The sequence below is a fragment of the Cataglyphis hispanica genome, chromosome 14, assembly GCF_021464435.1.
Source record: "Cataglyphis hispanica isolate Lineage 1 chromosome 14, ULB_Chis1_1.0, whole genome shotgun sequence".
Classification (NCBI taxonomy): Eukaryota; Metazoa; Arthropoda; class Insecta; order Hymenoptera; family Formicidae; genus Cataglyphis; species Cataglyphis hispanica.
In genome coordinates, this window is record NC_065967.1 from 722,032 (window position 1) to 965,824 (window position 243,793).

The 243,793-nt window shown below is 34.0% G+C and overlaps 39 protein-coding genes, 1 long non-coding RNA gene and 3 other non-coding genes across 73 annotated transcripts in view; 18 read left to right on the forward strand and 25 right to left on the reverse strand.

The window, feature by feature from the left end:
- The window catches only part of LOC126854453 (lipase maturation factor 2-like), a 4,445-nt gene extending 2,724 nt beyond the window's left edge, over positions 1-1,721 (forward strand). The window contains exons 8-10 of the mRNA XM_050601222.1: positions 74-326; positions 444-660; positions 787-1,721. Coding sequence (XP_050457179.1) covers positions 74-326; positions 444-660; positions 787-1,066 — 750 coding nt within the window. The 3' untranslated portion in view covers positions 1,067-1,721. The remainder of the gene's footprint in view (positions 1-73; positions 327-443; positions 661-786) is intronic.
- Positions 1,722-2,096: 375 nt separating this feature from the next.
- On the reverse strand, positions 2,097-6,421 carry LOC126854447 (uncharacterized). 3 transcript variants are annotated; one of them, XM_050601210.1, is made up of 3 exons: positions 6,392-6,421; positions 5,427-5,677; positions 2,097-5,039 (listed from the first exon to the last, which is right to left on the reverse strand). In XM_050601210.1, exon 3 carries the CDS (start codon positions 4,983-4,985, stop codon positions 2,262-2,264), a length of 2,724 nt encoding a protein of 907 aa, XP_050457167.1. In that variant the 5' UTR covers positions 4,986-5,039; positions 5,427-5,677; positions 6,392-6,421; the 3' UTR covers positions 2,097-2,261. The 3 variants fall into 3 exon arrangements, with proteins under 3 accessions (XP_050457167.1, XP_050457165.1, XP_050457166.1); XM_050601208.1 differs by having other exon boundaries at positions 5,193-5,677; XM_050601209.1 differs by lacking the exon at positions 6,392-6,421 and adding an exon at positions 5,971-6,031 and having other exon boundaries at positions 5,193-5,677.
- Positions 6,422-6,474: 53 nt separating this feature from the next.
- On the forward strand, positions 6,475-15,953 carry LOC126854444 (transcription factor SPT20 homolog). 5 transcript variants are annotated; one of them, XM_050601199.1, is made up of 22 exons: positions 6,799-7,262; positions 7,377-7,447; positions 8,624-8,734; positions 8,843-9,037; positions 9,178-9,296; positions 9,728-9,977; positions 10,045-10,257; positions 10,507-10,688; positions 10,809-11,009; positions 11,110-11,266; positions 11,351-11,416; positions 11,568-11,921; positions 12,111-12,270; positions 12,382-12,587; positions 12,883-13,030; positions 13,265-13,458; positions 13,543-13,677; positions 13,936-14,035; positions 14,401-14,474; positions 14,682-14,859; positions 14,977-15,143; positions 15,427-15,953. In XM_050601199.1, exons 3-22 carry the CDS (start codon positions 8,687-8,689, stop codon positions 15,553-15,555), a joined length of 3,276 nt encoding a protein of 1,091 aa, XP_050457156.1. In that variant the 5' UTR covers positions 6,799-7,262; positions 7,377-7,447; positions 8,624-8,686; the 3' UTR covers positions 15,556-15,953. The 5 variants fall into 5 exon arrangements, with proteins under 5 accessions (XP_050457154.1, XP_050457158.1, XP_050457155.1 ...); XM_050601197.1 differs by lacking the exons at positions 6,799-7,262; positions 7,377-7,447 and adding an exon at positions 6,475-6,776; XM_050601201.1 differs by lacking the exons at positions 6,799-7,262; positions 7,377-7,447 and adding an exon at positions 6,475-6,776 and having other exon boundaries at positions 11,589-11,921.
- A 129-nt stretch (positions 15,954-16,082) lies between these two features.
- Positions 16,083-18,992, reverse strand: LOC126854462 (patatin-like phospholipase domain-containing protein 2). 2 transcript variants are annotated; one of them, XM_050601235.1, is made up of 6 exons: positions 18,571-18,992; positions 17,822-17,934; positions 17,255-17,374; positions 16,837-16,962; positions 16,509-16,592; positions 16,083-16,401 (listed from the first exon to the last, which is right to left on the reverse strand). In XM_050601235.1, the coding sequence occupies exons 1-6, from the start codon at positions 18,728-18,730 to the stop codon at positions 16,327-16,329; spliced, it is 678 nt and encodes a 225-aa protein (XP_050457192.1). In that variant the 5' UTR covers positions 18,731-18,992; the 3' UTR covers positions 16,083-16,326. The 2 variants fall into 2 exon arrangements, with proteins under 2 accessions (XP_050457192.1, XP_050457191.1); XM_050601234.1 differs by having other exon boundaries at positions 16,774-16,962.
- Positions 18,993-20,296: 1,304 nt separating this feature from the next.
- On the reverse strand, positions 20,297-32,857 carry LOC126854456 (1-acylglycerol-3-phosphate O-acyltransferase Pnpla3). Its single transcript, XM_050601226.1, has 12 exons — positions 32,100-32,857; positions 25,767-25,879; positions 25,572-25,691; positions 25,257-25,445; positions 25,041-25,124; positions 24,769-24,945; positions 24,411-24,586; positions 23,322-23,479; positions 23,045-23,132; positions 22,870-22,966; positions 22,555-22,753; positions 20,297-22,354 (listed from the first exon to the last, which is right to left on the reverse strand). Exons 1-12 carry the CDS (start codon positions 32,257-32,259, stop codon positions 22,149-22,151), a joined length of 1,767 nt encoding a protein of 588 aa, XP_050457183.1. The 5' UTR covers positions 32,260-32,857; the 3' UTR covers positions 20,297-22,148.
- A 495-nt stretch (positions 32,858-33,352) lies between these two features.
- Positions 33,353-39,074, forward strand: LOC126854455 (palmitoyltransferase Hip14). 2 transcript variants are annotated; one of them, XM_050601224.1, is made up of 10 exons: positions 33,353-33,882; positions 35,539-35,677; positions 35,904-36,103; positions 36,263-36,472; positions 36,550-36,844; positions 37,020-37,220; positions 37,710-37,871; positions 37,943-38,099; positions 38,314-38,558; positions 38,675-39,074. In XM_050601224.1, exons 2-10 carry the CDS (start codon positions 35,540-35,542, stop codon positions 38,909-38,911), a joined length of 1,845 nt encoding a protein of 614 aa, XP_050457181.1. In that variant the 5' UTR covers positions 33,353-33,882; position 35,539; the 3' UTR covers positions 38,912-39,074. The 2 variants fall into 2 exon arrangements, with proteins under 2 accessions (XP_050457181.1, XP_050457182.1); XM_050601225.1 differs by having other exon boundaries at positions 33,355-33,882; positions 36,565-36,844.
- A 4,002-nt stretch (positions 39,075-43,076) lies between these two features.
- Positions 43,077-45,431, forward strand: LOC126854470 (uncharacterized). The gene is made up of 5 exons (XM_050601242.1): positions 43,077-43,616; positions 43,768-43,945; positions 44,014-44,048; positions 44,345-44,693; positions 44,911-45,431. Exons 1-5 carry the CDS (start codon positions 43,445-43,447, stop codon positions 45,338-45,340), a joined length of 1,164 nt encoding a protein of 387 aa, XP_050457199.1. The 5' UTR covers positions 43,077-43,444; the 3' UTR covers positions 45,341-45,431.
- A 113-nt stretch (positions 45,432-45,544) lies between these two features.
- Positions 45,545-72,242, reverse strand: LOC126854461 (MOB kinase activator-like 2). 2 transcript variants are annotated; one of them, XM_050601231.1, is made up of 6 exons: positions 71,643-72,242; positions 50,045-51,167; positions 47,944-48,198; positions 47,301-47,425; positions 46,803-47,030; positions 45,545-46,261 (listed from the first exon to the last, which is right to left on the reverse strand). In XM_050601231.1, exons 2-6 carry the CDS (start codon positions 50,287-50,289, stop codon positions 46,182-46,184), a joined length of 933 nt encoding a protein of 310 aa, XP_050457188.1. In that variant the 5' UTR covers positions 50,290-51,167; positions 71,643-72,242; the 3' UTR covers positions 45,545-46,181. The 2 variants fall into 2 exon arrangements, with proteins under 2 accessions (XP_050457188.1, XP_050457190.1); XM_050601233.1 differs by lacking the exons at positions 50,045-51,167; positions 71,643-72,242 and adding an exon at positions 61,827-62,150.
- An 895-nt stretch (positions 72,243-73,137) lies between these two features.
- Positions 73,138-75,522, forward strand: LOC126854463 (60S ribosomal protein L10a). Its single transcript, XM_050601236.1, has 5 exons — positions 73,138-73,249; positions 73,628-73,783; positions 74,459-74,607; positions 75,038-75,210; positions 75,286-75,522. The coding sequence occupies exons 1-5, from the start codon at positions 73,245-73,247 to the stop codon at positions 75,454-75,456; spliced, it is 654 nt and encodes a 217-aa protein (XP_050457193.1). The 5' UTR covers positions 73,138-73,244; the 3' UTR covers positions 75,457-75,522.
- A 717-nt stretch (positions 75,523-76,239) lies between these two features.
- On the forward strand, positions 76,240-89,087 carry LOC126854441 (receptor-type tyrosine-protein phosphatase beta). Of its 5 annotated transcripts, none has more exons than XM_050601186.1 (23): positions 76,240-76,512; positions 77,553-77,661; positions 79,590-80,008; positions 80,289-80,579; positions 80,692-80,967; positions 81,243-81,506; positions 81,704-82,045; positions 82,162-82,482; positions 82,831-83,178; positions 83,369-83,659; positions 83,764-83,967; positions 84,094-84,199; positions 85,330-85,556; positions 85,648-85,724; positions 85,937-86,071; positions 86,143-86,265; positions 86,360-86,508; positions 86,867-87,002; positions 87,237-87,303; positions 87,391-87,486; positions 88,117-88,215; positions 88,376-88,435; positions 88,508-89,087. In XM_050601186.1, the coding sequence occupies exons 3-23, from the start codon at positions 79,603-79,605 to the stop codon at positions 88,705-88,707; spliced, it is 4,218 nt and encodes a 1,405-aa protein (XP_050457143.1). In that variant the 5' UTR covers positions 76,240-76,512; positions 77,553-77,661; positions 79,590-79,602; the 3' UTR covers positions 88,708-89,087. The 5 variants fall into 5 exon arrangements, with proteins under 5 accessions (XP_050457143.1, XP_050457142.1, XP_050457145.1 ...); XM_050601188.1 differs by lacking the exons at positions 76,240-76,512; positions 77,553-77,661 and adding an exon at positions 78,235-78,702 and having other exon boundaries at positions 88,508-88,666; positions 88,765-89,087; XM_050601185.1 differs by lacking the exon at positions 77,553-77,661 and having other exon boundaries at positions 76,240-76,520.
- Positions 86,449-90,492, reverse strand: LOC126854466 (thioredoxin-like protein 4A). 2 transcript variants are annotated; one of them, XR_007688108.1, is made up of 6 exons: positions 90,060-90,492; positions 89,821-89,957; positions 89,430-89,590; positions 87,371-87,429; positions 86,860-86,921; positions 86,449-86,502 (listed from the first exon to the last, which is right to left on the reverse strand). XR_007688108.1 is itself a non-coding variant. In XM_050601239.1 (3 exons), the coding sequence occupies exons 1-3, from the start codon at positions 90,135-90,137 to the stop codon at positions 89,377-89,379; spliced, it is 429 nt and encodes a 142-aa protein (XP_050457196.1). In that variant the 5' UTR covers positions 90,138-90,492; the 3' UTR covers positions 89,094-89,376. The 2 variants fall into 2 exon arrangements, 1 of the variants encoding a protein (XP_050457196.1); XM_050601239.1 differs by lacking the exons at positions 86,449-86,502; positions 86,860-86,921; positions 87,371-87,429 and having other exon boundaries at positions 89,094-89,590.
- A 107-nt stretch (positions 90,493-90,599) lies between these two features.
- LOC126854464 (uncharacterized) lies at positions 90,600-91,860 on the reverse strand. The gene is made up of 4 exons (XM_050601237.1): positions 91,723-91,860; positions 91,358-91,547; positions 90,896-91,129; positions 90,600-90,821 (listed from the first exon to the last, which is right to left on the reverse strand). Exons 2-4 carry the CDS (start codon positions 91,508-91,510, stop codon positions 90,675-90,677), a joined length of 534 nt encoding a protein of 177 aa, XP_050457194.1. The 5' UTR covers positions 91,511-91,547; positions 91,723-91,860; the 3' UTR covers positions 90,600-90,674.
- Positions 91,861-92,059: 199 nt separating this feature from the next.
- On the forward strand, positions 92,060-96,851 carry LOC126854446 (nonsense-mediated mRNA decay factor SMG5). The gene is made up of 8 exons (XM_050601207.1): positions 92,060-92,308; positions 92,754-92,976; positions 93,143-93,307; positions 93,415-93,683; positions 93,765-93,945; positions 94,043-95,798; positions 95,920-96,255; positions 96,506-96,851. The coding sequence occupies exons 1-8, from the start codon at positions 92,235-92,237 to the stop codon at positions 96,571-96,573; spliced, it is 3,072 nt and encodes a 1,023-aa protein (XP_050457164.1). The 5' UTR covers positions 92,060-92,234; the 3' UTR covers positions 96,574-96,851.
- A 617-nt stretch (positions 96,852-97,468) lies between these two features.
- LOC126854457 (ubiquilin-1) lies at positions 97,469-102,654 on the forward strand. Its single transcript, XM_050601227.1, has 7 exons — positions 97,469-98,108; positions 98,272-98,470; positions 98,615-98,903; positions 99,294-99,950; positions 100,046-100,172; positions 100,484-100,616; positions 100,958-102,654. The coding sequence occupies exons 1-7, from the start codon at positions 98,001-98,003 to the stop codon at positions 101,032-101,034; spliced, it is 1,590 nt and encodes a 529-aa protein (XP_050457184.1). The 5' UTR covers positions 97,469-98,000; the 3' UTR covers positions 101,035-102,654.
- A 144-nt stretch (positions 102,655-102,798) lies between these two features.
- On the forward strand, positions 102,799-131,327 carry LOC126854454 (uncharacterized). The gene is made up of 5 exons (XM_050601223.1): positions 102,799-103,500; positions 112,984-114,846; positions 126,272-126,357; positions 126,562-126,686; positions 128,317-131,327. The coding sequence occupies exons 2-5, from the start codon at positions 113,819-113,821 to the stop codon at positions 128,935-128,937; spliced, it is 1,860 nt and encodes a 619-aa protein (XP_050457180.1). The 5' UTR covers positions 102,799-103,500; positions 112,984-113,818; the 3' UTR covers positions 128,938-131,327.
- Positions 126,733-127,996, reverse strand: LOC126854471 (uncharacterized). Its single transcript, XR_007688109.1, has 2 exons — positions 127,657-127,996; positions 126,733-127,147 (listed from the first exon to the last, which is right to left on the reverse strand). It is a non-coding gene; the product is annotated as an uncharacterized LOC126854471 (long non-coding RNA).
- On the reverse strand, positions 130,731-135,566 carry LOC126854465 (adrenodoxin-like protein 2, mitochondrial). Its single transcript, XM_050601238.1, has 4 exons — positions 134,747-135,566; positions 134,184-134,296; positions 133,950-134,082; positions 130,731-133,546 (listed from the first exon to the last, which is right to left on the reverse strand). The coding sequence occupies exons 1-4, from the start codon at positions 134,881-134,883 to the stop codon at positions 133,453-133,455; spliced, it is 477 nt and encodes a 158-aa protein (XP_050457195.1). The 5' UTR covers positions 134,884-135,566; the 3' UTR covers positions 130,731-133,452.
- Positions 135,567-135,712: 146 nt separating this feature from the next.
- LOC126854448 (DBIRD complex subunit ZNF326) lies at positions 135,713-143,666 on the reverse strand. 6 transcript variants are annotated; one of them, XM_050601215.1, is made up of 13 exons: positions 143,375-143,665; positions 142,777-142,869; positions 142,262-142,461; positions 142,037-142,104; positions 141,887-141,964; positions 139,805-140,271; positions 138,864-139,023; positions 138,170-138,334; positions 137,536-138,039; positions 137,312-137,450; positions 136,950-137,172; positions 136,572-136,873; positions 135,713-135,833 (listed from the first exon to the last, which is right to left on the reverse strand). In XM_050601215.1, the coding sequence occupies exons 2-13, from the start codon at positions 142,800-142,802 to the stop codon at positions 135,802-135,804; spliced, it is 2,364 nt and encodes a 787-aa protein (XP_050457172.1). In that variant the 5' UTR covers positions 142,803-142,869; positions 143,375-143,665; the 3' UTR covers positions 135,713-135,801. The 6 variants fall into 6 exon arrangements, with proteins under 6 accessions (XP_050457172.1, XP_050457169.1, XP_050457170.1 ...); XM_050601212.1 differs by having other exon boundaries at positions 135,713-136,873; positions 142,777-142,827; positions 143,375-143,666; XM_050601213.1 differs by having other exon boundaries at positions 135,713-136,873; positions 138,864-139,020; positions 143,375-143,666.
- Positions 143,667-146,239: 2,573 nt separating this feature from the next.
- LOC126854451 (protein zer-1 homolog) lies at positions 146,240-150,448 on the reverse strand. Its single transcript, XM_050601217.1, has 9 exons — positions 149,435-150,448; positions 149,063-149,345; positions 148,676-148,973; positions 148,382-148,587; positions 148,075-148,246; positions 147,661-147,984; positions 147,410-147,559; positions 147,041-147,293; positions 146,240-146,935 (listed from the first exon to the last, which is right to left on the reverse strand). Exons 1-9 carry the CDS (start codon positions 149,895-149,897, stop codon positions 146,736-146,738), a joined length of 2,349 nt encoding a protein of 782 aa, XP_050457174.1. The 5' UTR covers positions 149,898-150,448; the 3' UTR covers positions 146,240-146,735.
- LOC126854442 (centromere protein J) lies at positions 150,382-156,291 on the reverse strand. 3 transcript variants are annotated; one of them, XM_050601192.1, is made up of 7 exons: positions 156,116-156,291; positions 155,888-156,032; positions 152,868-155,657; positions 152,131-152,786; positions 151,776-151,971; positions 151,544-151,643; positions 150,382-150,511 (listed from the first exon to the last, which is right to left on the reverse strand). In XM_050601192.1, the coding sequence occupies exons 3-7, from the start codon at positions 155,643-155,645 to the stop codon at positions 150,474-150,476; spliced, it is 3,768 nt and encodes a 1,255-aa protein (XP_050457149.1). In that variant the 5' UTR covers positions 155,646-155,657; positions 155,888-156,032; positions 156,116-156,291; the 3' UTR covers positions 150,382-150,473. The 3 variants fall into 3 exon arrangements, with proteins under 3 accessions (XP_050457149.1, XP_050457147.1, XP_050457148.1); XM_050601190.1 differs by having other exon boundaries at positions 152,131-155,657; XM_050601191.1 differs by lacking the exon at positions 150,382-150,511 and having other exon boundaries at positions 150,924-151,643; positions 152,131-155,657.
- A 489-nt stretch (positions 156,292-156,780) lies between these two features.
- On the reverse strand, positions 156,781-161,872 carry LOC126854445 (E3 ubiquitin-protein ligase TRIM33). Of its 4 annotated transcripts, none has more exons than XM_050601205.1 (11): positions 161,406-161,872; positions 160,985-161,214; positions 160,567-160,850; positions 160,380-160,490; positions 160,102-160,296; positions 159,916-160,028; positions 158,541-159,797; positions 158,286-158,448; positions 158,020-158,206; positions 157,797-157,949; positions 156,781-157,708 (listed from the first exon to the last, which is right to left on the reverse strand). In XM_050601205.1, exons 1-11 carry the CDS (start codon positions 161,755-161,757, stop codon positions 157,535-157,537), a joined length of 3,219 nt encoding a protein of 1,072 aa, XP_050457162.1. In that variant the 5' UTR covers positions 161,758-161,872; the 3' UTR covers positions 156,781-157,534. The 4 variants fall into 4 exon arrangements, with proteins under 4 accessions (XP_050457162.1, XP_050457161.1, XP_050457160.1 ...); XM_050601204.1 differs by having other exon boundaries at positions 158,286-158,451; XM_050601203.1 differs by having other exon boundaries at positions 161,397-161,872.
- A 301-nt stretch (positions 161,873-162,173) lies between these two features.
- Positions 162,174-164,259, forward strand: LOC126854751 (WD repeat-containing protein 55 homolog). Its single transcript, XM_050601764.1, has 8 exons — positions 162,174-162,365; positions 162,460-162,627; positions 162,753-162,945; positions 163,014-163,196; positions 163,280-163,353; positions 163,429-163,595; positions 163,663-163,877; positions 163,964-164,259. The coding sequence occupies exons 1-8, from the start codon at positions 162,350-162,352 to the stop codon at positions 164,220-164,222; spliced, it is 1,275 nt and encodes a 424-aa protein (XP_050457721.1). The 5' UTR covers positions 162,174-162,349; the 3' UTR covers positions 164,223-164,259.
- A 128-nt stretch (positions 164,260-164,387) lies between these two features.
- LOC126854749 (cytoplasmic FMR1-interacting protein) lies at positions 164,388-171,011 on the reverse strand. Its single transcript, XM_050601760.1, has 18 exons — positions 170,453-171,011; positions 170,184-170,363; positions 169,906-170,087; positions 169,303-169,827; positions 169,013-169,217; positions 168,715-168,929; positions 168,436-168,566; positions 168,160-168,330; positions 167,996-168,078; positions 167,663-167,731; positions 167,424-167,497; positions 166,906-167,311; positions 166,628-166,827; positions 166,020-166,549; positions 165,830-165,924; positions 165,508-165,746; positions 165,266-165,413; positions 164,388-165,155 (listed from the first exon to the last, which is right to left on the reverse strand). Exons 1-18 carry the CDS (start codon positions 170,660-170,662, stop codon positions 164,943-164,945), a joined length of 3,876 nt encoding a protein of 1,291 aa, XP_050457717.1. The 5' UTR covers positions 170,663-171,011; the 3' UTR covers positions 164,388-164,942.
- A 93-nt stretch (positions 171,012-171,104) lies between these two features.
- Positions 171,105-174,348, forward strand: LOC126854752 (putative neutral sphingomyelinase). Of its 2 annotated transcripts, none has more exons than XM_050601766.1 (7): positions 171,105-171,186; positions 171,809-171,889; positions 171,980-172,153; positions 172,241-172,424; positions 172,581-172,907; positions 172,981-173,086; positions 173,202-174,348. In XM_050601766.1, the coding sequence occupies exons 2-7, from the start codon at positions 171,846-171,848 to the stop codon at positions 173,537-173,539; spliced, it is 1,173 nt and encodes a 390-aa protein (XP_050457723.1). In that variant the 5' UTR covers positions 171,105-171,186; positions 171,809-171,845; the 3' UTR covers positions 173,540-174,348. The 2 variants fall into 2 exon arrangements, with proteins under 2 accessions (XP_050457723.1, XP_050457722.1); XM_050601765.1 differs by lacking the exon at positions 171,105-171,186 and adding an exon at positions 171,600-171,686.
- LOC126854750 (rho GTPase-activating protein Graf) lies at positions 173,864-181,219 on the reverse strand. 3 transcript variants are annotated; one of them, XM_050601762.1, is made up of 20 exons: positions 180,853-181,219; positions 180,383-180,540; positions 180,201-180,272; positions 179,351-179,452; positions 179,162-179,272; positions 178,938-179,042; positions 178,139-178,210; positions 177,843-177,909; positions 177,523-177,620; positions 177,335-177,429; positions 177,137-177,218; positions 176,918-177,020; positions 176,622-176,843; positions 176,302-176,407; positions 175,763-176,102; positions 175,481-175,673; positions 175,239-175,395; positions 175,080-175,136; positions 174,930-175,009; positions 173,864-174,854 (listed from the first exon to the last, which is right to left on the reverse strand). In XM_050601762.1, exons 1-20 carry the CDS (start codon positions 181,010-181,012, stop codon positions 174,763-174,765), a joined length of 2,472 nt encoding a protein of 823 aa, XP_050457719.1. In that variant the 5' UTR covers positions 181,013-181,219; the 3' UTR covers positions 173,864-174,762. The 3 variants fall into 3 exon arrangements, with proteins under 3 accessions (XP_050457719.1, XP_050457718.1, XP_050457720.1); XM_050601761.1 differs by having other exon boundaries at positions 177,517-177,620; XM_050601763.1 differs by lacking the exon at positions 178,139-178,210 and having other exon boundaries at positions 177,517-177,620.
- Positions 181,220-181,704: 485 nt separating this feature from the next.
- LOC126854648 (F-actin-capping protein subunit beta) lies at positions 181,705-186,106 on the forward strand. Its single transcript, XM_050601582.1, has 4 exons — positions 181,705-182,011; positions 182,252-182,463; positions 182,554-182,926; positions 183,055-186,106. Exons 1-4 carry the CDS (start codon positions 182,009-182,011, stop codon positions 183,286-183,288), a joined length of 822 nt encoding a protein of 273 aa, XP_050457539.1. The 5' UTR covers positions 181,705-182,008; the 3' UTR covers positions 183,289-186,106.
- A 1,782-nt stretch (positions 186,107-187,888) lies between these two features.
- Positions 187,889-190,623, reverse strand: LOC126854649 (eukaryotic translation initiation factor 5A). Of its 2 annotated transcripts, none has more exons than XM_050601583.1 (4): positions 190,469-190,623; positions 189,305-189,597; positions 188,860-188,994; positions 187,889-188,179 (listed from the first exon to the last, which is right to left on the reverse strand). In XM_050601583.1, the coding sequence occupies exons 1-4, from the start codon at positions 190,614-190,616 to the stop codon at positions 188,108-188,110; spliced, it is 648 nt and encodes a 215-aa protein (XP_050457540.1). In that variant the 5' UTR covers positions 190,617-190,623; the 3' UTR covers positions 187,889-188,107. The 2 variants fall into 2 exon arrangements, with proteins under 2 accessions (XP_050457540.1, XP_050457541.1); XM_050601584.1 differs by having other exon boundaries at positions 190,368-190,502.
- Positions 190,624-191,438: 815 nt separating this feature from the next.
- LOC126854650 (nuclear nucleic acid-binding protein C1D-like) lies at positions 191,439-192,313 on the reverse strand. The gene is made up of 3 exons (XM_050601585.1): positions 192,125-192,313; positions 191,794-192,017; positions 191,439-191,719 (listed from the first exon to the last, which is right to left on the reverse strand). Exons 2-3 carry the CDS (start codon positions 192,008-192,010, stop codon positions 191,517-191,519), a joined length of 420 nt encoding a protein of 139 aa, XP_050457542.1. The 5' UTR covers positions 192,011-192,017; positions 192,125-192,313; the 3' UTR covers positions 191,439-191,516.
- A 390-nt stretch (positions 192,314-192,703) lies between these two features.
- Positions 192,704-203,974, reverse strand: LOC126854647 (frizzled-4). The gene is made up of 7 exons (XM_050601581.1): positions 203,834-203,974; positions 202,489-202,812; positions 202,058-202,301; positions 201,679-201,925; positions 201,211-201,448; positions 196,179-196,366; positions 192,704-194,412 (listed from the first exon to the last, which is right to left on the reverse strand). Exons 2-7 carry the CDS (start codon positions 202,683-202,685, stop codon positions 193,607-193,609), a joined length of 1,920 nt encoding a protein of 639 aa, XP_050457538.1. The 5' UTR covers positions 202,686-202,812; positions 203,834-203,974; the 3' UTR covers positions 192,704-193,606.
- A 185-nt stretch (positions 203,975-204,159) lies between these two features.
- On the reverse strand, positions 204,160-205,486 carry LOC126854622 (V-type proton ATPase subunit D-like; the record flags this gene model as incomplete). The annotated part of the gene is given in 2 exon segments (XM_050601553.1): positions 204,160-204,971; positions 205,077-205,486. Coding segments are annotated over 2 exon segments (765 nt in total), but the record flags the coding sequence as incomplete, so codon positions are not given.
- Positions 205,487-205,679: 193 nt separating this feature from the next.
- Positions 205,680-205,750, forward strand: Trnag-gcc (transfer RNA glycine (anticodon GCC)). The gene has a single exon. It is a non-coding gene; the product is annotated as a tRNA-Gly (tRNA).
- Positions 205,751-205,851: 101 nt separating this feature from the next.
- Trnag-gcc (transfer RNA glycine (anticodon GCC)) lies at positions 205,852-205,922 on the forward strand. Its single transcript has one exon. It is a non-coding gene; the product is annotated as a tRNA-Gly (tRNA).
- Positions 205,923-206,038: 116 nt separating this feature from the next.
- Trnag-gcc (transfer RNA glycine (anticodon GCC)) lies at positions 206,039-206,109 on the reverse strand. Its single transcript has one exon. It is a non-coding gene; the product is annotated as a tRNA-Gly (tRNA).
- Positions 206,110-206,197: 88 nt separating this feature from the next.
- LOC126854870 (uncharacterized) lies at positions 206,198-207,251 on the reverse strand. The gene is made up of 4 exons (XM_050601988.1): positions 207,113-207,251; positions 206,956-207,028; positions 206,754-206,877; positions 206,198-206,468 (listed from the first exon to the last, which is right to left on the reverse strand). The coding sequence occupies exons 1-4, from the start codon at positions 207,225-207,227 to the stop codon at positions 206,409-206,411; spliced, it is 372 nt and encodes a 123-aa protein (XP_050457945.1). The 5' UTR covers positions 207,228-207,251; the 3' UTR covers positions 206,198-206,408.
- Positions 207,214-211,565, reverse strand: LOC126854869 (calcium uptake protein 1 homolog, mitochondrial-like). Of its 2 annotated transcripts, none has more exons than XM_050601987.1 (12): positions 211,398-211,565; positions 210,965-211,240; positions 210,651-210,795; positions 209,594-209,753; positions 209,289-209,326; positions 209,104-209,218; positions 208,762-208,922; positions 208,507-208,623; positions 208,307-208,431; positions 208,098-208,225; positions 207,912-208,001; positions 207,214-207,766 (listed from the first exon to the last, which is right to left on the reverse strand). In XM_050601987.1, the coding sequence occupies exons 2-12, from the start codon at positions 211,231-211,233 to the stop codon at positions 207,612-207,614; spliced, it is 1,503 nt and encodes a 500-aa protein (XP_050457944.1). In that variant the 5' UTR covers positions 211,234-211,240; positions 211,398-211,565; the 3' UTR covers positions 207,214-207,611. The 2 variants fall into 2 exon arrangements, with proteins under 2 accessions (XP_050457944.1, XP_050457943.1); XM_050601986.1 differs by lacking the exon at positions 209,594-209,753 and adding an exon at positions 210,098-210,257.
- Positions 211,566-211,753: 188 nt separating this feature from the next.
- LOC126854758 (uncharacterized) lies at positions 211,754-212,583 on the forward strand. The gene is made up of 3 exons (XM_050601771.1): positions 211,754-211,923; positions 212,028-212,270; positions 212,354-212,583. Exons 1-3 carry the CDS (start codon positions 211,866-211,868, stop codon positions 212,371-212,373), a joined length of 321 nt encoding a protein of 106 aa, XP_050457728.1. The 5' UTR covers positions 211,754-211,865; the 3' UTR covers positions 212,374-212,583.
- LOC126854757 (meteorin-like protein) lies at positions 212,415-215,579 on the forward strand. The gene is made up of 3 exons (XM_050601770.1): positions 212,415-213,582; positions 213,843-214,416; positions 214,514-215,579. Exons 1-3 carry the CDS (start codon positions 213,473-213,475, stop codon positions 214,724-214,726), a joined length of 897 nt encoding a protein of 298 aa, XP_050457727.1. The 5' UTR covers positions 212,415-213,472; the 3' UTR covers positions 214,727-215,579.
- Positions 215,580-215,795: 216 nt separating this feature from the next.
- LOC126854755 (testis-expressed protein 2) lies at positions 215,796-221,214 on the reverse strand. The gene is made up of 7 exons (XM_050601768.1): positions 220,861-221,214; positions 219,519-220,728; positions 219,061-219,435; positions 218,745-218,919; positions 218,199-218,677; positions 217,838-217,910; positions 215,796-217,717 (listed from the first exon to the last, which is right to left on the reverse strand). The coding sequence occupies exons 1-7, from the start codon at positions 220,907-220,909 to the stop codon at positions 217,388-217,390; spliced, it is 2,691 nt and encodes an 896-aa protein (XP_050457725.1). The 5' UTR covers positions 220,910-221,214; the 3' UTR covers positions 215,796-217,387.
- Positions 221,215-221,370: 156 nt separating this feature from the next.
- Positions 221,371-222,601, forward strand: LOC126854759 (TP53-regulated inhibitor of apoptosis 1-like). Of its 2 annotated transcripts, none has more exons than XM_050601772.1 (3): positions 221,371-221,533; positions 221,701-221,865; positions 222,237-222,600. In XM_050601772.1, exons 2-3 carry the CDS (start codon positions 221,719-221,721, stop codon positions 222,321-222,323), a joined length of 234 nt encoding a protein of 77 aa, XP_050457729.1. In that variant the 5' UTR covers positions 221,371-221,533; positions 221,701-221,718; the 3' UTR covers positions 222,324-222,600. The 2 variants fall into 2 exon arrangements, with proteins under 2 accessions (XP_050457729.1, XP_050457730.1); XM_050601773.1 differs by having other exon boundaries at positions 221,401-221,549; positions 222,237-222,601.
- A 126-nt stretch (positions 222,602-222,727) lies between these two features.
- Positions 222,728-226,026, reverse strand: LOC126854756 (FACT complex subunit Ssrp1). Its single transcript, XM_050601769.1, has 4 exons — positions 225,812-226,026; positions 224,998-225,495; positions 224,492-224,887; positions 222,728-224,407 (listed from the first exon to the last, which is right to left on the reverse strand). The coding sequence occupies exons 1-4, from the start codon at positions 225,860-225,862 to the stop codon at positions 223,139-223,141; spliced, it is 2,214 nt and encodes a 737-aa protein (XP_050457726.1). The 5' UTR covers positions 225,863-226,026; the 3' UTR covers positions 222,728-223,138.
- Positions 226,027-226,682: 656 nt separating this feature from the next.
- LOC126854380 (uncharacterized) lies at positions 226,683-228,279 on the reverse strand. Its single transcript, XM_050601022.1, has 3 exons — positions 228,032-228,279; positions 227,719-227,824; positions 226,683-227,649 (listed from the first exon to the last, which is right to left on the reverse strand). The coding sequence occupies exons 2-3, from the start codon at positions 227,821-227,823 to the stop codon at positions 226,795-226,797; spliced, it is 960 nt and encodes a 319-aa protein (XP_050456979.1). The 5' UTR covers position 227,824; positions 228,032-228,279; the 3' UTR covers positions 226,683-226,794.
- Positions 228,280-229,094: 815 nt separating this feature from the next.
- On the forward strand, positions 229,095-232,008 carry LOC126854365 (bifunctional 3'-phosphoadenosine 5'-phosphosulfate synthase-like). The gene is made up of 7 exons (XM_050600979.1): positions 229,095-229,250; positions 229,404-229,580; positions 229,782-230,417; positions 230,525-230,959; positions 231,067-231,273; positions 231,403-231,685; positions 231,826-232,008. The coding sequence occupies exons 1-7, from the start codon at positions 229,200-229,202 to the stop codon at positions 231,924-231,926; spliced, it is 1,890 nt and encodes a 629-aa protein (XP_050456936.1). The 5' UTR covers positions 229,095-229,199; the 3' UTR covers positions 231,927-232,008.
- A 134-nt stretch (positions 232,009-232,142) lies between these two features.
- On the reverse strand, positions 232,143-243,142 carry LOC126854360 (protein qui-1). Its single transcript, XM_050600972.1, is given in 17 exon segments — positions 232,143-232,270; positions 232,373-232,630; positions 232,748-233,460; positions 233,630-233,855; positions 233,946-234,252; positions 234,363-235,021; positions 235,182-235,422; positions 235,515-235,932; positions 235,934-236,049; positions 236,187-236,944; positions 237,061-237,465; positions 238,217-238,377; positions 238,450-238,592; positions 238,894-239,016; positions 239,079-239,158; positions 239,776-240,859; positions 242,982-243,142. Coding segments are annotated over 16 exon segments (4,731 nt in total). The 5' UTR covers positions 239,885-240,859; positions 242,982-243,142; the 3' UTR covers positions 232,143-232,256.
- Between the last annotated feature and the right edge of the window lie 651 nt (positions 243,143-243,793).

A 243,793-nucleotide genomic window follows, 5' to 3' on the forward strand; every position in this document is an offset into this window, starting at 1 on the left:
AATTACTAAGCCTTTAACAAACATATAATATGTCATGCATATATATAAAATGTAAGGCATAAAATGTTTACAGGTACCATATTCCACTTTGCATACTTCTACGATTTTATCGAAAAATTCGACGATATCAGTCCAATTGAAACAGATGCATGCAAAGGTGGATCATCTTCATTTAGTAAACAGCTATGGATTATTTCGTCGTATGACAGGAGTCGAAGGTAGACCAGAAGTTATAATAGAAGGGAGTGACAGTATTGATGGACCTTGGAAGGAATACGAATTTTTATATAAGCCAGGAAACGTTAACAATTCGTTGCCATTTGTTGGTAAGATGTATATGCATATACATTTATACATATTTCTATTCAACATGTTTATTTATTCAATTTTGATATAAAATACGTTATTTTGGAGTTATCAATAAGCTAACTTTTTTCGTGTAGCACCTCATCAACCTCGTCTCGATTGGCAAATGTGGTTTGCTGCATTAGGTACATATAAACAGAATCCATGGTTAATGTCACTAACTTATCGTTTATTGACTGGACAGCCTGAGGTACTGGCTCTAATAAATACCGTCGAAAGTCCATTCCGAGATAGACCGCCGAAATATATCAGAGCTAGTCTCTATTATTATCATTATACACCATGGAGCCAAACGTAAGTACATATTATATTTTGCATAATAAATATATATATATATATATATATATATATATATATATAGAATTTAACTTACACGAACCAGAGTAACATATATTTTATCGGTAATGTTCCCGCATATAGAACAAATACTAATGCTTGGTGGACCAGAGAGAAAGAGGGTGAATATTTTCCGATATTTAGCCGAGATCATCCACCATTTATCGATTATGTGAAAAAAATGAAGGTTATTCAAGACAAGCCTGATTTTAAAATCGCAAACGAACCACTTAAATTTATTCTGGACAACTTGAGATCTTTAGTCAGTAAGATAGAAGCGAGTTTATTTTTGTGGAGTGTCTTTACAGGTGGATGTACAGTTATTGTAACAAGTTACAGGAGTTCGGTGTCAAAAAAGAAATAATTATTGAAAGATAATCTTATAAAACTTACAGAGACATTACAAAAATTAAGAGATACCGATATTAAAACAGAGCATGCAAATTGTAAAATATATATATATATATGTACTAACTAAATGAGGATTATGTACTTGCATATAGCATAGTTTACACACACAGGTACTTTTTGCATGTAAAATATACATTTATATTTCTTCTTTTCGTATGCTAGATCTTTGTCAGACAATATTAACCATTATCGTGTATAATAATGTATCATGTATGATGACGCGTACAATGCGCGTATTCAATAAATCTTCGCCCGCTCTAAAATATCTTAATATATAAATATCTTAGAAGAGGAAAAAAAACGCATATTATTTCATATAAGTTAACATTTTTGACATTTAATGGACGATATATTCAAAGTGTATTTTATTGTACCTCTTGTTTATACTTGTCTAAAATAATCTATTTTATTATTTCGTGTGCTTAAGTTGATTATAAACAATATGTAATACTCGACTCTAAACTGTATAAGTGTTATTATATATAGCATCGCATATTATTATTAATTTTGCTAATTTTAAAAACGATAGAATAGCATTTATAATAAAATAAAGAAGGAATTGTTTATTATCATAAAAATAAAAAAAAACATACTATATGTAAATACAATATATTTTTTTACCTAGATTATTGCTAATGCATTTTTCTAATATTGTTTTACAAAGAAAAAAGTTGTATCTTTTCCTTCATATTAATTACACTGGTTGTAAATAAATTACATAAAACTAAATTTAACTAGTTGCCACTCTCTTATAGCCATTAAAATTTATATTTGTTATTTTCTTAAATTTTATAGTTTTAATTTTATATTCTATAGTCGTAGTAAAAGTGCATATATATATATATATATATATATATATATATATATATATATATATAAATGTAAACTTCCATTATCTCTAATCATCACAGTTATGTAATATAGTAAATAATTTTCGGAAGATTATTATATATATATATTGTAATAAATAAGTTTACCTTACATCAGTTTAATACAAAAACAATAAAGGAGAATGTAACATATTTGTGAGAAAATGTACTTTCTTTAACTTAGTTTACTTGCTTCTTTTTTCTTTAATTGATTTAATGATATCAAGAATCAAATATTATTTTGCGATAATTTTATAAATTTTATAAATTTTTTACAAATTACAAATTGCAATCACGTACTATGGAAAGATCTGTAGTTCCAACATTGGAGTCAAATTTAGAATTGCTATTGGCAAAAATATTAAAGTGGTCTGTTTCTTTGCTCAATTCTACAGAGATATCTTCAAATTTTCTCTTTTTCGAAACGGTTTTTTGATTCATTTCCTTTTTTGTCAAAAATATAGGTGCTGGTCCAGATAGTTCCAATATGGAGTTTGATAAACCTATGGGAAGTTTAAATAATTGCAGCAGGCGAATTTGCAGCAATTTATATTCGGTGCTTTCTGTTTGTATAGGACAATTTGTTGTTTGTTTGGTTTCTTGTTGCTCACTTTTGAACACTAATGCGCAATGTTCAGATTTATTTTGACATTCATACAATAACTTCCAAAGAAGCAAATTCTTGAGACCTAATAAAGTTGCTCGATTCGGTGTAATTATTTTCGGCGTAATGAATAGCTTTTCTTCATCTTCATCATTCATATATTCCATATTAATAAGTGTTTGCAATTTATTCGAGCATTTTCTTTGCTTGTAGTTTGTCAACTTCGAATCCACATCTGTACTATTATGGTATTCTGGTAAAATGCTCGTTTTATCAAAAGAGAGATTACATTCTAATAATTTGTATAAATTTATATGTCGTTCAGCACATTTATAACAATCGTTTAATAACAATTGACTAAATTTGTAAAATTGAATTTCTTCCTCATGATTAATAAAATCTATATAGAAAGTTATAGAGAATTCTGTAGGCACATCGATAAGAAATTTTTCATTGATATCTAGCTCACAATCTATAGACTGATCTTTTCTTTTTACCTTCTTTGTTCTTATGTATCCATCAAACGGTAGTGGTGGTATAAAAGAATTTTCGCTAACTTTTTCGACAGGACCAAACATTTGCATTCTGAACTTTTCTATTCGCTCATGATTTTGTATTCCATTATTTCTTATATTTACATATTCTTTTAGAGAAGCCAAAAGTTGTTTCTCCCTTTTATTTAGATGCATAAAATTTATAAAATTACTTGACAAATCAAGATTGACGTTCAATAGGTTCAATGTATCATACAATCTTCTAGTATCATACACGAGCTGTTCTGAATCGTAAGCTTGTTGAGAATTGATAGTTTCTAAAGGAGGTAAACTAAGAATTTCATACAATCTTAGCTGAATATCATCAATGTTTACAATATGTTTTTCAATCGATGCGATTTTATTACATTGTTCTAATATATGATTAGATAATTCTTTATATGTTGAAATCTGTTTATCGTTTTTAGGTCTAGGTATATCTTGAAGAGAAATATCTTTCTTTATGTATTTTTGTAGCGCGTTGAATCGTTGTCTCACTTGTGTTCTTGATTTGTTGGAAAAAAACATGGCTATCTTGGACCAATCATTATTATAATTTTTGTGTAATTGAAGCAATCTTTCGTCATCATCGATTGTCCATATTTTATCGTTGTTTACGTTTTCCATTATTGTACGATAGCGTTCGTTGAGTTGTATAGAAGTTCGATATGGCATCACGACGTTTGAGATCTTACAAAAGTCCATGCCATATTTTTCTACTGCTTCCATGAGAGTTTTTGTTTCCGCATAAGTAAACCTGCCTTTCTTTAAGTGCGGCGCTTTCCTATACATCCACCGTGTGTAAATCTGCTGTTTGGTTCTATGCCGCATATGATTAGCAACTTCAGACCAAGGAATATAATCTCCAATTTTGAGTTCGCTTATGATATTCTCAAGACATTTATCTTCCTCCTTAGTCCAAGCATGTCCCAAGGATGGCATCTTCTTAATAGTATTATATCTAATGAAACATTGATAAGCACTACGACTTGTTCCTAATAACTGTGTAATTGTGTCCCAATCCTGATATTTACATTCTTTGGCATACTGCAACAGTTTCTTATCCTCTGCATTTGTCCACTCGCTCTTGTTGAAGTCGGGATGCAAATAGACATTCCACATGGCTTGACATTCACTCGGTGAATGCTTATCTTCGAAATCTGTTCTAGAAATTTTGTGCCAATCAAACCCTCTCTCGTCAATCGCCCCTACCATTTCCTTAAAATTTCTAGGCAGTGGTAATGCAATCTTTTTAGTTTGATTGTTCAATGTCTCCTCATCAGATTGTTTATCATCAATTTCATCAGTAAATCCTTTAGACAGTATCGATTCAATAGCCTCGTTTTCTATGGCCTTTAAAAGTATTTCTCGGTCCCTTCCGGTCCAACGACTCGGCTTTTTAAGAGAGGGCAGAAATAACTCACCACGTTGTTCTTTTAATATCATGTCGCTGTTCTTAGGTGCTCTAAAATGATTTTTATCCTTAAAATATGGCATGCCAGCGTTGGTAACTGCAATTCTATTAGGAGTACGTAAACTTGTCTTTTCACTGGAACTCATTTTTTCTTCCACTTCCTTTATCTTCCCTTCACACTCTTGTAGCAAAACGATCAATTTTTTCTTAGCCATCATCAGGCCTGTGATCAATTTTTCATTCATCTCGTAAGCGTTCAGAGACTCATTGTCCTGATTTGCATAGATATAGTTAAAACATTCATCGTCGCTGCCATCAAAATTTATCGAAAGAGTGCTACTAGGTCGAGAATTACTAGAAACAAACTGTTGTTGTGAATCGCTGTTTGTAGGCAAGGCCAAAGCTTCAGTCAGAGCTTGAATATCAGCTTCAATGTCAGAATCGTCGCTCATAATGAACAGAGATTTCTTCGCACGTTCTTTTCAATATGTTTGGTATCTCTGCATCTGACAAAATAGAACAAAATACAATAAAGCGTTTAATCCATAGACACACACACATATATATATATATATATATATATATATATATATATATATAGTATATTATATAATCTATAGTTTAATTGCATTCAATAAACAAAAGGTAAACTTATGTACCGATATCAATTGGATGTACGTACGAATCGAACGTACGCGCGATTTATTGAGTCAAGACAACATTGGAATCCAAAGAAAGTTCTCTCGTACAAATACTCGTATACAATGTCACTTAATTAAAATCACGCAATATCGGACAATGTATCGTTGTCAAATTGCACGATCTATTTGTTCATTTCATTCACGCGTTTAACGTATATACAATCAAAAATAGCGTGAAATCAGGAGTCATACATATCTTCTTCTTCTTCTGATTATTTAAATCGTTATCCATCCTTTTGTGTAACATTCATCTGTTTTGCCTTTTTTCAAGTTTTGACATGTAAAGAATAAAAACACGTGTCGTTGGAACTGTCGGAACGGACGGAAAAACAAATCGAAAACATAGATCAAAAGATATATCCCGCGCATATGCAGTAGTTTTGTTATATAGCAGACGCCGTTATTTCTCAGTGGCGTACATATTTTATCGCAATGATGGGTATCTTTAAACGAGAAAGGAACAGATAATATTAATACATATGATATATAGTTATTATTAATTTCTGTAGTGTCTCTACAGCTAAATCATTATAGCAATACCAATAATACTTGTCATAAATTTATTTGTTCCAGTCTTTTCATAAAGTTAAATTTGTTTCCTATATGTTTAATATTAGTTATAACTATATATGTATGATTCTCTTAATATACAGTGTTTAATATATTATATATTATTAGCGCAAGTTTTATAATAAAAAAAAAAATAGAAAATTTATATGAGAGCTTTCAGAAATACCTTGCAACTGTCAAAAACAATCACATGTCATAGAAATTGACTATCGAATAAAAAATGTCTGAAATTCCGAAAATTTTCCTCTATCCTACAGGACGTGAATAAGATAATAAAAAAATATTATCTTTATATTTTTCAATTAATTATTACACACGATACATGAGTATTTAGAATGATATCGCAAATCCTAAAGATGGATTGACTCGTTCGTAATTCCAAACACATGGACTGCAGTAGATACCGACCATACCGACATCGATGCGATAGTTGCAAACACGAATCAACTGGGATGCGTTCAAAAATTCTGTTCGTGACATCAAGCAGTATCAAATTGACCAATGGGAACAAAAAATTCTTTGTTCCTTTTGTCCTGATTGGTGAATTCGATACTACTTCAGCCCACACGTAAGATTTCTTAACGCACCTCTACGTCGTCTAGACTATAGTAATCAAGTAGCACGGAGAGGTTGGGTTCTCCCAGTCTGCGATCGTGTGCGGTGTTTGTATAATAGGTTACGCTGCGCGAGATGACGTTTGTCGCTTGTAAATATCGCTCATGCCGGAATGTACAGTGAACGGTTGAGCCGCCCGCTGTCGTAGCCGTCTCCCATCGCGTCGAGACCAGGAGACGAGCGAACTCTACGACGTCTCCGTCGAGGCTAGTCGACGCGCCGACCGCCAACCCCGTGAGCGAGTGCGACGGTGAGGTTATGACGTGCGAATTGAGCTGAGGTCGATCGTGCGTGTTGTGCCCGTACGTGCGCATCCGATGTTTATTGTCGCACCCTCTCCTCCTCGGCACAGCAAAGGTAAAGCGCGCGGGGCCCGCGGCTCCGGTCGCGGTGACGGCGCCGCGTGCGTTCTCGACGCACCGCATCGCGCCGCGATGCCGTCGCCGCCACCGCCACCACCACCGCACGCTCCCGCGAACTGACAAGACCCTAACCTCCTTTAACCCCGTTCGATCTCGCGCTCGATTGCGCTCTCGCAGTTTGTTTTCGTCTGTCACGGCACGCTACCGGGAAATTCCACCTTTCCCCCGTTAGTTTCCTCTCCGTCGTCTTCCCTTATCCTCCGCGATAGAGAGTTCTCCGATCGGTCTTGTCTGTTTATCACTTCTCTTCCAATGTTATGCATATCCCCCCCTCCCCCCGCGTCAGTCGTGGAGATGACATAGGGTATCATTAGTCTCATCGAACGCGGCGGGATTTCTCGAGTTTTGCGAAAAATCGCATGAAAATGGATTCTATGACTGTCACAATGGCATTTTAAATGTGTGTTGATGGTAGAATTGTGTGAGTTGCCTATCGGTAGTTGTTATTAATTGCCTTGTCTCTTGGAGATGTAATAAATCAGTTTCAAATTTTTCTCTCTCCTATAGTTTCTTGATGTTTTTATGATGTTTGTAGAAAAATTTGTTGATGAAACATCCAGCATGTGTATGTTGTTTAAGAGCCATTACGTAGAATGCACTGTGATGGTAAGTTGATTTAACTTGTAAAAACATGTGGACTTCTTTTGTGATTCTCTGATGGTAGAGAGATCTACATTCAGTTTTTTTTGCTTTTTTTTCAGTTTTTGCCATCAGTTTTTATTATTTATTATTTTTATTATTTTTTATTTTTATTTTATTATTTTTTATTATTTTTGCCATCAGTTTTTTATTATTTATATTTTAAGCTGCAATATATGAAGAGTTTGTTAATTTAATTTGGTTTAGTAATATTGCAAGAAAAATGTTCATTATATGGCATGCTATGTTGTGCACATATCAAAAATTTGAAATACATACATGTGCAAATAGTCTAATATATATTTTATAAATTTGTAGTAGCTCCAAAATGTTATTTATAAATGAAAGATATTAAATAGATAATTATTATTAGATGGATAAATATATCCAAGATATATTTAAAAATACAAAACAGATTTGCAAATTGCAATTTAAAAAATTTGTTTAACATAAGTGATTAAGAAGAAACATGCAAATTTTATATATTTAAAGCTATACATCTATTATATAATTTTATATGCTAGATTTTATTTTTTTCTTTTCTTTCTTCAAAAATCTATATTGTTTATTTTTAATATAAAAAAGTAGAAAAAGAAAAAGAGAGAAAAAGGAGATATACATACACAACAGAACTGATTTTATGTTACTTGAAACATTTATGTATCAAAGTTATATAAATACCCTTTTAATTTGTATTACTTAATAATATAATTATATTTACAGGTTATATCTGATATAATAAATTTCAGTTAAAATACAATTGTACAATTTTATTTTTTTCTAAAGATTAACATTAGACTAATCAAGTAGTTAATAGTTTATTATTTGAAAATTAGAAATTAGAAATTTTTGAAGAAAAATTTGTCTTTGTTACTAAGTAATATTATTTGTAATCAATTTTTAGTCTCAAAACTGATTATTGACAAATTAAAAAAAGTTTCCTTTATTATTAATATATTTAATATATATAAGTGTGTTTATATGTATATGTATATGTAAGCTATTGGTCAAATAGCAATTGTTTTTCCCATATCTTTAGGATACAAATAATTTAATGCTATCCATAGTTTATCTTCAACACTAATTACAGTTTATGTAAGCAAATAGTGCATCTAGTAATACATTTAGTGGGATATATTTCAGAATATGAACGATTATTACCGCCTCAGATATGACATTAAGTGGCACCAGTAATCAAAAATTACAATGATTGGTGCAGCCTGTAGTTTGGAAGATGCGTGTCAGCAGGCTCAGGTGTGTGAGAAAGTTTTTGAATTTCAATCCATTAATATATAACAATGAAATTATTATTCTATATTGTTTAAATTTACTAAATGATTATTCATCACATCATTTATGCAGGATATGATTAATCAAGTATCCAGATGTTGGAAGAATGCACTAGGTCCGGATTCTTTGGCCTTAATATCGAATAAATCGTTGCCCTCTCAAAAAAAAGAACAGAGTCACTCCAGGCATAGTATCCAATCCAAACTCACCAGACTCTATTTTGAAGAACTCTCCAAAGTTCCTCATGCAACCCCAGATTCAGTTTTGGTATGTCCACTTTTTACATATACATCTTTTTTATTAAATTTTCAATTTTTATAAAAAACTAAACGCAATATTATGCTTATATTTTTGTACACAAATACAATAAAATACATAAAATGCGTTGTATTTTAAATGTTATATAGAACAATCTAGAGAATGAGTGTGATCTTTTGGGACGGTTAGTGCAACGAGAAGGTTTACATACATTAATTGTTAATCTCTATGCTGGTAATAAAGGATACTCATTAGCTGTAAGAAATAGGTGAGCATACATTCTCTAATGTTAATTATCTTTCTAAAACATCTAAAATGTCGAATAATTATGATATAGTTCGACGTTTTTTTCTTAGTGGTGATAATGTTACTACAATTTGTAAATTATGAAAAGAAGCTTTACAATTTTTTTTATGATCAACTACATTATAAACTATAAATATATTAAGTTTTTTGCTTTCTGACTGCTTTTTTTAATGTTGCTGTATGATTGCTATTTCTGTGCCATAAAATTATTTTAATGTATTGTTAGTGCCAATCCTAATATGTTAAGAATTTTAATTTGATCAAGTTTAAGACATTTAATATTTATATCAGAGAAATACATTTAACATATAACTACTTTATTAAAATATAAATTAATTCCTTAGACTTTTAGAATTGATGACCATTAATGTAGAGGTTTTTTTTTCAATACAGTGATAAGGGGAATCAGTATGATAAAAATTCATTATTAGCTGAGACTCAACTGATGGGTTACGAACAGGGTGAACTACTTTCGTGCATAGATAATGGCCAACTACCGGCTATGTTAGCCGAACAATTAGAATCCAATTATTCACATTTATTTTACGATGGCTGCATAATTGCTGAAGTTCGAGATTATCGAAAGTCATATTCTCACAACAGAGCCGAAGTTCATCATGTACTTCTTAAACCTACGACACAGGTAAAATTTGGTCATTGAATGTATGATTTAAATTAAATTTCGATAATTCCTATTTATATATATTCAGAGTGTACTTTCGGATGTGTCGACGCTTACAAATGACGGAGATTGGAGCCATGAGGAACGATTAATGTTGGAATCACATCTAGTGGCAGCTACTCAAGGACCTTTATGCTTAGATCCAAATCCTATTCCCACTTTAGCTAGTACAAGAATTAAACAGTCTAAATCATTGCTTACCGATCATCAACTTATGCGACAAGCCAAAAAGTTTTCTCAGGTAATAATTTAGAGTTTGAAACTTGTAGTTTAATATAAATTAATATTTTTAAGAAATTTATTAGTAATTAATTTATTAGTAATTAAAAAATCTAGAAATATGTTAAAAAAAAAATTATTGGATATTAAATAATATGGAATAATATTTAAATAATGAGCAAACAATATGAAGAAATTGTTGTATATTTTTGCTATGCGCTACATCTAATTTGCATGAAGCAGCAGTAAACATTATATTGCTTGATATTAGGTCACAGTTAATCGAAAAAGAAAATTGGAACAGTTGGCCCAGCCAGAAGGACAAACAATACAGGACTTAATGCAAAAATTCCGTGCAAAAAGAAGAGGATTAGCGACAAACACTGCCTGCCCACCGCCTTTTCTCACAAGCCCCCCTCTGCTTCCACCATCTTCAGCAATTGAAGTTTTAAGGTTCTTATGATAAATCATGTTTTTTCTTTTTGTATTATTTATTGTAGCTTATACTTTTTCTGTCTTTATATTTTTACTGTAAAATATCTGCAAAATTAATTAGTAATAAAATTTGATTAGATATGCAAAAGCATATGAACGGCCACAAGAAACGATAGACTGTACGCCACAAGTTATAGAAGAGTATATATTAGAGCCTGCCGAAAGTAAAGATTATATAAAGCTCTCGATCCTTCAAAGACCCGCTACTTCCGAGTACCTTGGAGAACTTTATATGGATAAAAATCATTGTGATGGAAAGAAGAATGGTTCTTCTTGCCGGTATGTGCATTTTATATTAATGTGTATAAATTTTTATTTATAAGTACTTTTTAAATACAAGTATTTGTATAAATATTGCGACACTGAATTTATTTTCTAGGTTTACATTAGGTACCAGAGCCGTGGCTAATCATTATTATCAGCAGTTTAAAGAAATATTTACGGAAGAGGGTAGGAAGAATGTGAGAATAAAACATATTATATCAGGACAGACTCGTATTGCATGTACACCTGGCATGCAGCGAGCACATCAACAGGTATATGTCATATTCTTTTCCATGTAATATTTTCTAATTAATTATCTTATTTTAAATATTCCTTTTTTTAAATTTTTTTTTCAGGCACAACAAGCGAAATTAACGGCTCGACAATTGCAACAAATTCAATCACAACAGATAGCACAGCAGGTTTGTAATTATAAGTTTAAAAGATGAAAATAAAATTTACTTAAATATTTCTATTGATGATATAAAATAAGAAAAATATATAAACATATATAAAAATCTCTTGTCAATAATCGAGTACTGCCTTGTCTCACAATTGTGTAAAAATTTCCAGCAAATACGCATGCCATTTCAGATTCTGTCACGGGCTCAAGGGCAATTAAATACTTTGACTGGTCAAGTAGCCTCGATGAAGGCTATGACGGAAGCCACTACCTCCGTACAAAATAGTCTATCATGCGTGGACTCGGCGAATATGCCACAAGTTATTCCACAGAACGATGCTACTATATTGAGCTCAGGACAGTCTTTGGCTAATGGTGGTCCCAATGCGTCGACTTCCATACAAGTTGATAATCCCGCGATGGCAGTAGCAGACAATACTTGTAATGGGTCTGGTATTCTGGTCTTTCAACAAAAGTCGAATAGTACTATTAATAACGCGACGTCCACTAATGTTCCAGTCTTGGTAAGTTTATTCGCTTTTCTATATTTTATGACACAGACTTATACATTGAATTTGAATCCATGTAATAATAGAAAAATGCAAATACGCGATATTGCACAATGTTACATAAAATTAAAATTAATGAGAATTTTTTAATTTACGTTTGTAAAAATTTTTTATCTTTTTAAACTTTTTATTTAAAATTTACAGCAAGCGCAATTACAAGCAGGAACGCAGAACTGTATAGGTGAAACTGCCAATCAGAATCAAAATGAGCCGCCGTTCAAGAAGCATTCGACAAATCCGGCAATAAGTGCTCTTGTCACTTCCCTCATGAATTCCGCACATCAGTTCCAGCAACAAGCCGCAGGTTTGCTATTGCATTACAATCAGAAATTACTTTCACGTTTTTTCTTCATATAATTTATCCACAATGCTTGTGCTTTTCATAATTTGACATTGCATTTTATGTATCTTGCAGCCAATGCTGCAGCCGCAGCTATGAACAACAATGCGCAAGCTTCAAGCAAGTCGAGCAACGCCGCGATTCTTAGTTTATTAAATAGCACTCCTGCGAATTTGACTCAACAGAAAGTTCAACCCCGAAAGATTTCTCTCAATGCTTCCATCCCATCTAGAGTTTTTAGTCATGGCAACGTGATCAATGTACCTAGCACTACGGGTCAAGTATGTTTAGTAATTTATTAATAACTTATCATTTTGTTATATATGTTTTATTTATGTTTTGTATCCACACACACACACACCCACACACATGCACACACACACACAGAATTCAAATGGATGTTTATATTGTAATATTAATCAAGCATATATAATTAATAATTATTTTATATATTTAATTCTTTTTTTATATTGATTGATGTATGCGCGTGTGTATGTATGTGTGGGATTAATTATTTATTAGTTTGATATAAAATATCTACTTAAATGTCGCTAATATTTCCGACCAAAATTTCAGGTACGCGTGAGTTTGAATTCTGCTTTGACTGGACAGCTAGGATGCAAACAACAACCACTGAAAACGACCACTGTGAGACTCGCGCGAGTACAGGATCCCACGTCTACCCTTGGCTTGTCAATGCCGGGACTTTCGGCTATGCTTGCTGGTACAGTACAATATTTACAGATTTTTAACAATTCTATAACAATAAGTACAATATAAGAAACTTGTATGCATTAATCATATTGATTATATACAATGCTAAAAATTGAATTGACAATATTTCGAATATTTATTAAAAATGTAAATTTTGAGTATTAAATATAAATTAGATAGTACTTTATTATAAATCAATATTTTTTTAGTCTCGTTAATAATGTAATATACGCGATTCAAATAGGCACGCCGTCGGCGGACAATCCTATACCCGGGATGAATTCGGCTTCGTCACTACTCGAACGGCTCACTGCTTCTTCCAGTCAGAGCAGTCAACCAGCGAGTCCAATGACCAGTCCGTCACCGACTAATGTGAATCTACAAGGCGTGAACCTCACTAGTCTGCCAAATCCTATCAACGGCCTGCAAAACGTACAGGTTGTTTGGGACGATTGTTCAATTATTTTATACAAGCTGATGTATAGTGGAAATATACTACGTGTACTATCGGTTTTTCGATAGGTATCGTTTTCGGGTTTGCCGCAACCCATCACGATGTCATTTACGATGTCTCCAAGCTCTGCAGGCACTGTCACACCAGTCATCGTCTCCCTGCCTATATCGTCCGCCACAAATACCTGCACGACGGTCTCGAGCGTTAGTATCGACTTACTTATACAGATAATTGCAAAACAGTTTTGCGGACTAATGATAATGAGCGGAATATTTTTTTTATACATATACATGTAAGTTCTCATCCTACATAAAATATTTTAGCATATGCTAATTAGCTATCTATTGGGTGCATGTGTATTGTACCAAAAGGATTATTATTACGATGTACAAAATATAGATGAAAGATATATAATAATATATAATCTGTAAATATTATTGGAACGTTATATGCTATTTTAGATGGTGGCTGCTACTGTCGTTACGACAGCTATCGCTGGGAGTACGCCAACAGTAGTGATCGCCAATCCTGCCAATCCTGCTCATTTGTCTTTACCAATTGGTAATATATATTTTATACATATCGTTGTTTAAACTTGTTCCATATTAGTATTTTTTTTTTTATACATTTTTGTTCTAAATATCTATATTTTAGAAAAATATAAATTGTTTTACAAAACTTTTTATAATTTTATAGTTACAGAAAATTTTTTATAAAAACAATTTCCTTATTTTTTAATACAATATAGAAAAATTTTATGTTTATAAGAAAACTTAACCTGTCTTAACAATTTAAGATAACTTTATGTTTCTATATAAAATACATATATCCTGAAGATATAGATGTTTTCAAGATTTATATATTTATCTTTTTTTATATGCAATATCATTTGATATCTAATATTTCATTGGCCATATGCATTTCAGCCCAAATAATACCATCTGTAAAAGGATTATCACAACAAAATATAAGGAGTAATAATGCAGTAACTCTCGCACAGGTATTAATCTAACAGTTAAAACTGCAGATTTTTTACACAGAGTGTATCCACTATTGTAGGCTAATAAAATATAAAATTATAATTATAAAAAATAAAAAATCTCTACATATATTACATTTTGTAAATATATATCTAGTCTATTATATTGTACACAATTTTGCACAAATATATTCCGAAGATTTTATAATTAATATTATATATCATTAGGGAGGACAAGCAATCCAGCTCATTGGATCTCAAAGGCCGCGGTTTAATCATATGACTCGTCAAGTACAATCAAATCAAGTTAAATCGGCTGTTCTATCGAATCAGCTAGTGACAGTTGCCAAAACAGCGAATCAGTTGATATTGTCTGGTAACAAACAAGTATTAACTCCTATAATGAGTAAGTGTACAATCTCGAATTTTATGAAAACAGATAATGATCAATATTTTTTCATATAGCATTTTGCGCGTTTATTGATTATAATGATATTTATATATAAATTTTGTACATATACAGCCGCGACGAAACCTGTGCTTATGGCGTCACAGACCACGCCTTCTACCCAAGTAGTACCTGTTAATAAACAAACTCTATTGACAAAATCCTTGCACGCCAGGACTTCTACTGGTCAGTGCAGCCAACAAACGCAAAGTCTCGGGGTGACTACTCTATCACAACAACAAGTACGTACAAATTATATATTAAAAGATTTGTTCTGAATAGATCTTTTGAAGTGAAATAATAATTTTATTATTAAATTAGAGAAAAGAGGAAAAGAGAGACGAAAAATATTATTTATATTAATTTATAAAAATGTATAAATTATACAAATAGTCCATAAAAATTTATATAGAACAATATTTATAATTAATTTAAAAAACCCCCTCTAAGCACATTTATATTTATTTAAAGGATTCAGTTATATCATTACATGAAAGATAAGGAACATTTATTCTGATTTTATAGTTCCAACAATTACAACAATGTCTAGCTGCGCAGCATAAAGTTGCCGTCGCGGCGGGAAGTTCTCAAAGTAGAACCCAAATTGAAGCTCAGAGAAATTCCACGTCTGCCCCCGGGGAAGATCCCGCCTGAACATGTTCAAATAAATGATAATGTTATGATCATGTTACGTCGAAATAATTGGAGCCCGCCTAGAAGAAATGTAATTAGGCATTTATATATTACATTAAGATCGAATTTGAGATTATAAATATTCTCATGTGGAAATGTATGATGAATTGTGTCTCTCTTGAATTATGTCCACTTTTATTAGAAAGAGATTTTACTTGCGAACGATTTACGTTTGCCAACAGAGAGAATATATAAAATAATATTTTACCAGATCAATATCGTAATGCTATTACGCCAATGTGCAATAAAATTATTTCTGTCAATCCCGCCTTAAACGTTGCTTTAGGAAGGTTTCAATTATTGTACATATGACTTATACATACGATACGATTCGTTTTATATTAAAAATGTAATAAATATCCAAGTTTTTTATTGATCTTTATCCCTTTTCATACCACTTATTAAAATCTTTAAATTGATCATATCCTCAATTTATCTCACGAAAAAAGAAAGCGAATGATATCGTTTGATAAAAGTGACTTTGATATATCAACATTTTATTTGATTTAATAATATGCAACAAATTTCATTTAATGTATTAAAATTTATCTTATTTAAAAATTTTTTTCAAAACAAATATCAAAAATATTATTTTACGAATCTTACCTGGTTATATATTTCAAGTATTGTATCTTATAATTACTATTTTATGTCATAAATTTTACTATTGATCACAACGTGCTCGGATACTTTTTTTATCTAACAATAAGTTACATACGAGTGTATTCTGAGTTATTTTAATAAATTTCTATCATGCAAAAACTGTAGTGCATCGTCGCATCCTTGCCTACATATATTCGAGAGAATCTGCAATTCAAAAAGAAAAAAAATATATATAATATTATATTTGTTGCATATTTTACACATTTTTACATCGTATCAGTAGAGGATATAACTAAGATTTTTTATTTTACCTCTGTTTTAGGCGGAAAGAATACCTGTATGAACCTATATATATTTTGCTTAGAAAGTTCTATGCTCACATTAGAGACATTGAGCTGCAAAATAGAGACACATTAATAATATAGACGTGCGATAATTAAAATCATCGAGCTAATTATTAATAGACGCATGCTCGTTAATTTAATTGCATCTTTAAGATTATTATTTTTAATTGTATCTTTATTATTTTTTTTAACTTCTTTAGCAAAGAAGTACGCGCGAAAGACGAGCACGTACGTGAAAAAGCTGATGCGAGATATCTCTAGGGCAAATATCGCTCTTTCCGCAAAATGGACATACAGTAATAGTATCTTCATCGAACGTAGGAAGATTGTCGCTAAAACCACCGTCCATGTACCTGATGCCGTGAAATCTTGGTGGCAGCAAACCAGAATACAATGGCACAAACGAAGTGGCTAGTAGAGCCTGCATATAAAAAAGAAATACTAGTATATAAAACGTAAAATTTTTTTATATAAACAGCCTCCTTGGGAGGAAAGATTTTTACATTTTATATAAAAAAATCGATTTGCAACCTTAGTAAAATTTCTCCCAAATAATAAGAATTACTTTTTACTCAACTTGCTATTATAATAATATTTTGTTTTAATTTTAATATGATAAATTTATTACATCAATCTATATCAATTTTTATTTTTGATTACAGAGAGCAATGCAAATTATAATCTAAGTGATATAAAGCTACATATTTTTTTACTTGTAGTAAGTCTTCTTTTGAATTGAATTGTGAGACTATCACGTTCTTCCTATCATATACTCTAGTCAAAGAGATATGCAGTTTGCCATTTACACGGATGTGAGCATCGTCCGGTAGAATCTAGAATGACAACGAGAATCACATTCGTTTTGCATTATGGTAATAGAAGCTTTTAATCTGATTTAAATAGTATATATTATCGATATATAATACTCTGAGAATGACCTGAAAGTGTATACTATATATTCAGAGTTTCCCGATTTTAATTTTTATCTCTTATTCTGTTGGAAAATTTTCGCTTTTCTTTTTTGAATATTATTTTTTTTTTAATAACAAATAGTAAAATTATTAAAGTGCATGTATACTAATAATAGCTGATAAACAATTTATTTTAAATTTCAAAGCTCTAGCTGATTTGAAAATTTTGCTTCGTATAGTTATTGAACATAAAAATATGTTATTCAGGTTGAAATAAAAAAGCGGCATATATACCTATAGAGAAACAGTCGTGTTTGAAATTCAATTTTCAATATAATAATATTATTGTCATTTTTTTATTATACTAACCCTCTGTAGGTTCTCAAATAATATGTGTTGCATATTGAAATATGGACTGAATGGTCCAAGTGCGTGTTGTCGCGCTGTATGTGCCATGTATAAAATACCGTTTACAGTTTCTTCTAAAATGAAAAAGAAGAATGTGAAACAATCATATATATGTGTTTATTTAAAGTGAAATTAATTAATTGAGGTTGTTAGGATATTCATGTATTTATATGTTTAGTTATTAAAAAAATATGATGAATTCAAAAATTTAAATAATTTATTTTATATAGACGAAAATCTTGCATACTGATATTTTTATATATTTTTATACAATCACAATTTCTTTTTAAGATAGACATTTTCTATTAAAATAAAAGTAAAAGCGTGAATTAAAATGTAAATTCTTGCACAGTGTATCTAAAAAACTAACTATAAAATTAGTTTTCTTTTTTCTAAAGATAATAGTAAATAAAAATGATCATGTACTATATGTATGATGTTGTGACATATGAATGATATTATCGGTATGAGCAAAGTGTATCAATGGCTTAAAATTTTTTAAAACGATAATTTTACGATTGAAGATAAACTTCGATCAAAGACTTAATGTGAAAACTTCACTTGTGCCGTTAAAAATATGATATATAATAAAAAAAGAAGAGATATGATATCAAAGTAAAAATAATAATAGACATACATTCGATTTAATTAATTTTATCTCGGCAAATTGTCGCGCGACTCTTCAAAAATTGTCAAAATCAGGCACTCACCAAGAGATATATCACAAAGTAAGCAACACGCGGCCATAGCACCTGCGGACGCGCCGCTTAATTTATTCAGCGGTAAATGAGACGCGTACTTTTTCCAACCGATAGCAACGCCGATGTGATAGATGCCGAGGAAACCGCAACCAGCGAACGACAGATTCATGTCGTCCTTTGTCGTTTTGTCTTAATAATATAATAACGCGTGGCGATGCTATCCTTCGCGTCGTCTGTTCTTCCTTTCCTCTCGTATCTTTGCAACAAAACGCGGGAAAAATCACCGAGATCTGTCACTCCCGCGTGTCTGATTTTTAAATCGCGTACGAGAAGAGCGCGTTTTCGAAGAGTGCTCTTGATTTCTTCTTCGCCTTACCCGCCCGCTCAAAGTAATGCAAAATGCGAAGAAATACATGTGCTATGACGACTGATCATGTGCTGTCAACGTGCGAGAGCAACAGTCATTCGCAATAAAGGTCCGAGTGCTCTTTAAAGAACGGAGAGGGAACAGTATTGCGAAATGATTGAAAAAAAAAATATAAACGAATCTTCACACATCGATATCATAATATTACTTTCTCCTCACATATAGTGAGATTGTTTCTATAAATTAAATTTTCGCTTTAATATTATTTTTCAAAGAAAGATTTTTTTTAATATTCTGCATATAACATATACATATATATACGCAAACCAATTTGTTTTATGTAATGCATTTCATAATTGATCAATCCACTCTTAATTCACTTCATAAATAATGAAATGATTGACATCGATTTCTTATTTTGTTTAATTATATACAGCGTAAATACATACGCACGTTTCGTTCAATAAATTAAAATTTATTCTATTATTTTCATTTTTTCAAATTTTGTCAGAAGATTGTCTTATTATTTAGTTGTGCTTAACATTTACATGTATTTGTACATTTTAACTCACTCGCATGCATGTGTTATGCATAGATATTATAAATATAAAAATGTTCGCGTTAAATATATATTATATAAAATATAATTTTTTTACCATAGTAGATCATAAAAGACGCGCAAAAATTATAATGGCAAGACAATTATTTATAATTATAATTACATATTGTTTTAATATTAACTATTGTATAACAATTAATTATACATGTATAAATATCTCAACTTTTTTAAGTAAAAATCTAATTTCTAACATTTAAGAAATACTAAAAAAATAAATATTTTATTAATACTTATAAAATATCATCACAACTATTTCAATAAGTATTTCTTGTGTTTCCTTTACATCCTTCATAATAAATAACAAAGTATATCCTCTAAATCAACTATTTTTAGTCTTACTAATATTTTTATATTTTTATATTTACATTGGTTGCAAAATAGGAAAATTAATTTAATTATATTTGATTTATTCGTTAGTATTTATTTGGCTTATTCAATATATAGATACACGCGTAAAAATTCATAATAATCATCAATAATGATATAAGATTTTATATTAGTTTATAAAAAGATTTAAAAAAAAATCTATAATAAATCTAATCAAATTTCTAATATTTATAATATTTCTTCAATTAGATCTTTTGTAAATTAAAAAATAGAAAGACTATGATGATAGATAGAATTCATTTAAAAAATGAAAAATTATATTTTATATTATTTAAAGTAATAATGGGTAAAAAAAATATATATTTGCATATGGTTTAGGATTTTATGTTATAAAAAAAATATAAAGGTATTGCTACGCTAAATTTATTTGTCTAAAAATATTTTATTTAAAAAAATACTTTATTTGAATAAATACAATGTAATAAGGAATATTTTACAATGATTTTTTTTTCTTATATATTTTTCTATTCCAACGAAATTATTTGTAAAAGAAAGAGAGACAAGTTTTTTACCCATTATGCATTTCCCAATATTCTTATATAAAGCAAAACGTAAAATAATAAATCACATAACGTTTTTAATATTATTATTTAAACATGCATAATATTTAATATTTTTAGCATATCATTAAAGTATTATTGATACAAGATATCACAATTAAAAGCTAAACTGATTATGTATATAATCAATAGTTATTAAATTATACTCTATAACGAGAGTACATAATATAAAAAGTTTAATTCTTTAACATTCAGACTCAGTTGTACGCAATCACAAGATAGTTTTTTTTTCTATAATTGACTATAACTAATTTGTAATTTGGAATATATATTATTCTGAAGAATATAAAATTGCTTTATGATAGTTATTATGAATGCAATAGGCAAAATATAAAATAAAAAATTTGATAATAATTAGTGCTAATAAAAAAATCATGATGGAGTATGACAAAAATATAGAATATATTTATCTAAATGTATCCTAAAACGTTTTAAATCTTATATTCTGATAGCTTCACAACCCAGATGCAGCATATTTTAAAAGTTTTGTGAATAACTGCGAAATTATAGTAATAAAAAAACATGTGTCGCAGATTATAGGATATATAAAAAAAATTACTGCCAATTTTTATGTATGATAGTATTTATCAAAGTAAAAAAATCTTTAATAAACATATAAATTATGGCGTTTGAACATGTTCCTTAAAGAAACATGTTCGAACGAATATTGAAATTAATAACTGGTTGATAAATATTGAATACATATTGTAGATAAAACTAATATTTACTTAAAGCTAGTCTTATAGCTCAAAAACATGATTTCCAAGTTCAAGTTTTTGAGTTATTATATTTATTATTTCTTTAACAATCCAAAAATTTGGAAGTAATCTTTTTACGCACTATATAAAAGACTAATATCACAATGATAGCCTTTTAACTATGACTTGAAAAACCTGAAAAACGATTTTTCCTTAAAATCAATAATAACCAGTTATTACAAAAAAGGATCATCTCTCTCTCATTATAATCTTTAATGTTAAATATTAAAGATTATATGAGATAAATTATGTCTAAAATATAATTTTCTGTCATTTATTTTCTTTTCTGAATTTTAATTTTTCAAAAATCAACTATCTCTTTAATCATCTCTTTAATAGTTCTTCGAATACTCTACAGTTACCTCGATTTTTGTCGAAGAAAATCGATTCCGAACAAAATTTCTTCGAAAAATCAGTAGTCAAAAAATATGATGATTTCAGTACTATCTTAATCACCAATACATCAGTCTCTTTGTATAAACTCTATACACTTATACAATCTATTATTAACGCGAAATTTTTTAATTCAACTTCTAACTTGGATTATAATAGAATACTGTTGTACATCATACTAACATTTAAATGCAGTGACACATATTTACTGACATGTATATAATATTGTAATTATGAGTTTATATGCATAAACACTATATCTCAATTATATATCTTACAAGAATATAAATTTTATAAAACTCTTAAATTGAGCAACTTTCGTTATTTTTTTGTATGTTCGCGCATAATATTCGAATATACACCTTTTTAAATATCTCCTATTCTTGTTTACGGCTAAATAAATGGAGTACATATGTCCTCACAATATATCATTCAAAAAGCTACACTTGCAATTATTTCTTATTTCTGTATATGGTAACAATAAGGCTATTAGAGAATAATTTTTATAACAAACTCGTGGATGGTTGATCTACTTCCGGTCGACTGTCCGGAGATTTGGGCATTTCCTGTTGCTCCTTTTCCATTTCCCATTCACTTTCCGGATCGGAAAATATATTTGCACTATTTAGTATTTCATCTTCTAACGATGCATCCGATAAATTTTCCATATCTTGTTGATTTCCATCGGTATAAAGAGACTCAGTAACAACTGCAATAAACGTTTATACGTTATTTATACAATCTATTTAACCTAATATTCTTCATTCAAGGATTTTCTCGATAGTTTTTAAATCAATTATTTTTCTTTAAATTAAGCTTTTTCTCTTGTGCTCTTTGTCACTATTTACATTTTCTATGATATTCAATAATTTATGCCAAGGAAAAAATGGAAAAAACCAAATAATTTACCATCATTGAACGTATGTTGAGATAACCATGTAGGTTCATCCCAGTCATCAAATTGGAGTCTTCTATTGGTATCAACTTCGTCTACAGAAAGCATAGTATGCGATTCTGAATCAGTTACATCGAAGATCTCTGTCACTTGTACTTTGTTGTTATCGTCCATATAATAATACGCTAGTACAGTATCTTGATCTGTATTTGTCTATATAATGAAAATGAAATTTATGAAATTTTTATGAAATTTAATCTTAATTTATTTTTATCTTTTAAATCATATATTTTAAATATATTTTAATACTCTTATTATTTAATACATACTTGGAAAATATTTTCGATAGTGTCATCCACTGTTTGTGTGATATCACCCATATTTATTACACAACTCGATTTGTTCGAGTCTGTCCATGATGGTTGTCTAAAGCATAATTTGTGTTAATTGTGATGACATCATACAATCAAAATATAACTCTACGCAATTGTCTCTGTTACTTACCGTTCGTTGTATTGGACAGACAAATTCAGATTTGTTTGTTTTTTATACAAAATATCTGCTTCCTCTATATTCTGTACATTATAAATATCTGAAAAAATTTGAGAATTTTGATTGAGAATTACTGTCAATGTATAATAAATTAATTGACTTATGCTTTAAGCAATATCAACTTTTACATATTTCATGTTTCAGATATTATGCATGCCTAATATATTGTATCATTACAGTTTTAAAATGGTTTTTTTTTCAGATTATTAAAAATCCAAAATATACGAACTCGGATCATATTCCATAATGTTGAAATGACACTTGATAGTTTGAGGCAATGGCTGAATGTAGATGTTGATCTTTGGAAACATTATACTCAATTGTTCTAAGAAAAATTTAGTTAATTCCACTAGATTATTTCTCAAGTTCGGAACACTCATAATAAATCTGAAATAAAAAAGATACATTTTTCGTTAATTATACACACATACAAAAAAAAGTTGTTTTAAAATATTATAGCTAATTATTACAAAAACAAATCTCTCGTTTGCAATAATATTTTCATTTACTCTGTTCAATTTTTATCTACATATTTTAGAAATATTCTACAATTTTTCGTGCCTCTATTCACAAAGTAAAATCGCAAATCATTTAAAAATTCTTATTATAATACTTTTCACGAAAGGTAAACAAAAATTTATAAGTGGCAACGTGACAAAATATATCTATGATTAAAAATAAAATTTCAGGCAACGTATGCTTTTTGAAAAAAAAAAAAATTAAATATTTTGGTGCAGATAAAGAAAGCATTAAGCCTGAGATTTTGATGTGCTTACCGAGAGCGTGTTAAATGCTTAGGGTGAGTAAATGTTCGTTGTGGGATATGTAGAACATTTCCGACTACTTTGTATTCCAAAGTGCGAGTTTCTACCTTGTTACCAATCAGACTATCAACGACATGCATGATGTTAAATACACAATATCACAAGCAATAATTAGGTTTGTGAAAATGCACTTTGATTAATTGAATGTATGTGGTATGCAATATGTAACACACTCTGTAACTCATGCAGTGAAATAAAAGATAATAAAACTTAAAATTAATAAACTATTTTAAAGAATAGTAAACTGATATAAAATTTAAGTATTATATTTATTAATAAAAAATATTAATTCACTAAAACAAATTTTTGATGACAAGCGAGATGGCATGCAACATCTCTCTCTCTAAATAGAAATCAAAGATATTAGATTTAAAATTAATATAATATTAGATTACACATACGTGCGCCTTAAAAACTAAATTGTTTCGTGTATGTTTCGTTAAGCGGGTGCATTTATATATACATACATAATACATATCTAAATAGTTACTTACTTTGTGATGGTGGCGTACATTACATCTGCCGGTAGCGTGCAGGGCAAACTCAACAATGATAAAAGTTTCATACTACGATGTTTGAACAGCCAATTAACAAGCCCCTTATTGGCAGAGTCTATAGCATCTTGGAATATCGTCATAACGGTCTCAGGCAAATTAGCTACTAATGCTTCCTAAAAATAATATAGGCTCTCTTATGCGTATATTTACATAATAATATAAAATAAAATATATCAAAAAAATATGAAAATTTAAGGTTGATTAATATGGATAAAATTGAATTTGAATTTCGATACAAATTCGATGTATACAGCGAATAATGTTATTGAAAATATTATTACATCGTGAGCCTTACCTGTCTATGCATCTTACATTCTAGACATTCCGGGTCATATTCCATGCTATCATCGATTGTTTCCTGAACTATATACGTCGATTGTATCGCTAGACATCTCGTACAGTTTAGCATATTGTTACGATGTAAAAACCTCAATGCATCATCAAATCCTTGCTTGCACATATTCGAGAGAGTCTACAAAGTTAAAAAAACAAATGTGAAGTTATATCTGTTGAATTTAACATAATTGTATGAAATATCAAAGAATACAACTAAGATTTTGGTTTTACCTCTGTTTTAGGTGGAAAAAGTATTTTCGTGAACCTGTATATATTTTGTCTAGAGAGCTCTATGCTTGTATTGGCAAGATTGACCTACAAAACACGAGTAATAATTAAAATTATTGAGATAATCAACAGAGACACACTCATTAATTGTATAATTTATTATCAAATTTTTTTTCTTTTAAGCAAAGAATTAGTTTATTAACACGAGCGAGTACATACATGAAAAAGTTGAGATGAAATATCCCTGGGACAGATATCGCTTTCTCCGCAAAATGGACTAACAGTAATCGTATTTTCGTCAAGCGTAGGAAGATTATCGCTGAAACCACCGTCCATGTATCTGATGCCGTGAAATCGCGGTGGCAGCAAACCGGAAAAGAACGGTACAAACGAAGTAGCTAGTAGAGCCTGCAAAAAAAAAAGAAAATATTAAATATAAAATAGTGCAAATTTTTACACATCATCTATTTAGTTTAGATCTTTTGTTACAGCAGCATGAATTACTATAATACAAGTATTGCTGAATTGTCTTACTTGCAATAAGTCTTCCTTGGAATTAAATTGCGAGACAATCACGTTCTTTCCGTCATATACTCTCGTCATAGAGATATGCAATTTGCCATTTACACGAATATGAGCATCGTCCGGTAGAAACTAAAATAAAAACAACATTCATTTTACATTATATTACAACAAATAATGTAATTTTAATAATCTTTTTACTCTTACTTTCCGCAAGTTCTCCAGCAAAAAGTGTTGCACATCGAAGGATGGACTGAACGGTCCGAGCGTGTGTTGTCGCGCTTCGCCTGCCAGACGTAATACATTGCTAGTCATCTCTCCTGAAAAAAAAAAAGAAATAATAAAACGATCGTGTGAATGAATCGAATTTATTACAGTCTCGGACACAAATATTTAAAAATTTCACACGATAATAATCTACTTCATGTTATAAATGATTAATACTTATATGTATATAAAAAATGTTAATTAAATATATTAAATATATAAATGTTTACCCAAATTTAATTCAATGATCGAAATATACTTGTAATTTTTAATAAATATGAAAAAGGGAACACTCAATATAAGATTAAGATCGATAAGATATTTATAAGATAATGTTAGCAGTGCTTATCGATAAAGCGTCAAGTAAATAAATAGGATTTTGAAAAAATCATATTCAAAGTTTTAGAAATTATGTTCACACTATGTTCTTATATACAAATTTTTATAAGTATTTATGAAGAATCTTTTCCCAAGATTAATTAGTCTTTATTGTGTGCACATCATCCATCATCTGTTTATTAGATAAGCAGAAAAAATATATAAACATCAATGCAAATTTTATGATTCATTCTTTTGATTAATATCACTAAGAAAATATTTGCTATCTATTCCAACTCCATTTGTTAACCTTTCTGAATAACTTTTCAATGGGAGACTTCTTAATAGAATATCATTGATAGTATATGTTTTAAAAACATATCCAATCAATATAATAATTGAAGATTTATATTAAAGAATTAATTTATAAGAAAATAATGCCTCGATAAAATTGAAATAATCAAAAATATGCAAAATTACTAGAAGCAACGTCTTTGATTTTGGTGGAGAGATAATGTTGGGAAATATTCGAAGATATATGCAAAGAATGCTGTTTTTCGAGATACGCGTGCCAATGACGTTATTGTATATCGTGATATCCGTGATGAGTCGATAAATAAAGATAGATGCGTATGTCTATTAAATTTATGCAACATGTAACGATAAAGTGTTATCTTTCTTTCTATCTCTTTGACATTTGCTCCAAAATAAATTTAGAAACGAGTCTACGTCAGAAAAGTAAGAGCGATAGGAAAAGAGAAAAAAATATCGTTGTTGCTCTTCCGATCGACCACGCGGTAATTTTGTTGAAATAATGCTTCGTAATCTTTTTCTTTCATATAATTCTCTCAATGAAATTATCGCTAGTAAAGTCGCATCGAATATCCGCAATAATGTCCACAACAAAGAGATCTCGCAAAGCTATAATTTATGTCGAGAAATTAATTAGATACGATATGATGCAGAGTATACTTAGTAAAATTACAATATTTAAAATAGAATACACATATATCTTTGCTGCGCAGAAATACAGGAAAACGTGAAAACAACGATTGTTCCAATTTAAAAATAAAATGAGCGATTAGATACGATAACTTTTCTTCAAGATCAACTTTCATTATTTTGTTTTTCTCGTATTTGTTTTCATATGTTCACGCACAATGAAGGCGTTCAAACTTTCAAAAATGCTTTGTACTCGAGTGTTTTTTAGTTAAATAATTTGTGCATAAATTTCAATTCTTCATTTATGCACAGCTGTTGCGTATGACGTATCTTGCCGATAAGCACGCGCGTTTGCCTAAGATACGTTTAAAATGCGACTATTTTAATGAGCTTGATCTTGAGCCAAAAGAGAAGAGCAGCCTCTCGCTCCTAGAATGCGATTTTGAATTTCTCAATAACCGAAGAAACATAGGCTGAAACAAAGGAGCTGATTACGAACGAGGCAATAAATAAATAATCGCCCGAGGTTATCAGATGATGTGCAAACGTCATGTTAAGCGGTCGCTGAGAGAGCACGCGAACACGTCAGCATATATCGCCAGCTTAGAGAACCGATAGAAACAGCATCGCTTTGTTCGCCGTATCTCATGCTCGGCTATAGATACCCACACGAATGAGAAGATTCTCTCGCTGACGTCACACGCGGATGACAACTGGGACGAGATTTACGTTGACATTTTACGCCGTGCGATTAATAATTATGCAGCGTGAAGGAGAAGGGGCGAGACATGTTTCGACACACCAGGTAATTATATCTTCATTCAAGATGAAAACGGAAGTTTTTGCGACGTTTCGTAAATAATTAGATAATAATTGTTGACGTTAATTGAACGATAAGGATAATCGACAGCTGAGTAAACAGAATGATTTCCGCCAATATTCAACAAAGTGGAAGTAGATATTTATTTAGTTCCTGGAAATAATAAAATCTTGAAAGGCGCACGCATTGCAAATCGAGACATCTTTGTTTCATATTTTATATTTTTCGATTTTGAAGATAATGTGTATTTTTTTCATTTTTATTTTTAATGCTAGCTGATTGGATTACGGTTTATTCGCAAATATATTAACAATTATAAATTTTAGATACATAAAAATTAATAATTATGCGTTATGTTATATACGCAAGACATATCGAATTACAAGAAATATTATAAGTATCATAGATGTCACACGTGTGATATAGGAATAAATAAATAAGCGAATTGAATGATGAATGAAAATAGAGGAAGAGAGAATAAGAGGCAATTGAATTGTATATGCATGAAAGTCAATGCACTTATGGACTTATGGACACATTCACCGTTAATGGGGCCGTTATTTTACATTGCTATAAATGTAATATCTTCCTAGTCTCATTATATATCTTTTAAATCTGCCGTATATTGATAAAAATGATGCCCGGAATTCTGTCCCAAATTCTAAAGAAATTTTTCATCAGTAATTCAAATCCACTTAGATCTAGCTATCAAAAAAAAAAAAAATGTTCCAATGTTAAGAAATAATTTATTTTATGTAGACAAATCGTGATATATACATATGATTCATTTTTTATTAATATTTCGTAAGATATAAATTATTATTTTTTATCAAAAGAGATAAGTGTGCAAATTTAAATGCACGTCGGATCAAAGTGCATCGATAAATGTTGCGAATCTAATCTTTCTCTGATCAATGATATCAAAAAAAGAATCTTAAAGTTAATTTCACGGCGTTAATTCACGACAAAGGTTATTTGTCAATACATTCGCGAAGATATAGAAGATATGTCGAATGGATGCAAAGTTTGTTATCGCATGTGAACAATGGCACTTAGCAATCTGCCATTACGTATCAGGTCGATCAACCTGCGTGCAAAGATATTGATTTCTAGACTTTAGACGTTAATCCTTGAATAAACATCATTCGAATACACGTGTCGAATGCACGATGTCCTTGGCTCGCGCGACTGATGTATATTATCGATATCGGAAAAGAAAAGAAATCTATATCTCCGCGAAGGCATTAATTTCGCAATCACAGTCACATTATACCGATCGATCATATGTCAGTCTTTGAAATCTGTAATTATGAGGAAAAAAGAAACTAATCCGTCAACTCGAGCAAGAAAGCGTTACGATTTATTTGTTCCTAAATGGAAATATGAAGAATGACTGAAATGTCAAGCAGTTAAATTTTTCAGTTCTTTTTCGTAATTCCAGCTGACATTAAAACGTGCTCGCGAGGCACTTAGTTGTTTTCGCACTGTCGGCATTGACCGACTTTATTTTCGCGTCATTTTACAGTGCATTGAAAAGACACGTAAAACATCTCGTACATTGTTAACACGTGTAACGAGCATTCTTTCTATACGCGATAAAACCGATTAATTTCTATACGCGATAAAACCGATTAATATTCATGTTTCCTATATAGATTCACTAATTCATCTCGGGCAAGATTTTTTCTTTTCTTCATGGATCATACTCGATATAAATACCATAAAATAACAATCTAGTCTATCAAGTGGCAAATAGTCAGATAATCAACGCGGATCATTGATAATTACCCTTATCGCGATATACAAACAAATTTTGAAACTCTATAACGTTATGCTTGGAATTTCCGCGTATATCTTGCATATCTCAACGCGTCACAAATAACAAATGAAAGATCTCGCAATTCTCATTGATAACGAACGACATTCTTTTAACTCTTTAGTTTAGATTTAGATAACTAGAGTACATCGCTAAATCGATGAATTGCGTTACTTTCGATCAATATCATCGAATATCATCGGGATTGTGTAACGCGATGGAAAATCAAACGGCTATTATTTATATCGAGAATTATATTTTTCGCAATAAACGTGTACTTGTAACCTAGTTCCAGTGACACCGATGCGCATATCTAGGCGAGAGAGTCGACGAAGAGACAGCATCCAACCCTTTCACCAATGTTTATTCTCTGATTCGCGTCACTTGACCATGATTTTGATCTGCGCTTGAGAATTATGAAAACATATTTGTCGTAAGCTCATCGACTAGTTCGCTTTACATTATAACACATATTCGTAATGTTATATGGATAAACTGACCTTGTTTGTGCATCGCGATTTAAAATCTGATGAAAATAAAACGCAAAAAGGAGACGCAAAAAGGAGACGCAAACTAGAGATTTAATTATTTTCAGCATTTTAATATCTAAAAAGATCGCGGTTTAAAATTAATTTATCTTGTTTAAATTCCTAATTTCTATTTTATTTACAGACTTGCGACCAACTAAAATATCGCGAAGTCATTATCTTAAAAATTATTTCGATTTTTGCGAGGAAAATTAATTTCTTTTTACTTGTCACTTGTCTTTTTTCACATTAAATATCCATGTATGTGTATGTGAGTTTTAATCACATTCAAAAATACATCTCTCTTTCTACAGTTATGTATGTATCAAAAGTCGAGTGGAATCCGCGTGTGAAACAATAAATCAAAGCTATTATGAGCAAAGCAAATAGACAGCTGTGTTTTTACACGTGCTAAAGTCTACCGAGTTAATTCTCGAATGGGTCATCCCAGCATTGTCTTCCTCTCAATTGAATATATATTACGTCTCTAACAATGAGATAATACATATAACTGTAAATCATCTTGTTTTCGTAATTAGAACTTACGCAAGACGACAAATGCCACAATGCTTGGCCTCGCTATTATGATCACATCCGTCTAAAATGATTCATAAGCTCGCTACATTATTATATACGTATGCAATTATATAAGTAAAAAATACTTATGTAAATCTTCGCTTGCGGATCGCCTGAATAAAATATGATTGATTATGTTAATTTTTGCGACTATTCTATTTTTCAAATGTATAACAACGCTCTCATGATGCAAAATAATAAATCTATGAAATAAATAGAAACAAAACTTAAAAGTAAATGTAAATAAAAATCTAAAATAATATTAAAAACAACTACAAAAGAAAAGAACTCTTATTTTATTTTTGATTTATATAATTACATTATTTTAAATGTATCATGTTTATCATTATTATAAAAGAGAGGAGCAAAAGATTAGATTCAGATTTCTTAATTTAAATTTAAAAAAAAATCAAAAAACAATTGATTGATTTTGAAAATCAAAAACAATTGATTGATCCTTGGGGAATCTTTTTGGGAATTTGGATATCTCTTTGGTATTTCCTTTAGTCATTTTTTTTCTTTTACAAGAATGTCCAAGGATCTGTATTCATGTTTCCAAATTTTTTCTTTTTTCTTTTCTCGCTTATAACACGTAACTGTTTTTTTTCTCTCTCAAAAAACTCGAATATTATTTTCCATTTAAATATTGCATTTTCTACAGAAACTTTTAAAAATTATCGTAACTGCATTCTATTATTTCGCATCAAAAAATATTTTAAGAAGATTCAAATTTCTTTCCAATTTATTATTCGACGAGGTATTAAAAGGCATTTTCCTAATAATTTAATTTTCACATTTGAAAAATCAATAATACTTGTAAATATATTATACCATTGTAAGAAATTTACTGAAAAAGTGAAATATAAGATGCATTTAAAAAAAAGCGCAAAATTATTTAATAAGTCAATTATATGCAAATATTGATATCTCGAATAATTTCGTAATACATTTTCGTAGTACAATTTTATAAAACAGAAGAGATAAAATAGCGTAAGTCATTGGACGGTAAATTATAACAATGTCCAAAAATAGGGTATATAAAAAAATATAATTGAATTTATTTTTTGTAAAGAAGCTAATGGCGCAAGAAAAAATATATATATAATATATGAAATAAAAATAATATCGACGTAAGTGTTGAACTTGAAAAAAAAAAGAAAAAAGTAAGTCTTAAATTTTACCTGCTAATTCTACACGTGGTTTCTCTGTAAACTTATCGAAAAAAAAAATACTTTACGTGACCAAACAAGAGAGGAAGACAGGAATTCACTCACCGAGAGGCAGGTCGCAAAGCAAGGAGCACGCGGCGATAGCACCCGCGGACGCGCCGCTTATTTTATTCAGCAGCAAATGTGGCGCGTACTTTTTGAAGCAGACCGCCACACCGACATGGTAGATGCCGAGGAAACCGCAGCCAGCGAATGATAGATTCATGTCGCTCTCTTGGTCCTCGTTATTCCTCGTTATTTCCTAATAACGCGTCGCGCGATGACACTGTCCGTTGTCTCCGCGTCGTCGTTTATCCTTTCTGTCTTCTCGATCCTCTCGTCGCCAAGAATCGCTGTCCACGACGGTTACCACACGACGAGTCGCGTGGTGTAAACAAAACGGAATGCGAAAAGAAAAAAATCGAAGACACCGGAAATCTCGTCCGTCACTTCCGTTCGACGTGCGCGAAAAAGAACGTTTCTTTGATCTCCTTTAAATTCTGCGCGACGTGCATATATTTCGTATATCAGCGTGCTCGTTATATCGTCACTTGCGATACGCGAGAGCGATGCACGTGCTACGATGGTTGACCGTATTCTGTCGACGTACGGGCAACAGAACAGCTGTTCCTGATTAAAACCCCCGTGCGCGGAAAACGGAGAGAGAGAGAGGAAGAGACACCAATCACACGGACGACGTATATAGATGCGGGAACACATCGACGGCTGCAGCGATAGCGCTCTACGCGTGACGTAAGCATTCGCACGTGACGTTCGTCGCGCGACTGGTCAGCGTCGGTGGTGTGGTTCGTTGGTCACGCCCACAAACTTCTATTATATTATAATGTAATATAATAGATAATAAAAGTACAAAACAAAACTGTGGTCACACTTTTTGCATATTTGATGCTACGCGTTCATAAAATATATTACAAGTTAAAAACAAAGCACAGTCTCACGATATATATAAATAATATTACATAATATATACATATAAATATAAATATAAATATATATATATATATATATATATATATATATATATATATATATATATACATATATTTACATGTATATATTAAATATATTATATTATATATTATATTAATGTTATGTATAAATAGTCTGGCATAGCACTTTAAATCAACAAACATTGAATAAATACATGATATCTTTTTTTTTAATTATGACATATCGACCGAGGCATAAAATAAATGACATTTTCTAACACTTCGTGCACGCAAGATGACGTTATATCTCAGATGGTAAAAAAGACTTTTTTCATTTTCATACGTATTATAATCTGCTTACGCCAGGTGTCTCCGTGATGTTCCTGATCCGCCGAGTCTCACGTCAAACATTGCCGACGGGACGGCGTTGCGTTTGGTCGATATCGAAGTAATGGGATCCGTCGCGTAAAGTAAACGCGACAAACACCGACAAACACTGGATTGGAGCACGATGACAGGGCGGCTGTGCGTCGCGGTGAACCGAAGCTGAGACTGAGACAGACTCGAGACAGTGTTGCTCGCGACGCTAGTTGTCGATCGTCGAGAGAACGCGGGATCGAGACGCTCGCAGCGTCGCCGGATTACAAACTCACGATTGTCGCGAAAATTGACGAGAGAAACCTTACGACGGTGCCGTGCGTAAGGTCAACCCCGGCAGCTCCGTCATCGCGTATCATCGTACGTGTGTGCGCGCGTGTGTGATATGCCGGCGCCCCACTACCTGGTGGACGAAAACTGCTGGTCCTTGGAAACTAACCCTTCACAACCCGGACTAAGGGTCGTGCATGCCGTCATCCTTTACGTTATTATGTGTATTAGAAGAGGCGCATAAACGCAAGGTGAGCCTTTTCTATGAGGTTTAGCCTTTTTTCTACATTTATACGTATATATAAAGCGATTTATTTTTGTGCGCACTCCAAAGATCGATCAGCGTGGACGGCGAATGCTTTTCGATTTCTCTCTCTCTCTCTCTCTCTCTCTCTCTCTCTCTCTCTCTCTCTCTCTCTCTCTCTCTCTCTGTCTCGTCGATAGAAAGATACATCCCGAGGGTGAGTCGCGTTGCGTCAACCCTTTTAACGTCGAAATAGCGAAAAACGAAGGAACAGGAGTATCTTGTACCTGGCGGGCTCCTGAATTTTTTCAATGAAAATGCGTAGAAAGAGAATTAGTTAATAAATTTTTTGTTAATACCGTAGTATATGATATATAATTAATTAATATCTTGAATTAATTTAGTTTTAAATGGAATTTGTAATTGATGATTGTAATTAATGAGAAAAGACATGAATATAATTTCTTGTTATTGATCTTATTATTGAGATACAATATTAAAAGATAAAGTAAACAGATTGCATAAAATAAGTAAAACAAACAAACTTGCTAATCTTTTTTTCTTTAATAAAATGTTACCAGATTTTTATATAACATTACATTTATTAAATCAATTAACAGTTATTTCTTAGTGACTTGTGTTATATTTAGCAAAGAATTTATTAATTATGGTAAAGATCATTAGTTATTATTTATTTTTAAAAAATTCAATTTATTATTTTTGCAATATATGTATAATATATTGTAGATGGAGTAATATTTCTAAAAATTCACATCAAACATTGTAAAATTATATTAATGTTAATTAATTTTCTGTTTAGTTAAGAATCACTCAAATTTTAATTAATGTTAAAACATAGATATGAATTTTATATTTAAGTCAATCTAATGTATAATATATAAATAATGTGCTGGTACAAGTAATAAAAGTTTTCCTTTTTTTTCTCTCATATCTGAAGACATACTTACTTTTAATTTGAATAAAAAGTATCTTATTGTACGTTCACTGTTTCTTCTCTCTCTCTCTTTAAAATAAATGTATATATAAAAACAAAAAAATTTAACTGGAAAGCAACACGTATTGTATTCTGGACAACAACACATGATTTAGCACAATTTATACACATCACAACATACAAAGTTCTCTCTTATTACTGACTCGAATACGAAATCGCGTGTTGATATGCTGCTCGTCTCAAGGAAATTCAGAATTAAAATGAATAAACGAGAGGAGGAATGTTGATTTTTTAATTCAAGATAAATCTACTTAGGAGCTTTTAACTGAAGCAGATTCTCTTGCTTGTATAATTATGCAAAACAATTGCGAATAATAAAAGAACAGTTCTATTATTGTATTTAATAAAAGAAAAGAAAATATGTATATATCAATTAAAAATATAAAAAAAATAGATAAATAAAACAGGAGATTAGGAAAGAAGAAGAAAGACACCGGAACTGCATCAACTACGATAGATTAGTCCTTTTGCCTTACTAGTAATTGATATATTATTATTAGAATTATAATAATCTAGAGAAAATGATAATAAAATTTGATAAATATATATTAAATTAATGTCATTTTGTTATTACAATCTACTTTAAATAAAGCAAAAATTTTCAAATTGCTTAAGAAATATATCTTGATATTCTTTTGTTGACTGTAGGATGTACGCACTGCAGATGCAGACTGCCTGCCAGGGTGAGGGCACTGGTGAGCCCGATGATCCCAGCAGCCTTCATCAGGAACCAGCTCGACCTACTGCGCAAGATTGTAGTTCTTTTGATATTATTAGAGCCACACAGGTAATCTCAGCAATCAAATTAAACAGTTTATCTTTAAACTGTTCTAAATTCACTTTAAAATATAATTAAAATTGTGTTATACAAATATAGAAAGTTCATAAGCATGTAATATTTTTTTAACTGTGAGTTTAGAAATAAGCTCCACAATTTAAAACTAATCATATGCGCGATTAATGTGTATGATTAATTTTTTTATTTAAAACTAAGTAGGATAACGTGTTTGTAGTATGGAGCATTGGATCGAGTGACAGAATTGGTAGAAGCTGGTGCTGATGTGAATCAGCCAGATTCGGAAACCGTAACGCTGCTCCATTGGGCTGCCATAAATAATCGAAAAGATATAGTTAAGTATCTTATTGCAAAAGGGGCTGTAGTCGATGCAATTGGTGGCGAATTGGCTTCTACGCCATTGCATTGGGCTACAAGGTGAGTGTGTTTTAACAAAAATTTGTTGACATTATTTAATAAACTGACTTACTGATGAGAATATAGAAGATTTTGAAAATAAACCATCGTCTTTATCTTTTTCTAATATAAATTTATAAAAAATTTGAATAAAACAATCAGCTCAAATTGTGTTTCTAGACAGGGCCATCTCTCTACAGTCGTCATACTGATGAGAGCAGGTGCTGATCCAACCCTGAGGGATTCTGAAGGTTTCTCATGTATACATCTGGCAGCGCAATTTGGTCACACAGCTATTGTGGCTTATCTAGTAGCGAAAGGCGTGAATCCGAATATGCCGGATAGAAGCGCTATGACACCTCTTATGTGGAGTGCTTACAAAGTCAACAGGTATATAGAGTACTGTGTTATTACAATACAAACAATTGTTTCCTTAATAGAAAAACGCTATATTGGTTACTTTAAAGTCTTTCCTTTTATAGCTTAGATCCAACGCGATTGCTGTTGACTCTAGGTGCGTCGCACTCGCTCACCGACAACCTGCACGGTAACACAGCGCTGCATTGGGCCATTATAGCGAAAAATAACACAGCAATATCTACTCTAGTACAACATGGGGCCTCGTTAGATTTGCCCAATTTCCAAAACGAGACCCCGATGACACTGCTGGGCCCGCACATCGGCGCCGCATGGCTAGGTCACAAAATTAGTCAGGAGATTAAAGAGAAGCAAGGTCGTACGAGAACGTGGTGTAGAGATAAGGTAACAATAATGTACCATAAATATGTCACGATATATATTAGCTTGGAATAAAACGAAATCTCTAGTTGAAGATTTTTTCTTGCTGTTAACTGTAGAGTTAACTGCAGAATAAAATAGATTTACTTTTTAGTTTTTCTGTATATAAGTGCATTATCTCATTATTCATTTCTTGTAGAGAGTCCGTTGGTATTGCATGGTCAGTACGCCATTCATAGCGTTTTATGTGATCGGCATGATTCTACAGATCGGATGGGATTATTTACTAAAACTAGGTGCCTTTATCACCCTTTATGTAGCGGTGTATTTAATGAACCATTTCGTGTTCGACGAACGGCTGTTCCACATATTACCAATGTCGATTTATTTGGCAACTAAGGTGAGTTGATCATCCGATAAGTTCTAGATAAACCGAGGTCATTTATGTACGATTAGTTTCTGATAAGCTGTTAAGCATGATAAGTAACATACCGATAATGCGATAAGCTCAAAAGATAGTATGATATAATGTGCAAAACAATACTATATAAATTTAAAATAAAATTATATTAATAACGTAACGAGAAACTTTCATTAATATTTAAATATGTCATTATATTTAGGGATATTTATGCTCATGCAATATATAATTATTAATATTTGAACAAAATAACACATTCAGAAGCGCAATAATTGTTTACAAGTTGTAGTATTTTATCGTTTATAGATAGACTTGCACTGTATGTGTGATATATTTTTTTAGAACATATTTATGCTTGTTTTAGTACAAACATTTTTTGCAATTCATTATATGCCTATTTTAATTATGAATTATATACATTTATATGTATTATAATTATAAATTGTGTACATATATATATTTTTTTAGATGTGGATATATATTACATGGATATTTTGGCTTGGTGTCCATGCAGCATGGTATTTATGGTTATTATTGGTCGGCGGTTCTGTTCCTCTTTGGATATGCTTCCTACAGTCTTGGCGAGGTGATCCCGGAATCATTACGGCTACTCATGAAGATAAATTAAATGTACCTTCTGTTATTTCTATGCGCAAAATTATCCAATATGCATGAAAAATTAAATGTGTCTTCATCTGCAGACGATAATCGAATTGGCCGAATCCGGTGGTTTTGAGCCACAATGGTTCTGTAGTAGCTGTTTAGTCAGAAGACCCATGAGATCTAAACATTGTTCCACATGCGACCGTTGTGTAGCGCGATTCGATCATCATTGTCCATGGGTAAACAACTGCATCGGTAAATAAATACCAATATCATGATAATCTTTTCAGTTTTTTTTTTTATTTTTTTTTTTTTAGCAAGTTGTACATCTTTTTTCTCTTTTCTTTTTATCCATTTTATTCTGTCTGTTCTCTTCAATATATTATCGTGAAGATTAATAAGATATACACACATACACAAGAAAAAACAAAGTACATAATGTTAAACAATGGACTAATTGCATTTGCAGGTGCACATAATCATAAGTATTTCCTTGGATTTCTGGCATCTTTGCTTGGGTTGTGCATCGTTATTTTATCCGCTAGTGTACAGTATTGGCAATTTGAATGCTGGTCAAACTTGACGAACGGTCATAGCGCGGACAACTATTTGGTAGCCGCGGCTACCTGCGACGCTTGGGTAATGTGGATAGCAGCCAACACGTCTCTTCACTCTTTCTGGGTCGGAACACTGTTGGCGTGTCAATGTTATCAGGTAAAATGCGATTATAATTTTATAAAATGTACATCTTATAAATTAAGACCAATGAAGGAACCATTGTCCTGATAGTCAAAAGATGATTATTATAATTTTTTTACGTATTTTCGCAGATCATGGTCTTGGGAATGACAACGAATGAACGAATGAATGCTGGTCGTTACAAACATTTCAAACAAGGGAACCCGTTCCATCGCGGAGCTCTGCAGAACGCCGCAGATTTTTGCAATTTTAGTTTCTGCGGGGTAAAAGCGAAACCTAGCTCAGACTGGTTACACAGCTTCGATCTCAAGCAAAGCATTGAAAAGTTACCTTTGCTTGCGCAGAAAGATAATTTTCAGTACGTTTAGAGTCTCGTAAAAGAAGGTTGAAACGAGACTATTGCGCTATGGCAGCCGTGAGAAGCTAATTGTACACATACCCATATACACCATATCACTTATGCCTGACGTACTTCTCGGGCCACCAAAGAGTTGCCGCAAATACGTAAGTGACTTTCCAGTACGGCAGTAATTACGCATATGTTTATATATATATATATATATATATATATATATATATATATATATATATATATATATATATATGGATTTCGTTCTATAAGTAAGTCTACTGTATAATAGTCGTTGAAACAATTTCTCGACTTGTACATTGTGAAAGACTTACATTTTGGAAATATGCGTATCCCATCTGTGCTCTACTTAAAAATATCATTGAGTGATGAAACAATTTAATTGCACAAATGTTTCTTCAATTCCTTAATTAACCCTCTTTATTGCCCAAATTAAATGATAAGATGTATTTTTAAAAATATGAAAGAATGAATTTCCATATTATAATTTTAAAATTATAATAGCCAATAAATGAAGAAAAATACATAAAGAGGAATTTGGAAATTGAAAAATTAATATGCAGTTTGGACAATTTTGGCAATGGAGGGTTAGTATAATTATCTCAACTGTTTGTTTTGCAGATTGTATCATCTTTTTTATATTTCTAACATTCTTTATCTAATTATTAAAATAACAATTCTCTTTATAGTAGATGCATTGTAAATATTAATCATATTTCTTAAATTGCGTTTATTTACTAATATTCATTGACCATTCCATATTTGAATTCAATATCGCAATTCATGAATAACAATTGATGATTTAGATCAGATCATCTTTTTCAAGTAAACGCATTTAGAGCTTGAAAGTATGTAATATTCAATGAACAAATGTATAAAGCTCTGATGCTCCCTCTCCTTCTATACAAGAATATATAATTTAATTTGATGATTATTACACAGTTACGATTATCTCATCCTCATATTATTTCACATAGGAATAATTGAAAGTTTATGTGTTTTTTCTTTATATGAAATTTCAGGAACATATACATCTATGAATTTATATCCTCGATAAATTCAAATAATTTGTAATTAAAAAAATTAATGCACATAACATGTGTAAAACATTAATAAGAATTTTTTGACAAGAATTATATACAATTAAAAAAAAAAAATATATATATATATATACACAATATAATGCAAAGATTAAAAATCGTATAAGATGCAAAAAAAATGAATATTAAAAATGTGGCCTATATGATATCGTGCTATAAATGTGTATAAATTATAATGCAAATTAGAATGCATAAAAAAATCAAATGCTGTGCAGTAGATTTATAGCCAAAAGTAAAAACTGTATAACAGCTATTTACATTGTTTACTCTATTGTTCATATTTATAAGAGACTCTCTACCTGACTTAAGTGCCATGTTATGCTTCTTGAAATGCATTTATGTACTCGACATTACAAAACTTCTGTTGAGATCAACTACTATATCAGTTATTAAAATTACATTTTAATCATAATACATGATAATGCGATATGATCACAATACTTGCGATCATAAATTAATATTACAAAAATTATTTGTAATATTTATTTAAGGACTGTTGTAGCATATAAAATATATCAAGCATATCTTGTCAAAAAATTTAGGTCACAAAAATCGCTTTTTATATATTAAGCAAAGAGTGAGTTTAAAATATTGTTATGCAACAAAGAAATTATTTAAAACTATAATAAGGAGCGCTCTGTTTACGTGTGTGAATATTATATTTAATATTTACATTTCAAACTGATAATTCTTCCAAATTGAGTATACAGATTATTGCAAAAATAATGAAATTATAGTGCTTGTACATTCCAAAATCGATGGTAGCATTTTATAATGAAGATGACGATAGAGTGAACATACAATTTTTACAATTATATTATAAAATCTTTTGATTTTCCTTAAATAAGTCTTGAGTGGAATATTATTACTGCAAGTATTATTTCTTTAAATGCGCTCACGGAAATGGAAACCTTGTTGAAAGAATGATGTAAAATAGTTATTCAATTTAGTTTTAATTCCTTTTAATTGTAATGCAAAACAAATTTTTTTAGATATAGAAAAGTACATTAATTTTATTTTTTACTTGGCAAAGTATTTCAGAAATTTTTTTTTTTTTTAGAAAGTAACAACTATATAATGACTGTATATTGCTATCGGCAAGGCTTTTTATGACGCAAACATTGAAGTCATGCATCATATTATAAGACATGGAATAAATTATAAAGAGTTTTCAGAATCTAATCGATTAAAGAGAAAAAAAGATGTGATATTAATATATATAAAATGTAAATCTATATTCTTGCGTGAGTTTGAAAACTTTCTGGTATCATGATTCTGATTTCTGTGAGTGCGTATGAAAGCGAATCGATCAAAAATTGAGTATTTGCATAATATAACTTTGTGTGATTTTTTTAGTATAATACATATATTTAGTTTATTACATAATTTTTTTGTTCTAAGAATGCATCGTAACGATTAGATGATATGCTATGATGAGATCACCTATGCGTTTTAATATCAATTGTACAACAAAGTTTCTTCAAATTCATATTTTGATATAACTGCTCATTTGTATGTAAATATTATTATATATTTTATTTGACGCATCTGTAAATAATTATATAAGCTTTATTTCAATATGATTTAGAAGAATATGCGTCTTCAAAATCATTGTCATACACGTTCAACTCTAGATTCAAGATTTACCTATTATGTTATATTATAATTTTCACACCCAACGATTTCTTGTACAGAACGATAAGGAACACTTGTGTACAAAATGTTGAAACATACAGATAGTTTTAATATGCATACACCTGAAATAGCAATTACACACACAATTATTGCAAAACGAGTACTCCATGTCAATGTTATTAGCGAAGAGATACATGTATAATAAATATCATATAAAAAATATAACAGTATAAAAAGTATATAATATATTGATTGTACTATAATATCAATATATTATCAGATAATTATGTTCATCGACGGCATTATTACGCGTAGGACTGAATTCAATTTTTACATACTTTTTATTTTGCAATCTAGTCCAACTGAGATTTATAGAAAAATATTGTTAACTGCGTTGTGATTATTTCTTTCATTTGGAAGGTTTAATTGTCAGAGTAAGATGTATTATCCTAATTTCCTGTATGTACTATGTGATACTTGAAAATCGGGATCGATATAATTTTGCTGAATTCAAATGTTGGGTAGCGAGATGGGAACATAATAGTAATTTTGTTCGCGCATAAATGAAACGCCAGAATTGGCGTTTCGTTCAATTTTTCTCGTATAAATTATACCGATCTCTGTTTCTTCTGTCTCGCAAATCATAAGTATCGATATATATTGTTAAGCAAGCGAAACAGAACGACATAAAAATGATAATGTTTTTACAGCCAAAGGATATAGAGTCGTAACGAATGTTATTTAATACATGTACGCACGTTTCTATTGCTACGTCCTTTCTTTAAATTCTATTAGAATAATTCATAGTTTTTAAGAATCTAAGAGATATATCTTATACAAGAAAAAAAAAATTCCCAGGTATATAAAATTGTAATTCACAATACACCTTTCCCATCATTGTGATTTGCGAGATGATACGAAAGCAACGTGTATAACACACATACATTGAATGTTCGAATTGCTGTTAAATTTTTGACGAATTATAACAATGTATTCGCACATGATGATAAGTCATTTACTGTCTGTTTGATGATATAATTGTCCTATATATTCTACTTCCAAGCTTTATCCAATGTAAATAAGAGTCTAACGTGTATCTATTTCATTCGAGAGAAAAACTTAAAAAAAAAACTATATATACATATATTAAAAGATGTAATAATTTTTGGTATATCATTTGGAGAAAACTATGTCGTATAGCTGCAAGAGAGGAATAAAAACAGTATACAGCACGTAAACTATGTCTGTTTTTTGTTTTCTGAAAGAAAACATGACATAAGTAGATATATGTAGACATGAATTTTCAATAATATAGATCTTTCAATAATATAGAAAGAATTTTTTCACTTTTATTGATTATATAAGAGATTCTCGATAATTCTTCACAATTGATTTTTATATTCGTGATAATGAAATCGTTCGCTACAATTAACGCAATGCTTTATCTCTTCATATATTTTCTGTATAGAAAAACTAAACATCATCTATGAATTTTTTCAGTAATTTAAAGTAGATTTTTTACATAACAAAAAATTAGTTGGACACAATCTTTTTCTTAAATCTTAATTTTCAGCATAAAATATTACAGATTTTATTCTCGTGTGTCTAATGTGAATTGAAATTATAACTATATATATGGTAAATTAGAATTCGACTCGATACGACTTGAATATGCAAAGTATATATATCATATGTATAACTGCAAATCGCTTTTGTTATTGTTCTGACAGTTCTATTTGCGTTATTACATATTGATGTTACTTTATATAATTTTCCATGTGTTTTATTGTAAGTAAATGCTTGATAACATGGTTACTGGAGAGGATTGTTCTTGCACCGACACGACAGAACCGTCCAATCTAACGTCTTTGCACTCGGATGATGTTACCTCGGCTGTAAATTCTGACGTAAATGTGGTCTGCACCAAGACAATCGAGAAGGAAAACGATGCTGTTGAAGAACCTAAAGGCATTTTTCACGTTGTTCTATGAAAGCAAAATTCTATAAAAAAAGTCCCTCAAAATCGAATTAAACTGTCTGCCTTTTAGAACTCATTTCTACGTTTATAAACAATCATTTATATATTTATAAACATTCGATGCTTGTGTTTTGTATGCAGATACAGATTGTAAATGTTCGATCGATGCGTCGCCGGTTGCAACTTATTGCGTAGCCGCGGCTGCACAAGCTCCATCCGCGGTTCCAGCAAAACCGGATTGCAAGCGGGAGAACTCGAGAAGTCGACCTGTAACGACGCAATTGAGCTTTCCTCCGTGCTTATGCCATAGTCACAAAATGTAACGCCATCACACCTTCCATTATCCATTAGCCGATTTGTTTCTCAAAAGCAGATTTATCATTTCAGCAACGGTTACGTTCTACCTGTGAAACTTAGAGAAGGTATGTATTATAAAAACTTCGTCTCCGATCAGAATGAAGATGCATTTGATTTGCTTTATATATATACTCGTGCGGGATTGTATAAAACGTTCTTTATCATTAAATTTGAATTCTATCAATTTTACAGAAATTTAAAATACAAAAAAATTATAAAAATCTTTTGCATGCGATTTACAATATATTGATAGAAATACTGATAGAAATTATACGATATATAGTCCACATCTAAAGGAGCTAAAATACATCCTGCGTGAGTAAATACGTCGATAGAGATTTATAAATGTATGTTTGTTTAGATAAACCGCAATCGCGACAGTTCTGGAGCCGTTTCGGCTGGAAGCGGCCGAGAAATGGGTACTTGGGCAAGGAGAAAAAGATGTATGAGATAAAGTTGAAACAGGTTCAGTGTCCTCACTATGCCCAGGTGCCTCTCAAAGGTGTGCCTAAACCGCATCTGGATGCACCGCAGCTACCGTACGAATTTCCCCTCGCCGTTTACGAGACGTCGGACGGAATACCGAGTAAGAGCACCAAATACGATGTCGGAAAATCAAAGCCCCTCAAGTATCCAGCGAAGACGAAAATCAAGAGGGAGGAAGTGGCGGAGAAGATCGAGATTTACTACTTTGATCATGGAAGCTCCGCGTAGGTATCGCTTTCGCTAAGCGCGAAATATATGCACAATATTCCCGAGGATTTCTTTTATCGCAGTGACATTTCTCGATTAACGTAATAATTAAATTTAATTAAGAAAAAATTTTAATTAGTCTGATTGAATAATGTAACGCAGAGCAGAGAGGAACATTTGACATATGATACACTAATTAAACGAGACCGATCGGGACGGTGATATTTCTTGCAGATACTATCGAACAACCGATTGTCATCCTGTCCTGGCTACCGATAAATGCGCCGAAAAGACTGATCAAGCGGCAACACGCTTTTGGGCAGAGATCTTCGGCACGATTCATATCGGCATCGCTTTTGTCACGGCTTTTATTCTGCAGCTCCTCCGCTTCATTCTCTATAGCGTGATCCGACCGCTGACAGTGGGGATACTTCAATTGATAGCAGATTACTTTGTGAAACCGCTGCTGTCCATTCTGTTCAACGCTCTTATACAACCAGTACTGATCCTTCTCTATAATATCGCTACGTCGTTAAGGGATCTCTGCGAGCCAATAGCAGAGGCGATAGGCCTATTTTTAAGAGAAATCGCGAATCTTTGCGCCGCGATCAGACTCGTCGAAGTGAAGCACATCCACGCACCGACTACCACTGCTTGCACCTGAACTTGTAAGTGTAAATTAAATATCCTTAAAAAATTTCAAAGGAAGAAGAGGAACGATTTTGTGTAATTTAAGATAATTAAAGATTTTCGGAGGTTTTCTGGACTTGGTTAATAACTGAGACGATAGGTCCATTTCTAGAAGGGAGATGGATTCCTTCATACGTATACACATCACGCACTTTCAACTCGTCACCGATAAGACATGTGCCTTAACACCAGGTATATATTTGGTATTATTTTAACTTTACAATATTATTATTGTATCATTTTTACAGAACAAATCTCTTATAGCAACTAGCTTTGTCAATAATAATCAATACTCGTTTTTTTTTCTATCGCGCTCTCTCTCGCTCGCTTTCGTTCTTTCATTCTCACTCGTTATTTTTCTCGCTTTCGCTCTCTCTCTCGTATATATATATATATATATATATATATATATATATATATATATATATATGTATATGTATATATATATCTTACTATTTAATAAATTATGTACAATCTCACAAACAACAAACGGAGAAACCTAATTACATCATGTAGTTGTTCACACTTTGCTATGTACAGGTACTACTGGTATCTTTTTTTCTTTGTTTTTACAGAATCGCCGCATTCTCTCATTCTCTATCTTTCTTTCTTTCTCTCTCTCCCCCTCTCTCTCTCTTTTTCTCTTATCATCCACCATCCGATCGTATCGTAATAAATTCTATTTTTTCGCATGTGGTCTATAAAAAGAATAAAATGAAGGCAAATAGAAACCGAACGAACAAACGAATCACCTATCGTCACCTAATCTCAGGAACTGCAACCTCTGCTCGCATGCTATTACGCATCGCGGCGATCTAGGTGGTATTGGTAGTGGTTGTGGAGGTCGGAGTCTCCTGGATGGCTAAGGTCTGCGAAGGCGCGGATGTCGAGTCACCTGTAAGCAATAGTCGGGGAAGGGAATCGATAATATAAAATCAAACATGTATCTCTCCGATGAGGCGTATAATGTAGCTGGCTAAATATACACTTAATATACTGTAATTGGATTCGTCCCTTAATAATCATGCAAATTGATAACGGAGCCTTTTCGTTGCTCCGCAAAGCTTTACGAAGATGCGAGTAAATCCATATCTGTATCTATTCTCAACATTGCGTACCTCTCCGATAATCGGCGATAACGAATGCCGGGAGAATATCGGAAACTTCAATATACAGTCTTCATCTTTTTTTTTTTCAAGAAATTTTCAAGAAATTTTGTTTAGTTTTGAACTTCAATTTGACCAATCATCCGCGTCAAATAAAAAATTACGATAATGAGAAATGTATTTTTTAAAGACACACATACACGACCTTATCGATTGTCAAAGGAAATATTCTGTCGCGCAATTCAGTCTCGGATCTCTCCCCGGCATTGCGTAATCAGCATCGATCAATACCGCATCGGTGTGGCAGCGGCGGTAATATATAAAGCTTACCCAAGAGGGCGGCCTCTAGGTCCCCCAGGATCTCCGTTTCCTTGGGATCTATAAGGTTGAAGCGTTGATTAAGGAGCGTGAGGTGGGCGAACACACAATTGAGGTGAGCATGCAACCCCAAAAGCGCCACCTCCCTGAAGTGGCAGTGGTAGATGTGTGCCACCACGTGGTACAGTAGCCGCAGGATCTTACGCACTATCGACTCAAACGAACTCGGAAACTCGTTTGCTAAAAAAAAATAATTAATCGATAATAATTAACTGATTGGTGCTTCTCATCGTCTCTTAATTAATAATTTAAATATAAAATAAAATAAATATAATAAATATACATATCTCTCGATCGATTAATGATCGATATAAGTTTTTATGATAGTAGCAATATGTTATTAAAAATGAAACTATAATGTTTATTAATACGTAATTATATTAATTATATAATAATAGTTTGCCAAACTCTTAATAAATTAAATAATTATGTAAAGGTTAAATGACTCACCGTATTTTGTCGGGAATATAGTTTCATCGCTAACGGTGCGTTGCGTAAATGTCATAACATAATCTATATATTGCGGTGCTGCCACTCTCGTTTTTTTCCCTTTTTCGTCGAACCATAGATACGTTCTAGAATGATAAAGCAATTGTGTCAATCAATCGATCATTTTAAATGCAAAGCACACAAAGCAAATAATGAACAAGAGTGATTAATAAATAATTTGAATCAAACTTCAAAATGTCATCGATAAAAGCTATCAAATCTCTGTTAAAAATATGATGACAACATGATGGTGCATTTAGCAGAAATTACATTTGCACTGTGATGAAAACGCTTAGTTTTGATATATCGAAGAAATTAAAAAAATAAATGTTCAAGATTTTAGATTTTCCGTCACAAATTCTTTTTCGATTTTTCCTCCACCTTTAGCAATAAAACTTAAATTTATATTCAAAATTTAAATAAAAAAATGTGCAAGAAATATAATAACGCTCTTTATTTACTTTATATTATGTACGCAGTTCAGAGTATGTTTTTACATTCTAAGAAAATATAATTCTCTCAAATATGCTCGAAAAAATTGGAGATAGAATTTCTTCGAGATATGAATTTTTATTAAGCGAAAAAATCGGAGCTTACAACGTACCTTAACCCGGGACCGGTCATATCGGGACAACCCGTCATGGTGCAAAACTCGGATATCGTGCCGTAGACGAGATTAATATGATCGAATAGTGCGAGGGTATGCGACGCCAGCCACTCGTTGTAGTCCAGACCAGGAGGTAAATCCACGAGCATTCTCAGGTCCAACTCCGGCAACTGTCTCTCGAGAGCGGCCTCCTCCAGGTACAGTTTAGGATCCTCCGTGGCTCCCGCATCTTTCTCCTTTCGTCTGGCTTTTCTGTAAAACGAGAGAACAGCACGGTCAATCACAGCCTCTTCGCACATGGTGTTTTTTAAAACGTTCAAGCTAATCAAGCAAAATCGTAGATATTGCACAAATACATAGATGTAATATAGCACAGCCTCGCGTGTGTGAGATTAATGAGCACGCTGTCCGAAATCAATTTATTAAGAATAATTATCAATTATTATAATTGATATCAGAGGGAAAGAGAGAGAAAAATTGATTTCTCATAGAATTTTATTATTATAAGTCAAAGAATTCACAATTGAAAGGAGAAACATGTTTCGGAATAGCTTATACGTGACATTTAATAAGAGATTGGTATATGCCAAAGGAATGAGAAATGATCAGTTTCATTACAAAGAATATCAATAAATTACAGAGAAAATAATCTGATAATTTAATAAAGATTACAAAAGTGTGCCAATGATAAATATAAATAATAATTACAAAAATGATAGCTTATATAATTTTGACGTTATAGTTTCTCATCGTCAACAGCAAATCCCCGGAAAGTCGTCAATGAAAAAGCGTATGAAAAATCTTTTACAAAGTACTGTGGTTGTCGATTCACAATCGTTCGCTAATTTGCGGTCTTCAGATTGATCGGATTGGATTGGATGAGAGCGTTTCGTCTTTAACCGAGTAGCGCGAATTCATTAATCAGATTAGCGAATTATCGGATTTGTACAATTACCCTCGATACTTCCCGACTCTCTATTCAATTTGTCTTTAATCTATCAGCGAAGCCGTGGGCGTTGTATTTCTCACGTCACGAATTCGATGAAAAACAAACGAAATTATTTTTTTCGCGGAAACACAGAACGCCAGAGAAAACATTTTCAATATTGTTTAATTTTATAGAAATTCTTTAATAATAATACAAATTAATAATAATAATAATAATAATAATAATGTTGTGTTCGCTATATTACAGCGGAAAACCGGAAATTACAATGAAAATCGATTGTTGCAATGTATTATTATTGTAATATCAGTGATAATAATATAAAGCACATCTTATACATTTATAGAGGATGTCATCACTCTATTATATCGTACATAATTTTAATCATAAATCTTTTTGTGTAAATTAATAGATATATAAAACTTTACATTTAAAAACAGATTATAAAAAGAGATAATGAAAATGTTTTGTGCATCAACTTAATGATATTACAAAACATGAATAATCCCAATTAATGTGAATCGCGTGATAATACGTAATCAACATGGTATCTTTATTTATATAGGTGAAAACTAAATATAATATTGGTTCCGAGTATACTGTGTTTTCGAGCTTCGTTCAATTCGCAGCAGCCACGTCGCACATCCAGCTTCCTGTCAGTGAAAAATGCAATTACATGCAATATAACGATAGCAGCATCATGTTCAGCCACGTCTACACGGTCCAAAGCGCTTTAATCGCTCTCTAGAAAGCACATGCTCCTCGGAAAGAAGCTGCAGCTTCGCATAAGAAAAAAATTGGCATGAATCAGCCAGTGCGTATATTTCTTGTATATATATACAAGTCTAATTACATTTCCGTATAATAACATTGCTTATAACGCTTATAGTATACCGTGAATATAATTTTCATTATAGAGACTGGATTTTTTTTTCATTTTGACCGTAATTTGAATGTGACAAGATGTGAGATTTAATTACACCGATATCAATTTCATCCATCGTGGTACTCGCACACACACACACACACACACACACACACACACACACACACACACACACATACACATACATACATACATACATACATACATACATACATACATACATACATGTATATATCTACGCGATGGTTTGCGGGAGGGGAACTCACGCGACTAGCTCGCCGAAGAGCCTGATCTTCCTGTGGCAGGTGTCGAGCAGGGAGAGACGCGAGGAGGAGGCGCTGCTCGAGCTACCAGCACCGGTGCCGGCGCCGCCGTGGTGTACCGGCGTCGGCGGCGCCGAGACGGTAGTGGCGGAGGACGCCACCGCGGCCGCCGCGACCGCTACGGCGGCGGAGGCCGAGGAAGGCTCCCTCAGGACGGTGACGGCGCCGCGCGCCGGCGAACGCAGCATCGTCGTCGTCGTCGTCGTGATCGTCGTCGTCGAGAACGATCTCCTCGGCGCGCCGCCCTCGTGCCTGAGGATCCGCTCACGCACGCTGGGTAGGCACCAAATCTTGTTCAATTGTCATCGAACTCTGGCAAGCACGTGCCGGGACGCTTATCCCGGATCCTCTCGAGATCGCAGGAGGTTGCGGGGATCGCGAGAATCTATCTTCGAGCGTCTCTAAATAATTATTCCGGGTATCGAGGACGGAATGTTCCAACGATGTTCCGAGGTGGTAGGAGAGCGAAAAATCTCTTCTGATCTTTGATTCGATCGTGGATTTATGTATTCTTTTAATGATTTAGAAAAGAGAAAAGTCGCCGCTTGATACTTATTCACTTCAAGTGAATGATTTAAGATCTTTGGATGAATTTTTTATATTTTTAATAATACGATAATATTTCTTTATTTATTTTGCTCTCTTTTTCTTCCCTTTTGAAAAGACTCACTTGTCCTTAATATTCGTAAGTTTCAAACATGGATTCGCTCCGTATAGATCTTGATTTTCCTAGGAATAATATTATTTTTTCAGTCCTTTTTGAGATATCCTGACTTTTCTAATAATTTCAAGATTCTTCCGAATGTGCATGTGTGTGATTCCCAGGAATCCTCGAATGATTCTTTCGACTTAAAAACAGCTTAACTGAATTTATTTTCGATCTCACGTTTGCTGCTTTCATAGTCTCACCAAGTCTGAGAATTCACGTATAGCACAATGATGCTCGGCTTAATCGATTCGAGAAGAAATAGCTCGCGGGAAGACGACAGAAGGTGCGGAAGACACTCCTTGGAAGACAATCGATCTCGTTTACGAGAATGTGCGCGAAAAATCGGTCATCGTCGATCTGGAGCAAAATTTCCGTACGATCATGTTTTTATAAATCATTGTAACAATGCATCATTATAAAATATTTCAAGAGGCCACCAACTGTAGTTGTTACTGATAACTTTAAACTTTTATTTAGATACAGTAAATATTATATATCCGTATATATACAGAGTGTTCGATTTAATCTGTCCACGCCGATATCTCGAAAACCATCAAAACTAGATAAAAAATTCAAAAAGCCCCTTCAATGGGATTACTTTGAGATGATTTGTAGACGAATTTTCAAATGAAAAGTTCTTACAAGAATAGCATCGATAAGGCTCGAAAAGACGAACTCAATGATATAAAGAGTCTATCTATCTTTTCAATATTATGCCCGCAATGAATTTTTGAAAATCGTCTCGAGAGAGTCCCCTGGGTTTTTTGAAATTTTTCGTCTAGCTTTGATAGTTTCCGAGATGTCAATGGACAAATCGAACACCCTGTATATCAAATTACTATTCATCGCGTATACTCTCGGGGAATCTACATTTCGAAGCATTGATAAATTACATTTTCCCCGACCCTCTTTCTCACATTTTCTCTCTCTCTCTCTCTCTCTCTGTCTCCTTCGTTCTCGCACGCGATTCGCTAGAAAAATTTGAGCAACATGCATCGCTGGCACAATGCCAGGTTTCTCATTTCCTCAGTTAATGTCGCGAGTTTGTCGCTTCGCTGTCTTTCAGAAACTGGGTTATCGTGTACACGTGCATCCATGATGTCATAAAGAAAAATATATCAAAAAATTAGCGATCTTGGTCGAGTGAAATAAAATTTATGACCCTTTTTTGACAAATATATTGAGTTTGAAAAACAATTGCTTGATTCGACTTTTTGCATATGCGAGATTAAGATCGTATTCTGCAAAATTCGCGATTGTATCGTGCGATAAAAACGTACTTTATTGCGTTGCGTTGACAACTAATAAATATCGATTGTAAGAGAATTTATCGGCGAAATCTAGCTTAGAGTCTCACAGATATAACATGAAAAATAATTTATATGATATATTAAAAAATAATTTATTAAAGTGAAATATAATTTCGTATAAATTAAGTAACGTAGCATAAAATTAAAAATGCACGCTGGCACATTTAATAGACGTGTGATTATACCTTGACTTTTTCTCGAAAGCGCTCGTTTTATTGGCACAAAAATTCACAAGTTGTTTCCGCGAACGTAATTTCCTGGTACCGGTGCAAAGGTAAAACGCAAACTATGTCGCTGGACGAAACCTATGTAATACATACACGACAAAGAGTCGAGAGAAAAATTTACATGTTTCTTTGAAATTAAAACACGTGTCCGTCTTCTCTTCTCGATCTATTTCTTAAAAAAATAATTTTAAAAAAATATTAAAGAATATAATATAAAACTAATAAAAACTTCGATATCACTAAGCGAATTATAATAATTTATAGAAAATTAAATAATTTATAATTACGACGAAAAAAATATTGTATATATTTGAAGAATTGATATCAGCGAGAATTACGATGATAAGCGTGCGTTATGCGAGCTATCAACCTGGTTAGTCAGTCAAGCGTAAATTCGAATGTCGATGCATCAGGAAGTGAATGAAAAGTTCGAGCCAAGTAGCTCCGACGATTTCGACTAACTGCACGAAACCGTGACATATGCGTCCTTGATCGTGACCTGGATAAGGTCGCGTCCAAAATTCAAATCGCACTTAACGCATGCAATCCAATGTGACATTGGAGTCGCAAGGAAAAGTAATGTTTCAGTTCATCACGCAAACAGACTTCGATAAATCGCGATTTTTTTCTCCAGATTCAAAATTTACAGTTTCATCTCTAATTTTATATTCGGCAATATTTATATTTGCATATATATTATTTATACATAAATAACTGTGAACTCAATGAAATATACTGGCAAATTTGGCGATCTCAGAAACGACACTTCCTTTATTTGGTGGTCTTTAGAAGATCCCACAGTGCCTGCTGAGAACTAAATTTTGCTACTCCGTCCTTGATTCTGACAGATAGAACTCGTCACAAGCGGCCGCTCGGCGGGAATCTCCCGAGGAACCAGGCGAGTAAATAAGGGACTGCCCTCTTTTCTCATTCCCTAGACACGCAAACCCGTGCCCGAAATGTCTTGTTCAAAAATTCACGAGGGATTTCAGGCAAAAAATATGCGCATCAACCTATTCGACCTCCAGTTTGCATTACTTCAATAATTCTTGTCTTGTATTTCCTGCTCTCATTCATTTTCCTTTTATGTAATATTGATTTATTTAATTTCCAGCACTCAATACTTCAGTAAATTCTCGTCTTTTTCTTCGTACAATTTGTTCATCTCCGCGAGTGGTAATGACCTAATCGAGTTTTATTTCATCTCGATGAAAAGCATTCAGTCGGATAAATGAAATTATCTAAAAATAATAACTCTCATTTTTTTTTCCAAGAAGCTCGTTATGGAACATGCTGCGGAACTTTTCTGATATAATCAATAATTTTCTTCTAATTTTAATTAATAGACTTAAAAATATTACAAAATATTCAGTATATCTCATTTCTAAAAAATAAAAACATCACGTGTAGCTTTCCATAGCTTCGTAATATATAATCTTTTTTTTTAATTATTTAATTATTATTAATTATTATTATTCATTATTTTTTAAGTATGTTATAGATTTAAAACGGTTTTGAAACAATAAATTCGTCAATTTTAATCAACAAATCAAACGCTGAATTTTGATGAATTTTATCATCGGAAAACTCGTTGATATTTTCGTCATAAATAAAAACTAAAATAGTACTGTCTAAAAAAAGTACACGTTTCCTCGCGAGATCATTGCGCCCGTAGTATCCTCCACGAGGTCACACAAAGTAGTCCTCTTTATTTTGCTCTTTTCTTGCCGCATCACGTCGACGTTGCGGTATTTCTCCTAATCGAATTACGTCGCATCGTGCCCCGTCGTTATCACTGCCTATCACATTATCGTCTACGGCGAATAATGAGACGATAGAGCAGAGAGAAGGAGCGCTCGTTCTTTCGCGTTTAATGGGTTCGTCACTCACGAGCGCGGAAAAACGAGGGAAAACAGATGGAATGGGTGAGGATAAGATCATTTGAAGGGACTAGTCGTCGCGAACTTTCTAAACACTCTCGAATGTATCAAAGTGACCGATCGTGACAAGGTGTTGTCCGCGTTTCTCGCGCATCTCGCAACGTAAGTCCGTCCAAAGACTCCCTTTCTTCCTTCCATAGGAGACCGGATCTTCAGACACCCTCGTGCTACTCGACGCGCCGCCGTCGAGCGCACGAATGCGACTGCCGAGATCGCGGCCTGACGAATCACCGCATTCGTGACCGGGGATGAAACGCAATCATAATATAATGCGAATTAAAGGCGATGTTATACGAATACTACATACCGATATCACGCTAATTGGAAAATTGATCTTTTCCAGTATTTTCACTATTTCGAGAGGAAAAATGAATAATAGTAAAACATTATTTATTTATCTGAGAAAAATAGAGGAGCATATATATAATTTATATAATTGTGAGGAAAAAAGATTCTATAAATTAAAGAATAGAATTAATACAAAAAAACTTTAGAGTTCAAGTAAAATTTAAAAGAAATTACATATTTTAATATATTAATGATATATAATTACATATAAATATATTATATATAAAACTTATAAAAATTGGTTAAATAATTTAATTTAGATTGAATAATTAATTTAATTACTTTAAATTTAAGCATCTTTAGCAAACGTTATATCTATCTCAACGCTCTTTTGTTTCATTGTTAGTAAATTGGATTGAATATATGCCTCTCTTCCAGAACATCTCGTTTAATTATTCTATAAGCGCAAGACCGAAATGTGCATGCACGTTTTTATTCGAGAGGACATTTATTCGACGCTGTTTCGTGCGTGATGTTGTATAGTACAATAATTGCGACTATGAGGTATGGACGCATTGATTTCGCGTATTGAATTTAACCTTCCTGATATCGGACGTGGTAGAAATTAGCATGACCATAAAATTGGTCTGTCACGACATTAATTTCAATGGATTTTATGAGAAAGAGCTATAAATCATATTTCTATACGCGGTATGTTCAACACGAAGTGTAAAAATACAATAATGCCTTTGTCGAATTTAGAGCAGCTATATATTTAGAAATATCAATAATTTAAAACAGCGATATGTATTGCATTTAACACATTTAACACATTGCAATTGAGATGAAAAATGCTTATTGAGTCAAAACATGATATGTGTGTGTGAAAAAAAGACTTAATAATTACTAATATATTTTAAATATATAATCTAGAATTTATTTTAAACGCGCATATTTAAAGTAAATCATAGTTCCTGCAATTACAAGCCCTAGTGGAAGCTCATCTTCGTCAATGAACGAGTTATTTATAGTGAACAGTGATCAATAGATTATTGTGGAAACCAGAAATATCTAACCAACGTGTATATAAATGTCAAAAAGAAACTTTGTCGAATGCATACCAATTCCAATTCCAGAAACGAATTATTTTGGACACGCCTTGTTTCCGGAGTAACGATCGGAGTTCCACAAAGGCAACACTTTTGCTCTCCCCTCCCCATTTTTCCCTTCACTCTTTTCTCTTCAAAGAAAACGAAACATTCGAGGCGAAACATCAAACAGGATTGGTTTCTTTAATCCTGTCAATAGAAACATTCGAGATAGAATCACATCTGTCAATTTATCGAGAAAGAGATCAAATACTGATTCATTTCATTCGCATTTTTTACTGTACTTCGTATTTTTTCTCTTTCAAAGTCTCGCGGGTCTCTTCACGCATCTATTGCATTTTAGAACAATTAGATGTGTAAAAGAGACGGTGAGAGACGAAGAGAAGGTGAGTCGATCGCGAAGAATGGTGGAGAGAACGGAGGAAAGAGAAGAGGCGCGAGCACGGCAATGCGACGGCGGTTGCGCCACCACGGCGTGCGTCGGATCAGCTGTGAGCTGTGAGTCGGGTAACGAGTCAGCTGACTGCCGGACGGACGGCATCGCCGCGCGTGGAGGGGGGAGAGGCGACGCTCCGACTCTGCGACAATCAATATTCCGCTCCCGCGCGCGCGTCACGCGTTCTCTCTCTTTCTCTCTCTTTCCCTTTCTGTGCGATCTTCCCCCTTGGATCACTTTGTATATCTTCTATCCAAGCTTTGCCGCTCGATTTTTCTCGGATTATGATTTCCATATTATCCGTTAAATGTTCGCTTTTCTAGAAGCAATTAGAGACAGAATAGTCGTGTCTAAACTCTCTTTCTCATAAATTCGTAGCCAATATCGTGTAACTTATATATAGTATTTATAATGGAAACTATCATTCTATATAAGCCTTACACTTCAAAAATAATTTAATAACATTATATATTATGCATAAATCAAATCTGTCTAAAAGAATCTAGTATAATGAAAATGACCTTCGGTTTGTAGACATCTTGTATATAAATATTTGAACTATTTGATAAATTAATATTATAATATAATATTTAAAAAATAAAAGAAAATATTGAAATATTACAATAATCGTATACTTCAAATAATAATTTTTAGCTCCATGTTTATTTAAATAAGTTTGTTCAGAATAAAGAATCACGACATGTCTATTTCAGTTTTGGAGGATTATATATTTGCAGATTAATGGTCGATGATGTAGCGTGTCTCGAAATAGCAAAAAGAAATAATCCGTTCGTTATGTCATCGCCACGTGCAGTAAGAACGAAAATCACGATGCGATTCACGCCCGCTGTACTTCTCAAGATTGTCGTTTACGAAAACAATGAAATCCTTCAGCGGATGTACGATTGGAAGAGATTCCAATGGATGTCGATCAGAAAGTTTTGGAGACACATTCGATAGACTTTTAAGTATCGCAGTAATATTTCTCGACGATATGATAAAAAGAAAAGTGCTATCACAAATAGCTTATTCGGAATTTTATTCTGAATATACATTCGATATATTGAGAAACAACACAATGAAAGTTTTAACGGTACTTTTCGATTGCGATCATAAAACTAATCAATCCTGAGATCTAAAATCCAACACAATGAACAACGCAAATTATTTCAATTTCATCGAAACATTATTGTACTCGACAAAGGATGCTGTAACGATAATTACCGAGAGACAAAGATCCAACAATATTGTCTACGTCAGGTATTACAACGGAAAGCACGGCATAAGCCTTCGAAATTATATCCCGTGGTCTCAACGTTACATCCTTAATGACCAAAAGCCAGAGAAATAACAATTAAATCTAAGGACGGGGATCTTTGAAGTCTGATCCTGTACGGGCAGTTCAACTTAAACCGGGATAACGCGACGAGATCGCAATCCTAGCAAAATGATTATCGGAACGACGAGAAAGAGAGAGAGAGAGAGAAAGAGGAAGAGAGAAAAAGAGGAAGAGAGAGTTCGAGGGTCGCATTGAGAAGGGCAGGGGAGGAAGGTTGGCGCCAGGGTGCCAACGAAGCGGTTGATTTTCCCTTCGACGGGATTACATCCTTACAGGATGCGAATCGATGGACGGACCGAAAGACGGCGCCTCGAAGGCGCCTCCGCGTGACGTCGCGACGCTACCCCTGACAAACATTTCTTCCAACGTTTGTTTACTTCCCCATCATACGCCACTATCCCCGAGGGTGATTCGCCACGAGATATCCCTCTCCTTCTCTCTCGCGAATTACGCATTCCAATTTCTGCCTTTGTAAACATCGCGAATGGCAGCAAAGAGCAAAAATGATATTCAGTATAAAATTTGCAAGAATATATAACGTAAAAAAATATTATTTTACTTAATTAATATTTAATATATTCTAAATTAAAATGGAAGGAAGGGAGGAGGAGACCACAACCGGATAAGATTATTTTTATCGTGTCAGAAAGGGTAGATTCCGCACATCGCGCGTCACTTTCTATCCACACTTTGCGTGTAAATACTTCCGTTTAAAGGAAGGTTTTCCCGTTCGCGGTGTGTCCAAGCCGATTGTGGGCAGCGCGACAGTTTGCGGTTTCGTCTGTGCGGTTTCTGCAGCCCTCACGACGTGTCGCGCCTGACGTCACCTCTCGCCGGAAGTCCATTAATCGGCTCGCGTTTCATGTCCTTCACGGAACCGCCTTCCTTCTTCGTATTAAATATTCGTATCGCATACAGGATGAATCGAGAAAAGTTACCCTCTTCCGCGCGACGGCATGAATCTTTCAATGAAGGAGCGACGAAATTGACAACGCGCATCCGCGAATAGCGGTCGCCTTTAGCAAGTTATTGAATGGCGAACGCAATATCAAAATAAGTGTCAGACGAACGACATGACGCTGCGAAAAAGTAATGTAAAGGGAGGTCACAATAAGGCAAACAGCCGATGGATTTTTTTGTACGGTAACATTGTCGCAATGTCAATGTCACTGTGTTAATTAACCTAATGAAAACGTATGAACCAACTTGGTGTGTTTTCCACACGACAAATACCAACACGACATTAGCATGCGAAACTCTTTCATCAATCTGGAATGTCATTCACGTAGAATCAAATAAACTGTCAACTGCTTCGTGTTTCAAAAACACACGTTGCTCTATTATTTTAATATTATATTTTAATTACTATGCGCAGTGCCATACTTGAATCGTAATAAATTCCGCCGACTCTTCACATTTTCCTTGTCATATACATGTATATCATAGGATGGGCTCAAGCGTTTCAGCTGTGAGGAAACTTTTTGTTCAGAATTAAATTTTCTATAAAATCTCAAAATCCGGCCGGAATGTTTGGGCCCACCCTGTATAATATATATTAAAATAAAGCCATTAAAAATACGCGTCTAAACGTAGACGGAGTTTAATTGAATTTTTAATTGAAATTGCAGAAATTTGTGTTGGATTTTTCCTCAATTACGACGTATTTCTTTTCAAACTGCATTTTATTTTCTTTTCGCAACTCTTGTATTCGCAGCTTACAAACTGATGTTTGCGAGATAGCAAACGCTCGATTCGATATCTTCAATTGGACGGTCATTAAAAATCGAGGTCATATCATCATCATCTCAATTCCAGCTTCGATCTCTATAAGCGAGGAAGCATCGAGGTGTGAAGCTTGCCTATCCAATAGCACCTCGTCAAATGCAAATATTGACTTAACCTTAATCGTATGCTGCACCGAGTCGTCAAAGTTCAGGAGAATACGTAGATATATTATATATATATATATATATATATATATATATATATATATATAGATATATGTACTATATATATATATCTACGTCTATATATATAAGAGGGGCGAAAATGAGGTTCTATTTAGCTATTCATGCGCTTGAATCTTAATTCGCCGAAGCTTTTCAATTTTAAGCAACCTTGAAACTTAAATATACCCGCTAATTAAACCTTCGATAACTTCTATTGAGGAAATATCGAGTGAAAATTATTCGTAAAATAAACTCTATATGTATATACATAAGAACACGGCTAACATCAAATAACGTAAAAAATTAAACAGGAGTGTTCGTCGTTAATATAAAGTTAACGTTCGGTTAAATTTTGAAGTACAGTTTATGATTTCTTTCTTGTTTGAGACTAATAAATAATTATACAGGACGCTTCTTTCAAACTTAATTTTCGAATCCTATATTTTATGCACAGGAAGCAGTGTCGTTAGAGGAAAAAAAAAAAAGCGTTACGAATAAAAGTGAAGTATTTTAAAGGCATGTATCGTGTTTAGTGTAATAAAAAACCGTGTAATATACGAGCATCCTTGATGAGTTTCAAAAGCCACAGAGACGGCTGGCCTCTTAACCACGTCGAGCGCATGACAACCGTAGGCACGTGCTACACACGTCGCGCGTCACACATGTCCGCAACGTAATTACGTCACACGGATACGCAAGTGAAGCCGCGACACGGCAACTACGAGATCCTACTCTGGATGCACAAGTGAAATTCCCTCGATTCAGAAAGATACAAATATTTCATCTATTTTCGTAGTAATATTCTGTATTTTATTCTTTGCATGTTTTAAAATTTTGTCACATTTTAAGAACTTAGTTTCATATAAAATATAAATTTTTTTTTTAACGGAGATTATACAGGATGGGCTCAAATGGCTTCTGACCAGACTTTGAGATTTTATAAAAAACTTTTTCTTTGAAATTAAATTTCCTATAAAATGTCAAAGTCTAACCGGAACATTTGGGCCCACCCTGTATATAAAATTATTAATCTGTTTAAGTGATATCAAGACGATTGTCAACCAATTTCTTTTGATTGATTCGTGGTGTGATAACGTGTAGACAATTCCTAAAATCGCTATAAAGTCAAGATAACAATTGTTCGGAGAGATAATATTACGAATTAAATATTATATCTCTCTCGTTCTTTATTACAGCAAGCTGTGTAAATTGAGACTCTTGCGAAACAGTTGCCTGATAAGATAGTTTATTGTAACTGTATACTCTTTTGCAGCCTCGTATACATATATTTTCTCGCTAGATTTATTTCGTCAAATTGTGAGAATAACCATCGCGCACTTTGTTCGTGTCCTGGCGTATCTCCTCGTGGCGGATATCTTAGACCTTGTGATGTATGTATAAGTTACTTTAAGCTTTCGGAAAAACAACTTCGTCATCTGATAAAACAAATTTCTTCGTATTTTCAAGAAGGCAGCCTTCGAGTAGCTTTTTCGCGTATCCAATTTACATTTTGCTACATAATATCTTTTACGAACAGATGTTGCAAGAAAAAGATGGAGAAAAATGGAATTACATTTTATTCACTCTATTTTATCATGTCTTATGACAATAGTATGATCAGATCATGTTTCCAAAGACGTATAAATACCGCTTCTGATATCCTTCGTCGTAAACATGTTTCGTAATGATTAAAAAAAGAAAAAAAAACAATGGTATTACTGAGCAGTTGCTTGTGCTATTATTGTTCCGCGATGACGTAAGTCTAGACGAATTGCTTAAGGATGAATTGCAATTGTTCTCTATTTGTTTTGTTACATTCGACGTCATCTAATCATTAACAAAGTCAGATATCAGCGATATCTTTTCCCTGAAGACAAGATAACGATAACTTGTTTAAGATTCGCATTGAGAGACAATGACGTACAAAAAAAAAATCGTTATTATTCTGGATTTTACCGGCTGTAATTTATTTTTATTAAATTTCTTATGTCCGAAATAAAATCATAAAATTTTTTTATTTTGAAAACGTAAAAAATATTAAATTTTGTCGCTTCTTATTTCCTGTCTTTTAGAAATATTATTCAAAGATTGTTGATATAAAGCCGGCATTTTATACGCAATGACTGAGCCATTTAGATACATAAGGCAAAAGATGTAACAAAATTAATTTGCATTACCTATAGGAATCATAAATTTTGTCATCAAGCGGCCAATTTCTCTGTATGTAGCATTGACATGTGAGCACTTTTGGTGAGCGAAATTGTCCGTGTCATCTCTCGCTAAATCCACAAGAAAGAGAACGGAGCTATCGAACGTCACCAACCACCAGCATCACCGCAACGGACACAGCGTCGGTATGTATGCAAGGACGCCACGGGTGGCGTTTTCATATCAAAGCGAGACAAACCGGAAACTGACCTGCAGAAACACGTGACCGTATCCTCGACGTCGATGGAGAGTGATGTCTCGATGGCGGAGTATTTCAGAACCTTCCTGTTACCCAGGCCGAACATCGGGACGAGAGCGCGACGGTATCAGGGGAACGTGGGCAGGTGTGCCGGGGGCATAAAACAATGGGGAGAGCGGAGAGGAGACGTAGGAGGGCAGGAGATGAACAGAGAAAGAAAGAGAGAAAGAGGGAAAGATATATGTACTTTGCTCCGGTTGGTTGGAACCACTCGGCCGGTTGTTAGGCCAGTAACGGAGCACAGACTGACATTGCCGTTCTCCAGGCAGCGAGCAGGCAAGCCGCCGTTCGCCAGGTACCACCACCTCGCGATCGTCTACGTCGCGGTCGACCTCTCCACCGCCGCCGTAGCAGATAGAGAGAAAGCGGAAGAGAGAGGGGAAGATGCGGATATACTCTACAGAGGTAAGGGGGACCGAGAGAGTTCCACCATGTTCAAGAGGAAGCCGGTGATGCCGGAGATCGGCAAGAGAGAAAGAGAGGGAGGCGATGAAAAAGACGATCTGAGAAAAAGAGATGGAGAAAGAGAGAGAAAGTACCCAGGGGCTTCTTCAGAGTATACAGCGACGCCGCTATACTTCGCGTACTGTCATCCTCTTTCACTTCTCTTCCCTTCTTCTCGCTCGGGAGTTCTCCGTTTTCCTCGAGCGGACACGTTATAATGCAATTAACGATTGACCGAAGCGAAACCAAACAAGTTCTATGTCTATTAACATGTTGCAGCGCAACGTGAGATCGTTCGCTCAATGGCTATTCTCATCTGGACACTTTAGTACCTGTTTCGAGAGAATTCGAATGTGCGAGGAGCAATAGGATCGAAAGTACAATAAATTTAAATGATAGAGTAACTATTATCTTACGAATAAAAAATTCGTGTATAGAATACCCTAATTTTCTGCGGATGCAACTTTATCGTTTTCGCGGGGAATGTGACAAAAATAAATTTTGCATACAAACAATATTTATATATTTTTTTTTATCGGATATATATATTTATATTTTTCATATAAAAAAAATGTTTTCTAAAAAAATAGCATAAAAAGTTTATATATAAAAGTGTATATTGTTTCAAAAAATTAAATTTTTTTTTTACATGATTTAGAAAAATAAAACATATATTTAATTTTTTTTCGACCGATAAAAGCTTAGAAAAATCATTTCTTTAAAATTATATAATAAAAAATAATAAGAATTAAAAGAATAATAATTTTTCCTATAATATAAAAATGCAATTAAGAAGAGCTAAAATTCTATTTACATTATTATTTGCTTTAATATTCGAAGATTGCCGAAACACGGTCAGTGTCAAATAATATATGTATATACAAAAATTTTAACAACGTGTTGACCCAATTTCCGTTATCTCAAAGGATAATCAATAAACTACATAAAATTTTAATCATCGACGAGTCGCTACTGAAATGCTTCTTCGTTTATTGGCTTTATGTCAATATGTCTATTATATAGAAATAAATATTGAACAGATGAAAGAGGACATTTCGGAAAAATTATGATAACAGGCATAATCTCGTGTGCAGATTTTTGAGAGAAATTTTGGATAAATAACATTTCAAACTTTTTTTATTGTACGATGAAAAAGAGAGAAAGCAAGAATTATTCTGTAAATGGATTAACTAAAGGCATGTAACGTTTCTATTAATTGCGACATTGCAAATGCTAATTTTGACGATACATTCGGACGAACTTGGAACCGATGGACACACGTTTGAACGACAAGGGACTTAATATATTCCATCTGCGCGTATAAATACAAATTCACGGAATCCGCATCGCACATGTAGAAGGTTAAAGCCATTTCGTGCGTGCATTTTATTACATTTGAATCTTTTAAAATTGTCTTTAATAGCATCGATTTCTTACGCATGATGAACCGATTATAATTATCCAAATCTCATTTTTAATCATCACAATGGCAGAAACTTTAATAAATTTAGAGACAAAAAAATGAAAAAATAAAAAATTTAAAACAATATATTTATTTTCCTACTCACATATCCGTAATATTTTACAATTATTAATAAAAATTATTCGGGTTCGCGACAGTAAAAAAATAACGCACGATGTTACATGTATATATTTGATCGGATGTACGGGTTATCGATAAAAAATATTGTCGGACAAATTACAGAACGTCGACATGTGTGCTCGCGGTCTGAATGGCAGTTTGAAACGTCGGAAAAACGGCGATCGGCGCCAAGAATAAAGGCAGTTGTCAACGGTGTCCGCCAGCTGGGAGAGAAATATCGACGCTAATTACGTCGATAGCGAATAGATATCGAAGTATTACACGACCGACTCGAACTAGCCAATATATACCATCGCCATTTGCGAGCGAACGTGAACAAGAAGTCTATTATTAGAGTAAGTTGAATCGAAAAACTTCAGAATATGAATGACACTTAAATTCGACAAATTATCGATACTCGTATCGATTTACAATATCGGAAAATATTGTAAACGAAAAAAAAAATTATGTGATAGTTAAAACTTTAAAGTTACATGTCGAAAAAATTATATCAGGATTAAATAGATATATTTAGCATTTTTAATAATATTTTATCTTTTTTCGTCCTCTTATCTAAAGTCTATGTAAACACCAAACAGCTGTGTTTAATATGTAAATAAGAAACGAGTAACTTAATCGTGCCAAAAATTTCGTGCAAATGCTATGACATCCGATAGAATAGTATCGATCTTTGCTGCGTTTTGAAAACGGCCGATGGTATCGATTACTGATAATGAATAACCAGAATTGTTATCCAGCGGAGCGAGAGTATTCCGCCTAGGCCGATTATTTTTGCTCACTCGTCCGTGAATCATTCGCCATTTCTCCATTCACGAATATGCCATTGCCAACGGAAGACGTCGGGTGACATTATCGTGAAAAATGAGCACGGAGATAACGAAGGTGCGGATGAATGTCAAGTAAATGCGATGTCGACCTGAACGTTTACAGACCGCGACATATTCTTCGGAGATTTTTGGGAATAGTCAGAGCGTGAACGAGTCTCAAGAAAACCAACAATCTAACTTTTAATCGATAACGTATACACCTTCCATATGTATATCACGACATAATTATATCATAGAAACATAAAGAAAATTAAATTTTGACGTTATTATTCAATAACTTATCATTTTTGAGGGCAATAAATCAAAATCGCAAGTGCAAAAATGTTAATAGACGCAAACTAGGCTCTATTGAAAAAATATAAAAAACAAATTTTTGTTTAAAATTAAGCAATTTACATTTTTAATTTATCTTTAAATAATAAAACATCATACATTCTAATATTTCAATGATTTTAAAAATGACTCGTCAAACTTTACAGAGATGTTTTCTCTGACCAATTGAAAGTCAATTGGAAGTTTTTTCTTAGCAAAATTTTAATTAAATATCTTCTTCTTTGTAACTTCTTCCTAACTCTCATTCTGATTAAAATACATTTTAACGACTAGACTCGAATAAAAAAACATCTGTCAAGAAAAAGTTTCCTTAAAATTAGATGAATCTTGTTTTTGAAGAGAAATCGCCCTTCAGATATTGTAATGCTTATATTACGTCGCGTCGATCAACGATATAAATTGGCTCACGCCTAACTTTACCGTGATTTTCCCGCTTGCACAATAAAAGTCTCCACATCACGGCAACGGAGCGTTGCGATAATATCTTGTGATAAACGCGATAATTGTGTTTGCCCGGAAAAACTGGCAGGATACTCACAAGCACCGATTGGCAGAGCTCGTAAAAGCCGACGATAAAGTGACTGTTATCGTGAAATAAAGTGGTTGGATGTTTAAGTAAAAGGCACGTTGTTGTTCATTTATTAGCAATTTTAGTGATTTAAATAAGCGTTATTTTGAAATTCTTGTTAACAATAAATTCGATGACTTTTTGAGAAACAAAATACGAAAGTGTATTAAAATAAAAAACAAAATACAAAAATATATTAAAATTAGAATGCCTAAGTATATTTAAGGTAAAACTCTCCGAAAACATGTTCGCTTTTTCCAGAAGAGCTCTAAGACGTTCTCGTTGATTAAGTTGTCTTAGTTTCGTATACATAATATTTTGAGAGTGTCTCAGTTTTATCCCATTTTTAGAAATTAAATAAAAAGATATTCCTATTAATCTAATTATAATAATCTATTATTATAATAAAACATCTTTTTAGATTATTTTCTTTTATGAGAATAACATATTCAGTGTTCATATAAAATAAATATCATATAAAATAATTGCACAAATTGATAATTAATTTTTAAAAATACAGTTCAACTCTGCGATCAATTCTAAAGAAATAAACAGACAGTTATCTTGTTGACATCTATTCATGTTATATATGCAAAGACATATGACTTAGAAACTGTAAACATCAATGTTTTGCGATAACATATGCGACGACTATAATTAACAGAATGTAAATATTTGCATGATAAAACATATATTATTTTATTTTGATATATTTTTGCACGTGCGACATTATATGAAATATTATTAAAAAAATAATGTGTGTATATGTGTGTATGAAACTATTTTGAGAAACTCATTTTGAGAAAGCGCATAAATTATTAAAAATTCTAGTTTTAGTTTTTAATGAGTTAAAAAATACTGCTGCTCATTAAACCACAGAAATTCTTATCTGAAAACAAAATATAATGTCAAGCTTGTCGCAGAGAAACGTTGCAGTGTCCTCTGAGATTTTCCATATCATTTTTTGCTAGATTTTGAGATTTTTATAGTTCTAAATAAATTATAAGAAAATGCGATAGTTCAGAAAATTAATATTTACTTATTCATTAGGGAAGACAACCTGTAATTACGTTGTCACCATTTTCAGGTGATGATTACTTTGATTAATCTACGTGGGACGGAATGTCTTTATGACTCACGTCATACGTATAAGTAAGCAATCTTTCGTCAAACAGATTTAAATTTACCGAATCACACTGTTTGACGTGTACCGTGAATTACACAGAAGATCAATCTCACAGTACTAGAACGTCAAAATTGTAAGCGTCTTTTAATTTATTTTAAAAATTATGTGACCTCGAGTACAAAACCTTACAAAAAAAGATGCGAATCTTAAAAATCCTACAATCTATTCGTGACGATTTGAAAGCTTACTCTCGATTTCAAAAATTAGATATCTCCAGTGACAGAATGAAATTTATTTCGGTTCACTTTAAACCGTCTGTCTGTTGTCTAATTTCGAAACGATCAGCTGTAAGATCGAGCATTTGAACGACGATACTTATGTTCTATTCAGAGCTATCGAAAAGTACTCGCCATCGATTTACACCGTCTCGATTCTTTCCGCAAAGTCCTCCGAGATCGTGAAGAATCACGCGATACATCGCCCTGGAACGTCACGTCACAGGATTTTGGCGAACGCGTAACCGTGCGTGAATCACCGAGGAAGCCAATCGTACCGCGAGAGATCGAGGTGAGTCATCGCTCGGTTCGGTTTCGCGCCAGCGAGCAGACTTTGCTCGCTCGCTAGAGACACTCGAGTCGCCATTTTCAGCCAAGTACATTATTAATGCAAAACATTAACGCTATATATTGTAAGCAACAGAAAAAATTACCTACGTGACACTTTGCTGTGAAAAGATTTAATCTCGCAAAAAGCAGTATATCCACTATTGATCGACGCATATCAATCATGGAATACTCCGAACAAAAAAAAACATCATTTTACCTTGATAAAAAATTTTTTTATCGCCGATTAATTCGCTCGATTATCTACACGTCGATTAATCATTTCTCCAAAAGGATGTAATTTTACAAAATCAAAAAATTTTGCCATCTCAAAATTAATTTAATTGGCGAGCATGAATTTTGACTTTGAAAATATTTTGTGATTTTATCGAAAACAAAATTTTCATAATGTTTCGTATTCAGTGTACTTGTATTTTTTAATTCTCAGGAACTGGCGATACGATAATGATTTATACGACGCAACGACGTGTTTATAACATTAATAACATCCAATTAATGCCGATGGCAGATACCGCTAATTAAATCGCAAGCCTAAAAGAAAGCGTCCGGTCGGAGAGACCGACAATCTTTAAAGCGATATCATTGTTGAAAGAAATGCGCGTCAATTGTGAAGTTGTCATCGCTTTTCGAAAGCTAATTCCTCATTTATTTCCAATAATAATATAGCAGAGAAAAAAAGATAATTCTACGTGAAAAAAAATTAATCAAGATATAGAAAGAATTCTTTCATACTCGACAAAGCTCATTGTCAAACTGATAATCAGTAAGCCAAAGTTCGATATCTGCCATCTGGCACAAGTTATATAAAACGTTTAAATTGGAATATAATAATTGAAAGAATCAAAATCTATGAGAGCTAATCTCATTATAAGTGAGGATATATAAGAAAAGCTCCCTTTTTCAAGAGAATTAATTTTTACAATCAAGTTAATAATTTTTTTACTATTTTTAAATTTAGATTATTTTTAATTGTGAACCATCTAATGTCTCCGTAGCAATGATCAAAACATAAATAAAATAAATTCTATAATATATTACAAATATAATAGAAAATAATTAAAATTGACAAACTAGAGTTATTTACAAAAAAAAAAAAAAAAATCATTTATTTTCTTAAACAAGATATTACATTTTGTTTATGTTCCAAGCCACTGTTGAAACGAAATCTTCGATCTGAAAGTTATGTAATCTGATGCAAAATAGAGAGAGAGAGAGAGAGAGAGAGAGAGACAGAAAGAGAGAAAGAGAAACATATCTCAAAAATATATGTAATCCCAGTGATCCGAGTTGGTTGACAGATAGAGGATCTTGTATATTGATTTTTCAGAAGTCAACAGAAATGTCTTGTAGTTGAAGAAATTTGACCTTATACAAAGCCGATTTCACAATCCGGTGAAAGTAGAATAAAATTCATAATCATTCGTGTGGTGGTTGCATATAACTTGTCGCGGTGAATAGAAGAATTCAGCGTGCAAATTTTATGTATAAAATAGTGTGTCGCGGAGAAACTTTATGCATAAATCTCCCTCGTAAAGAGCCGGCTCTCGCGAAACTCGGGGAAAATAGCCTGCTGTATCCCGAATGGGATGGAAAACTGGGGGGATCATTGTCTCCATCGTCGATTCGATGGTAATTGTAACATCAATTCTTCTGTTATACGAGCGATTCGCGTGTCTCGCGAATTAAGACTGATAAATATGACTCCGTTGTATCGCCTTTGTTGCCATTGGGTATTATTGTACATTAATATCATACACATAGAAAAATGAAATTAAGAGACACGCATCGCGAAAGTAAAGATATTTGTATTAGTATAATTACATGTGTCCCGAATATATATAACAACTATCTTGCCGAGGTTTCAAAAAAGAGAGATATTTCTCTCTCTCGCAAAAATAATTAATAACAGTTTTTTTAAATTTAAATATTAAATTAATGTACTTCTCAGATACTTAATCAAAGGGATGTGTTAAGGCAGTAATAATGTCAATAATAAAAATAATAAATTAAAATAATAATAATTAGTTGTGTATAAATAAATAAATAATTGTAAATAAATAATAATTAATAAAAAATAATGTGATAAAATAATAATTAATAAAAAAAAAGTGATAATAACAACGTAAATATAATCGTAATAATATAATTATAAAATATAAAATATCCGAGATACCATTACATAATTTTCTTACTGTCACTATTAAATCATATATTTTTTATAATTATTTCTCACTTATAAAATTTTATTGTGTATACAATTAACCGTGACGCGCATCTCGAAAAATATTGACGAAGAATTGATACGTCCAATCTAATCATAATAATCAAGCAATAAATGTATACAGGCAGCATAAAAACATCGATATTTTGCAAATACGAATCTAAAATATTTTATACATATACATAACTTATACATTTAACTCTTTCTAGTTCAACGATGTTAATAAGTGTACGTATATTATGTCTTACGTAAGCAAATTTAATGCAGCTCGAAAACAACTAAAATAATTTCATCAATTTTCCTTTGATAGTTCCGATTCCCTTGCGACCATTAAAGGAAACTTTGTATTGCAGGTTTACGGGAATGCAGCAAAAGGGAAACCGCTAAGTAGTCTAAGTAAATCGAGGTTGTCCATGAGACTGACCCTAAAACCCACGCTAACCTCGATTAACGCTAAACGTGATTAAATACACTTTCTTTCTCTGTCTATCGTTATATCTGATTGTAAGTCTACGGAATGTCTCAACGCTACAAGCCGGAAAATTTCCTATCGATATGTCAATGTAGCGGAAAATTATTGACAATGAGCTCGTTTATTTTCATTTATGTTATTGCACTACCTGTGTCTCGCTAAGCATTGAAATTAATTAAATATAATTAAAATTCTCGCGAAAGAGATTGAGACTTTTCACTTTGTGAAATATAATAAAAAATAACGGCGTATTCAAAATAAATCGACTGCGATTTGTCGCGTTATCACCAAATCTAGATTGTTGATAAACATGAAGTCCCTCTCTTTCTCTTATTGAAAATTAAATCGAGTATTATCTTATCTGGTCTCTTTTTAATTTACATTAAATATATTCTCATATCAAATCTCGAATTAAATAAATAAAATAACATTTAAAATTAATATTTCATTATCTGTTTATAGTCCGATGAATTCATTGCTCAGCGAGATTAACCGTAATAAGTCCTCAAAACTTTCGCTAAAGAGAATCCGTCATTAAAATGGTTTCTCCGATGAAACAGTTAGTGTGACGGAGAAAAGACTGAATCGCTATAACCAAACTCTTATTTAACTAAACCTATTATCCATCCTCGACTGATTTTATAAGGTCACTCACTGGAACAGAGCGAGAGAAACGATCGATTAAACAAATAAAAAAGAAACAACATGCTATTATACAGAAGAGTAAAAACTTTGCGTGTGATCATTTAAGGATTTAAAAAGATTCTCGCAAATAGAGCTTAAAAGATCCTATCCAAAATAAACAAACTGTTTGGAAGCTTTACAACAAATAAATATCAAGTTTTTTATTTTTCGCTTAATTTTAAATGTGTTTGTACGGTTTTTATTTTATAATAAAATTTTTTTAAATTGTCAAATTTACAGTTGCAGAAAAATGCCGAAATTATTATTGCGGAGATTCGGAAAATTCGTTAATAACGTTTTTCTTAATCGACTAAATATTTAACGTCAAAACGTAAAGGTCGCGATGAGTTCGAAAATAAATTAAAAATCGGAAAGAGAGAGACAGAAATAATTTTCAGCCAAATTTCTTCGTTCGAAAAAGGTGGACTTCAGACTGACACAATGAGAGGGGAAAGTTCGAGACGTGCGGTTTTTCAGCGCCCTTGTAGGTGCACGCATCACTCGACCGACGATGACGAAGACGTTCCGAGGCGACGCTTCGAAAATCCAGCTGAGATGATCGCGCGCGCGACTCTCTCGCCGCGATGACTTTCTCCTCGCGAGGAAAAGGCGAGCCCGGCGCGCGGATAATCGCGCGAACGGGACGAGAACGCATGGCGTGACGGTGCGCTCTGTGACTCGCTCGTTCGCGGGCACAGGTTAACGCAGGTTGGAGGTTAACTTCTCACGCCGGAGCGGAACGGCGGACGATCGCGGACAGTTCGGACAGCGCGCGCGAAAACGTGAAGATAAAAAAAAGGAAAAAAAAGTAAAGACTTCTCTTCTCGACTGTGCGCGAGAAAGAGAGGGAGAGACAAGACACTTACCCCATAAACCAGTCCACGGTATCGCGGAGATACTCGGGTAACCTATCCAGCTTGGATGATTTTCGTGTGGATCACCGTCGCGAGGAAAACAGCGCGCGCGATAGCCGAGAAAACAAAGTGTAAATCTCCTCCTTCCCTTTCTCTCACTTTTTCCCCACGGTACTAACACGGGAGAGTAGTAGTCAACGGTAGTAGCAACTAGCGGCAGCGACAGCGGCAGCGGCGGCGGCGACAGCAGCAGCAGCAGCAGCAGCAGCAGCGGCGGCGGCCGCGGCGGCAGCAGCAGCAGCGGCGCGCGTTTCGCGATCTCGTAAAATCTAACATGGCGCGTGTCTATTGTCACCTGTTCCCGTCATGCCCCGCTGCCCGCCGAGACAATACATAGCTGCGGCGATTCGCTTGCCGCGACCGAGCGTCGTAAAACGGTCGCCGATACCCGAAACTCCCGATCGCTCCCCTCGAGTCGACTCGTATCGCGTGACACAAAGCACACAGAGGACGAATTTTCGTCACGACGCGATAACAATAGCGTACGGAGATAGAGACGTTCGCTGAGACGCGCGAGATTACCGAGATGCGCACAGCTGATTGCCTGACGTTACACGCGCGTGCGTACGACGTCCGCCGTCTAACCGCGCTTCGCCGATCGTTCGCAGATGGCGGCACCGACTCGCGCAGCGCTTTCGTTCGTCCATCGGAGAAATCTCCGATGAATATTAGCCGATGATTCGAAAAAATGATGATATTCGCTATCCAAATATCAGAAATAATCGATACAATTAATTGCAGGAGAGATAAAAAAATATACATACTTGGCGATAATAGATGAACGGCTCTTTCTCTGCTTGCGCGATGAAATAACTTGAAAAATGCGATTCGATCGATTTCGCGAGCACACAGTAATATCGCCGATGCTAAAATCGCTACATTATTCAGCATTTATAGCGATTATACAATATTTAATCCATTGCGACAAATATTCGAAGCTTCGAGATATTCGCGATAATTATTCATGTGGTGGATTTATTTTTATACTGTAATACTCACAAAGAACACGGAGCGACTTGAATACGATACTGCGATTTATCGCGGCGCGCCATGACTGACTTCAATTTGAAATCTATCGAAGAACGTCATTGCAATTCTCGAAATAATCGAGAGAATCGAAGAAGCAAATTAATCGCATAGATACCTTTAATATACTTAAAAAATCATGAAAATGAATTAATGACAATAATTTATTCAATTCATGAAAATTTGTTTAATATTGAAAATAATATTTTAAAAATGCGATATTTCTTCGTTGTTTTCCGTTAATCATGATTCGTGAATATCTAGATTCGATCCCAAAGTATGTTGAGTATAGTATTAAAATTCGCCGAATATTCTGATTGGCTGCGAAAATTACTAAACGTTCTCTCTCCAATCATCGAATCGAACTCAAATGTAATGTCATCCCACGTGACGTCTACAGAGCTGCCATCTAAAACACGTTGTGTGCGAGTCGAGTGACGTGAGGGGCATGTTTCATTCCTTTCCGGTATCGATCGCCGAGAGGACTAGTTGTACCTTCGCCATCCTGGTCATTTTCTATCCGGCAAGATGACGTGAGTATACGGAATCCTATCCGATCTTCGCAATCATTTATGCAAACTTTGCCATTTTGCGACAAATAAATGTGTCGAATTGCGATTATTGATAAGCGCATATTATTTTTCAGTTAATTAATTATTATTTAAGCCAAAATATATTTGTGAATACAATGTGACTATCGACACGTTGCAAAGTTCTGAAAACAAGGTGTTGGATTTGTTTCAATTTACGACATAAATTTAATGCGCTTATTAATTAATATCGTCGTGTTTTCGAGATTCTAAATTTACGATAAAATGTTGTCGAATTATCAAACGCATGTTATTTTTATAGAAAGATTTTTAGAGCCGCAAGGAAAACTGCACGTGCGTTGTATTTTGTTGTAATTGCAGATCCAAGGTTTCGCGTGATACTCTTTACGAGTGCGTAAACGGCGTGCTCCAACACTCGCAAGAAAAGAAGAGGAATTTTTTGGAAACCATAGAGCTTCAGATCGGTTTGAAGAACTATGATCCGCAAAAAGACAAACGTTTCTCGGGAACTGTCAAGTACGTTTTTACCTGACTTTGAGGCATTTTTTTCAGTTCTGTAATGATAATATTATATGCATTGTTTATTTAACTAAATACCTGTAAAGAATGCCTCATGTGATTCGTCAGGGAGCTAGGTTTTACCTAGCGGACCTGTACCCAGGGTCTTAAATAAATTGGGGAGGTAGTTATACCGTTATTTAAATTAGACAGGATCATGGCTCATGAGCAAGATCCTGCTGGTAAGTTATACTTTGACTAATGTCTTAGACAAAATTACATATGTGACCGTCACTAAATATTAAATGTGGAAATAAATTGATTGATAAAGAATTTTTTAGTTCTAAAAATTTTTAGGGAGTAATGTAAATTCTCTGATAGGCAACTAATAAGAATTAATACAATTCATATAATATCTTTATAGTTAGTCTATTGAATTATCAATGTTCTATGATGTTTTATCTTTATTGCATGTATTATCTGAATAATTTATGTGGCAAATCATTTAAATCTGAGAACATTGAGATTTTAGTTCTAATCAAATATTTCTTTCAGTTTTGTATCACAAAATAAATATTTGAATATTATTCTAACAGTTTAGCATTTTGCAGTAACATTAAGTATCGCACATTAAATTTGAGACTGAATTATGTTTATTTAAACTTTGATTGTTATTGACTTTTATTATATTAGGCTGAAGAATATTCCCAGACCAAAAATGCAAGTGTGTGTTCTTGGCGATCAACAGCATTGCGATGAGGCTAAAGCTAATAATATTCCATATATGGATGCGGAGGCATTGAAAAAACTTAACAAGAACAAGAAACTCGTTAAAAAACTCGGTACGTCAATGATTTTCATATATTTTTATCTTAAACTGGTTACCTTCCCAAAAGCACCATCATTGCTTATATACAAGAATGGTGGTCGTCAAGTGGAAGGAGATTAAAGATTCTTCACTTGGTGAGGGCAATATGAATCGTAATATTGCACCTCAATCCGTGTTGATACAAGTCTTATTTGAAAGAAACTCATTCCCTTGATTTCTTTTTTGTAAAAATGTTTTTTTTTACAAGTAGAAAACTGTTTTAAAGTTATTGCAATATATACAAGAAAACTAGAAAAGATTTAATCTTTAACAAATTCTATAACATTTTAGAAATTTTAATATTATAAAAATTGCTTGTAATTAATAAATTATTAATTCAAGATTGAATTAAGATAAAAACAATGAATAATATTTTACTTATGTATTTGCATTTCTTTTTGTAGCAAAGAAATACGATGCGTTTTTAGCGAGTGAGTCATTGATTAAACAAATTCCTCGTCTTCTCGGTCCTGGTTTAAATAAAGCCGGTAAATTTCCTGGACTTTTGTCTCACCAGGAATCGATGGTCGGCAAAATCGATGAAGTTAAAGCCACTATCAAATTTCAAATGAAAAAGGTACGTTTCTGTCTATGATTTTTTCTTAATTTACAGAACTTTGTAACGTTGTTAACTCTTAACACTGTTCTATAGGTGTTATGTCTATCAGTAGCCGTTGGACACGTTGATATGACTCCCGATGAATTGGTGCAAAATGTTCACCTCTCGATAAATTTCCTCGTTTCGTTGTTAAAGAAACATTGGCAGAATGTGCGTTCACTTCACATCAAATCTACTATGGGACCACCACAGAGATTGTACTAAGTACATATGCACTTAATACAAATATATGTCGAATATAAATTCGTTGGAATAAAAAAATAAAAATTTATTTTTATTTTACCCTTCTTTCTCTGTTGCGAATTTCCTTATGTTTAGAAAAATAAAATCCTTTCGGTGTTTGAAATGCTAATTTTGATAAGAGTTTTTAGAATTTTAATAAAGTGAACATTCGTACAATGAAATTATTGGTATAAGAAATTCGCGAAGGAGATAAAAATAATTGTATTTCCAAAAAGAACACGTATATGTATACATTTATGTCATGGTTGACAAAATAATGATTGGAAAACAATATTTCCCAATAAATATTTTTATATTTCATATAAAATTAAAGTATATATAATTTATATTATGTTGTATTGCATATACAGAGTAATATAATACTGATATTAAATATATGATCCCATAAAGTTCTTGGTTCTTCGCTGACATCATTTCGAATTATGACGTCGGAAGCGAGAAATCGTGTGAATTTTCTTGATATACTAAAGATACAAGAATTTTAATTATAACATATCTCACATTTATTTCAATATATTTTCAATGAATAATTTGAAATATTCTTGAATCTTTGATCTAGCAACTATTCACTGAATTTGCTAAATTTTTGAATAGTATGTTATAGGTAACGAATTATATACATGTTTCATGAGGGGCCTCTTAGAATAGGATCTTCGATCCGGATGCTTCTTTAGGGACCTATATTCTCGTGTAGATTGTATATAAATGTGTGCGTGGGTCCTACTGAGAAAGATCCCCGTAGGCACCATAGCCATGCTATTTCAAACGATCTTTGTGGGGGCAGTCCAGTGGCGGTCGCTGCGCTTTGAAGAAGCATATGGTTTCAAGTTCCGCTTCGTAAGCAGATGCCACCGGAGCCGTGGACCCGTATTTACCGGCTATATTCTTTTCGCACTTTATAATGGGCGATTCCTGTGAATTATTTTTTACCGCGATTAAGTGCGTTTATTAATTTATTTTTTGACTTCTGTCTGTGCGTCGTTCATCAATCTTGGAAATTTGAATACATGGAGAGAAGTATTCAGGTAAATTTGAGATGTGAATACATATATTTTCTTGAGAATAAAAGTAATAAGACGATCGCTCATAAAAACTTAATGTGAAATTCAAGCTCATATCTCTCACGTGAAAAGTTTTATAATATTGCATTTATATATGTTTGAATAAAATAAATTAATAGATAGATAAGATAATTGGCATATAATGGAATTTTAAGGATCTATTATTTACATTTAGAGATACTTACAAGACAAAAATTCTTAGATGACTTACATAGATGAAATATCGATTTAAATTAGAAATATTTGGAAATAAAAGATCATTTCTATTTTACCTTACTTGTAAAATAAAAACGATCTTTTATTTCCAAATATTTCTAATTTAAATCGATATTTCATCTATGTAAGTCATCTAAGAATTTTTGTCTTGTAAGTATCTCTAAATTTAAATAATAGATCCTTAAAATTCCATTATATGCCAATTATCTTATCTATCTATTAATTTATTTTATTCAAACATATATAAATGCAATATTATTTAAAACTTTCCACGTGAGAGATATGAGCTTGAATTTCACATTAAGTTTTTATGAGCGATCGTCTTTTATTAAAAGTATTTTTTTATCTAATTTAAATCGAATTTTATCTTAATTGAATTTTTATTCCAGACTTTGTTGCTGATATATTTAATATTTGTTATATGTATAGAATAAGTGACAATCTTCTTCAATGTTGCCGTTGCACGAGAATTTCCTACTCTTAAAATTTCATATGACAGTCGCTAAATTATTCTATAATTTAACAATTTATAATAATATAATATTTTAATATTATAATAATATTATAATTTAACAATTATTAATAAATAACATTTTGAAATGTAATTAATAATGATAACGAGGTAACAGTACAACGTAGCAGCGAAAGAAAACAAATTGAATTGATAAATATAAGCGATACGATATCATATGACACGATATACACACACACACACACACACATATATATATACACGCTTTCTTTCTTGTCAAAATGATTTACAGAGGCCTAGTTTTTCAGATAAAATTGTCATTTTTCCTATAATACGATAAGCACAAATAACTTCGAACTACTTGTGCTACTGTTATATTTTTAATGCAAATTGAAGCGAAAATAATCACCAATATATGTAAGTATTTACATTATCGAAATAAGACAATTTTTGATCAATAAGCGATATTTTCATCAATCATTTGGAATCGTTGAATCATTAAAATAGCGTACTGATTATTGTGTCAAATGAGAGAGTAAGTCGTTTTAATCATCAGATCGACCGTTTCAAATAATTGATTGGGATTCGTGAATTAAAATTATTCATAAAATATTCATGATTAAATAAATATTTTAAAAGTATTAATTGAAATTTATGCAAAAAAAATTTAAAATTTCTTGAACCACGAAATTATTATTGTAAAATAAAATGCAATCAATTTTCAACCAAAAAGATCGTGCATTTCTAAAAATTCAAGCTTTCTCAACCAAAAGAGATAATCAATAATCGATAATGCAAAAGATATTATCACTCTTCAAATCACTCTTCACTTTTCGAATAAAAAAATGTATGATTGCGAGACTAGCGCGGATATTAGTTCGCGGAATCAGATATTAATGTATCACAGAATTATCGATGAGAAATACAAAAATTGCGATTATGTTTGTTATCCTATCGTCCCGTTCTTCGCGCGGATGGTGGAAAATTAAAAAAAAAAAATAAATATATCGCGGGGGATGGATTGCCGGCGCTTGTATTTGATTAATAAAGTGGCCGCGAAAGAGTGCACTCTCGAACGAGAGTGGACTGTAGCCCTTTATCAGTGATATCAACTACCAGAGCGGAGACAAGCAACCAACCGAGCGGAAGGCTGTCAACGAGCGCAGTTGGGCAATGATTATCGAAAGCGTCAACAACGACAACGAAAGAGTGACTCTGACGTTTTACCGACAGTATTATCGAGAAAGATCCACAAACCGATGATATCGCGTGCGTAAATTATCTTTTCGCGATCGACAGTGTGCGAGTACTATTCCTCCTTAATCCAAGCTGTGAAGACGCCCATATTAATCGAACCCGGAAGAATTTAGTGTTTTACGGAGTTTCAGTGATAATTCTAGTGTCCGGATTAATGATATTAATAAAACATTAATGTCCTGATACATGATACATTAATATGTGAGACTATTTCTCATTGTATCAATATTCATTAGATATAAGATTTTTCAATATTCCATGTTCTCAAGAAGAAATTTCAATATAAATTTTATTGAAATAAAAATAATTTTCATTCACTCACTAGAGTATATATGTAACTAGACATATATGTAAAGAGAAAAAATTAAATTCTGAAGAGAAGAAACTCATCGCATCCTTGTATAATAATCACGCACATGCAATCTTTTCTCGACAAGCGCGAAAGGAAATAGATATGACCGCTGCGAATCATAACTTTCCAAATCATTTCCGCTCTGTGTTAATCGGAATGCGCTTCATTTTAATGGAAATCTTTAGCTCTTGCAGCGATGATACTCGCTTAAAATATTGCGTTGCAACCTTTATTAGAAAAAAAAAATTATATTTAGAATTATATAAAAATAAAATTGGAAAAAAATATGAATCTTTGTTATTTTAAAGATATCTTTGATCTAAAATAATTAATATAATATAAATTTTCAGAAAAAAAAGAGAAAGCATAAGTAAATAATAAAAATATAATAAAAAAAGGGCGAAGGCAAATTTTTTTTTTTTGATATTTTAAAAGAATGATTGATTCTCTTTATATATTTTGGTTTGATAATTGATAAAGACTAGTAATATAATATTTAATAAATTAATTTATAAAAGTTTTTAATTTTATTGAAATTATTTTACAAAAATATTTCAAAATAATTCAATACGTATGGCAGATTATATATAATTGTTGCAAAATATATTACATGTTTTAATAATATAAAAAAATTTTACATGCTTATAATATATATCGATTTATTTTTATCAATGATGAAATCAAGATAAGACAAATCAATAATTTTCCATTAGTAATCGATTTTTTCTACTTGCAGCATTTAATAGAATATGATCCTTGAAAACTTCTTGGTATTATTCATTGTCGTTTTCTGCGCTTTTTGCGACGATGGTGCATCGCAAGAGACAACGATATCGACTTTTGAATCGAATTATGATTCTGGATCGACGATAAATCTTATAAGTTACGATACTGAGTCAGCGAAAGATATTACAAATTTCTCGAGTAACGATTCTGAACCTACGGAGAATCTTACAATCGCGAATTATGAATCTAGCAGTGAATCCACTATCAAATTTATGACAACTAATTCCCAGCTAGACACCGATGATTTTTCATCGTCTTCGATTATCGATCAGACAACGCAATCAAAGTTTACTACTGTCGTATACGACAATGTGACTCTTATGGATAACAGTACGATTTGTGATCCGATGTGGCCAATAAACGCAAGCGGTAAAGCAATCTTCAGAAATTATTGACACTTATAAGAATTAAATATGTTTGTCGTGTCTCACGATAAAGTTTGCATAAAATCATTGATAAAAGTTTCAATAATGATAAAACATACAATACTCTTTTCTTCATAATTTTTTATTATTAAAATCTCTAATAATACAATATATAAAAAAATTTTCTTAATTGTTCAAAAAGATATTAGCAATTATTTTATGCAGAATATTTTATCGTGAAGCATCCTGCTTATTTGTATCTTATAATTTTTTTTTGTTTTTAGTGGATACAAGAGAGGTAATTGATTTGAAGATAAACAATAAAAGTACAGAATGGATCGCTCTGTCATGGGAATCTCCCTGCAATGATGCGACGGACTCGATGTCAAATGTCTCGATAATATATCGGATTGAGATATGCGTTGGAGAAAACTGCAACCAGACAAATGAAACTGATACATGGTACAACGCCACTGATCTCGATCCGTGTACATCGTATACATTTACCGTAAAAGTTCTTACAGATTGTTGGGAATCTGATGGAGTCACTCTATCGGAAACAACAGATTATAATAGTAAGTCTACAATTGTCTTATGTCTAATGTACATATTCTCATTCAAAATTAAAAATTACACTAAAAAACTCAATCGATATTCTCTTTATCAATAATCTCTTCTTCTTTTCAGTTTCCGAAATTGGAGATGTGCTTGATTTAAGTGTAAACGTCAGCGTTCACACTATTCGATTAACTTGGCAACCACCCGTAGTACACGAAAAATGCGTGTCCAATTATTTTATTATACAATGCGTCGCGAAACTTTGCAACAACAGCACGGTCCTCGCTACGAATTACATTGCCAGCAATCTTGAACCATGCACGCGATATTATTTTACTATCAAAACGATAACGCAAACTGTACAATCTGCCGGTGTAAACAAAACTGTGAGGACAGCTTCACCGAGTAAGTATAAACTGCTTCGGAAATTGAACAGAGAGTGATTGACAGTAGCATGTTATTCCTCTTGGAAAAAGTTTGCACAAATCAATATTTAGCAGTCAATACTTTCTTAGCAAAATTACTTACGAGAATATATACTTTTCAATATATCTTATTTAAATAAATTGAATTAAAACTATGTTAAAGTAGTACTCTCTTTTTCTCTCGTTATGCATTTAATTTCCGTTAATTCTAGGAGATTAGATTTTTGACAAATCTGATATTTTGTCAATTTGCAGAGTTGTTAGAGGTGCAAAATTTGACGATAACATCTGGAAATTTTTCGCTATTCGTCGAGTGGAATCCGCCACAATATGATACACTCTGCCTAAAGCATTATCACGTAACTATAAATAAATACTTTGACGAAAATACTACGGAAACGAGCATACAAATTCCGAAATTGCACGCTTGCGCGACATATCAAGTATATGTAAACGCTGTGAATAAAAACGACGTTGATGGAAACACAGCGACTAAAAGCGGTACCACACTTGAATCCAGTAAGGAATTTTTTTCATATCTGCTTATTTTGTGTGTGTGTGTGTGTGTGTGTGTGTGTGTGTGTGTGTGTGTGTGTATGTATATATGTATATATATTTTGCATATTTTATGCTAAATATTATCTAAATTCGAGCATTGTATTTTGTTCAAGTATAAAGATCCTATTTTTAATATCAAAATATTCTTAATATTTTAGGAACAAATCCACCAGAATCACATACTCCAAGCTTACCGATTAGACACGTTAATAACATAACGATAATCTGGATGATCAAGAAAGAAAACAATCAATGCATATTGGAAACTATAGTAACTATATGTAATGAAACAGGAAGCAATGGGAGTGGTTACGAACCTGAGGGTAATCATGCTATAACGCAAATTGATAAAGAGAAAGCTGCAGCTTCCATTGTTGTTGTAAATACGACGGTGGACAATCTGAGCCCTTTTACAAATTTCATTTGCTGGGCACATACTGTTAATGCAGCAGGATACAGCGAATTAAGCCACGGGATCAATGTTACGACACTGGAAAGTGGTGAGCGTACATTATTATTCTCATCACGTTAATAATATTTCAGTATAATTATAATTAGTTATAGTATGTGATTTTTTTAGCTAGCATGTTAATGTAACTCCAAATTATAATTTCAGTGCCATCTCCTCCGAAATTTATGTTCGACAACATTACGGACTCGCAATTCACTTTGAATTGGGATCCGCCAGAATATTTGCCTGGTAATTTAGAAGAATTTGAGATAATAATTAATTGGAAACCACTTTATCCGATTCCGAATTGGTGTCCTCGTGAAGAATCGAAGAATTCTATAAAACATAATGTAAGCGGAAGTACATTTGATTACAGTTATCTCGAGGCAAAAGCATATACAAACTATACTGTATGCATGAGAGCGAGAACAGGAGCAGGATGGAGCGATTGTAGCATTTCTCAAAATGTTGAAACCGATAGCATAGGTATATATTATTTTTATCATTGTATTTCATTATAACAAAATTATTATTATCTTTTAAAACACTAAGATATTTTTATATATATCTAATATTTTATGTCTGCCAAATATACGAAATAAAAGTATTTTTTTGTTATAAATAAAATTTCGTTATAAAAAAAAAACATAGAAATAATTTGAGATAAATAAATAGTTGTTGACAAACAACTAATTTTATTAGTAAAATATTGATGCAATTATATATAAAAAATTTAATGATTTTAAAAATATAAATACTTTTACTTCTCTCTGCTATTTTTTCTAAATGTTATTTAAATATATTACATTAAATATTACGTGTTATTGTATTCAGTTCCAGAGGCAATATCGAAATTCAATTCCTCGTCCATCATTATTAAAGAAAATTCGCGTAATAGTAACGTATTAGATACAATTGTAATGTGGGGCCTGCCGTGTTCTTTAAACGGTGAATTCGAATTCTTCAATGTATCGGTTTACGGTACTAGAGACAAATACCCACCTCATTCCCTTTACAAAATACACAAATGTATGGAGTACATCGACAACGATTATATGTGCTTGATAAATCTCAACGAACTGAAAGGAGAGTACAATTATACTTTTTCGATATCCACCAAAGTTATGAACGTCGATACTCTCAGTAAACCAATGAGTGAAAAAAAGCTGTATCCTGCCGGCAGTATGTATGAATATATTTAATTCAGAGCTAGTATATAATTCAAAACTTGAACCATTTTTTATTATATCAATTTATTTACTTTATTGTGCCGTTATTTATAAGATCTAACAAACATTCTGTATACGATGTAATCGTATCTTCTTTATTCATAATGAATGTTATAATTTAGAAGATCCTTTTTATGTTTTAGTACCACCACAGCCTGACGATGACTACATCAAATCGATTACCATAGATCCGTACAAGGCGCGCAGATCCACAACTACGGCTTCTATCTTACTACCCTTGTTCCCCGATACCAACGGCGATATCAAGTATTACGCCATCATGGTATCGAAAAAGGGATACAATAATGTTAAATCAAGCACGAGGTTTGATCTAAAGAATAAGATTTGGCCGAATGTGTCCTCCTGGGAGGAAGCGATGATAAAGAAATTCTCCATAACGTATCAAGCGACATGGCCGCAATGGGATTCTTATCGTAGGTGATACATTTAAATACACGGAGATATAGAACGACAAAGTAGTGAAAAAAAATCTGAACATGCGTATGCATTGTTAAATATCTGTAATTTTTCTATTTAGGGAACCACATTGCTGAGTACGGTAACATAAGAGCCATCAAGTATACAATCGGTGAGGACATCGACTGCAAGGAAATCTCGTCCAACACGGACGAGCAATTGTATTGCAACGGACCTCTTAAGCCGGACACGTGGTATCACGTTAGAATGAGAGCGTTTACTTATGGTGGTTACACCGACTCCGACGTATTTCTGATAAAAACGAGTGAGTACTACTTTGTGTCATTTTCACGTATAGTCTCGATGATCAATCTCGCTCGTATGAACATCTTACATAATAAAAAATACTCATTACTTCATTCGTTTTTTTTTTTACATTTTGCAATATTAGACGCGGAGCTGAATGTTGCTCTTGTGATTGGGACAGTCTTCGGAATTCTTGTCGTTGGAATACTGATAACGATGATGTTGCTTGTGCGAAAATGCTCGCCATACATGTAAGTTATTACTTTGATATACTAGAACAGACGTAATCGATAATGTGTATAATGATGAAGATAATTGACTTATTATTTCGATTAAACGCGACATTTTCAATTCATGCATCTCGAGCTGTATCATCATCGGAAAATCCTTTCTATAAAAGTAGTATTAAAATAAGAAAAGATATATAAAATTTCTGTAATCGCTGAAAATTCTAAACTACAACAATGAATTGATATGAGATTATTAATATTATTTTGAGACCAATCGAAATCCTATCGCGATGATGTGCCATATGATAAGCTTGAAACGGACAGGTACACGCGTTTATGAACAATGATCAATATTTATTCCATGACTCAGAGGAGAACTATATAGCTGTAAAGAGTGAGCAAGGTCGCTCGATGCACACACGTCTATCATAGCTAAGCACGCTAAGATATACAACGTATTGTGGACTCAGTGTACGACGAGGTGTCTGTCGCGAACTATCGCGAGTTCAAACTTCGAATCGAGTATTTTTATCATGGATATTTTTAAACGGGCGAGAGAGAAATGCAAGTGAATATAATAGAGATATAGAGTATCTTTGTAATAGAGCGCTATAAAATTCCTCGCCGTGAATTTGGCTATGACTCTTTCGACCTTCTGGAGAATCGAGTCAGTATATTCGTTACTAGCCAAGTGCGTATGCTTATTGCGTAAGTTTTTTATTGTTCCCCTACTATAATGAATGAATCGCTACCGGCGGTGTCTACCTACAGTAAGAAAAGATATGCATATATAAAACACGAATGCTATTGCGCATCTATTATGTTCTTCATTACTTCGATGACCTTCGTTGAAGCATTAACGAAGACGTTGATCCCATTCAGTGATTACTCTTGTAATCCCTATTATTTTATATACGTTCGCACGTGTGTGTGTGTATGTGTGTGTGTGTCTATATATATTATTTTATTATTTTATATTACGTATATATATATATATCTCATATTTGTATAAAATTATTTATATTTTATATATCTTATTTTGATTATTTTTTACACATTTATTGTTTAAATTTACAAGAAAATATATTCACGTAATATTTTATTAATTTATATGTCATATATAAAAATTCACAATTTCTATGTTATTTCAGAGTGTTGCGAAGATTTTTGCATTCTGACATGCCCGGTTCGCCTGTACCTGCCCCGTTCACTAGAAAAAAATTCATTAGCCATTGCCAACAATTGGTCGACAATCCTGGAAAATTGAGCAATGAATTTCGACTGCTTCAGACTCTCAGCGTCGATTTACAAATGCCCACAAACACCGCCTGCTTACAGGCTAATCGAAAAAAAAATCGCTACTCTGACATTTTACCCTGTAGGAATACTCTTATCTCTATTTTTCGTATACATGCGTACACACACATATATATACTTGCACGTGGATTAAACATGATTCATACTTTCAGATGATTTCTCAAGAGTAAAGCTGGAAGTGATAGATAACGATCCTAACACGGATTATATCAACGCATCATTCATCAGGGTAAGCACTTTATATGATGTATGTATATAATGCGTACGATCTTTCTTATCAAGAGAGAGAAAATTGAACAAATTTTTTAACAAAAATATAAAAATTTTATAAAAAAATTGTAACCGATTAAAAAAAAAAGAGACTTTTCTAATTTGATTTAAATCAAAATTGTATATTTAATGTAAATATTCATGCAAATAGTTTTATATTTTACATTTCAGGGATACACGGGAGAGGACGAATACATTGCTTGTCAAGGTCCAAAAGAGGAAACTACTTATGATTTTTGGAGGATGGTCGATCAATACAATATTAATATTATAGTTATGCTAACACAGTTGGTCGAGAAGGGCAAAGTAAATTCTTCGATTGCCGATATAATTCACACAATATTATTTTTATCGCACATTGATCCGCTTTTTTTCAGGAAAAATGCCATCAATACTATCCGACTATTAGGGAAACTTTCCGATACGAGAACATGACAATACGATGTACAAGCGAATTAGATTTTAGGACACATACCCAAAGAACACTTGTATTACAAAAGGTTCAGTTTTTACATGAATAACATATTTATAAAAAGCTATATAGAAAAAACTTTTATGCGCAAAAAGTATAATACGAATAATAAAATATTACAGGAGAATAAAAAAAGAAATATTACTCACTTGCACTTTAAAGATTGGCCTGATCACGATGTTCCGGAAGATTTTGACGCAATGATTAATTTCTGTCAAATTATACGTCGCAATATTAGTGCCAATAAAGGTTTCATTGTCGTTCACTGCAGGTATAAATAAATATAATTTAAACATCGTAAAACAGCATAAATATCCATTTGTCGACTATAAATTCTTATAAATTTTTGCTATCAATATGTTCATTGTAAAAATTTTTTTATACGCATATTATTATCTATATGTAAAAAAAAATTACATTATTTCTGCATGAAAAAGAATTGCTAATAAAATGTATATTAATAGAATCTGTATTAAATGTTTTAAAAAGTCACATTCACATAAATAAAAATATCGTTTCAAAATATTAATAAATGGATTAATGCTGTTTTGCATTTTAATTACAGTTGTTTTAAATAATTAGAATTGTTAACTTTTTAATAACAATAAAAATATTCTTATACCTTACAGCGCAGGCATCGGTAGAACAGGAACATTAATAGCGATAGATATTCTCCTGCAACATCTTAGAGATAATAGAAAGTTAGACGTCTTCGGTACTGTATATAGACTGCGACATCATAGAATAAATATGGTGCAAAGAGAAGTAAGTAAACTGCATTATTGTAAATGTTTGGTTTTTAAGCTAAAACGAATTGTAAAACTTACAAAATTATAAAATCGACATTTTTGCTAAGAAAACATTAAACTTTATACACATTTTATATAGATTAGATAGTCACATTATCTATTTTTCACCAATTCTCTAAAACACGTGCTGCATATTAATATTCTTATGAACATATTGTATAATACAAAAAGTTCATGTTCATATTTTCAGAGTCAATATGCTTATATATATAATTGTATAAAGCAAGTACTCAAGAATCCCTATTTTTTAAAAACTTGTAAGTATCTTTTATATGTTATCCTCATATAACACATATTTATCAATTAAATATAATAAAAACTCACATGATTCTATATTCTTGTAGATAAACCACCACCCGTTGATCCAATATACGAAAATATCTCTAAAATCAAAGATACAACGAATTCAGATACAAATCTAGTCAACAATCTTGAAACATGTACGTAATATATATATATATATAAATATATACACACACTTTGTATTCTCTACAGAATAGATTGGAGATTATTCTTTTTAGTATTATTAATAGTATCAAAAAAAGCACGGTAGTAATAATCTATCTATAATCTATCTAATAATTAATCTCTCTATTTTGTACTACAGAATGAGAGTCTCTTCTTCAACTATATCTAATACGTGATGAGGTAGGAACAAATGCTTGGATTGTGATCTTTTCCTGCTATGTTTTCACCTGGTTTCGCTTTATTTAATCATTATCTATTAGTTTTATCTCTTAGCAAATAATATTCTCTTAGATTAACACGCTTATATGCTCATTGCCTCACTGCATGTGATTTGAGAATAACTTTGTAACACATTATTCATTTTGGTCATTTAAATTGCACAGTGATGTGATATGGAACGAATGAACTGTATTATAATTCAGTAATATTTTTAGGAATATAATATTAAAGCAAAAATTTGTTTTCATAAAAAAATTTATTCTAATATAAAATAAATTTTTTTTTTAATCAAGGTTCTATATTGCAAAACTATTTATATTTTTCTATTCCATTATTATTTAATATAATGTGTAATTAAAATTGTGTACATTTATTTGTTCTAGTAAAAAAACATAACTCCATATCTATGGAATCTCTGGAATCAATCTACAATCTCTTTCCTTGGTCAACAAAATACCAAAGAAGAAACGTAATAGATAGTGGTAAGATTGGAATAAAATCTCACGAATCTAAACTGTTATATGTTATACTAAAAATTAAATGGCGGTAAAAAGGAACGCAACTCTGTTCAATACTACTCATATGTATACATGCGGTTTTATATCGTGTAAGAGATTTTAGTTTGTGTAATTTTGCTTTAAGGTTTGAGACAATACAAATCAATGGGTTCCATAAATATAAAGACTCGTCACATTTCTGTAGGTCAGTAGGACAGATTATATATCAAAATTAGTTTTCTTGTAAAAACATTGTGTTGACAAATGTTATCTTTAGGAAAATCCCGAACTTTGGATTGTGTCATTTATAAATCACTAAACAATTCATCGTATAGATTAAGTAAAGAAAATTTAAAACAGGAAAATTTTCCATTACTAACTTGTTCAAGATCAGCACAAGATATACTTGGCGATAACACGCAATATGCAATGAACAGTAAGCCTTATATGATTTTGTTGAAATCTTATGTTGCATGAATCATGCATTATATTTTTTTCACAACAGTGATTTATGAAATCTATATTTTTTTGCAGACATGTGAAAGAGATGATTGAGTTATATTGATGATTGTAATTTACATGTGTTAAATTATAATAATCAGAGCAGGTTATACTCGGCCAGAATATAAATCATAAATATATGTAAATAAACAATATGTTGACAAAAAATTTATAAGAATTCTTAGGATAGAATATAACTTTATACATTCTTTAAATACACACAAATCTGTGCGAACATTCCCATATGAATGTATATGACACTAAAATGTATTAAGTAATACTGTACCAGCATTATTATCAGATATTATTATCTTAAACAATCTCTAGTCCAGCTAGAATTGAAAAACATTAAATAATAGAAGCAAAGAAATTAGAACATGTAATATATCCATATGTCCATAAGAATTGTATATACATTTCTACAGCTTGTAGAATTGATATATTTTATACATGTGTTTATACTTATATTTATTTAAGATATATGCATACCACCATACAATTACAATAGAGAATGTAATACATTGTTTATTCAATCACACATAAATTTATTAGATTTTCGAAATTTGCAAGTCTTTTTATTTTTATGTACAATAAATAGAATATTAATCTTTATCAATAATAATATCAATGTATTTCCTAAATAAATTAATATCTATACTTAGTAGAATAATCTTTAGGTGAAACTACCAAACCTCTACCTTTTCTAGCACCTCGATACACAGTCTCGATGATATCAATCATTTCTTGTTTATCTTCTAATGTCCAATTTATTTTGTTATTGTTTCCAGTGCCCAAATCTATCATAATGTGTTTATTTCTGAAGAAAAACATCACTGTACAAGGATCGTACAATTCGTACCTATAAAAAATAATATTTTGTATTATTATATTATTATATTTTGTATTATCATATTATTAATCACGTCATGTTATGTATAATCGTTATTCTTACAATCCATTTTTATTAGCTCCAATTAGTTAACTCAATTTTATTTTAATTAGATTTATCTCTTTTAAATTTAAAAATTAATTAATATAACTTTAACTAGTTATGACTGTTGATGAATCATGCTATAAATTCATACATACATTTTATTAAAATCTGGTACTTTTGTAATATCCACCAAATAAATAACAGCAAAGTTCTTAACTTTTTCTGCAATATTATAGAGCACTTCATCCATTTTCATACACATTGGATCCCAATCATGTCCAAAGCGAATAACCTGTAAAAAATGTTATTTACAATTATGGAAATTCTAACTTGGAATAATAATTCTGTTGCAGTTAATTTGAATTTGAAGGAAATATCACACTGAAAAACTCACCACCACTCTATCTTCTTCTGATAAAATTGCTTGGTCAACTTGATAACCGTTTTCTAAATGCGATAACATGTACGACATTTTGAGATATGTGTAAAATTCAAATATGGATAGAAAAATTGAAATTCGCTATTGCAAGATTATTCAATTTTATTTTATATTCTACGCTCTTAAAAATCACAATATTACATATTATCGTATAAACAAAAACAAAAGGATTTCTCTTCTTAACCGTACTTTTCAAAACATGATATGTGTTCCGCGATTATAAAAAAACTATTCAATTCAATATGAGACATATTTATAGGCGATGTTCCATTGGTACAAATTTTCGTGGAACATATCGATTGGTTACCAAATAGAGAATTTCTAGGGTTCCAAAAATTTCTTACTACAGCAACCAATCAGTAGTTTAGTGTACGACAAATATTACCTATTAATATTATCGACAGTCAGTACACACTACCTTTATCTTTTTCTAGAAAAAATTAGGTTTTGTAAAAATTATTATTTATTAAAATTATATCTTATAAAGTAGAAAAATACATTTATGCTTTTTTATCTTTGATTCAATATAAATTAATCATTATTTTACATCTATACAGAAAATAAAATCCATTATGCACGATTGAGTAAATCTACATACGCTTCCGCGATTAAATCTTCTTCTTTTACTGATAGTGCTTTCATAAGATCAACAGCAATCTTCTCTGCGGTTTCCTCGTCGCAATCTGATAAATTCTTATCATCTGATCGCATCATTACCTATATTAACACATCATATCATTAAAATTATTTATTTTTAGTAACAAAGCTTTACAATAGAAAAATTCACAAACCTCTAATTCTATAAAATTGCCCAAATTATCAACATTATCAATGTGTATTCGTGTTTGCCCAACAATATATATATGTCTTGTCTTTTTAACAACCCCTGACACACCAATGGAACTCGACAAAATATGTTCCATTAAGTTTACAGTATCTGCATCGATGGATGCTTTGTCATAAAGAGATATTTTCGGTCCTGCTGTATTGGGTCGCATGTAGGAAATTAATTGTGCAGTACCATCCTATATATCACAGAAGAAAATAAAAATTAATATAAAAAAATAATATAGCAATGCAGTATAATTTTTAAATGATTTGAATTTTTAATCTTTAAAAAAAACCATTCTTGAACAATATATAATATTTATGCACAAGTATATTGTACAATTGTTTTGCGAAAAATATGTTCAATCATTTTTATATGCTGAATAGATGTATTGAATAAGTAATTAAATAATAATCACTCTTACCTCAAATTTTCGTAATTTTAATCTTGATTTTGTTGCATTAAAGAAAATATCATGCTGCGTTATTATTTGTCCATCACTATTACTCAATTCTTTGGCTTTTAAAATAGCAAGATCAATATCCTGAATTCTTGCTTTTATCTCAATATTTTTCATTTTTATAATTGTTGAAATTTGTAGAAATCAGCTTAAACTTGTAAATAAAATTTATAATAAATAAGAATTTTGCAATATGCTTATGTGCGATTTACTTATTGTTAGTGTGTTGTTTCCTTTTTTTATAATTTTCTCAAAAGATGAGCTTCACGTTATTATATTTATAAAATATTTTAAATCCTTTTTTTTTCATGTATCTATTGTTTGTTTACCTCTTATTATACTTTTCAAATATCCACAGTTCTCAAACGTAATTCTATGTCATGATGCACGAATATCTAGATGCGGCTCACCGATGTGTATTCTTTGTAGATGAATTCCTTTGATCCCAATATAGATATAGAAAGCACGAATTGCTTTTATCCAATCTGCAACGTAAACGAAAAATACATACTCTTATTTCTTCGCTCTGATTGGTCATTGAAACGCTTTGAAGTGTCAAAACGGAGCACGCTCAAGGAAGACGGCCGAGTGGTGGGAAAGATCACTTCAGACTCCGGACTCCGACATCTCTAGCATCACTGCACAGCGGAAAAAAGAAAGTGGGCATTTTACGGATAGCAAGGACACAGCTGGGGGCAGCCGCGCAGATAAGCCAGCGGCACCGACGACGGGCGAATGTCGAGCGAATTTCTCAGCGTGCGAAGGAGATGCGCGTGTCAGGAGACCGCGGGGAAATGAGTAAGGACGAGTCGGCCGATACGTGGGTCATGAGTCGCGCAAAATGAGGAAATTGTGTAACGCTACGGTGGAGGCCCGAACAACGGACTGCCTCGAAGTCACGAGACGTCTGCACAAGTAAGTGATAATCATGCGTGCCATTCCGTCCGTATCCACTATCGCGAAAGTAATATTCCTTTTTAAAAATAATTTCGTCGCTCTGTGAGTGTAAATATTTTCGCTAACACATCGTGAAAGAGCGACGAAGGTGACAAAGTCATTTTGGAGAGATGTAAACCTAACCCACTGTTCTATACGCGCCATGCTTGTTTCTTATCATTCGCACGTTTCTCGAACTTTATGAAAATTTTGCGCCCTCTACTAGATACGATTAATCTATTTTTAGTCGTTAAAATCTCTAATTGTACATTTATGTACCATCTCTCTTCCAGTATTATGTAATAATAGATAAATATATAAAAAAATCACAGCTAAGCATCTATTTTTGATAAAGATCTTGCATGATATTATGCAAACATATTAATTAATTCTTTAATAAAATAATATGCATTATATTTGCAAGGAGCGTGACAGAGATTGTCAAGAAATTGGATGAACAGAAAAATCGTGCTCTAACAGTAAGCGATATATTTGTCCCATCAGGAGAAGTGTTACGTGTGAAACTTAAAGATTACTGTGAGAGATTGATATTGAAAGATCCTGTTGGAAATGTGCATAAAATAGAGGAATTATTGTGGAGGAAAGCCTTTTATGATGTTGTTTATACAGCCAAAAAAATTAGAAAGGTAATATTAATAATCTAATATATTAAATAATAAAAATTAACAATAATGATACATGTGAAAGAATAATATCATGTTATGAAAGAATATATAAACATTGTACTCATTATATTTTATGCAGTATTACATTTTATATCAAAATTTTTTTCTAATTCACATTATGTTTCAGGGTAATATCTGGAATGATTCGGAAAAAGCATTATTGTCGGTTCATTTGGCAGTGGGTGTGGGATATTATCATCATTTGATACTCAGGCTACAAATAGAATATGATTTAGACCTTGTTGGTGTTGTTGATTTTGCATTCATTCAAAATGAAAGTGTTTCGTCATATGTAAGTAAACATATGGAAAGAGTAGATATCCGTAAATTTTTTTTTAATATGGCGATATAACGAGGATTATAAATTAAATGATATTAAAATAAAAATAAATTTAATAGGCAAGAACTAAGACTGGACAATTTAAAACTCATACCAAGGAAGTTAAACAATGTGTCATGCGTTTGATCCATCGAAGCTTGGTATGCCTTGGAGACCTGACCAGGTACAAATTAGAATTAGATTCAAATTGGGATCCAATGATAGCAAACAGATATTATAAAATGGCTATAGCCATTGATCCAAATATTGGTATGCCTTATAATCAGCTTGGTACTATAGCGGGCAGCAAAAATTATGGATTGGATGCAGTCTATCATTATATGAAAAGGTTGATATTAATAATAAATATTAATACAAATAATATATAAATTATTTTTATAAAAATTACAATCATATGATTATTTTGTAGTGTTTTATGTCCTGAATCATTTGAAGGAGCAGAAGGGAATTTAAAGAGAACCATAATAACTCAATCTCTCTGTACAGATGAAAACAATTCTGTCCATCACTGTGTGACGCGATTATTTTCTTTATTACGTTTATGGGATTATGAAAATCCAAATTCTGATAGAATAAATCAGGAATGCCAGGTTTGTAATATATACAAAGTGAGATATTATCTGCCGCTAATTTTGTATAAATATTTTTCGAAATTAGGTTATAATGGTGCTTAATTTTTTTCTATAGGATCTTTTAAATGACATAGAGAAATGTTTAACAATGGAACAAATTGAGCCAAATAACGCAAATTGCCTTGAAAATATGGATAGTATAGAGACATATCTTCAACATTGCAAAAACAGACCAACACTTTATTTAACAGATGACATGGTGTTTAAGATTGTGACAATATGCTTAATGTCAATTTCTAGATTAAAGAGCAAAGAATCTAGCGAAGTGCAGGGTGTTGTTGCTATAACTTTGGCAATACTATCACAATTACTGGAATTTATAATAACGAGACTGCAAAACATTGTCATAGACATGGCAGTGCCTGATACAGAAGCAATCGCAAAAGCAGATATGTATTCTACAAAATTGAAGAATGCACAAGGAAGTCAAGAATCATTCAAGCAAAAAAACAATAGAGATTATACAGAAGGAGAAGATTCTGCTCTGAGCAATGACAATAATGTACTCAACTTAGATGAAACTAACAAAGCAAAATTATCAGATAATAATGAAATCGCGAACAAAGGCCCCAAAAAGATTCGCGACAAATCGAAAAGTCTTCTCAGCAAATTGCGTAGACGAAAAAGGAGAACTAGCTCCGATTCGGACGCAAGCGATATAGAACAATCGACGTTGGCATCGTCCAGCGATGAGATCAATTCAGATGTGTCTGAGACAGAAGGGGATGATGCATTGAGCGAAGAAAATGCCATATTATCAGATGATAATACCGACGACGAAGAGCCATCACCAGCGAATAATATCCAGAATGCAGAAAACATGACGCAAAAAGAAATGAACGGTCACGTTAGCGATATCGCTAACAAAACGGATAATTGCGACGGAGGCGATCATTTAGTTAATGGCAAGCAGCACACGACTGATCAGCAAACAGATTCAAAAACGATAAGTGATAAAGATTCCGTAACGAATTCCAGCAGCGTTGTAACGATCACGACGAACGCGAGCTCAAGCAGTACTTTCGAGGACAACAATCGCTTATGCGGCGTGAACAATGTTGTCTGTTACACGGCACAATTGAAGAAGCGGAGCTTAAAACCGGACGATATTCTAAATATATTGATCGACAAGGAAATGCTTATGTCTATCAAAGTATGCTGTGATTGGCTGCGAAGTAATCCAGACATTGTAAGGATATGTGCCAAGAGAACATTGCTAAAACGTTTTACAATCTTATTGAATTTGATCAACATGGACACCGAGGCTCTCGTACGAAAAACCGATGATTTTACGATTCTGTCGAACATGGAGAAATTAAAAGAGTACGTGAAAACGGTACCTCTGCCAGAAGATATTGATCTCAGGGGATTGAATTTGCTGGAAGATGCTCATAAATCTCTCGATTGGCAGATACTGCGTAAATATAAAATGAATAAGCGGGAGGAGACGCTTCTGAGAGCATTGAAGCTAATCGAATTTGGACATCATCTTAGTTCTGTCGAGAATTCGGGTGTGCAATACGATCAGACGGAACGATTATTCGTGGCGACGGATCCATGTCCCTCGAACGCTTCAAAAGTTATCGGTCTAGACGAAAAGAACTTCGGGCCTGAACATTCGAAGGGGAAGCTTATGAGACATATGGGTAAATTATGGTTAAAGGCCGAGGTTCGAGCTCTAGAGAGTCAGTTACGATCTCGATTGATGTCGCCATATCTCGTACCCGATCATGAAGCGTTAGCCAAACATACACCGGCTCTTAAGCGCTTAGTATATGCCAAGAAGTTTATAGTGGTGATTCCCGCAGTTGGTGAGTAAATTTATTGAAAAAAACATAAAGGAAATGGAAAAAAAATATCTCATTAGTGAATTTAGTGATACATTATAAACATCATTATTGTTTGATGTACTGATGTTATTTCTATTTATAGTTGTCTCTGCTTTGGACGAAGTGAAACGCGTAAGCGCCCAAGCGAGAGAAGCGACGCGATGGTTGGAAACACAATTGAGACGTGGCTCAAGATTCTTGCGGGCGCAGAGACCTCACGAACGTTTGGCGCTTCCATTGATAAAAGGACCAAAACCGAAGGACAAGGAGGCATGGTTATTTTTCCAGATAATAGAATGTTGTCACTATCTTACTCAGCAAGCAAAAGTTGGTTTCACCAGTGACGGAGAGACACCAGTTGTAACCCTCTTGACTGGTTGTAATTTGGATGACAGAAAAGCTTTGACTTTTAGTCCCGATGGATTAGCGAAAAGTGCAGGTAGTTATTCTTTCCATTTCTTTTTTTTTCCTTATTTTTAGAATTAATTCATATTCATTAATTAATTTATATATAATATATATAATTAAATCGATTATCTATGAAAAGAAATTTTTATATGGTATTTTCAAAAAGTATATGTCCTGACTTCAATTATAATTGTCATTATACTATCATTTTAAATTAAGAGAAATTGAAATTTTTATGGCAAAATATGATATTTGGTTTGATCTACGTTTATTTTATATAGGCGTTAATCTGGAGCATATAGAATCGTTTCAAACAAAGTGGAAATCGTCGGTTAAAAGCCATGGTTGAGCAAAAAATCACATGTACGTGATCATCTGCTGTTATTCTCAGTCGATTCTCAGCCGATCGGAAGGCGAGCACGGCAAGAGGGTTGGAAACCCACGCATATAAAACGGAAAATTGACAGAGTTGTACCGCTATAAAATCGGTGTCAATAGAATGTCCTTTTCCATCACACGCAGCAAAACTCTAAGTAATAAAATGACAATTTTTCTCTTTCTAACCATTCATATCGTCATTTATGTTTAAAGGAATTGTATTTTTAAGTAAACGTTTTTAAATAATTAGACACCAATGTATTCTCATCAGCCCTATTATCTGTCCGGAGAATTGTAGCTGTTCATAGATGTGAATTAATATGCTATTGAAGAACAGGAAGCATGATTTAAGCAATATCCATTCATATCTATTGAAGCAAGCGAAAGGAACTATCTAAACGCTTTGGATAATATTAATTACTTGAAATGTATTAACCTTGTAGATATAAAAAAAGATAAGTAATAGTGTTGTACACAGATTTGATTAGTCGTCATTAATTATCAGCAGGTATTTTCGCATTCAATGCACTTTCATAGCTCATTTAATTGTAAAAAAGATAATGTGCAAGAAGGAAAATGTTTATACACGATATAGATATATATTTATACACCATTTTGAAATCGTTTTATAATGTTTTTATCTTAGATAATATCAAAAACAATCAGACAAATGTAAACTAAATATTTATCGTGACTTTTCGAAATACGTAGATATATTTGGAATGATATGAGTCACGTGCGTCGATTGTTGCGTACATGTATGACTAGTGAGAATACACCACGTATCCGGCACACGACGTCGCTTGAACGCGTATCATCTCGATGGCGTCGAGCGCGCAGGCGCGGTGCCAGTGCTTTCGCGTTGCGGTAGTGGCAGCGTGACATAACCTAGCGGTTCTTGCGTTATCCGTTGTCGGTTTACGTAGTTCCACGGAGGTGCGATTGTGCGATCGGAATTTGGTCTCGCACGAAGACGGAATCGCGGTGAACGCGGTTCTCTTGCGTGACTCACACCACCGTCAGCCGCATGTTTATCGTTATGGCCGAGCACGGAATGACGCGATACATATTGGTGCATGTCGATCCGGCCGCACAGTCTGTCTAGTTTCGCGGGCCCAGAGTCTCGCAGGTGAAAAAATTCAACGTAGTTCCTTATCGCTGCGTCGGGCGCACGGGACGTTCGGATCGCGAGCGCGAGGGAGTGTCATCGTCGTCGAGTCGCGGGTGTCCGTAGTCGAGATATATTTACACGGTGCGCAATTACGTGGTTGTGAGTCCGAGTGAGAGAGACTGAAAGAAGGATAGAAAGAGAGGAAGAGAGAGAGAGAGAGAGAGAACGAGCGTACGTACCGAGAATCGCGCGAGCGTCGAAAGTAACGAGTCATCTACCGATCCAAGATGGCAGAAGGCCAGCAGGAGGGTGGTCCAAAGAAGATCACCATTAATGTGAAAACGCCGAAGGAGAAGCAAAGTGTGGAGATCGAGGAGAATGCGACGATAAAGGATGTAAGTGCGTTGACGATAAACGTCGTTCTTCCCGATACCATTCGACGGCTATCGCTGCCCTCGTGGCGCATTGCTAAACATCATCAGCTGTCAAATGGATTGGGTTAGTTTGATACTTCATCTCTAATCTATTCGCTTTTTTTTCTTCGACACGCACCGGCAGTTTAAGGAGGCAGTCTCGAAGAAGTTTAACGCTCAGGCCGATCAGTTATGCCTAATCTTCGCCGGCAAAATCATGAAAGATCACGAGACACTCAGTACGCACAACATCAAGGATGGCCTGGCGGTACATTTGGTGATCAAGGCACCGCGTACCGCATCTACGCAGAATCAGGAGTCAAATTCGACTACGCGACCACAGGGTAATAATTTGGTGAAAGACTGCTCGTATTTATTGAGAATATTAATCATATTTAAATTTTAAATATGTAAATATGTACATATATAAATCGCACAAAGGAATGTTTATGATAATATTAGAGATATTTGTAAATTTTTTATTGTAGCTGATGTCAGCGCTAGTCCATTTGGTTTGGGAAGTTTAGGTGGACTAATGGGATTAGAGTCTCTTGGTATGGGATCAGCTAATTTCATAGACTTGCAGCAACGTATGCAACGGGAATTATTATCAAATCCGGAAACAATGCGTCAAGTGCTTGATAATCCCTTGGTCCAAAGTCTGATGAATGATCCAGAAAACATGCGCAACCTGGTTACTGCAAATCCTCAAATGCAAGAATTGATGCAACGTAATCCAGAAATCAGTCATATGCTAAACAATCCTGAACTTTTACGGTAAGCACAAAACGTGATTGCAAATAATTCAAATCCATATAATTAATTTGAATACAATAGCCAAGTTACATATATTTCTATTTTATCTTTTTGATCATTTGATTTACAAATGTGTACAGCACGCATGTATTAAAGTCTCTACTTTATATCAAATATCTATTTCAAATAAAAAATTTTTCAATGTCTATATTTTATTAAATTGTTCAAATTTTTCTTAGTTTTGCACATTATTCAATTTACAATTTTTTTCTTTTTTGTATCTTCTTTTTTGTATTTGTTAATTTGTTTAATTAAATTAAATTTATTTGTTGAATAAATATTTCAAAATTTGAATTTAGATTACGTGCTTTGCAATATTGCACAATATTGCACATGAAAATTGTTTATTAGGCAAACGATGGAATTGGCACGTAACCCATCGATGCTGCAGGAATTGATGCGCTCGCACGATCGAGCTCTATCTAATCTAGAAAGCATACCAGGTGGCTACAGCGCACTACGTCGCATGTACCGCGATATACAGGAACCGATGTTGGCGGCAGCGACGAATGGTCGTAATCCCTTCGCTGCTTTAGTGGAAAACAATTCCTCTAATCAGGATGCGCAGAATCCGCAACAAGGCCAAGAAAATCGGGACCCGCTACCGAATCCGTGGGGTCAGAGCCAGAATGACAGCAGTACAGGTCAACAGCAGGGTCAGAGCAGAGGTCTGCTAGATTCACCGGGAATGCAGAGCCTCACGGCGCAGATGATGGAGAATCCGCAGCTGATGCGAAACATGTTGAACGCTCCGTATACGAGATCTATGTTAGAGGCAATGGCGGCCGATCCGGCGATGGCTAGTCGGGTGATCGCGGCGAATCCTTTTCTCCGCGGCAATCCGCAGATGCAAGAACAGATGCGCGCCATGATGCCCACCTTCATACAACAAATGCAGAATCCGCAGATACAAAGCGTCGTAACCAATCCAGATGCCTTGGCCGCTATCATGCAGATTCAGCAGGGTATGGAGCAGCTGCGCACCGTCGCTCCCGAACTTGTGGAAAAGTAAATTTTTTCGTTCTCACTAATATCACTAATGTCATGAATCAATATGTTGTTGGCGCGTGATTATAAGTGCGCGTGTGTATGTGCATGTTTAGTATGGGCCTCACGGTTCCACCTGCGACTACAACACCGAACACAAGTGGCCCGAACCCCAGTGTACCGACCAGTCAACCATCGGACACCAATCAACAGGACGCGTTTTCTCAGTTTATGGCACGTATGGTAAGAGAAATATTATTAATATCATTTAAAATTTATTTAATCTAATATTATATTAATACATATTTAACTTCTAGGTTTATAATTTAATATATTTTTTTTAATATATAAGGAGCATCTTGAAATAAATAACTACTTTTTTAAAACAATTGATTTAATTAATAAATTTATAGATACATGTAATGTAATTTTTTTCAATGCAATCAATATTTTTAATAGCAAATGAATATAAAATGAAATATGCATATAATAAAAATATTTCTTATATAGCATTATACTTGTGTCTCAAATCATATTGTATCTATGTGTGCTAGGTTTCTGCAATGGCATTAAATCAAGGTGTAGAAGTTGACGGTCAACCTGTACCTCCACCAGAGGAACGTTACAGAGCACAGCTAGAGCAACTTACGGCTATGGGTTTCCTTAATAGAGATGCTAACTTACAAGGTTAGAGTTAACACAGTTCTCTTTCTTTTTAAATTTTTGTATATTTTATATATATAAATATTTATAATTGATATAAACAATTATATTAAAGTGCTTTTCGTTTTATTAATGCAAAGATCATGGAAAGATAAATAAATAATTTTTTTTTTTATCAATATGATATTTTATATTTAATATAGATAGATTTTTTATATCATGTTTCTATATATAAAATAGTTAACTTCACGTTTTTATTGTATAAATTAAATAATGTTTTAATATAACATTTTATAATTTAATATATAGCATATTATGCAATTCATATTTAATAATGCAAATATATCATACTTTTATTTTTTCAGCATTAATTGCCACATTTGGAGACATAAACGCAGCAGTTGAGAGACTACTCTCTAATGGACAATTATCCATGAGCTAACCACCAATCTGTAATACTGTTATTCCAATATTACCTTTAATTTTGTCCTTATTTACCTCTTACGATAAATGTGGGAGATATATAAGGTAACTGGCTGTCGAAAATTATAAACTTATATCCCTTCCTCTTCCTTCTCTCCCCTTTTCTTAATCCTGACGGAATACACGCTACTCACTCGTTCAATTTGCAGTTTTTCTTATTTAGATCCAGATTTGTCTGTGTTTTAGACGGATAGAAAAATGTCGATGGTACGGCCATTATTATCATCATTTCACACAATTAGTTGTTCACTTTTCTGAATCTTTGTTCTTGATCTATGTATCAACTTCGATGTGCTCTAGGTATAGTCGATTTCTTATATTCTAAGATTATTGAAAGAGATTCCCCTCTATTCTGGAATCAATACCTATTCTGGTTGTACGGATTTTAATATATTCAAAATAAAAGTATGCATATTGTTTTTCACTTTTTTTCACTATGGTCACATGGCTGGCAAATATTAGTAATAGGGTAGCAATGCAAAAAAAATTAGTTTAGACGCTAAAAAAGCTGATAAATAAAAATCTAGAATAGAGGATCTTAGAATAGAAAAAATTGGCTGCAGCTTTGTCAATGTCATTTTTTCCGTGTAAATTTCTTTACGAAAGTATCTACGAGCAGATTACGAGTAGAATTGTAATACGATCATGTTCACAACGGCATTCATTACTGCATATAACTTTATGACTATTTCTTAGAGACATGAACGGAATCCTTGCATGAAAAATATAGATTGCCGCTATTTAACGAATTCGCTTTCTCGACTTTATCAATCGATCGAGAGTGTATTCCTTTTGCTTTCAGATATCCTGATATACTTGTAATCATGTAGCGAAAATGTTATTTGTACGTTCCAAATAAAAAAAAGGAAAAAAAAAAAATATGAACGAATATTGGAGTCAACTGGAATGAACGTAATGCTTTTTGCACGGATTTCTTAATTATTTTATATATTGTACATATAAAAAAAACATACCTTGGAGTATTGACGAGATTTGCGCGTTATACTCGAAGAGCACGATTTGACGATTCGTTCTACAATACGTTTTCCAGTAAGTTTTATAGATATCGTGCATATATCAAGAAAGATAAAAACAATGGCTTTCTTTGACTCACGTACTGGTGTGCACTGTCTCTTTGTTTGGTTTAATCCGATCGTAGCATACAAACTAATATAATTAAGCGTTATATGTCTTGTAATACAAATTTAGAAATTTGTAGCGTGACAATGGAAAAACATACGGCATAGATTGTTTATAGAGGAATGCGCGCGGTAAAGATCGAGCATACAGGATTATATATGATGTGTGAGCTTGGGAGACACACTCTTAATCGTCGGTTAGACTTAAAATATAAGGATAAAGAGGAAAAAAAAGATGATATGTATGTTGTAAATTATCTTTATTGGAGGAGAGGAACAGTTATATAATTTTAATATTTTTGATTGTAGGATTACGATAAATATCCATTGCGCATTATATTATCTTTTATGTGTATTCATTAATAACTTCACTGAAAGACGAGACATTTCTGCTGTAAAAGCGATTATATATTACAAAATAAAGTTATGGTTGATTCTTATTCACTGATACACACAGCTATCGGACACTCCCATAGCGTAGTTTATTATCTTACAGCAAAATTTGATGTTTGACAAATGTCAATTTTGAATTATAAATATTTAATTCCATATACGCGGCTCCGATTTGACGTATGTGTGTGCGTATGCGTGCGAAAATATCAATTTTATGTGATATATCATTTTCTATATGATCAAAAAATATTTCTGCGCAATGGCTCGTGTTTCTTTTGGTACGCGGTTGATCAATTTTCCCTCCTCTCCTCACCAGCGTCGCGTCACGCAGTGCGACTGCGCGGGCCGAGCAGTCTGTCCGAAAAGATCCGAAGTTAGTCGTCGTTGGGCGCTTCGGCCGCTCGGTTCAGTCCGCGCGTAATCGTGTAGCGTGACGCGAACGCCGGCTCCGAGACAGCATCTGCCGCTCTCGCGAGCGAGTTTCGGTTGACATTTCGCCCCGTGAGAGACCCGTTGCCGAGTCTGCGCGTATATGCGGTCGGTATGTGGGCAGCCCTCGTTAACCTGGCCCTCGTTGGCGGTTGATTCGGGCATCCTCTCACGTGCGAATGTTTGCGCGCGCAACTTGGCGTGTGCCTGTGAATAGTTTCATGTGTGTGTGTGTGTTGGTTTGAAAATTTGAAAAGCGACATGCGCGAGTGCAGCGTATAAAACCGCACGGTGCAGGTGCCGCGGGAGGAAAAAGGAAGAGAGAAGTGCCATCCGCGTCAATCGGATTGGAAAAAAGATTCGCACGTGACGGAGAGACGTAATCTCCTAACCGATCATCGTACTACTAACTACTACTATTCGTCGTCGTCGGCGATATAACCCACAGCGGAATGTGGCACGAGGTGAGTTAGCTGCCCGCCCGGTTTCGCTTCGTCCCATCAGGGACGGAGAGTCCGAAGAGCGAGCTTCTCCTTTGCTATTTCTCTATCTCTATGCCTGTTTAAAGTTATTTTTTTCTCGAGAGAGCATATGTACTTTCAATTCCTTTCGCTCAAATGCCGCGGATAGACAAAACTTGGGGAGACGCGCGAAAACCTCTTTCTCTCTCTCTCTCTCTCTCTCTCTTTTTTTTCTCTTGTTTGCTAGCTCGCTCGTTCTCTCTTCGTTCCACGGCGAGCTTCACTCAACATACCAAACCGGTATATAATTTCGGTGAGGCCATATTTCTGTATTACAGATACACACGCGAAAATGAACTTTCTTTAAACTTGCTCTTTTTATTTAGTTGCGTTTAATTTACGTTTCTGTATTTATTACATTTTTTCAAAAATGTCACTTGTCCGTACGCGAGACATGATAAAAATGTTCCGTTAGTGCGAGTGCGTACTTTTATGTGGACAGTAAAGCCGGTTTCTCTCTCTCTCTCTCTCTCTCTCTGCGTCAATTGATTTTTAATAAATTTATTAACGGACAAATTCCTTTGACGAATTCGCTCAAGTGACATTGGTACAGCGATCTCATTCACGCGAAACATCTATTTGTCTAACTTTAAATTCGAGAAAAATGAATTAATTATCTCGAATAATATATATGTCTTGGCAAGCTTTGATTATTTATAAAATTATTGACAAATATATCGCAAGTAATTCATATTAATTTGCTTATAATTGGTTACACACACAATCACTTTAGAGCAGTACTAATGAATTAAAATTTTCTATTAACGAAATTATATTTTGTTATTTTTTTTTTTTTTTATATTAAGAAATTGCAAAAGGTGTCACGGAAAAAAATGCCATTTCCTTTTCCACTGAAACAATAGCTGCAGAGAGATGAGAGAAAGTTTCTCGTATTAAAAATTATAGTGAATGCTCTCTAGAATTAAATCTCTCCCTCACGCTATTTTTCAATCATATAGCATTACAATCCAAATTAAAAAAAATTGACTCGATTCTTAATTATATTTAATCGACTCTGTTCTCTCAATTTACGCCGCAGTATGTAAGTTGTGATACCGCGATCTATAAACTTTGAACAGTATCATCAGAGATAGCCGATCTTGGTAATTTGCAGAAAAACAATTGGGTCACGAACGAGATTAGTTCGTTACGTCATTGCCATACAAGTTCGCGCTGTTTCTGACGTTTCGTATCCATGCCAAACATTGCTTGCGCGACCTATTTCTCTCTCTTCATCGAGCAAACACGCATGTTTTGCTTCAGTCATGCGGTGTCCTTCCATTATTATCATCAGATAAACAAATGGATGCTTGTTTATTTTAAAAGAAGCTTCGTTCTAAGAATGCCACGTGCGTTATTACGAATGTGTGTATCGTAAAATTAATCTCGAGGCGAAAATTATTTTTTCGTATACACGCGGTACATTCGTACATTCCGCGGATTTTTAATTAATTACGTCGATCTTAAATCGTACTCAAATGAACGTCGAGCCTCTGATGACGAAGATTTAATGCGAAGGTTGTGGCAAAGGCATTCTCCTTAGTTCTGGCTCAAGGTCGGATTATTTAAGAATGCCCAAAGCACACGGACGGATTTCGTTACGGTTGTCGTTTATGGGGAATAGATAAAGTTGGAAAATAGCGAAAAGCGAGTCGTACGTGCCTTGAATTTTCTTAGGCTGTCGACATTCGTTCATTCACCGACGCTCGTTCATCGCGAGAAAAGATTCGCAAGCAGCAGGTGCATTGTACCAATGCGACAGGAATGCGTTCCCGAAGGCATTTCAGACTTCTTATTATTTCTTCTTTTTTAATAGATACATGTCCATTTTTCTTTGGGACATATATACATACATACCTCCTTCACGCTTTTCCCTATTTCTTTTGTTCTTGTATATTTTTTCGTTTTTTCGTTTTTTTACTACGTTAATTAATATGATAGTTTTATTAAAAAAAATATTTAATTAAATATTATCTTTGAAATATTTATTTTTTGGGATCGTTACAAGGACGATCTCTTTGAAAGCCTATAATATTTTTTTTTCGGAGCTTTAACGATACTTGGATAGTATTTGCAAATTGAGTTTCTCGCGAGCATCAAGATGATGATTCCCCTTGTTGCGCACTGCAACACGATATTTTATTCCCAGCTTGTGCCCATTCATGTCGCGACAGTATTGGAAGCGAGGAAGAGACGCACTCGTATCTTGTTCTCTATCGCGATCCGATTTGTGGGCACTCAGATTTTTCTTTTTCCTGTTCTTCGTTCTTGGAAATACGAGACGCGCGCGTTTCGGTTTTAATACCCGCGTCTCTCCCTCATCCCGCGAAACGTCAGAGACTCGGCAAAGTGGCAGCGTGTGGCATGCGTATTCATGCGTTAACCGCAACGACTCGTCTCTTTCTTGGCTGGCGGTAACAATGGCGTTGGCGGCGATAATTCTATCTTCTCGTGTAAATCATATATTAACACACTCGGCAAGCAAAATCGCGTGCAAACAAAAAAGGGACAGAAATTATAATGCCGACAATTACATGAATATTTGTAAACCGAAATTTTGTGCAATTCTGTCTAAAGAAGCATATGACTATAAAATAAAGAAATACAAATTTTCTAATGTAAACATAGTGTTAATGTCAATAATATCGGAAGAATACAGTAAAAAATCAAAAAAGTAATTATGATTCGTAGTAGTGCTTTATCTCTTGCTTTATATTGTCAACTTTAGATTGTCAGACTTTACCGCGTAAATTTCGTGTTCCCTGTTATTTTCTCTTTTTAACGACAGTGATATTTGTTCGTCGTAACATACTTTAAACGATGGCGTGAGGCCAAATTGCGCGCGGTTTTGAGCCGCACCGTGGAATTATCCTCTCGGCGTGTGCGGTCGCACGGTATGTCGTTTTGCAATTTTCTCTCCTTTCCCACAATTCTTCCTTGCATTCTCTCTTCTTACCTTTGCCCGATCCTGTCCGACGCGCTCTCCTCCCTACTTTCTCATCTCTCGAAGCAATCGTATTGTTCGAGAACAGATTCACGATCTTCTCGACGAGATATGGATATAGCCAATTCTAATAATATTAGATGATGCTAATGGCACGTAATTAAATTGTATTTGTCGATATTTATTTTATAATTAAAAATATGATTTAGAAAAAATCGATTAATTATGACAAAAAATTGTAGAGATCGGCTATAAGATAATCTCCTAAGCAGTATTATTTATATCTGTTTATAAATTATATTTTTTATATACAGAATGATTAGGGGAAGAAAGGTTCTCTTCTTATTTATTTTTTATATTAAAACATAATTCAATTTTGTTGAGAAAAAATTGATTCGATCTTATTATCTAAAATTAAATTAGCCAAAAATCGTTAATGATGATTAAAAAAATATTTGAAGATTTTTGAAACTCGTCTATATGATTTTCTCGATCTCTTCTGAGGTTGTCAATACCTGCCTGCCCTGTTTCTATCTTATATCCCCTAAAAATTCCTCGATTTGAAAGCTTTCCGTTTCGTGCTAGGGAATGACGTGCCATTCATTCGCCGCTCAGTCTATCAGTCCCTAACCTGTCTGTGTATCTTCCACCTGTTTTCTCGGGGAGCAGCGCGATCCGCCGGCAGGTAACAGCGATCTCGGGCCCGCTCTACGCGATTCCGCGAAACAACGGCGGCGAGTAGAGCAAAAGCGATCGGTGAGCGCGAAGAAGCGCAAAAAAAAAAACGAGGAAGAAAAACAGGAGGAGAAGAGTCGAGGATCTCGTCATCGCGGAGTGACTCTGTAAATGATTGAGAGAACGCCCGTCCAACGTTTTTTGTGTATGCCATAAAGCAAGCAAGAGCGATCGCGGCCATCATCGCGGGGCAGAGAGGCGAAAAAGGCCGAGAGAAGCCGGCCATAGATAGGGAAGACAGAGAAAGTCAAGCGGGCAGAGAGACGGCCCGGCATCGAGACGAAGCAGGAAGAGAGGGAAGGGGGATGGGGTCGATGGGGCCCTAGCTTGCGTCCATTCAGCAGGCACCTGCCACGTTAAATTCGGCGGGCCCGGACGCGTACGCGTAGGGGCCCCGTTCTCGTATCGGTCTGGAATGGGGTGAGGGGTAGGGGGGAGCGAGGAGCGAGATCGAATACGCAGGGCGAAAGGGTACACGGAGAATACGCGGTAGATAAAGAGACGAGGAAAGAGAAAGGGGGAGAAAAGGGCAATACGGTGAGAAGGAAGAGATCGAGCAAGTCGTGGCGAAGAAAGAAGAAGGAGGAGAGGAAGGGGGCTCCCTTGGTGTGCAGGTACATCTTTCTTACATCACTGCGCTCTCCTCGCAACGTTCTCCTAACCCGTAGCAGCGGTTCAACGGTAGAAAAAAGGAGAGATATCACGCCGATAGCATAATCCTCTCTCTCCTCCCTCCAGCTTCCCTTTCTCGCTCTCGTTGCCTTGCACCTTTGCAGAGGCCCGTCGCGCTTGTTACTCGAATACTCTCCTTCTCTCGTGGCAGTCGTGGAGCCTCTTCTCTCCCTTGCATTCTCCTGCCACCCGGCTCTTCCCTCTCTCTCTCTCTCTCTCTCTCTCTTTCTCTCTCTGCTCTGCTTGTCGCATTCTATACCGCCCTTTCTCTTCTATTCTCGCATCCCTATATCCTCGACTCTGTATCCCCCTCCTCTCTCGAGGTTGCAGGCATGCGAGTGAACTGTACCTTGCAACTGTTATCTAGGCAACGACCTTGCCTTCTCTATCTCTCTTTCGAACTCTCCTTTCCCTCCTTATTTCTCTCCCTCTGTCTCTTTCCTCGCTCTCTCTCTCTGTCTCTCTTCCTTGCCCTCTTACCGCCGTGTCGAGACCCGACTCCACGACCGGATCCTGGTATACGTGCGTACGTACACTAGCGCGAGGCGTAAGTTCATCGGTCCGCGGTCGGAAAATCATTGACCTTGCTGCAGATCTAGTCGCAATAGATGATCCCTCCAGTGCCCATATTTATTGCGACCGTTACGTGGAAACAGAAACAGCCGCGCGCGAGCCTTTGCTCGACGCCAGGGCATCGATTCGCCCCGTTAGCGCTTCACGATCCGCTATCGAATCGTGACCACGATGAAGCGGGTCAAAACGCGTTATCTTGGTGACACGCGATGTATAACAAAATCGTCGGATGTTAAAACTGATATTTGATGCGGATTACTTTCGCATTATAATAACGTTATAGCGACACATCTTCCGGGAATCACACTTATTATATAATCATTAGGAAACCATTAACGCGATTTCACGAGACTTGCATTCACGCGATAATATGAGAGAGGCGCTTGCAACAAGAAACGAAGCTTCTATAAATATATCATTTAAGGAAAAAATCATTAACCATAATAGAAAGTATAATGAAAATGAATTGAACATTTGCATATCATCAGATTATAATTCGAATCATAAACAATATAAAGAATTGATTTATCTTATAATTATCGACTTAATCGATGTTGACATTTTTTTAGAGGATAGTTTTGAATTGCGTCAACTAACCGATAATGGAAAATTTGGAAATACTTTTGCAGGTCGCCATGCGATATGTATTGTAAGACGATACGATAGTCGCTGAATAAATGGTGATGATAAGAATAGATGCGTTGTTCATCTTTGAGAGAGATCTATTTATCTCATAAATATCGATCGCGAGAGAGGAGTCGATCGTCCTCCGCGAATGTCGACGGGAAATAAAAGAAGGAAAACGATGCCGCGACCGCAACGGAAGATGACGAAGTTGTGAAATTGGATAAGAGCGGTGAGCAACATAGGACTTCGCTCGCGTACCCAGAGAAGCCTCACACATACACGTAATCCCATAATAATTTCTCTAACTGCGTTATAAGCGCTGAAATAACATCTCGCAAGAACCTGCAACTGGAAAAAGAGATATGGATAAAATAATTAATCTCTTATTTTAAATTAAAATGTTTATTTCATTTTTCTGCGCGACATGCGGTATCATAAAAGGATTTTTAATATTTTTCAATATGCAAAATTAATTGTTAATTCTTTGTTAAACAAAAATTATGATCCCGTCTCTTAAAAAAAAAAAAAAAAATGCTTTGTTAAAAAAAAAAATTACTTTCTCTTAAATGTTAATTTAAAATATGTAGAACTTAGTTAAATAAAAATTTAATATTAAAATCTAAAATTATCTATAATATCAATATCTGAAATTTTACTTTTAGATTGACTTATATAACGGTGTAAATTGAAAAGTATCAATACAGGATAATGAACCTGCAAGTAATCAATGCAAACGCGATACGTAAGCGAACGTCACTCATTCTGGTTAGAGATTCCCATCGCGATGGGAATGATGATAATGATGTCAATAGCACCGTGCCGATAATATCGCGGTTGTCGCTAATAAGCGACTTCCTCAAACTCCGCGCTTCTCTGTTTTCATGCAAATCACGCGGCCGTAAACGCGGCGATGGAGAATTTAAAGGTATTCCGTATAGACAGGCTAGTGATTCGCGTCATTGAAATCTACATGTCATTTTCACTTTATACAAGCACGTCTTTACCAATGTACCTGTCGATTACTACTTCAGCGAAGAACAAGTAATCAATTCGCTGGGCACACAGGCGTATTGATTAACATGACGTAAAGACAGCGTTTGGAGTTCTGGATGCGAGACTGATGACAGATGCAATTTTTATACTATTCTAAGCCCGCCACAAGAAAATATCGATAAAAAACAAAGTCGTATAATCCTGTCGTCCGTTTTGCAATCTTGCAAAATTTTATTTATCAAAGTTCGGTCATTTTACAAACGTCGTTATCCGATATGGAATTCTATCGGAGTTCTACTCGTCACGTGAGTTTACGCGCGCGCTGATATCGATGCGGAGATGCGCTTTCCGCCGTGAACGGCAGGCTGGACGTCCGGAATGCGAGCGGAACCCGTTTCTATGAGTCAAGCCCGACTATTGACAACGGAGAGAGAACGAGAGAGAGAGAGAGAGAGCTGCCCGCACGCAGCTCACGATAGCCAATCTTGCGGTTCTGGATCGTAGCACGCGATCCAATGTATCGCGCGGCAGCTCGAGAGAGAGAGAGAGAGAGAGAGAGGAGGAATTTGCGGGATCGAATCACGTTACGCCGCGAAGATCGCCGTCGATCGGGATGCAGGGTACCGTGACGACGAGATGCACGTAGAACCGCATTTAACGTGTAATTGGTTCACGGACGATGAATAACACGCGACTTTTATATACACGGTTCTTTTACAATTAAATAAAATTGCGCGCGCTCTTATGTTATTCTATATCTAACCAGCGGCATAATAAATTTCCGAACCCCTCCCTCGATCGGTTATCACATACTTATGATGCAGCTAGGACTACGAATTACAAAAAGAAATGAAATTTATCCAAGTTGTCAAAACGATTATTTATTATAGGAATAAAATGCAAAGCAATATACATATACATATTAAAAGTAATTTTATTAAAGTCAATTTTCTTTGTTTGTTTTGGAATGTGCGAAAAAAATACGAGGCAAGGAATATAGTCAACAAATATTTTTTATACGAAGAAAAATCATTCTGCGCGAGTGTACATTTTTTCACGCGGCGTCACAATCGAGTTTATCGATCCGGAATGACAGTCTTCATGGTTTGCAGTAACAACACACGGTATATTATCATCCATTTAATCGTTGCGTTGCGTGCCATAGATTGATACTACGACTCTTTTTTTTTTGCTTGTTTCGCGCTTTTATCTGTTGTACTTTTCTTAGCTTCGTTAATGTTTATTGATACATGATCGGAAGCTACCATTATTATTTTAACAAGATAGGATTGTGTGCGTATATAATATTATAATTACATCGTAAAACTATTTTTAATTTTATTTTTAACTATTTCTTAGACGCATTTACAATCGATTTCCTCTTTAAAATTAATTATTATTTCCGCATATCTTAATTTTTTAATAAATTAAATATTTCAATAATTAAATTTTAAATTGACATTCTAAAAATATAAAACTTGAATTGTGTTAAATTTAATTGATCTAATTTAGCAGATTATTTATTAAAAATTCTTCAAATTATATAATATATAAATATTATACAATTCAATAATTCAATAATTTTTTAATGTGATAACCTGATGAAACATATTTAATACCACATTTGATTTCATGGGTAGATTTCTAATCGCAATTTCAAAATACAGAGTAGATAACTTTATTATGCATAATCCATTAGATAAATAAAGAGAGGAGCTCGCGTGACCCGCTCGTGCCGAGTGAGAGGAAATGCATGAACAATATCTATGAACGAGCACCCGGGAGAGAGTCCTGTACGGTCGTTGAAAGTGATAATACACGGTAACGCAAAGTATGTATCGGCGCAATTGGGTCCCGATAGATCGCCCAGTTTTCCCCCGCGATTCGCTTATCTGCCTCGCAATGACCGGCAATTTGTCTTCGTATTCCTCGCGTCGCAATCAGATATATACACAACGAGCGCGCGGGCTTCTCGGCCGCACTTCGCTTCGCATCGCGGCCTTTCCGCAAGCGCGTGCACCGCTAAAGGTCATCGTCTAGTCTAAGTGTTACGCGCACCACCGTGAGATCTTTCTAATTACGCCGCTGGGATTCTCGAGATTTCTAATCTTGATAGGATCCGCTGTGCATTTAACACGCTTTCGGGTTTTATACGCGAAGAATAAAATATTTTTCGCCAGAAAAACTTTCAACAAATTTATTATATATTTGTTGCAAAAAAAAAAAAAAATGTCGCAGAAGTAATGAGATATGATTAGTTAGAGAATTGAAGAAGCAGATGTTGTGAAATTATAAAACAAGCACTAAAAAGTTGTTTACGTTCTGATTGAGATGTGTGCTGGAAAAAAAAATTGCGACAATAGCTTTGATCCCACAATTCTTTAGCGTTATAGTATGTGTTAGTCGTTAAGGATATAATCGCGTTTTAAAACCTTTCGTCATGATACGATCGCTTTACAGTCCATTAAAACGAAACGATTCTTTACTTGTCAGTACTTGAGAGGTACTCTCGCTTGCTCACTCTTGCGAAAAGATTCTCTTACAATTTCCGTTTAATCGATAGTTTTTAGCTGAATTCTCTAGCTAAATCTTTGTGATTTTTTTCTTCATACATTAAAGCCATATAAAATTTTTTAAATTCCGTTTGTTTGAAGCGAAAACCCTCGCGTGTGATTAATCGCGTTTCGTCTCGCGCAAAACTTGAGAAAAGCCGAATAAGAGAGAGAGAGAGAGAGAAGAATATTTTCCGTGCTTCGCCGCCACACTCCGGGTAGATTATACCCCGTATCTATCCTTCTTTTTACGGTCCGACTATTCCGACCGACAGTGCAGAGAGAGAGTGAACAGTCAGTCCATTAATTATTTCCTCCGACCTGTTTCAGAGGCACCGCCGGCACCATCTCGGGAGCCATGCCGGCTGACGAGCTCGCGCGTACCCGACGAGAAGACCGAGGTGGTAGAAAACCGAGCTTACAGCCGCCTTAACGCACGCACGCACGCACGACCGACCGCGTCGTTTTGCCTCGATAGAGAGAAGGAGTGCGAGAGTGTAAGAGAGAACTCCCTTCGCGGATCGACCCGCGGATCATGCCCTTAACGAAGCACGTTGTCGTCGCATAGTTCTGCGCTCCGATATGTGAGAGAACCGCCGTCTGGTGAATGTCGTCGCCATGGTGGAGCAACTGGTGTGCAGCAACTCGCTGAGCCCGGGAACGTAGCGTCCACATAAGCGCCTGTGGTTCGCACATATAAACGTACTTCTTCTAGCTGTAAAGAATTAATTACGACGAGAAGGTATTTCCGGCTCGAGAATCGTTCACGATAAATGACGTGCCTTTATGGCTTATATAACGAAGATTGAAATCGGACCTAAAGATTAAAATCAACGAATAGCGTGTTATGAAACGACGAACTTGGTGCGACTTGCAAGCTTAACGAGCAATATAATCCATTGTGGAACGTTTACAAAGCGTGATGAAGAGAGAAGTGATATTTCTGACGCATGAAGAATCTAGATTGAAAAGGATAAAGTATATAATGTATTAATGTGACTTGGAAACGATATGAAGAATCTAATCTGAGGAAGATCGAAGTTAATAATCAATGTGACTCGGTGTAATTCAGTAGTCTCTTCAGTCACGTAGCCGTCATGTGAGGATCTGCAGGGAAGAAAAGAGAAGAAGCCTCACCCTGTGTGACACCAGCGAGTGTCGAGTAATGCTGAAGCACATCTTGACGGGGCAGCCGTCGTCAACGGGCTCCAGGCATCATCATAATGATTATCAAACGAGCTCGGGCTCGTTGCACGGCGGGCACCATCATCACCATTTGCACAATAACTCGCTGCACCAGGAGCAGCAACCGCAACAGCAGCAGCCGCAATCGCAACAGCATCACCACCATCATCATTATACCGGAGGCGCCGGGACAACGCGCGGTGGACATCGCGGTAACAACGGCGGAATCGATGTGTACGACTCCATGGTGCAGAGATCGATGGCGCATCAATCGGCGACGACGCCCTCGTCGACACACCGGCATCCGTTAAATCACTCCCAGCTGAGCGTCAACAATCTGTCGCAACGCTTGAATCACTCGCACGCGCTCAATGTGTCGACGCTGTCGACCTCCAAGCACTCGGTCAACAGCGTCAGTCCGGTAGCCGGCGCTAATGGTAACAATAACGGCGCCAACAATAATAATAACAACCATAACAACATTTCGGTCGCGAGTCAGCTGGGCCATACCGTCATCTCGCAAACGAGCGCCTTGCATCAAGATCGTCCGAAAGCGAACGGTGGTCTCGACATCTCCAGGCTGTCGCGGTTGCCGAGCCAGAATACGCCGTCACCCGCACCTGCCGCACCTGCGCTTCCTGTCGTGGCCGGCCAGGTAGCTGGCGGGCCAACGGTAATACCCCTCAATACCTCCTGGTCCTCGTCCCTGTCTAGGAATCTTCATCGGAACGACGAAGCAGGCGTGAAAGAGATGCTGACGAGCCTTGGACTATTGTGCCTAGTGTCTCTACTTCTGGCACTGCTCTCAGTTATCTTTCTGTTGAAAATCTCACCGCTCACAGTCACGTCCAACAGTCTCATCAGTCCCGAGGAGTTTGTCATTGTTTATGAGGTCACCCTAGCGTTGTGTGCTCTCGCCCTGTCGCTCAACTTGTGTTGTCTGTTGGTCTGCGCCATACAGTTCCTTTTCGCGGTGAAACTCGTCAAGACTTCGTACCAGGGACACCGGTAAGTCGCTAAGACTCATAATTATCACATTTTCTTTTCTAATATTTGGAAAGATCACTAAAATCTATTATTAGTTCTATTATTATTATTATTACTATTATTATAATTAAGATTTGATATCTTGATGCTGCTCAATAAAAATACTTCGGATCTTGATAGGGCAAAAAGATTCCGAGGCCGCTCATGGACTTATTAATCGGCGAAATGGTCGATGACTAATGAACGAAATGAAAAGAACCGATACGGTGCGCCTGCGCGCCTTTGACACGCTGGAATCCAGTTCAATTATTTTTAAGCTCTAATGGGAGGGCCGGCCATCCCGTACGATTCGGTGCGGACAAACCGAAATTCGCAATTAATTAACGCGGTAAAAAAGCGATGTTCTTCCCGCGACCGACCGATTTGGAACGGCGCGCAGTAACATCCCCGTCGTTGTGTTGTGACCTCTGGACTCGATGTCTAAAGATCGATTCACACTCAACACCATACAGTTCGGATAACAAGATCAGGTTTTATTCTCTTATTGTAAGAATAATTTTGCTCGTTTTTTATGAATTTTAATCGTTAATTATTCATATACAGTAGTAATATAATAATAATAATATGCAAATTTTAATAATAAAATTTCTCATTTTATAATAAATCTTACAGACTTAAACAGGCCTTCAAAAAATTCGTTAAAAAATAATAAAAAAATATTTTTTTTAAGAAAAATTGAAATTAAAAAAGATGAAATTAATTCTGCCGTGATTTTTATTATAATAAATGATTATCATATTAACATCTGTATATATAAAATTGTATAAAAGAATTTACAGATTTTGTGATTGTTCAGTGTGTATTAGTCTTAACGTGCCGTGCTCTTTGAAGTTTTTATTACGAAACGTATCGCATCGCGGAAAATTGTGGTCGCGGATTCCTTTATACGTCCGATAAAAGAATGGACATCGGATCCCTCGTAATCCTCCTTAAGACGCGTAATAAATGGTTCGTAATCTTGATTCGACGCAATGCGCCGATATCTTAGCTAACATCTTAGCTAATAAGCAGTGCGCGAAAAAAGAAAAAATGACGAAGAAGCCGACAAGCATTATTGCTGTTGCCGCTATTGCTTCAACATTATTTTCGACATTCGAGCGAAATTATGCAAACCGGGAATTTTGTACGAATGGAAGAATGCGGCGCAATTGCATTTTTTTTTTTTAGCGACGACTGTATCGCGTCGGATTATGAAAAATTTTATTGATACTCTTGTTAACATTCTTAATATATAAACGATCACGAATATATTATATTTTCAAATTTTAATATCACTTCACTTAATGTAATGTTTTAAGCTTATAAAATCGTGTATTTGTAAGAATTCCAGATTATAAGAGATCCAATATTTTAAAGATATGAATATTTTCTTAATAATGGAAAAATATCATTAAAGATTTCAAGGTTCTATGTAAGTCGAAATAACATATTATACTAAGCAAAGAAATACATATTTAAGAATTTATAATGAAAGGAAATTTAGAAAAAAAATCTACAGATTCGAACATTTCACAATTTTAATAGTCAACGATTTAAAAATTCAACATAAGTTTAGAAAAAAAAAAATTTAATACATTCAAGTATATCTCTAAATAGCATTCGTCTCGAGTGCTAGTTAAACATTCCGGAAAAGAAACGATTAAGTATGCAAGAAATTCCGAACAGCCTGTGAACCTTGCACGATACACGTAAAGACGATCCGGTAATTGCACAGGAAGCGATGAGACTCGCGTAATAGGATGTAATATAGGGGACACCGAATCTGCCGTTTAGAAAGGAGGGATGGATTCTTCCCGTGGAATCGAAGGAAGCGATTTATACGCGGATATCGGGCCCGCATTCACGGGTGTTCTTCGTTTCTCCTCCCGCCTCGATCTCACGATCGCGTCGTCGTCGACATACGCGATCAAGATCGTCCGCATCGGAATGAAATGGGGTTCCCAGTCATCCATGCGTACACTCGCCGTATACTCGCGCGCGAATATATATGTACATATATATATATATATATATATATATATATATATATATATATACGGGTAGATTTCGTATCCAGTATGAGGGTATTCGTAGTGCTGCCCCTGCCCCTTTCCCTTCCCCCTGCCTTCCCCCTTTTCCGACACGATATATCAGCGTCTTACCGTGCGAGAGTTCCTTCTCACGGAGAGAGGCGCAAAAATTCGCATTACGCGCGTGTAAGCGTGCATGTACACGCACGGATCGAGAACACGAGTGGAAGAGAATCGGAGCGAGACGCAGATAGATCGCGATGTCGCGATTCTCCGAAATTACCCTCGTTAAAGAAACGCGTTGATGCGATCATTCTTGGGGATCTCTCCCGAAGCGTGACCTCTTTTTTCCAGAACACAATGTCGGGCCCGAGTAACTGTAGAGTGCTTAAGAACAGTGGATGACTTTTCGTAAAGGAGAGGAGTAAGAATATGACGTGGGGGACAAAAAATTTTCAGACGATGACAATTTGTTTTTTATGTGATTTAAAAAAAATAAATTTAAATATTGATGAATATTTTAATACGAATGTGCGACAATTATTAAAAAGTTATTATTAAAATATTACATCAAAAATATTATTTGGAATTTTTATAATAGATTATTTGTTTAATTTTTGTGATTTTCATGTCATTTTTGCATTATTAATATCTATATCTTTGTCATATCGCTGTGTCTAAAGAAAAAATATATTGGGGACCTTTCGATTTTACTATTTCGCTTATTTTCATTCGCGAAAACGTGATGTATAAACTCAGATGAATCGACGCGCGTATAATACGTAGAACTCATTTTGCCGCAGTGGAAAAGGACGAGAAAATTCCGAGTAGAGTCGTAGAACAGGTAGGAGCGGAGATGGCCATTAATGACCGCCTTGACATTAAATAAGAAAAACAAAAAGGGCTTAAGAATGTACGTAACGATAACTTCCTCTTGTTTCTCTCGCGTACATCCGCAGTATCGCATTTTTCTGCCGTTAGAAAATCTATAGGTCAATAAAACGCGATTAATGTCTCTTTCTTTTAACGCTGACAGATTTGTATTTTTGCGCGACTAGCGACTCAGACGTATTCTTATTTCGTATATCTTATCGAACAAAGATAATGGATGCCCTCTTTTTATCCGTCGTCGACGTTACTCGGCCCTTACCGTCTCCACTTTCGAGCTTCTCTTACAAGGTTTTCATTTCTGGATTATATCTAGAGAGATTCCATGTGCCATGAAGACGGCTGTAAAACCTAAAAGTTTGAAAAAAGAATTTTCTGAGATGAAAATTCTTCGGATAACTGACCGGACGATTGGTATCTTCCTCGAAAATATTTACGCATTAATAGAGATATATAAATAGTTTGTTCCGAAAAGACAGAACCTGTTTTAATTAAATCCTTTCGTAGACGGCAATTAATTTTCGTTAGTTTTCGTGATTATAAAATTTCTCTTTATCGGCATCACAATCTCAAAAAATGTTGTTGATCAATTTCTCATTCGACACATAATGGGAATATATATATATATATATATATATATATATATATATATATATATATATATATATATACCATGTGTTAATATTATAAATACGTGAAAGAGATAAAAGAAAAAATAAAAATAGAACATATACATACTTTCCTAAAAAATATTTTTAAATATTTTTAAATTAATCTTTTTCGTTATTTAATTATATCACAAGGTAATAAAAAAATTATTAATATTTTTTTTTATTATTAATGTTTAATATCCGATGTTGAAAGTCCTTGATGAAATCCTGGGCTTTTTCAGATAAGTTAAAAGCGACAGGCAGACAGATCGCAGACGCGCGAAAGACTGATAAAGTAACGATGCTTGCGCATATAACTTGAATGTAGGTGACGGGTTAACGGCTTCTTTCTAAACAATATTCTGTGCCAACTGATAAGTGCAACGATCGATCAGTGTGCATGCTATTTTTACGCTATCACGAAACGTTATAGCCCTACCTCTACGTTCATGAAAAAATAATGGACTGCAGTTCTCGCATATATAGGTGACTAGGAAATTCATAAACAATTGTTTAGGAAGAGCTCAAACACTTTTTTGCTAATATTTCGTCACAAGATCACAATCGCTAAGATTTAATTAATAATTTAATTAAAATTTAACGAAGCACTTTCGATTTTTTTTTATTAATGATAAATAATATCTTAAAAAATTGTCAAGTATTTTACTTGTATTTATATTTTGAATGCAATGCGTATATTTTTAATATAGATAAAGATTTAACGTATATGGCTTTGATCGAGTAAACGAAACTCTTGGCGTAACGTGATGGAATGAGCTCTGGTATTCAGGTTTGGTTTTCGTCATTCGCAGCGTAAATGTCTTAGTTACGAGACTCTACTAATAAATCTGCGCGCAGCTGCCGAATAAATACCAAACAGACGCGCCGACATGTTTCAGAGAGTTTTGAACCGTAGAATTATAACCGGGTCCGATATGCTAATTCGATCAAAGCGAGCGTTGGTAGCTTTGAGTTACGTTCGCGGTTATTAATAGAATTCAACGGAAATTCGTAAGGAAACAGATTCGTCGGTTTATCGTTAATTATTCTATTTTTGCGCAATTATTTCCAACGTTCTGATAATTTAGGTCACTTTTCAGACAACTCGAAACGTAAGCTCGCTAACTACACTTATAAAATATTACGTCGCGTGTCGAGAAAATTCTTCGCGTGCAGAACGATGACCTAGAGATAAAATGACGTAAGGCGGATCGCTATCTGTCCGAAATACAAGGTTCTTATCCGCTTGAGGCCGTCAACCGAAGACCAATAAAATTCGTTCGTCGTTGTTGAAGTTAGGATGTCGACTCCCCTCTCTCTGTCCTTCCTGGCGTGAGTACATCACGTACGAAAGAGAAGAATCCCAAAAATTTGCGTACAGATGACTCGAGTACGAATGATGGAATCATTCGGGGAATTTGTTTCTTTACGCAATCTCCGCAACGAGATATCGAATTGCGAGGACTCTCTCTCCCTTCTCCTCTCCTCTCCCCTCCCTCGTCATTCGAGGAAACCTTATCTGCGTCGGTAAAAACACCTCTTGTATACATATATCTTTGATATCGTACACGCGCGGCCCTCGCTCTGGTTCTCCTGGCGTCTGGCTTATGTCCCGTCAGCTTATGTCTCCGATATAAGCCGTCTCCGTCGGGGTATACGTTAACCAACAGCTCGCCAGAGCAGCGTTATTCGGCTCCTCTCGAGTACTACTTGACATTCCAGAGAGACCTCTGGATCCCGCGTCTTATCGTGTGTCCGCCCGCTCTCTTCCCCCTCCTTCCCTTTTCGGAGATATTTAGGAGGCACATAAGTGAAGAAAATAAATTTGGCGACGAAAAAGCGTATCTCTGTATCTCTGAGACGGTGGAGAGGGGAGAGCACGTCGATTGGTTTTGACATATTTATTAAGTCGTTGCATATGAAATGTCATTTTATATCGTCGCGACTCTCGGGTAATCTTTCCGAAGGATCAAAATATATTTGCGATGGAGAGAAGAAACTTCCGCTATGTTTTTGTGTAGGGAGACTATTTACATAATATCGTTTCGATCAAAAGTACAGAAAATTTAAGAAAAGCATTAAGAGTAAGAGATATGTGCTTACGGCTTTAATAATTTCTACACGTTAAACTTCGTGTACTGATATGTATTCTGGACGTCCCTGTAGACTTTCGACGAAAAAAGGATGAGTTTTTTGGGCTTGCATTCTTTTCTCAGGACTATCTTCTCCGAAATACCGGTAGACGCGTACATTTCAGGTTCTCTCGCGTTCAAACACTTGACGAGATATACCGTTTGTGTCCATAATACCTTGACAAAACACAGAACCTCGAGGAGCGATTATTCGCACCGTCAGCATCATCGAAGTAGCGTGTACCTTCGGTACACTCGAGTTAATTAATGCGGTCCGCTACAATCTCTCGGATGTGAAGGGAGTTCAATCGCGAGAGAAGAATTCGAGAGACTCTCGATCGTTTTACTTAACGAATCTGTTCATATATTTATACAAATATTTGTGACCATTCGTGAGATCCTTTCAACGTTTCTTACAAATCGATCCCATTTCATTTGCTTACACTCGCGTGATATCCGTAAAAGGGGAAACAATTGTCGCTACTTTGATGGTACTTTGTCAGAGCGTGACAGATATTTCTCGTTTAGGAGAACCGATCGATCAACCGTATGTCGTCAGCCGTACATATGTCGGCAATATTCTCGGTCGTGAACGGAACAAAATGATCTCTACGCGTATCGCGGTAAGTGACGAGAGCGATCGGTCACGCTGTCTCTCGAACGACGTGTCGTAAAACCGACAATGGCCGCGTGGACGAGACCGAGATGCGAGCGAACAGGTGCGACAGGAGGTGGGGATGGGAGGGGCGAGGACGGGAGGGAAGTCTTTCTCTCGGTAACGGTTGTCGCTCCGGTATAAAGTTGCGACGCGGCGAGGGCACCCTCAATTTTATTCGGGAAATGAGCCCCGGGCCCTTCGTCATTAAGTCCCTTCTTCCCGGTATCGGGCCGCCTGCGTGCTCGAGGAGAGACGGGAATTTTTCGCGGTGGACGCCTTCGGTGAATCTTTTATTTATTTTTTCTTTTTTTCTTTTTTTCTTTTTTTGTTTTCTTTTTATGCCGACCGCGACACGAATTATGTATACGAACACCTGTCGGCGCGAGAGGAGGGAAAAAGGATCGGGAAGGACTACGGGAGAGAGGAGGGGGGAGGGGGGGGGAATATCGCGGCTCCGTGGACCGCGTATGATCAGCGCGTGATCCATCATCCGACGTAACCGTTCTCGCAATCGCGGAGATGCCAATGCCGCGGAGCTATGCGGATGTAACCGGTCGACGATCCGCCATCATCGCCCGAGGTTCTCTTGAAAAATAGAAAAAAGAATAAAAATGTAAATCATTATTATCAAATTGCGCGCGGCTCCTCAAACTCGTAAAATTTCGAATAAAATCCGAAAAAAATATACCTGTGAAAAATTGATAAATATTTTTTTTTTTTTAAATATCTGTCTAGAACACTAAAAATACCGCAGATATAATTATATTTTCGTCTTCCGCAAATCCGTGCATGATATCGTTTACGGAAATTGGAGATTAGTAGTAGAGCCGATCATGCAACGCCGATTTCGCGCAAGGTCTTCCGGAAACCGGAAGGGGCACCGGAGAACGGTTTCGCTTCGCATCATCATCACTCGATCACGCGGTCCGCGACGGACCGTATAAAGGCAACGGCGAGGAAGGGCCCCGGCCTATCAGCGATACGCTCGCGTGCGTGCGTATATACAGATGTTGCGTCGTGTCATTCTCGCGCGAGCGCGCACCGGGATGTTACGCTCGTAGAATCGCTGCACGGATTTAACCGTTTCGCAACAGATTATATACGCGCCTCTTCCTGCAACGACGAGCCTCACGGGAAGACGCGATTATATATACACGCACGTGAAAGTATGTATGTGAACTCGTATGGTTCACTTGAGGAGATGATCGTCTTAAATCTCCAAAAAGTTCTAGAATGTATATATTTATTTTCCGATATTATATATTTATTTTCCGACCATCTCATTATGCATCTATCCATGTAAAGGCCTTCAGCCTTTATAAAACACAATGGTTTTGAAGTATTCTAAATAAAATTTGTCATTTATTATTATTAATTCTATTTATTAATGATATATCTCAATGGACCATCGAATTTATCAACACAAATGAAAATATCTCATAATACAAATAAACAATCATTAAAAATTTGATGGTACAGATTCTCTGCAATACAAAATATAATAAAAAATACAGTAAAAAGCAAATTTAGATTCGAAAACCGTATTACCGTTATCACCGTTATCAGAATACTAGAATACATCAAGCTTATCACAACCGGCTGTGATTCAAGAATCACTTTCCAGTAGCCAGATTCCCGTTCGAGAACAACGTTCTCTGAACTCGTTTCAGCACTGGTTAGTGAATGCATCGCGCGCGATTTTCCACGTGGTCATTAACAGCTGCGCCGGTCGCTGACATTCGCGCTTAATTAATAAGTCTTACCGCGCTTATAAATATCAACCGCTCCCGCGGATATTTCGGTCTGACGACGAATGTCGGGTCAATGTTTCCGACCATTCACTCGCGCGCCCATTCTCTTTCCCAGAAATGACCTACGCGATTGATCGCGAATGGAAGGCACTAATGCTGAAGACTACGATAATTTAATTAACGAAGGATATTCCGCGCGCGCGCGGAGGCTGAGAATTTTTCATCTCGACCGTTATCAACGGTGAATTTCCTTTTCGGATCCAGTTGCAACTGTAAATCCTAGGATAATTATCGCAGCAGTCGATACCAAGGATATACGGACGCGGGACAAACGAACGAGATGTTTGTTTGAAATAGCTTTCGTGCGAAAGATTCCTATTATGTGAAAATATATGCTGAGAGTTTACAATCCTGGGCTCATCGGAGCGCTTAACAATGCCACTTAACAGTAAGCACGCGCAACGATGCATATGTATGTTTTCACTTGTGTGCTCCTCTTTAAAGGAACTGGAGCGGATTATGGAATCATGAAATTTACGGCGTCACGTTGAAGTATTTGATGATTTGTTAAAATGTAATATAAATTTGACGTTATTTTACGTTATTCGAAATGTATGAGCAATTGAAACTTTTCCAGACTAATTTTCAAAGACCTTTCACAAAATTTTCTTTACGTGTACAGGGTGGGTCCAAACGTTCCGGCCAGATTTTGAGATTTTATAGAAAATTTAATTCTGAACAAAAAATTTCCGATAAATATAAGTCGAAAGATGCTTCCTTAAAAAGTTAGCGCAAAATGTTTACAGGACATTTTTTTCAAAATTAAATTTTTTATAAAATCTCAAAGTCTGGCCGAAATATTTGGGCCCATCCTGTATAATTAATAATTATGGAAAATTATATTACGTAAATTTATATAATAATTTTCTAACATTTTTTATAAAATTTATGCCATATCATAAAATGTATTACGCGCTACTATAGATTATCCGTCATCCTTCCTTCTCTTTCGTTTGACGAGAAAGGAAAGAGAAAAGTTCCCCGTTTGTGTTCATGTTTGACTGGTGTAACGGGTTAAAGTTGCAGCCGTTGAGCGCGTGATTTGTCACTCTCACGGCGCTCCGGAATGACTCGCTTCTCTATCGGGGCATTCAACAAAACCCCGTTGATCTTGCGCGTTAAGCAGGAAGACGCGTTGCCTTTGATTCAGCACGTTCATTCATTGGACCGTCGAGAGAGATGCATAAACCTGACGACGACGACAAAAGCATGCGCGTCTATTCAACCGACCCATTCAAATAATTTCGTCGTGAATGAAAGAATAGAAGAGAGACATACGTAACTAATGCAGAAATGCTAGCAATTCGCACAGGAAAGTCACGCGGATGGACGGAATTTGAAAACGGAATGCCGAAGAGAGAGAGAGAGGTAGAAGCCGAGAATTCGATTAATTTCGACATAACCGAATATTCATTACGAGATAGCGAGTCAATAAAAAGAGACTAGAAAATAATTGAAAATAATAAAATGATAAAATAATAAGAAAAAATACTGATAAATTATATGTAATATAAAACTTATATAAAATAATATAATAATATAAATATAAATATAAAATAAATAATATAAAAATAATAATATAAATATGAAATAAATAAAATATAAAAAAAAATAAAAAATAATATAAAAATACTGGTAAATTATATATAATATAAAATATTAAATAATAATTTATATACATTAGTAATACACCATAAAATATTTCTCATATGAATTTTGTTGTAAGTTCTCTTACGCGTGTAGGGCAAGATGTATGGCGAATCGCCGAGCATATCTCTCTATATCGGGACGTCTCTTGTGCAAAAACTTACGAATCTTCGTCTACGTGCCGTTTTTAAATGAGTATCATCTATCAGGTGCAACGAGGAATTCCCACGCAAGCGTTGCTACCGTCCTTCAGGGTCAATGATCTCTTTAGATATACGAGCGGGTCATGCGAAGCGATTAGAACTACTATTGTTCGAGACTTCTAATACCGGTAGTTTATTTTAGGGAAGTAAGATGATTTCAATTATATTTGATATCTTCTGTTTTTTTTTTTTTCTCTATAAAATCTCTCGAAAAATAAGCGGAAAGAATAGATATAAATGTAGCTACTCTATATGTGTAATATTTTTACAATAACATTCTAACTTGACGTACGAAATTTCGTAGAAATAATTTTTAATCATATTTTTTCTTTTCCCGCGTCTAATTTACATTTCAAATAACGTTACGGCATTTCATTAAGGCTCCTGTCGTCGTAAATTTCAATCACATTCAATAATCGGCTCACAAATAATTCATTTGAATCTCGCCTGAGCGCGGCATTATCTTGAAAACAGTATGGATCCTAATACGGTGAATCTAATCCAAGAGAGAGAGAGAGAGAGAGAGAGAGAGCCAAGATGGTTTCCCCTTAAGTAATAATCTTTATCACTACGCGCACACACACGCCACTATAGAGGAGCATTGTGGTAGACGTTTTATTTATGGAGAACCTAAGATGATTACGGGCCGAGGGCACTCCTAAATGTAGTGTGGCACCGACATATGAGAGATTAGTGTTGCGCCACAAAAACGCCTACCTAACTCGCATCTCCGTCGGGACCATAAATCCATTTGACTCTCTTTTGACGGGAATACGGTTAAACGTAATACCTTTGACGAAGACAAAAAAAAAAGGAACGTGGAGGATCACGTACTGTTACGTGCGCGCCGATCGTATTGCTGCACTTTCGCGATTATGCAATATTTGCCGAAGAGTAAGTTATTTTCTTACGACCTCTTTGTAAGAGATACTATTACATATATTTCTTGCCTCTCATCTTTCCGACACCCTTCACGAATCGCGATCGTGATATCGCGTATCGACAGATCCGTTGAAGATTGTGTACTAGTCGTCAGTTGCGAGAATTGAAATTATAATTACATTATTATAATTATAATTACACTTACAATAATTATAATTTGATGGCGCACGATATATTATAATTCAATTATAAAAATAAAATTTAATCTTAAAATTCTAAATATATAATAAATTTATGATAATATAAAATAATATATAATAAATATGTATAACAATTTTTAAATATATAATATTAGTTTTTAAGTAATTTTTGATATAATATAAATGCAATTTATCAGTAGCAAATCGTTATCATCGACGAAATCCTCGTGCTTCTTTATAACTCGTCCAATTATCGCGGAATCGCGATATTCATTTTCACACTCTCTGATTTTTCTTTTGTTTCAGGAGTAACAAGTACCTGCAAAAATCGTCCATCAGCCGCGTATGCGCCGTCGGAGGTTTTTTCATTAGCATTCCGGTCTTTCTAACCGGTAAGAACAAACTTGGCTTTTAGTCGAATTTTATATAGTATGTGAAAATTATATAATATAATTTAGAAAGATCGTCGAGTTATAAGTCTTGAACTTTCAGATTAAATTCTGAAAACGCATCGAGATACACATTTACTTGCCTCGTATATTGTTATCAGCATCACATGATTAATCCCCGTGTATACGACACTTTGTGATCCGCAGGCATGATTCTGTACACATTCATCCAATTCCACTCGACACCAGCGATTGTCACGTCGGTCTTCATCGGCCTCGGCATCGTGTTTTGCGGATGCGCCATGGTCCATAACGTCTTCGTATGGCAGAAAGTGAGTGTGAGCCTGAAAATGCATTTTTTTTTCTTTTATCTTGCCCTCCTCTTCCTCCTCTTCCTCCTCCTCCTCTTCCTCTTCCTCTTCCTCTTGTAGGACGACTTAACGGCGTGCGAATTCTTTCGATCATCGCGATATACGGATCTCCATCGCAGATCGCCTCACTTTATTTTCTCGTATTTCACAACCGGCGATGCATTGGCCTGCATCTCCCTTTCCCTCGTCCCTCCTCCCCTTCCTCCATCGGCTACTACACCCTTAATCTCTCCCCGCCGTGCCTTATTAGCATATCCCTCAACGGTCGATGTCATTATCACGCTATTATTTACGTCGGTGATCATTCTACCGTAATTCGATTCCAAACTGGATCCGTACGCAGAATGTTGTGGCGTGCCTGTATGCGTGCGCGAAGTGGACGGTGGAGTGTAAACCGACATGTTCGACGTCGAGTTTTCGATCTGTAAAAAGAGGGGGAAAAAAAGAAAAAGGCCGATAGCAGGATAACTATTTTACGCTCGTGTGATCCTGTGGAACGACACCTCGTTCTTTATGTTACGTAATAAAGCGGAAGATTTTATATGTAACTGCATTCGTCATGGCTTCCCATCGTCGCGTCTTCTCTTATGATAAGCTTCGCCGTTACATAAATTGGAGAGATGATTTTTTTTATCTTCTTCCGTAATGCTTTCGACAAAGGTCTTCTTAACATATTTACGATTTAGTATCATTATTTTTTTATCTCATTTTGACAGAATAAAATTTAAAAAGCAGAAATTATGTATTTAAAATCAGATAAATCAGACTTAAATACGAAATTACTATTTTGAGTTTCCAAAATTCGATATAATTGATAATTTTTCTTTCTCAAGAAGTTTTAAGATTTCCGACTATTGTCTTGATATTCTCGCAAAAATCGTCTCGAAGAAAATAGCTTGAAAAAAAAATGAAAATATTTTTATTTCATTACCTTGGTATGCGCATACATTTGTCGTGTCCGATGTTGCGTTAAACGTTTCGAGCGCCAATGACACTGACCTCCTAATTCCTGTCACGCGCACGCACCCATTCACGCACCTCGAGTTTGCGCGAATTCCACAAACATGTGTGATTCAGACTCTCCTGGGTCGCGCTTTATAAACATTAGCATCCGTTTATCCACTGAAATATACATAAGTTTTGATATAAAAATAACCACTTTCTCTTAATTATAAAGACTCTCTCGCATTAAAGATTTCTCTTCAATCTTCTCTTTTCTTCAATTTTTTCATTAATTATAATTGCTAAATCGACCATTATATATGTATTTGTCAAAGTATAATTATATTTAAATGAATGAAAAATCAATAATAACTTTACGAAAATATTTATGAAATGATATAAAACAAAAGTCTCATGAAATTTAATGATTTAATCCCGACAAATAATATTTCGCTTTAAAATCTATCTGCTTTAAAGTAGATAGATAAGAATTAAAAACAGATAATAAGTAGATTAAATTCCGCGCACACATGATTGGGGAAACTGTATTTTCCTGATATTTCTCTAACTACCCTCCTCAATAAACCTTATCGAGGAAGAAAAAACACAAAAATTCACAGGATAATCTTTCTTTTCATGTGATCCACAGGAGAAGACGAATGCGGTAAAGGCGTTTGCCCGCGAACAATGCGAGGCTGCGGCGCAGCTGCAACGTCAACAGCAGCAACAACCCTATCAGCAGGCGCACTCGCAGCACCAACAACAGCATCAACATAATCATCAACAGCAGCATCATCATCACCATCAACATCAGCAATCGCAATTACGACCGACGCTGCATACAAGTTCAAAGATTGGTGGCGGCTCGATGACGGTCCATTCGACCACCAGCCTGCTGGCCCAATCGCCTCGCGGTCTCCAGCATTCTTACCAGCATCATTCTCATCAGCACCATCCTCACCAGCAGCGGCACGTGTCCTCCATGTCGCCGCCGTTGTCATTATCATCCCCGCATCCCGCGTCGCAGCATAACCACCTGACGCATCGCGGTGCCGTCGCGGCCGCTGCTGCTGCCACGCCACCAACGACGCCCGGCGACCGATCGCCGCCAAGCCCCAACGGCGTCGGCGGCAGCGGCAAACTCAACAGGTCGCAGCATCTGCCGCGCGAGGCAAGCGGCAGCGTCAGCCCCGGCTTGCCGGCGGCCACGCTCGATCTCAGTAGCGCCGCCACTACAAACAGCCCGCACGAATTGTCGACTCTCGTCTAAAGATCTTGATGGAGTGTTAAAATAACTCTAAAAGTCAAAGGATCCACGAATTTATTCGAAGGGAGTATTCTTTGATCAATCGAAGGGATTATCTCCTAAACTGAAACATTTTATAAAGGATTTTTAAATTTGTTTGGAAACAGACTCTTCACTCAATTAAAGAATTAGAATTAAAAATATCGAAGGATGGGAAAAATCAGATTAATCTTAATATATCGGTTACAATTAAAAGATTTATGCTTAAATCGTTTTATATAAATATGCACCTTTAAGAATCGTCAAGCTAAATGCCTAATTATGTATAAATAGAATTGATGTTGTCTAGCAAGAAGGGACCAAAAATTGCTGACTAAGACTGTCACTTTATTTTATTATCGCGTCATTAATGTTACCGGAATATTATGACATTATGGTGCGGTCAATCGATTAATGTTTTTATTTTGTTACAAGAATATACATATCTAAATATTGACTTGACCGAATTATCTTAGGCCGATTTGATGAAGATAAATCGCAAACTTTTTGCCCACCGTGTACATAATATCCACGAAACATCGATCAGCGATCGCCGGAAGAATACCGCTCAGAGTCTTGTTACCGGCAATTTATTTTTGAGATTCGTGCGTTTGCAGACTTATTGTTAGTCCCGAGCTTAAACGTAACTATACGTAACGCTGTAAGTGGCGTGAGTACGGAAATTAAGGGACTGAGAAAGGGAAGAGTTTCGCGCCCTTCGTAACGCGTGCAACACGAAACGCCGAAAGCAAAAATGCCAGCTGTCTGAATTCTCCCGTATACTTTGTTGACCACCTGAGTAAAAACACGAAATACAAGACTGATATTTTGTCAGTTTAACTCATTTCTTCAGTCCAAAAGATCGTAATGCATTTTTTTTCCCCATTGTTTTTACATTAATATTACTGATGTAATTTTTGTTTTTAATCAAATTTTAATGAAAATTTCTGTCGAATTTATCAGCAAGATTTCCTCAATCATGTCTTCGTCTAACATCCATTATTGTGACATTTCCGACAATTACCAACGGCCTTGGAACTTATACTCTCAAAGCCAACTATCTTTATAGTCCGGGTTGTTATACCAGTATTATTCACATCTATTTTTTTGTTTCTTCCCATCGGTACGTAGTTCTCTCACATAGTCAGAATGTCCAAATTGTCTTAATCCTGCTAGTATTGTAACTAACATAATTTAATGACTTGCCGATAGTGTTAGTTCCTGTTGACCTTGACGAGCTATACATTTTTTTTGCATACCGCTATAATATTCTTGATCAGGTTCGCCTGCTTAACTACTTATCAACGCGTTCGGAGGAACCGTATACATACATATATGTATATTCACATAATATTCTCGGAAAAATTCCATGCCGCGTCGAGGATCCTTTCGCCCGACGAAACTTGCCGATTTATGCTTTCTTTACGGCTCGTATATCCCGCTATCAGCAGCGAGAACGGCAACAGGTTCCCGTAACCTGTTGCGCAACGTTGACGAAAAAATTCCTTATACCGAATACTGCATGTTGCATTTGTGCGTCGTAAGTATTTTCTGGTTACCTGATATCATTCTCGTAATATATATCAGATAACCGGAAATAAATTTCGTACGGTTTCCCATATCGAGAATATAAAATTCTAATAAAATTTTGGCAAACAGATTTCATTCATTACAGTATATGCACGCTTTACAAAAAAAAGGATTTTTTTTTCATGATTCAAATTATATGATAATCAATTTATATGATAAATACATACAGGCATACGAAAGTACACCGGTTTTATTCGTGTTTTTTTTTTTAAGATAATATAATTTATACTAAAAATGATTCACTAAAACCGTATGAAATAATTACATTTCGACGATCGCCGAGAAACTCCAATTATCCCGAGAATAAATATAAATAACCAAATATAATGATTGACATATATTTCAACAATATATAAATATATATATATATATATACACCCAATAATGTATACATACTTTCGATACATTAGAAATCCGAGAGACGAGAAATTGGCATGTATGTAAATCTTGCCATATTTTTAATTTTTATTATTATAATTTGTACTTATCTTACAGAACCTCTAGTCCTAGATTACTTTCGTTCACACGGAAGCATAAGACTTTAGAATTCTGATTAACATTATAATTAAGCGGTTGATAAGATGCTTGAAATTTGCGAACTCGACATAATGGTAGAATTGAATTTTTATGTTTCCGCGAAATTATATTTTTTAAGAAAAGCAAATTGTGTGTGTGTCTGTGTGTGTGAAAGAATAAAAGGAAAGATAATTATAATAAAATATACAATAAGTAGCATATCAAAAGCGAAAGAAATGAAGAATCTCAATAAGAAAAATACGAATCAATAGTCTTTAAATGTCATAAATCCTGCAAGTTTATTAATCTAACAACAAAATAATTACCCGAATTAATTTTTTTAATCTTTTAATATGTTGAATAATTTATGTATCAAACATTACGTCCCCTTTTAATTGTCAGCACAATTTTAATACTTGAAAGTTTCAAACTATAAAGCTGCTATACATTCATATTCTAAAACTTTAGAAAAAAAAACATTAAGTTTATAACTTTATATAATTAATATTTTTTATTTTTAATTATGCGCGATTATGTGAAGAGTTCGTTGAAAAAAGATCGTATATATTTATAAATAATAATAAAATATTTGAGTATATGTTATGTGCACGCGCGCATCCGAAGGAAAGAAAGAAATAGTACGAGAGCTTCCATCTTTATCGCAAAAGTCGAGAAATTTCAGTATTAAGCATAAAAAATATTATATTTTATAATGGTATAAAAAAATTTCTCTTTTCAGATATAATTAAAGTAATATTTGAAATAATTTGAATATACAACAGTGTCTTTATATAAATTTGGAAAATATATTATAATGTTTATTTTCAGTTTGCATAAATAAATCTTTGTACTTCGTATGTACATACATACGATTGCGATATTTATAGTAATCGCAATGTAATTTCCTGTATAATTGAAAAAAAGAGAAAGTAGGGAGGGAGATTCATCATTTACGGTATGTTGCACTGAACCATAATACGAACAATATGGTAATGATTTACATAAACATGTTCAATAGATGTGACATAACATACTCTTTTACTTGTTACAAGACAATTCCCTATTCAAGGAATTACGTTCTACAAAACTATGGATATCATGCAAAAATACATGTAATACATGAAAAAAAAAAGAAGACAAATATAGAAAGATCAAATTTTAAAAGTATATGGCTGCGCTAAAAAATAAGCGAATTTTGCACTAATGAATATAAAAGAATTATTATATAAAATATCAATTTAAAGAAAAATGGAGCTTCTATTACGTATCGTGCAAGTCTGAAAATCTGATCACGATATCATTTAAGATTCAAAAATGTAATTTATAATTATTTTACATAATTGTTATGTTGTATTATACATCTAAATTTATTTTGTATGTTTTTTTTTTATATTTGATTGGATAATTATCGAACCGATTGATTTAAAAAATTCGTTAATATTCGCAGTTTATATCTAGCTTATGAATCGAATTAAAAAACGCATTTTCAAGACGAGAATGTTAACTTTTACTTGGATGACATTCGAGTAAACCGAGAAGGACGGGCTAAATATGTACATAAAATAAAGAATATATATGAGATATATTCTGGAGATGTGTATTTGAAACGAGCAGGGTAAGAAACTGAAAATATGTAAATTGTTTCACCGCATTTGTAAGTAGTGTAGTAATAATGCATTTGCAAGTAATAGTGTGTAATTTAATCATGCGAATAAGTTATTCATGTTGGGTCCATATATAATACACATAGTACAAAAGTGTTTTAGCTTTATGTACTGATAGCTAGTAATAACAGTAGATGTATTGCTATGTGTAATTAATTAAAAAAGAAAAAATAAATTATTCTGAATATATACTGCGTAAGCTATAAATAGATTATTTTTTATCATAATGTATATAATAAATTTTTTTTGTTTGCTCATGTTATAATAAGACAATGTAAGATTAACAATTATAATATTTTGCAAATTCGGAAGGCATTCGCCTCCCAAGGATCAAATTAGTAGAAAAAATTTAAAGTCAATTTCTAAATTACAATCATACTAAATAAAACAGAGAGTAAGTTTTTTATTTTAAAAATTGCTATAAAATTTACATATACATATATTATTTGTTTCTTCTTCGTTTGAATAAATTCAATTAGAACACGATATCATACACTTTTCTACATGAAATATTTGTACAATTACATATGTGTATATATTATTTACACTATAATATATACAATTTGTTGAGAAAGATATAAAAGAAGTATCTATGATATTTCAAGCACAATTTTATCGCTATATACATAATATTAAATTTTGCTATCATTATTTTATAGGAAATTTTATTAAACTGATTTTATTAAGTATGAAGCCCTAATTTGATGCCTTACCGGCATTATCATGTTTATTAGGGATTCCTTACATCATTAATGGTAGATGGTACTTTCACCTCAATACCATCTAATTCTTCAGTCATTACAATTTGGCATCCCAATCTTGATCTGTAATTGAATATATTCGAAATTATGATAAATAACAATGTTTTCAAAATAAATAGCGATAAAAAATAAATTGACTGAAATAAAATTTACAATAATTCTTTAAAAAAAAGTTGTATAAGGAAATCAGAAAAAAGGAACTGAAACATTTGATTTGAATAACAAACAAAAGGATGTTTGACTTTGATATATTTCTGCTAAAGGCAAATTTTATTCCCTTAGAAATGTATGACATAGAAAATGTATTAGATGCAGGAAACTAATTCATGAATAAATGTAATAGGCATTGTAATGTAAACTTTGGAGTGTTGTCTCCTGTCTACAATCTTTTTATCAGCATAAAAGATATTTCTCAACCAGAGCAAGAGAAAGAGAGAAAGAATTGATTCAAATTTTTAAAACGTACGTATCTGTTAATTCATATGCCATATCCAACATATCTGTCTCCTCCTCTGTAGGTTTGTTTGGAAGATTATCATAAACTTCCTTAGGGAAAATTAAATGACACGTGCTGCATGTCAGTGATCCGTCGCAAGCACCTATATTTTCAAGATAGACAATTTTCCTTCATGCTTTATCAAAATAATGCATAATCAATAAGAATGAAAAAATACAGTTCGTAAAAATAAAGTTTTCATACCGTAACCATCCAAATCGATGTCATTGTTCACAATAATGTCTAAAATACTATCTCCTATTTTCCCTTTTGCGTTAATCCTTTCTCCAGTGGCTTTAACAAATGTTATACTAATCCTGAATCAAATAGTATTTATTTAATAGTATTTATTTTAACATTTAAAAGATTTCATATCTATTAAATAAAAATTAGGTTATTATTATTATATTATAGATTACATTTAGAGAATTTAATTGATCTTACATAATTACAAACTAAATTATACGGCATATAATTAATTATAATGATAATGTAAATTTTAATGAATTATGTACAATGACATTTTGCTAAAGGAACATATAGTCTAAAGAAATTTATACATCTATATATAATATATATTAAATTCTTTTTTGCACAATCATTGCGGTTTCTGCAATGTCTTTAAAACGGAGAAAGGTGTTAAAATCTAACAGTACTAACATCTTATATTAACAGTCATTATTTTAATGCTAATCACTTTGTCACAAGTGAAAAGCGACTAAAGTCTAAGAACTCGATATAATTACTTTATCGATCTTTTTACTCACTCTTTCTTTTTGGACAACGGTTGCGTGGTAGACGCGGTTTTCGCGGACGGCAGTTGCTTAGCCGCGCACTTGGCATAATTCGGAGTAAGGGCGAGGAAGGATTTGGATAATCTTTGTAGCTTCTGCGCCAATGCCATTTTTAGAAAGTCGATGGTCGCCAAAATATACTCAATCAGCACAAGTATATCAATCGAGTGTCACATCAATAGTAAAGTTGCAACTAAATTAAGAGAAGTTGAAGACATGGCACGTTCAAGTTACTTTTTTTTTAGCTTCCTCCGCTTTGATAATGAATCACGATTTTAAGGATGATGACGAACGTGTGGCGTAGACTTTGTGCAAAAACCGCGGCGAGTTATGCACGAAAGCACGTTACTTTCTCTCAATATCAACGTCCATGCACGTCCGTCCAAGTCCACCGCGTGACCGCAACAGTTCAGCAACTGGCGATTCTTGCAACTGCTCGAGTCCTCGAGATCCAGAATAATCCAGTGTACTCGATGTTGATATGCGCATGCGCGGCGATAGTGAAACGGATAACGGATGTATGTGGATAATATCGTGTGCACGAAATCTTGGAGGACGTATAGATGATAGATACAAATCTCTTTTATATAATATATTGTTATATAATTAAAATCTATATTTAAACGATACAGAGATATTAACGCAAAAGAAGCTATTATAAGAAATGTACAATTGGAGAATTTAAAAGCTTCGAGAAAATTTTCAACAACGCATCTACAATCTTGTATATATGTACTAGATACGTTATTAATACTACGTTCGCGGCGTATGCACGAGACCTTCGTTATTAATACAAAGAGAAATTGTATATTTATTTTCTCTTTTGAAAATTCTTCTCCCAGATAAATTATTTAATCAGCAGGATATTTATGAAACTATTCGATGAAATAACGAGACTACAATTTGTTTTAGGGACACAGGCAAAGAAACATTGATAGATTCTAGAGAGAGAGAAAGAGAATGAGGAATTTATTATATAGTCAATGATCTATGTGTTATTATGTGCCTACATAAGAGATGCACATTGATCAGGCGCGCACATGTTTCTCCACGCAAATAACTGAAAATTGAAAATTTTATATTTAATTTAATATCTCGTATGTGATTTCTATTGAGTGTATATATAATTTGTTATATTTGTTTACATTCTTACTGATAGTTTCTCCGCAACTCTGTACTCTAATCATACAAATAATGCAGCACTTACACATTGAAATTACATAAATTGAAATTAAAATTGCAAGACTTATAATATACAAGATACATTGTAATTGACACATATCCTTAATTGAAATATAAAGTAAGAAATATAAATGTGTGTGTGTGTGTGTGATGAAGGAATACAGTTTTGATTAAACAAGATGGCTTGAGAAAATATACGTAAATATATATACGTATAATTCTCTTAAAAACGATCTACCAAGATAATTTAGGAGAAAAAGAATCGGAAGTAATCGAAAATGAGTGGAATCAAAGACGCGCAAGAAAGAACGATTTCACAATTATATATCTGTTTTTTCAATTTTAACTTTTAAATCTTTAATCTTGTTATTACCGTTCTTATCCTCAACCTCATTCTTTTCGCTTTCTTTCTCTTTTCCAGACTGTAGCTTCTTAGCTTCCGAATTGCGAAAACGATCATAACGCGAATCCTCGTCGTCACTTGATTTCGATGCTCCTGCTTCGCTTTCTCTTAAAATATCGCCTAGATCCTTATCAACGTCGTCCCAAGTCAGTTTATCGTCACCGTGCGCGCGATAGTCATCGTCGTCATCTTCGTCACCCTGATTATTCTTACCGTCTTTCGCATTTTTCTCGGATTCCATGCTATTTGATTTTTCTTCCTCGATTCTGATGTATTCCGCGTCACTAACGCCATTATTATCGATCGTAATTACTACTTGCGTAGTATTTGTTGATGCTTGTGGCTCCGAATTGGCGGGAGAAGTCTTTGAGATCTCTGATGTATTGATCGCAGTCGAATTAGTAGAGTTTAGATTAACCGATGAAGACGATGACGATTGCAGATGTATCCTTTCTGCTTGACGTCTAAGTGCCTTGTCGTCGTTGTCTCGCACATATCTGCAACACGATACGATGCTAAATGTACTAATTTGTTTTTTACATATTGATTTATTTATATTACTGAACATATCGACAAACATATATGATATACCTTTTAAGATGGCTGCGCATGGAACAATGTAATGCGAGCGCCCTTTCCGTATTTTCGCTGCGTGGCAGGTATACCTTGCATAACTCGCAATATTGCACCTCGACACGTTTTATATATTCCGCACCAACTTTTATCATTTGTTTGCTCTTCGATTTTTTTTCCGCTTCACTCGAACTTTCACCCTCGGTTTTTTCTTTCTTTTTATCGTTAGATTCTTCGTCTTCTGCAAATAATGATGTTGAAGAATATTTAGGGATAAATATAAAATGCGATGGGTTAAAATCGATATAATGCTAACTTTAAGATATGCGGTAGACATTTTAGTAAATTTGAAATATTTGATATATTTATTTGTTACATACCGTCTACATCACCTACAGAGTCCAATGTCATAAAGTTGTCTAGATTAACTTCCTTATCATCTTCCTCGGGTGCACTTGAGTCCGCTTCAGCTTCGCCGCTCCCATTTGCGTTCATTCTTTCACGCAGTATACTCTTTCTCTGGCGAAAGGAATAGCTTATGTTAATGATGTTGTTATAAGGCAAGACTAAATAGTATTGATACCATTATAAGCGTAAGAATTACCTTGATATGCTCCAAGGAGCACATATGTGTTTCGAAAAACATTGGTGAACGGAATTGGATACGGCAAACGCGGCAGAATGGCGTGAGAAATCGTTTCATTTGACGATGAGATTCGGACAACTGATGGGCGGATTTCAAGGAACGATAATTTAACTTGCAAATGGCACAAAACATTGTACGTGAGGGCAATGTGCCACGAGCTGCATCGCGAGCTTCGATACGTCTTTGTTCTTGCCGTTGCACAACTCTCATACGCGTAAGAGTCGCCTTATGTCGAGCTGCGATACGCTTCATCGCCGCGCTATGACGACCGGAGAACAAGTGAAGCGAATATTCTTTGAAAGTTACGCTATGATGAGCGCAATGTGGACATTTTAGTTTTATGAATTTTCTACCGTCCCGTCTACTCGGTAATTCTTCCGAATCTGCAGTTCTATCGCGTTCCGCTTTCTCGTTCTCGCCTCGTTCCTCGTCATCGCCATCGTCGTCGTCGTCTTCGTCCACCTATGTATTCAATAAAACGAATTTCCAACGAGTTAAAAAGACGATAATAATAATAATAATAATAGTAGTAAATAGTTGTACAAATATAGTAATTATCAGCACTAATTATTCAATATTAAAAATAACCCACCTCTCTCTTCTGATCATCATCGTCTTCCTTGATATCATCATCCTTTTCTTCTTCGTCCTCGGTATGTTCTCTTTCTCTATCCTGTTTTTCCTTCTTGCGTTTGTCCTCCTTTTTCTTTTTCTCTTCCTCCTGTTCGATTTCTTCCTCTTCGTCGCCTTCGTGCGGCTGTATAACGTTGATTGAACAAATATTACAAAATGATTAGAGAACAAATAAAAGAATATTAAATGTATGTATATATATGTATCAAAAATATTGTGATAATGTGCTATGAAATACATAGGCGAGAGGATTCTCGAGACGAGTCGATCATTAGCAAGAATCTAACGATAAATATCACATTATAGTTTGATATTCAATGATTAAAGGACAATCTTTTTAATTAAGTTTTAATACAATGTACGTTCGCAAGTGTATATTTTTGAATTTCAATTTATACATTACTCTATATGTAATATATGTGATGGAATTAGACAAATTTATGGCGTTTTCGAATGAACGAGTTAATCCCGGATCAATTAATCACTATATTTTACTATGAACTCAAGTCTTTTATTGGAAGAGATAATACAATGACGTCATTAATCGCTCTCAGAGCGATTAAACCTGCTACATTTGAAAACGCCATTAGTTAAATCTATAAATGTTACGCTCGAACGATAGACTTGTCTATCTCAAAATAATGTTGAATTACCTTCTCTTCATCGTCCCAATTACTCTTATTATCATCCTCTTCATCATCGTCATCGGAAAACTCGGCATTTATGGCTTTGGCCATCTCTCTATCCTTGTCCTTCACGCTGGTTCCTGATCCCGAGTCCTTTTTACTTCCAGGTAGCCTAGTAGTACCGCTACTAATGACACAGCAATTTTGTTTTGACTTATATTATTTTTCTTCGTTATTTTTCTTTTTTTTTTCTCGTGCTCCTTCATCTTTCGTGTAGTATCATCGAGCAAAACTTGAGCTGATAGATGATACGCAGAGCAAATATCGCGATAGTATCGATTTAGTATCGGTCTTATGTCCCAAAATATGAAATGCGTTTCGTAGCGTACGCTAAAAGTATCTACTATTCGTCTTTTTTTTTGCATCGCGTTCTGATTTCTTCACACACACATTCGGCCGTGCCAAAAATTTATTATATGAATACAGTATAGTCGTGTCGCTATGTGTACCAAACTTTAAAGAGAATATACTTCTCATGATGAATAAAGTACAATTATTTTAATTCTCGTATCAAAAGCGATTATACATTGCGTTCTGATGATACACACATACACACATAGATATTGCGTTTATACGTATCATCATTCTGATTCCTTCTTTATTATAGAACCCTGCAAAAAGCTCTCTCTCGGCAGCGGATTTATATATGTTTCGTGCGAATTGTTTGTATCTTGAATATATCGATTTGATTTACTTATGCATTTATTCACACAGGTATTTTGTTTCTATTGCTTTCGTTTATATATATATATATTTTTTCTAATCATCGTCTTGCAATATACTCGGGTCATCGACCGAGAGCCGGTTTACGTTTTGAATCGGCTGATCAAAGGACGGATATGGCTATACGAGGATAGTATTTTGCGTACGGTATTTTGCGGTAAGTGTGACTGTATTAATAAATTTACCTCCTGCGCAATTTGGTAGTGGTCATGCGCATACGCTGGATGTAGTCGCGCGAGCGTGAGCCTAGCATCTTTCGACGATAGTCGAGCGAGTGCAGAGTACGCTTGCGAGCCATGATGTCCGTGCGTGAGCTCACGCGATGAAACGCACCCCCTCTGCCGCTGGTGCCGCGGGTCGAGATGCGACCCCGGTAATTCGAACTCTGATGCGATATTCTTCCACGACTAGAGATGTATCTCTGAGTCGGGGGCGGCGCCATTTCGCTAATCCGAGGGGGTGGCGGTGGCGCGTAGCTCCGCGATGCGGAATGACGATCCTCGGAACGGTGGTACGATGACGCGCGCTCGCTCTGTCTCTTGTCCTCGTAAACAGCAGACGATGATGATCCCTTATTATCGTCATAGGGCGCCGATGCAGATGAGCCACCGTAAGACGAATACCTCTGAGAGCCGCTACCGCTACCTCCACCCTGCCAAATCAAATTCAATTGTGCTCCTTCCATGTATTTCTCTCTTTTTTTTTTCATTTCCTGCCCTTTTTCTCTTACATTTTATTCTACGCACATATGTATATCATATATAAGTATACACGTATGTATGCTTATGTATATTCATTTCCCCTCTTTTTATTGTTCCCTTTCCTACCATTTATCTTTCGTAGATTTTTCTATGTATATTTATTTTTATATATCTATTTAACTCTTAACTGTGCTACCCTGTGTTCAATTGGGCTAATCGACTACTTTGACTGACATCCCTAAATATCAAGAATCCCTAAATTTTCATTATGCCTTATTATATTTTACTTCGCGTAACCGTTCAATCTGTAAAAATATAATCTCGCTCACATAATGTTTGCGATCTCTTGGAAATAGTGGGTCAGCAACACTCATTTCCCTCGAGCTAACAAATTTTATTTCGCCACTCAACGATGCATACGATAATAGTATGTAATAATAACGTTCTCGATAGACCTTTCCAACTTAATCGAATTATATTTCTTATTACATTTCAAATAATCGTATTTTTATACGTATAAAAAATGCTTCCGTGCCGCATCAAATCTCTCGTATATACGAAGATGATAATCGAATACGAAAGTAACAAAGCTGTCGCTATATATGTAATGCATTTCTAAATATAATCGTGCTTAATTGCATCTGGGAATAATAAGATATATATTTCGGACGATATATATTACGTATGTCTATATACGTATATGTATATCCATTTTTATATTCTCGTTCACATTGTCCCCACATGTGCTTTTCAAGTATTTTCCATCATTGCGTAGGAATATTTGAACCATTAATTCTCTTTTTAAGTCTCCTTCTCATTAACGCAAAGTCGATGCGGGAACATACGTCCATCCTAATTGGAAAGGTCTACGAATGTCTAGATATATTATTACTCAAAATTTGCGCTCTCGCATAATTTATAGCTTTTAATATAATTTAGATAACTCTGGTTGCTTATAGATGGTACCTTGCACCATTTTGAAAATTCCATTTCAGAAGGCAATGTCAAAGAAGCTCTCAAACAGCTCTCAAACGTTAATACGACCCATATGTGCGAGTAGATATTATAAATACCATCTAGGTATGTTTTGTCTTTGAATTTATCTTTTAATAATTTGACGTTTTCGTAGCGTTCCACCGCAGTAGTGCCCCAACGCAAAAAGAACGAGTGTTCGAGAAGCCGTTGGCACGCGTCGCTTGAAAGGAAAGTGACAACTTATGAATGCTTCGCTTAAAGCAAAGCCAATCTTTCTTACATACGAGTGTCCTGAAATTATTTACTATTCCTTTGTGTAACTTTTTTTCTTTGATATAGTGTAGTTTAATCGACAAGTGACAAGCTTTCAGGACCATCGTTCTCAATTATATAAGATAGAGAAAAAAGATATTTAATCTCCCAATTAAAAATGATTTCTTGATTCTAGAAATGTCATTGGCTACCAGTTTACCAGTTAGTTGCAAATCAATACCGTATTATTTCTATATTTTTTATATTTAGATTAGTAATTATCTTATGTGACGTAGAGAAATAAACGGAGCAGATCAGTGAAAGGAGAAGAACACATACCTGGTAAGAGTCACTTCTTATCCTTTTACGCGCAGAGTCGCTAGATGATCGATGATCGTCCCTTCCAGAGTAGGAATCCTATAAAAGATATTTTATTTTGAATATCTATATAAAAAGATATTTGCGATTTTCTACGCATTATATACTTACGCGTGGTCTCTTATAACTATTCGAATGTTCACCACGACCGCCTCTGCTCGAATATCTCTCCGATCCTCCTACAAGAAATCATTAACATTAACGGCACTGTTTATTTATTCTACTTTTATTTTGTACATCATAAGTTTATGATTTTAAACAGTAATCGCTAATTATACATGTTTGCAAGTATACTGATTACATATATTTCATAAACGCCCAATATTTAAACATTACCTGAATTATATTTGGATCGAGAATCGTAGCTTGTCGTAGAATATTTAAATCTACCGCCTCTAGATGACGAATAACCTCCTCTGCCAGACATATTTCCACTCGTTGAGCCGCTCCAATCATTTCCTCCACCACCACCTCTTCCTCTATAAGAACCACCCCCACGAGGAATAAATCCTCGACCACGAGAACTCATAGTGGAACTATAAAAGAAATTCAAGGAAATCTGTCAGTATGGTCACATAATTATTTTTTTTTCATATTTGATATCTTGATATATTTCAACATCTTTATTTAAAAAGTTTATTTATGATTATTTTATGACCAATTGAAGAAATTGATTATTAATATACAAATATAACATTTTATATAAAAATATAATAATACATATTACATATAAAAGTTGTTTGGAATACAGACGATTTCTTTATTAAGATGTCTAAAGTAAATCAGTCATTTTATATTGAGTTTGCAGATCAAACGCAATCCTTACAACATTATGAACATACTTTACCAACCTGTATTTATTATAACCATAGCTCATGGTTGCAATATTTTTGATGAATGAGCTAGAGAGAGAAAGAGAAAGAAGACTGTAGTAGATGCAGCGTCTATGGACAAAACAAATATTTTTATATATATACCTGTATCAATGTTTGATACAGATTATATATTGATTTGAATGGAAAGTTCGTTCCAAAAAATATACATTGAAGTCTCTTCACCGCTATAAATTGGTATTCAGATTAATCATGATTGTAATATAATAATTGATTGTAATGTAATAATTGAAAGTGATATAAAAACGAGTCTCAACTATACCTGCAACTGAGATAATTTTTTTTATGAAAAGCAATAAGAAATAGCAAAGAATATTATTATGAAACCATTTCATTGATTGCTTTGGAGAAAATTATAAATAATATGACGATGACGAAAGAGAATACTAATTCCGTTTATGTGAAATTCTTCCGAGACACAAATTTGTCATGAAATAAAAAATGAGTCGACGACAAAATCGATAATATATTCGTGCAACATTAAAAATAATAGCTGCAATCCTGATATATTTTGATTTCTTGCACATAACGTGCACAACTTGAGTGAAAAGTTTACCTTGCTGAAGTGCTAGAAGAGGTGCAGCCTTTGTTTCCTTATTACGACGAAAAGCACGATTATAATCGATTCTTCAAACCGTTCAACACATGCGGTTTATTCGACTTAATCGGCCCCTTGATAAACGTGCAATCTTGAGTGGCTTGGTTGCAAGCTGTTGCCTTCGTCTTTATAGATTCACAAGTTTTCTCGGGAAAAGTCTACGCCAAGTTGCATCACGACATTGACCCATTGGAACAGATAAAATGTCGGCACATGAATTTTCGGAGTAGCGAAGTAGCGTCCCACAGTAACAACGAGACATTAGATGGATGACATTTCATTTGTCGTACGACAAGCTTTGCACTGATTGGTCGCTACGCAAAGAACCCTAGAAATGTTCTATTCGATAACCAATCGGTAAGCAGGACAAATTAATCGTATAACAAATATAGAGTGCGCTCTATTCGATGTAACGAATATTTCGAAACGTTTGACTCGACTAATCAGAGCAAAGAAATCTATGTCTCTTTCACTCTGATTGATCAATCAAAGGATTTAAAATTCTCGCAGCGTTAAAATAAAGAGCACATTTATCATTCTTATTAGAAAGAATGGAAACGTTTTGAATATGAGAATTCGCTTTTTATATGAAAGATATAATATATAATTTTTTGCTCATCTAATACTATTTTCTTTAAATATATTTTCAAATAAATTAAAATTAAAATTAATTAATAAAATTTAATTAACTAAAATTTAAATAATTTATGCTTTAGTTCATATATCAATTTTATACAAGATGTACGATTTAAAAACGAGACATTATTTATTATTATCATATTAGTAATATATGATGTTATTTTTAATTATATTATTGTTTTTATTGTACTTTATTATCACATCGAAATATCATTATCATGAATAAAAGGGAAAACAAATCTTTATATATTAATATATTTACAATCATCAATAACACAATTATTATTTTTTGTAAAGATAAAGTAAGAGGGAAAATAAAATGCATATTTATACGTATTTGCATTAATCTTATAGATCATACTATTTTATACATCGAACAAACCGTGTATGTATTGATGCATTATCTGTTTACATCATCACATACGTATACGTCATGTTGACATTATTATTTGCTGTAATTATTCCTTTGCACATTTTCTGTCGCCCAGCCTACATAAAAGATAAAGCTGGAAATTTATTAAAAATAATACGTTCAATTGCATAATTGGTATAAATTGATGAAGTTAATTTTTTCAAAAAATTTTTTAATATTGTAATAACGATAACATACAAAACATTTAAATTTAATATACTGCTTTTCCGTAATTCTATTTACATGTAAGAGATTCTTCCAAGTTTATCTTGTCATGCTTGTATTGAAAAAATCCTTATATATATATGTATATATATGTATATGTATATATATACATATATATATATACACACACATATATATATGTATATATATATATATATATATGTATGTATATATGTATATATATATATACATTATTCTATATATATATATTATATATTCTATATATATATATATATATATTCTATATATATATATATATATATATATATATGTATCTATATTCATATCGATATATATATATATATATATATATATATATATATATATATGTATATATATATGTATACATATATGCATATATTATTCTATATATATATATTATATATTCTATATATATATATATATATATTATATATATATATATATACATATATATCTCTATATGTATATATATATATGTATATATGTATCTATATTCATATATATATATATATATATATATATATATATATGTGTGTGTGTGTATATGTATATATATATATGTGTGTGTATATATATATATATGTATATACATATATATATATGTATATATATACACATACACACACACAAGAGAGAAAAAGGGGGAGAGAGGGAGAAAAAGATCAAAATATACATCCACATATTGCATGAAAGTTAATATGCTTAGTAATAAGTTAAAGACAAGTAATAAATGTGCATAATTAGCTGCAATTATCCATTTTCTCTTCTCACAATCAGACTTTTATATTTTAAGCCCATCGAAATTTTTGTGAACCAACATATCTCTTTTAAGGGGGCATACCCATTTAAATCTTTGAAAAATAACATTTCTTAGATTTTTTTGCAGCGCATTTTTTTTTTTGCAATATTATATAATATAATATTATTAAGTATTTAAGTAAGAATTTTCAGCTTAAAAAAATTTTTTTTTTTTAGGTGTTATGTTATATTATATAAACATTTGCAGATTTATATTTTCATGCATGTGCATAAAAACGTTCATTTATCATATCTGAAATAAAAAATACCAGTTTTTTTTTATTAATAGCTATCTGCTATCTGAGCGTTTCTTCAAAATTTAAAAAAATAAGAAAATGGTAGCACGTTAAAAAAAGTTTCGTTAAAAATAATCCATCTTTTTTTTATAATAAAAAAATGGAAAATCTTGATTTAAAAAAGCAAGCTTTGTTAGCAGAATTTTATTAAAAACTCGTATGAAAAATTTGAAGTCAATCAGAATGTAGCCCGAATTTTCATGCACACTGTGCATGTAAATATAAATTTGCTGTAAAATAACTGTAAAAAAATCTAGAAATTGTACTTATTTTTCGAGAGTTTAAATGGATATGCTCCCTTAAATCTTTCTTATTTTGAATTATTCTCCCAATTTTCCTCGACTCTTATTCCAATGCCGCAAAATAAAAATTTCGTTGACAATTACATATCCATAATTTCATTAGCAATTTTCATTCTATACATGAAAAAGTGGCGAATGTGAAGTAGTGAAAGAACAACGCGAGAAAAGCTCAGCTTATGGAAGTTTAGTTCATTAAGAATAAGGGTGTTCAGAATATGAAGGCTCGACTGTATGATATAAGCGGACTATGTACACCGATCGAACAAAGTATTTTCGATTCAAAATCGACTATTAATTATCAGCAATAGTTTATACGGTATGAATATTTGCCGGTAATTGAATAGTCATTTCAAAATATTCTGCGTTTATACATGTTTAAAACGCACGCATACATTCACACATCATACACGCACGTATACTCGCTTGCATACACAACCTTTGTAATTATAATATTGAGCATCCGTTCGTTTTCATTGTTTTTCGTCGAAGAAATTGTGTCTTATAGAGTTGATTCAACACTTTTTTTAATCTGGCTTTTCTATGTATGTACTTAAATTCCTCTGCTATTGTTCGTCTGTTAATGGTACTAATTATAATTTGTTTTGTCTAAAGAGACAACATAAGTTATGCAACATACGTAACGATGATGTTACTAACGATCTTTCTTAACCATCGAGACTATATTCCGGGTCTAAGGCCGAATGAGAAACGTTTACATCATCGGAATGGGTCTCATATTGATAGCAATTTTCAATCACTAAACTCGCAAGTTCTTTTATACGTTCGTACGGCCTAGGATCCGCTATCACTGTGTGTAGTTTCTCCATTCCTCCTTCTTTTACTACCAATGCGCAATATTTGAATGCTAAAACAGATCGGATTATATTATAAAATAGCCACAGACGTGAATATGCTAATATGCATATATATTCTCGCGATATAAATATGAGTAATAATATCGTATACGTACGATATACTTTGGTAAGATTGGCAAGAGCCCAAGCAGCCCAATGTTGACACGGAGAAGTATGATATACATCTAATAGACGCAATAGTGGTCCGAACGAACGATAATTGATATTACGTTCTGCATTTAAATCCCAACTTTCGATCGCCTGTACCATGTATTTAAGGACCTCGTTGCGAGTCGGCTTTTCTATCGTCCAAGCTTCAAGGCCATCGGATGCCATGTGTGCCAATATACCAGCGGCGTTATATGGAACCTGTACAAATAAAAAAATATACCTGTTGCTATTTTACATAGTAAAAAATGTTCAAATAAAACTGAAATGAACAGTTAACAAATAATTAAAAGAAAGGAAAAAAAGAAATACGAAACCTCAATTCCGTCGCTATTGGAGCGTAACAAACTGGCAAAAACAGTTACATATCGTTCTTGCATGAGATGGATTCGAAGATATTCAACTTCCGCTACATTGCCGAGTAATCCCATCATATTTCTCAGTAATTCTTCCTTGCGTGGATATTGCTACACAAAAAAATGTTATTGCAAATATGAATGAAAATGCGTATAACAAATTAAACACAATGTAACATTATCGTAATAGAATATGTATAATGAAACGATACCTTCACGCATAAAAGAAAAAGCGCCATGCCTTTCTCATCTAAAAATCGTTGACAATTTACGGATGTTTCATCCGTCATGTTCCACATGGTTGACCATGCGACTTCTAATACATCGTCAAATATATTAGATTCCACCCTGTATTCGACCAATTCTAACATAGTTTTAACACAACCTAGTTTGCCGAGTAGTCTCTTTTCTTTACCCTCCACTTGACAAGCCAGAGAGTTTAATAGATATATGCCGATTCTTTGGACAAAACTCTCTGGTTCCGAATGTTTAGCTGAATGTAGAAGCACCTTCACGAGCGCTTCGTAATTCGACATCTACAAAAGTGGAAATGATGATGATGAAAATATTGCAATAGTTATATAACCATGATATTTAAAACTTAAAAGATTGAAAATAACACGAACCACATCTTGAGGTATGCGAAATTGACATAATGCCAAACAACCGTTCCTCATCATAGTTTCCTCGTCTCTGTGCGCGCTCATACCGGCAAGTAAGGTACTAATAATCCTCCTCTTCATTCGCGCTACTAATTCACCCTTTTCCTTCATTTTCACTATATAAAATAATGTAGCGCTGCAACACATATATCGATGATATTAGAGTTATATCGACGCAATATTAATAATGCTTTCTTAAGTCTCACAATTATTTTTTCCCTGGGAGTGAAAAATTTTTAAATAATATAGTATACAAGTATATTGTTTATACCTTCCTGATATCTGTATATGCTTTTGAGCTGGATGCTTCTCCATAGCTTCCAAGACAGTACATAATGCTTGATCCATTCTATGACAATTTTCATATCTAAATACATGATACAAATCACTCAGTACTTTTTGTAATAATTCCTGCTTATTGTCCATACAAACATGAGCTGCAATCAATATTTGATCTTCGTTTGCATCACCAGCCACCTGAAAATTGAGCCATATGAAAATGACTAAATGAAGAAAAGATTAATACTTTTACATATATTTTAAATATACTATAATTACAACTTACTACTTTTGCTGGTATGTCATGCCTCCTACAAGCACCATGAGCAGTACCATAAAGTCCTAAAAATTGTAACGGCTTATTTATTCTGGACGCAAGACCTGGTATGTCGGAAAGCTGACCAAAGTTAGAATCCTCAATTTTTGTATCAACGGGACGTTCGGCTACACCTCTACCCGCAAGATTTGTGCCGCCGATATCTAAGGATACCAACTGGGGTAAACCATTCACTAAATCACTTAAAATCTTATTGGGATTATCAAACTGTCCATGCTTGTAATTTGATTGCGAAATATCCAAATGCCTATAAAAATATTCTGTTAAGTTGCATTGTCCAAATTTTACAACAAAGTGTTTTACACTTATAATATTATGATTACAAATGAGATATACCTTAAATTCTTCAATTGACAAATGTTTTTAACAAAAGACTTTGGATCGGTATTAACTTTGACATTGTATAAAGTTAAAGACACTAAATTTGGTACCCGGTAATAAAAATCAAAAGTATCAATGTCAAAACTATTAGATAGGTCCAAATGCGTCAGATGGGTTAATCCTTTTAAAAGCAAGGAATATTCTGACGCAGGTATTCCTACATATCCTAATGCCAAGCGTCTTAAATTTGGCGTTTTAAAAACGTATCCTCGTTCATAATAATTGATGGATGAATCAGCTACAAAAAAATATTACAAATAGTTTAATCAACAATTCAATTGATATTGTTATAACACACTGCAAAATAAAATAGTTCAGCGATCTTACCTGCATTCAAACTCGATGGTACAACCATTGAAGTTCCATGAAATGCTAAATTATGTAGATTTTCCGAATGGTCATTAATATACTCGATACAATGTTCCGTTAAATTACTACAATCAGTTAGTTCTAAGTCGTAGAGTTTGTGACTGACGAGCGTGTTAACCGAGACATCGGTCAAGCTGCAATTGGAGATTTTTACGTGTTTCAGTCGAGTGGCTGTTAAATTTTTGAAAATCGAGAAGAAACAATCGTCGTCCTCGGTCGCCTCGCTGTGCTGCGCATATTCGATAATCTTGTCGCATATCTCGCTAGGAAAGGTTATTCCCTTCCGTAATATCCGATGACCGCGTCTTCCCTTTGTCGAAATAATATCGAGATTCTCGCAGATCAGCTTGAAGCACAAATCGGTGAGACGTTCCGGGCCTATATATTGATCCGTGTGAAATAAGTCATCTAGCTCGGCCATTCTCTCGACAGAGGTAGATTATTTATTGGATCACGATCGAATCACGCATGAGAAAAGAGGCCTGCTACAACACTCTTTCTCTATGTGATTGCGCAATTTCGATTAACGGGAATATGCACCTAGAGAAATAACAAACGTCCGATAAACGTCAAACGAGGGACGGACATCAGCTGGAAACGCGCGACATGGCGTATGTCAGAAATGTTGTTGTATATGAACTATCCGCTGACCGCATTTAGCTTATTTCATCCCAGTGTTGTGTCTCACTCAATGTAACGCGTAATCGCCACGCATATCGTGTAAAAAAAACACAATTCGCAGACTCGTGTGATAGAAATGACGCGGCTCGATCCCGATGCGGTTCAAGTTGCGCATCGAGAAATAACGTGACACGATTTTCCTCGCTCTAGAATCGTCCGGAAAGCTTTAGCTATAGCTGTTACCACCGTACTGTCGCCACCAACGTCACTGTTACAACCAATATCGCCTTTACGGTTGTCATTAATAACTTCTCTATATTGTTTTCTCCCTTCTTCTCTCTTCTTGCTCGTGTTATTTATGCGTCGCGCATAAATTTCAACGTTCCTCACTCCATATTACTGTGTGCCTGCATGCTATTTAAAATAATATTTTATCGATTACAGTTCAAAATTTACACTTGTAATGCATATATAGAATATATTATATAGAATGTATGTACGGTATGTGGTATATGTCTAGAGAAGGGCAATGTTTAATCGAGATTAATCGATTTCTCTTTTATCGATTATTCTTTTGCATATAACGTAATTTCAAATTCGAATAATTTCTTCTTACTTGATTTCGTTACATTTTATAATAATAAATAAATTTATCTGTATATTTAAACTTTATGATTAGTAATATAAACTTATTCATATTAATTATCTTTGATAAAACAATCGCGTATTAACGACATTGCTAAAACTAGAATATAAATATTTATGGTGGCACTATCAAGTATCTTCAGTAATTGTTTGTAAATTAGAAAAATATATTTTTCTTTATTACTCTTTATTCGCTTTTTTATAATAAAATCAATATTAAGTTTTAAATTTCTATAAAAATAGTTATTTTATACGCATTATAAATCGTCTCGTTTATACTATTATAGATTAATTGGAATTATATATTAACAAACGCTTGATGTAGATCTTTCTGATTCATCTACAGACTCTTGCTATTTACAAATCAGCTGTTTCTCTCTCCTTTTCTCTGTCTTTGTAAATTGAAAATTCCTTCTTCTATTCCTATTTTTCTATCATGATTCTGATATTTTATTATTATTTGTTGGAATATCAGATATCAAATTTCTTGCATTTAAAATTAAAAAATTTTTTTTTAATACCTAATCAGTAGAGAGCAACATTTTCATTTAGCATGTGCATATATATCATTAGAAATAATAGTAAGAACTAAAAGAAGGAATCTTCATAATAAAAACAATATTCTGACTTCACAATATTACATATAAGTAATCAATTGAGAGAAATTGCAGAATAGTAAATTTCGCGACAATTTAAAAATATACAGGGATTTTATATAGGCTATACAATTCCATGCTAAAATCCATTAAAAAATATTCTTTGTGAAAACTTAACTATCGTATGAATCCATCAAAAGATTACCATCTTTGTCTTTTAACCGTTTTCTTCCACTGGAATATCGTGTTTCTTGAGTACCATCCGCGTATACTAGCTTCACAGTACCATCGGGATACTCTCGTCTCTGAAACATTTTAATGTTATGCGATATTAGTTGAAACGTATTTATATGCTTCGATAAAAAGCCGAGATGTATGATTTAAATGAATTAATGAAAACATTAAAAATAGTAAAGTTAAATTAAATTCGTTCTTACTTTATGCTCTTTCGTATGAATTTCCCTTTGGCCATTCGGTAAAGTCAGAATTTTATCGCCATTAATAAAGGTTTGCGCTACTGTCCCATCTGGCAAAGACCACTTCTCCGTACCATCTGCTTGTACTATTCGTATAGCGCCGTCCGGAAATGATATTTCGACGGTACCATCGGATGCACGCTTCTCCACTTGACCGCTATATTTTTTTATTCATTATACATATTGATTATTTAAATATAAATAAAAATCAAGCGTGATCTAAGCAAATAAATGTAATAATAAAAAGATTATATATATATATATATATATATATATATATATATATATATATATATATATAAGGATGAAAACGTACTCTGGAAATTCTAAAATCTCCAAACCGTCGGGAGTTGTCGTATGCCATGTTCGAGTCGTAGCGTAGAAATATTTTACTTTTCCATCCTTGTCGGTCTCGCGAACGTCTCCGTTATAATAAATCATTTTCGTTATTCCTCGATCGGGAAAGACTTTCTTGACATTACCATTTAGATACCAGTACTCTGCATGTCCATCCGAATATTGAATCTGTTTTCCGATATCCTTAGTATTCGTTCCGCTAGCCCGATGACAAAGAGAGGAGGGACATAATGTAGAGCTTAAACTTTTTTCAGGCAACAACATCCGATTCTGCATCCTCATATCGTCTTTATCTGATGAATTCTGATTCACTTCACGTGATCTGTAAAACGATATGTCTGCGTTACTCATAGCGCAAGCCGTTGTACATTCGAGATCCTCATTTGTGGACTTATGATGGGACTTATTGTGGGATTTATCGTTGGTTTTCCCCGATGTTCCATCGTTCTTTGCATTCCGTAATTGTGTATCTGTTGATTCATTCATATTTTGCTTAATGTGAATCGGATTTTGATCCTCCAGGAAATCCGATGTTGCCTCTTTCAATAAATTTTCGTATAAATACTGCTTTTTCTTCGCGATGTTTCCGTTTGCGAATGTTTTATTGCATTTTGGCTGTAAATCAATCCCGGCTTTAGATTCTACTTTATTATTATTTACAGATATATCCTCTATTTGTTCAAAATCATCATTTACATTAATTGTTTTTACAATCGATTCCATTGATTTGCTTCTGTCTTTATCTTCATCGTTATCATCGTGAACAGAAGCATCCGATGAAGTATCGGACAAGACTTGAGTTATCTTCGCTGGAAGCTCTTTGGACGGAACCTTGACACGTTTATTAATTTGATTGATAGCTTTTGTAATCATTTGTCCATTTGTGCTCTTCCTGATATTTCTGATATTTGTTCTTTTAATGTTCTCTAGAGTCGCGATCTCTTCTTTCAATTTTGAAATTTCTACTCGTAGTACGCGAAGCTCACTTTTATATCTCGATTCTGCGGCATGCCACCTACTTTCCTTGATATTCAGTTCGTCCCTTAATTTTTCCAATTGCTCTTGCAAGGTTTGCGCTTTATGTCTTTCCATTTTATTTTGTTTCGCCTTTTCTTGAGCATCGCGAATTCTATTCTCCATTGCTATCCTCTCACGCGACAGTTTCTTTTTCTCTTCCTCTAATCGGTTTTCTACTCTTCTTCTGTTCTCTTCGAAATTTCTTTCCTTCTCCGCATATTCTTTATGCAGTATCATCTGATCTTCTTGTAGATTTCGACGCTGGAGCAATAGAGCTGCACTTTCTTTTCGAAATATATCAATTTCTTTTTGGAGTTCTAATAAACGGCTTTTCAATAGTTCTGATTCAAAACCATTATTTCGATTTGTCCGATCTTCGGGCTGATGATAAAGATCGATCTCCTTCGAATTCGAACGTATTTTTGCTATCTTCTCCACTGTTATTTTTTCTGGCTCACTTCTTAAAATATATTCTTTCCTTTTGTGTGCATTCAGATCTCGATGAGTATCTGTCAGTGAGGATGATGATGACAATGATGACAAAACGGATTGCTCTCCTTCTTCGTCAGATGTTCGAGTTTCTTCCATTATCGTACATTCGTTATCATCATATATATCTTCGCCCGGCGATTCGTTTTCACAATTTAGAGCATTTTCTTCTTCGGGAATGTTTATATTCTCTTGCAAAAACGATCGTCTCGAAAGAATCAATTTTTCATTGCTCATATTTTTCAGGGAAGACATTTGTTTTTCATCATTTAATGGTAAATTCTCTTCTCCAACGTCAGATAATTCCGACGAATCAATGGAATGATCGTTCCAATCCTGTTGCTCGAGATGTTCTCTCAAGGGAGATTTGTCTGCCGTGTCACTTAAATCTATAGTTCTATATTCATTATATTCCGAGAATCTAACGCGATGATTCGCATCCGTTTCACTATTACGCGCTACATTATTTTCCTCGGAAATATCTCCTTCTTCATCACTATCTGATAATGTTGCAATAATAGCTACATCACGATTTTTCAAATAATCAATATGTACTTTATTATTCTGTGATACTTGATTGGCAATTGTTGAATGTTTCTGTATCTCTTCTTGCATATCATTTACAGTTACAGTATCTGAGTAAGAATCGATGGTAGCGGTACTAATATGAGATCGTTTATGAATATCAAAGTGTTCAAACTGGTGTTGTATTCTAGGTTTTAAATTTGCTACTTGTTTGTCAGCAGATCGTTGAGATTCCCGCTCGATTGTATCGTCGGTTCGTTCATCATTTTGCTGTTTCGTACTCGCCACAACACCACCTTCACTGCCTGCACAATTTAATCTCTTCTTTATTTTAAATGGCGTAGACTGCTGCAAAAATGCAAGTACTGTGCTCGATGTTGAACAAAAACTAGAATTTTCAGCTTTTTCTTCCAAAAGTTCAAATATCCTTACCTCTTCTAATTCTCTTTCTGTTTTTGAATCAGAATCTGACATATTCATTTCTTGCAAATATTTTGATCGATTAGAAGCAGCATTATATGCAGTTTCTTTATTTGGAGTAATATGTTCAGATTTATTAAAAATCTTATTTCTTGGTAATGGTACAGTTTTTAAGTTTAATTGTCGCTTTTCACTTATAACGAAATTATTCGAAGATTTCGAGGCTACATCTTTATGTATAGTAGATTTTCTGCTTTTATCACTTTTATCGACACATTGTTTAGAAGATAATGATGTGCTATGCTTTCTCATAGTTGTTGGCTGTTTTGAATTTTTAGTGATCTTGAATCTTGAAAGTCCTTCCCCTTTCTTAAGAAATGGTTTCTTTGATTTAGTCTTTACATCAATGCGCTCATTTGACATAGCTTCTGACTCTTTTTTCAATTTCTCTTCCAGTAGTGTTTGAAAATCTTTTTTAGGTGAAGGAAGAGGAATATCGTCAATTGAGATACATCTATTCGAAACTACATTATCCAACGATAGCGGTTTTATTCCTTCTATTAATAAATCGTTACTTAACTCTTTTTCTTGTGACAGTATACCAGAATTATAACGCTTTACAGAATTTCTATTTGCATCGGCGGTAGCCGAAATATGATTCGAATCTTTAATTTCTTTATCTTTATAAGTTTCGTACAATGCATTAGCATCTGTTAATACTTCTTCGTCCATCATATCAAACACGTTATCCGAATTGTTCATACTGCTTTGGAAAACCGAAGCTTTGTCAAATAGTGGTTCTGTATTTATCTCTATCTCATGCATAGCATGCACATTCTCTGTATTTTCATTAATGTCATTAAGATCACATATAGTTAAACTAAGTGCTTTGGAAATACGATCCTCATGCTCGTGACTTAAAACCTCTATTTGCATCTGCTGCTGTTTCAATAGTTTTTCATGTTGTTCTATTTGCCATTCCCTTAGCTTTTGTAATCGTTCTAAAGAAGCTTCTATATCCATGGTTTACAATAGCTGAAATAATTAAAATTATCAATTTAAATTAATTTTAAATCAGTTTTGCTTTAAAAAATATCTGCAAGTAATTGCATTCCTGTCTATATTAGTTAAATATATATAAAATCTACATATAAGAATCATCTGCAAAAAAAAATGAGTGTCAAATATAATAAATAAAATTTAAACAAAAAATTAACTTTTTACAAAAACAATAATTTTTCATAAGAAAAGCAAGAATAACTTACTTAAAGGAAACATCCAATGCTCTTTTGCAGGCATTGAGCAATGCAGTACCAATGTTGACACGTAACTCTGTATGTTTAAATGTTTTAAAAGTTATATAAAATAAAATGCATTTAAATTGCAGATAAAAATCCAATGCGTCTTAACCTAAAATAATAAAAACATTTACAATTTACATTTATAATTTTAATTTTCTTTTAAAATCATTCTAGTATTTTATAAATATACACCTATCTCTACAAAATATGATCGTCATAAATAAATTGGATGCTTCACATTGTTCCAATCAAATGTATTGAATATTCCATTGTTCATTCACTTTCTTTTGTAGAAATGGTATAAATGCACAATCTCTAAATAAAATCCTGATAATGCGATAATATAGTTCCAAAGAATCATGCATATCAAACGGTTATCATTTTAAAATGCCATCTTTGTTATTGCTTGAGATACCAACTTAATAATTTAATAATACTAAAAATCTCCAATTTTCATAGTATATAAACAGAATGAATAGATTGGTTATCCGCTAGGAAATTAGAAAAAATAAAAACCCCAAACTTTTTTCTAAAGAGAAACTGCTGTTTATAGATGTATGTGCATGGATTTTATACACACGACACACACATATACATATTTAAAAAAAGCTTTTTTTATATTTTACAAAATACTTGGAGTAGATTAGGAATATAGACTAATGTATAACATCATAGGCTATCATTTGAAATATCGCACTTGTTGTACATTATAAATAAAAATTATATATATAATTCAACTATATTTAAAGTACATTATAAGTGTTTATATATATTAATTAATATATTATAATTTTTTTCACTTGGTCTGTCAGATCCCAAGTAGGTTTCCCTTAAAAAAAAAACTTATTTAGTTAAAATATTGTAAATGAAATTTTATTCTTATATATTTTATAAAATATTTTGCATGCAATGAAAAAATCGCAAAGTATGTTATTTAACAAACAATTGTATATTAAATTAATTATCCTATTAATCGAATATAATGTTAAGAAGCATTATGCAAATTCACTAAGGCGATAAAATTTTTTAAGCATAATATTATATATTTAAAATAATCTATAAACTTAATATAATGTTTAGTCAAATTTAACTAAAAGCTATTGTGTCGTCATGTGCAAATATCTCGTTAAAATACACATATGTTCGATAATTGAAACATACCAAAAGAATTATATGTTATATTAATAACATTGACTAACTATAGAGTATTGATATCATTTGACGAATGAAAGAAACCGAAAAAATTAATTACGAATATTTCAAAAATAAAATAAAACGTATATTTTTTCACGTGCTTTGCAAGCGTAGTTCCTAAAATTATTCCTATTATGAATAGTTTCAATAGTATTTATCACAATCTACCAAATTATTAACTGTAGTGATACACACAATTAATAATTAGTATAGTTGATACAATTATAACTATGTTTCAATATACACTGTGCCAATACAAAAAATCTATGATATATGTAACGTAAACTATAGATTTTCTAATATGCCAGTGTATATCGAAATATAGCTTGTATATATAATTGCAAGAAAAATCCAGTTTCAGATAAAACAATTGTTCCCGATGACATATAATTGATGACTCCTCATTTGTGTAATCTACTAATCATTAATTATGCGTCTATATTTTCTATTAGGTGGAAAAACTTCTTCGTCTTCGTCTTTATCAGGTGCGAGAAAAGGATCATCATATGCATAATTTGGTGCCCATTTTAATAACAATTTCTCAAAAAACTCTTCTAAATTTCTAGCTTCTTGATAAACTTGTGAATCCACCTGAAAAAATAAGAGAACGAATAAAGATGCAAATAGAAGACAATAAGATAAGAGATAAAAAGAATTAATAATGATTTAATTGACTTACGGGATTGTAAGTAAAAGCGTTTTTAAACATGAGTCTGATGTCCGCCATGACTTGTCTTAAATCTATGTAATGTTCTGTATGATCGGGTTTTAATTTATCTCTGATTATATCTAACGCAATCGGCTTCTTGATAATTCGATGATAATCAGTGATCTAATGATAAAAGAACAATCAATGTATTACTTTAACTCATCGTTTGATTGCTGACTAAAAATTTATTTACCTCACTCGATACAACCTCCCGAAAAGGAAGACTCTGCTCATATTGACAGTAAAGTTCTAGGACAATTCTTTGCGCAATTCGCAATTCTTTAATATTCATACTGTTTGGTCTTTTTTCACTACTTGATATATCGTCCGAACATTCAAGTACATTTGTACACAACATACATTGCCAAGTTTCACTTTCGCTAAAAGAAGTAATTAGTTAATTAGCGAAAAGTAAAAGAGTGTAATAATGAAAAATGTGTAGATGAATAAAACACTCACTCCGGAAATGATTTTAAGCTAGGTATATGACAATAAAGATGGAAGACTTTTGGACATTTATCACAACATAACACCGCGTCTCCTCCATCCATACATACGGCGCACCAGTCCTCGTTCGGATCGTCCTTCATTACCATTGACGTCGTTGTACTTTTCGAATTTTCTGCTGAAATAGGTATAACAAAATAAAAAAAATCTCTTTAATCTCTTTAAAATATAATGTAAGATTTAAGCTAATTAGATATAAGAATCAACCTGTTGTATTTTCAGTCATCGAGTTTATATCCTCGTCGGTGGAACTATCGACTTGTGCCGAATCCATTTGATTTCTTTGAGCTTCCGGTATCACCAGAATTCCATTGCTATCTAATTTCGCGATAGTGAGCATCAAATCATTCAATGATTTCTGACAAAACTTATCTAGACTTTTCTCGGTGTCGTCCGATTTGCCAGGCGTGGTAACAGGACTAGGCGTTTTGGGTATAGACGAACTGACAGCTTGTAATAGTGAAACGGTAGAAGAATTTTGCGATTGCGACGAATTATCGCACGAATTAACGTTTGTGATGTTAGCGTTATATTTTTGATTATTGCTGGTCTGTTGATTTCTTAAAGTGATCTTGTATCCCTCATTGGTAGGAAGAACTGTCATATTGGGAGCTGCGTGCTGAGGTCGAGATGCGGAAGTATAAGAGGGAAGGCAAGGATTCGCTTGCTGAGGTATATGCCAACGATGTTGCACAGGATAATTCCCGAGGTGTTGTGTCGATGGGGGAGTTAAATTACATTGAGGCAAACGTGTCGTTCCAACGGGCGCACTTGCCTGTTGATATGCGTGATGCGGTGGTACTTGAACTATCGCTGCTCCTCTCTGAGGGCTACCACTTGAGGAATATCTATATCCAGGTGGTAAACGATACGATACATGATTGGATGTTCGGAACGACGGGTAAGGGGGTGGCGGAAGGGAAGGATTATGCGCCAGAAGCCCGCGTAAACTCGAGTTCTGTCCAAGCTGATCGAGATTCTGGACTTGCTGATGTGGATGCGTGGACGATGTCACTTGTTGATGGCAGTTACCTAGTGGGGGACGTTGCTGATGCATCACCAAAGGTTGTTGTAACCTGTTGTTATTATTATAGTTGGCAGAATATGGTATACGCGGCTGATGCGTCTGTGGCGATGATCGTGGCGGCATATTGTGTGATGTGGTAGTATACTGTTGCATATAATTTTGAGATTGCTGTTGCGCGTGCTGTTGAGATAAATGCAGAGGCACTTGTTGCTGATAAGAATTTTGTTGTATATTGGTAGATTGTTGTGTTATAGTCGCTCCTGATAACGACAACCCTTGTTGAATAATCGGAATAGTACCATCCGCATGAGTATTCATCGAACTTATCGTTTGCTTTGGTTCACCTTGCTGTTCATTATATGTTGTGTTCTTATTCGCAGGAGATACGGATGGATATACTCTGCCATCAACGACTATCGCACCAATCGAGGATACCACTGCAACCAGAAGCAACATATATTGGATTATGTAGCTTGCATATAATATCAAAATGTTAAACTAATCAATTTGAAAATAATTATAAAAATTGTATAATTATGTCGTGTCATCACAAACCTTTTATTAAATCTGGTACTTTTTCCAGAGACAAATGTATTCTGACCGGTATCTCGGGATTTGGAATATCGGCTCGTTTGCTTTTTATCCTTAATAAATGATTTGTAATAGATCTACAATAACATATTATTATGTGTTATATACATTATATATGTACATATATGTGTATCTGTAATTATAGTGTACTTTTTACTATATAATAATTCCATATCTGAGCCTTTATTCAAAGCATGTGTGCCAAAGAGTATACAATGATTCGTAAGTTTGGATAACTGATCTAAAGTTACTTTCTTCTCATTTAATGTATTCTGTTTTTGATCGCACACCTCATTTAATCTCATTACCAATTGTTTTCCCCTTGTATTAATTGCGTTTGTTAATCTAAAAAATAAAAAGAATAAAATTCGTACATATCTCCAAAAAAGTGTAAACAAAAAAATTGTACATATATACAACATACTTACTGCACTACCATTTGTGTTATATCTTGAACAAGATTCTTTTTCTTCTCCAATATTAAAATTTGCCTATCCTCTGTAACTTTCATCGCGCTTTTTAATAATGCTTGTTTGTAGCTGAAAATTATTGTTTATCTTGCAAATTTGTAACTCTCTGATATTTAATTAATTATTATATATTTACAGATCTTACCTTACATCTTTGAGCAAAGAAGACATGGAGGAACGAGTTTCAGCAGCAATTTCATGAATAAATTTATATTTATGATCACGATGTTCACTGAGTTGACAGTCTCTACAGGTTAGTTTATCACATGTCTGACAAAATAAAGATAAATGTTCGTGACAATGAATTGTGCAAAACAAGTATCCAGGTATTTTCTTATTGCCTCTTTTGACATTATCTCTATTGTCAATTGTCATTTCATCCTTGGGTTTAATTGTATGATCCTTAGTTATCTTTAATCTTTGATGCGCCTTAAAATAGTTTTATCCAATATAAATTAACATTTTGTTTAAACACTCGTTCAAAAATTCATATTTTTAATTTAAATATATTTAATACACATATTTGTATGACATATAAAGTTTAATACATAGTCTATAATTACCATAACACAATTCTGGCAAATAAATTCTTCACACTCGACGCACCAACTAGTAGCAGTAGCGTTATCGTGACAACTGGTACATTTTTTTTCCTCTTCAGTTTCTTTAGGTTCGTCATCCAATCCCATGTTGCTATCTTCCTCCAATAATTTTAAGAGAAATCTGTTTTCAATCAAATTTTCCACTTTGGTAGTTACATTGCAAATATGACACGTAATCAGGTTGCTCTCCACTGTAAAGACACAATGAGCTATTATAAACATAAAATAAATTTAAAATATTAATGTTATAAATTAATGTTACAATGAGATCGATAATAATAAAAGTCTGTTTCATTAATAATATGACAGTTAAATCGATAAATAAATATTAATTTTATCGAAGACTATAATTACAATTACATGTTATAATTACATGACATACACAGCACATCCACATCCACTGATGTATTGTGATCACTGAGTTTATTAGTAGCACATGTTGCACAAGCCGCGTGTAAGCACTCCAGAAGCTTTGGATCATCTCCCAGGACGAATACTTTATTACAAAAAACACACTTTAACAACGCGCGGATCTCGCTCTCTTGACTTTCGGTAGTGCACTCGATACGTTGATCCCCGCATTCCTCATCGATACAAATTGCATCCTGCGTTTGGGATTGTTGTGAGTCCTGCTTCGAGTTGCCGTTTTGCTCCGAAGGCTCCTCTTTCACGATCACAGGTAACGGAGGTAACGCTGACATTCCCGCCATTAATTCGTTACTCCGATTCTCCATGATTGTGAAATTTGACGATGCAGCCTCTACCGCTTCGTTTTCGAGGAATGGTTTACGTTATAATTTGCGGTAGAAAGTTTCTCTCAAACAACGTACCCGATATAGCGCCATGACAGCCATTTTAATAATTAATAACTATATATAGTATAATAGTATGTGTAATAAATCTATATATATATAATATGTGCATAGGCATAAAAATAATAATTATATAGCGTAGAATGTAGAATGGTGTGTGAGCTGGGAACATCATTCGATTGGTTGAAATTCTTAATATGCATTGAAGATTCTGATTGGATTGAATAAAGATAGAAATCAACGAATCAGATTTCAAAGAAAATTTTAGCTCCTTGTGCTAGTTGCTTTTTGTGCTATCAAGTTTTCTACCTTTTCAGAAATATATAGTATCTGAATTCTCTCATTTGGTTGTCAGCATGTAACCTCGTCTAATTGTAATTTGTAATATAAGAAGGAATTATTAGTATAATTATTATTATTATAATTATAGTATAATTCGAGATTATATGTGAAGAAAAAAAGAATGTTTTAAAAAAAGCAAGATTTTGTCCTGTTTGTGAAAATACATTGGAAAATGGAGAGATTAGTAGGTTCGTAATATACCTTGCAGTATGATGTAGAATTGAAAGTATCTATGCATTCATTTCTTGTAATAATTAATTATAAATATAATTTTTTTCGCAGATGGTTTGATGTCTGATGATAGCGAGGATATAAATGACGACGAGGATATTGAGGGTATGGGGGATATAAGCAGCAATTCATCAGAGGATTCATCAGATGAATCTGCATCAGATGGCGATAACGATAGAAATTCTATTACCGAAGAATCGAAAGCTGGAACATCAGCAGGTATTCCTTTCAATTTCCTGAATTTTCTTCATATGTAGATTTTCTTTCAATTAAGAATAAGCTAAAAAACAAAACAAAGCAATCTTACATATTATAAATAAAGTCTGTTTACATCTTTCTTTAAGATGGTGCATCTTCTCATCCAGACAACTTATTGTTAGACGAAGAGAATGAAGTTGTCAAGGCTATATTAAGTGGGAAGCAATTATGCAGGAATCATCCCCCATCAATTATATTAGAAGATATGATTACAGACATATGTTTCCATCCTATAGTAGATACTATAGGTGTAGCTAGTATTACAGGAGATATCTATATGTAAGTTTGATGAAAAAAATATGTATTTTACTTGCATTTTTAAATCTTGCATTTATTTTTCATACTAGGTATAAGTATAACAATGAAGAGACTAATCTTGTATCTACTATAGAATTGCATCTTAAAGCTTGTCGAGACATTGAATTCAGTGAAAATGGACGAATATTATTCTCAGCTGGGAAAGATTTATGTATAGGGATAACTGATGTGGAAACTGAAAAGTTAACTAGATTGTATGAGAAAGCTCACGAGTATGTATAATATATTGATATAATATATTGACAGTTTTAGTATGCCAATGATATTACTAATGCATTGTTCATCGTTATCTTAGGCAACCTGTATATACAATGACAATAATCAATGAAGATGTGTTTGCAACAGGCGACGACGATGGTGTAGTAAAATGTAATAATAATTTGCAATACTTCTTAAATTTTTAACTGAACTCCAAAAATAAATCTTATAAAAAAATTTTTATAGTGTGGGACCTCAGACAAAAAGGAAATGAACCAATATTTTCCATAAAGAAGGTGGAAGATTACATTAGTGCAATGATAACCAACAGAGATGCCAAGTATTTGGTTTGTTCCAGTGGTGATGGTTGTCTAACAACTCTAAATATACCAGAGAGAAAAATGCATCTACAGGTACATTATACAAACATGCAATCTGATAATCATATTAAGTCGATCTAATTTGTCATATTATACGCAGTCCGAGGAGTATGATGAGGAACTGACTTGTCTCGGTTTATTTAAATCTGAAAGAAAATTGTTAGCAGCTAGTAGTAAAGGGAAAATGTATGTATACAATTGGGGTGAATTTGGATTACATTCGGATGAATTTCCAAGCATTTCGAAAGCGGCCATAAATTGTATGATTCCCGTTACAGAGAATATTGTAATAACTGGAGGAGAGAACGGAATTAGGTAAGAGAGAATTTTTACAATTTACTTTACTTATTTATTTATATATGTGTAACATTTTTTGAACAATTTCTATATATAATAAACAGGGCAACTAGTTTGTTTCCTCATCGTCAACTTGGCATAGTAGGACAGCATGACTTTTCAGTCGAGACACTCGATATCAGTAACAATGGAACTTTAATAGCATCCTCGTCTCATAATAATGATATCAAATTCTGGAATGTACAATATTTCGAGACTTTAAACGTTACCGAATCTGTAAAAGGTGGAAAGCAAAAATGGTTCAAACATAATCTTCCAAGTAGTGAAATAAATAATCGATCTGATTTCTTTGCCGAATTGTAATTTTAACAGTTTCGTATAATAAAATAACATAATTGTACTGTTTGGTTGTCAATAGTATGTCATGATAATTCACATGCATATCTTATTTAAAAATATAAATCACATTTTAATATATTTTTTATATCATCTAGAAATAAACAAAAACAAGTAATATTATGAAACATGTGCATTTTATACATAGTTATCAATACATAAGAAGTACTACACAATTTACGCATGTGATATGAATAATATTCATATATCATATTTTAATTAAACTTGAAATATCTTACAAAATAGATTCATATATATTTCATTACATTGACGAATCAATATATATTTAGATATAATCGTACATATTACCAGTTCTGTTATCTATGAATGATTAAAGTAAAGCAAAGCACTTATATAAATCTACCTATCTAAACATACGTTGTATGTTATCATGAGAAATGAATGAAATCGTGCCATTCTTATAGACGAAGTTGAGCAACTTCGTCGTTTACAATCATTTGTAAATCTTTTTCTCTCTAAATCTCGGTCGCTTTAAAAAATGTTTGTTTAGTAACATTCATAGCATATGGATTAAATAATATATTTCTACATTGACGATATAAAATATGAATAGTTTTTTTTATAGATACTTTAGAAATATCCTTAAAAAGGAATGATTTTTTTTTCTTTGAGTCTTTCTGTTCGAGTTCGCCATTATGACGTAAAATACAGTCTTTTCATTATCGCTTATTGATGATTTATTTGACGTAAATATTCTGGTGCATGATAATGTTGTTGCGCATGTGCCAACGAAGGATGTATCGGAGGCGGAAAACAGCGGACATGTTCTACACTTGCCACATCGCTATCTCCGCTCTTCAAATATTTATTTAGCACAGCGAATATTTGTGAATTTAGAACTTGAAATCGTCTTATCCGATCTACCATTCTCTTCAGATGCTTTAAAGATAAAAGTTATATATTACAAGTTAATATAATAAAGATAGTTAACTTTTATATATATACATGAATACATGTGTATACATAAACTTATATGTATATATACTTACTATTCCCTTAACATTCTCATCTTTACCATCTACACGTTGCACTCTAAGAATGTGATAGCAGAAATCAAGCGCTTCAAATCTACGTTGTTGTCCTAAAAGGACGATCATAGCACATCCAGCCCAGTGTAAACCTTCGCCAAATAATTCTCTACAATCGGAAAGTGATAATGGTCACAATTATTCATGCACTATCTTCAGAAATGTATATGTATCATATATCATGAATTATATTTATTACTAACTCAACAGTAAATTCCGTTTCACCAACGGGGATGCAGTATACAAATTGAAGTGCCGACCAAAGTCTATGAAATTCCGTACATTCGTCCACATTCATTACTCCATTCGCTGGCGGTGGTCCGACCCAAATAGGATCATCTAGAAAACTCCGTAATCTACTGAGCACAACTTCGAATATCGATAATCCGCAGCATAATCGTTCGCGCGTCAATAAATCCCCTTCTCTGGCAATCATTGCTTGCTACAAAATTGAATCATCGTGTATATGACATAGAGTAAAATGTAACTTTGATTTTAAAGATATATCGCGCATGTTTCCCTTACTTTAGCGGTACCTAATTTATCCACATTCGGGACAATTTGCAAAGCTGCATATTTCGCTTCCAATCGTTTCTGTTTGGTCTCGGGTTTTTCTCCCTCTGAAAAAATTTACAACAAAGAATATTTAATTTCTTGCATATATATAGATTTTTTATTTTTATTTTAGAACACCTGCAAAACAGTTTGTCCTCACCTTTGCAGTAAGGTCTCGGTAAGATGTTTTGAAAAGGCGCCGCGTGTAATAGATCGCACACTTCTTCTTGCGACAAAGATTGCTCCATCAGAAGACAAAATAGGATCGTATTGCCAAATTCGCGAAAATTATGAAACAGTTCAGTCTTTGCATCTGGATATTGTACGATATCGTTCAATTGAGCATGATAATAGCCTAAAACACCAGGCGATCCGTAATCGTATCGTGGAAGTTTGCAGACTTTCGGCATAGCTTCCATTAAGGTCTTGGTAAATTGATGTAAACTTCCTTGGATTAGAGTTTTGACAATCTTCAAAAGTTCTTCCATAACTACAGCTATTCCTTGATATCCAAGAAGCTTGCATATAGTACGAAAGTGATGGGGACCAACAAATCCTGTATATTGTCCATATTGAGTGCTATAAGCCAAGTTCAATTGTTTACTACCCCAGAGATAGTGATGGGACATTTGCGGAGGTTTATCTCTATGAACTGGTTGTACAAATTGTAGACCGCGACATTTGACAAATCTGTACAAATGCATCAAATAATTAATGTTAACAATATTGAATGATATATGTCGAACATACAAGATGTGCTAAACATACCTATTTGTGGCAGCATTGTAACAATAATTTGGCAAAAAATCATAGTTCAATTCCCAAAATACATGAAGAGTGATTCGTCCATAAGGAGCTAGAACGTTGTGATTAGCTTCCCTAAACATAGCATCATATTCGTCTAGCGCGAGCCACTTACTTAAAAGTTTATGAGTAAGACGATTGACTTGTAATAATCCGTCTAGTTCCTGTCAAATATTAGCAATGAGTAGCAAAAAGCTCTTATTTTTATAGTGAGAAAATTATTATATCCAGGGGAGACTTACGACAACTCCAGTTATATCACCGGATTCGAACTTGCTAATGGCCAGATCCAATGATTTTTGCATATCCGCGTTAATACGCTGAGTTATAAGTTTATTCAAATCAATACTTCTTCCAAGTAGCTGAACGTGTCGCTGTTTCAATAACGTTTCGTATCTATTAGCACGTGGATATGGAAGTAGATATGCCCCAAGAGCTACGCACTCTACCCTGAATCGTTTGTCCAACAGAATACTAGCCGCCAGCTGCTTGTAATGCGCGAAAATCTGTTCGCTAAGTTTGTACACAAATTGATCGAAGCACAAATTCACTTCGGCTTCTACCTCATCATATAGAAATTGCTTACGGAATATAGTCAGCGCGTATAACGCGCTATCGTTATACAAATCCAGAGGATATAAAACATATCTGTAAAATTAACAATAATAATAATATAACGTAAAATGATGATTTATTTTATTAAGAATCGCTATCATTGGCATTGATATAATCATTTTATATATTCATACAATAAACTTACTCCATCATCGACGGCTCCTTACTTCTTAATATATGATCGGTCAATATCCATGGCATGGACATTTCAATGGGAAACTGAAACATATATTTGTTGATTAAATATTTGGGTATGAAATAAGTTCTGGAACTGTGTCTTTATGTAGCACATCTGCCCAACAGAAACACGGATAAATTTTAGAATTCTGAAATGTATGTGCAGCATCATTTATTTATCGAACACGGCAGCAAACAAAGAAGTACCTGAATGCGCTTCTCCATGGTGATCAGGTCGCTGCACTCTTCATTATGCTGGTGACGTACTTGACATTTCTAATCATATAAATAAATTACAGAATATGCTATTTTCACATAATATTAACTTCATGATTAATGTATTAAAAAAAATTGCAAAACTAAAGTCCATTAATTGATAAATCTTACATGTACAATTCTTATATGCCCGAATCAAATAAATAGAAAATTCACATAACACACAATTGTTGATTTATTCTAATCGGCAAATTATATGATGCGATTCCAAGAGTACACTACCTGATATTAGTCGAGTTAAAATATATCAACGTTATTATTTACCTGTATTTTTCTACCCATTGTCATTTCTAAATAAAATTCTCTATACCATAATTGTGATAAGTCGCAACAATTCTGTAGAGACTCTGTGAGCAAAAAGAAAAGAAAAATTGTTGAGAGAAAGCAGAAAATACCTACAAATTAAAAAAAAATCTACATCTATTTACCACTGAAATTCAATAAATAACTCCAATAGAAACTGGTTTTGTGAAATTGATCTATTTGAACGAGATATTGGCCATCGATATCTTTCCTTAAAGTGCGTTTTCCACCGCTTTTATCGGCGATCAACGATTCCAACATAGTCCGTACCATATAAAGTTGTGTAGAGGACGGACCTATATTGCGTTTTATCATAATTAATTCTCAAACTCGATCGCAATTTCTAAGTCAAAAATAAAAATAGTAAAAAGTAATATGCAATACTTTAATGGTAAACTGACCAACGTTTCTTCGCGGGACTTTAATGCCAAACCCATTATCTGGATCCTTTTTGCCTTTTAATGCAGGATCTCCGAGTGGTTCCACTCCAAAATGCCAATCGGCGCAAGTTTCTCTAACAGAAACGATTATACTAAAACAAAATGAAGACAAAAGAAATAAGAGACCATTCTGGTATTCTTAAAGCTATTTAGATTTCTAAATAATTTGCACAAACATCGCTTTTAGAAAAAATGAAGGAAAAGATGATGAGATTTGTACAATATATAATTTATGCTAACCTTCTGATCAAATCCTTTTTATTTTTGATTGCTTTCCTTAAGGGTTCACGCAATGCGAGTTGTACAAAATCTTGCAATTCAGCATATATATTTCTACGTATTGCATCAATAAAAACAGTTTCCATACGTGCCATTAAAACCTGCAATCCTTTGATCATTGCTATAACTTCTATGAGAGCAAATTTCTCTTCGTCGGTATAGTTATAACGTGTAGCCTATGTAAAAAAAAGGAGTATTAATATAAAAATGATTATTTGCATATAGTAATATAAATTAATAAATTTCTTAATATCTTTACTCTTTCATATTCTTCAGCTTCTTGTGGACATTCTTTGTTCATATGATGATCAGTAGGATGCAATAGTTTCCAACTGTACAGTTCTGTTACAACGCTAGTCCATTGTGAAAGCAACTGTAATCCACGTAATGCCAACTCCGCAGTATCCCGATTTTCTGTATCGCTTCGACATTCTTTATATGTTGTAGTAACCTCGTTACTGTACCTATATACAATTGTCAAATGTATCACATTACTAGTAGATGGTACTAAACAAAACTAAATATGAACGAGATTATATTAGAAAATACCTTGCCAATTCACTGATATATTTTACATGATCTTCTCTTATTTGAGGAAGATGTACCATAAGATCAGCTTGTGGACTCATGTTATTCGATGAAGCAGATAACGGCCATTTTGACGCATCAAAATGTTTCGAACGTTTGATATAATTGAATGGCGCAATTTGCATATCTCCAAACAATGGAACTACTTCTAAATTTTTAAAGATTCTATCAATTCTATCTAACTTTAATTTTTTTTTCTGATCAAGCTTATTAATGTTACACAATTCGCTGTCCATTAGGAATAAACCAAAGCCCATCACTTTCACCAACATGTGCTTTTCATTAGGTGTAAGATACATTTTGGTTTCAAACATATGAACACAGATATTGACAACATCCGCAAGTAATTCTTCATATCCTGCAATCTTCTCTAGATTTTCTTTAACTGTGTCACGAATTTTATTCTGTGTTGCCAAGAACATTGACAAATTTTGCGACTCTTGCAATGTTTGAGAATCTGACATTACTTTCAAAAACTGTGCAGCTCTATAAAATAGAACAAAGCATATTTAAGCATAAACATACTTAAAATGAATCAATAAAATTTTATTTTCAATATATTACCTTCTATATGTGGAATAATCATTCTTTACACTAGATTTCATGTTCTTCAATTCATCCAACACAGCAAACATATTGATGAATTTTCCCAAAGTTAAGAGATATGCTTCGGATACAAAATCTTTTCTTTTCTCATGATGACACAATCGCTTAACTTCTCCGGAAAATCGTTCAATTGCTTTTCTCTAAAACATAAATAAAAATGTAAACATGTATGCACACAAAAAGAGACAGCCAAATTAAATATAGTTATGGTAATATAAGCTACAATTTGTGCTTACTTGAAAATACATGAAATTTAATAATTTATTCACTTCAGGTGCTAATACTTCCACAGTCTTTTCATAAATTTCCACCCTATTCGGCTGTTCATTAGATTTCGGTTGTGGAATTGCACGCGAACAACATCTCCATGTATATAACATGACGGCATGCTCTAAACCTTCTTCCAATAATTCGTTCTAAAAAAATATTTCCAATAAAAGTATCTTGTTCAATTATTCATCAATATTCAATTACTGACAAACTTAATTTTAAAAGATAAGCTTACCAAACTCGCGTGTACAGTTGCTTCTTCAATATACTTGGCAATGCCTGTTACAAAACCATTTCTGTCTTCGAAATTGGTATCGAAGTTTGCTTGATATACTACGGAACATGGTTGAGCTTCTATGCAAGGTTGTTCGTCCGGTAATGTAAATTCATCCAGTACATCAACGTTTGATAGAGCATCGCCCAGAGTGACTTTGTCGGTAGTCATCTCGTATGCTTGTATTATAAAATTATCTTGAATGAAAGATACAGCAAATTCCAGTAGGGGATTTAAATGTGTCCAACAGCGGGATTTCTACGTGTGTGGTACTTGCACAATCATCATGACATATCCTTGAGATAATTGTTGAATCTGACGTTTAAAATCACGAACGAGATCGTGAGAAAGGAAGTTCCAAATATCGGATCAAAAAGCATTTAGGGATGTTTCTCTGATGCACTGTCGCATAAAGTCTATCCCGATAACGAACACTGTTTTCCGTTGTCAGTCTTTGGATGTCAAATAATGTCAAAAATCAGTAACATAACACGGCGCGTACATACACACGGGATAAGAATGTCAGAAAACACGCTCTGAATGAGAAGAGAATCGAAGAACAATCGATTCGATCTATCGATTCTTCTTGATAATCGCACATCCGAGACACGCCCGCGTTCATTGGCTTGAACGGCTAAAGTCAAGTTTCCGATCACCAATTACTATTTATATTCTATCATAATAAATAATTGCCGGTAAATTTATCTATTTGTTTATATATATGAGTGTGTGTGTATGTGTGTGTGTGTAATTATTTGTAACGAGGAGCGCTATTAATTACTGATAATTATCGGTGTGTTGCGCAGGTATAATACTGTGGAAAAGCTGCGCGAAAACACGTAATGACACCGATAGTCGTCAGTAGCGTATACAGAATAACGCTTCCAGAAAAATATATCGATAAGAAATATATAGATTAGATTGCACACATCGTGCTACATTTTTTTTTACTTTTAAGTTAAAGAAAGTTCCTTGTAAAAAAAAGCTAAAGTTGTTACATACATGTCATACATACACACACACACACACCCACACTCATCCCCCCCCACACACACATATATATATACATATATATATATATATGTATGTATATATACATGTTTACCGATATGAGCTTATCACCATCAACCACTTGATAACGCGAATATGAAGACAAAGCATATCGGGGAAATAAGTTTGCTACATTCTTATTCTCGTAATTATATTTGTCTGCATCCTACTCGTTATTAAAAGACATGAAACTGTCAACTGTCAGAAAAAGTTGCAATGTACTATTTTAGAAATAAGCATATTCATCGTATGTGTTATATTTTCCAGTAATAAATAATAGAGATACGCTCTCGAAATAGGAACGATGGCAAACGAGATATCAGCGAGTATTCTGACACTAAACTGTTGGTAAGAAAAATTTTCAGTTTTATATTTCATACAAAATATTTGTCTTTACTTGTAATGATTTTTAATTATTCTTGTTTAAATATGTCACAGGAGTATACCATATGTTTCAAAGAATAGAGCCACACGTATATCCGCTATCGCGGATAAGTGTGCGAGTAGAGAATACGATATAATTTGTTTGCAGGAGATTTGGTCTATTGATGATTTTAAATTGATAAAGGCAAAAGTACAAGAAGTTCTTCCTTACTCACATTACTTTCATAGGTATGATATTGTACTTTAGACATTAAGATAATTGCCATTGTTCGCCATGAGATCATAGATTTTCCCTTTTCTTTTTTTTTTGGGCAGTGGTGTTGTCGGATCAGGAATATGTATCTTATCACGGTATCCTATTTACGATGTTATGTTCCACAAATGGCCCTTAAATGGTTATGTGCACAAGATACATCATGGGGATTGGTTCGGCGGTAAAGGTGTTGGGCTATGTAAAATTAAGATTCTCAATATGAATATTAATGTTTACACTGCACATGTACGTTTGTTTAACGCACTTTTTCATTATTATTTTCATGACATTTAATTGACTACAAATTTATATAACAATATAATGTTATAAAGCAGAACTTATGTATTATGACTTAAAAGAATAAGTGTCAAAAATATTCTTCATTGCTTGTTCTTTGTACAGTTACATGCTGAATATAACCGAGAGAATGATGAATACATGGCTCACAGAGTGCTGCAGGCATTTGATACTGCGCAATTTGTAAGAATGACCAGTGGTGACGCGGATGCTGTGATATTAGCTGGTGATCTCAATACTGAACCGCAAGACTTAGCGTATAGGATTATGTGTGGTGTTAGCGGTTTAATGGATGCGTGTCCGAGCAGTGCGAGTCATTTAGGGACCAACGAATGTGCCAATAACAGTTACACATGCTCAAAACTTGCTCGAACGAGACCAGATGGAAAGCGTATAGATCATATTTTATACTTGGGTTCGAAAACCGTTAAGGTGAGTGACCTAACGCGCATCTTATGAAAGCATGTTACATGTTGTATATCTTGAATCACAAAAATTTTTATAGGTTGAAATTACAAATTTTCAACATCCTTTGCCAAATCGCGTGCCGTACAAAAATTTTAGTTATTCAGATCATGAAGCTGTTATGGCTACACTTAAATTCATCAACGGTGAGTTTAACAATTAAAGAATTTCATATTATTTCTCTCAACCTACTTTTTTGAATAATATTTTAGATGGATATATTAGATAGATATATAATTTATTTTATACATTCTTTCATAGGTGAACATGGCAAAAATAATTTAGATGTAACAGATTCCTTAAAAGAAGCAATTGAAATTTGCGAAACCGCATTGAAAAGTGTACAACGCCAACGTTTCTGGTATCTATTATCAGGTTTTATACTAATAATTCCATTAATTTGGTCTCTTGGGCTAAACTATATGGACAGATCTATAGGTATCGACATTGGTTTGAATATACTACGTATATTTTTGACTGCAATATTATGTTATGCTCTCTTTATGAGTTCAATATGGAATAATGTAGAGAAAAATGCTTTAAGAGCAGGATGTTTAGCTATAGAGATTTACATAAAACAATCGAGTGATCTACATTGAAACGTTGAACATCAAATCTATATAATACTAGATATTTTTAAAAGGATTTATAATACATAAAGCAAAATTAAAAATTGTGCTCAAATAAAAAAAATTAGACTAATTTAAAAAAGTTTTTACATATTCTATCTTTAACATATAGTGTTTTAGAAGATATATATTTATAACTTAAAAAAAATGATATTTATTTTAAGTTTGCATTTGTATCCTTTAGTGTGATACGATTTTGTTAAATGAATAAAACTTAGATTTACAATAGATTGACTTGAACATTAAAAACGAGACATGAATACTAAGAAATTATAAAAGTACATCGCCGATAACTATCTCTTTTAAGTTATTTTTTATTGACGGATAATACTGTAACTGTAGTTTAGACATGTATCTAGAAATAATAGGCATTTATGCAGCAGTATTACTGATCTATGAGTATTACTAATATGACCAATCATATGAACTATGCATATCACGTGGCAATCGATGACATTGTAATAATATATATCTATTGACATTCATGCGTATATGCTTCCATTATAAGATCAAAACTGAAATTTTTTAATTTTTTTAATTCTTTCAGTTTTTGAATCCAGCATATCTTTTATATACTATCGCATTTTGTTGTATGTAAATCGTGCTTTGCTTTTCTAGTACAGATATAAAAAAAATAACACCAAAGATAAGCATTTACTCTGTATGTACATAAGTTTGTGAAAAATTTTCTGTACCTAATATTCAATACATTGCATTATATTTCATTATATTATAATACAATATAAACGAATGGTTATTGCCTTTAAAATCTCCTACAAGCTCCATATGGAATTTCCATGTACATATATGTGAATCTTTCAATATAAATCTGTATTGAAATACATCAGATATATTAATTCTATATATGGTCCTTATGCACATATATATCACTCCCAAGTGATTATATATACAATTTAGATACATAGAGTAAAATGGCTTTTCTAATAAATAACGCTTATACGCGCGCGAATATATATATATATATATATATATATATATATATATATATATATATATATAAATAATTGACTAAGCAGTGTGTATAGCCAAAGAAAATTAGCAACGCGAATATTTTTAATATCGCGTTGTATAACTTTCACAAGTTTGCTTTCTTCAGCAATACCAAGAATAATTAAAACAACATTTCATAATGACGGAGAATCTTCAACAATACTTTGGTTTTTTTGTAATATTTAGGGCAACTGCTCAACATAATTTTTGGGCACTAAGCCCGTTTTGCCATTCAATGTGCCTTCTAACCAACCTGGTTCCAAAGAAGCCTTGACTGTAATAATATATATTTTGTTAATTTGTCAAATTCGTATAAAGATTAAAAAAACATTTTACATTTCAATCTTACCATTTGTAATAATTTGATTTGGTTCAAATGATAACTCGCCATCGTTTTCCGCCATACACGCGTACAGAGTTCGTACTCTCCTAAAAATTCGTACAAATGTTAAAATTAAAACAATCTTTGAATCTAAACTCTTACACACATAATATTTACCAAATTCCTGGTATTTGACCAGGACTCGAACGTCCACTATTCGGTGAAGTATTAATGCTATAATCATAAAATAAAATCAATAAAAGATAAAATATTTGGAGATAAAACATACTACAAAAAACAATTTTCTTTGTCATTAATGAAAATAAAGATTCTTACGGACATATCGACGAGTTACTGCGTTGAGGATAAGCCGTAGGATAATGTACGGATATCATGGTGCCACGTTTTTGTTTTACCGGTAATTCGCCTGTAAATGGATGTGGATCTGACGCGATCGATTCACTCGAACTACTTGTATTACCACCACTCAGAACTAGAATGAAGAATTTTCATTCAGATATGATAAAGACTACAAATCGTTACGAAATAATAGCAATAGAAAAAAGAAGGAAATAAACCTTTTTCGGCCGAATGATACATAAGGTTCGCGTTGGTCAATTTTATTCGACCTCCACGACTGTCCAAGTACGATGGTGGTATACGATGACTGGTATTGTCGAGATCTTCGTAATCCCCGTTATTTCGTTCATCGACGGTGGGTGGTTTATTAACAGTTAAAGGCTGGCCATCATAGTAGGATCTTGTAACAAGCTGTATGCATGCATAAGTATTGGATTAAATTATTCGTATTAAATACAGATTAAATATAAAAAACAATAAGTTAAATAATCGAAACTCACGTGCGCGTGTGACGATGTAGCAGGTGTAACGGCTGTGTGTCGCGGATATCTTAAGAATGCCGTTCCATTCCCTGAGGAAGTCGGGCCTTCCTCCATTTTGACACATTGCGATTTATTCGGAACCACGGTGGCTTGTATTGCCGCTACGCGCGATGAATCTTGAGGTGGACCGGCTATTATTCTTTCACAATTCTCGATCAATATCTCCACAACGATATTATAAAATTTAATATCCATTATAGAAGCCACAGTTTCTTCTTCCGGCCGTAGCAAAGTTGGACCAAAACATACCGCCAAGTTTCCCACAGTCATTAGATTTTTATCACTTTTCTTCGCCACACTGAAATTTAATCCATGTGTTGAGTAAAGTATGATAAATATATAGTATAATATGGAAGATTTTGGATAGATAGCGATTCAATATCTTTGAATCAAAAGTTTAAATAAGTGAATCTTAGACGCACGCGCGCGCACACACACACACACACACACAAAATAGAGGATTAAATTCGATGTATAGACAAATAATAATCTCTTACGTGCAAAGATGAGTGATAAGAAGAATCAGCATATTGAAGTTGGTCTTAGGTAGTCGATAAACGAGGTTGTGTATATCATTTATCCGAGTTTCCTTCATCTCCTGTTCTGTTAGATGCCACACAATAAAAATCAAGATGAAACTTTAGCTCTGATTCGATTTTATTTATGTACACGAGTGTCGAATATGAGATCAGCAAGGAGAGAAAACAAATAGTGATCGTTCTACAGAGAGAAAGAAAGAGCGAGAGAAAGAGAGAAGCAAATTGTGTGCAAATAGCAAAAATAAAACAAGTATGTTATCAAGAATACCTATACGCACTCGCAGCTGTAATGAAGCTGTTGTAATATCGGAAAGTCATTAACGGCTCGGATAACGTTCTCAGGTATGTTTTAAGCGCGCTGGTAATAGTTTTGCTCTCCCATTCGAAACGATCATTCAAGTTGAGCTTGTCTACTTTCCTCTTATCGAGCCCCATTGTCAGGAGTTTGTTTACCTTAGAGGCGACACCGACCACTCTGTATAAACCTTGTTCTTCGAGTCCTATTGAATCCATGATTATTAAATGATTAGAATGTTCAATTAAAATGCATAAAAAAAATCAAAATTATATCTACCTCTATCTTCAAGGGCCGCAATACACTTGGAAACAAACGTAAAACCGTTTTCATCCAACGTCATATCCTCAGATTTTGCGGAAGAACCTAATCGCGGAAAAGTCTGAAAAATATTTCGACAATTAAGAATAATTTCTCATCCATAAAAGATAGAAACTTTAACAGTAATAGTAAAAAGATTATCATCCAAATACTATTGAAATGCATTGAAATACTCACAGGTTCCTTTCCATCCATGGCATCCATCCACAATTTTCTATCCTCTTCAGAAAGCGCTTGAAACGTATATGTTACATTAGGTCTGAAAGAAAGAGATGGAAATACTTTTTTTTAATCATCTTCCATTTTTATGATAAAATAATTTTGTAAGATGAAATGAAATCATATATGCGCGATACAAAATCAAATTCAACTTACCTATCAATGGCAGTGATATCGAAGCAGAATCTTTTTTCAATAGAGTCTGACGTGCGTCGTATGCAAGATGCTAGCGTAAAAGTTTCCTTGCTGCTCTATCGAAAAAATATTGAAAATTATTCCAAAAATAACTGTGCAGCATATTATTACACATATTAATACATAATTAACTTTTTGCTTACACTTACAAATTTACCCGTGAGCTGATTGTAAGGGATCATAGTAAACTCTTTCTTGTCTTTCTGATATGTACAGTATTGTTTTGTCCATGTTGTACCAAACGCTTCTGCAAATATCATGTTGCAATTAGTAAGCTATAACAAAATTCATAAGACGGACTATAAGACAATAAATATATATATATATATATATATATATATATATATATATATATATATATATATATATATATGTATATATAAATATTTAAAAAAGGGATATACATTAAGATTATATGAATAATCGATTTCTATATTAAGTATGCCTTTTCATACTACAATAAACTTACTTTTCTCCATTAGGAATAGATAACCTTCGCGCGAATGCAGTTTGTTGAGACCACTTTCTATTGTGGACTAAGAAAAAAAATGACATGTAAATAAGAGATATATACTTTTTGTTTTATAAAAAAAATCTATTATAAAAATAATTATTTTAATATGCCCAAATTTTTTCTCTTGTGCATTCTCTCTACCTATTAAAGTAATATTTAGCAAACTACAATAAAACAACGTATTTCTATATATAGCTATGTTTCATTGAGCAATTAAGAATAAAAAATATAAAAATTTCTATAAAACATACCTTCTTCATGTCCTTCATTTTATTCATAAGCGATTCGGTTTTATCCCGGGTAGCAAGGAAATTCTCTCTAGTCTTGTGAAACACACGCACACACACAAATAAAAAATCGCAATTAGTAAGCAATTTATCAATCATGCTGTTATTAATCTTATTAGATATTTACATCACACACACAATAATTTACTCTCTTATATTATTCGATATCTGATAACTATAACTCATAGACTCCTTATAAAAATTCTCAAGCAACTTCTTCAAAATTATTAAATATTTAATAATATATACTTTGTCTAAACTTCAATATAAAAAATAAAATATTAAATAAAAATAAAAATAAAATATGTAAATTCAACTTGTTTTATTAACCATTATATACACGCGCACGTTATTTGCAGAACTCTATATATTCGTGCTCTTTAAGAAAAAACGTTTTAACAAAACTAACTTCCTATTAATTAGCAAAACTATAAGTTGTTAACTAATTTCATGTAACGTGTGATATTTGCTACTTCACAAGCTAAAAATAAAAAATCTCAGTGATATTAGAAATATATATAGAGCAGACATGTATCTACATGTATCTACATGTTAGTGATGCTTAAAATTCTCTTGCAGTACTAAGAAACAGAGCAATAGCACGTTAAGAAAAAATTCTATATATTATTATTATTGTGTCTCTTGCAATAATATATATTAATTCGAAATAAATATACTGGTCAAATAAAAAATATTTTCTTCAACATTATCCAACATGTATGTTTAAGCAGCTATAAATATGTCATAGAGATTAATCACCAACCTTCTGAATCTTTAATTGTAACTCCGTCATGTAAGGTTTAAAATCTTTTGCTACCTCATGGCCTTGATGGTAGAATGTCAGCCATCCAAACATAAATCCCAATAACTAGAATATTTTATCTTATATGTAATGTACTAATAATTTACAGTCATTACAATTTGATGCGCGTAGCATGTATAATCTAGATATGCATAATAGAAAATAATGAAACTATTTGTTATTACCGTTTCGACAAATTCAAATTTTTTCCGCTCTTGAACTTCTTGCAATAAGAATACATATTCTAAGCTAGCTTGAGAGAAATGTCTTTCAGCCATCTCCAATGTTGCATCAGCCTACATATATACATGCACATACAATATCAATTATTTAATAATATAAAATTCTTATTTTTTATAGATCATTAAATCTACCTCTTGCAGCACATTGTCCTGTTTTTTAGTGGATAAATTTAAGTAACGTTCTTGACTTTGACAAAATTTAATCGTTTGTTTTTCAAATTTTTTTTTTCCATCCTGAAAAATTAAAGTTATTATAACAAAAATAGGATGATTAAGATTGACAATATTTAATTAGCTATACTTTTGAGACATATATACAGGGTGTCTAAAAAAGTAGTTCAACTATGTAAGAGCTTATTCTTGAGAATAAAAAAAAAGATTATATAAATGTAGGTCTGGAAACAATTAATTTCTAAATATTACATATAAAAATTTTTTATAAACTCATCTTTAAGAAAAAACCACATTTCTCAATGCAGATATTGAGCTCTCTTATAATTTCCATTAGTTTCTTTATAAATGTATCTGTCCACTTAATATCAGAAAATAAGTCCTTTCTTTCTCAATATACTATCTTAACTCACGCAGATTCAAATATGATTCATTCATTTACTTTGATGCATACTTCTACTACATAATAAAAAGTCAAATTGACTCATCAGATCAGAATATATACTATCGATATTTACTACTAACACAAAGAGAAAGTGATAATAGTCTTTGTATCATTAATCTCTAAGAATTCTTGCAAAATTCTGCTGCAAGTAATGTACATAATTCATAACATTTCTAGATTAATATCTATATAAACTTCTTTCATTCTCAGAAGAAATAAAATTCAAACATTTATTTCTAAGACACACTCTGTATATATAGAATATACATGCAAAATATATAAATAAAACATAATAGTATCATATAGATGTATATAAAATACTATTATATATAAAATGCTATAAAATATTAATAAATAGCATTTTACCTTAACTCCCCCGATATGTTCTTTCCTAAAATTCTCCAAAGGCAGTATAATCTGATCATACGCACGTTCCAGCTAAAAAAATATATTATAGAAAATGGCAATATTATTGTTAGAAGTATAAAATAATATATAAAAAATCTCATAATTATAATATTACTTTATACATTTAGAATATTACATACCATGCGATCCCTTTCATCTTCTATGGATGCAATAAGTTTGCCAAATTCTTTTAAACTTTGAGATATATGTGTTTCATCCTCAGTTTGGCTCTCCCCGATACATTCAAAACTAAAGTTTTGTAATGTTTTGGAAAAGGCTCTCTGAGCTCTGGACAAATCTGAAAAAATAATATTCATTAATTTGACATGAGATTAACATATTGAAAAAACTAGATTATACTACCAAAAAATACTATCTTTTGCAATGATATTAAGTCTTTAATATACAAAACGAATAAAATATAATACGAACAAAATGTTATCCTTAAATACTTTGTTATTCAAGAACATAGTATGTATTGAGTTAATAATCAAGAATATAGATAAATATACATATATGTAACAGCTGTTACAAAATTTGTATCTCTTACAATTGAAGTAAAAAAAAAAAGAAAAAAAAGATAAATAAGATATCATGTGCTAGAACTTACTTTTAGCAGCTAACAATAAATCTTTAACCTCTTTAACGAGCCGCTTAATCTGTTGACTGGTTTTTTCCAATTCGCGCTCGTGATAGTGTAGATTCTCACGGAAGTACGGACTGTCGGTTAAACAATCCGTAAACTCTAATGGTTTAAGGCCAACACCCATTCTCGCTTGCTTATAAAAATTCAAGAGTCATTAAGCGTAAGACGCGAGGAGGCCGGATTCGCTCGCGAGTTCGTTGTCACCCTCGATCACCCGCGATAAAATGTACAATCATTATCATTACTGCAAGATTATTCGCGCAGATTCGCGCACAGATTCGCCATCATTGCGACGTGCAATGTGTCCAAACACCTCACACTTTAATCTCGACTGTATATATAACTGACATGTACGTGCATGGTTACGTTCGAAAATTCGCTTGTCAACATGAAGTAGCGTTTGATTGACCAATCAGGACAAAAGAAACTAGGATCTTTCTGTCTTGATTAGTCAATTTAAACTCTATTTTACCTGACAAGTAAATTTTTGAATGCAACCCAGCTCGTGCGTCAGTTTTTTTATGCCTTAAAATAAAGATAAAGACATAATGGGTAAAGTTATATAAGCCGCTTATCAAGAATTGTCAATAGATAATCAATTATGATTTATCTATAAAATTATTTTATATTTATGTAAAATTTATCACAAATGATGCAATCTTTCGTCCGGCATAGATTCATCCGACTTCAATTGACTTTCTTGATTGACTTGAATTAATAAAAAAAGCACAAGCACAATGAGATTATTCTCGGAGAGCGTCAAAGGAAAAATTAAAAAGAAAAAAAAAAAAAAACAATTTCTGGCATTATCGGCAAAATTTTTCATGTATATATGTGTAATCAACCAATCCGCTCTTATGACAATGTCAAATTAGGCTTAAATGTCAGTTTGGCTAGCCTGCGACGCGGACAGTTAACCTCGCTCCTCTCGAAGGCAAGAGTCAGCAACGAGCGCGACGAACCAATCGCTGCTCGCATTACGACACACCCTTTAAATGCTCGTTTCGTTTATTTTCGAGATCCCAACGAGGTAGTGACTGATAAAAGATACGTTTATCTCATTACGAACATCTTCTAATAGGATTTTGATGTTCGTCGGCCTATAACCAATCGGAGCACTATGGTGAGATATTTATACCTTATTTATTATCTACTCTCTTCTACTTGTAAGTAAATAATTTTAGCAATTATCCCACTTATTTAACAATAATTTTATCCTTTCCGTTATTGTTGATCACTTTCACATTATCATCATGAATGTAAAAATCATATCTTAAAAAAGGAGTGAGAACACAGACGATCACGGCATAAATACATATAAGTCGTATTTTATATCCTTTGTTTAATTATATATATATTTTAGACAGAACAGCAAATGGATTGTGCATTAGACCTGATGCGAAGACTGCCACCGCAACAAATCGAGAAGAACCTTAGTGACCTAATCGATTTGGTTCCTTCATTATGTGAGGATCTATTGTCTTCGGTAGATCAACCATTAAAGATTGCCAAGGACAAGGAGTCTGGCAAGGACTATCTTTTGTGTGACTACAACAGAGATGGAGATTCATACAGGTTATGATCTAAATGAGTATTGTAATGATATGATGATAAAGAAAAAGATAACATACAAATACATTTTATTAAAAATACATTTCTGTGCAGATCTCCTTGGAGCAACACTTATGATCCGCCGCTAGAGGATGGCTCGATGCCTTCCGAACGACTAAGAAAACTGGAAATAGATGCCAATCATGCTTTCGATCAATATCGAGAGCTCTATTTCGAAGGCGGAGTGTCTTCGGTATACTTGTGGGATCTGGATCATGGATTTGCAGCGGTGATTCTTATCAAGAAGGCTGGCGATGGTTCCAAGAAGATTAAAGGTTGTTGGGACTCGATACATGTGGTGGAAGTGCAGGAGAAATCAACTGGTCGCACTGCTCATTATAAACTCACATCAACAGCCATGCTGTGGTTACAGACCAACAAGCATGGCTCTGGTACAATGAATCTGGGTGGCAGTTTAACACGTCAGGTAAGCCCTTGGAACAGTAACATAAAACTATTAATTTTTGGACTCTTTATTTATTTATCATATTCTTCTATTTAATGCTCAATTTATATCGAGATAGATAATTAGAAAATATGCGCACATAATCACAGGTAGAACAAGATGCTCAAATCAGCGAAACATCCCCTCATATTGCGAATATCGGCAGAATGGTGGAAGATATGGAAAACAAGATCCGCAATACACTGAACGAGATCTACTTTGGTAAAACAAAAGATATTGTGAATGGGCTGCGATCGGTACAATCTTTGGCTGATCAAAGACAGCAGGCTGCACTCAGGCAGGATCTTGCGGCAGCACTACAGAGGCGAAACGCCAATAATTGATCCTGTGAACACCAAGAAAACTTCAATTATGATTGCGAATAAATTTCACGGTATTTATAGATCCTTTAACTTTGCTTAGGATCTTTCAATTTTTCACAGACGTTTTTATATTTTGAAATCCGTGGAATCTTCTTTTAGATTCTCTTAGAAATGCTAAATTTCTTATGACTTTTATCTGTTTTCTAACAGTCTTAAAATCTTTTTAGACATTTGGGAATTTTAAATGCTGCAATCAAAATTTTTTTAAGTCACACAGTATCCATAGAAATCGTAGAATTCCTGAAATCAAAGTCAATTTATATTTTTCAAATGTGACATTTATTACAGCATTTTGTTGCCCAAACACATGGATCAATCACGAACGCGTTGATTAAACCTAAACAGTATGAAATAATTTGTTTAATATGGAATGAAATAGAATTTATTGTAAATATGCGGGAAAGGTGCAACGCGTTTTAGAATGGTAAATTAGATAAAAAAATGTAAAATGCAAAAGAAAGAGTGAGTTATAATGTTATAGTATAACATTTACTATACATGAAAGGAGACCTCGAAAAAATTACATTAATTTTTAGCAATTAGCAATTTTCTCTTTCGGTTTGTATTGTTTGATATACAGGGTGTCCCGAAATTTTTGACACACCCGAAGTGTGAAAGTAGATTGGGTCAAACTGAGTCGAAAAGTATCCTGTACCATTTTCCTCTATAACGCTTCAGAAAGAAGTTATTATTGAGTAAAGCCTGGCGAATCAGCGCCGATCTTTAGCCGGACACACGTCAATGAGCCGCGCGCCTGGTAGTGGTGTGCCGCTGTAACAGCTGAACGCTCACGCACTCTCAGGCGCGCGGCTCACCAACGCTTGACTAAAGATCGGCGATGATTGGGCCAGACTTTATTCAAGAATAACTTCTTTGAAGCGTCATAGAGGAAATTTTATTCAATAATAACTTCTCTGAAGCGTTATAGAGGAAAATGATACAGGACTTTTTTATTCAGTTTGGCCTAATTTATCTTCACACTTCGAGTGTGTCAAAAGTTTCGGGACACCCTGTATATATGAAAAGATGGTAATAACTCTATAACATTTTTGAAATGTTTAAAAAAATATCAATATTTCGCTTATATATGTGTATACTGTTTAGGATTAAATTTAAAATCATGTAATTAAATGCTGAAACTGATATATGTAAAGTTGAAAAAGAAATATCGCATCGCAATTATTGTAAGATGAAATCTGTCTTCACAAATGAGAAGCTCCTTGAAAACTATACATAGAAATTATAAATTTATCTTTATTTATATAATTAATATTGATTAAATACGAATTTAAACTTAAAGTTTTTGTAACATTTAGGTGTATTGAAGAATATCCCGTTTACATATTTAAAATTAAATTTTAATATAGCTCACACATCCTCCGAGGGATAGTATATAAAACAATTTATTTACGTAAAAATCCAAAAGGAGCGATTGCATTTTGCATTTGTTATAATGATAATGAATCCATATTTAGTGCGCAAATAAAAGTTTTCAAATTAAATTTTATTTGTTTGTATTAAATATTTTATGAGTACAAAAATCTGTCAGTACCATAGATCCTCGAAGTCACAGATCCTTGATATCGCAGCGGGGAGGGGCGGGGGAGGATATACATGATATTTATATATATTCTGGAATTTGACGGATCTTTGATACTACAAATCCTTGAACTGGTGAGTTATTAGAATCTCAAAGATCGCCAGTACCATGAGTCCTTGCGTCTTTAAAATAATTGTTAAGAATTTTTACTTCATCCTGATTCTTGAAATTTTTGAATCTTTGATACATGAGATAATGTCGACATATTAAAGACTCTTGGTATGAATCCTTGAAATCTTGTGTAAACGACTGCGCAACCATACATTTCGAGAATCTCGCATATTCTATGATTCATAGGGGTGCGCTTAGATTATTTCTCATATTAAGGAGGCACACAAAAATAACGAATAGAATTTGTAAGTACGTAAAACACAAGAAAAAGAAAAGCATATTTTTTACGTTAGTGCCTTTTTTACACTTTTGTGAATTACACCACCTCCCCCCAATTACCCATATAAATTATTTTACTATTACATATATTATTAACTTAGTGAGATGTAATTTAATATTTTTTTGCAAATTTTGAATAATGGCAGTGTGCGGGCGAGTCAGTCTAAGAAAGGACTGAAAAAGAAAAGACATCACCACACATCATTTCTCTGCGTGAATATTTTTTTCACTATGTCTATACTATTTTTTTTTTTTTTTTTAAATTGATTTCTTCTTTTTTGGTTATAGAGTTAACAATCAAAATAATTATGAACCTGGTCCAACATAGCACACATAGATTACAGACGCTGATTTATTTCTCATATTAATTAATTATTCGATATTTTGTTTATTTCGATTATAATAGATGAGTTTTCGATTTTAATGTCGTCGCCAAAAGATCAAAGTCATCAAGGAAGGCGTTATTTCGAATTCCCTTTTATAAATGATTAAAACGGAATTTTACAAAACATATAATTTTAATAAAGAGGGATATATGAGGATAATATTTATTATATATACATTGAAATTTACATGTATATATATTTGACGATTTGAGGTCTTCGTATCCATTTGTAAAATAAAGGAATTTTATTAAATGTTTGAAGGACATTTAATCGCTAGGAACATATTTGAAACCGTAATCCTAGCACGCTAACACAAAGCTCGAAATGTGGAAGGATTCTTGTAGCAAGTTATAAGCAATCTAAATGTTTTACAGGAAAAATAAATTAAAAATTAAAAAAAATTCAGAATTTTGCTTTATTAAATAGTAGAGGTTTCGCTAATAAAAAAATTGTATGGGAATATTGCAAGTACACCAAATCGAACAAATTCCGAGTGACAAAATGTTTCTATGGGAGGATGAAAAAACGTATACCTTCCAATGATAACTGTGATTATACACTCTTGTAGTTAATTATCTGCTTATAATTATTTCTAATCATTCAGACTGCACCATCGGAACAATTTTTTTTTATACAAACGATGACACGAGATGGAAAGGATCTAAGGGAAAGATTCTTTACGCACATTCGCAAGTTCACACAAGAATCTTCCACTCACAGTTCTCTCCTTTTATTAATTTTAGTATTACGTTGTCTAATTAAAAGATTAGATAATTATCTCGTCGAGTGAAAGCGGCTCGTGTAACCTGTTCTGAAAAATGTTTATTAAAACGAAATATTACAACAAAATGTAATAAAGTCTGAGCATTCATAAGCCAATTACAGTCTCTGAACATGACGCATTGCACCGCACCGGCGATATCAAAGCGCACGAAATATTATCTTGCATGATCTCGACGTTCTTGGATTTAGAGGTCTGCACATATATCATATCTTAATATCGTTGGATATTATAACTTTGAGCTTTCGTACTGTTGATTAAATTCTTATATTTCTAGAGTTCTAGAGAAAAGATATTCTTTTCATCACTAAAGTTTTACATTTCTCAATCTTTCAATGAAAAATATCAAGATCTTTGTGCATAGCAAGTTCCTTGATATATAAAAAAAAAAATCTTAAGAACTTTCAGATCTTTCAATTTTGAAATCCATAGCTATCGAGCATTATAAATTATCAACTACTCGTTTAGAAATTAAAGATTGGAATTTTTATTTCAAAATTCTCAAATCTCGTTAAATATTAAAAATTTCGAATTGTTATCGTTGAATTCGCAAATTTTTAACTACCGGAAAACGAAATATATTTTTAAATCTTTCTAGATTCTTAGACAAAAATAAAAATAAAAATTCAACTTTTGTGCAATTAGATTGTATTAGACCTAAAAATCTCGAGAACTCAAGTTCTTTCCACAAAAAAAAGGAAAAAAAGAAGAAATCTTGTAGACCATTATATGTATAAATTCTGTATACTGAAACGCCAGTCTTGTCTATAATCATTACGAATCGATTATCAGGAAAGATGCTTGAAGTGAGCTGCTTTGTGTCGGGCATCGCTAGCATCCCATGAAAAATTGTTCCGCGCGCGCGCATTAAAGACTCTAGAGTCCTTTTTCCACGACCTCTTCGTATTGGTCTCCAACAATTTTTTCTCTCTTTTCTCTCTCTCATTTTCTCATGTATACTCTCTCACTCACACATATAAGTGTAATAAGTTACAAAGCTGTTGTAAATAATTTCTTTCTCTCTATTCTTTAAAAAAAAAAGGTCCAGGATGCGTGTCAAGGCTTTCTCAGTTTTTATTTTCAATCAACTTTGCTGAAAAGTTGTCGCCACTTTCTTGTATAACAAACAACGCGTGTGTAATGTATAAGTATATGTGTAAATATGTTTGTGTTTATATGCGCACACATATACACTATTTATCTGTTGTTGTGTGTATAGTAAAAGTATAGAACTGAGTATATGAATACGCAGTTCTCGCTTTCCCGGATTTGTTCATTTAAATATTGTTGAATAATAATTAAGTAAGCAGATGTTACTTTGATAAAAGTCGCTTTTCGCATTGGCGCGTTGCTGTTGTTAGGAATTGCTAGCCCGTTTTATTTGCTTTTATTTCTCTCTCTCTCTCTCTCTCTCTCTCTCTCTCTTTCTCTCGCTCATTCTCTCTTTCTCTCCATTTCTATTTCACTCTTCCACTCTCTTCATCATCTTCCTATAGATTTATTATTATTGTTGTTTATCCTGTTTGACCAATAGTAAAGGTATCAATTGATTGGCTAAGCGGGTGGTTTTAGCTCGAATGTATATTGGGTTTTTTGTCGTCGTAATTGTCGGGCTGAACACAATTATTTGTCGAGGGAGGTGTTGTTTTTGACGGCGATTACTACCTCCTCACCGCATGCCTTGAGTACAGTGCACTAAAAAATACAATATAAATTTACATATCCAATAAAGAATCATATGCCTAATGTAGTTTTGGAGTTTTAGAGAAATAAGAAAGTAATTTTCTTTCAATAGAATTTTTATATAATGTGCCAATATATATTATATTATCAATTAATAAAAAAGAAATGTTAGAAATTGATATTAATTTCTTAGACACAGTAGAGTAATGATTGTATATAAGAACAAAAAATAAAAGTACATATATTAAAATTAAAAAAACATTTTGAAACATTTTGAAATTTTTGTAGAGAGATGTAATGCTGAAATTATAATTGCCATAATAATTACTATAATAGAAATTAAGATATATATATATATATATAGATTAGATTTTATTTTTTAATACCATAAGATGATTCATGAGTACATTGTATTTGGAAATATCTATTCTTAGCTGTTTGCTATATTATATTAATTATATGATTATTTTTAATAAATTATTTCAAAAATTCAAAATGCATAATATATCACAAATATTTTAAAGCAAGACAAATTATTCACCTATAAATATCTTATAGAAATCCTATACATTATACAATTCAACAATGTTCAAAATTATATTTTAAATAATATTACAATTTAATCAATATTAATTATGCAACATGTAAGAATGTTAATAACAAATATAACTCATACATAAAAATATACTTACAAGTAATTCTTTTCCAGATTCATAATCAGCACGTAGCTGTGTTCCCAAGTCGCCATCAGGTATCTTGAGATCTTCACGCAGTTCTCCATTATCAGCCATCAGACAAAGATAGCCATCGTCAGATATATCTGTAAGCTGCCACAAAAAATTGCAAAGTTTTTACATTGTATGTGTTAGAAATATAACTCAAATTTTAAAATAGAATGCTTGATTGAAACTTAATTATATTGTCAAAGTTCAAAATTGTTAAAATAACAGAAAACTAGAGAAAAAAGAAGAATACAATAATGTTAAAATATATTTATATAAGAAATCAATAAAAACTTGTAAATTATTTCAAAACTAGGTAGAGATTGAAAGTATAAAAAAGTAAATTTGAATTTAAGCTAATAGTTTTTTACATTTAACTTGATACAAAAAATTAAGAAAAAGAGCTGTGCTTTACCTGGTAATCTTCCCGCTTAACAAATGGTACATCCATATTGTGTGTGGATGGACAGATATCCTCATATTTCTTGGAGGTAAATATGTCGATACCTACTAAATGAACCTTGGCGTGACCATGCTTGCCAGTTTTAGAAGTCGACATTTCTACAATTTTGCAGGGACGTGACTTTAACATGACAAAACCATTTTTGCGCAGTGCCGAGCACTGCATAGGATACGTAACTGAAGCTCCAGAGTCTCCAGTCTCAAAGTGAGTATCCTCGATGTCAGCCATAGTTGTTTTACAGATATCTGTGTATAAAACAAAAAGTGTAAGTTTTATTTCAGTTTCTTTCAAGATTTATAATTTTTCCTTTCCCCTTTAAAAAACTTAATGCTCTAAGGAAGCTCGTAGCAGTGTTTAAAGTAATTTGCACTATTGCTATCGGCAATAGCGATAATAGTTTAAATCATTTGCTACTTTTAATAATACGATTCTACAGCTGCATTAGACTAAGCAGTCTGACGATTAATATCCGGGAATGATATTTTGCTGGTGTTAGTTGTACGGAAGAAAAAAGTGACCGGATAAGCTATATTTTGACGTAACAATATTCTCATCCTTAACGCGGGATATCTATATATCTTTCACATAATCTAACGCTGTAACCATCTTATCTGCATTGTTGTAGCAGGCCATGCGCGAATCATTGAAATTCAAACGATCGCAATGTGTGGTTACACCTGGGCGAGCAGCGTGACCACGTGGCGCGTCGTCGCGAAAAGTTCGCGAGAGGTGCCGAGGCGAATGAAGAGCGCGACTAACCAAAGATGTCTTGCGCGATGAGATCGCGAGTCTCGGTGGCGAGTCCGATTCGCGTCAAGCGAGTTCGTGACAGGCGTCGCGACGCCCTCGAATCCGCGGTTCAATCGCGCGCGGCGTATTTCGCACGACGGACAGAAATCGCGGCGAACGATCGAGCAGGCGAAGATGAGCGAGCCACATTGGCAACGCGACTCGATTATCATCGCAGGCGGGTTAAGAATTGGCCCTGGCGCATCGTGGTTGCGTGGATACGAACCGGCCAGGCAATCACCCACGTATTCTCAATGTTCTGCCGCTCGCTCGTACAATTAGCACCATTAGTCGAAGCCGAAAACGAGAACAGTTCGGGATACTCACATGTGATCAAAATGGATACTCTAAGAAGATCGTGTTGCGCCTGCGCGCCACGGGATCGTATTAGGGGTTCACAACATTGACCGCACGGATGCTCTCGCCGGTCTCTCGGCGGCCATTGTGACCGCCATCTTCCGGTGACGTACAACATCGCGTTAAGTCTGCGAGATGTATTGGCGATTTGTATTGGCTCCCGTGGTTGTCATAGGGTTGCATTCAGGAAACGTAACCGTTGCGCTCGTCTTGTCAACAATAGACGCTGATTTGCTGGTTCTAAAAGTAAGAACCAATCACGTTCGATTGTTATCCAACAGTTGTGTTTCCTGAACGCACCCATAGACTAGTAAAAATTATAGATGATGTTTTTCTAAATCCGAATTGGATGCATCGTGTCTTGATATTCATGAATTATGTCTGATCGATTCTGAGTTCTGAAAGGAATTAGTAATTAGCAATGATGTCATTTTGAAAAAAAGATGAAATATGTATTATGTTACGTTCTGTTAACTTCATATTTTATTTTTATGGGTCAGACAGCTGTCATTTTATCAGACAATTCATCATAAATTTACTGTATCATTTCTCTCTAAAGTCTGCGATGCATACATATTATTTTTTGAAGAAGCATTATAGAGTTCTTGCACAGGATGTAACAAGAGACATAAAAGTGTCAATCAATCGTAATCTTATATTAAATTATATACAGTTACAGTTAGTATATTAATAATTAGAAAGATATAAAATGTCCACATTATGTCTCATAATAGAAAAAATAAAATAAAAATACAGACTAATAATTATATGTATACATATATCCCATAAATTAGAAATTTGTAAATAACTTAGTTCTCGTAACAAGTTTTTTGCTTGACAATTATAAAATTTTTTTGAATAAAAATATATGTATGTTGTGTTATGAATAAGATATTAATTATAACATTTCTCAAGCTTCATATAAAATAACACACTGAGATAATGTTTACACTTCATATTCCACAAATATATAATGTATAAAAATGTAACAAAATTACATTTAAGTAGATAACAAATCTTAAGAACTATCAATTTTCGTCTCCGTGCTCTCAGTTTTTTTTTTCTTTAATTCCCATAAACTCTTCTTTACAAATCTGTTGGCAACATCCTTGTTGATACGTGGCATAAGAGTGTTTCTATCGCTGATTTGCTTTGCTCGTATCATTGCTTTCTTTAGTCTTTCATTCTCTGATCTGATTCGATGCTTTGAAGGATCAATTCCTGCAAAATTTAATGGTTAACACTAATGTATATTCAATACTTTTCTCATGCTTTAGAAATTAATCTTTGAGCACCTTTAGCTCGTAAGTACATCCAAAATAGACTATTAAGACTATAAGATAACATCAAGTTATATTTAATTTTATTGACATTGGACAGTTTTTCGTATAGCGAAGGATCGCTAACTACCGATTCCACTACATCCTGGACTTTGAAGGCTGCTTCGCTGAACTGCTGCAGCCTAGCGATTATATTTGTATCATGTGAAAGTTCCTCAAAATCATGATCCATGTTTCCTCTGTGAATTTACTAACAGTAAATATGCAAATCTTGTTTTTTACGAATGATATTATTTATCAAGAGATGTTTTTTTTCTTTTACATGAAGATTATGATTACACATAACCTCGAATTTTGCAATCTCCACCTGTTTCTCTGCTGTAATGAATATAATAAGTTTTTTCTTTTTCCTTTTGGATATAAATATCCGTATCTTTAAAACACAACACCACTATTTCTTTAAATCATTTAAAAACAATTAATTAAGTCTTTGATACACTCATACGATTTTCCTATTCGCGCAATAATGCTCCCGTTTCAGCGCATGCGCAATGTAATAGTAACAAATACGGTACATGCTTGCATCTAGGCTGTGTTCTAAAATTCACTGCCATTAGAAAAATCTATAGTTCACGTAATGTATATTATAAATTTTCAATATTGGCAGTAAATTTTGAAACACAGCCTAGATATTCATATTTCGTGCGTTTAAAATTGCAATAACAATTTGACTATTTATCGATAACAATTCTGATGATTTGATAGAAATAATCTTGCGATAATATAAGATAGTATTTAAAAAATATAATATAATATTAAAAAAATGAATTATTACAATATCGAGTTGATAAATTTTATTTTGATTTCTCTTTTTAATCAATAATCATAGTAGACAAAAATATTTACGTTGTGCTGTCTGGAATTATCTATTTCCAAAAGTGAAGATGACATATATGCTCTTGATTTCCTTAAAATAATTAAAGGAGAGAGAAGGAGAGTAATTTATTAATATTTTATACAATTATAAGGAGAAAAAAATATATATTTTTTTTTTAAATATCTATATTAATCAATCTGAATAATTCCGTCGTTATCACATCAAATCATTTTCATTTAAAAATTTTTTTTTCTCGTATAATGCAAAAATAATTTTTGAGAACAAAAAAGAAAAAGAGTATATTAATATAATGAAGTAAACTTTGTACATGGAATAGAATTTATTTTTTTAACATGGATTAAAAAGATCGCATCGAAAATTATACATCACAGAATTAAAGTGAAATTTATCTACATGATTATACGAGATTTATGCGTGATATTTTATATACATATGCGTTTACACGATCACGGCATTGCACGTCCATAGAAAACCGAATTGAACGCATTCTTCCCTTCCGACCACTATTCTTCCAAATTTAAATTTAGCACCCTCCGTTTTCTCATCTCCACGAATATTACAGCAAATAAATTCAATGAGACGCATTATTTACAGCAGTTTAATAATAAACGCATTTTCCAATAAATCTGCAAAATTACCATGAGAATTCCTTCGTCACACGTTCTTTCATTCTATCTTAAATCGATAAAGAGAAACGTCATTAAATTTGTAAACATGGAATGAACTTAATGAATGTATTAATGGAAAATTATGAAATGGACAATACGATAAAAATAACTTAAATTAAAACGGATGACTTTACGCACATATGAAATTGGCAAAGGATACGTTACGCTCGTATCACTTTATAAGCTAAATACACGTGTTTTAAATGACGTGTTTAAGGCACTTTGTGATCAACAACGAACGACGCGCAATTGCGATTGCCATTCAAACTTGCGTCTCGCTGCCAGAATGATGTTTTCGATGTTTCCGATATTTTTTATAGTTTCTATGAGGCATTTGCGAATTCGCTATTGTATGTTGATGTAACAAAGGATGTTGCGATGGCGTCAAATGACTGAGATGATGAATCTGGTGAGGTACGGGACTAGCGGTACCAGTGCTGTAACAATGCACGACAGGTACCGGGTGACATTTGTGCGGCGGTTGTTTGCAATGCGACAGTTTGCGACAAATGCTCATTATTTCGGGCCACCAGATCCACGCGGAGGCCATCACCCCGGCGCCAAGAGTCAACACCAGCCGCAGTATGAAGAACTGTAACACGGGTCGAGCGGGCACACGCGGCGTCGTGGATGGTTCCGGTGCTCGGAGCCATGTTTCTCTGCTCCACCATTCGTAAAAAGTTATACCGACGAGGCAGATTATCAAAACGGCGTAAAGACAGCCAAATATGCCAACGCGGATCAACAGCTGCTTCTGTCGCCGATGAATCTCGGCCGGGGATGATTTACCGGATATCTCGCGCTGCTGACGCATCAGCGGATTCGTATGAGACGTCGTTAATGTCGTTAAAACTGCTGTCGTCATCGTAGATGCTGCAGCCGCCGCCGTCGCCGGTGGCGATGATGGTGCCGATGTCGACATCGGTGTCACCGTTGGACGTTGTAGCAGTGTCAATGACGCTAAACCCACCAACAGAAACGTTACGCCGAACGATAGGTAAATGAATTGCGGAGCTAGTACTAATACGAGTAGAGAGTGCGTATTCTGTTGACCAACAAAGCAACTTGCTGCAACAAAAAAAAAACATCTTATGATGCAAACCATTTTTCAAAACATTTATATTTTCATTTGATATATTGCCTCATTTTAAGAGAAAAGACCGTTCTTTGTTCATGGAAAGCCATTTATCTTTCAAAAACTGTTGTAAATGTTCTCAATGGGTGAGAATAACATTTTTGAAGTTTTGCGCTTTGTTAAAAAAAATGATCAATACCGTTATACATAACCGAATATAAGTAAGATCTACAGTTTAGTGTATCTAAGTATTTGAATTTTTTTTTTTTTTCATTTCTTTGATAAAGTAATTTAAATGTCCAGAAATCTAATCTATAAAATGAAGACCGAAGAATAATAAGGGAATCTCTGAATAAAATTTTTTTGTGCATGCGAAGTTTCGAGTCTTAAAGTAGCCTCTTGGTCCTATCGGCGGACAGTGACAAGTTGCAGGGCAAGTTTGAAGGTATTTGCATTGAATGTCGCCTGCTAGGAAAAGGAGAGAGAAAGAAAGAGACAGAGAAAGGATCTCGACTAACCGGGTTTGTTCCTTTATGTGCACGCACGGATATGGCTTGGCAACTTTCTCGAAATTTGCCGTCAGCAAATTTACTTGATTTGACACACGAGAGTATGCAGATTCCGTAGCGAATGTCACGCGGACATGGGATGGATAATACTCTTCGGATAATACCCTTCGTAGATATTATGCATCTATGCGTGTTATCATCGTAAAAAAATGTTAAATAAATATTTGTGTCTAAAAGACATATCATGCGAAAACATTTCCTGATATATCTTACAATAGAAATTTGGATTTCAGTAAAATAACGTATTAATGAGAACACGCGAGAGAAGAATTTCGTTCCTGTGCTTTTCACATACCGGGAAAATTTTTATTTCGCAACAAAGAATGTGCGACGGAATCCTGACATACTGACGAGTGGAGCGCGTCGCTGACATTCCTTCCGCAATCCACGAATTAACCGCGGTTCGATCCAATTTTATTTTCTTCCCTACGACTGAAAGATAGTTAAAATACGATAAAAATACTAGACACTAAAAAAATTGTGCACAAAATTTTAATAAATGTAAATATATTTAAAGAAAAATGCTCCAAATATAATTAACATTAATTCACTATATTATATTTATTTATATATTGTATGATTCGCACAATTTTTCTTACATATTTAAGAATAACGATTATAAAAGTAATTGAAGATAATACGTAGACAGGTATTGCTACATTGCATACTGGTCGTTTAATTCAAAGATGTTAATCTCGCTGGTCTCGCCTTTGAGCATAACTTATCGAGAACATAAACACGAGAGAGCGGCGCGCATTAGCATAAAATAGCTGGAGCTCGAATTAAGATAAATGGAGGAAAAAGTGACAAGGATATATAAAGATAGCTGTGGAGAGAGATGAGTCAAGATAAAAAAAAACAATTATCAGAGACTGACAAGAATTGGCGCTGATGAATCGGATCGGATCCTGCGAAGATCCAACTACGCCAATGGCGCAACCTCATAAAACAAACGGTATAACGAGGCGTGGTTGTAAAATCCTCCGGGCAGTCTTAGAGGCTGACCAACGCGCTATTGGCGCGAATGCTGGGTTCTATACGAGCTCGATAATTTAAAAATTTGTTAAATTATAAGAGGATAAACGGAATAAAATAAACGCTCGAAAAAAAATATAAAACCCTTGGTTGAGCTATGATTTTGTAGTATCTTCTTCAATCTTACAGAATAGAATTAAAGATGTAATACCTACCGGTCAACTCATCGGCATCGACATCTCTTGTAACCAGTACAGCAATAGTGTGCGTGGCGGGCAAGCCCCAAGCCAAGACGGCGGCGATGGTTGAGAATCCTTGTCCTAAACTATCTTCCTTGCAGTTGCCGGTCGTCTTCGTCCACTTTCTGGCCATTATGCACCACCACGCGCATATCACAACCCACCTGCGATCAAAATCGTATCGGATAACAGATAAATTTCAAATTATTTGCAGGAACGATTTGTTGTTTTATATTTTCAAAAGTTAAAATATGAAGCGTATCAAAAGGCTAGATTAAGAGATAAAAAAAGAATTGCATAGAGACGAAAAATTTTTGTCGACGGATGCAAACTTCTCCGAAGGCTTTTTCGAATCGATTATACGACTGTATAGTCTTGCAAAAGAACTTACTACAGCTCTCAGCATAATAAAAGAAGAAAGAATGCAAGAGAGGTTGAGAAAGGGATGCGGTAGAATAAGCACGAGAGCAAGATGGAATGACGCGAGGCAGTCGAGTGAGCGAGTGTTTGCGCCTCGTTTGACCTGTTCGCGCTGCTTTTCGAGCTTGTCGAAGACTCGCGTGATTAATTAGTCGGCTTTTCACCGCAACTGCTCTTTCTCCCTCTCTTTTTTTCTCGACAGACTGGTTGCTGGAAGAAGCGGATTATAGCCGGCACGATGCAGTTGCACGTGCATGTATACGACACTATGTACGAGGAGAAGAGGCACTCCTGTCTCACACGCGATCAGTACACACCGCTGAACCATTGTTCATTCCAGCCTCCAAAAAGATTCTCAGCGAATAAATGAATAATTCGTTGCTCTCGAGAATTTTTATCGCAAATTTCTATGCATATCATAAAATAAGATTCTCGTAATATAATCTATCGTCATTATTGAAATAATAAAGTTGATAAAAGTTTAAATATGGTATATAGTTAGCAGTAAGCATTCAGAATTTGATTAATCACAATAATCGACATGATAAATATAATAAATTTGGTTAAAATATGTAAAATGTGATGTATAAGTTAAATATCAATTTAAAGGAAAAATATTATCTTTATTTTTCAGATTTTTTTCTCGTCTGAGATACCGAAAATCAGTATCTTGTAAGATGAGTCAACCTTCTTGAGTGTTTGCGGCGGCTAGTATTTACTGAGTGGACAACGGTAGCCGTGTCTCTTCGCACGGATCTACAACATTTACGGATTCACCAACAGATAGTTGGTCTCGCACCTTTACCATGATGTATCTGAAAATGTTATAATGGTTAGCCTTTTTTAATAAATATATTTTTAACTAATGCTAATTTTTCCTTTCACGACGTAACTGCTCTCTTATGAAGAATACGAGAAACGAAAAATGTTTTAAGCAATGTTTTTACAAAAACAATCAAGAAGCCGTGAAAACTGTGAATCGGGCATTAGTGCCAAGTGATTCGGCAGAGATTTGGTAATCCCTTTAATAACTTATCGCATTGAAAAAGCAAAAACTCGCCCCACGAATTCCGGTTGCGCGGTGATGAATGGAGTGATGCGGTACACACGCGCGATGCGAGACTTTTTGCATTTGTGGAATGCTGATAAAAAAGAAAAGGAAGAAGAAATGATTAACACTTTCCGAAGTGCGATCACTTTGCAAACTACAATGAATATCGAATCGAATACAAGCTGACAGATTTTGAGAAATTTGCTTAGTAGAAAAGAGACTGTGTACGTGAATACGCATACAGATAGACAGACAGAAGATACGTAAAGAAAAAAAGGAGTGAAATTGCTTTGCGTTTCTCTCACCTAGCGACATCGATCTGCATGGGCATGGTTAATGCGATTGCCAGGAATAACGAGCTTAATCTCATCAGAGTACGCGTAATAAGGCCGATTAGTCGTGGCACGAGTATACCTCTCTCCCCTCTCGTAATCGTTGGTACGCACCGTTGGGTGGTCGACCACTCGCACAGTTTCCGTGCAACTCGGATTCTCTGAGCCAAACGGTAGAAGGGAAGAGAAGACAGACTACCTAACGACTCGCTAACTAACAAAACAAACAAGAGGTAGCTAGTACCCCTCTCATCTCATCTCGCTGATTATATACCCCGCGGGGCCCTCTATACACGACGGTACCTCCTCTCGCATTCCTCCCCGTTTTCACTCTTTTTTTCTCTCCTTCTTCTTCGTCGATTTGCTTCGTTTTTTTTCACGATGAATTCGGAAAAATTGAGCGTCGCAATGTCAATGCATCGCATGAAAGTGCCTGTTTTGTTCGCAAACTTATACCCATCACGAGACCCATGTGACGGGATCGACTCGCGTGAGCGATTATGAAAGATTCTTGAACCTCTTTGATGACAATAAACCTGTCCGAGCTTTTTATATAAACCTAACAATAACAAAAATTCAATCAGTCGTTAAAATTACAAAGTATTCTTTACAAATACTTTACTATACTATATTTGCTCTTCAAACTACATTATTATTCTGATTTAAAAAAACTTTCGAGTATCAGATTCTCACAAAATTAATATAATTTATATATTCTATAATATTTATATATTCTAATGTATAAATATTGTATTTATATTAAAAATAATGGACGAAATTCTCTCTCAAATCACAGGATTCGCTGGATAATGCCAGCGGCTTGTTATCGAAGCTTCGACGGCTCCACTATTCTCGCGGAGCTCTTATCTCGGATAAATTATCAAGAAATTCTCGGATCCGGGTCCTTAAGCTTTAAGGCCCGGCTGGGTATTGAGAGAGAGATGATGGATCAGCTCTTTCCTCGAGCCCCTCTTTCGACTTATCCTTTTTTCCCTCGTTCCTGAGACGGCCGTCAAACTGTTGGGGCATCGGGGAAAGGAAAGAGGGGAAGAACGAAGAAGGGAGAGAAAAGAGAGAAACGGAAACGAAACTGCCGGACTACCTACTACCATGAAGCCCGTACGATCCTCTTTGTCAATGGCGTAGCAACGTCAATTACCGGTTCGATCCTTTGAAGATAGAAGGCTCTAACGAGAACTGTGAAACATCATTTACATATTAACAATTTTAGATTCAAGGCTCTATAAATCTGTGTGCGCATCGGCTTTTCAAAGAAAATATAGATATAAATGTATCGCACACACATAGAAATAAAATTAGAAACACAGAAATAATTCGTAATTTGCTAATGCATGAATTATCGGCTCTAATATAAAAGCGGAGTTTACAAAAATCGAGTTTCTGTTCTCTAGCAAATGGCTATGATTTTGACTTTGAATTTGTTGCTTTTCACATAAACTTGACATACGTTACAAAAGACTAATGCGAAAAGGAGGGTAGTAGAAAGCGAGATAAGACAATGCGTAGCGGGGATTGCAAGGTCCTATGGGTTCATAGCTTCATGGCTTCATGTCCGTAGGGCGTAATGTTTATCGGCTCTTTCGATGTAAAATATAACCATGCGCTATACGACCAGTTTGCCACACTACAGCTACACAAAAGTATTCGGGTCCAGGGCCGAATTTTTATAATAGATGTTAACTGTATCGTATTGATTCTTCATCCTTTCAAATAGAATTGTAAAACGAAAAGTGTACAACTTTAAAAATTGTGAAACTACGTATATGGATTCGATGTCGACAAAATTTGTAAAAGAAAATCTCTTAAATCTTAGGATTTATATAAAGTCGAATTTTTTATGCTTAAATATTCACATAAATTCGAGGATTTATGTGACGAGACGATCGAATTTCGCGAAACTCATTTGCATACACAATCTCAACCACAAATTGCATCCACGCATTGTGAATCATCTTGCTCTTTGCTTGGTCCGAGAAGCATCGCTTTGTTCACCTCCCACCCCATCCCCTGTTTCTCTCGCACTCTCTTTCTTTCTCTCTCTCTCTTGTTCTGCTTTTCTTACGCTTTCTTTCTTCGTCTCGAAGCAGTTTGCTTTCTCTAAGATGGAATGCCATTGACTCCATGCATATCTGGCAACAAGGTTCCTCTCGACTCACCTTATATATCGGGTGATCCTGATTTATTTCGAAAATCAAAAGATATACAACGTAAGAAAACTGAAAGAGACAAAGATTCTATAAAGTTTATGAAGTAAAGAATTTAAAAACCACAAGTGTCAATAATACATAAACATAATGAAAAACCGACGATTCAATGTAAACGATCAAGGAATAATTGTTTGCAAAGATTCTTTTTTCACAGCACAAATACTTTAATTTTAAAAACTCTTTGCATCATAAAATTTTATCATTTTTAAGTCAAAAATACACACACACACACACACACACACACACACACACACACACACCACACACACACACACACACACACACACACACACACACACCACACACACACACCACACACACACACACACACACACACACACACACACACACACACACACACACACACACACACACACACACACACACACACATATATATATATATATATATCATGTTAAAAAGATATTTTCTGTAAGATATATTGAGACCTTCATCAATATAAATCTGACGAGGCAGAAATGTATTTTACATAACGCGATAGTAATGAATTATCGGAATAAGCACAAGCGGACAAACGATTTTTTTATTTATGCCACCCGTTAGACGAGTTAAGATGAGTCTCTCAGCATAAACGGGATGAGATGGGATGGGATGAGATGGGAGTCAGAGGCTCGTTAGCGGCACGAGGGGAGTCAACACTGTTGCCAGATTGTTATCCCTACCTCGGATGATGCAGTCTCACCGCAGCGAGGCGAGAATGCAACAAGGCGCTCCGAAACAACCGACAACTTCGAAACGCGTTATACGGATATCCTTCGGTTCTCACATCTGTACGTAATTAAAATCGAGCAATAGAAAAGCCTGCCAAGATTTCTTTTTCGCCAATTGAAACATCAAAAAAGTAAACGAATACATCTTGCGTTATTTATACAATGAATTGAAACGTTTCAAGGTAATTGTTATTCAAAAGTAGCTTATAATTACTTGTTATTTCAAAGAATGTAAAATGAACTTACCAAACAATTGCAGCATTTCCAAAGTAATAGAGTAATAGAAAAACGACAGCGCAGTAAGGATTAGCTAAACCGTCTTGCGTAAGGTACTGTTGTTGCTGTTGGGCTAGGACAGTTTGCTCCTGCGGATGCAGCGGAATCGCGGGTGTGCAGGCGACATTCAGCCGGCCAGCGGCCAGTCGGATCACATAACCGATTGCAACTATCGCATGGCAGATCGTCAAGAATACTATTGCACGTTCTGCAAACAGACGTTATTTTTAGTATACAAAAGATAATACTAAATCAAATCTTCAATCCGATAGTTTTAGAAAAGCAACATTCGAAGAATCGATATCACAAGTAACATTACTCGAAGATTTTAAGAATCACGAAGTTAAAAAACTTAAAATTTATCAAGTGTCACAAAAAAAATAACTTGTCAATAACTTGTCATGTGAAAATATTTTTATTTCAGAAAGAAATTCTTACCTGCGGTAGTGGTCAGTACAGGCTGTTTACGCGGCTTTAGAAGTGTGAAGATAGCTATCACGATGGAAATGAGGCATACCGTCGTGAATACAACCATCCAGGCCTCTGTAAGCACTTTGTCCTTTTGGGACCATAGAATGTCGGCGTCGCAAGCGGCGGCGCATCTTCCAGAGCGATTCAAGAAGATGTACAATCCAGATTTAGCGTACCAGGAACAGCCCCAGGGTCCATTGCTGCCGCTCATCGCCTGAATAGACGAACAAGAATCATATTTACGTACAAAGAATAGTCGGACAAAATTGTCACACGATAATTTTATATACGAGTACATACGTATTCGATTGAATATATTATTCAATCTAAATTACTGACTAAATACCTGAATAGGATTAGCTGGCCCAGGTTCGCCCGGTCCTTCCATGCACATGTGTTGGTGATTGTTTTCCGGTGGAAACTTGGAACAATCTAATGCAGCAGGCCAAGGGAAGCCGAATCCCTGAAGCACCGGAAAGCAACGGGCTCGTACTTGCTCGCATAAACCTCGGCAAGGTCCGATGGGTGCGGGAACCTTTTCGGTGCACATTGGTGCATATACCGAGCACAGAAATAGATGCAATTGCGCGCTAGAACAAATTACATATATTACTTTTCTTGTATAAATAGCTGCAATGTCGTTAACATTTATTTTTTTTATTTCTTTTTGACGTTTGTTTGCTTTTGTAAGCAAAAAATGTATTTTTGACGTTACGTTTAGATTTATCTACTATAAGACACTTGTTACTAGAATGACACGTAAAAAATCGCATTTACCTGCATCCATATTGAATAAGCGGGCTAAACGTCTGTAAAGTAAAATCAGCATCGCCTTGGATTTCGTGACCGACTAGATTCGGCATGACAGTAACGTTGTAGCCGAGACCGCGACACATTTCGATTCTGATCGGCTCGCAGGCGCCGTGCGCGCACCATATTGCACGCACTAATGTCAACAACAAGATCCAACGCATTTTTCGTTTTTAAAATTACAATCCTAAGGGCTATTTTAAACTTTGCGCCGTATATGCCATCCACCGCCGATCGATCGACATGTCGAAGTATCGGTGGTGCATTGTGTAGAAATATTAATTCCAGACTCTGAAAAAGAATAAAATAAAATATAAAATAAGAACGATAAAATTTACATATGAATATATGTTTGACGAAATTTCGCTTTACGCTTTAAGCGCTCATTTTAAAAATAAAATTTAAAATTTAACAAGAAAGAATTTACACGATGCGTAAAAATTTTGTAGAAAAATGTATCGAGAAAGATATGTACTTAAAAAGATATGAAATTTTAATTGAAAAGTTGAAATTTAATTAAGAGACATACAGAGAGACGTGCCTTTTAAATTAATGAAGATATAACTCTGCATTGAATCGGAACTTCTTCCTTTTCTTAATTACGGTCCTGTCACAGCTCCATTTAAAGAGCTGTCAAATCCGAGCTTGACTTAACGAGTAGTTTAATTAAATTATTTGTGCATTAAACGAGATTAATTGGCTTCTTTCTCCAGTGGATTCGACCTTGGATTCAACTTAATCAAGATTCAACGACCGGACAACCAGATCTCTTGACACGATAATTTAATTTCACTCTGTCCTCCGTGATATAAATTGCACTCGAATATAATTTGTTTTTTATACTATCAGTTTATATAATCATACTAATCTATTAAATAATAAACTTCGCGCTTTAATCGCTTCAAAACCGATTTTGTTGCTTTCTTTCCAGAAACGGTACAGTTTGCGGATCACTTGCGTGAACGCAAGTGTGCACGGCACGAAAATGAAAATAATAAAATTACAATTTACAATTCACAATTCAACATGTGACACGTGCCATACGCACGTTTCGACACGTTCAAAACGAGTGCGGGAGCACAACTTCGGTTCTAGCGCAATGAATCACAAAGACGGACACTGCATAATCGGCCACGTTCCCCGGTAAAAACGTCGCGTGCCGTCTCCTTCAAAAGCGCACTATCGTCAATCACGGAAGATGATCGCGCGTGCTACGATAATCTCATGGGCAAATCATTGCGAATGATAATTACAAAGACTAACTTGCGAGCAACCTTCCTCGTCGAAGGTTTCTGTACGACTAAACGCTTACCCACGATCGCGCCCGTCTGCTTATCCCCTCCTTTTTTGTTTGTTTCTTTACAGTCTTCTGGTTTCTCCCGCTCGTCAGGATTTCCGTCCCGCTTGCGTACACGCCTGTCCATATGGCGATCGAATCGATCTATTCGATCACTTCTCGTTTCATACGCAACACAGATTTAACATTTTACATATGTATATAATAGCAAATATGTATAAAATTATATTATGGCAAGAGTTACACTTAAAGAAATCTGTATGGTTGAACAAATACAAATGTCAAATATAGTAAAGAAACTTGTTCTCAAAGTCAAATTATATCGATTGTGAAATATCTTGATTTAGCGCAAAATTCATCATGCAAAATATCTGATAGAACAGTTGAAATTTAGAAAAAAATTTCTCTCTCATTTTGGCAGCTGCTACATCTATGAAATCCATCTACGAGGCTAGAAGGCAAGGAAGAGCAACAGTCATGTTCTCATTATCATATTCCGATGTTTGGCAGCAGTTAGGCTGGTTTTATGGGCTGTATTTTCTTGGTATAATTGGGCCCGCTGCGCGCTCGGATCCCTCTCCGATTTTCGTTTCCCATCTCGTTCTGTCATCGCGCTTTCTCCTCGGTTGTCTGGCGCGCTCCGGCATTTATTGCAGGGTGCCTGTATCCCCCTTTTCTTCCTCTGAGTAGGGTGAAATTTATTAAACAATGTAAACAATAACGCGTACGGATTCCTTTCTTCCTGAAAATTCAAACGTGCGTTCTCGTGAAGGCGAGAATCTTGTTTTTTTAATAGCGTCAAAAAAGGAGATCTTCGTCTGTATCATCGAATATACCCGCATCTTGAATCGAATTGTAGGAAAATTTCCCGTTATGTCGCTTTATCTTCAACTCTTGTATCTTCTTAATGCGATAGAATTCTTCTCGCTCGTATTCGTCGAGTTCGGTGACGATATACGCAAAAGTCCGTTCTAATCGCGGTATAATGATGTAGTGCAGAGCATTTACGCGACGATTGGTCGCCTTGATTACCCTGTCCAGCATATGGAAATTATGCTGCAACGATGCCAATTCGATCAGCAGATCGATCGCCTTTCCATAATTCTTCTTTAATCTAGCAACCTGCTGGCGTATTAAGTACTATGCTAGTACACTAACGTTCGGTTACAGAGTTAACGATAAAATTAAATATTATATAAAATTAAAAATTAAATATTATATCATCTTATCGTATAGCGTTTGTGTCTTACCATATGACGTATATACGATAATTACTTGTTGACCGCCTCTGGCTAATCCGGTGAATTCGAAAGGATCGTCACCGTTGCGGTAGGGCTCGTAAATCCTTAATCGAACTCCGCCCATGATCTCCTCTCTGCATTGAATCCTGGTTCTGGCTTTATCAACCGTCTCCAGGACCAATCCGCTTACGCCACCTGTCGCGTAATTCACTTCGGCTAACGAAAAAGCCGCGACTTTCATGACTTCGCCGAGTTGCGATTTATTTTCGAATAATCGCAACATAATATCGCGAAATCGGATTAAGAGACCGTCGACCTTTTTCGCTAGCAAACCGCGACTCCTGCGTGCGCAAACCAAACGACACTTCACACTCGTGTATGAGCTGGCCGTCGGAAATACCGCTAGTCTGTCCACAATTTCCATGATCGTTTACCTCGGGATTACAGTCGTGTGAAGATAGACTCAGATCTGGCTACAGATATTTGTCCTAAAAAAGAGATAGAAACGGCGGATCATTTTCATTTGTTTGCTTTGCATTGGTAAAGGATGGGAAGATTCTTCATCTCTTTACCGTATTAAATGTAACTGTAGATAACCAAGGAAAGGAAGTCTCGCATAAGCATCGGTGGTTCAGTGGTAGAATGCTCGCCTGCCACGCGGGCGGCCCGGGTTCGATTCCCGGCCGATGCAAGACGTTTTTTTTCTTTATTTTTACAAGTTATATAAAATATTTTTCAAAAATCATAAAATAATTATATTTTCAAATGAATTAGAGAAGCTTGTTCGTACAAGCATCGGTGGTTCAGTGGTAGAATGCTCGCCTGCCACGCGGGCGGCCCGGGTTCGATTCCCGGCCGATGCAGTCTTATTTTTTTTTCCATCTAAACAATCTTCTCTACTTTGTTCGAAAATATAATTATTTTACGATTTTTTGAAAAATATTTTGTATAATTTGTAAAAATAAAGAAAAAAGTATTTTGCATCGGCCGGGAATCGAACCCGGGCCGCCCGCGTGGCAGGCGAGCATTCTACCACTGAACCACCGATGCTTACAGTTATGTACGTCCTTTTTAATAATGCTCATTATCCAAAATCATTTGATCATTTTAAAATCTAATTATTAGTCATTTTCAGAACATTAACTTCTTTATTTGTACTTTCTTATTTGTTTCACAAATTTTTATTTTTTTAAAACATTCATTATTTATAATTTTTTTCTACTTCTAAGATTTTTTTGTTTTATGACAATTATGTTATTATAATAAACTGTCACAATAATTATAAATAAGGAATTATTAAACAGAAATTATTAATATTTATTTATGAACAATTAATTTTGCGATTAAACTTAATGATTCAAATCCCAATACTGCTCGCCATAATTTCCATATTTGTTACCCCATTTTATCTAAAATACAACAAAAACCACATATAGTTATGAATTATAAATAAACTATATTTAAACAGAAACATATATGTAAAAAAATAAATAAATGTTTAAAATATTTATCAAATTAATTAATATGAACATATTGATACTATATCATAAAATATAAAAAATGTGAAGCAGTGAAATACAAAATGTATAATATTAAATACATTACATAAATCAAGTGTTAGTTACTCATATTAAATAAGTAATATATTTATATATTTCTAATATATATCTTAAAACAATCTTAATTTGAATTACCTTGCCACTATGATGATTATTATCAAAGTCTCTTTGTTCAAATCTCTGTTCCCATTCACTAGGATTTTCACAGACATGACCAAATTCAATTTTAAGAGGTGCAAGATGTTCAGAAAATATATCTCTGCATTTTATATAGATTTAATGTTATCAAAATATTACAAATAATTATCATCTTTTGCATAAATATATTATTACTCACTGAAAGTATTGTCCTATTGAAACATCTGCTATTTCCTGCTTTGAAGACACTTCTTTATTTACAACTGGTGACTCTATCATATTTAATAAAATAATATATGTATCATTATAAGATACAACATGATTGAATCACGATTCATATTTGACATATTACTTGCCTGCTAAAGTCATTTCTGTAAGTTTTTCCAATAAATTTGCTGTGACAGAATTTATGATAAATAGTATTGTCATTGTTTGTGCCAAAAATAAATTGAAAGTATATTTTGTATGCATTATTATATTTAACAATCCAACTTGTAATTTGCAATACAAGATCTCGATATTGGCTGAATAAGTGCTGAATGCTTACTGAATGGGTAAAATAGTAATTTCTATATCTCGTGAACTTTTTTTGGCTGGCATTTCATGCTCTATTTCATAAAATAGTGAAAGTGGACTAATACAATACATTATAATGTAAAATTGCTATAATATAAATCTTTAACTTTCTCCTAATAATATAAACTATAAAATATAAATTATAATATGAACATAACAATTCTATTATAAATGTTACAATTTCTATTTAAGAACAATAGTTTTTTATATTTCTATATATATTACAATCAATGAATCAAATACATGTAATTAGCACATAGGTTCTATATGTGGCTTTATTTATTTATCATACAACAGAAGATTGCTATTTTTTGCACACTTTATCAAAGATTGAATTAACTTGACAAATCCAGTATCCTTTGATTTTTCCAAACCGCGCAGAACACGGTTTTTCATCACAGCAACGAATTCCCGATTGCTAAGTTGTCCATCCACTATAAAAAAATAAGATCCGCAATATCTAAATAATTTTACTATCAAAGATATATTCTTAATATTTATATATTATATCACAGATAATGCAGTCTCAGTTTAATCTATTAATTAGAAATCGCAATCTATTAATACAAATCAACTTACTGTTTTCGTCGAAAATCGTATACACCACTTGAATAATATGGTCACTCAAATCCACATGCGCTACAGTTTTAGCTACATGTTTCAATGTTGCTGTAATATTGTACATAAATATTTATAAATAAATGTCAATAAGTTTTTTCGGAGGGAATTATTTGTGTAATTAATCTAAATTATTCCATATCGTACCTTGATCAATAGACGCGCCGGCTATATGATAGAATGTCAAGGCTGTATCTACATCATTAATGTTGTTTAAAAAGTGAAAGAATTTGAGATATTCCTCTTTGCTAATCCCTTTCGGATTTTCTTTGAAACTGTAAACAATCGATATTTAAATATATAATTCAATATTTAAAAATGAAAAAAAAAAAAACTAAATATTTCCATATACTTACGTCTTTTTCACTCTTTTCAACATTTTTGCCTTCTTTTTTGCTGAATATCCAGCATAAGCCAATAGTAATTCCGTAAAATCTACCTCAGTAATATTGCCATTCTCATCCGGATTTCGTCGTTCGAACTAAGCAGAAAAATATATATAAGCATATATCAAATAATCAAATATAAATGAGAATATTAAATTGATGATCTTTACCTCAAGACTTAGAATCTCTCGCTGAAGTTGTTGCTGAAAGTCCAAAAATTTCTCGATGGTTAACTTCTGATTCATTTGTGGCCCAAAGAAATACGTAGTTAGCGCGGAATTTACTCCCTGAGTGAAATAAGAAAGATTTTAATTATTTTCAATCAAATATAAAGTTTTTAAACACATAATTCAAGAGCTGATGACGTATTAATTATTTATTATTTTTTACAAATTTTATTCAAATATTAATAAGTTAGTTATGACCTTAAATGTATTTCCTGTGGTTGCGTGATCACGGTGTCGAGTACCTATACTAGTTTGTTGCCGTATCAATGTAGCCACTTTTCCAAACTCCTCGGAATCGACGTCACCATCTCCATTGAAGTCGAACATTCTAAAGGCAATTTCAAAGTGACGTCTGGAGGCTGAAAAATAAAATTTTATCATTAAAATCTAATATTTATATATTTTAAAAGTTTAATTGATATATATATATATATATATATATATATATATATATATTTAAACAGAAATTTCTTTATTTTGTTTCTTTGTTTTCATATACATAATTAAAGTTTAATGTGGAATAGTGAACATATAGCTTACTTGATAAGACAGTCAATAAAAAGATATAATCAGAGAAAGTAATGAGGCCTGCACTGCCAAGCTTGTAGAAGATGCTGTCTTCGTCCAATTCCAATTCTAATTTTGTGTGAATATTCTAAAAGAAAAGAAAATATTCTCACATATAAATATCTTGCATGTTTCGTCTTTATTAAACTCATTAATACCTTTGGATCATAACGCTTATATTGGTCTAATCCAAGGCCTGAAAGTCAATAATGTTATAATTATCAATAGCTTCTATTTTTATATTTCTTATATAAAATAATATAAATCTAATATACAATTCTGGAAAATTATAATCTGCAAATTATAATTATAAATTTTTTATAATTTTATTTAGAATATAATTATTCTCTTTAAAATGTTAATTGAATTTGCACATGCAAAAGAAGTGGAGAGTCACAACGCAACGTCTTGCAATCAATTGGAAGCACCGAGTGCCAAGCGAAGCATAATCGTATAGGATTACCGTCGGGCTGTTTTACACCGGGCGTCATTGATCTTAAAAAGTCATCCGGCGTCATAAACACCTCGTGCATATCGTTGCTCGTGACCTGGAGGGTCGCGAAGTAACGGAACACTTTGTCCGGTGTGGAGTAATGCCTTATACGATTTTCGTATTCTATTATCTGCGCATACACACAGTTAGTTGATAATCACAGATTTCAAAAGTGCAAAATTCTTGCGAAATTCTTGAGAATTAGTAGTGAACGCTCTAGTAATGTTATCCACATCCAATTTCGATAATCAGCAATTTTCTTACTTGATTATTGCATAAGAATTTTTTTCATGCCATATCATTTTTTTCAATTCATATCATATAGGATAGCAAAGCTTCAGTTAGCAGAGCGAGACAAGTATAAGTAATGTTTAGTAAAATTTAGTATAAATTATTGTAAATACAAAAATAATTAGACTTCAAAATTATATATTGCATTAGTACTAATATGACAAAAATTTTGAAAAACCCTACCATTTGGCTGTTGCATATTTGGTGTAATAGCCCGTAGAAAATCATCGGGTGTCATATAAATTTCAATATTTCCTAAGCTAGTCACTTTCACAGTCGCGAAATAACGAAAAATTTTATCTGGCGTTGAATACGCCCTTATCCTGTTCTCGTATTCTATTATCTGCAAAAACACTTTAGCTTGCATCGTTCTGCTATACAGATACATGTTAATGTAAATAAGGCATAAAATTGTTAAGTTTACAGTACTATTACTGTGTTTAACTTATATACAAAAATGATTGCTGCATATTGTATGCCTTTTTTCTTATTTTACTGCATAATTATTATAACTATATATATAATACATATACAATTTTTATATTTTATATATTTCATCAAGAAAAAATTATACGATTCTATACTTCTTGTTCTTTTAATAATAAACATACAACTTGTGAGATATAAATAATGTAAACAAATATCTTATGTAATACATGTGGAAATTTACTCTTGAAATTATTTTGTACTTTAACACATATGAAATCAATATTAATAATGTGAATGTTCAATAAACCTTTCTATCGCGAAATCCAATCTTCTCTTTCTTATTTTTTTTTTTTTGTAACTCCTGTTCCGTATGTTCCATGTTTTCATTGTCCTGGGTCTCCTCCACTAACATGCTGGCTGCCTCTACTTTAGGTGGTACTAGATTAAGTAGCCTGCAAAATAATACTTCATATTAATATATTATATAGCAAAATATAATTTTCGAGAATTATTTAAATTCTCTTATACATCTTCATAATATTCTTATATGTCTTTATAATATTTAATTTATTATTTTTGATATTAATTTATTATTTTTGATTTTTAATATCATGGACTCACCGCTGCCAGTCAATACCCATGCATATAAACAATCCAATGCTGGGAATTGCAATTGGTAGAGAAGAGATTAAAGCAGAGGTAAAGCTAGATCTTTTTTGGGTATGACCAAAATTTTTAAAATTACGAGTCTGCTTGTATTCATACTTGTGTCTATCTTTTCCATAACTGTTACATTCTGGAGTATGAAGTGCATTGACTAACAAAAGTCTACATTGTTGATACTGTCGAAATACGCATGCATTTCTGCTGAATAGCATTATCACAGCCATATTTTCTCTAAAAAGAAATTAAAAATACGTTAATTATACTGCATAATTAATTATTATTTAATAATTAATTTATAAAAAAACTTAATAGAATTTGTGAAAAGCAGCAAATGAAAAATTGTACGTATATGTACATAAAATGTTTATATATATTTCAAGCCACTTACTTAACACTATTATCGTACACAATAAAAAAATGTAAAATAATTAAATATATATAATTTAGTGAACAAATTCGTTAAGTCAAAAATTGCAATAATTTAATAATATCGAATAACGATCAAAAAGCCGTCATTGACCATCGTCGTAATTGGAGGCATCGCAAAAAGATCATATAAATACAAGATCAATATCGCATGAAATCGACAGATTATGGCTGCGTTCATTTTGACGCTATAAATGCTGAAAGAGTTTGATTGACCAATTGGAGCAAAGATTTCTTTATCCTGATTGGTCAAACCAATGCTCCAACACACAATATCAACAAACACAGCTTTTGTGTCAGATGATGTATGATGAAAACTTTAATAATTTCTCCAATAACAACAAATGGAAACGTCATTTGTTTTGGACCACTTTTCGGACATCAATTATGATCGGAGACTAGATACATACATGTTGATAAAGATCTCGAAATGAATAAAGATGATTATCGCATTAAGGCTAGCTTGATTCTAAACAAGATTCGAGCACGTAGGCATCCAGGAAAGCAATGATTTTTCTATGTTACTAAGCTGTTGAGGATAAGAAATGACATCTAATCATTTACCGGGGCAATTAATCAAATTTATTTTCAGAACAACGAGAGATACGCGATGTTCCTTGTGATACCAATCATAGCATATCGCAAAATATGCGAGAGGAAGAAGCGATATTGTATCTGAAAGAAAAGAGGATTCTTGATATTGTCGATTTTTTGATGAGCGATCTTTTGGTGCACCGACCCTACGATCCTTTCGAATATCTGACCCAACTTCTAGATAAATGCATCTTGTCTCGAGACGGTCTCGTTGATCCTCCTTCCTCTTTTTTCCTTTACGGTAAAAAAAAATATATATATATATATATATTTGTGTATGTATGTATTTTGTTCTCCTGTATTACATAAACCTAATTCTTTAAGGATATGATAAGGCGAGCTAAATAAACGGTCACAAAGATAAATTGATCTAGCCATGGTGTCAGATTTAATGATGAACAAAGGATGTGACGAGTGGATGAGGAAATTTTAAACAAAGTTAAGAAAACGAAATTTTTGTGATCCGTTGATAAGACAATTTTTTTTCGATGCATGATTTCATTAATAACGATGTAAGAGATTATATGAAATATACACATGCAATGTAAATTAAATTCGTATAGCGATCGAATATGAAGCAATAAGAGATCATATATATAATACACGACTAATCCGTGTAAAGACTCGGAATATTGCCAAGTAGTCCTAATCTAAGTTTATCTAACATAAGTCTAATTCGAACGGGGAAAGCTTGTCGGAATGAACAGCTTGGAACTCTGCTTGTATTAGCATTTTTGCTATGTGACCACATCGCAACGAGAGACCGAGTGAAAGACAGAGAGGACAACGATATTTTTCTTCTGTGCATGTGCCGTTGAAGTAACGTCTGGGGATCGAGGAAAATCTTCCATGAAATAGAAGAAGCCTAAATAAAAGGAAACTATATGTGCATACTTCGAAACACGTTTCTGTGATGTGCTAATTAGACATAGTTCGCGCCAGAAGAAAATGCGTAGTGCGCTCGCGGAGAATTTGGCGAGGTTCTCGATGGGCGGTCCGAAACAAGGACGATTGTGAGATTATGTTTATGCTCTTTGTACGCATATTCGGGCTTGTGACTGTCATATGCGATACAGTACCATCTTATCCTTCCAGCAGACATTGTGTATCTTTTGCAAGTCGAAATTTTTTTTAAGTGTCATAGCTTGCACGGTTGTTCGCCGTTTGTCGAGTAACCATCTGGAAAGATGGTGTCGAAATACTCCATGAATGTCTTTATTCAATGAATTCTGATTCAGTTGAGATTTTTCCGGGAAAACTCTTAAATAATGATAACAACTCTTAAATAATGATAAAAACGTTCTTAATTAAGATATTGCAGAGCAAAAGGATTATTCTTTGAGTACTTAATTCGAAAAAAGGCATTTTATTGCGATCCGACTTTCGCAAAGGCGTCCTTGTAACATCAAACATGTAACGTGTTTATACCAATTGTTTTATAGTATGTATATATTAAAAATGTTACGTGCGAAAATTGTTGCTCTTAGTCTGATTTTTGTCAGCGTATCCGCCTACGAACATACCATTGCGGACCAATGCGACTGGTCTGGAAGGTTAGTGCCTTTCTTATTGTCATAATTTTCTTTCTACATTTTAACTTTCATAATTTTAGTACATACAGCTAATGTAATTTAAATTTAAATTTCGTAAATCTTTTTCATTCATCATTCTTTACATTTTATAAAAAAGATTTTATACTTCAATTTCTTCATATATTATTGTTACACGTAATGTATAGCTTAACATTGTTATTGTAATCTTGATATCTTTATAAGAATATGTCACTAAAATATGTCCACTTTTTTTTGTATAGCGGAGGAGGAGAAAACGGTGGTGTTCGACCAGTATATCTGCGCTGTGCTCGAGGAACTGTATTGTGGCGTTATCCTCATGGTGCTCTGAGAGTAGTGTTCTCTTTTCCGACTTCGTCCACGAGAAACATTCCTGTCAGTCTCAGCAGTTTAGATTTTCGTACATGCGTTAAGATTTCTGGACCTGCACGAGTGTTTCTAGAAGCTGGCCGCAAATTGAGGCAAATCTATTCTCCATCTGATGGCAAACATGAGTATTCACATCGATGCTTTCGCTCACGGAAGCATGTGGCCGCGCTTTACATGGAAGCAGAGGATGATTATTCCTTTAAAAGCACAAAGGTCAAGCTACAGTATGACCTGGAATTAAATTCACCAAAAGGAGGTGCACTGCATGTTCCAGATGAAGAAGAAGAGTGCAGACCATGTTCCATGGAGGAACTCGCCAATGCTTATTGCCAGAGCGACTTGGTTGCTACAGGCACTGTCACTGCCGTTGAACAGCAGCTTCATCTAGACGCGGCCGAATTGGTGCTCAGAATCACAAAGATTCTACGCCAAGTTCAGGAAGCCGAGGTAATGAGTTTTTATGAAACGAAACAACGTCAGCTTTAGATTTTTTTAAATTTCTGTAACATAAAACTAAATTATAAGGTATGATGTATATTGACAGAATAACGAGAACATCGACATAACAACCTGTTCTAAAAGAAGCGTACGCGTGAGATTACCGGTGATGTGTGACGCACGACATGGTCCTGGCGAATTCGTAATAATGGCCAAACGACGTCTCGGTGATCTCATTTTGGTGTGTGCACCTAGGCTGGAGACATGGGAACAGATTGTACGAGAGATGGACACCGCGCCCTGCGTTCTCAACAGCTAGCCAATACCAGATTTAAAATTTTCTTCAGAAAACTATAAAGACATGTAAATTAAATAAGAGGTACGAGTATCTATTATGTTGCAAAAATGGAAATCTATACAAAATTATTGTCAAAAAACTGCCAATCTAGCCATATACGAGAGTATTATATACATAGAGAATTATTCTTGGTGTACGTAACATGCAACTGTCAGACTGTTGATCTCCAAACTGTGATATTATTTGTTGCATTAAGAAAAACATGGAAAAGCGTGCACGAGAAGATAGAAAACACATTTGCTCCAATATTTGTTCTAGAGAGCAAAAGAATTATTATATACAGAATAGTTCAGAAATTGCGTACTTTCCCTTAAAATAAAAATTTCATTTAAACCTTTGTTAAAATCCTCTTATATTTGATTTTTTCATTTTTAATGATATAACTTGATCTTTGCATATTGCGTTTTTGTTGAAATAAGATTTACTGTTGTGACATATACAAAAATTTTATCTATTTATTTATATTTCCTCAAGATTGATTCTTTTTTTAATATCTTAGATTTCCTGTAATTTAATTATCAATATCTTCGATTTAACATGGGAATAAAATTTAGTATCTATCAAGAGAATGTGCGCAATGTGTGTGATTTTAAGATAATCTATACATATATATAGAAATTTTATGTAGACAAATACATCGACTCTCGCTGCAGAATTAAGTATAATTTGTTTATATTGATTAGATCTATAACAATTGTACAGATTTAATAAATGAATTTTATAAGTTTTTATACTGATTGAAATAACTTATCAGTTTTTATATAGCAGAAGATATGTGCGATAAAGAAAATATATTTAGAAAAATAAAGAGAAACTGTATTCCTCTCTATATGTACTTTTTAATTTTTTTTTAATTGTATTGTGTATATAACAGAGACAATCGTTTATGAGTTAGAATCATTTTGGTAGGAAATAAGAAAGAAAGAAAGAGAAGTTGTGTATTCTGGATGTTACAACTTATACAATAAAAAAAACAATTTTTTTTTTTAATACTTATTTTTGAGAAAGAAACTTTTTTAGGAACAGTTGATAATATACAATATAATTTATTTTTGCAAAAACTGTTACAATATAACTCTGTGATCTAACTCTGGATCCACAATGTGAGCTCAACAATGGTGCAAGTCTTAATGAAAAATATCATTTAAAAAATCTTTACAAAATATATTTGCTTTTTATTGCATTAATTTTATATTTAAACATATGAAATGTTCTTCCTAATATAATTTATGTCTTATATGTTTGATAAAAGTTTTCTTATTTTTAAGAAATTTGTTGTGGCTTTTATAAAATAAAATCACATTGTGACTCCAGGATTTATTCTATGTATAATTCTCCCTGAGACGCGCAAATACACAAATGTTCACACACATATATTTATATAGTATCAAACAAAATAACACAGCTCATAGATCAAACTGGCGAGATACAAACCGTGTATTCAATTAATACATTCACATTACATATATACATTTTGTTTTCTTTTAATGTATCATTGAATTAGTAATATAGTTTACTTTACTTAGTCGATCAAGACGGAGGAGAATGAATTTTTTTGCATTTGTCAAAAAGTTATTGAATATAAATTTAGTTTTGTTTTCTCTTGCAAAAGAAAAATTAAATTTACATATTTGTTGTAATCTGATTATTTTACGCTTTTCAACAATCATATGTACAAAATTAATATTTTTTGAAAATTAATATTTTGCCGCGGTTAAAATAAACGCGGTCGATTTTGATAAGCGATATTAACACATTATATACTTCCTTTTCTACACACCTTATCGATCAAGCTATGTTTGCTCGATTATATTACGAGCCTAAATATCACGGCCCAACAGTTCTAGTGCCACGTGAGTGCTTGTATTTCATATATATATTGACAATTTTGCTCATTTTATTCAATCACAATAACCGATTAATTTCTCTATAATTAATTCAATTATTTCACAATATTTTAATAATAATTTTAAAACATTTTGCATCAGCTGCCTGCATTAAATGATTAATTATGATCACATAGACATTAATATTAGTATTGTTTATCTAGAATGTGGCCATTAGTTTCGTGACATATAATTATACAATTAAATAATCTGCAGCGATTAATTATACAATTAAACAATCGCACTTAACTAAACATTAATTAAATTGTCTTGCTTTCCCGTGCGTCTCTCTTCTCGCTACATTTTTTTTTACATATTCTAATAAAAATAATGCTTCCTCATAATATGAATTTTTTTCTCTCCCGCCTCTTTTTTCATTAAATTTTATAAATAGAAAGATAACATTAGTAAATGATATATCACAATTATTCTTCTCATTTTCTTGTAAATACTGTATATATTTAATAAAACATTCTTTGCAAGAAAAATAATGTAATGTAATATTAAAAAATCTTGTAAAAATAGAGCTAAAAAGAACTACATCATTGTCATCTATGAATCTCTTAATTTTTTCATAGATTTCTACTTATGAATTTCGATGAATTATCGTATTGATGAGAAAAAATCCATTTCTCAATTACACGAGTGATGTATGTGTATGTAATGTTTATAAACCATATACAAAAAAAAAAGTAATGTAAAAATAGGAAACTATTTTGGTTTACATAAAAGTTGTCTACACCACGACAAATGGATAATTTGGACAGAATGATAAAACCAGATCATCCATATTTGGTAGAACTACCAGTTTTTCAAATTCTCTGAGCAGCTTATTCTCAATCCATTTGGTCACATATACAATGTTGACGGTTCTTTCTCCAAGAGTTGGCTGCACAGTAAGGGTGATTTTGGGCACGGGTTTAAAACCGTACCAGAGTCGATCAGAGGGTGGTGGAGGAATATTTACCAGAAGACAACCCTCGATGCCGGATACGCTAACCGTGAAGCGGATCTCTGTATTGGAAACACCTTCCATTGCTCTTCGTATGTAGGATAACTCAGTAGCCTGAAAATTACTCAATTAATTAGCTATTGAGTTAATAAACTTTTTCATTTGTTTTTATAATTATTAGTAAAGTAACAAATTAACTAATTAAACAAACATAATTAAAAATCACTTGCTTACATGTCGGAAATACTTGTTGGCTGCTAGCTTATCGACCATGCTAAGAAATTTCTTGCCAGAAGATTGGATTGGTCTGTAATATGCGAAAATCTAATTAATCTTTTCGCAAATTACATAGTCTATGAATCATGGATTTTTATGAAAAACTTTTAGGATATTTAATGGACGCTTAGTTGATAAGAGCATACATTTGATCGCAAAAAAGTAAGCTTTATGTAATTTATTAAAATTTCATATATTCTTAATATAAGAAAGCGTGTGTTGAAGATACATTAAAGATTACTATCATATGACTTAACAGAGATTAGAGAAGCAAGTTATAAATTAAAACACTCATGATTTAATTTATTAATTCACTTACGTGGCGTCTTTGGATGTGACACACGATGCGACTTTTGCGATATCTTCGTCTTCCGTGGACGTCTCTGGACTATCTTCTACATCGCTATCGAATATTGGTGATCTGGTAGGGATAGATTTCTCGTCGATCTCACCGGAAACACTACTCGCACGCGTCAATTTCATCAAATTCAGCTTTGTCTCTACAGTCATGGTCACACAACCTTTATAGGTAATATTCATATCAAGCCAAAATCCACGTTCATCGAATACCGGCTTACTAATTTTATGAATAATAGGAGCATTCTGTCCAATCACTATTTCTGTTATGAGAAGGCTCTCCATGAAATATGGAAGTTTTATATTAGAGAGTTTACGCTGTATTTTGTCCTGAATAAGATTAATTGTTTCTGGACAACTGTGCATGTCGAACAGTAGTCGTTCCAAGAGACAGTTTACCCAAAGAACATCATCTTCCTTTGGAGAACTCTCAGGATCTGCCTAAAAGATAATTGCTTGATCAACATTAAAAAAATTCTGGAGTTAATTTGATTTTCGCATCGCTTACGTTCAGGTACTTGCTCATATAGCTGTTATAGGTGATTTCGGGAGTCGTTTCGAGCAACTTTGCTTCGGCCATGTCCGGCACAGAGATTGCATTCGCGCAAGATGCGCAATCGTTTATGGAACAAGTTGAGTGCCGTTTTCTTGAAAGAGATGCCGCTGATACCAATCTTCGAAACCTAAAAGATCATTTTAAATTAAAATTTAATGATTAAGAAGTTTTAAGCTTCAAATCATATTTTGAGAATTGAGAAATTTGATTAGAGCCTTTCTTAATTATTTCGATTGATTTAAAAGATTTTATTACAATGAAATATTACCAATCTTCCTTTTCCCGATCGGCACGTGCGAATACATAAAGTCTACATTTGGTGACTTCTTCGTTGTCGCGGCAGTCCTCGTAAATACTTCTTAAGGACTTGGATTGCGAAAAATCATCATCGTCTTCATCTTCATCAATTTTTAACTCATCTTCTTCGTTATCTTTAAGGAATTCAAATCTAGAGTCTTCGTCTTCACTTTTTGTCTCCTCGCCCAAGGTATTTTCCTCAACTTCCTGATTAGCTCCTTCTGCATAACTAGTTTTCTTTTCATCCTCAAAGGACTCCTTTCCAATACCTGTGCAGTCGTTCAAAACTTCTATTAACGCTCCTGGATCCATTGTAATACAAATTGGATATTTCTTACTCCATCTCCTGTGTATGAAAAATACTTTTATTCTATGTATAAAAAATTTATTATAAAATATCAAATAATTATATATATATGATATGGTTACCTTCTCCGAATGAGTCCTTCTGGTAACAATTCTATCTTTGCACCAATAAGATTATATACACGTTTTCTAATAAATTTAAATTTTCGTTTAGGCTCATCCCACACTGCTCTCTTTGGTACTTTCATTCTAGTCTCCATAACGCGCAGCACTCCACCTTCTAGACTGAAGAAAACAGACTTTGTGCGTGCCACATGATAGTTATGGGGATCATAAATATATGGCAACTCATTCAACCATCCTTCATATCTCTCTTGGACTGCATGCTCCTCCACTGCTGGTATTTCCAATACAGGAACCACCACATGTGCAGGCTCTTCATTTAAAGGTGCTGCTAAAATTTCCTTGATCTTTTGTACTAATTTATGTATTATTATTGTGGTGAATACTCCTATACAGAAACCAATCAAGTGTGGAGGCAATGGAATCACAAAGCAGAAAGCAAACATAAGGATGAACAGTGCAGCTAACTGCTTTGCCAATTGTTGAAATACATGATCCTTCATACGAGAGAGCAATGTAGTAAATTTTATTTCTTCTTTCATTTGAATACATCCATCTGATTGGGTAAAGAGATTATGACTCGTAATATCGTCCTTCTTATCCTTGGTGCGAAAATATTCTTGGGATTCAAAAAGAAGCTGTTCAGGAGTCGATTCGGAAAATTCAGCAGCTTCTACACCACTCTCTACACTTTCGTCTTGGGAGTTTTTGGTTTTCAAACCAGTTTTCACTTGCGAAAAGCCGACGAATCTCGCAGCAGTACTTTTATTGCGAGCAATGGGTAAAGTTGATTCCTTCTCTTGCTTTTCATTGACATTCTCATCGAGCGTGACATCTCCTGGATCCTCTGAATCGCTAATACTGGAATTATCTTTGTTAAATCTTTTCTTCTTTTTATCGCTTTTTATCTCAGAAAGTTTCTCTTCAAATGTCTTTGTAATATTTCGTTTAATCTCGGACAACACTTTCCATGGATCTGAAGATGGAGGAGTACCTTCAGACACATTATCGTCAGTCGAACGTCTCTCCGATCCATTCTCCAATCCTTGGCCATTCTCGCTACTTTTGGAGGGGCTTGATGGAAATCTTGTTTTGCCAGATTCTGAAGTCATACGTTTCTCCTCATCGGAAGAGCTTGGATATAGCTCCTCCAGTTCGTCGTCATTAGCTCGGTAATGAATCACTGGGACAGATGTGGCAATTGGTTTGCCTTTAAAGAGATGGTGCAAAGGTCAATCAAACATGTAATAAAAGATTTAGAAATCTATATTATACATTTAAGCCTAATATTTGTTACAAATATTAAGCTTGAATTGTTAATATATTCATTTTTCCAACCTACCTTTCATCATACCCAGTGTAATTTTTCCTGGACTATGCTTGCTACTCATCGCTACACGATTAAATCTAGCAACTATTGTATCAGGAGCTTATCAATGACGACATTGAATTAATCGTAAGTGTGTTTTGTAATCTAAAGAAATTATAGGATCTCGAATATGTTTATTTCACAATAATGACAATGTCCTCCATCCGAATGGCAATATCATGTTAAGTAATAAAGATTGCACTATGATACATCAAACACTATCATTCTGACGATATAGCAATTAGTAACAATAATTAATAACGATGGTGTACAGTTTGATACTTGACATATCTGATCTGACATTGCCTGACATCTCCCTCTCCCAAATTTCTCGGTAGCTCGGTACATGCGTTTTGGCTTCGCGCTTTATCTTCAAAACCAATACGCAATGAAACAAGGTCAAAGGTAATATCGCTGCATACGACGAGTTTATCGGATTGGTCGATTGGATAATGGATATGTGGATTCTCCATAAAAGTTTTTACATCAAACAGAGCCAATTGCAATTTCGTTCGATAGTCTAATCGAATCGAAAAGAAAAGATGTCATCCCGTTTGTAACCGGCATAATCCAAGAATACGATTATTCAGCACAATTTTTTGTCCATCAAATTCAAGTATCTTTGCTGTCAGATTCGTTGCTGCGGGTGAATATTGCAGAATGTAACATTTGTGAATTTTGTGAATTTTCGTTAAGATTAGGAAGTGAGCTCTATGCTTGCAATTTTTCTAACCTATTTAAGATTACATACTCTCGCTTTTTAAATCCAAGTTTCAAAATTTATAAATTTTATCTGATGCGAATTGATTTCAGAACCGTATATACTTATTCATGAACAGCATAGGCGAGACGTGCAATGAACTGAAGCAACAGTATGACTCTTGTTTCCATATGTGGTTTTCTGAAAAATTCTTGAAAGGTGAAACGGGTGACAGCACATGCTCGCATTTATTCAAAATGTATCAGCAGTGTATCAAGGTAATTAGAACCAAATTGTATTTTACTTGTATCTTTAGGAAATCTGCAAACGTGTAACGCATGAAACTGAGAGAGGGAGAAAAAGCAAGAGCGCAACATGGAGCATTGCAGTGAGTTAAAACAAAAATACGACGCCTGTTTTAATAGTTGGTTCTCTGAAAAGTTTTTAAAAGGTGATACCAATGATTCAATATGTGCCTCCTTGCTTAAAGTCTATAAAGATTGTGTAGCGGTAAGTTTTACGAGTCTCCCTTCTCACAGACCAAATTCTTGTGTAAACTGCTGAATGTTTAAAAAAAATCTATTAAAATTGTAAATATAGTACAAAAAACAGTATATGTGTAATAATTTTGTACATTTTCATGTTTTAGAAAGCCATGAAAGAGCAACACATTGAGTTTAAAGAGATAGAGACAAATTATTTAGAAACCGAAAGGGAAAAGAAACCACATAGTTGACAAGAAAATGTACACATGTACTTGGTTCCTATCTTCTTTAAATGTTGTTAACAATATGAATGCAAATATTTTGAATGTCATTTTTTTTACGAAACAATAATTAGATCATATATATATTTGAATATATAATTAATGTTATATAGCCATCTATAATATTATATGTATTATTACTGAATAATCGACAGTTTTAAACTGAATGTTTTATAGATTTCATTTGTAGCATTAAATATAAAAATATTTCACAAGAAATTATATAGTGTATATGTGTACTATGTAATAATAAAAATTATTTGTTTAATTTGTGCAAACATTTTATTAAATTCTTAGCTTTTAGGTTGTGTGGAGAGAAAATTATATAAAGGAACGATTTTAATTATAAAAAATTATTTTCATGTATTAAATAATTACTGAGAGAGACAGAATAAGATGGAAATAACAACCCTAATTCTCTTGTATAGAAAAAAAAATATTTCCTTTACATAATTTTTTCATTAATGAAAAAAAGTATATTTGTTTAAATAAGAAAAATTTGAAAAATTAATAACAATAATTCGTTTGTTTCGATATTCAGATCTTATTAATATTTTACTTTAAATATAATATTAATGAATACTACACATGTATCATTAATGTGTATCATTAATTTAGTTAAATGCTCATCTTATAAGTGTAAAGTCATTTATTCTCATCAAATTACTTTCTAAGGGTAAATCTTTAAATCTTGCATATCTTTAAATCAAGAAATAAACATTGGTAAACAAATGAAAGAGAATATTGACTTAACATAAATACATATACACATATTTTAGCATTTATTAATCACTATTTTTAGATTCTGCGTCGGATGAGGGCGGAGTGCTCTCAATAGGTTCTTCCGCATCGCTTTCTTCATTGTCTGACTGATTTCGTTTCTTCTTCTTTACTGTCCTTTTTTCAATGTCTTCCGTGGATCGCTTCTCATTTTTTTTCTCTTTCTTTCCTTCTCGGCTTTCATTATCAGAACTCTTCTTTTCGGATTTTTTGCTCTCGTCGCTACTACTATCATCATCGCTGATATATTCTTTGCTTTTAAAAGATGAGCCAGTCATCAATTTACTAGGGGACTCTTTCTTCGTTTCCTTCTTTTTTTTTTCCGTCTTTTCTTTACCGCCTTTATCATCTTTAGGTTTACCGCCTCCACTTGCTTCGTATTCTTTCATTGATGCCGCGTACTCTTTTTTAGCCTTGGCTGCCTTCGCTTCCCATTCTGATTTATCTTTGAGCTCTCGCCACATTTCACCTCCTTTTTTCGCGATTTCTGTTACATTTATTCCTGGATTCTCCGCCTTAATCCTTTCGCGTGTACTATTAAGCCATAACATAAACGCTGTTGGAGGTCTTTTTGGCTTATTTGTATCCCTATCTTTTTTCGATTTCCTCTGCTTGCGCGGTTTTTCTGATATTGTCTTTGCTGATTTAGATTTCTTTTCTTTCTTTTCTTTCTTCTCCTTTTTATGACTAGCCTCAGATGCATCCGAGTCTTCGTCGCTATCGGAACTATTGGGATTACTGTCATATTCTTCGGCAACATCACTTACGTCTTGATTCGGATTAAAATCTTCATCAGTCGAACCTTCCTCGGAATCTTGATTTTCTTCGCCGTCCCGTTCCTGCGCCTCCGCTTTGACTCGCGCCAAATAAGCATCCGGTTCATCCTCTTGATCGCTGTCCCCAAAGTCCTCGTCGTAATTAGGTTTGTCACTCTTGCCGCGATTCTTGACACGAAGTTTCTTCGACGTACTGAAATCGAATAATTTAGCATATTCTTCTTTTTCAATGCTGCTAAAAGTGTGAACTACACCACTCGTAAGTTCGATCTCAAAGTCGAAAGATCTGGTTGAACTGCCGCCGCGTGCAAAATTTACCGAAGCTATCTCTTCAAAACGAATATGTATTGGCGGTTTATGCACATAGATAAAACCTCGTTCAAGCGGATATAAATATCCTGCCGCGGCTTTGAAGGAGCAACTAATCGCAGGCGTCTTCGTATGACCTAAGAAGTGTCCAGGTCCAGTTATCTTTCGGTTAATAATTACTTTCATCACCTAGCCGAAACAAATAACATAATGTTAAAATAAAGATATAAATGTTAGAAAAAAGACGTGATTTTAATCTCTTGCTTTACTAACCCTGCCAAGTACTTCATATGTCGGTCCTGTTAATTCCTTCGTTAATTTGTCTTCATACTTTTCCTTTAGCTCTTTTTCAGTGAATGGAAGCTCGATAGAGGTCTCCTCTTCTTGATTGAACAGGAGAACCAGATAATGATATCGCGTTTGTCCCTGTTTTATGGGAGGATCCAGACTCACGACAAAGAACGTTTGTCGACTATCTTTGTGTGGTAATAGAAACAGTCTCAAGACAGTTGACATGGGAATTTTATAGTCAAAAGTTTTGCCGTGCAGTTGAAAGAAAGACTGGAAGATTTTGATGTCGTAACGACCACGCGGGGTTAGACAGTGAATCTCTCTAAATATAGCGATCGCATCACCACTCACACTGATCACAGATGCTTTATCCATCACCTATTAGAAGTGATAAAAAAAATTATTTTTACTTTTATTTATTTATTTATTTACTTATATTTAAATTATGTGAATATACTCCCTCATTATTTAAATAAATCTGCTCTTACCTGTTGATGGAATGCTTCGACAGGGTCTTGGTCGGCACTATCACTAACAGGAATATGAAACCTCATCTCCATCAAACTTACTGGAGCATCGTCATTCTGATGGAATTCTAAGGTCACTTCATTTTTTCCCGTATTACATTGTGACACGTCATACAAAGGTATTTCAAAAGCAGTGTGATGACCTACATCAAAGCTCAAGATAGAACCCATAAATTTTGCGGTACCCCAATTCCAACCTTTTAAACTCAATTCTTTTTCCAACATATCTTTCTTATAATTGACAGAAAAGAATTTGGCAATCTTTTCCTGATCAGCTTCTTTAAAGCCTTTGAAGCGATGCAGAGTGCCATTTTTTAAAAAAATACGCAAACCCCAGGTTCCAATAAATTTTTGATAATTTACCATCTCCATATCAGAAGCAGAAATCTGTTCTACTTTACCAGTCTTCTGATTCTTGAAGATCAGATGTTGGTCGGTCAACTTTAATCTACCTGGTGTCTGGTAATCATAAAAAACAATTCCATTCATATGATCATATGATCATTTAATCATTAAAATAATTTTATTTGTATATTTAAAAAAAAAAATCTATTTTAATTGCATAGTGTAATAATTATTAAACAATTCGCATATTCTTAATAAACTTAAAAGACAAATTGTAATTAATCATGTTAAATATTTGCGATTCACATAATAAAATGAGAACTTTTCTTAATCATATCAAGAAAATTAAAATTCTAATGTTTATTTAATAATATAAAAATCAATTATACGTAATTAATTTTGCTTCAAAACAAAAATTAAGAGTTCTCACCATAGCGCCCTTAACCTCAGCAAAAATGTCCGGATATTCCAGAAAATCCATCTTTTTCGTTCTTGTTTTTCTTTACAAAAGAAAAATTATCCAAGTTTTTGTTTAATAATATAACTATATACAATATTTCAGATTGTATATAGATCAATCTCCAACGATAAGCGCAGATAAAAATATAAATATAATGCAGCTGTCGTGCGTTTACAATCAATGAGATTGAATGAGACTCATATCCTATTATACATATATATGACTCTCGTATACAGCACGTCACGTGGCAAGAAACGACGCAATGACCAATCAACTTACAGCTTCTCCGTAAGACCAAAAGATTGATTGGCTAGCGCATCGCGCTTTTACGCATAATCCATTTGTGTGTACGGAAAGCCGATAAAAAGAGATGGATTTCGGCGGGATCATCATTTACCACGTGATTGATCGTGTTGCACCCAAGCAATTCGTGTTGCTTATGTTAGGTACAATTTCATGGGGTTCATGTAAATTTTCTGTTACCATTCACGCTAACAATAAGATATATTAAATGTTATGTCAATCAATAGGTATTTGTAATAATAATATATTACAAATATAGTTAATGAATTTTATTAATTTATTAAATTTTATTTACTAAATTTTTACTTTGTATATTTTTATATAATTTTATACATTTTTAAATCTTTGAATCAATAAAATATCAGCATATAAAAGATTTGTTTTTCTCCGATGTCTGTAAATCTCAAGTAGTTTACTATAAATACTGAATATATATTTAACAATTTTTTCTATTACATATTGAGAGAGGTATTATTATGTCGTTAACAGTAAAACAAAATACAATACTATAATAAATGCATTTTTTTTCAAAACAGATAATAATGTTTTTTATTATGTTTTTTATAATGCATCAAAATGTTTTAGTTATTGCAAATTTCAGTCTTGTTTTGTACAATTATTTTCTAATCATTGATAAATAGTAAATTAAGTTACATGTCAATGAGTGAACGTAACCAGTCATTATTTATATTTTCAGTTATATGATTTTCTGTACTTAAAATATCTTCTATTATATTGTCTATACTTAAATTAACATCTGAGATATTCAATGAAGAATTATTTATTGTATTTAGATTATTTATATCATTTGCATCAACCATTGGTTTGTCAGTCTCTGGTAACAATTCTGTATTTAAATTTGTTTCTGCTTCATTCATTTTATCACTCAATTCGCTATTTTTATTCTGCGTACTTTCTATATTACACTGTCTATCTAAATCAACCTCTTTGCATAACATATTCTCGAATAATGTATTTTCAGCAATGTTGATCATAGTTGCATCTATTGGGGGATCTTTAGACTTGTGTATTTTTTTATCATCACATTTGTCATTTTTTAATAAAAATGTAACATCGAGGTGAGCCTTTTGAATATTAGTGATTCTAGGCAATGCTTTACTAACATTCACACTTATATTCTCTTCTTTTGTACTATTCCTTCTTTCTTTAAGAATATTATTACTTTCTGTCTCACTTAATTCTGATGTTGGCAAAAAGCCTGTAGGTTCTTTGGTTGAATAAATAACTTTATTTTTAACTAATGTTTCATCAACTTTGTTTTCTGATGAAGGATTGATTAAATATTCAGTGTTCGCATTGTCAATTGATTCCTTAGAAAGCTCTCCACCAGGAGTTACAGGTGGAGTATAAAGCAATAATTCCATTGTTGTAGATATACTTTCTTCAGGAATACCAATTGGAGGAGATAGTTCTTCGTTCCAATTACAGGTAAAAGCATTTCTTTGAAAAAACGTTGTTTCTTCATAACCAATTGGCCAGGGACACTGAAATAAAAACAAAATTGTGAGAAAAACTGTAAAGAGAGTTGAGAATAGAACAAAAGTAATATATACATTTTCCGTCTCACAAGACCATGTTGCTTCCTCAAAGTTGAGTTGAAAGGCTTTGACTTTTCTTTTTAGGCCATTTTTTATACATAGCGGGCAAAACTTCATCATCCTGCGAAATCGCCGAATTATTAATTAATATTTTATGATAAGATCGGTAGGGATTGTATGTCAACAGTAGTTATATCATGATAAATTAATATGTAGTAATGTAAAATAAAATAAACATACATTTTAGTTAATTAAACGCAAATAATAAAATGTCTTAATTGTTTTGCAAATTCAATTATGTATTGTATTATTATTCTGTGCAGCTTACGTATATTTAAACGTGTTTTCAAATCATTCGATAGCCTATAAATTGCCGGTATCTCCACTGCGAGTGATCACTTTTGCAAGATCAAAATCAGAAAGATGTGTCTCTAGAAGGATTAAAAGTGCATATCACTTGCCATTCGCAAGGGTCATCCGTCTTTCTTGAAGTTTCAAAATAATAAGAATAAAATGATTTTATGTATCGCGGACGATTGCGAATGTCAAATGTGCTTCTTTTTTTTTGGCCATTTTTCCGTTCACTAGCGCCATCACACAATATACATATATATAATTTCTTTACATTTTACGTTGAATAAAATTTATATATTTCATTGTACAATAAAATATATACTTAACAAAAGTTAAAGTATTATATAAAAAATTAGAATTTTATTATTTTATTTAAAAATAATTTTTATTTTTTAAAATTGTTTTGTACAAAAAAATCGAATTTATTATAAAATTATAATTTATTTTTTCTGCTTTCTCTCTTTATCGAGAATAACATAATATGTAAAAATATTCAAGAATAATATATATATTTGTTAAGTATATATTATTATTATACAATAAAATATATATAAATTCTGTTGTACGTATAATGTAAAGAAATTTAAAAAAAAAATTTACAAAGAATGGAGAATCAGTTTAATATCATCCCTCAATCTGAAGAAACAAAAGATGTATAATATAAGTGTCTCTTACAAATAAATAAGATAGTTTATTTTATTTCTCTTTTGTATCGAGAATGTGATGTGGAGTATACCTGTCGAGATATTTCGGTTGAAAAATGTTCATGCACATACATTTAGAAATCTTTAAATAAAAAAAAAATATTTAATCGAGAGAGATTTAAAAGATTTGTCTCTTTTTAAATATAGCTTATAATTAGACGCTCGCGCATTTTTTATCAAACAGAGACTCGTATGTGTGCCTTAAGATTTCTGTCAACATATATATAATGAAAGTGACTTTCTTTATACTTTCTCGCTGCAGTTTACATTTCGTACAAGAGATCAACAGTTTTCTACAGACCGTCGTACGTTTCACATGTATCGTGTCTCACGCTAATTCATTAATTAAAACGCCATACGGGAAGAGAGATCAGCAATTACAATTCATTAATAAAAAAGATAAATAAATAAGAGAATAAACAAAGAGCGTCGAAAAAGATGGGAATTTTTGCGCAGTCGATTCTGGAAATTTCGGATTCCCCGAAAGAGGTGAGGCAATAAAAAATAAAATTATTATATATTATTAAAAAAATATAATTATAATGAAATAAAAAGATATAATGCGCCGATGGATTTTGATGATATTAAGTATAAAAGAATAAAAATTAATGTAAATAAAAATATAAATGTATTCGATCGCAGGCGCAGGCAACAGCGACTAATGTATCATCGCAGGTGCATCATGTGTCTAGAGCGAAACGGGGACAAGTAATCGGTTCTGTTCAAGGATTTCGTGGTTGCACAATTTGGATGACGGGACTTTCCGGTGCCGGGAAGACTTCCGTTTCTTTCCAGCTTGAAGAATATCTTGTTTCTCAAGTACGTTTCGCAGGCGATCGCTTTCCCATACACAACGTAGCTGATAACTTATTAAAAAATTTCGAAGTAGATATTAAAAATTATTTCAAATTTCTTTTAAAAAGCTTTCATGTTTTAATCAAATATATTTATCTTATAATTCAATTTCATCGCTTTATTTTGCAATGTATTAAAATTTAATAATTATTCCTCGAACAAAAGGGAATTCCTGCGTACAGTTTGGATGGGGATAATATGCGCACCGGTCTAAATCGCAATCTTGGCTTCAGTAAAGAGGATCGCGAGGAGAATGTGCGTCGCGTCGCCGAAGTCGCGAGACTCTTCGCAGATGCTGGCATCATCACCCTCTGCAGCTTCGTATCGCCGTTCGCGACGGATCGAAAAATGGCACGCGAGATTCACAAAAACGCCGATTTGCCCTTCTTCGAGATATTCGTCGAGGCATCTCTCCAAGTATGCGAATCCCGTGACGTCAAGGGGCTTTATAAGAAGGCTCGCCAGGGTATCATTAAAGGTTTCACCGGTATCGATCAGAATTACGATGTACCCATCACGCCTGATCTCGTCGTCAACACGGAGAACGCGACTGTTCGACAATCCACTGATCTCATCATCGATTTTCTCCAACGTAAACATATTATACCAAAGTTGGATGAATCCAAGCAACCTTTCCAGGAATTATTCGTGAAAGAGGATAGAATAGAAGATGTCCGGAAGGAAATGAGAACACTTCCAGCCTTGGAGATCGGAGAGATAGATATGCAATGGGTGCAAGTTCTCGCTGAAGGATGGGCGGCGCCTCTGAAAGGATTTATGAGGGAGAATGAGTATCTTCAAGTAGGTTTGAACTTATTCTATCCTATATAATAGCTCTATGTCTTACAAAATTAATAAACATTATAAAAATGAATATATGAATTAAATTACTTTTTTTTCTCATATAGACACAGCATTTTAACTGTTTGTATGAAAATGGGATTCAAATCAACCAATCAATCCCCATTGTTCTTGCCGTAAGCACTGCTGATAAGGAACGCTATTTCAATGCAAATGCGCTCGTTCTCAGATACCAAGATAAAGATCTTGCAATCTTACGCAATCCGGAATTTTATCATCATCGCAAGGAAGAACGTTGCTGTCGACAATTCGGTACCAACGATCCTAGGCATCCGTACGTCAGAATAATTCGGGAATCCGGCGATTGGCTAGTCGGCGGTGATTTGGAAGTAATTGAAAGAATTCGATGGAATGACGGTCTAGATCATTACAGGCTAACGCCTAACGAGATCAGGGACAAATGTCAGGAGATTGGCGCCGATGCGGTTTTTGCTTTCCAACTACGAAATCCGATACACAATGGACATGCGCTGCTGATACAAGTTGGTGGATGCTGTTGAATTTTTTTGTACAAAATAACAAAGTTCTCTCCGTGCAAACAGAAATGTTTGCTTGTCAGATTTGCATAGATAATCTTGTTGCATTTCAGGATACTAGAAGGTACCTCGTCGAGGAGCGTGGCTTCAAGAAACCAGTTCTTCTCCTGCATCCTTTAGGTGGGTGGACTAAAGATGATGATGTTCCTTTACCAATCAGAATACAACAACATCAAGCTATCCTCGAAGAAGGGATCTTGCATAAGGATACTATTCTTGCTATTTTCCCGAGTCCGATGTGTTACGCCGGTCCTACAGAGGTCAGTATATAGTATTTTTAAATTATTTTGTTAAACAATACTTCTGTTACGTCCAATACCTTTTAAATATGCAAAACTTGTTAATGTATTAAAAAATGCTAAATTTTTTATTTAATTTGCATTTTTTAGGTGCAATGGCATGCAAAAGCTCGCATGATTGCAGGGGCAAATTTCTACATCGTTGGCAGGGATCCTGCCGGCGTGCCGCATCCTGATAAATCCGTCACACCGGACGGCAATCTTTACGACGCCACTCATGGTGCGCGCGTCCTTTCAACAGCGCCGGGCTTACAGAATCTTGAAATTATTCCTTTTAGAGTAGCCGCTTACGACATCAAAGCGAAGAAAATGTCTTTCTTTGAAGCTGAACGGCAGCAAGACTTTATTTTTATTTCTGGCACCAAAATGCGCGGTATATATACATAAATATATATCTCTTTCTTTTGTTTTAATTATCTATTATAAGTCAAATAATTTTTATACTATTTTCACATGGCTTTCATACATATACACATAACTCCGCAAGGTTCACAAAAATATTGTTTCTTTTAGCTTTGGCCAAAAATGGTGAAGATCCTCCCGAAGGCTTCATGGCGCCAAAAGCATGGAAAATTCTCGCAAAATATTATCAAACTGCACATACATGCAGATGAGAAACAAATTATCAGAAAAATTGATATTTTTGTAACTGGTATAACAGCTATCTTTTTTTTAAATATCGTATACATATAACATTGAGAATTTTATTTGAAATAATAAACATAACAAAATAAAATAAATAAAGTATCAGGTATATTGGTAAATTATTATGGAATTGAAAAGTGCGATAATAATATATAAAACAAGTCTTGTATTTTGTTGCTAATCTATTATCTCTGGGGATATCTTTATTTATTGCATCGAATGACACGGAAGGACATTTTGTAGCTTAAATATATTCGACAATCAATCGTGAAAGTTGTCGATGGAAAGTATTCTGCCATTTAATCGGGTATATCTGTAATACAATATCCTATCATTTTTAACTTGATCTTCGTATATACTCATGTAAACAATAAGCCAAAATAAACTGACAAGTAAAAGTGTTATAAGTGCTTACCTTCTTCTTCGGAATCGGATATTCGGGTAGCCTGGAGTGAACTTTGCTTAGTTAATGTTCGGACTAGGCCACGTGGTCTTGGCGGCGGCGATTGCTTGTTCCAAAGCGCCTCCAGTTGATCAAAATGTTGAGATTGCGCTAAAGCGGCTTGTTCAGGACCTAGACCAGATTGAGAACTGGCTAAACCTGCCTTGCTGATCTCTTCCATAGATGCGCTAACGCTAAAACGACGTTTCTCGATATTCGAAACTCTGATATCTAAAAATAAATGCAAAAATGTCACATAAACTAAATTCGTACATCTGAATATTTTTTTTTAAATTTGTTTACACGATTCTCTTGAGCAATATATTAAAATTATATAAAAATGATAACCTGATGTAAGATGTCCATACTTTCGTTGCCAGGTATAAGTATCTAAGGACACCTCTTTCTTCAGTAATCTCCTAGTAGGTCGCTTCGGTCCTGGCGGTCTCAAATCCCGCGGCGCCACATATAACGGCAGCTTGACATATTGCGCAGGAGTATTGTGCAGACATAGAATAGGCAAGCATTTATGTTCCAATAAATGCACTGCCATCCTAGAACAATCGGTAGACATCTCGATCCCTAATACTGGTATGTGTAGCATGATTGAACTGAGCGAAGTGCCTTTCTTGGTATCCCAGACGATGAGGCTTTTGTCTTCGCTTCCGGAAACAGCCAGAGTGCCGTCGGCGGAGAGACGCACACAGGTCACGTAACCCAGATGGCCCGTGAGAGTATGCAAATCAGCTCCGGTGTTGATGTCCCAAACGATTAAATTGGCGTCTCTGGAGCCAGATACCACTATAGACTTGTCGAGCACCGCGACTGCAACGCAAGTCACGTGGTCGGTATGGCCAACTAACACCTGAGAAAGTTTACCGCCGACCAGTTGCCACACTTTTAGGCTCATGTCACGGGAGCCAGTAATCAGGTACTGAGAATCGGGTGTTGCTATCAAACATGTGATATCTTGCGAATGCGACACCGAATGCTTTTCTTCGGGGCCGACGCCCAGACTGAGTATACGCACTTGATTATCGCCAGATCCGCATACTGCATATCTAAAGTAACAAATTGATTGAGTTAAAAGGCGTTAATACGAAATAGCAATCAAAGATATATATTGTTCAAACAATAATATAGAAATGTAAGGAACAAATCTAGATAGAAAAGCAAGATAAAAAAATATTTCAGTATAAAAAAGGTTAAACAAATCTGTTTTTGTCTTACCTCATATCGGATGCGACAGCAAAACATCGTCCAGGTCCGCAAACAGACTGAATCAATGTGCCATTATCTGCTGCCCATACTCTGATAACACCAGCTCGATCCGAACTGACCACTCTCCTTCCATCCAGCATAGCGGTGACAGCGGTCACTGGCGCCTGATGCCTAAACGTAGCTACGACAAGTCCCAGTGTCAAACCCCACACGCGCACTGTCTTATCCTCAGATCCTAAAGAAATTTATATATATTTTATTTAATACAATTACATTACAGCAAAATTTAGATCATAAAAAAATATTGTTTTGTAAAAACACGTACCAGATGCGACAAAAAGTCCTGACGCAGAAAATGCGATACAAGTGACACTTGCGATATGACCTTCCAATGTGGATGACAACTCATGAGTGTTTAGCTGCCATAAATTAACTAAAGAATCTACACCGCCGGTGACTGCCATTACGCCATCCCTAGAGATATCTAAGCAGGATATCGGCGCGGTATGAGGTTGTAGAGAATCCTGCTTTCCAGGTTTCTGCGGTTTCGGTGGTGGTTCTTCACCGCGGAAACTCCAATAAGTCACGCGGCCTCCTCCGCCAGTTATCAGAAAATCATCTTTCTCAGTTACCTGAGAAATAAAAATAGAAATGTTATAGAGATTGAACAAAATAAAGAACTATATCGAAATTGGCATAAATGAGAAAAAAAATGATGTACTATGATTTCTTATTTAATCACCTTAACTGAAGTGACGCTTGCCGATGGATTAGCGGGTAAAGTTCTAGTCAACTTTCCACTATGCATATCGAACACGGATACTCTGCCTTCGGTACCACCAGCAATAGCTCTTCTACAATCCTTCGCCAAACAGAGACTTTTAACTGGTCCTTGATGTCCTCTAAGCGTGTGAATCTCCGTGCCTGTTGCCAAAGACCTCAAATAGAGCTTTTGATCTTCACAAGCGGCTAGAAGAAAAACTGAATCTGCGGACACGTCTAACATGATCACTGGAGAAGGAAGAATAATGCTATTGAGAAGAGTGAAGCTTTCCAAAGACCAAAGGCACACAGTTCCGTCGATTGATCCTGAAACCAAGACTTCCCCCGCTGAATCAACGCGAATAGTTGTGACAGGACCACGATGATGATCAACTTTCATTAGAACCTCGCCAGTGAGCAGGCTAGTTGCGATAATTCTGGAATCTTCACCACCACTCACAATAACAGAATTGTTGAGAGCCGTTGTTAAAGTGAGAACTGGTGCAATGTGCTCGCAAATCCGGCGTTTCATGATAAGATCCTTCATATCCCAAACAATAATGGAAGTGTCCTCGGAGCCAGTTAGCAGATACTGTGATTGATGAGTGACAGCTAAACACGAGATTGAGCTAGAATGTCCTAGAAAAAAAGAAATTAAATTATTAATTAATATTTTTATAAAAGATTATAAAAGATTATAATGGAGAAGCGGTAGGACATCCTTGAAACTCGGAGTAAAATAAAAAACAATATTGCAAATAATCTATTAATTTAGATTAAATGACATTTCTGTCTTTACCTTTGAATGTATGAACGAGCTGACTCGACATCACGTGCCATAATTGAGCGTCTCCTTGCGGAGGCACAACGACAACGTGTTGACCGGATGGAGCCGCCTCAATTAACTTGACCCCTTGAGGACACGTAATTGCTCGGATTTGCAATGGCAGAGGTGGTTGTAGCCATCCATTCAGGGGCACGAGCAAGGGAGCGGTGTAACCATCGCACCAAGCCATAGCCGCCATAACCATTCTACTAACCTTAATAAAGCGATAAAATAAGCTCTTTTCTATTTGCAAGTTGATAGCCTCTTTATTTTATTATTAAAAGATTGATGATAAAAAAGACTCACGAGATCACCGCCGTCTTCAGCAACCGGCCTTAACCAGCAGATGAGTTGAGCGGCGAGCTGAAGCGGATCTCTGGTAAGGACATCACTGGATTTCCTCACGGCATAATATACGAGTTCCAAGTCGCGTTCGAGGAGATACCGCCTGGCATGTTCAAGAACGCATCGAAGATAGCTTACGGAGACCATTTGAACAGCCGCAAGAAGAAAATCGAATGCGCAGACGGCGAGTTTTTTCAGCTTATCCACATCGGAAGCTCGCAAAAGATGCAGCCACGCTTCTTCAACATGTCGAAGCGTATATGTGATATCCTGCGTTTGTGGCGCGCTTTGAAACGGGGTTTCTTTGACGACGGGCGAGGAGGCTGCATTCTTCGGTGATTTATCGGAGCCATCTTCGGCATCCTCGGAGAAGAAGAGCGGCCAGTTCTGCGTGGTAGCCGCGAGACACATCTTGATTCGAAAGATATTTTCTAAGAACGACTTCGCGAAATTGACTGCGCCAGGAGAACATCAATCGTCCACTCATCACTCGTACCTAAAAAAATATTTTATAAAATAAAAATATATGAAAGACAATATAAAAATGTAAATTGTAGAAAAAAATTAAAGACCATTTCTGTGTCGATTTGTGTCGTCTAATCTACACCCGCTACAAGATCGATCGTGACTTACTTTGAGCCACGGCGCGAATGTTCTTCTGACCAAGCACCAAGTCGCGAAATTAAATTGGCTCTCCTCCAGAAGCAAAGGTTCTTCTCCTCCAGTAGGCATGATCAATTCGAGTATTTCTGTTTCCGACAGACCATACTCAGTGCAAGCGAGAATCGAGGCAATCCGATTAGCAGCGTCGAGTCCAACAAGCTCCTCCAAGTGCTCCAGAGTGGCGTCGATGCGTGGCGTTGCACATACGCGCCCGGATAGATCGACGAGAATATCAGTGCTGCGCAGACGATCCTTCTGAAGCGGCGTGAGACGCATTCCCTCAGGCGGAAGCGCGGAAGTGGCGACGAAATGGACACCCGCGGGAAGAGAAAGCGGTAACCAAGACAAGGCAGCGACAATATCGCACTCGAGCGGATGGAAGCGATGAAGGTCATCGAGGAGAATAATTAATTGATCTGGAAGTGGATGCTCCTCAATGTGGCGCATGATGAGGCTGAACCAATTGTTGAGGTAGAGTGGATCAAAGGAGGCGTCGCGCGGTAGATTACCATCGTTGTTACCGGAAAGAAAACCAACGTGTTGACAAAGAATGCGAAGAAGTTCCAGGCTGTAGGCGGATCGAGGTGTTGCAGTGCACAATCGGACGATGCGAAGTGTCGGTGTCGAGAGCCAGTCAGGTGAGTTCTGATAGACACGCGCGAGAATGGAGGATTTGCCGGAGGATTTGGGTCCATAAATTAGAATAGGCCCGTGTTTATGCTCCTTGCCTAAAGGTATATATACGAATATATATATACATATATAAAGCATGACTTTTACATCTTTTTTTCTTATTATCCCGCAATTATATATTGTCATTTTGTAAATGTAAAGTTTACTATACCTGCAAGGATAAGCTCTTTCACTCGCTCTACAGCTTCATCATTCTCATCAGCCAACGGTAATTCTCGAAGGAGAGCGAAATTCGCCATACTTTCGGCGTAGACTTCCTGAACCATCTTCTTGCGACTTTTGATTTCTGGATCAGCTTCTACGGATGCGTTCACCAGCTGCTGTAGCCTGTCCAATATTAGTTCTCGAAGCTTTCCAAGGTACTCATCGTGAACGTCGTAGTCGGTATCAATACTGCCATTACGATATTCCACATGTAAATGCAGCACGTTATCGTGGGGCAGAATAGTTTGAACGCGATCTTTGAGTTTCTCAGCAGCTGATGTATATTTCGGCGCGTTATTGCCCGTCCATTCGCGTATCACAGCCATTATTCCCAAGCCCTGCTGGTCTAAACCTGATAGCAATGCTCCAACGATTATACCATCGGTAAATTATTAATATTTCTGTGTGTGTCTTTTGTAGCATGTATATACTTATAGCCTATAGCAATATATGAGAGCTTCAGAATTTGTTTCAAACACTCGTATCCTTCATGTACGTCAAACATTCAAAAATTATTTTTATAAATATTTCAAAATTTTGATCGCTAACTCAATTAATCGCAATACAAAATTGGAATATTCAGAGAATAAATCTCCTTTTAGCCGACGAGATGGCTAAAAATAATTCGTCTCGAGCAGCGATTAAATTTCCTAAGTGAAAAACGAATTAACGCGATGTTAAACGTAGTCACAAAATGGCTTAATTTCTAACTTTCGCCTATAAAAGCCTCTTGTTATGACGTACAGAATAATCATCGCGTTTGACAAAGAGTAATTTAAGCAGGAAACTTTATACTTGACCTAAAAGATCAGCATATCTCCTATTTTTAAAGAAAAAGTTCGACAGAATCCGCCGTTATAGTAGATCGAAGCAATCCTGAAATATGTCATGCCATATTGTCGTGTCACCGTATGAGAGTCGATCAAATATTGATAGCGGGAGCAGTGACGGTAATTCGATCCGTGTTACGTTATTTATATATTGATCTTGCAAAGATATGACGTGCATACAAGATATATCGGAATAGTAATCACTCTTATGGATCTCCACATGTCTAATTTTATATTTTAGAGATATGGTAAATATCTTAAACCGTTACTCACTTAGGCCGTATTCCAGCTGCCGCTCCATTGTACTCTTCAAGATATATCTCAACTCTTGATTGTCCGGTTGCTCCACAATTGCACATTCTGCGGCAGTCCATAGCGCCAACCGTAGGCTCGGTTCTTGATTCTTCTGCCATTCTCGCCGAGCAGTTCGCACGCTGTTCATACGCAACTTGTAGTGGTTCAAAAATAGATGGAAAAAGGGAAGGATTCTAAACATTAAATGTTACCTATTAGCATTCAAAATATAAGAGTCCTCGTTGTGCTCGTAATAATCTTTAAGAAGAGCGCAATGTGCAAGAAGCGTTTGGAAAGTAGCCTCTTTCAATTCCGTTGGTATCCACCCTCCGGTATAATTTGTTCCCGTCAACAGCTGAAAGGATAACAAATGGACAAACGTTATACCTCTGCATTTTTAGCAGATGTTAGAAGAGAAAATACAAAAAGAGAGAATGTGGTGAGAGAAATATTCGCGAAATAAAATGAGAAAAAGGGAAATCATTTGCCAGAATGAGATATTAAAATATTTTCCTATAGTACAGTAGTAATTGCAGTATAACCGGAAAATTCTATTATAATATTTGGGAAAGGATACAATTTCTGATTCTACGCGGTAATGAAAAATAAATGTGGTGACGTTTTGCCGATCGATAGCGACACCGAATATTTCTTACTAGGAGGAAGCATCCCCGAGAATGTCGATGGGACGCATTTATCTCCTCCAAGAAGAATTCCGCCAGACGTGGATTGGTATCCGGGTTATCATCGGTTCCGTATTGCATGTCCACCAGAAGCACCTGCGCAAGGCAAGCGGTCAACGAACACACGATCGTTAAAATAAATGAATTCACTTACTGACCTCGATTCCCATATCATCGTAAATTGATTGCAGTTCCGGACCGATCACCTCCAGCAGCTGTTTGCGCTCTTCTGTAAAATCTGTAGCCGGCAGAAATTGAAATGTCGAATGAATTTAAATTTCACGTTATTGAGAGCCTTTCTCTACCAAAAAGGCTTTATATGGATTTTGTCGCATTTATGTGACAATTTTATTGCAACGTTATTGAGGGACATTAAATCTTATTCAATATGATGATATTTATCTAATGCAATGTCTACTCTTAAAAAAAAGAGAACCTAGAAATCTTAAAGATTTTTTTTCTATCTGGAAAAATCAGGAAATGCTCATGAAATTTTATTGGAAATTTTTTAAAAGACAACTCAAAGAATTTCTAAAAAAAATTCTCTCTTTGAAAATTTTTCAGTCATCAGTAATTCGCTGATGAATCAGGTTGCGAAAGAAAAACATGTTTTTAAAATATATTATAAGCATGCAATATTTTTTTAATAAAAAATATTGAGTATATGTAAATATTATAAACATGTAAATATTATACATATTTATACATTCAACGTTTTAAAATAAAGTATATATATCTTTCTTGTAATTTTTAGTGATAAAAAATAAGTAGACACTCTGTAATAAATTTTATATTAATCTCATATACTTCATACTGAGTGAAATTCGTTGAAATTTCGAAATTTTTGGAACTTACCATCTCTTTCGCTGGCGATGAATATCTTGATGAGCCTTGGTGCCGGTAAATGTGCGGGGGGTGAACCGCCTTTGATAACCCCCGCGATCAATTCCACCTCAAGATTCATTATTTGTGAGAAGTTCGCGATTCGAATTAGTCAGTAATCATTGCTTATGCATCTTTCTATGCGGCTCCGTTTCCCGTAGAGCCTGAGATATTATCTTCGATTCGTACTATACTACGTTCGATCGCTAAAGTTCTGCCGACCGTTTTATCATTGAGATTCTGATTTCTTAAAGATATACGTATGTGTATTCTCTACTGTGTGTTTTTTTAAATATTTAATTCTTTATAGTTTTAAATCCACATAAATTCGTATTTCTTCATACGGACGCTTGGATCAATTATGCTTATCCGATTCTTTTATCGTCGGACGTTTGGACGTGGGGTAGAAGATTTATATGTATGTAGAATTTTTATCACGCTGATAGATTTTTAAATCCTTCACAATATTGAATCTTCCAATGCGAAGTGTCTATATATCTCGAACATAAATCTTTTAGATTTCTGCTGTTCTAACAATTGATTAATTATCGTATGTGCAAGGTACTCGTGTATCGATATATATATACTTATGATCGATCCGGCGATCAATAATTAAACAACATACAATAGTCGATGCTCAACAAATAATAGAGATTGTGATTTTCGCTCTATAGCTTGTTTATATATTTGTATGTTTATATATATATATATATATTCTATATATTTATATTAATTGGATAACTAATTAATCAGCTACGATTGTCGATTCGCTTGTGAATGCAATGAGCGTTACATTAATCCGTTAATATACGACTAGACGACACTCTCGATTGCCCTCGCGATGCCATCCTATCGATCGCTAAATAATGTAAGATCGATGACTTGCGAAAACGATCTGATCGCCTTCCGTTATGTTAGTTTGTACTTATCCCAAGCGTGCTCATTGGTCATTGCCCAATTAATTAACGGGCCAAGATATATGACGGGCTTTAGGAAGAATATCAACCGCCCTCATCTGCGGCATCCTTTACGTTCCCATTTTCAGGATGAAGACCTTCTGTAACAGAAAAACAGAGATAGGGAGAGAGAGATCCCTCGATATGAGATTTGACTGAAATTTTCCCTCGCGCGGATTAAGAAGCTTTTAATATCGCTCGAAACATGTTTCTACGGTTCCGCGCCCCAAAGTCGAGTCGATCGAGCTTTCTTTTGACAAATTCGGGGCCTGCGTGTCGTACTTTACGCACAAGGATGTGAGTATTTTAAGAGGGTTTGCGCGATGTGTATCGATCTTTTCGACAACGACATGGGACGGCATCATATACATGTTGCGTGGATACAGGGCGTGACATTCGACAATACATACATCTCTCGATAATCTCGAAATTTACATTTCAACGTATTTACCTGTCAAATGCACGTGTCGGTGTGCATCGCGTCATATTCCCGTCGGAGCTTAGGATGAACTTTTGACCCGCTCCAGCACGTGCCTGAATTGTTGTGTTTCATTGTTATTTTCGTTATATTTCGAGCTCGAAATTTCAAATTGACGAAAACCGTCAAAGGGAACAAAGATTTTCAGATATTAATTTTAACGGCGAATAGAATTCAGTCGCGCGAAATAAAATCGAGACAACAGTCGGCGCGATTTTGATAGAAAACGAAATTGTGAAGTTTCGTTGAATTGAATAAACCCCAGCATCATCTTGAAGTTAGAACATATATTAATGATGCAGGCCAAAGTGATTATCATTGGCAGAGCAAAATACACATATGATATAGGCTTACATTTTATATCTAAATTAAAAAAAAAATCTTGTGAATGACGTCTTTTAGAAAACAAATATACTTACTAAGAATTTATAAGAATTTCGACGACATTTAAGTACATTCTCTCGTTAGGTGGTTTTCTCGCGCGTCTCAAGATACGTGTTACATCGGGAAAGTGAGCAACGCGCACACATGTACAAATATTTGCTATCCCGCGCACACACTCGGCTAGGACGGACATAACAAAAAAAAAGAAACTACGTCGCCAAGTGCCGTGTCGAGTACAATTATCGCAACGTTGCGACGCGGTTAGATCAACCGTGCGAATTAGCGAAATTCGCATTACGAGACAGGATGCAAGGACTTTCAAAATCTTTCGATGCTCTTAAAGTAGGATATACTAATAGATTGGAAAATGCCGCGCGTACATTATGATCGCGTTATTACGAAAAAAAAAGAAAAAAAAACACGAAGGGAATTCACCCGCGACGACACGCGAAAGGCGATGATAAGATAAAAATAGAGGAATATCATCTCTTGTAGAGAGAATTGTTACTAAACATAGTTCCACCCGAGGAGCTGACCAATTAACCTTCCACCAACGTACGAACCCTATCTAGAGATCACGTATTTGTTTACAAAGTTTATATCTGATACCTCCTTGAACCGTGGTATAGTATTATTTTTCTTTTCTTACTTAGCAAATGCCATCTACTAGTTTTATAATTAATTTTTTAGAAAGTGTCTCTAATTTTTTAACTCATCGTACACATATCAGTCATTCAGCCGATGATAAATCATTTAATCATTTGATGCAAAAAAATACATATATAAAAACACAAGAATAATTTAAACCTCTCCATAATTCATGTCTTTTATTATTTTATATAAGTCACGCGCGCGTATAATAATAATTATACGCATACATCGCCTCCATGTTTCGCCGAATTAATTCGGCGTTTGTCGCGGGATCATATAACGCGAAAGATGAGAGGCTATTCTTCTCTAGCTAAACTAAGAAAAAGAAAAACAATTGAGTCATCTCGCGATTATCGGCGGAACGTATATTAAATCGAGAATAGTGGCGATTGCATTCCCGAAATACAGATTTATTAAACATTAAACATAAGACGTCACAACTGTTTCCCTCACAAACCTATTCTGTCTCTCTCTCCCCTCCCTCTCTTATCCAGTGGCGTTCTATTTGAATCTCGCCAAAAATTTCCATTCTACGTTTTATCAACCCCCCGTTCGACGAGCGACTGTCACCGCCGCTCGCGAAAAATATGCGGATAAAAGGTGGATGGAAAAATCGCGACCTGGCTCGGTCGATGCGGGATTCGAAAAAAAAAGAGGGTGGAAAGGGGGAGGGTGTCAGGGGGAGAGGATCCAGTCAAAACAAGGCTTACCCAGGTCGTCGAGCAGCTATTACAACGAAAGCCTTCACCTACTCACGTGGATGACGGCACCACTACTGATAACGCAGTCAAACGGCCGACGCCTCGCGGAGCGCTGAACGTCAAGCGCCGAAGCCGCCGTTGTCCCACGACGTCGGCGCCGACGCCGACCGCCGACGTCGACGCCGATATCGGTGCGGGTCTACAATAGAGGGGGTAGTTGAACGCTATATCGATGTTTATCTATATCCCGAAGCAATACAAATTTGCATCTATTATTGTAATAGCGAATAGCTTTTTATATCCATACGCGCGATGTATTTACACATCCAGAGATCAAAATAACAGTAATATATATATGTTAGGATAAATTAGGAGATTTTATAATGATAAAAAAATAGAGATAGTGGACTAAAAATTGAAGCATTTTTTTGTAATATACAATTGGTGATATATAAAAAATTTGATAGTACACGGATAGGGCTCGTTAAAAGATGTACAATTATTTCTCATACAATATATGTGTCTGTATGATGTATACATATAAATGTATATATTATTAAATAATAGACTAAATCATCATGCTATTTTTGCTTTTAACAAATCGTAAAATATAATGACAAAAAAAAACCAAAGCCAGGAAACCTGTTTGGCAGCACGATACAGTACGAACAGCATGATTATTTTACAATATTAATTTTTTTATTTACTATACACTCGCCACTCTATATATTCGTTTACCATTATTTATTTCTTATAAAGTCTTTTATAGGCGAGTTTATGTCTGCTTCGACGATCGATTAGTACTTTACATTTGCATAAAA

Bases quoted from the DNA above. Each gene is read 5' to 3' on its own strand.
- LOC126854446 (XM_050601207.1), top strand. From the start codon at position 92,235: ATGAGGAAATTGTGTAACGCTACGGTGGAGGCCCGAACAACGGACTGC. The intron at 93,308-93,414 runs GTAAGTAAACAT...TAAATTTAATAG, and splicing joins ATGAAAGTGTTTCGTCATAT to GCAAGAACTAAGACTGGACA. The intron at 93,684-93,764 runs GTTGATATTAAT...ATTATTTTGTAG, and splicing joins GTCTATCATTATATGAAAAG to TGTTTTATGTCCTGAATCAT.
- LOC126854756 (XM_050601769.1), bottom strand. From the start codon at position 225,862: ATGGATTTTCTGGAATATCCGGACATTTTTGCTGAGGTTAAGGGCGCT. The intron at 224,888-224,997 runs GTAAGAGCAGAT...CACTTCTAATAG, and splicing joins TCGAAGCATTCCATCAACAG to GTGATGGATAAAGCATCTGT. The intron at 224,408-224,491 runs GTTAGTAAAGCA...TGTTTCGGCTAG, and splicing joins CATATGAAGTACTTGGCAGG to GTGATGAAAGTAATTATTAA.
- LOC126854465 (XM_050601238.1), bottom strand. From the start codon at position 134,883: ATGGCATTGGCGCAGAAGCTACAAAGATTATCCAAATCCTTCCTCGCC. The intron at 134,297-134,746 runs GTGAGTAAAAAG...TATTTGATTCAG, and splicing joins CCGTTGTCCAAAAAGAAAGA to GATTAGTATAACATTTGTTA. The intron at 133,547-133,949 runs GTACGTTTTAAA...ATTCAATTACAG, and splicing joins GCATATGAATTAACAGATAC to ATCAAGATTGGGATGCCAAA.
- LOC126854444 (XM_050601197.1), top strand. From the start codon at position 8,687: ATGATTGGTGCAGCCTGTAGTTTGGAAGATGCGTGTCAGCAGGCTCAG. The intron at 8,735-8,842 runs GTGTGTGAGAAA...TCATTTATGCAG, and splicing joins ATGCGTGTCAGCAGGCTCAG to GATATGATTAATCAAGTATC. The intron at 11,267-11,350 runs GTATATGTCATA...TTTTTTTTTCAG, and splicing joins TGCAGCGAGCACATCAACAG to GCACAACAAGCGAAATTAAC.
- LOC126854650 (XM_050601585.1), bottom strand. From the start codon at position 192,010: ATGGATCATGATTTTGAGGAACTTTCACATGATACAAATATAATCGCT. The intron at 191,720-191,793 runs GTGCTCAAAGAT...TAAATTTTGCAG, and splicing joins GATGTACTTACGAGCTAAAG to GAATTGATCCTTCAAAGCAT.
- LOC126854648 (XM_050601582.1), top strand. The intron at 182,464-182,553 runs GTTATGATCTAA...ATTTCTGTGCAG, and splicing joins AGAGATGGAGATTCATACAG to ATCTCCTTGGAGCAACACTT. The intron at 182,927-183,054 runs GTAAGCCCTTGG...ACATAATCACAG, and splicing joins GTGGCAGTTTAACACGTCAG to GTAGAACAAGATGCTCAAAT.
- LOC126854750 (XM_050601761.1), bottom strand. From the start codon at position 181,012: ATGGGTGTTGGCCTTAAACCATTAGAGTTTACGGATTGTTTAACCGAC. The intron at 177,219-177,334 runs GTAAGTTGAATT...TCTTTCTTTCAG, and splicing joins GATATCACTGCCATTGATAG to ACCTAATGTAACATATACGT. The intron at 177,021-177,136 runs GTGAGTATTTCA...AATATTTTTCAG, and splicing joins CCATGGATGGAAAGGAACCT to ACTTTTCCGCGATTAGGTTC.
- LOC126854441 (XM_050601185.1), top strand. From the start codon at position 79,603: ATGATCCTTGAAAACTTCTTGGTATTATTCATTGTCGTTTTCTGCGCT. The intron at 84,200-85,329 runs GTAAGTTATTAC...ATGTTATTTCAG, and splicing joins CGAAAATGCTCGCCATACAT to AGTGTTGCGAAGATTTTTGC. The intron at 88,216-88,375 runs GTAAGATTGGAA...TTTTGCTTTAAG, and splicing joins AAGAAACGTAATAGATAGTG to GTTTGAGACAATACAAATCA.
- LOC126854455 (XM_050601224.1), top strand. From the start codon at position 35,540: ATGTACGCACTGCAGATGCAGACTGCCTGCCAGGGTGAGGGCACTGGT. The intron at 36,473-36,549 runs GTATATAGAGTA...GTTACTTTAAAG, and splicing joins AGTGCTTACAAAGTCAACAG to TCTTTCCTTTTATAGCTTAG. The intron at 38,559-38,674 runs GTAAAATGCGAT...GTATTTTCGCAG, and splicing joins TGGCGTGTCAATGTTATCAG to ATCATGGTCTTGGGAATGAC.
- LOC126854869 (XM_050601987.1), bottom strand. From the start codon at position 211,233: ATGGCTGTGATAATGCTATTCAGCAGAAATGCATGCGTATTTCGACAG. The intron at 208,624-208,761 runs GTCATAACTAAC...TATTTCACTCAG, and splicing joins CCACAGGAAATACATTTAAG to GGAGTAAATTCCGCGCTAAC. The intron at 208,226-208,306 runs GTAAGTATATGG...GATTGTTTACAG, and splicing joins TTGAAAAGAGTGAAAAAGAC to TTTCAAAGAAAATCCGAAAG.
- LOC126854647 (XM_050601581.1), bottom strand. From the start codon at position 202,685: ATGCGTTGGATCTTGTTGTTGACATTAGTGCGTGCAATATGGTGCGCG. The intron at 202,302-202,488 runs GTAAATGCGATT...AATTTGTTCTAG, and splicing joins CTTATTCAATATGGATGCAG to CGCGCAATTGCATCTATTTC. The intron at 196,367-201,210 runs GTAAGTTCATTT...TTTTGATCGCAG, and splicing joins GGAAATGCTGCAATTGTTTG to GTGGGTTGTGATATGCGCGT.
- LOC126854758 (XM_050601771.1), top strand. From the start codon at position 211,866: ATGAATAAAGATGATTATCGCATTAAGGCTAGCTTGATTCTAAACAAG. The intron at 211,924-212,027 runs GTAGGCATCCAG...ATTTATTTTCAG, and splicing joins TCTAAACAAGATTCGAGCAC to AACAACGAGAGATACGCGAT. The intron at 212,271-212,353 runs GTAAAAAAAAAT...TAATTCTTTAAG, and splicing joins TTCCTCTTTTTTCCTTTACG to GATATGATAAGGCGAGCTAA.
- LOC126854442 (XM_050601190.1), bottom strand. From the start codon at position 155,645: ATGGATATAGAAGCTTCTTTAGAACGATTACAAAAGCTAAGGGAATGG. The intron at 151,972-152,130 runs GTACGTTTTCAT...AAAAAAATATAG, and splicing joins GAGATTTTAGAATTTCCAGA to CGGTCAAGTGGAGAAGCGTG. The intron at 150,512-151,543 runs GTAATCTTTTGA...TATTTTAAATAG, and splicing joins ACGGTTAAAAGACAAAGATG to CATGCAGGCACACAGTAATA.
- LOC126854447 (XM_050601210.1), bottom strand. From the start codon at position 4,985: ATGAGCGACGATTCTGACATTGAAGCTGATATTCAAGCTCTGACTGAA.
- LOC126854462 (XM_050601234.1), bottom strand. From the start codon at position 18,730: ATGAATCTGTCGTTCGCTGGTTGCGGTTTCCTCGGCATCTATCACATC. The intron at 17,375-17,821 runs GTTAGTATAATA...TTGTCATTCTAG, and splicing joins TATTTGAGAACCTACAGAGG to ATTCTACCGGACGATGCTCA. The intron at 16,963-17,254 runs GTAAAAAAATAT...TTTTATATGCAG, and splicing joins CAAAAGAAGACTTACTACAA to GCTCTACTAGCCACTTCGTT.
- LOC126854456 (XM_050601226.1), bottom strand. From the start codon at position 32,259: ATGAATCTATCATTCGCTGGCTGCGGTTTCCTCGGCATCTACCATGTC. The intron at 25,692-25,766 runs GTAAGAGTAAAA...TTTTTATTTTAG, and splicing joins TGCTGGAGAACTTGCGGAAA to TTTCTACCGGACGATGCTCA. The intron at 23,133-23,321 runs GTTCGTATATTT...AAATTTTTTCAG, and splicing joins CATTATGGAATATGATCCGA to ATATTTATAATGTACAGAAT.
- LOC126854448 (XM_050601212.1), bottom strand. From the start codon at position 142,802: ATGAGCTATGGTTATAATAAATACAG. The intron at 142,462-142,776 runs GTTGGTAAAGTA...TTTCTTTTATAG, and splicing joins TATGGTTATAATAAATACAG to TTCCACTATGAGTTCTCGTG. The intron at 141,965-142,036 runs GTAAGTATATAA...TATCTTTTATAG, and splicing joins ATAGTTATAAGAGACCACGC to GATTCCTACTCTGGAAGGGA.
- LOC126854466 (XM_050601239.1), bottom strand. From the start codon at position 90,137: ATGTCGTACATGTTATCGCATTTAGAAAACGGTTATCAAGTTGACCAA. The intron at 89,958-90,059 runs GTGAGTTTTTCA...CATTTTTTACAG, and splicing joins CAGAAGAAGATAGAGTGGTG to GTTATTCGCTTTGGACATGA. The intron at 89,591-89,820 runs GTATGTATGAAT...TATTTTTTATAG, and splicing joins GTACCAGATTTTAATAAAAT to GTACGAATTGTACGATCCTT.
- LOC126854380 (XM_050601022.1), bottom strand. From the start codon at position 227,823: ATGATGAAGTTTTGCCCGCTATGTATAAAAAATGGCCTAAAAAGAAAA. The intron at 227,650-227,718 runs GTATATATTACT...TTTTTATTTCAG, and splicing joins GGTCTTGTGAGACGGAAAAT to TGTCCCTGGCCAATTGGTTA.
- LOC126854454 (XM_050601223.1), top strand. From the start codon at position 113,819: ATGCTGAAGCACATCTTGACGGGGCAGCCGTCGTCAACGGGCTCCAGG. The intron at 114,847-126,271 runs GTAAGTCGCTAA...CTTTTGTTTCAG, and splicing joins ACTTCGTACCAGGGACACCG to GAGTAACAAGTACCTGCAAA. The intron at 126,358-126,561 runs GTAAGAACAAAC...TGTGATCCGCAG, and splicing joins CATTCCGGTCTTTCTAACCG to GCATGATTCTGTACACATTC.
- LOC126854751 (XM_050601764.1), top strand. The intron at 163,354-163,428 runs GTAATAATAATT...AAATTTTTATAG, and splicing joins CGACGATGGTGTAGTAAAAT to TGTGGGACCTCAGACAAAAA. The intron at 163,878-163,963 runs GTAAGAGAGAAT...TATAATAAACAG, and splicing joins GGAGGAGAGAACGGAATTAG to GGCAACTAGTTTGTTTCCTC.
- LOC126854463 (XM_050601236.1), top strand. The intron at 73,784-74,458 runs GTACGTTTTTAC...TTATTATATTAG, and splicing joins CGTTTCTCGGGAACTGTCAA to GCTGAAGAATATTCCCAGAC. The intron at 74,608-75,037 runs GTACGTCAATGA...TTCTTTTTGTAG, and splicing joins GAAACTCGTTAAAAAACTCG to CAAAGAAATACGATGCGTTT.
- LOC126854461 (XM_050601231.1), bottom strand. From the start codon at position 50,289: ATGCTGCGTTCGCCGGCGCGCGGCGCCGTCACCGTCCTGAGGGAGCCT. The intron at 47,426-47,943 runs GTACGTTGTAAG...TTATCATTCTAG, and splicing joins ATGACCGGTCCCGGGTTAAG to AACGTATCTATGGTTCGACG. The intron at 46,262-46,802 runs GTAAGCTTTATA...TATTGCTTACAG, and splicing joins CCTAGAGGCCGCCCTCTTGG to GTGACTCGACATCCGCGCCT.
- LOC126854464 (XM_050601237.1), bottom strand. From the start codon at position 91,510: ATGAAAAATATTGAGATAAAAGCAAGAATTCAGGATATTGATCTTGCT. The intron at 91,130-91,357 runs GTAAGAGTGATT...TGTGATATATAG, and splicing joins TAAAATTACGAAAATTTGAG to GATGGTACTGCACAATTAAT. The intron at 90,822-90,895 runs GTTTGTGAATTT...GTGTTAATATAG, and splicing joins GCAATTTTATAGAATTAGAG to GTAATGATGCGATCAGATGA.
- LOC126854457 (XM_050601227.1), top strand. From the start codon at position 98,001: ATGGCAGAAGGCCAGCAGGAGGGTGGTCCAAAGAAGATCACCATTAAT. The intron at 98,471-98,614 runs GTAATAATTTGG...TTTTTATTGTAG, and splicing joins TTCGACTACGCGACCACAGG to CTGATGTCAGCGCTAGTCCA. The intron at 100,617-100,957 runs GTTAGAGTTAAC...TTATTTTTTCAG, and splicing joins TAGAGATGCTAACTTACAAG to CATTAATTGCCACATTTGGA.
- LOC126854759 (XM_050601772.1), top strand. From the start codon at position 221,719: ATGAACAGCATAGGCGAGACGTGCAATGAACTGAAGCAACAGTATGAC. The intron at 221,866-222,236 runs GTAATTAGAACC...TTCATGTTTTAG, and splicing joins TGTATCAGCAGTGTATCAAG to AAAGCCATGAAAGAGCAACA.
- LOC126854749 (XM_050601760.1), bottom strand. From the start codon at position 170,662: ATGACTACCGACAAAGTCACTCTGGGCGATGCTCTATCAAACGTTGAT. The intron at 168,930-169,012 runs GTAAAGATATTA...TTTTTTACATAG, and splicing joins AAGCTGAAGAATATGAAAGA to GCTACACGTTATAACTATAC. The intron at 166,828-166,905 runs GTAAGTCTCCCC...AATATTTGACAG, and splicing joins GTGATATAACTGGAGTTGTC to GAACTAGACGGATTATTACA.
- LOC126854445 (XM_050601202.1), bottom strand. From the start codon at position 161,757: ATGGAGAATCGGAGTAACGAATTAATGGCGGGAATGTCAGCGTTACCT. The intron at 160,297-160,379 runs GTAAGTATGTTG...TTTATTTTTTAG, and splicing joins ATAACACAAATGGTAGTGCA to ATTAACAAACGCAATTAATA. The intron at 158,207-158,285 runs GTGAGTGTTTTA...TACTTCTTTTAG, and splicing joins AGCTTAAAATCATTTCCGGA to CGAAAGTGAAACTTGGCAAT.
- LOC126854870 (XM_050601988.1), bottom strand. From the start codon at position 207,227: ATGCATACAAAATATACTTTCAATTTATTTTTGGCACAAACAATGACA. The intron at 207,029-207,112 runs GCAAGTAATATG...TAAATATGATAG, and splicing joins TACAGAAATGACTTTAGCAG to AGTCACCAGTTGTAAATAAA. The intron at 206,878-206,955 runs GTGAGTAATAAT...TATAAAATGCAG, and splicing joins TCAATAGGACAATACTTTCA to AGATATATTTTCTGAACATC.
- LOC126854470 (XM_050601242.1), top strand. From the start codon at position 43,445: ATGCTTGATAACATGGTTACTGGAGAGGATTGTTCTTGCACCGACACG. The intron at 43,617-43,767 runs GCATTTTTCACG...TTTTGTATGCAG, and splicing joins TGCTGTTGAAGAACCTAAAG to ATACAGATTGTAAATGTTCG. The intron at 44,694-44,910 runs GTAGGTATCGCT...TATTTCTTGCAG, and splicing joins TTTGATCATGGAAGCTCCGC to ATACTATCGAACAACCGATT.
- LOC126854365 (XM_050600979.1), top strand. From the start codon at position 229,200: ATGGGAATTTTTGCGCAGTCGATTCTGGAAATTTCGGATTCCCCGAAA. The intron at 230,418-230,524 runs GTAGGTTTGAAC...TTTCTCATATAG, and splicing joins GGGAGAATGAGTATCTTCAA to ACACAGCATTTTAACTGTTT. The intron at 231,274-231,402 runs GTCAGTATATAG...TGCATTTTTTAG, and splicing joins GTTACGCCGGTCCTACAGAG to GTGCAATGGCATGCAAAAGC.
- LOC126854755 (XM_050601768.1), bottom strand. From the start codon at position 220,909: ATGAGTAGCAAGCATAGTCCAGGAAAAATTACACTGGGTATGATGAAA. The intron at 220,729-220,860 runs GTAGGTTGGAAA...ATCTCTTTAAAG, and splicing joins TACACTGGGTATGATGAAAG to GCAAACCAATTGCCACATCT. The intron at 218,920-219,060 runs GTAATATTTCAT...ATGATCTTTTAG, and splicing joins GATCGGGAAAAGGAAGATTG to GTTTCGAAGATTGGTATCAG.
- LOC126854757 (XM_050601770.1), top strand. From the start codon at position 213,473: ATGTATATATTAAAAATGTTACGTGCGAAAATTGTTGCTCTTAGTCTG. The intron at 213,583-213,842 runs GTTAGTGCCTTT...TTTTTTGTATAG, and splicing joins CAATGCGACTGGTCTGGAAG to CGGAGGAGGAGAAAACGGTG. The intron at 214,417-214,513 runs GTAATGAGTTTT...GTATATTGACAG, and splicing joins GCCAAGTTCAGGAAGCCGAG to AATAACGAGAACATCGACAT.
- LOC126854649 (XM_050601583.1), bottom strand. From the start codon at position 190,616: ATGTTGTACGTCACCGGAAGATGGCGGTCACAATGGCCGCCGAGAGAC. The intron at 189,598-190,468 runs GTGAGTATCCCG...TTTTATACACAG, and splicing joins AGTATCCATTTTGATCACAT to ATATCTGTAAAACAACTATG. The intron at 188,180-188,859 runs GTAAGTATATTT...TGTATTTTTTAG, and splicing joins AATCTGGAAAAGAATTACTT to TGCACTGTACTCAAGGCATG.
- LOC126854752 (XM_050601766.1), top strand. From the start codon at position 171,846: ATGGCAAACGAGATATCAGCGAGTATTCTGACACTAAACTGTTG. The intron at 172,154-172,240 runs GTATGATATTGT...TTTTTTGGGCAG, and splicing joins TACTCACATTACTTTCATAG to TGGTGTTGTCGGATCAGGAA. The intron at 172,425-172,580 runs GTACGTTTGTTT...TTCTTTGTACAG, and splicing joins TTAATGTTTACACTGCACAT to TTACATGCTGAATATAACCG.
- LOC126854451 (XM_050601217.1), bottom strand. From the start codon at position 149,897: ATGGCCGAGCTAGATGACTTATTTCACACGGATCAATATATAGGCCCG. The intron at 148,247-148,381 runs GTATAAACAATA...TATGTGTTGCAG, and splicing joins CATATACAGATATCAGGAAG to CGCTACATTATTTTATATAG. The intron at 146,936-147,040 runs GTACGTATACGA...GATCTGTTTTAG, and splicing joins CAATCTTACCAAAGTATATC to CATTCAAATATTGCGCATTG.